Genomic DNA, 288,358 nt, shown 5'->3' on the forward strand with positions numbered 1-288,358 from the left:
TTGTCAAGAATAGGAAAAAGATTCCTGGCATATAGTTAACAGCTGGAGTTTCATATGCTGATATTTGATTCCAAGCCCAGTTCAAGGTGTTTGTGCTGCTTATCTAACCCTTAGTTATGGAGGACTCAACTAAGTATTCCCTCTGCTCTGGTGGCACTTTCCCATTCCTACTTGTCAAGCACTCTCCCCACAGAAATGTAATTGGCACTGATAATGTGCCAGCATTTACATGTTAAACTGATTAACTTGCTCCATGTCTATTTTATGGATTCTTTGGTTTTTATTGTAATTTAGGCTGAATGTTACTCTTGGACTGAGTAGAGTACCAAGGGCCAAAAGTGGATAAGGCAAGGAACAGCTGACTGGGGCCAGGACCAAAATGACATTTAATTTCCCTGAATTATATTAAATTAAATTAGTTTCAGTAAAGTTATACTGACTTCAATAAAATTATCTATTCTTCCCCATGAACTTAATAATTTTCCTCTCTCTCATATAAAAAATTATAATTTGGTGGGAACATTTAGAGGAATTCTGAGAATTATACAGCTATGTACCCCTGCTTGGTTGAAGCTTTATTGCCTTTTTGTATCCCATGATTTTTAAAAACTATCATCTTTTCTCCACAGTGCTGTTTTTGTTACATAAAGAACAGCACAGAAACATCTTTATTTTATCCATATATTAATATTATTTGTAAACTAGCTCAGTCCCAATACACTGAGTGGTTTGCAATACGTTTTTTTTTGTTGTTTATTCGTTTAGTCGCTTCCGACTCTTCGTGACTTCATGGACCAGCCCACGCCAGAGCTTCCTGTCGGTCGTCAACACCCCCAGCTCCCCCAGGGACGAGTCCGTCACCTCTAGAATATCATCCATCCATCTTGCCCTTGGTCGGCCCCTCTTCCTTTTGCCTTCCACTCTCCCTAGCATCAGCATCTTCTCCAGGCTGCCCTGTCTTCTCATTATGTGGCCAAAGTATTTCAGTTTTGCCTTTAATATCATTCCCTCAAGTGAGCAGTCTGGCTTTATTTCCTGGAGGATGGACTGGTTTGATCTTCTTGCAGTCCAAGGCACTCTCAGAATTTTCCTCCAACACCACAGTTCAAAAGCATCGATCTTCCTTCTCTCAGCCTTCCTTATGGTCCAGCCATATGCTACTACGGGGAACACCATTGCTTTAACTATGTGGGCCTTTGTTGTCAGTGTGATGTCTCTGCTCTTAACTATTTTATCGAGATTTGTCATTGCTCTTCTCCCAAGGATTAAGCGTCTTCTGATTTCCTGACTGCAGTCAGCATCTGCAGTAATCTTTGCACCTAGGAATGCAAAGTCTTTCACTGCTTCTACATTTTCTCCCTCTATTTGCCAGTTATCAATCAAGCTGGTTGCCATAATCTTGGTTTTTTTGAGGTTTAGCTGCAAGCCAGCTTTTGCACTTCCTTCTTTCACCTTCATCATAAGGCTCCTCAGTTCCTCTTCACTTTCAGCCATCAAAGTGGTATCATCTGCATATCTGAGATTGTTAATGTTTCTTCCAAAGATTTTAACTCCAGCCTTGGATTCCTCAAGCCCAGCTTGTCGCATGATGTGTTCTGCATACAAGTTGAATAGGTAGGGTGAGAGTATACAGCCCTGCCGTACTCCTTTCCCAATCTCCTTTCCCAGTCCATTGTTCCATGGTCTGTTCTTACTGTTGCTACTTGGTTGTTATACAGATTCTTCAGGAGGCATACAAGATGACTTGGTATCCCCATACCACTAAGAACTTGCCACAATTTGTTATGGTCCACACAGTCAAAGGCTTTAGAATAGTTAATAAAACAGAAATAGATGTTTTTCTGAAACTCCCTGGCTTTTTCCATTATCCATCGGATATTGGCAATTTGGTTTCTAGTTCCTCTGCCTTTTCTAAACCCAGCTTGTACATCTGGCAATTCTCGCTCCATGAATTGCTGAAGTCTACCTTGCAGGATCTTGAGCATTACCTTACTGGCATGTGAAATGAGTGCCACTGTTCGATAGTTTGAACATTCTTTAGTATTTCCCTTTTTTGGTATGGGGATATAAGTTGATTTTTTCCAGTCTGATGGCCATTCTTGTGTTTTCCAAATTTGCTGGCATATAGCATGCATTACCTTGACAGCATCATCTTGCAAGATTTTGAACAGTTCAGCTGGGATGCCATCGTCTCCTGCTGCCTTGTTATTAGCAATGCTTCTTAAGGCCCATTCAACCTCACTCTTCAGGATGTCTGGCTCTAGCTCACTGACCACACCATCGGAGCTATCCCCGATATTGTTATCCTTCCTATACAGGTCTTCTGTATATTCCTGCCACCTTTTCTTGATCTCTTCTTCTTCTGTTTGGTCCTTGCCATCTTTGTTTTTGATCATGCCCATTTTTGCCTGGAATTTACCTCCAATGTTTCTAATTTTCTGGAAGAGGTCTCTTGTCCTTCCTATTCTATTGTCTTCTTCCACTTCCGCGCATTGCTTGTTTAAAAATAATTCCTTATCTCTTCTGGCTAACCTCTGGAATTTTGCATTTAATTGGGCATATCTCCCCCTATCACTGTTGCCTTTTGCTTTCCTTCTTTCTTGGGCTACTTCTAGTGTCTCAGCAGACAGCCATTTTGCCTTCTTGGTTTTCTCTTTCTTTGGGATGTATTTTGTTGCCGCCTCCTGAACAATGTTGAGAACTTCTGTCCAGAGATCTTCCGGGACCCTATCTACTAAATCCAGCCCCTTAAATCTATTCTTCACCTCCACTGCATATTCCTTAGGAATATTAGTGAGCTCATATCTAGCTGATCTGTGGGTCTTCCCTAATCTCTTTAGTCGGATCCTAAATTGTGCAAGAAGAAGTTCGTGATCTGAACTACAGTCAGCTCCAGGTCTTGTTTTTACCGACTGTACAGATGTCCGCCACCTTTGGCTGCAAGGATGTAGTCAATCTGATTTCAGTGTTGTCCATCTGGTGAAGTCCATGTATAAAGCCGTCTCTTAGGTTGTTGGAAGAGAGTGTTTGTTATGCAGAGTGAATTGTCTTGGCAAAATTCTATCAGCCTATGTCCTGCTTTGTTTTGTTCTCCCAGGCCATGTTTACCTGTAATTCCAGGTGTCATTTGACTGCCCACCTTAGCATTCCAGTCTCCTGTGATGAAAATAACATCTCTTTTAGGCGTGTTGTCCAGTAGGTGCTGCAGATCCTCACAGAACTGCTCTACTTCAGCTTCTTCAGCATTTGTGGTTGGGGCGTATATTTGGATCACCGTGATGTTAGATGGCTTGCCCTGAATTCGAATTGAGATCATTCTATCGTTTTTTGGATTGTATCCAAGCACTGCTTTAGCCACTTGACTATTAATTGTGAAGGCTACTCCATTTCTTCTGTGGTCCTCTTGTCCACAGTAGTAGACCTGGTGGTCATCTGATGTGAAGTGGCCCATTCCAGTCCATTTCAGTTCACTGATGCCCAAGATGTCTATCTTTAATCTTGACATCTCACCAATAACCACATCCAATTTGTCCTGGCTCATAGATCTTACATTCCAGGTTGCAATGGTGTGTTGATCCTTAGAACATTGGATTCGCCGTTCACCACCAGCACTGTCGGCCGCTAGCCATCCTTTCGGCTTTGAGCTAGCTGTGTCATCACGTCTGGGGCTAGTTGAACTCATCCTCTGTTCCTCCCCAGTAGCATTTTGACCATCTTCCGACCTGGGGGTCTCATCTTCCGATGGTATACCGACATATCTCTGGTTGTAGTGATCCATTTAGTTTTCACGACAAGAATACTGGGGTGGGTTGCCATTACCTTCCCCAGGGATCACATTTAGTCTGACCTCTCTGTCATGACCTTCCCGTCTTGGGTGGCCCTTCACGGTTTAGCTCATGGCATCATTGATGTGCTCAAGCTCCAGCACCACGATAAGGTAACGATCCTTTGCTGAAGCAATACATGTTTAGTAAATACATAAATACAGTGTAAATAATATTTTGACATATCCATATCAGTAGTTTCTTTCAATTTATGCCAACTCTCACTATGGTAATTTGAAAATGACTTTTTACAAAAATGACAGTTAAAAAAGCTGTAGGTTTCACAATATGGGTTCCAGAGATCACAGGGAAAAACAGGAGTCCATAAAGTGCTTAGGACTTGGAGCTTTGCCATCAGTGGCAGTATCAGTGAGCTATTGTCTCTTACATTTTGCAGATCTGCAGAAGTTCCTGGTAGCATGAAACAAAGAATCCTTGTTACACTGCTGTTTGCTCAACTTTACTTTGCCCAGCTTCATTATTATATTTTAAATAAACACATGCATGCATACCAGGGGTTTCTTTTTAAAGGCTGGTGACAATTAAAAACAAGTGACTGAAAATATTTCCCGCAAAGCATGTTACTCCCGTTATGTATTTATTCCTCTGCTACCTCATATTTTTCATTCTGAATTATCTCCAGCAAGTATATTTCAATATGAACTTCATTTCTTTCCTTTGAATATCACTTTCTTTCGCATCTTTTTCAGAGTTAATCACAGTAGGTGTTTATTAAGCTATTCAATTAACAAATTTGCTATGGCTTTACTGTATACAGTTGCCAAGCAGATGAGGGTCATTATAGAACATGAAAAATGGGCATCATTTAATTTCTCCAGTCATAATATATAGCCCAAAATTGATAGTACCATCTGAAACTAAAGTTTGGTATTCACACAATATCTTTTTTTTTAATGGATTTCATTATTTTTTAAACCTAGGATCCAAATTCCCAAATGGATAAATTACTTTCAGATTACCTAGAAAGCAAGAATTTGATGTGCAGCTAATCTTCTTATAGTCTATAGGCTAGTTTGGGAAATTAAGTTTACCTCATAGATAGACTCAAATTCCAATCCAGAGTAAGCCAAGCTACATGTGGAGTTAATTGTTGAACTGAGAGAATTCTGTTGCTTAAATCAGAGTATGATTTGAAGAATGGCAGAATTTCACTATAGCAGCAACACCAGCTGCATTGACTACAGTAGTTAATATTTTTCAACCATCAAAATATAGCAGAGTTACAGAGGTTTAAAAAAGAAGTTACCCCTAGCTCAAAAGTTCACTATCTCAAAGAGTATGATATATAAGAAGAGGAACTGGGTGACTCTCAGGAACAGATGTTTGGAAGATGCAGGGAAAGAGGAGAGCAAGGGAAAGTCCCTTCTACGACATAACATTATCCAGTGCAAGTTTTTTTTTTGCTTTTCTGCAGTTTATATTTTGGACAGTTGAAATTATGTCATTCTCTTGGTGGTATTACACAATTCTGAAGTGCTATCTTTGTGATTCAGGGTGGATACTGATGATCAGCGTTAAATAGGAAGTGGGAGGTGCAATAGGTGAGGAAAAGTGAGTTGTCTCCTTCCAACAGCAGACTTTTTCTCCTACCCACAACTTTTTAACACAAAGATAGCTGGAAAAGGACTGCTATGTCTAAGTATACTGTATCACAAAACATATTATGCAAGCTTAACTGTCCTTTGAATAGAAATTCTCAAATGAGCAGCCGTTTGAACAAAAGATAAGCACAACCTACTATGACATGTAAAAATATATTTCAGACCTCTTGTTTCATGGTTCAAACAATGGACGGATTGTGGAAAATATACATATTTCTTTGAAAGCAGCAAAATTCTGCTACATTATGTGTAAGCTTCGCCTACAAATGGTTGCCAATAGTTATTGATATTAGGGGATAATTTTGCTTGTTTTGTAGAATGTATTTTATTGGTCAATGACTGAAATGAAGTTTCTACTGCTACAATCATACAGGGTGATCATTCCTAAAGCACAGGAAATTGGAGTAAGTCCTTACATTTTTCTGATGTAATTAATTGGATGTTATAAATTCAACAATGATGGCATGATGCTTTGGTATAGCTGTTCTGAATCTAGTTCATGAGGAAATATAATATGTACCTGACCTAGTCTACTGTATTTATTTTTGATTGGGTTTATTGACAGTTGGCAAGAGATGGATTTTGATAAAGTCTGCAGCTTTTCTTCAGTCATCACAGTAGACTTTTACAGTAAAGACACATTTATCTTACATAGATCCTTGGTGAGAGAAGCCTTTGTTGCCACTGAGATGAAAAAATGGGACACGTTAATTTCCTGTCAAGCAGCACAAATGATACTTCTTCTGGGTCTTGTGCAAACTATCTAGGAAAGGATACTAACACTGAAACATGCTTATGAAAAAGTCAGCAAGATTTATATGCACATTTTAGTCTAAGTAGCTGTGTACTTATCCTGTTGCAATGACCCTGATTTTAATGCTGCTTCAACCCTGATAAAATGTATAAATAATAGCCCTTAAGTGAGTTCCCCCCCCAACTTGTATCTAAACGTGATGCTGATGCTGATGATGGTTTTTGCTCAGATTTGAGGAATTGTTTCACTTTTATATCACATGTTATTCGAATTTTTCTAATTTTTTTAGAATTTTTAAAAACTTAAAAAAAATTAATTTTAAAAATTCTATTAGAATTTTTAATTCTAATGCACAGAAACCAATTCAATTCACCACAGTTCTGCTTCCATAACCAGGAAGAACAATTATCTCAAGCTTTGGATTTCTTTTTCTTTGCATTTCATTTTATTTTGGACAAACCACAGATCAGAATCAAAGGGGTGTAACATGCTGGAGAATTCTCACCTGTCAATAGTAGCTGCTCATTTATTTTGCATTTTATTTTATATGTTTCATAGCCTTGTTTCAAGATTATAGCTTTTTCAATTAAAAGCAAAATGGAAAATCTCATAAAACTTATGGAGATGAATACTTTGTGGGTACAAAATCAGGCAGCTTTCCGGATAACTCAATGTACATACCCAATGCTCCCTAGAATTAGATTCTGGTTTTGCAAAAATGCTTTTGATGCATACTTATTTACTAATGAACATCTGTGCCTTTGAATGCATGGGTGTGTAACCTGGAAACTGTTGATTTTGTTTATCCACATGTTTTTCTATGTGGGACTTTATAAAAAATGGTCAAGTCATTGTGGACCCATTTCCAGCTTTAGATATAGCCAAATGAATTAGTTTTGCATTTTTAATCAGTATTTTTTGTGGATAAAATTGTCCAGCAACAGGCTCTGTTTATGCTTCAAAAGGTGGTGGCTGTTAAATGGAAGAAAGAGGCATACCTTCACTATAAATTGCTTATCTATTGTGCCCATGCAAAGCATTGTCAAGATATCATCATCCACTGTGCAGAGCACTGATGGACCTCTGGGCCTTGTTTCTTTCTTGAAATTTTCAAAACTACTCACTTCTTGTCAGCCTTGCAAGGCAGACCAGACAAGAAACATGGCCAGATGAGCTAATTCTACTTTATTGTAAGGTTACATTAACAGAATCTTGCAAGTCTGAAAGTATATCTCTCCCCTGTCTCTTTTACAGCCCAAGATACTAGGGTGGGTCTCCTCTGAGCTACTTGCCCCACCCACATTCCTGCTGCTGGCTCAGCTACCTCTTACCTGGCTGTTCCCTTGGTTGCATCTCTTTGCCCTGTCTCCCAAGGTCATTCCCACATACCATTACACTGCTTCAACCTATGTTTAATTGATTTTTGAGTACCTAGGTTATAAAAAATGTCCATGCATAAGGTTGCATCCAAGTTTATTAGCACATTGGCAGAGTAGATACTACTGATGAACCAGATTCCTTTCACTCCCTTCCCTCCCTCCAAATCTATTCTGGTGGGTTGGGGAGCCATTAAAGCAGATCTGGGGCACACAGAGCTTAATGCAGAGTTCAGGACAGCATGAAAAGCTTCCAATGAATGTGTGGACATCCCTATGTCTGGTGTTGTTTGAAACCCAAAGAATTACTCCCCAGCTTCACCCTGATTTCCTTCTGGCCCTGGACTCAAGAACCCCACAGCCATTTTTTTCAAAATGGAGGCATAAATTTTGTCTTTTCCAAGCCCTCTATTGTTACTGAGACTGAAGAAGGATGCAAAGTATGGGAAGCCTTCCTTACTTGAAAATGTGCTGTCTTAAAGTTAGTTGTTCCCTAGGGACACAGGAAAAAAAATGCAGGAATGCATCAAGAAACGTATGTTGGATGACAACTAGAACATCTGTAAATCTCACGTTGCTATATTTTTAATTTCATGAAAATATTTTGCACTACTATCAGAAGCATATTTCACATATATACCTCATAGCACATACTGCATGTTCATAGCATTATTCAACGTTGTTTTCTGAGTACCCAACTACTTTGTTTTAATGCATGATCACGAATTAGTGAGAATTTTAATGGGTGCAATAGGAGAATATAAAATTGGTGGCAATATTTATTCATGCAAAGTATAGTAGGACTTTGTATATGTTTTTAGGTATCCTGAAAAAAATGTGCCTGATTTTTGAATTTGCTTTATAAAGTAATTGCCACACAAAAGGTCATGTTCCAGCTTTAAGTTGAAAAGTCTATAAAGAGGACTAATAAACACATAGAGACACCTGTGTGTGTGTAATTTGCCTCTGTTGAACAGAACTGAAACCAAGTGTGGATAAATTCATCATGAGAGCAAATGGATGCACATGGTATAAAAACAGAACAACAAAATCCATTTAGGTTTGGATTCTGTCTGAAGTAGCAGCCATTAGTGGTGTATACTGGACTTTGGGGGGCATTTATTGTTTAAAATGGTTGGATCAATACTTTTAATTAAAGGCAATAAAGCTAAGCATTTAAAATATAACCAAGACTGTTCTTCCCGTATTTCAGTTTCCCACATATTCCTATTGATTGGGCCACTGGCTTCAATGGACAAATAATAATAGTAAAAATTATATTGCTAAAGAATAGAATGAGAAAAGGGAGGCCATTCTGCCCCTGACATCCAAGTCTTCAAAAGGCCCTGGATGGGCAGATTGGTCTAGCTGTTTCCAATCCTTAATTTATGCAGACCATTCCATCACACTTTGCTTTTAATGACCACCACGCAAAACAGAGTTTGATGACATAGTATCAGTGAGTGCTATTGGCAAGTGTCTTCTCCTTAAAAAAGTGTAGTAATATATTTAACAACAAATTAAATAAAAATGCATTTAAGGTTTAAAAATTTTAATGCCTGAAATCTCGTCAGATTTTGCTGTGACTACCTGAAATCTTGTGAAAAATTTAGAATGAGAACACCAAAATGTGGTGATCTTGCACGATTTTAGCCATTTGAAGAAAAAATATTTTGGTATCAAATAATGGACATCTGCAATATGCTGGATTATAGCATTGGATCACTAATTTCATCTATTTGTTTTCTGTACTGGTGCATTATTATTATTATTTATTCTTTTTATCCAGTTTACTGTGATCTTGTTTAAATTGCAAGAATGCATAAACTCTACACACTTCCTCCAAAAACATGTACTTCTGTACACAATTTCTTCTGAAGGAGCACTTTTTGTGTGCTTTTCTGAAGTGAAAAACTGCACTGAAACATTTAGAGAAGTAGTAAATGAGAAGGCCAGGTACGTTTTGACTGACTAGTATGCCTATTAAGAAAATGCAATTTAGGTGAATGTGCTTTACAATGGCAACTGAACAAGATTCCCCAACAGCCTTGACAGCCAACCAGATAAGTCTGGGAGGGTTCTCAAGCAGCTTCTAAAGCCAACATTGGAATCTCTTCTCAGTTGGCAGCTGGCCTTTTGATTCAAGGAAGCTTGCTACACCAGCTCTTGGCCCTCCCTCCAAATGTATCAGACCACAGTTCCCATCAACCCAGCCAACTTGCCATGTTGGCTATACCTACGTGGTGCTGTGTTGGCAAAGCTGTATAAAAGCTTGGGGCTGGGGATACCACAAGCAATTCGGTAATAAATAGGCTGACCATATTTCCTTGAGACAAAAACGGGACATTGGGAGGGCAAAACGGGGCAGGGCTGGGCGATGGGCTGGATCCGCAGGCAGGAACTTCTCCAGTTTTCTCAGGCTGGGAATCTTCGAATTCCTTCATTTGCAAGAGGCAAGGCTGGACTGGAGAGTCTAGTGAACGGTCGTCCCCGACAAGCCGTTCCTCCTCTGGCTGTGCTTTTACATTCTTCCCATTTCAAGGCAGGAGCCAATCGGCTCACCCTTTGATTACCGCCTATCAGCTGATCCTGTTTTTTTCTTTTTTAGGTTTCCTGCCTAAGGCTGAGGCTTTTTTCCCTGCTGTTTCTGCTGAGCTCCCCCTCCTTCCACTCAAAGTCAGACTGCATTCTGACAGATTCACGGGAACATTCAATTTTTTAAGTAAGGTTTTTAAGAAAGGGACAAAATGGACATTTATATTAAAACAATGGGAGGTCTGGAAATGTTTAAAAAAAAGGGACTGTCCCATTCAAAATGGGACATATGGTCAGCCTAGTAAGAATCTTCAGTCATCAACAAAGATCTTTTATCTCCCTTTTAGGAAAACGTGGCCCACTCAACACAGAGACATTTGCTTCTGAAGATCCAATTTTATTTTGTATACTTTTGTTGATACCTTCCCCAAAGACCAATCAAGCAGGCCGTTCTTCCAACGTTAGCAAGACCCAAGACTCAGACTCACTCAGCCAGACCCCCCCAGCCCTGGTTCGCACTTATTTTTAGACGTCCAGAAGTTGCTTGGACTTGTCCACTGTGTGCATGGCAGCCTGGTCTGATCACTTCCCACACGCGGCAAAACCTTTGCCTCCTCCCCACACTCAGTTCCACCGGTTGAGCAGCGCCCGCCCACGGGCCCAAGCACTCCCCAAACCGCGGGTAACTTTTATGGCGCGGACGGGCGCTTTTGAATGCTTTGGGGTTGACTTCCCTGCGTCTTGGCACCTCGCCTCCACATTGTCTTCCCCGCCTTCGGTCGACCAACCTGACTCCTCCCTCCCTGGTCGCTTTTCCGCGCCTGTGGTGTGCCACAGCGGGGCCCCATCCTGAGAAGAGCGACAGCCAAGAGTAGATTTTACCCTCGCCTCCGAACTTCTCTAATGTTTAACCTGGTGCTGCTGCCGACGCAGCGTACCCGGGACAGAAGAGGCGGGTGGGGGGAAGTGAGCCTGAGGAAAAGGAGCCTGCCGCTTCTGTTTTCTCCCTTTTACCCTGCAAGCCAAAGAACCAGCAGGAGCTTCCCGCAATGAAGGTCAGTAAGTGAACTGCACCCCTCACGTCTAGGTCAGCAGCCTCGCGCGGAGAACTGCGGCGAAACTCGCGCGAAAAACTGCGGTGAAACTCTAAGTGCTTGCACGAAGGAGCTACTCGTGCGCAAGGCAGGCGGCCTCCGTGGCGCTCGCCTCAGCTCGTGGTCCCCCTGCTTTTTCGCAGGGGGACCTTCGTCGTCCTCGGTCCTGTTGCCAGTGAACATGCACGATTTAAGGCACTCCACGATTCAGGCGTTTAGCCGCCTTATTCGGCCCAGAGCTGGTATACACGTGGCGGTATAATTTCTGAAGAGGACGGTTTAATGTGGAAAATTGCACCTCCCCACCACTGAATAACAGTAGATAGATAGCCTCGTCCCTTCAATAGAAATGGGGACCTGGTCTCAGGTTGGAGTCCCCAAGGTGTGTCTTAAAATTCAACAAAATGTCCATCAATAGCAAAGTTTTTCACTGCGGCAAAACTCCTGTGTTCAGAGAAATTTTGACGAGCCATTAAAAATGCTGGAGTGCCTTTCTCTTGCCTGTGTGAGGCTAAAAAAGTTTGGACCTGCGAGTTCAGTGTTACGTTCTTCCGTAAATAGTGGCAAGCCGCTTAACCAGGATCTTAGTTTGGAAAGGAGAGGGGGACCCCAGAAATACTCCTGCCTCTGTTGTTTGTTCACAGCACTCAGAAGTATAGTTGTTTTTGGAAAAAGGATAGAATACAGCACAGAAAAGATGGTCCTTACAGCATTTGCATGCCTGTAGTATGAAAGTGAAGTATCTATGGTCACAGTGTAGATGTTCACGTAGTTGATGAATGCGCAGCTAACCTAACGAAATCAACACAGGTTCAGGCAAAGAGCTGCATTATTCAATGCAGATAAAATGGTGATTATCTGTAAAATCTAATATGCCTTGTAGAGAGGTGGTTGGAATACATGTAATTGTTAGGATTCCACCATCACTTAGAGAAATAAATTTCATGTTAAAGTAATCTTACTGTTTATATGTTGATGAGACTGCTACATGCAGCTTGTTTGTATTAAATGAGCAATCAAAGGAAGAAAAATCAAAAAGCTAAAATTTGTTGTTGGTAAATTTAATAGGGCCAGTTTGGTGTAGTGGTTAAAGCACCAGGGCTAGAAACTAGGAATTCTAATCTTGCCTTGGGTTTGAAGCCAGTTGAGTGACCACTGAGCAGTCATTTCTCTTCATTCCTAGGAAGAAGGCAGTGGCAAGCCACTTTTGAAAATCTCGCGCAAAAAAACTATAGGAACTTGTCCATGTAGTCACTGGAGTTGAATCTGATTTGAAGGAACCAAAAATAATAAATATAACTGCCCAGAGTCACTTTTACAGTGAGATGGGCCGTGTCTAAATGTAATAAATAAATAAATAAAATAATTGGGGAACAATCCTGATAGAGGAGTTAAAAAATGGCAAGGCCTATTGGGCCTGTTGGAAATCCAGCTGTATTTAGTTTTGCTCTACTCAGTGAAAAAGTTTGTTTTTATCCATTGTTTGAGTACTCTGGCTTCAAGCTTCTAATTTTATTAAAAATGATTGGTAGGATGATTGAAGGAACTTTTTTTTCAAGGATGCTTTTCAAATGTATAAAGCCTAATTAGTATTGTGAATTCCAACAATATTTTAGCACAAAATTAAAATAAATCACTCAAGTGAGAGACAAGACACCTGATCAATTTGAATTGTGCATGGATGAGGGTTACTACTTTATAATGTCAAGGATATAGACTAGAGAAATAAAATTTCTGGAATTTTTGAAACAGTATGGAAAAATACTGATTTATTTTTCTGTTACAACTGGTACTACAAAGTGCTGTATTCTAAGAAATCTAGCATCTCTTTTTTGCCTTTATAAGAGAAGGAGGCAGTACTGAAAATACAGGAAATCACCAACATTGCCGAAAAAGAAAGTTGGGTATTCTGGACATATACTAAAAGTATTAATTTTCAGAAAGTAGGACAGTAGGAAAGAGAGAGGCACAGCTCAGAAAATACATTTTGCTACATGAAATGTTTTCTAAACAGTTTCATTTTTCTGAACATGAAGTGGTATAATTACCAACAGTCTCTACTCTTTCTGATCCTTTATTTTTAATTTTACATTATTTCCATAGACTTCTGAAAGCCATAGGTTTGACTGTCTTGATGCAAACTTTTCTACTCTTTCACATGTTCAGTTAGTTAAACACAGAAATAGTGTATCTCCAAAGAGAGTTACATATTATAATCATTTCATAAACAATTTAAAGAGAAAAATATTTCAAAAGGTTTCAGAATATTTTTCCTCTGGCCTCCATATCTTTCATAAATTTACGACATTTTAGGAATATGGAAAATTTCTTGACCTTTCATAATACAATCCTGGGCTTTCCAGTAAAGATAAATGAACGTGGATAGCTTTTAAAGGGAGTTAGTTAAGCTCAAAGAAGATAAAAGCTATCAATGGTCACTATCCATGCTGGCTAGGTAGGATATTCTGGATCACTAGCAGCATTCCTCATGATATCAGAAATATAAGAGCTCACGTCTTGCTAGAGCAGTTCTCCGAAGCATCTCTGTTGGAAACAGGTTGCTGAACTAAATAGGCTTTTGGCTTAGTCAAGAAGATCTTTCTCTGTTTTCTGGCATACATCTAACTTCTTCATTTGTTTCTTTCCAGACGGTAGTGAAATACCTATTAGGCCTTCTTGCACTTGCAGTTATCATTACAGTCATAGTTGTTCCGGTAGTTTTGTTGACATGGGAAGGTAAGTTTAATCATCACTTAGTAGTTTAGTATTGTAAATAATTTTTGAAACTAGTTGTTCTAAAGCCTTCTGCCAGAGGACCCTAAGACAGAGGCAAAAAAAAATATTTCATCTGGCATTATATAAATCAGGATTGTGCAAGCTTTGAAAATAATTAAAGTGATACAGCCGAAGTACATTTGCTGTAGCTTGAACACAGCATCTCCCTGCTACCTATTAAAGCGGCCTACTTTTTTTTAGGTTTCCTTGTAAATCTGAAAAGGGGCAGCTGCTTCAATAAGTCATTGAACATAATGCCACTCCTTTTAAAAAAAAAATATGAATTTTTCTTTATGATATATTTTCAAAGAATATAAGAAATAGGTAGTAGAAATAAGAAAATCAGGTACGAATAAGTGGATAATTTAGAGCTACAATCAGATTTATCAGTTATACCTAAAAACATTTTGGGGGGGCCATTCTGCACATATTCTCCAACCGGCTAGATATCTTAGCGGCATAACGATTCCAAAATTTAGAAGGGCCTTATCTTTGGCTCGATTCAGTGCCCTTTCCACAGCTGTGGGATATTGAAGTATCCCTTTTGATCAAAGACTGTGCCCATGTGGCAGAGGAGTAATTGAAACGATGGAACATGTCCTCTCTGTGCAGATGCTCGCAAGAATTATTATCTCAATTTTTTACTAAGCATCCAGGTCGTTCAGATTCTTTTTATCTCAAGCTGTTTCTATCAGACCAATCTGATTTTGCTTCATTGACCACAGCTAAATATTGCTCTATAATTTGTACAGCACACCACAATATCTCTTCACATTTTTCTTAGATTTTGTTTTAGAATTTTAAGTGTTTTTTTCTTTTATTCTATTCAGATGTGAGTGTTCTGTTTTATTTGCTGGTCTATGACCAAATAAAAATTCATTTGATATGATAATATAAGCTAACATAGCTTTACATTCTTGTAGTATTTTACAAATTCTGGCATTACTTGTGTCCTTTTATAGTTGTTTGCCCTAGTTATTTATAGTATTTAGATTATTCATTGTAAAATTAATTGCAATTTTATAGGATTGTTTTGCTTTTTAATACCTGTACTCTGTAATTTTATCTTAATAATTTCATCTTTACCTTATTTTATGCTATCAATATGACTTTTTATTTTTATTTCTATTTTAGCATAATCGTTATGTTACTAGTATGCTGGTCTATGACCGAAATAAAATTGATTGATTGATATTATTAAGTCCATTAAGGGTTACCAGAAATAACAACATATCTATTTTAAGTGTGATCAAATAAACCAACTTTATATTCCTTCCTTTTACTTCCTTCAATCTTAATCTTTAGTCCATTCAAGTAATGTAGAACTTAATTTCTTTTCATTTCTTTTTTGCCCCTTCTCACATGATTCATCCAAGCTTTAATAAACCTCTTTTGTAAATCCAATGTAAAAGAATGATTCAGCTCATTCTCTTGGTTTATTATTTGTAATTCCCTTTTGATTTTTAAAGCATCAACCAATTTCTTTTGTATGTCCAGTGAGATATCTTTTACCATGTCATTCATGTGGCCTGTCATTTGTAGATCTATTTTCAGTACCAACTCAGTCTCTGTCTTGTCTGATAAAACTTGTTTCTCTTCAGCATTTCTTCCATAACATCTTTTGGGCACAGTCTATCAATAGAAGCAAATATTGCTATTGACATTGTTGATACTAACTTCTGATTCCATTTTTCAAAAGTGTCCTTCAGAATTTCCAGTGTTATAATACATTGTTTCATTCTGTAACTGTTAATCAGGTTTATGTATTCTTCTCCTTAAATTAAAATCTTTAGTTCCCTCTAGTGTCCAGTTTTTAAAATTGCTTATCTCTATTATGTCTTAGAAAAAATTCAAAATAAGTCAACTTCCCCATGGGAATAATTCTTTATAATTAATTCCAAAATCTTATTTCAAATTTATCTGGATCCTTAATCTGTTTATAACTTTCCAAAATCAAAGTCTTAATTAGCTTTTTGCTGTTTATTTCATTTTTTTTTAAACATTCTTAAGCTTGTAGTTAAAATTTTCTTTCGTTAAGGATTGCAGTCTTAGTGTTTTCAGATTTGTTGATTCAAAGGTTTCTAATAGCTGAAAAATTGTTGACAAGCAATTTCTGAATTTGATTAGAAAAGGAAATATACAAACTGTCTGGAACTGTCTGGAGCAATTCTGGGTGATCTCCCATCCTCTCTTTATTTGGAGAGGTTTGAAGAGCTGGTCTACTCACCGGCTCTTCATTCTTCACCGTGGTCACCAGCTCTGCTTTTCGTGGAGCCATCTTCAGTCCACCATTTCATCCTCTGAAAGTCCTGCCTTTAAGTCAATTTTTGACTCCTGGAGACTGCCTGGACTAGTTCCTGCAGTTTTCTTGGCAAGGATTTTCAGAAGTGGTTTGCCCTTGCCTTCTTCTTTCTAGGGCTGAGAGAGAGTGACTGGTCCAAGGTCACCCAGCTGGCTTTGTGCCTACAGCAAGACTAGAAGTCATGGTCTCCTGGTTTCTAGCCTGGTGCCTTAACCACTGCACCAAACTGGCTCTCAAACAGTTGCATTACATTTAGTATATTTATACATTTATAGGCTGTATTCTTAAACAGGAAAGAGGCAGAAATTCAGTCTCAGTTATTCAGAAATTTTGCTCTGAGTAGATAGGGCCTGTAACATCTTAAAAATTAATCCACTTGTAACCTAAATCTGGTCTCATCTTTGTTACATCAGATGAAATTAGTTATTTGTTATGCTTTAGTTTAAAGTTCAGTTATATCTATAAGATATTCTATATAGAATTTGTATAACATTACTCTTATAAAAGTTTAAATACTGAATGAATTTGTGGTCAATGAAAACCCACAATTCCTGAGTGTTTTAGAATTTATTATCCCTGTGAATTTTAGAATTGATCGTTCATGAGAGTTTCAAAATTTGTGGATCTGCAAAAGAATCAGTGAAACAATTGTAACTGTTACCAATGAAACCGCTTTTTTTTAATGAAGTGGAATCTTCTTTTTTTTGTGTATAAGTAAAGAATATGAAACTGTAACAGAAACCTGGCATATTGGAAAAAGAGGAAGTTTTCACTTTATAGGGAAAAAAACATTTCACCAGGAAGAGTTAAACTCTGTTATTTTAATTTAAACTAATACAGCAATGACAATTCATATTTTAGCAGGTGAATGTTTTTAGATAAAAAAGGGAAGTGAAATAACAGGCAAAACTGTTACTCAGTGTGCATGACATTCTTAATACACAGATTACTGATGCATATGATTCCAGTTACTGCTTACAGAATACAGGGTGATGTATTTGAAAACTCTAAGTACCAGGCTATATTTTACAAATTTGGCAGAATTCAAATTGATTTAAGTCTTAAGGAGCCTAATTTCCATTTACTTTTGTATTATTAAAACAGCTTCATTTACTGAATCAAATTCTGAATCCAAAAGAGATAACGAAACTCATAAATTATTAAGATAAGACACCTGGTAGCCTCCTAATTTTTGTCTGAACTCCAATTTCCATCTCCCATCAACTAAGGCCATCATGGCAAATTGCAAAGATTTATAGGTGTTGTGATTTTAAAAATCTGCAGGACATCAGATTGTCCATCTCTGCAAATGAAAATGATATTAGAATAGCTGAAGGGAGGACAAATTGAAGCTTGCTTTTGGTCTAGTGGTTAAGGTTCCAGGCTAGAAACCAGGCAACTGAGAGTTCTAGTCCCGCCTTAGGCATGAAAGCCGGCTGGGTGACCTGGGGCCAGTCACTCTCTCTCAGCCCAACTCACCTCACAGGGTTGTTGTGGGGGAAAATAGGAGGAGGAAGGAATATAAGGTATGTTCACTGCCTTGAGTTATTTATAAAAATAATAAAGGTGGGATTAAAACATCTTTTTAAAAAAGACAAAGGTTCAATATGTTGGAGTAAATCTGCAGATCTGGGCAGTTTCATGAAATTGGTCTTAGATGTTTTTGCCCTCTCCTTGAAGGGTCAGGTGTGCAGCTTGGAGATACTACTGGATTTGTCACAAATATCAGATGGAACCAGCTAGATCTTTAATAAGCCTGGAATTGTATATCTATTGAAGGTTTATCTGGAGCAATGGGTCCTGATGTCAATTATCCATTCATTAATTGTTTTCAGATTGGGCTATGGCAATATAATTGACATGTCATTGAAGAAGGCATGGAAGTTAAATCTGGTATAAGATGTGCCCTCCTTGATTTAACTGAGAAGCATGAATGTATATAACTCCAATTCTCTGTCAACTTAAATAAACTTCCAGGCCGACTTAGAATTCTGGTCCCACTAATTAAAATTACAAAAGGGTTATTACCAGATTATCTGAGGGATCAGCATGATGCCTACAGTCTTCCCTATATCTGCATGAAGGGTCCTTGAATGCTTGCTATTAAGATTGGTTAGCTGTCTTGTGCCACCAATAGGGCCTTCTCACCAACAGCCCCCAGATAAAAGCACTCCTTTGGACTTGCCCCCTGTCTTTTCTCTGTACAAGCATTTAGGGAAACTTGAAAAATGTTAATATACAGGACCTGCTCCTTACTTTAACCCAAGGCCTGGGAGAAGAGCCAGGTTTTCAGGACTCTTTTAAGCATGGCCCAGGTGGGGGCCAAATGAATCTCAGGAAGAATAGTGTCCAAGAGAGCAAGTGCTGCAACAGAGAAGGCATATCTCCCAGGTCCCATCAGGTGACACTGCTAAAGGGAAGGGACCTGTAGCATGCCAATTCTGCCTGATTGTACAGGCTGGGCAGAAAGTATGAAGGACAGGTAACCATCAGATAACCAAGCCTATGCCATGAAGGGCTTTATAGGTGATACCCAATGCCCAGAATTGTGCCTAGAAGCCTACTGGTAACCCATGCATCTCACAGGGCAAAGGTGTTACATGGACCAGCTGTAACTTCCAAATGTTTTTCAAGAGAAACCCAATGCAGAGCACATTACAGTAGTCCATGCATGCGGTACCCAGAGCATGAGTGGCTCTCTGAAGGGCCCACAGTCAAAGTAAGGGTGCAGTTGATGCACAAGATGGATCTGCGCAAAAGCCTTCTCACCAAAGCTGCTACCTGCTCTTCAAGTCCTGCTCCTGCCAGCTGCTACTCCTATATCTATAAATGTGGCAATTTTTAAATCTTTCTTCTCTTTTTTCCCCAAACTGTTATGTAATTTTGTAAGGGTAATATTATTTCGTATTTATGGGACCCTTCAATGAATGTTTTAAAAGGGATTGACACTGGCTTTTTATATTAGCTTTGTAAGAAATATTATGTGAGGGACGCGGTAGCGCTGCGAGTTAAACCGCTGAGCTGCTGAGCTTGCCGATCAGAAGGTCGGCGGTTCGAATCCGCGTGACGGGGTGAGCTCCCGTTGCTAGTCCCAGCTCCTGCCAACCTAGCAGTTCGAAAACATGCAAATGTGAGTAGATTAATAGGTACCGCTTCGGCGGGCAGGTAACGGTGTTCCGTGTAGTCATGCCAGCCACATGACCACGGAAGTGTCTACGGACAAACGCCGGCTCTTCGGCTTTGAAACGGAGATGAGCGCCGCCCCCTAGAGTCGGACACGACTGGACTTAATGTCAAGGGAAACCTTTACCTACTAAGAAATATTATAGTTAAGGATTTTAATGTAACTTCGAACTGTATTTCTAAAACATAGAATTTTTGAGTTTGTCAGCCTGTAACACAGCAAAGAGGATGATTTTATGTAACTGGAAAGAAACTTACTCTCCTGATTTTAAGGAATAGACCCAGGATATGGGTTTGTTACCTATCTTTGAAAAGTCTTTATGTTCTAAAAATGAGAACATAATGTAATATTTTGGTATATTGTCTAGATTTTATGATAAGGATTGAATTAACCCTATATTGTTATCTGTGGGTTACAAGAATTTTTTCCTGTTTTTTTTTTCCCCTTTTTGTCACATTTAGAGAGCCAGTTTTGTGTAGTGGTTAAAGTGCTGGGTTAGAAACCAGGAGACTGAGAGTTCTAGTCCCGCCTTAGGCATGAAAGCCGGCTGGGTGACCTTGGGCCAGTCCGTCTCTCTCAGCCCAGCCCACCTCACAGGGTGGCTGTTGTGGGGAAAAGAGGAGGCAGGAATATTAGGTATGTTCACAGCCTTGGGTTGACCAAAATATATTTTAAAAGGTGGGATAAAAATCTATTAATAATTTAGTTAATTTTAACCACTGTAATATATTTAGGGTTTTTTCCTAATGTATAATTACAATTTATGTTTTTTCTTTCTTTGTGGTGAAGTTTTTATTTATTTATTTCACTATTTTAATTAATTTTTAAAAAACCTTTGTGAGAGTATAACCCTAAAGCAAACAAACAAGAAAATAAATTATTTTAATGATTTTTTTAAAAAAAACCTTTGTGAGAAGATAATTAGAAAATGATTAATTTAAAAATCCAGCCTAGAGATAATTCTGTGTGATTCTCTGTTGTAACAAGATACTTATTTGTTTAACAGTTGCATTCAGTATTTGGTAACCAATGATTGCCCAGAAGCGAAAGCTGCCATGAACACCTGGCTCAGTTATCAGAAAGGACTTTGATATTTTAAGGTTGAGATTGTAACTGCACCCTTTATCTGTACTTAGATTGGATCAATGTTCATGGAATGTAAAATGCAAGATACATGTCTGTCTTGTTCTTGGTTACTCATGCTATATTCCTAAAATCAGGAGGAGTCTGATAGTACCTTTTCCAAGTAACACATTTTATTAAAAGCTTTTGTGAACTGCATCTGATGAAGTGAGCTGCAGCCCCCCAAAGCTTATGCCTTTTATTCATTCATTCATTCATTCATTCATTCATTCATTCATTCACATTTCTATCACCGTTCATCTCCCCCTAAAAGGTTAATTGTGTTAGTTAGAAAAAGTGCCACCAGGCTTCCTTTGGTTTTTGGCTACCACAGACTAATACAGCTCTCCTCCTTCCCTGTTATTCCTAACAAGTCAGTAAAACCTCTAATTTATTTTTGTACTTTAAATAGTACAAAAATGTTTACATTGAAATTTTTAAATAGTACAAAAATGTTTTGTACTTTAAATAGTTTAAGTGTTTAAACTATTAAACATTAAACTATTTAAATTAAACTATTTATCTACATATTATAGATAGACTCATTCACTACAATAGCATGCCATTCAGTATTGTGAACTGGTGTAGCATATTGTGCATTGTCAGTTTTCTTTGATCATTTCATTAGAGGGATGTAATTCCATCTGTAGACAGTGAATCTGGAGAATTCAGATAATTCCCTACAATAGTTAAACATCAAAAGTTTCTTTCTTTTTTAATTGGTCTGTTGCATATCCTTTTTAAAACTACACATAATTAAAATCAGATATACTCTTTAAGTTTTCAGCTGGAAATGCCTGTTTTTTACTCTGTATGAAATGTATGAATATGAAACTACTTTTTACAGATCATTGGTCTTGCCAAATATAAGCTGGTAGGACCTTTTGGAGAATATAGATCTTGTCTATATCAGCTGTCAGGGTTTCTCTAGCTTTTCAGATAAGAGGTTTTATTGGACTTTTGTTGAGATGCTAGGGGTTGAACTTGGGCTTTTGCTACGCAAAGCGTATTTTTTATGACTGATGACTTCCTGGTGTTTCTGAACGCATCCATGATCTGAGTATGACTTCTGATTACAAGGAAAACAAGCAAAGAGTTGTGTGGTAGATGCTACTGGCTGTCTGCTAATGATTATATAGAATAACCTGAGCTGGATGGTAGTTGATTGGAATATGTCAAGAACAGAGTACTAACAGTTCAATCTCATTTGTATCTATTCAGAAGTAAGTAACAATAAATTCAGTGGATGAACTCCATATGCAGTAAATATAGATAGATTATGATGATGATTACAGGCTATCAAGTCATTGTTGACTCTTAGCAACCACATAGATAGATTTTATCCATGATGATCTGTCCCTAACCTGGTTCTTCAGCTCTTCCAATGGTGTACTCATCGCCATGTAACTGAATCCATCCACCTTGCTGCTGGCTGTCTTCTTCTCTTCCACCTTTCCCAGCATTACAGCCTTCTCCAGAGAAAATACAGATAGAGTTACAATTAATTATGCCAAAAAGGTATTGACATCCTTGTCTGTACGTGGTGCTTTGAGCTTATAGGAGACTTGAATTGTTTTTCAGAGCTCATAACTGCAGCTGGCTTCCTCACATTTTTCTTTTTCCTCAATACTTGTTTATTTTGCTGTATTATTTCTTGTCCTTTTAATAGAATTTGGCTTTTATGTTTTTTTAAAATTATTATAAGCTGAGAGATAAAACATACAGTAGAAAGGCAGGATATAGAGCCAGTTTGGTCTAGTGGTTAAGGCAACGGGCTAGAAACCAGGAGACTGAGAGTTCTAGTCCCACCTGAGGCATGAAAGCTGGCTGGGTGGCCTTGGGCCAGTCACTCTCTCTCAGCCCAACGCACCTCACAGGGTAGTCGTTGTGGGGAAAATAGGAGGAGGAAGGATTATGAGGTATGTTTGCCGCCCTGAGTTATTTATAAAAATAATAAAGGCGGGATAGAAAATAAAAAAATAAATATAACAGTACTATCTTGATTATACGCATGCATAAATAATGTGGCATAATAAAAGCAGTTATTAGATGGCTCTGGTTATTAGATGGATCTGCTGTAGTAAGTAGTGTGCATTTGACCCCCCCTTTTTTACGCTCAAACTGCAGAATAAGAGTTCAAATCTGGATCAGAAAAACTGCTTTCCAAAATTTACTTTCCTGATTCCACTGATGTCTGTCAGTTATGTGAGACAACTGAATTTTTTTATACATCTAAAAATGAATATACACATCCTAAATAATTCTTAACATACATTAATATTTGAAGCCATAATGCAGTTTGGAGAACTTAATCTCTTTAACAAAGATTAAAACAGATTTAAGTCTTTGCATCATGGTTTTATTACTACAGTATTCAAAAGTAAGTCCAATTAATATTAATAGGGTTAAATCTCTGGTAACCTGGGACAAGATTTTAGTCTCAGGCTTCAGGCTTCCGTGTGCTGTATTTATCCATGTAATCTTCCTTGAAGTTACGTTAGCTGAAAGTCTAACAAAAATGGCATGAAGGTGTAATTTTCAGTCCTCTAATGAAACTTGATCCTTGCAATATGGCCACATGTGTTGCTTAAACTGTATGCCTTTCCTGTTCTTTGTGCTAAAAAATAGAACCCTGTTCAAACAGGAAGCACATTTCACACTTAAAACCTAAGTATCAAAATCAGATGCACCCGTTCACAACAGCTTTTGCCTGTCTTACAGTTTTGTGCCAACTTTCCTCAATACAGTGCCTTCTGGATGTGTTAGACTGTAGCTCCCAGAATTCCCAGAAACCTGCCAGGTCCTGCACCTCTGGAGAGCACAATTTGGAAGAGGATGCACTATGAAATGCCCACTCCCTCTGGAACACAGTGCCTTTTGCAGAGAGTCAGATAATGTATCATCTGGCCTTGCAGCTCCCAGTTCCAGCTGATAGATTGACAAGGTCACAGGTGTCTAGCAGAGCTGCAGAAGTAGAGGATGATTAATGAAACACAAATATTCTGTCAAACTGCACTTGTGGAATTCAATGCACTGCTAGGGTATATATTTATAGATGGTAATAAAATTACTTTTGAACCCACCACTTGCAGATTTCTGTGAGTTACACTTCTCTTTTCAGATATATTGGCCAGCATTTTTAGTAGAAAGAGAGCATAAAAAACTAATATTCAGAAACAGTGAAACATGGGTTCATTTTACTTTGTCATTGCTAGAGATTTAGGTAACCTGTGTTGGTAGTATATATGCTTTTAAGGATTTTGTGAGGTCATAATGCCTTTCCCTTTCTTAGGATCTGCCATTCCTAAGGATCAGATTGAGTCCTGCTAGACATTTTGTTCTGCTTAGTAAGGTTGATATTGCACAGTATGAGGCTTTTTTGTGCTTGTTTCCTGTCCCAGACTGGAGCACTCTTGCCAATGCCAGGCAAACTTTGATCACAATGTTGTGCTATATTGGGGGCAAAGGACAAACAATGGTTTTGGTAATCTAGTTTTAACCTTTAATCTCAAAGCATAGGAGAAGAGCTCTGCTCGTACAGTCAGATTTAACTAATTCTTTTTATCATCAATCATACCTGTATCATCTGCAGATACCTTACTGGTTAGTACCACAAGAAGACACTGATATGTTTGATATGTTCTATAATCTTAATCTTTCTCATTTTCAAAAAAGTTTATCAAAATAGAAGACCCAAAAGCCCAATAGTGAGGTATTTCAAAGTCCCTGTAATGGCTTATTTTGAAGTATGAAGTAGAATCCGGAGGAAGTATATATAAAAAAATGAATGTGAAATTAATTTGTATAATTTTCTGTCCCACCTTTGTTTATTTTTGTTCTTGACTGGAGTGGAGATGTGTTACTGCTAGCTGTATTTGTCTTTTATTCTTTTGGCTTTGCTCACAAACTTTATTTATTAGTTATGCAGTCATACACCAAAAGGACAATAGAACTATCATACATCATCTAAACAATTGTCAGTAGATAAAAAGAATAACAAATAAGAATGAATAAAGTAAAAAAACGATGTGTGTTTGTGTGTGTGTGTGTACTGTGTGTGTATGTATCATTCAAGTTGCATTAGCCAGCATAGGTGTCAGTAGCTGTAGCTGTTCCTGTTTCCTGCTTAACGATTACAAGGGAACAAAATTTTGCAGTTTTCATAGAGATTCCATTGGACTGATCTCTCAACAGGAAAAGTATGACTTCTTATTGGGGCCATCAGCTGATGAAGAGGGATGCTACGTCTAAGTGCCAAATATGGTACAGAGGACAACTCAGGAAAACATGTGTGAACGTCTCAACCTCTGTGTCCAAATAGATGCAAAGCATTCTTGAAAAGGAAAATATTTGAATCTCCCTGGTAGTTATCAGATCTCACCAGGTGAACACTTTTGTGTTTTAGAGGTATTTGAAGATGACATAGGCAGTATTGACAAAGCCAACATAGCAAGAATGAGAGCATTCAGAGAATTCCTTTTTGAAGATCTGAATTCAGTTCTCTCTGCTTGGCCTCAGCCACACCTAAGTCCAACATAAGCAGAGTACGTGTTGAGAACCAAATCAGAAACTATTTGTTTCTTTCAAGAGAAGAGGTATAAGGATACTACCTTATTATATACCTAATACCAAGGATCAGGATTCAGACTTGTTTCAGTCAGCACTGCAGACCTCTGCTGAGGCAGAGCCAAGCTTTAGTCACAAATGAACGGCCATTGAAGTTGGGGCATGGAACAAGGAATTTGGAATTTTATTCTTTCTGACACAGAAATGCCCTTAAAAGTACAAAGCAGTCCACCAGAGAGGAAGAGGCTTAGCAGCTTAGTTTGAATAGTTTGACTACTGCTAGGACAGAATTATTGCCCTTGTCATTTGCAGATCTAATTAATGTATTAGCAGCTTTTTGTGCCTGTACTGAGAGATTGGAAGTCAGTGTTTTCACAAGGTAGAAGAAATACATGCCTAGATATTTAAAGGCCTTGACCTATTCAATTTGGTTGTTGTTAATTTTCCAGTTATGTAAACTGGTGATACGGCACTTGGAGAAAACAGCTACCTTTATTTTGGAATGATTTCTAACTTTTCTTCATGACATTATAATATAGTGCATATAGGCATTGCCATAAATGAAATTTGGACACTGATAAGATAACAAAATCAACATCGTGTAGGAGTATGGGAACTGGGTCAGGGTGTAATTTCACACGCAAAAAGTTGTACAATGATATTAATGTAAATGTTAAATAATAAATGGGCCAGACTCATCCTGCCTTGATTCCCTTAAGAATGGGGATAGGAATGATCAGATCACCTTTTTGCATGTATTTAACATATAGAGAGATGCTTTCATAAAGTATCGTCATCTGGAGGAGGTGATGATCGATAGATGAAGCTGCTAATTTTCAGCAGAGCCTTTCATGGGAAATTGAGTGAAAAGCCACCTTCAGATTGATGAAGGAACATAAAGAGATTTCCTAGCAAAAGAAATTAAATGCTTTATTATTTCAGGAACACCAAATGGAAGAAGGACAATTCAGTATTTTTCTTCTTTACGCTGAAAAAAACCCACAATAAACCACTTTTACATTTTGAGCCCTAAGCAGTTTAGGTTACATTTTTAAATTATATATTTACATTGGACTGTAAAATAGATTAGATTAGGGTGATGTCATCCTTCACGAGGAACCTTACATTTTTTTCCTTTGGTTAACAGATTCTCCTGATCCCCGTAGAAAATTTACTTTGCAGGATTATCTGAGCGATGATTTTCAGTACAGATCGTATCAACTGCGGTGGATCTCAGGTAATGACCCTATCTTTCTGGAATGTCTCAGAGCTGTTTCATTTATACAAAATGTATGTGAGAGAGAACAGGAGAGTTGTGTCCAAACACGCAGGCTTTGGGAGCTTCGTTCATCACAGCTCCATGAGGGTTGCTTATACATTCAACAGTATACATTCTTCCTTAAAGCTTTATATTACAGGCGTTTAAATGAGAACTCAGTGTTCAGCTAACCAATTGCTTGCATGGCTAACTGCATTCAGAATTCATCTCAGCTAAGATACATTTGAGATGATTGGCCTGTGTTTTGCCTCTCATTCTCCCCAAAGCCGTGTGATGAGCTTTTATCCAACTTTGCCTGGTTCATCAGTTGTAGCCTTTTTTGCAGTGGGAAGCTCTAGCAACAGTGACACACACTCTTACTGTCTCAACACTGGATCAAAGCACTCTGTTTAGGGCTGCTTTTGAAGACTACCCAGAAACTGCTGTAGTTGCTGGCATTTTGAGAGTTGCTTCAACAGTGGGACCCCTATAGTGTAGTTAGTACACTGGTGTTATGTTCACCGTTTCAATGTGCACTGTAGATCGTAACGTTTCACATGCCAAGGCGCTGACGCGCGTTTCTGGTTGAGAGGGAGCTGCTGTGAGACCTTGTACCAAGCTCTGTATCTGTGTTCATTTCGATGGAATGTGTCTGGGTTATCTTCTCTCTTCAAGGTCTTTTCCCGCTGATCAGCAGAACTTGTTAGGAGCACCAGGGATTGTGAATTTGAGACGATTGCATGGGGGGGTGGGACTTCATTTGTACTGGAGGTTTTTAGGTTGATTTTGGCGCGCTTTCATCATTCTCAGCTTTCTTTGTACTTGCATACTATTCTTAAATAAACCAGATATTATTAAGCTCCTGCTTGTGAGTCTGAGAGTGTTTTAGAATAGGCCATCATCACAACTGGTTACTAATTATTTCAAAAACATGGAGCTCCATATCTCATTTGTGTAGTTATTCTCCAACCACATAATAGTCAATTTAGAAATAAAGTGTTCTTTAGCGTGTTTGAATTCGTACATGATAAACATACTGTTATGACAATAAACATAATAAATAATGCAGGGTTTCTTGTTGGCTTGGAGAGAAGGTTTTGTTTATTGGCACTGAATGTCTTCCTCTTCTCTTCCCTTTTTAGGTCATGAGTATGTCCACACAAATCAGAACAATGTTTTACTCTACAATGTTGATGATGGAAGAGAGTCTATAATCTTATCAAATAGCACTTTAGTACGTTTTTTTAAATATTGTTTCATCCCTTCAAGAGATCTGTGCATTGAACATTTCCTTCCTTACCCATAGCTGTTATATTACTAATTTGTTTTCTTTGTATCAACAGGCCAGTTGCAATAGTTCTGAGGCAATATTGTCACCTGACAAAAAATTTGCTCTTCTGCGATACAATTATGAGAAGGTAGCAATGATATTATACTTTTATATTCCACTTAACCTATTTGTATTGATAAAAGTGGTTTTAATACTTTACAATATGGATTCACTTTGGCATTTAGAAGTTGAGGACATGGAAGACACTTTGTTGTTATTAGGGTCTAGACAATTCCTCCACATTGCACCAGTCTCTGTTCAATGATTTTGCATTAGTAGTTACCTTGTGATTGATTTCTCACTCATTCCTAACCTCTTGACAACTAACACAGCGGCTTTTCCAAACAATAGCAAATTAGTTACTCAGTAATAAAGCAGCACTGCCTTTTTGTCACTACTCTTGTCTTTTCCTCCGTAATACAGTGGGGGAATATTGAAGAGAAAAAAGTGGGGGGGAAATATTGAAGAATTATAATTTGGTCACATATGCTGCCCCTATAGAATGGTACAAATGATACAAAATCTTGTCTGAAGGCACCCCGTGTGTGAAAGATACCCCATACAGTTGCTTTCTCTGGTGAATATTTTTAAAAATAATCAGAGTTTCATGTTCACAACTGTATAAACTGTACTTAGTCTTACCTATAGATTGGGAAAACAAGCCAACAAGCCAGTTTTGAATTGTGATTTCCATAGTTTTACTCTAAAACGGGTGGGGATTTTTCTGTTGGGGCTCTAGAGGCTAATTTAGTGATTAGAGATGAAGCAAGTAATGAAGAGGGCTAGATAATCCTTATTGGAGCTCTGGTTTGATTCCCTGCAGTGGGGTTTGAAGTTAATCTTGGCTTCACCATTGTTTAAAAATTAGATAACATTGATCTGTTCTTAACTGAAAACAAAAGCAAATATTTCTGATTTTTCACAGCATCTTTACATGACAGCTTTGCAACAGTTTAGAAGGGAAGTTTACTAATCTATTGTTTTATTTGAAATGGGAGCAGGGCTGGGATTCCCTTTTGGAATACTGCAGTTCTGAGGAGTTTGTGAGCAACTTGTTTCCTCTTTGGTTGAAATTTTTGCTTCAATGATTTCTGAGTTTAAGTCAACTGTAATTCCCCCGTCTGACCAAATATTTCAGCATCCTGTCCCTGTGAATAGAACCTGAGAATATATTTTCCTTACTCCAGCCACTACGACTCCGTTAAGCCATGGTTACTAGGGTTGTGCTGTGATCTGGATTCAAAAGGGAAAAGGTGAATTGGAATATGTGAAGCTACATACATCGCTCCTTAAATCATGTGTACCTTTTCATTGCACCAGGTAAAGCTGCAGCTTTTTCTTGCTGATAGATACAAGGTACACATCATGCATGCTTCAAATCACATTTTCCTCTTTGAATCCAGAACAACGTACAGCTGTAGTGGTCACATCTTTTGAAAAAAAAAACAAAAACCAGATACCACTGAGTTCGCCTCAACTCTTAGTCTGCATGGACAAATGTCCTCCATCTTGGCCTATGGCTGGTTGCAATCCACAGCTCTCCCAAGGACATTCCAGTGAGATGCCTGATCCAGTCCATCCATCCATGTTGCAGAATGCTGAAATGCTATCATTTCCACCCAGAGTCCCTCTCTTTGGGGGAGATGGGTGGTGGCGAAATTTGATTAATAGATAAATAAATAAATAAATTTCACCTTCATTTAATATTTTCATCAATGTTTTAAATGCAACAAAGGAACAACACCTTTGTAGCCAACTTCCCATCATAATAATTGCGCAGAATATTTTTGGAATACTATAACAAACAGGTATGGAAAAAGAAGATGGTGTGTGGGAGTGGTAACTATTTGCCTTTTGTGTAAACTTGAAATAAGGGGATTTTTCTTGTTCTGAGATCTGTGGCAGTTTGGAGAAGGGTGTCACTGATTGGATATCACTGACCCTATTGGTCAGTTGAAGGTGAGCACTGATTGGCTGCATTTTGTCAGTATTCCAAGATTGACAAAAATAAAGGTGGTTGTGATTTAGCTCCAAACGGCTTTGTGGTGAACTGGTGAAAAGAATCAGTGTAGGGTAGAAATGCTCTCAGTGCGATTGTGATAAGGGAAAAGAGAACCCATAATCTTGAGGGGGGTTTTTATGTCATGATAAATGATAGTTTAGCAGTATGGCTGAATATTCTATGGGATACCTTAGCCACACACAAGGACTGATATTCATTATGTGAGGTCTTTATTTCTAGAAGGTACCAAGAGATCTGAGATAAAGTATATTTGTAGCCCTTGGATTTTTTTTTTAATCATGAGCTTATGATCATTAAATGTAATGTAGATACACTTCATGCAAACAGGGCTTTTTAAAAATAGTAACTCTGATCTACACTCTTGTTTATTTAAGTGTTTTTCTTTATATGCAAATATTACTTTTGCAGGTATGGAGGCACTCATACACTGCATCATACCATATCTATGATCTAAATAACAGGTCAGTAACTGTACTGTCTTCCCTTAATGTTTCATTGGCTTACATTATATTGATATTTTTCTTTATATTTCCTTCATAGTAAGTTAATAGATGAGAACCCACTTCCTACGTCTATCCAGTATATATCCTGGTCACCTGTTGGACACAAACTGGTTAGTAAAATGCATGCAGTCAAAAGTCTTCCTTATAACACCAGTTCAGATACTGTATTCCTGTGCCCTATTTCTATAACCAAAACTGCACCACCCATTCAACAGAAATTTGAAATTTCTCAAAAATCTAAGGGGGAAAAAACCCATAAGAAGGGATAGGAATTCTCCAGAATATGTATATAAGGACTCCAGTTCATTTAACTAGATGAAATATTAAATATACGGAGAACTGGTGCCATACATACTTTTCTTTAACAGTAAATGTGTGGGGGCCCATTTCAGATTGAGGCCACTCGGTGAGGGGGAGTTTAATTCTCTCTTGACTCCTTATTTTACAAGTCATCACATAAAGATTTTTTTAAAGTCACCAGTTTGGGAAATGGTAAGCCTGAGTTCCCAGCTTAGTCAGAGTGAATGTGATCTGAATCGGACCCTAATTTGCTACCTTTCTAGTTTTAAAAAAATGATAAGGTAGCTGCATGCTAAATATTTATCATGTAGTTTAGCCCTCAGTTGCATGGAATATTGATGGAGGAAAAACATCCACCAACAACTGGTTGAATGGGGAATAGCAGAAGAGAGAAGACAAGAGCTGATCTAGGAAGTACAGTGTCTTACATCGAAACATCATGGTGCAAAGTTATTTCAAAATATTTTGAGGGGCAAACATGAGAAATCAATGGAGAAAACAGTATTTTAATGTAGATGGAATTGGGCAAAAGTCATCTCCAGATCACAAAATGGAAGAGAAAAAACTGAATCCAGTAAGAACCCAGCATCTGCAGTAAGCACTGAATGTTGATTGAGTGTTGGAGAGGAACAAAACCTAGTGGTGGGGAGTATGGTGGGTGGTATGAATGGAATGCCTGGAACCCTGAATAGGATTGAAATTAACAGCACAATTCCTATTGAATTTTGCTGGCTCCAGGTTTAGGCAACAGTGTTGAGAGATCTCAAGATTGATGAGACAAAATACAGCATTCTAGGTCTTTCTTGTGAACCATTCTGATTTTTTCTTTATTCTTAGCCTAACAAGGATAAAAAAAAATCAATTTCCTGTTAGCTAATTAATGGGTGAGAAGAATCTTATAGCCAGCATAAATAAAATCTCCACTTTGGGGTTGATGTGTCTAGAAATACATCAAATGAAAGAAAGCATAATTGGTTTGATTTAAAGTAAGGGATATAAAATCATTTTTTGGTGGTAAATACTGTAATTTTTGTTTATGGCAGGCTTATGTTTGGCATAACAACATTTATGTGAAGACAACACCAAATGCCTATCCTGTTAATATCACTGTGAACGGAGCCGAAAATAGTATTTTAAATGGACTAGCAGACTGGGTGTATGAAGGTAACTATCATTAAAAGGAAAAGAAATCCTAACAATACTGCCACCTCATACATAAATAAAATATTAGGGTTATGTAAAGTTTTTTGTTTTAATTCATGGCTTGGAATGGGGGAGGGGGCAGTTGGTGGCTCCATCTTTGAAAGCTAGCCCCTTCTAGCTTTCAAGACCCTTGCTAAGCCTTCTGAGCAGTCACAGAAGACACTTTGCTTTGCTTCAGAAACAATCCCAGGGGAAGTGTTGTCTGAACATGGATGAAGTGAGTTCAGAAGACCAGGAAAGAGACTTACAGTGTTGAACACCTTTCAGAGACACGGGCACCTCAGTGTTGAAAGCAGCAAGTCCAGCACAGTGTTTTGCGTATTTTGAGAAGTGCCCTTCCAAATGGCTTATGGAATTTGTCTTGGTTTTAATTGATAGTGGCTGTATTTTGATAATAATTATGGTTTGGCCTAAAGTGGATATATTGAACAAGCCTATCTTACCTCCTCCTCTTTTCTCCTTCATTCACACATAGTGATGGGTAGGGATTCAGAAGTATCTGCTTCCAGGCAGTAGAAAATCATTCTATTCATCTTGTTTTTTTTTTCCTGGAATAATAACGACAAAACAACAATACAATCCAAAATCAGACAAAAGTATTACAGTCAAAATAGGTGAGAAAAAGAAATATATATATGATGAACCACAGCTGAATTTTTATATATATATAATTTTTATTAAATAAATGTTTAATAAAGTAAAAATCATAAGATAAAATAAAGATAATAAAGAAGAATAGTAAATGGTGAAAAAAGAAAATAGAAATAGAAAAGAAAAGAAAGATTATAAAGGAGTGGCTTCCAATCTTCTTGACAGCGGTTATAGATACATTTTTATTTTGCCCTCTCTCTCTAAGCTTACATTATAACCACAGCTGAATTTTTCTAAGGAATACAGTGTTATCACCTCTACAAAAAGATGCATAGTCTATGTCATACATACATAATCAGGAGATAAAATTTAACATTGTTGCCAATTTTCTCAGTGGTATGTGCTTCCTCCTAAATTCTCTATGAAGTAACCCACGTAAATTGGTCAAAACACTCTGTACAATGAACATCATAGTATATGAGGACAGATTCTACTTCTAGCTTATATGGACAAGCATATCGATCAAATAGGGATACTATCAAATATCCACACCAGCAGGACCAAGGATAAAGCACTGAACACAGATGGAGGCTCTTCTTCCATCTGAATGTACGAGATTAAATAACTAGTTACCAATAGACTTTTCCCCACGTTGTTCCTAAAGAGAGGAGAGCTGCCTTTCCATGTTTCTGAAGATCAGGATTTGATATCCATTCCTTAATGGTCCTCTAACCCTCACCATCCCCCATGAAGTCAAGATCAGAGAAAAGAACATCCAGTTGTGCATATATCCTCCCAGTTGAAGGGGACATGAAGAACTGGGTGTAGTATTTTCTCTGTCCTCGACTTCATGAGAGATGGACAGAAGCTAGGGGACCATTAAAAATGGATTAATGAATTGAAATCATCCTGAAGGATTAGAAATGCAAAAAAAAATTTTTTTTTTGAAAAAATGTTAATTTAAGCCACTAAATTTAAACTATACAATAGCTGGTTCTGGTCTCAATGGACTATTTCACAGATTTAATAAGCAGGAAAGTATCTGAAACACAATGTGGCATACCTAAAGTTGCTTTTATAAATTCAGACTGGACAATTGGCAGGGGCCTAACATTTTGAGAATTACAAATTACCTTAGATCTGAATACTTTGAGGGCATCTCTAATAAACAAGAAGTTCAGCATAGCCCTAGTGCAATTTTGTGGCATATGTAACTTGTCTAGTCCAAGAATCAGAAAATGAAACATGATTCCTATTTAAAGGGTTGAACTGCTCAGAGTTGTATTCCATTTATTACCCATCTCTGTTTATTCCTAAAGGTCTCTTGGTAAAACTCATCATCTTGTTTTTTTCTGATGATTTCCTGTTAGGCGTTCTGCCTCACAGAAAGTTGCAGGAACTTGAATTGGTCTTCTTAGGCCTACTGGGTTTTTTGAGAGAATTTCCGCATCACCCACATACAGGAGCAAGATTATTGCCTTACCAGTTCTTTTTTAATAATTAGATAGCTTATCATGATATTTTTATAGGAGTTAAACAGAAAGAGAAGCAGTGTAGAGCTTGCTTAATCCCTATTGAATTAAGATCTGACCAGATACCCTGTCTAAGCTGCATTTAAGTATTTTCATGTTATATTTTAACAGCAACAGCTGTAGGCTGATGGAAGGTTTTTTCCAAACTCTTCCACAGTCTGTCTCTAGGGATAGAATCAAAAGCTGATTTTAAATTACAAAATTACCCAAAGGATATTTGCAGAATACTTGAATATTCCTTTGCTTAATGTTGACCCCTAAAGGGTACCTTGAATAAAATTTATTTGTAATAATCAAAAATTAATGGAGGAATCATTTGCAGTTGTTTTATATTTCTTGTATATTGGAACTGTGATAGTATTCCAATACTGGAATATACCAGATCACATACTGTTTAACTATTTCAAAAGGAATCATTTTTCAGCCTTCAAATTAGCATTTGCACTGTAATGGGGTAACAGGGGACCAGATGATCCTGGCTTAGTAGGTAAAGGTAAAGGTTTCCCTTGACATTAAGTCTAGTCGTGTCCGACTCTAAGGGGTGGTGCTCATCTCTGTTTCAAAGCCAAAGAGCCGGCGTTCGTCCATAGTCACTACCGTGGTCATGTGGCCGGCATGACTAAACGGAATGCCGTTACCTGCCTGCCGAAGCGGTACCTATTAATCTACTCACATTTGCATGTTTTCGACCTGCTAGGTTGGCAGGAGCTGGGACTAGCAACGGGAGCTCACCCCGTCACGTGGATTCGAACTGCCGACCTTCTGATTGGCAAGCTCAGCGGTTTAACCCGCAGCGCCACCACGTCCCTGATCCTAGCTTAGTTGCACAATATAGTTTAAGTTAGGATTAAACAAGCTAATCTAAGGCAAATCATAAGTAAACACTTCTTATTTACTCTTACCTTATTAACTCACAATAGACACATAAAGAGGAGGAAATACAATATGCATATCCAATTCAGTGAAGATCCTACAAGCTATGATTTGAAATGGATCATATATTTTATTGTATCTAGGTATGGAATGTCAACCATTGCTTTTGATTCATTAAACAAGCTTCATGCACATGGGGGTTCCTCACTCTATAGTTTCTATTAATGGAGTTTTTAGGAATGATTGAAAATGGAAAATTGCTATATAGGCATACTTTCCCTCATAAAGGAAAATGGGAAGTCTTCAATATTTATATTTTTATTACCACCTCAAGTAATACAGCCCTAGTAATTGTACTCATTAAAGTGCCTTTTTTAGACATAAAATATTCAGTGAATGTTTAATTTGTACTTGTGTATTTTCTTCCAAAGGAATGCTAAGTTTGGGTGCAGTACATAATTGTAAATATTTTATGGACTGTTTCTCAGGGCAGTAAGAAATACATACCTGGGGAAGTGGTTGTATGTCTTTAAAGGCAGTTTGGTTTCAGGCAAACACAAGGTATAAGAAATCCAACTTAAATAACAAGAGAAACCTCTGGGTAAAGAATGTTGACTCTTCCAGGACCTGTGGCTTGTACTGCAGCATGCTTTTTCATCATGCAGTTTCCCCTTACCTGTTCCTTGAAATGAATGCAATCGAGGAAGAAGAATGGAAGATAAAAGTAAAGGACTTAGCAGGCCCGTCTTACACACCCCTCTTCCTTTTTAAATTGTACCATTCTTGCTAGCCCATGTAATATGGTGTTTCCTGTATAAGTTAAATCTGTTATGTATAATGTCTGGCTTTTCCTTTTTATTTAACACTATTGATAGTTTCTTTACATTTGATTATTGTTCATTATAGATGATACATTTGGAAATGTTATAGCCTAAAAACAAGAAACAATTATCCATAGTATTGAAATCTAAGATAAATCAGAATACTAGAATTTGCATCCATTATTAAAGCCAGATTTTTATAATAGAATATTTCCATAGCACTATATTTCTATAAAAAGGCATTTTTTGAGAGTTGGCTTATTGTTTTGGTTGCAAAATACTGCAAGTAATCTGAATTTTAGTAGCTGAAGTTCCATCTGAAGTTATATACAAGTTAATACAAACTATGTTTCGGAGGGAAAAAGCCAACTTAGCGACTATTGCTTCAAAAGAACACATTTGCATCTCTTTCAGAGGAAATGTTTGGCACCCATTCTGCTCTGTGGTGGTCTCCAAATGGCAGTTTTTTGGCGTACGCAGAGATTAATGACACGGAAGTTCCTCTTATTGAGTATTCATTTTATTCGGAAGATACACTGCAATACCCAAAGACCATTAAAATCCCATATCCTAAGGTCTGTATTATTCATTAAACATGGTTGTTGAGTGGTTTGATTAAGAGAGTAGTCACATTTAATCATTTGCTGCTAACAAAAATATTGTCTGTCTCTCCTCAACAGCTTGCTATGATTACTGTGACTTAAGTCAATAGCATCTGGCAGCTCTGAAGTATTCTATTATCTCTAGGGAAACAGGAAATGAATGCAGTTGAAGGCTGTGGAACATTTCGGTTTATGAAATTATTTGTTGAAGAGCACTTAGACGATCAATGGAAAAAGGAACACTTCATCTCATGAGTTCCATGGCAAATCAGGGGACTATTAGCACTTTTATGAACAGGGATGAGTGAGCTAGGTTAGAGCCGTTCCGTTTCTGCCTTGGAGGACAGATTTCTAGGTTGATGTATTTGCCAGACCAGACAGGGAAGACCAGAATTGTTCTTATTTTTAAAAAAAATGTATGCCGTAGAACTATATTTGGTTTCAGTTAAGCTTTAGATAACCTGGTGTGTTTGCAAGTTCTAGGGCCTCTGCAGAAGCTGTTTACTCTCATGTTCCATAGACTGATCATGTGGCTGAAATATCTCATGGCTCCATAGCCAGTCCAGGAAGTACTGGGGAAGAAACCTCCCTGCAGAGGGTCTAGTATTGTTTTACGTGTGCTTAAAGGATTTTCAGTAGTTCAGCAAACAGCAAAAATTGCCCCAGCTGCGCATTTTAGAAAGGAATTATAATTCCTTTTCTGGAGTAGAATTAGTACTAGCAGGACTTCGTTCCTGCTGTCATTCATCTTGGTATGGAACTTCTGGAGCAGGTCAGATATATTCACTTTCAGCAGAACTGATGGAATTCTTTTCTTAATGGAACATGAATCTGGTCATATTCTGCTGTTTGTTTCTCCGAATCATGTAACTTAAAATGTTTGACATATCTTAAAGTTATTTCAGGGAGTCAGATGAGTCAGTAGCATTGTTACAGGCCAAAATTAAATTAGTTTTTATGCATTTTTGCAATTGATTCACTTGGTCCTGATGAGATTGCTGCCATCACCAAGATTAGAGCTATGGTTTAGTCCAGGAGAAAGAAGCTGTTGGAATTTCCATCAGGGATCAAGAGTAGTCCTGGGAGGAATTTTCATTAAACTGTAATGTAGGAGGAAGATGATTAATCCTTCCCTTGATCAGTACATCAATTCCAATTTAGATTTGGGGACACAATGTATTTATATTTATTTTTAAATAGAAAGTACAAATGAAAAGATATGCTCAGTGGTTGTTGTTTTTTTCAGAGATGAAAACTATCAGTTAACAATGGGCTGTGATGAATGTATGAAATTCCAGTTTATTTTGAGAGGCATGTTTAGTGTTTTTATCTTAATCTGAAAATTGTTTTCTGTAATAGCAGTTTTTACTAAGTCATGTGATGTGGAGTTAGTGTTACACTGATCTCTAAAAGAGGAGTAGGCAAATTTTTAGGCTAAAATCTGTGAAACTGTCCATTTGCAAAATGTCTGGCGTGGTATGCATGGCCCATCACAAAACTTCCATTTGAGCAGAAGTCAGAATGGTGAGATAGCTTTCTCCTATCTCAGGTTAGCTTTATTTGATGTAGGTGAGCATTGCTTGAATTAGTAATACTAGAATGCATCTTTGTGGCATGGCATATAAGTTTTTTTTTTAAGTGAAATAGTATGTCTAGTAGACACAGAAGTGTACATTTTAAAGATGTTTTCACATCTTTATGTGAAATGTGGGTGATCATAACGTATCCTGAATTGACTGCTTTTACTCACATATAAAAATTACATGATTTTTATATGTATTGAACTAAATCTTTAGTACTCGCTTTCAGATTTTTAGCAATGAACCTCTATAAAGGACTGATTAATTTTTTAAAAAAATATACATGATTTTCATATATTTCTTATTGAGCTTTGAAAGCTAACTTCTTTGAAGTTTATTGTGGTTTTTTAATTAACACTGCCATATGGACAGAGTCTGTTGTAAGATATTTTAATTTTATCCAGGCAGGTACTAAAAATCCAACAATAAGACTGTATGTTGTGGATATTCCATCCCTTCCCAAAATCAGTATCTCTGAAATAGTTGCACCACCTAGTATAATATCAGGGTAAGTCCAAATACAGTAATATGGTGAATGTTGTAGATTATTATTTTCTTATTATTGAGCTTTTAAAAAGCATTCATTTATTGCATTAAAAATCCTGTGGAGAGTTAATTTATTAATACTTGACTTTTTTTTTCAATGTGTATTCAGCTGGATCATTCATTCATTCATTCATTCATTCATTCATTCATTCATTCATTCATTCACTGGATTTATTAAAGCTGCCCAACTCCAAGAAGAATGTGGGTGGTGTATAATAAGCCCTATATATACAAATTCCCTTCTCACCCCTGTGAGTGGTATGTGTCTTCCTCAACTTTGTGTCTACTACCAGAGGCCTGGAATTTGAGGGTTCTGCACAGTATCTCCGCTGTTCCTAGCACTGCACTCTTCTGGACAGGGAGCTCTCCTGTTGCTCCTGGGATCTGTTGGAGCCACTCTCCCAGTTTAGGAGTCATACAGTAGCTCTGAGCACTTCTGCCACCATTGGGACCGCTAGGTTCTCTTGTCTTTTGACATGGACAAGACAAGAGGATATGAATATATATAAACAAACTACGTAATTGCCCAGATCAAAACACTGTAAAACTTTTTATATAGTTGTGACATAAGTTGGGTATGTGAGAAGAAATATAAAATTGCATGCAGTGGGAATGGGTTACTTGAGAAGTGTGTTTGGTGCTGTAAAGTATAAAGTGTATGCAATGTCAGAACCCCACATAATCCAGGAACATAGTGTACCAGTTTCAGCTTCTTTATTTGAACTTACTTTGCCAACACAGAGACACACATACAAATATAAATATACTCTCTCTCTCTTCCCCCCCACCCCCCCACACACACAAAGAGGAAAGGAGGAGAGAGAGGGAGGGACCCTTCTTCTCTACTAGCTAGATTGGAAGAGGTAAAAGTGCTCTTTGTAGATAAATCTTAACTTTCCAAAGCCATTCTCCCATCTTTTATATTCTTTGGGTCATGGTATCAGTGTTTAGTTTATCCTTCAGCTCTCTTATCTTGTTCTGCCCTGTGTTCCCCCTTTTTTTGGTCATAGGATGTTTCCAAAATCTGTAGTTTCTTATTCTCTAGAATTGGCAACGGAATGGTATATATAGCACATATTATAACAGTTACAGTATGTTGAATATTGAATGGCATATAAATGATAACCATTTAGATACAGAATTCAAGTGTACTTATGTAGACAAATAGCAGTCTCTTAGCAGTCTCTTTTTATCTCCAGGGATCACTACTTGAGTGTTGTAACATGGGTGACTGATGAAAGAATTTGTCTGCAGTGGCTTAGAAGGATTCAAAACTTTTCTGTGCTCACCATCTGTGACTACTCTAGTGGTGCGTGGCAGTGCCCTAAGGTATGGTGGAGATGGATTGTAGAGGTTGAACGGTGAAGATTAATTTGACTATGCAAGCAGGCAACTGTGCCCTTCTGGTTGTTAGTGGGGAGTGCATGGGAGTTTGGGGGTAAATGATGGAGTTGGTGGAGGGATGCTTGGGGAACACTGTGGGGCTTAAGAAATGGGAGAGGCAGATTTCCACAGTAATTGGCAACTTAGGCAGGTGTGCCAGTTGTAGCCCTATTTAGACTAAGTAGCCCTGGCAGCAGTGACTCTCACCCTCATCCCCATGCTCTAAGACTCTGTAACATGCTCTACAAGGGCCTGCTTTTGAAGATAACTTGGAAGCTGTGGTTGGTACAAAATGTAATGGCCAGGATATTGGTGGGTAAGAATTGCTATAAACCTGATTCTCTGGTTGCTTCATTGATTCCTAATAGGTTTCTGAGTTCAGTTCAGAGTGCTGGTTTCAGCTTAAAAAGCCCTAAACGAAAGCTTGTTTCCTGGCTATTAAGGACTGTGTCCTTCATGTAGTTAATGGGCCATGCATACAAAACTGTGATGGTGGTTGTGTTTAAACAGGCATTTGGTGGTGGTTGTCTTTTGTAATGCTGTTTTTGAAGCTTTTTTGGTGATTGGGCTGCTGATATTTATTTGGGTAGGTTTCATGTTCATCTATCTATCTATCTATCTATCTATCTATCTATCTATTTATTTATTTAATATATACACTGCCCATCTCACTATGGAAGCGGCCCTGGGCAGCTTACAAATAAAAGCTCATAAAAACCATTATGAAAATACAAAATAAACATGTTTTTGGTCCTGTATTGTAACTCCCTAAGTCTTGGCAGCTGGGCAGTAAATCAATAAAAATCAATAAAAAAGGCATCAACTTATTTACAGATAAATAAATTCTGTAAATATTGGCATTAATCTTGAAAGGGAGAAGGGCTGGATTAATAAATGGAGATTTATTATAACAATGGAGATCTTTCTCTTTCTTCAGGAAAAGCAGCATTCTGAAGAAAGTAAAACAGGCTGGATTGGCCGAGTAAGTATAATGATTTAAGGATCAACTCGTATGTTGCATGGCAGCCATGCATCCTTTCCTGCAGAGCATGGCTAAAGAGATATCTTATAATGAGGGAAGGTAGCATTTCATTGTACCCACCAGCTGTTTTCTATCAAACTTCTGTACCCTTTTCTTTTTTTGCCAGGTTAGCAGGGCCACAACTAGGGTCTGTGTCACTCAGGGCAAACATGGATTCCGCGCCCATTTTGGTGCCCCCCCCCAGCTCTCATTTTGGCACCCCACCAGCGTGGTGCCCAGGGCATATGCCCCGGTTGCCCCCCCCCCTAGTTGTGGCCCTGCATGTTAGTGAGATAAATGCAAGCTTAAGGTAAAGGTAAAGGTTTCCCTTGACGTAAAGTCCAGTCGAATCCGACTCTAGGGGGCAGTGCTCATCTCCGTTTCTAAGCCTTGGAGCCGGCGTTGTCATAGACACTTCCGGGTCATGTGGCCAGCATGACGACTCGGAACGCCGTTACCTTCCCGCCGAAGCGGTACCTATTGATCTACTCACATTTGCATGTTTTCGAACTGCTAGGTGAGCAGGAGCTGGGATTAACAACGGGAGCTCACCCCGCCGCGCGGTTTCGAACCGCCGACCTTCCGATCGACAGCTCATTATAAATGTGTGTTTGCATATGTAGGTTTCAGGGCAGGAAAAACAACTGGTTGAGAAGAATTAAACCTTCTGTTCCCATTTTGCTCCTTAAAGACACTTGCCAACAAACTACCTTGACAATTCTGTATGTTACTGCTTTGTAATGTATAGTTTAATGTATAGACACAAAGTTTGCTCTTCTTAATAACTGTTTTTTTCCGAGTGAAATGTTGGGTATTCTTTCCAAGACCATTTAGAATTGTAATTATACCCCTACTGCCCGATATGTGAAATACATTGGTTTCTCAGCTGTATTTATTAAGACTATAACAAAGGATCAAGTTGGGTATAATATAGGACCCACAGCTCTCTCATGTTTATCTCCTGTAATGCCTAATTTTTAAAAAGAAGATGCGATATGAAGGCATTACAGTCTTTTCTCATTCTCTTCAAGCAGTAGTCAAAGAACCAAACATCATTGTCCAAGATGATATCATGCTATGTGTATTTTTTGCAGGTTGTTACTAGAGAGGTGCAAGAGGGTGAAATTTGATAACAACTTGATTTTTCATGGGATGTAGTCATAACTATTTATCCCTAGAAGAATGAAACTGTTGCTAGGACTTCATGTTAATCAAATTAATGTAAATTATTATTTGCTGATGTGGATATTCATCTCAACATTGGCAATTTGTTCTGTGATGGAATATGGCATAGCAAACATAGAATTTTCTGATTTCATTTTTAGGATAATCTTCTTTGTGGTATTTCCTGTAAGGCATATTTATTTAAAAGTAGTAACTTGCTTAAATATATTAAATAGATACCTTGATGTTTCACATCTAAATCCCACAACTAGTGGCTGTTCACATTCTTGGAACACAGAATGTAATGTTTGTGTTTTGGATACCTCCATTTGGGTCTTTCAAAAATTCAAAACTGAACAGATTTTTTTTCTCTTTCTGTGTCACCTTCAAATGCTTTCATAAGGGGTAGATTATGTGCAGACCTTCACATATTTCCTAAAAAAATAAATTCAATTAACTTTATATAAACCTCGTTCTAGCCTTAACCCATAATAGCAAAAACAGGAAAATTCCTAGTCCTCAAGAATATTAAACTTGCAATCCTCTACAGTGTATCTGTAAATTAATCTCAGCATTCAGTGGGTCTTTTGTTTTAATAGATGTATGCAGAATCATTCATCTAGAATGAGACTAGAGGAAACCTTAATTAAGACAATAACATGTTAACAGTACTGTCACTAGATTGCTCTGGTTCTGGCTCTAAAAGGGGAACAACTTCGTAGGAAAATGGAGTTGTACAGTAAGATCACCGGATCCAGATATATGAATAATACTTTTTTCCCCTTCAACACCTGCTTACAAGAGTCATGGTGAGAAAGAAAGCACAAGGATAAATCTGCCCTACAAAAGAATGACAGGTAGTATCTTCTGCTGTCAAACCTGATCAGAAAAGAAAGACCTTAATATAGCTAACGCATTTTAGCTCTACACGATAAAATCTCAGGAAGCAATGTGATAAGCAGATTGTGTATGGTGTGAACAGTTAAGCAAAAAGGAAGGAAAGAAAGAAAAGGAGTACAGATGTACTATAAAACTAGTAAAGAATAGGTTAACATTATTATTATTATCATGCTTGTTCCACTATGGGATGATACGATCAAATAAGTCAATCTCATCAAGAAAGTACAATATATCTTATTACTCTATAGGACAGATACCTGGAACTTTCCCCTTCAATAAAGTTTTTTTTAATGCTCCTGAAAAAATGTTTGGGATAGAATCAAGAACGGGTAGAGCCAGGAATAAAATAATATGGATGGACATGAATCTGTCTTCATGCTGTTAAGCTACATATCCAACTCCCATCAATGCTAGCCAACTGGTGGAGATGGATGCTGGAATGCTGGAGTGGAAGTTTAACAGCTTTTGGAATGGGTAGAATAATACATCGGTCACCTCTGAGATTCAGAAACCTGTAGACAAAGGGAGGATAGAACAATATACTCTATTAGAAGAGAAAGTTTATTTAGGGTCAAAAACCAAATGAGTAACAGCACAATCACATAAAACTAACATGAAAAGTTAATACAGTAGAAGACAATTAGTAAAATGGATAATAAACCATGTCAAAGGAATAAGACAACCAATAAACATTTCCAGTACTAAATCCAGGATATTATTTAAGAGAAATCCAACAGAGGTGTTTTCCTGATTATTTAAAATGAAATATATTTGTAACAATGGAAAAGTTTTTCATTTCTGTTTTCTAAAAGTACACATTTTTGTAAAGTCAATTTTGTATTCACAAAATTTCAGCTTTTTCATTCCACTGCTGCTCCTGCAATTTTAAGCACATATGAAGTTCAGTTATGTATAATTAAAAAAATAACTCTCAATGAAGTAAATTCTAAATAGACATGCACAGGATTATAGACTCTCTAGGAAGTTTTTGCCATTAAGTTGGATTCTGAGTTTTATTCAGCTGATAGAATATTCCAAACACAGTAGTGGAAAGATAATGAGGAAATTATCTTTACCAACAATTGTATCCTTCTCTGATGCCATTTACTTTATTTTTCTGGAGTAGTGGTTTTCAACAACCAGGATGATTCGGTGCAGCAGTGGACATTTTTAGACATTTTAGTGGACATTGCAAAAATGAAGGTAATAATGGCCATGCTAATCTGCCTGCCATTACATGTTTATTGGAACATTCTACCATTTTATTCATATTTGGCATGCTGCATTTAGCGCTATCCATGACTACTGTTTGGAAAACAGTTTGCCAACCTAATAGGTATATCAGTAATGTCAGTGCTTATGTTCCGTGTGCACTGTGCAACTATTGCTATTCCCTGATGTGGTTGCAACTAATGGGTCAATCCAGCTTAATTCTTGTAAATCTATTAACATGCCATGATTGTATGTTGGGCAGCATACAAATTTAATAAATAAATAATTATTTTAAAATAGAGGATTTTTTATGCAGTTTTCCCTAAATTTGAAATAATGCCTCGAAATAAGAAGCCTTGTCATCATCATTCATCAGACCACTTGACATACGGATTCATTGACTCCTCTGCTAAGAAACTTCTTCCAATGTGCAGATATTTTCAAATGAAGCAAGCAAACCATCTCATCTTCATGGTCACCTTGGAACATTACAAAAATCTTCATGAATTATTTAACAAAATTTCAACAGTCCCCACAATATGAAAACATTTGGGTAGGCCTAAGATAGATTTACTGCATCTCATATTTCAGATTACAACTGAACATGATAAAACACATAAAACAGGAGAAACATTGATAATGCCAGCTTTGCAGGAAATTATATTCATAAGAGCCAACCGAGATTTTGAAATTGATACTAACTAGTGCCACAGCTGTATCATTAATGCAGCTGTGCATTGATAAAATGGGTAATGATGTTGAAAAACGGCTTACAAAACTACTAAAAACAAAATTCTGACTGTTGGACAAATCCACAATTACAGACAAAGTGTTACTAATGGCATGGAGTTTACAAAAAGACATACCAATTTTACTGCATTTCTACTGGAACACCAGCTATGGTTGGAAAGCATCACAGAAGTATGGCATTTTTGAAGAAGGAAGTTCCAAAAGATTTTTGTATTCAATTGTAATTCATCTCTTTACCAAATATTTAAGTTTATATGACTTACTAAATATTGTTGAATGCAATAAATAAGAACAAAACCAATTCCAAGATTGAACTATTGCTCCAACAGCTTTAATAAGATAACAGCAAGCAATTTGTTCACTGGTGATTTCATGAGGATGTTCAGTGGATTTTTAAAGGCAATCGCTTGACATGTTTTGTGGAATTATTTGAAAGTATATTAGCGTTCTACTGTACTGAAATAAATTTGTGGTCTGTAGTAAATTATGAACTGTGAAAAGAGGTGGTTTTTACTTGGCTGGAATGTTTAATGAGCTTAGTTTGAAACTTCAAGTAAGATAGTGACACTGATTGCAAAAATGTTGTCTCTGCATTTATCAACAAAATAGCTCTCCTCAGGCAAAGTATCTTCCAGAAAAAAATCCATCAATTCCCAAAAGTTTTCTCAATGGAAGATGAGCTTGAAACTGCTGACATAGAGAAATTTGAAGATAACTTACATGTCCTGAGAATTGGCATGATGACTCAATTTGGTGATCTAATCAATTGAAGATTCCTGTATGGGTGATTAAACCATTCAAGGTACATTTACGTGATATAGATGTGTCAAGAGGATGACAAATACAAAACCAGATTTAACTAAGATAGATTTTTACAGCTCTGGTAGAACAAGAAGATGCCTTCTGCCTGTCAATGATTGCGGATAGTACTAATTTCCCCAATTCATATCTTGTTGAGCCAGTTTCAATGAAGCTCATAATTTTTTCGCAAAGGAAAGCATAGCAGAAAGAGATCTTCATCTGACCATGTCAACTTGAAACCCTAATACTGATTCTCTTGCTAAAGAACACCAAGCACTAAATGAAATGAAAAATAAATTATTTTAATGTTGTTAAAGCCAGCCAGCACTGCAGCCTGCCCATCACTCTTCAAAGAATGTCTGAGTTTGAATACACTCCATCTTTCAGTCATGGATTTTAGCATTTCCCCTTAAGAGATTCCTTTGACCCCTCCCTTCCTAGATGGAGACAGAATTTATTATTTTGAAAGACAAAGTCTGAAATTTGGGCACATAAAGCAAGACATTTCTGTTCTTGAACTGGGCTGTACCATATCCCCAACAGCTCTGATAAACAGCTAGAATTACCTTAAGCTGGGGGCCATCTAAGGATAAAATAATAGGACTTTGTTTCAGGATTCTGGTTATCTCTTAGAAATAGGTTACTGCCTGCTGTAGACATTGCATTAGAATTTAATTTCTTTTGTCCCTCTGTATTAAAAGTCTTATTCTCTTTTACTTCTATTTATGTGGACATTTTGTGTAATTTCAGACTGAGTTCAAGGTTTTGTTTTCTTTGTTAATTTTTTGGGAGCTGATACATACTTGCAAATCTTCCCATTCCTGAGATCACTGATTAAAGAGAACCAATATTATCTTGGACCTGCCAAGAGTATTGCACATATTTTTGTAAATTGGGCTTCCTATGTCATATTTGTGAGTTATTTTTTTTAAAAATACAGTTTAATTTTGTTTATCATATATTTATTTATTATTATTCAAATTTATATATTTGTAATTACAAATATTCATCTGTAATTGAGCTGTCTTCCAAAGGGGAGGGAAAAGGCTGAACCCCTAGTCACATACCTTTAGGCATATGAAGTCATACACCTTTAGGCATACAGAACCTTTATAGGTTGCATTATAGAAATTTTTACCTTTTATATATCAGAAGGCAGTAAGACAGTGGTAGCCCTGTCACCTTCAGAGACTGTGGTTAGGGGAATGACAGGTGAAGCATTCCTTGGAAGATAGATGGTGGCAGTGGTAACTGACGGGCAGCTACTTCTGGCAGGGTCCTTTTGGTGTTGTGTAGACCAAGAAGGTTCCTGGGTGAAGAAGTTCGAAACCCTAAACCTTTCACATAGGCTCATTTGTGCCACTTCAAATATAATTTCATTTTTTTTGTAAATAGATTTGTATGAATAACAAATACATTTGTTTGAAATTTGTTAATACCCTATGTAGAATACTGGACTTAAACATTTAAATTAATATAATTAATGATTGACAGTACCAAAATGTAACAATTGATTAACAAATTAGAAAAAGTGACAATTTATGTAGGTAATGCAGTAAACTTACTGCAGATGTAAAAGTATTGAAAAATTGGGTGTTGATCCAAAAAGAGCTGAAGATCACCGATAGGCTTCCAATCCTCCAAGATTTCTGTTGAATGTATGGAATTGCAGAATAATGTTAGATCAATGATGATTGCCTCCTACATTCAATTAGCAGAAAAGCTACTGGAACAAATATCTCCTGCTGGTAAACAACCCAGTCTTCTCAGTGGAGTGACATAAGTAAACATGCTTATCACAGAACAGTTGAGCTGAATTTTTTGGTTAAATTTCAGTACTTGTGAACTTTCAGGTATCAGAATTGGAGGAGGAGAACATGAAATTCGGCAGAGCTCGAGTGCTGGCGTTACTTTGCTTCCTTCAAATTCTTTATTTTTTTTGCAAATATCCAAAAGTCTAAATGTCAACAAGTCATAAATTATGATTTCATTTTTAATTAACTACCTTCCATTCCTTATATCACAAAAACAACAAAGGAAAAGAAAAAAAAGAGCAGTTAAAGACCTCGTGTGCATAAAAGAAAACAGAAATAAGAGCCAAGTAATTGCAATTCATTAATGTTACATACTGAAGAGTCCTATAAAAACAACCAAAGCCACAGTAGAAACCTACTGCTTTTGTTCCATTTATTTTGAAAACTTTAGCAGTAACTTGGCCTTGGGGGGTAAAAAGGATTTTTTTCAATCCCTGAGCCAAAAATTTGATGGTCAATGCATTTTTCTGAGAAGTAAAAATAATAAACCTATGAAATTGAATATGTACTAACCATTATTTTCTATAAACATGTTATTGTTCTTTTTTCCAGTTTCAGCCATCTGAACCTTACTTTGCTTCTGACAAAATTAGCTACTACAAAATTATCAGTGATTTGGAAGGATATAAACATATTCACTACACGGATAGCACAGGTGTAAGTAATGATTACATGTGCATGTTTCTTTATGTTTGTGCAGGGACGTTCATAAGGGGAGCAAATGATGACACCTGCATGATGTCATCACTCCAATGCCATGGCTTATGTACCTGCATAAGACATAATAGCATTTTTGTGACAATGTCATTGCATACATATTACCATTTTGGAGTCATCACAGTTTGCTGCAGATATTGTGGTGTGTGTATATGTGTAATCTTGTATTTATGGAGATTCATGTTTTATCTACTCTTTATACTTAGCAAAGGAAACCTATTACAAATGGCAAGTGGGAAGTAATCAGTATAGCTGCTGTAACAAATAACAATCTGTGAGTATCCATTGATAACTTTTGAATATGAGTGTGACAGATGTGTAAATAATCCCTTAGAGTGGTGTCTTTTTCTAGAAACAGCTTTTTCTGTTTCTGTTGTTTTTGCCTGTAGCGTTAAAAATTGAGACTGGATGAAAGCTTAGCATAAGAAATTTTTGCTTGGCAATGTTCTGCTTCCTTGCCATTTTTGCTGATTGTACTATCCCCCCATCCTTTAGTTTATGTCTTCTTGATAGGCCAAAACCTCATGACTCTTGAGATATAAATCTCAAGTCCCAATCTCATTAAGGCAAGTTTTTTTTTTACATCCCACTGAATTCTATGTGACAAGTTACTCATTACTAATTTAAGCTTGTTGATTTCAGTAGGACCCAAGTGCCACTAATTTCAGTTGAACTGGGAGCCTATCTGTCAAAATAATCCATGTTTAATGAGTAATAGTCTATAATAGAATGACACTGAGGCACCATACAGACATAATATTTCTCGGTCTTTTATCCATGATTATGAAAATGCCATTCTCTTTCCTCCATTCTCTGCTTTTCTTACATGGGTCCCACTCCTAATGCTTTCTCTTTATTACAGCAATGCAGTCAGAAAATGCAATATACATCAAATAGGTATATCAAATATATACAGACACACACACACACACCCTTCTACTGCACATACACTATAAGCCAAGTCAATAACATATTGTAGTTTATTTAAGAAATAAATCCAGGAATGTTTCACCAATTTAGTTACTACAAGTTAGACACCTATTATATGTTCTTTTGATAAGACATTCCATGGAAATCATATTAAAGCTGTTGAATACATTCCTCTGATTTGAGATTTATTTATTATAGTTGCTAAACACCTAATGCATTCTCTATAGGTACAGTTCAGTGGAAATAATAAAAAATCATTGGATATTCAGAATCAGAGATCTGTGTTGACAATTATCTACTAAGTAATTAGTGCAACTTCCTAATTTAGTGACTCATGTAGAATTGCTAGGAATTGCACTTTATACTTAACTGTTTAACCTTTTATAGCCACTCCTGTATTATAGTCTTAGGCAATTTTTATTACAATAATTCTAAATGATTATCAGAATGATGTATCAATTAATAACCCATTTGTTTATTTCACAGATACTTTATTAGTAATGAATTTGAAAGTAGACCAGGAGGAAGACATCTTTATAAGTAAGATGCTTTTTTAACATAGCTCTGCTATACTCTACATGCAAAGATGATGGTGATGGTGATGATGGTGATGATGATATAAAAATTCTAAATTCAAGATTAAATTGTGGAAATACAATAAAAGTCATAAACAGATGGGTGATACAGGTAATCAGATATGCTGCTGGTATAGTAAATTGGACACAACTTGAATTGGACTATTTAGATTGGAAAACCTGAAAACTGAAAGCAGTGCATCCATGGAATCATGGATCCATGGAATGATGTCAATTGACTATATTTAGCACTAAAACATTGGAGACCTTGGTTTAGTGCAGGTAAAGCAAGCAGTTGAGGAAAAAAGAAGAGAAATCTGGATTAAGTAATTACATCAAGGCAAGCAAAGAGAAAATGCTCATTACAGTTTGCAAAGAAAACATCCTAAAAGTAGCGGAAGCAAAAATTGACTATAAAAATGAATTGTTGGAAAACTATTTTAAAAATTGAAGAAGTAAACCATTACATTGCCAGTACTTAAAACAAAATGAAACATGAGGCATCGGCTTGCACAAATATAAATTAGCCTGGCCATCATGGTGATGCAAAGAAAAAAAATGATGAATGTATTCGCAGTAGTGTGCCTTTATGATGTGCAGTAGAATACAAATTTCTTCTACTTTCTCTTTCCATCATTTGTGCAGAGTGGACTTAAAAAATGGCTTGAAAAAAACATGTATCACTTGTGATCCAAAGGAAGGAGGATGTCAGTATTTCTCTGTATCCTTCAGCACAGATGCAAGATACTATAAACTGAATTGTTATGGTAAGTCCTACAGACTCCCATCCTTACAGAAATACAACTTGATATTTAAGATCCTAATATTTACACGATGCTTAGCCAATCCATGACTCGAGGAACTACTCTGTCTGGATGGCCGCAAGCACAAACCTTTCAAGGTACTTAAGGGGATATCTGGGTCACAGCCATGATGAATGAAGAGTGATCACCATTCAGCATTTATTTTTTATTTCATTTTTATTCCTGCTTTTCCTCTAAGAAGTCAAGGCAGCTGATGCTGTTAACAACTACTAACCTCACAGGAACAAGCATATGATATTAATTGAGCTGAGAGAAAGTGATTGACCCAAAATCACCCAGTGATTTTCAGGATCAAGGGGAGATTTGAAGCTAGGTCCCTCTGGTTCCAGTTACCACTGAAACCCCAGGGTGTCAAACTCAAATCAACACAAGAGCTACCTGAGGACTAATTCATTAGTCCAAGACTGCAACTATGGCCTTCTTATACATTGATGTAAAAGTCCAATGGTATAAAAAATGAGTATCACAGTACATCATTAAACATGAAGGTATTTTTAAAAGACCTACTGGAAACAGAGCTACTTTTCCTCCATTTCATTTTTGCTGCTTATCTGGCAGCATTAACCAGAACAGCAGTAGTTGGTTTGGCTGCTGTGGAAGGACAGCATAAAACTCTTGAACCTAATCATCTGCAGTTTGGCAGAATTTATCTCCTTAAAAGAGGCAACTATGCCTGAATATTAGGTCCAGTTCTGCCAAGATGTAAAATGATATTGGCCATCCCCACATACTTTGTAGAACTGTTTGTAGGACTGTGGAGGGAGTGTGATGCTAGAAATGGGATAGGCCAGTGCTGCTCTGGCACTCTCATCCAAGCACAGTGTGGAAGATCCCTTCAGGGAAAGCTCTACAGAGAATATGGCAGCTGCTTTGCCTCAGCCACAAGCAGCAGAGGAGAAGTTTATTTATTTTATTTATTTATTACTCATATTTAGCTACCGCCCATCTCCCCGAGAAGAGGGACTCTGGGCGGTTTACAATAAAATTCCCCATAAAACATAAACATGAAAATCACATAAAACAATTATAATAAAACCCAATAAATAAATAAAATCCAAGTTGCATTAGGAGTGCACTCTTGTTCCTGACACTTGGGTGGAGATGGCATTCCACCCCCTACCTGCTCTTGTATTGGGAGACATGCTCCTCTCTCACCCACATTTCTTGGAGTTGGTTGCCCCTGTTACTACTGCTGCTTTTCATGTTTCCCAAAGCAGCCATTCTCTTGCATCCTAACAGCTGCAGAGTGCAAGGAGGCCCTGGGCAGTGCTGGCCTGGCCTCACCTGCCCTTCTTTCCCCCCTTGGTGCTGGGAGGAGGTTTAAAGGCAGCAGGGATTTCCCCCCCCCCTCCTTCCTAATGATTGAGCCAAAAGGTCTCAGCCCAGACTGAGTGATGGCACTTCAGTGAAGGGCTGTGAGCACAGCCATACTTCCTTCTTAGCAGGGAGGATCTGTAGCAGCCGATCAAGATTGGCAGATGACTGCCTGACTTCCAGTTGCTTGCGATGTATGTCAGTAAGATGGAGGTGACACAAAATGATATGGGCCACATGTTGCCCATGGGCCACGAGTTTGAGGTCCCTGTTCTAACCACTACACCATACTTTACAACATCCATACACAGATTAGGAAAGACCAGAAAAAAAACAAACCCTCCAGTGTCCAGCTTATTAGCGGATATTATGATTGGCATTAATTTGTTCAAGGGAAAGCACTTTTATGTATTGTGTGTTGTAGAACAGAAAGAAAAAGATATACCAAGGACTAGCTTATTTCATAATCAGAAAGTTGATACGATGATTGGTATTAATTGGTCCAAGTGAATGCACTTCTATTTATTCATTTATTTTAAATATATTTATGGATTACGTGCTGTATCCCACTAAATAATCTTTCCAGTAAAATAGTGATCAGAGCTGCAAAGGAAGAAAATGCAGAATAAAATTCAAAATATAAGAACATCTCAATCAAAACACATTGACAAGAAACAAAGAAATAGCACTAACTGGATTAAAAGTAACATCAGTGAAAAGTTATCTTAATTAATTGGATTTTTTTAACACTCTGTGAATAACAGGTCCTGGTCTGCCCTACTTCACCTTGCAAAACAGCACTACAGACAAAGGTATTTTATTTTAGTTTTTTTTTTCCTTTAGAACAGTGTGAATGCATGTCTATTTTGGGATATTTATCATTTAGAGTTTGTAATTTTTTTTTGTCCATATATACCTTGCAGTAAGATCAATTACACATAATTGGTTTTATTTCTGGTATGCATGCATAAGATTACACTTCGATGATATATTCTAGTGACCCCCAGTTGGATGCTGTCCATATCTTGGACTTCAGTTCCCATTGCTTCTGATTCAAGGAGATGTCTGGCTGTAAACAATGGGACCTCTAGCCTAACATGTCCACAGGGCACCAGTTTAAAAAAGCTTGTTTTTTTTTTCTTCTGCACGTTTAGTTATAAGTAGATCCATGGGGTAGAATGAGATTCATTACCAAAAAGCTGTAACCATAGCATTAAAGGTGTCAATCTAACATGCCACTATAATTGGTATAATTTGATGAGGAAAAAATGGTAGGGTCCTGCATTGTGGCTTTTTTTTTTTTGAATAACCTGTGCAGAATAGCTTAGAAGCCATGGGCTGGAATCTATCATTTTCCCGGGAAAGGAAACAGGAAAAAATGGTACACTTTTTCCCATGATACAGGCAGAAAACATCTGTATGCATGGCTACTGAAAAGAGCAAGAGTAAATAATAATAATAATAATAATAATAATAATAATAATAATAATAATAATAATAATATATAACACATACTTGCAAGGAGATCAAATTTTCAACGGTTGCTGGCAAAGGGGTACAGACCTGGGACAAGAGACTGATTAAAAATCCCTTATGCATGAAGCAATTTTGACAAGCTGGGGTTGTTGCCAGTTCAGCTCTTATTTTTTGAGCTGGTGCTACTTAGATCTTGAATGCTGTAGCATTGTTGAAAAACATTCCAGTTGGTATGAAAAGGAATATGTTTGTGGAAAAAAACTTGGATTGTTCTTTCTGTTGATTGTATGTGTGTGTCTTTTGCTCTTCTTTTTCCCACTCTGCTTGCAATTAAAACTTGAAATCAGAGGCATTTTTTTCCTCAATCATCTCCTCCTACGCATGCTTACCAAGAAGTAAGTCCCACTGAAATAGATGGGACCCACTTCCAGGTAAGTATGTAGAAGTTGCATGATTGGTGCTTACTATTGAGAATGATAAAATCTCATTTTCAGCCTGGGATTCCTTTTCTTCTTTCCACTCTGACAGCATTTGGGAAAGAAAGTAGGTAAAGAGAGTCAGGAGTCCATCTGAAAACTGAGCACAACTGGAACAAATTTGGTGTTGGAGGAGAAGGCAGCAAAAGAAAGATCAGGTTCAAAAAAGGGCCAGATCAAGTTGGGGATGGTGGAGGAAAAATGCAGAAAAATATCCCCTAATGCAGGGGTCAGCAACCTACAGCCTTTAGGCCAAATGTGACCTGTCACCTGAACTCATCCAGCCTGTAGTTCCAGAAAGAGGTACACCCACCCAGCCTATGTGAGAGAAGGGGAGAGTGGCCATCTGTTTGGCTGCTCTTGTGAGCATTTGCCACCTCCTTGGGTGGCCATTTTGGTGATGGCTTCAGCACAGGCGGAGCAACAGGCCCCCTGCCCAGTGCTGGTAAGCATGAGCTGTGAAGCAGAGAAGGAGAGGAAATGGCAGTAGGGTCGTGGTCTCTGGCTCCTATGCAGAAGAAGATTGCTAACCTGTGCCATAGTGCATGGCATCCTCTGGGAAAGGCAGTTGTTAATGTTGTTGTTATGTTTATATCCCACCTTTACTTTGTGCAACCCAAGGCAGCGTGTGTAATGCTCCTGCCTATTTTCTCCACAACAGCCCTTTGAATACTGATAATTGCTCCATCCTTGGTCCTCTTCCCTTCTCTGTCCTGGTCATGTGAGCAGAGCCTAGGCAGCCTACTCTGTGCTTCCCAGTAACTGCACACACATACGCATATGCAACGCAGAGGGACAACAGAAACAAGCACGCATACAGAGTGGTGTCCCATATGAACCTGTCCTGGTGAGACTCTCCAATGCACATGTGCAAATGCAGCATGTTGCTTCACTCCATGGATTCCATGTGGTTGGAAAGCATAACGTATGCTCCACGTACTTTAAAAACCAAATCTGTAACAGGGAGAGGCCAGTGTGAGACGTTTTGTGAGTGCCTAGAAGCTCAGCCATTTTTAAACATGTATGCATGTTCGTTCTTTCACAGAGAGTCTGGGTCATAGAATCATAGGGTTGGGAGGGACCTTGGAGGTCTTCTAGTCCAACCCCCTGCCCAAGGTCTCTCCAGGGTTTTTACTCTAAGCCCAGTTCTGTTGAGGTGATACCCATTTATGCTGATGTGCAACAGTATGCTTCTTGAGAATATATGAGAATGATGCAATTACGTCTTTCCACAGGATTAGAAAACACCAGGTTGCCTCGGAAAGAAATCCAATATTGCATTTCCTTCTTTTGCTTCATCAGTACAGACACAGCTTGGTTCAGTTCATGAATTCATGATTACTAATACCTTTTGTGCTATGATTGTAATTAATTTTTAAAACCCAGCTCTCTAAGTTGTTTTAACCTGCACTTCTTTGACTATAAATAACTTGAATTGTTATATATATCTGTTTTAATTGTAGCTGTTAAGGCCCTAGAAGACAATGATGATCTGAAAAATTTATTAAAGGATATTCAGATGCCCAGCAAAATACTGAAAAACATTATTCTGCATGGACAAAGTAAGTTTGCTAACAAATTGTAGTTTTGTAACAAAATGAAACAGACTTTTTTTTTTAAATGATTTGAATGAAACAATATATTTGCATATCCATTTGAAGCCATAATTTTTGAATGAAATGAATGTTTGTAGCTCTTAGTTCTTATCATCAGTGCCTTAGAAAAACAATTCCTCCTGTGATTCATAACAGGAAAGGAGCCATTATGTTTAGCAATTTGAAATATGAGACTCTGTAATAAAGACTAAGCAGTTGCTCAGCCAGCATTGCTGAAACCAGGGTTATCTTTTTTTTTCTTGTTGTTTCCATGAATTCCTGCTTCTCGTTGGAGACTGTGAGCCATTTCAAGTGTGTTGATTCAAGATATGCGATGTCTGCAGCCGGTGTGCAGTTCTGATTATTGTCATGCTGATACCTGTCAGTTTCAGCTTGCAGTTTGTATTGGGAAGATCAGGACTGCTAGCACCACTGACTGCTCTGAAATATTTGCCTTAATTGCGAAGGGCAGAAAGTGAGGCTCTGGACCATCTGCAGCCTGGCAGGGTGGTTGAATGTTGCCTACAAAGTTATCTCATTCACCCATCTCCAAACCTTTTCTTTCTCTCTCTGTCTTTGTTGTGTTGTCACCTATCCAAGATTGCTGTTCTCTCCCTTTTTCTCTGCTTTTTTATCCACTCTCTTTTTTCCATGTCTCCGGCTGCTCAGCTTCCTGTGCCCCCCATGTCTGTCTCTTTCTATCTTTCTATTGGAATTTGTCCTTTTTCGCCACTCCAAAAATGCACTTCTTTTCCCACGTCCCACCTGCTTCTTCCCCACCTATTCACTCTCTTCTAGAGCACCCATACTGCTTTCCCAAATCCATTTCTTCAACCATAACTTCTGTGCAGCCAGCCAGCCACCCACCCCTTCTACTGGAAGGGTGCAGCTTCTTTGCAATGTTGTTGTTGTTGTTTTTCTGTAGTAGAGGGAACTCTGTTCCTGGTTAATAGCTTCTTCTACTAATGGAAAAAAAAGGCTATACTGTACCTTCCTCCCCACCCACCCACCTTGGAATAGAGAGAAGCAGCAACTTCCTTCTTTCCTTTGTTCAAAAAAGGTGCAGCTTTCTTTTTCACCAGCAGGGGAGGCTATGAACCAAAATAACTGTGTCATAGCACCCTCTATTGATAAAGTAATTTTTAAAAATTGCTCCCTAAAATAAAATGTAATTTAATAATAATACAAAATATGAAAATAAAAGAGTAAAATTAAAACATCAGTGAATAAAGTATGAAACAAACAGCCTTTGAATCTGACCCTCTTCATGCTGTTTACAGTAAAGTGCAGTGCAACTTTCAAGCTGATGGAAGACCTCAAGAGATATTTCTTTACTTTCTTCCAAGTACATCCTGGCTCTAGATGAAACTGATTATGAGAGAAACTGGCATTTGGAGAAAGCCTACCTTGAAATTGTTCTGAAAAGGTCACTTTTGGAGCTAATTTTGCAATGTTTTATTAGGATGGGAGATACGTAGTTTTCCATTTGTGTAATCAGTAAAGTGAGTAGCAGCTGCTCTAATTTTTTGTTTTATTTCCCTTATTCAGCTGCCACAACTGCTATGCTATTTGTAAACCTTGATTAATATGAAATAACTGTACTTTTCAGCCAGTTCTTTTAAATGATTTCTATGATAAATGAGCATAGCACTGAAAGTTATTGAGGTCTAAGGCATTTCCTTGCATGGAAATGTGTACAGATTTCAACATTCACATTCACAATGGTAGTACCCTGAATTGGACACAGTACCACAAGTATTGACTATGGCAGAGTGAAGTGGAATAATTACTTCCTATGATCTGGACTCTATGCTCCTGTTAATGAACCCCAATAGAGCATTTGTCCTTTTTGTCGCTGCATCACACTGTTGTCTAGCCTGAGGTCAACAAGGACACCCAAATCCTTTTCCAGTATACCAAACCAGCCCTCACCTTATACTTGTGGTTTACACTATTTGTATCCAAATGCAGAACCTTTCTCTTTCTCCATTTTCATTATATTCATTTCAGTCCACTGCTCCACCATGGCTGGATCTTTTTGAACCTCCTTTTTTTCACCTAAAGTATTAGCTACTATTCCCAGCTTTTTCTCATCTGCATATTATTTAAGTGTCTTCTCAACTCACTCATCCAAGTCATTGATAAAAGTGTTGAATAGCACAGAATCCTGTGGCATTCCACTCGATACTTCCCTCTAAGCTGAAGTGGAGCCATTAATGAGCACTTTTTGAGTGCAGTCATTCAGCCAATCGTGAGTCCCTCTAACAGTAGTAACATGTAGACCAATTTGTACCATTTTAGAAGGAGAATATTTTGAGGTATTCCATCAGAAGTTTTGCTGAGGTCCAGGTACACTATATTTACTAATAACTTTATCTAAGAAGGAAATAAGGTTAGCATGACACAGCTTGTTCACAACAAGCACATGCTGGCTCTTGTTAATTGTAGCATGCTTATCCAAGTGCTCACACACATGCTGCTTGATAATCTGTTGAAAGACCTTGCCCAGTATAGACATCAAGTTGATAGGTCTGTGGTTTATTGGGTCCTCCTCCTTTTCCTTTCTGAAGGTGGAGACTACATTTGCTGTCCTCCAGTCTTCTGGGACTTAGCCAATCCTCCAGGAGTTAACATAAATCACCAAGAACAATTTTGCAGTCATCTCAGCTAGTGCTCCTTCAGTACCCTGGAATGTAATCCATCTGGCCCTGGAGATCTGAATTCATTTAAATTAACTAAGTTCTCTGTCCTTGACTATCCGAAGCAGTAGTTCCCTCAGTGGTGTAACAGTGAGGAACAGCTAAAGTTCTTCCTTTCTGAGAAAAGAGAAATGCAAGACAGGACTTAAGAATCTCTGCCTTCTCAGCATCATCCATTACTAATTCACCACTTTCTCCTAACAATGGACCTACATCCTCTTTGGCTTTCCTTCTATTTCTAATGTACCTTTTTGTTGTATTGGGTGTCTCTCACAAGCCTCAGTTCTTCTGAGCTTCAGCCTTTCTGACTTTGTTCCTACGTTCTCTGGAAATTGAAATCCATAATGCCTCTTCCCTAATTGGTCCTGGTCCTGACATGTAAATACAAGGCTTACTATGGAGTTAGGAATCTTATTCCACCATGAAGATGTGGCCACACATGTTTGCTGAGGGAGTTGAAATTAATATTCCCAGCTATAGTATATTCCCAGCAGCTGGTTCTGGTGTAAGACTATACCAGAGGTTAATTTGACAGCTAAATGTGAGAATGGGCTTTGGGGTTTTTTTAATCCTGATGTTTTCTCTGGATTTTTAGTCAATGTGATGTTCAAACATTCAAGATTTCATAAAGCCTTTCCTTTCATTGCAATTAACACTGTCACCAGTCATCGTGGCAATCGATTGCATCTAGCAAAAGTCTGCAGATGGAAGTCTTTCCCTACTAGTGGAAGGCTTCTGATCCTGTAGAGCTTTTCCAGTTCCTCCCTCCCTCCCTGCCTCTCTTGGCTTTCCAGGGATTGAGTAGGGTAATGGGGGGGGGGGGGGGCTAGGCACATGCAAAATTTTGAGAGCATTTTGCTTTCATAAAATGGTTTACCTATTAAGAATATGGTTGCCACAGTAAGCTTGGCCAGTTACAAAACACACATTTACCAAAAGACTGCCAAATGAAGAGATCATTTTTTACCATTTACTTTAGTTTCCCAAGATGTCTTTATCACACTTGGCTTACCTTTACCTTCTTGAGGTGGGGACAGATACATATAGTTCCAGTGAAGCCCTGGGTTACAGCCACCTGCCTTTTTTACTTTCTAAGAATGCCTGTGTGGACACAGTAACTGTCCTAACAGTCAGGAATCACGCTGAGACGAGGAGTAGGTCTCTAGTGTTTATTGCTGCTATGTAAGACAGAAAATCCTAACAAACTGAAGAAGCGTGGGAAAAACCCAGACAGATAAACCCCCAAAGTTAAGGCGGGTCTGATCTGTGTCTCTTTGAATGGCTGCTTAATTCCTCAGTACTACGCATGCGTTTTCCCCCCTGGATAGGGGCCCCCTCCTGCTCGCCATCAGTACTCATGACAGTAACATTATTGGAAATAAAATACTTTTTTGTTTTGCAGCATGTCATCTTCCTTCCCCATTTTTCCATTAAAAGTCAAGTGGGCATAGAACTTGGGGGCAGCAAAGGAGATGTCCAGCGGGGCACATCGTTTGTCTTATTGCCTGCTTACCCCAACAGTGAGCAAAGTGGTGCTTGGAGTTGCAAGGGAAGGAGGAAATGAGTAAAGTTTCTCACCCCTTCCTGATGGGAACTTAATGAACAGAACTTTGCTCAAGAAATGGTGCTGCTGGTTGACAGAAAGATCTGGGCAGACCCCATGTCATTAAACTATTAAAGATCATAAGTTTGATCACTTTCACTCTACTCTTTTTTTTTTTTTTTTTAACTCAAAAAGGTGCTGCGTTAAAGTCCCCGGGGGGGTGGGGTTCCCCTCCATTTTAAATATGGACCTTTCCTTGGGAGCAATTCAGAAGACTGAGAACCTGTAGCCCAGTCCTTGTTCCTGAGTTATTACTGTGCCAGAATTTCTTTTACTCACACTCACTACATGGAGGGAGGAGAATTCATCAAAGGATACTGTCTTTTGTACCTTTTTATGCTACAATATCTGAACCACATTTTTTTTCTTAAAACTTGAAATTGACACTAATTCTGCGTATGTTCTTTTTAATTATTATTAATGCTTATTTCATGTTTTTGTTTGCATTCCTTTTTTATGTTCCTTCTCATTTTCAGCATTCTGGTATCAGATGATCTTGCCTCCTAATTTTGATGAGTCGAAAAAGTATCCCATGCTCATTGATGTGTAAGTCAAACTGCCTTTTCACCTTTATTTATTTATGCTTTATTCATGTTACCATTGATGTATATATTTATGTATTACCTGCCTAATGTTTCTTGGGTGCTGTACAAAGATTAAACAAAGTAAGACAAGTTTAGCTGGCTTACTCAGGCCTAAGTTCTGAATGCTACAAATTGTTCTCATAAGGATCAGCTTGGATAGAGACAGTTCAGGGAGATGCAAGCCATCATTCAGTGAGTTGACGTCCCATTTCTTCCACCCAGAAAGCATGGTTGCTAATAAATTAGTGTTGAGGAAGAGGAGGAACTTATTGGCATCTGGTTTCATATTCTCTCAGAGGGCTCTGATGGAGTCATCAGATAAATACAAGCAACAGCTTTGCAATAGCAGGCTCAGAAGAAAAAGAGCAGCCAAGTTCCACATTTCTATGTTGTCTTACAAATGTTATTTCAGGATACCAACAGAAAGGTTTCTAACAAGTTTCAGTTATAAACATTTAAGCCTTTAAGGTACTCCAAGACTTTATTACCTTTATTAAAACAGTTTGATTTGGCTATTGCTCTGCAAATTGCCAGGGTGACAATTAATTTGTGATACAGTAAGGCATATTGATTGTTCAGAAACTGCCGTCTGCAACAAGTCACAGCAATGGGGAAATGATGTTGTGAGGCAAACCTCACTCTTACATACTGCATCAGACACAAATGCATAAGCTTTAGTAATTGTATCATGCCACATGTTTTGCCAATCCCTGAGATATCTATGCCTTCAAATACTCACAACTATTCCAATGAATGATATCAAACTGAATTATCCATTCAGTCGTATCCGACCCTTGGCGATTCCATAAGCCAGCTCTCTCCATGATTTCCGATCTTGTACAGCTTCTTTCAGTTGCTTTATAGTTTGGCCTGTGTTCCATGAAAAGGCTCTCAAATGAATGATACACTGACCAGCGTTCTTGGTCAATTTCAAAGTCACAGTGTTGGATTAATAGCATTTTATTTTTGCTGCTAATTAACAATTTTATACCTATTTCCTTCTTTCACCAAAGATAAGAAAAAAACCAAAACATAGTAGTGTGCAAATATCACAAAACATTTTTTTTTCATATAGCAAATACAATAGGAACGAGTTTGTAGCAGGCTAGAATGTTAAGATATTAGCTAATTTTTTCATGTCTCACTGTAAATTTACTATATTTTCTTTTGAAAATTGCGGGGATAAAGTAAATCTGAATCCAACCTGGCTTGTTGTATGTGCGTGTGTGCGTGCGTGCGTGTGCACATGGATGTGTACATACACATGTGTATAATTGATTCCTGTTTTCTAGGCCAAAGCAGCCCAAAATGAGGGCCCATAATTTTATTCTCTTTACTCTGCATTAAATAAAGATACATCTATATGTTAAAAATGACTAAAATACGTTTGAAGGGGTTTTGTAGCTGAAGATGGGCCTTTTTGGTGTGCTTTTCTTTCCCTTTGACAGTGGAAGAAAACTCTGATTCTAATGCAAAATCATTTGTTCCACCAGAGATCTCATGAAAGAGACATAACTGAACTGCTTTTGACTTATAAAGCTTAAATTCTGTTTGCGGTGTCACAGAAAAATCATGTTATTTAAATTAACATAGCAATATACAGTAGTTCATGGAGAAAGAAAAGTAGATAAAACATTCGCAACATGAATGCCCATTTAGTCAAAGTTTGCAAACAATAGATATAAGGCAGTACTATTCTTTAGTGCTGCTATTTTGTGAAACTTACCTTTGTCAACTATATAAAGTCAATACATAAGAAAGAATAGTGAGAAATAGCCTTTAATAAGTCTAAATTGTGGTTTTCGTAGGATGAGGTATATGTAGAAGCTCTTCATTAACTTAGAAAGTAGAGTCAGGATTCTGCTAAAAATTAGCTGTTCTGTTAAATCCTCTGACATGTGTTGCAGAACCTATTTAAATAAATAGAAATACTCTAGATCAGGACTACAGTTTGTAGTTAAGTAAAAACAATGGCCAAAGGATAACTACAATTAAGAAAAATGTGGATTAGACAATTGTACTGTGCATGTACTTCTTTACTGAACCTGACCCTGCAAATATAATTTAGAAATATAACAAAGAAGGCACATTCCCTGGATCCTGAACATATGCTGTTGTTTCTATTCCTCCCTCACACTCCTCTGCACATGTTAAAGGATTTGCATTAATTAGCTTGCTTCCTGTAATCTGCAAATTACAGAAATTTGCTTTTTATAGTAAATAAAATGCAAATATTCTATATTTGGTAAAAATTGGTTGTACAAGGACTATAGCATACAATAGTTGCCAGCATTTAGGTTTTCTTTGTCCTATTAATTCATATTTTAAACATAATGCTGTTATATAGTTATCATTAGAATTATTAATCATTTTCCTAATTAAAATTTCAGTGAGCCATAATGAACAAGGGCTTATTAAATTTCTGAACAACAGAAGTGGATCTTGGTACATCTTTTAAATTTATCTGAACATTAGCATTTGGATTTTAGGACAGTATGTAGAGGGATATGAACATGACCATGATTTTTAGATTATCTTGTTTTCAATCATGCACATTCTCCAGATGATATATAATTAGCCTTCAGAACTATTGCAGGGGAAAAAACCATTAGACCTCTTCATTTTTGCACTTGATCACATTATTAAAGAGTGGGGCAGTGAAAAATATTGAAAGAGGTGGTTTACAAATGTGCTAACAAAAGTAATGTAAGCATCAAAGCATTAAAGCAGCTGCATCTTACAGAAATATTAGGGGACTGCCTTGAAGGCTGCCCATAGCTGTCTGTACATGTATATGCATGCACAGATTCTTTGTTGCATTAGTCCAAGTGTACACACACAACTGAGGACAGGCTTTGAAGCAACCATACAAGCCTTCTGCAGGATGCAGCTGCTTTAATGCTTTGAAAAGGATACCATGTGTTTGCCTCCTCTCTCTGAACAGGCTTTTCTGATCTGAGCCACATAGCTGCCATCTTACACCTGACCAATACTGTGTCTAGCATCAGTATAGGGACTTGCATTTGGGGAGATATAATTGGGCAGCTAATTAAATATGTTTGCTGTTCATATATTCCAGAAGTGCTGATATTGTCAAATAAGCCTCTTCAATGAAGAATTGGGCAAGCAACTGGGTGGTACATGGCTGTTGGTGCTGTTGGAGCCCCAGTGGCTATAGGCAAGAGTAGCATTACCATGCAGCAGCTCAAAGGCTACAAATTAAGTTTGCTGGGTATTGATGCAAGACCTGACTGGTATTTGAGTGAGCTGGATAAGACAGTAGTCTCTTACAACTACTTAACAGACCTTAGGATGCCAAATGATATTTGGAAAATGAATAATTAATTGAGCATCCCATGCTTTCCATTATGGAAAAAGAGGTAAAATGCAGTAAGATATTACCTTTTGTATTTCTCAGGTTGTTTAAAACTGTAGACCATGCAATGAAGCAAGAACAAATGCTTCCAATTGAAACTCAGTTTTGCTGTATTTGTGCAAAGGCCAAGGGTGATCTCAAGAAGACACAGAATGTAGAATATAGATTGAATCTATGTCTAATTTAATGTACAGTCATTTAAATCAACAGAACTTAGTCATGAGTATTTAATATATTATTATCTTTCTTCCAGGAGCTTCAAAGACATACATGGTTATCCTCAACTTCACAATAAATTAGATTAGGCTGGTCCAAAGTCATCCATTGTGTTTCATGAGAGAATGGGATATGCTTTACATTAAAGTTCTGCAGCAACCAGAAAGGGAGGGAGGGAGGGAGGGAGGGAGGAATTTAGTTTATTATTTTACAAGACAATGATAGAAATAATTCAGTGGAGAGGGTTAAATGGAAGTTAAGATAAAATTTTACCACAGAGTTCATATACTGATCATGCCAGAAAAACATTATATGATTCAGTCTCCTTTCCTATCATTTTGTAATCAGGAAAGTGAAGTTTTCTTTATTTAGAGTCTTTGCAAATATTCTTATTAGAAGCTGTTAATTGTATCCCTGAATTGCTCTTTATATTGCTACTTTTGAATTTCTAGCCAGATTTGTCTATAGTGAAATAAACATTCAGTATAGCTAAAGCTAGACAAATAAGAAAATGAGAAATCCAGCATACCATCAAGATACATTTGTTGAAACTGAATCTCAGTTTTATTGTTACAGTGTTTCTGGCAAACTTAGGAGAACAGTAGGCTGCTGGACATCTTCTGTTCCCATCAAACTCCCTATGTATATAGAAATTTGGAAACTGCAGAACAAATAGAAGACAGCATGCATCAAGTCAGCCAATTTTCTTTCCACAGGTATGCAGGTCCTTGTAGTCAGAAAGCAGATGCTGCCTTCCGGATCAACTGGGCTATGTATCTGGCAAGCTCAGAAGGGATTATTGTGGCTAGCTTCGATGGTAGAGGAAGTGGCTTTCAAGGAGATAAAATTTTGCATGCAATATACCGAAGACTGGGAACCTATGAAGTTGAAGATCAGATCTCAGCAGCTAAGTATGTTTGTGCCTTATTGCCTTAGTTAGGATGATTAACACCTTAACTGGATTTCTCTCAATTTTTCTCCTTCTTGCAAATATATGTAAGTTTTGGGTTTCCTTCATTTCTCATTTTTCTGTTTACTAAGTTTTATCATCCTCCCCCTTTACTAATACGAGGGTTGTTTTTTTTAAAAAAAAACTTCCTCTAAACTTACAGTAGTTAACTTTTTTCCTTAATACATGGTTTTTGCAAATTAAATGTATTTAAATTAAGAACTTTTTAACATCTCTATCTTGGATTTTATATTTTCATTTAAGAATATTATTTTTATCGTATTTTCATCTTTATTCCAGTTTTATTGTAAACCGCCCAGAGTCACTCTTTGAGGGAGATGGGTGGTGACGAAATTAAAAATATAAATAAATAAATAAAACAGTTCTCATATAATGTGGTTAATTACTGTATTTGCATAATATAAACATTTTTGAGCAGGGCTTTCCCTAATATTCCCTAATATTTAGATTGATGAATTGGATTGTAACTTTCAGAGAAGTGTGAATTAGGATGGATAGTTAAGTTTAGGTACATATATTATTTTGAAAATGCAGAAATAGATTAATGCAAATACACTAATTTCTCCCCTATTCCTAACCCCAGTAGCCCTTATTGGCAATCAAGTTGTAAAAAATAAACTGTAATAGAAAAAAAACTTGTTTAGGAAAAAGTATTGAAGATTAATATTTATGTATTACATTTTAATACACCTATTCTCCAAGAAGCAAGGCTGGTGGGGGGGGGGGAGGTTGTTTCAAGGTAGAATAAGATAAGCTTTTCTCTGAGTATGTGCACTTCGTGCATTTTCTGTTTTTTTTCTTAGGCTATTTTCTGAAATGAGCTTTGTTGATAAGGATAGAATAGCTATTTGGGGCTGGGTAAGTATTAAAGCTAATTTTTTGTTAATGATCAGTTTTAAAAGATTCTGCTGCCAATAAGAAAAAGTATTTCACTTGGACACCCATTGTGAGAAATTCCTGTTGGTGGTAGCACAGCAGACCTTCTTTACAAGTTACTCCTCTATATTTTAGTTAGACCTCTTTCTAAGTAGATAAATGTTTCAATTCAAAAACTGAATTGTTGCTTCCATTTATCTCCCCCACATCCCTATGCCATCTGATGGACTGCTCTGTCACATAGAATGATGGACCATCTGGGCCATTGCCTTGATCCAGCAAGGCTCTTCTACATTCTCACATTCTTTAATGGCCACAATAATTATGTGGCTGGGTTCATACCTTGCTTTAAGCCAAGAGTTGCTCATCTGGAGTTTACTGAGTAAAGCACAGTTGGATAGGTTCATACGCTGCCTTAAGCCATAATGCATGGTGTGCAAACTTTAACTGTTTGGCTCAAACAACATGATAAGCCAAAATCAAGCAAGCTGCATTATGGTTCTACACTGAACCTATCTATGAATCTAGTTTGTCACACTGTCCTCTGTTCTGTGTGTCTAGTGTAGGTTGGCTTCTGTATAAGGCTGTAGCAAATTATAACATTTAACTGTATTTTGAACTGAATGAAACCTGAAAGACCAACAGTTTCTGTCCACTTAAGAGTCTATTCTCATATTTTTATGATATCAGGGTAATATTTTATAATACTACAAGGGAATGTTTTCTTGCAGAAATACTCAAGTCCATCCTTGGAGCGGGAGAGCTGTGTTAGTCTATGGTAGCTTAAAAAGGAGTCAGGTAGCACCTTTTCCAACTATAGCCTGGCTGTAGATGACAGCTTTAATATTTTAGATGATAGCCAGGCTCTGTGCTACAACTGCACTTGATAGAGATGCTCAACTGATGGAATTAAAGCAGCCATTTAGGGGACTCAGCCACCCACCCAATGAAATCAATACACAAATCAATAAAGGCAGATCAATTTTCAGGGAGAACCTCCCTCTTAAAAAACAGACCACAAGAACAGAACAACAGAACATAACTGGTTGTCACCTACAGCTCAGAGCTCAAACCGCTCAAATCCATTATTAATATGCTGCAGCCCATACTGGACAATGACGTACTTTTTCAGGCACTGGGTGGCAGGTCCATGCTTGCATACAGAAAACCACCTAACCTGAAGCAGATTCTCACAGGCAACAAGAAACACAGGACAATGATGGGAACCTGGCCCTGCCACAAACCCAGATGTCTGTCTTGCCTCCACATTTACACCAACAGCACCATGACAGGCCCCAACAAGTACACACACACACACAATTAGAGGCACCTTCACACGCTCTTCCTCTAATGTGATATATGCCATCATCTGCCCCTTTGGATTCTGCATAGGACAAACTTTGCACCAAAAAAAAATGTAATGGTCACAAGTTTAACATCAGGACTCAAAACAAGGTCAAAATAACAGCAGAGCATCTCAGCCTCCTAGGACACTCTATTGCAGATCTTAAAATGACCATCTTGGAAAAACAGGGTTTTAACAGCACTGATAAATGAGAGATTGCTGAACTCACATGCATCAAATGGTTTCAGGCTATCTCAAAAGATCTCAACAAACACAATGTTTTTTTAACACATTGAAATTGTTAATTCATACAATTATTACTTGTAATCTGTCATATGTAAGCATCTGCATAACCAATCTGAATCCCCGCTCCCCTGCCTCATTACAAATTAACTCCAACATCAGTTTAGTCATGATGAAGTGAACTGTTGCTCACAAAAGATTTGCCTTTTAATAAAATTTGTTAGTTGGAACAGGAATGTCCAGACTCCTTCTGATTCAAGCTGCCTTGAGTCGCATGTCAAGTTGGCAGCTATATAAAATGAATGGATGAATGAGGGCGTGTGACACTGTCTCATTCTCCCTAGCCCAACCTAGGGATGCAATTTTTGAAACTAAAACTAATATTACCTTTATAGTATGGGTTTTACTAATGGTTTCCTCGCCACAAAAGTTGTGTTGGGACAGTCCTTGCCTCATTACTCAGCAAACTGAGGTCCAGGCAAAGTTATTCTGTACATGCACACACACACACACCCCACCTTTGTGAGAAGAGCATTGCATCACTCTTGATCTGTTTGGAGTAATGAGATTTCCTTTCTCTCAGTCCTATGGGGGTTATGTAACTTCCATGGTCCTTGGAGCTGGAAGCGATGTGTTCAAGTGTGGAATAGCTGTGGCACCTGTCTCACGCTGGCAGTATTATGGTATGTGTTTCTTTATTCACAATAAAGTAGGAAGTTCCTTTGTCAAGTACTACAGACGTCATACTTGGAAATGCTGTCGAGTATGAATAGCTGAGTACATAATTCTCCCATATAAAGTACCATTCTGTCTGCCTTCCTGAACTCACGTGAGGTATTACACAGTGTCCCTGGGTTATTTTTTTTTCTACTGAAAACTTGGATTTGAAAGGAAGATAATCTGCTTAACCTTTAAATGGCACAAAATTACTTAATATTTGAAATTTTACTATAATGCAAATGTCTGCATTTGCATTCCTCAAAAGTACCATGTGTTCCAAAGTGTTGAGGGATCATTTCTGAATGTCATAAAATTCGTTGGCACTGCTACCAACTTCCTTTATTACAATGAGCTCTGGAAAGAAGGGTCATATATTTAATCATTTATTAGAATATTTACCAATTAAATCATACTGCTGATTGCCTCTCATGTATAATAAAGTAGATATCAAACTGTTAATATTAGTTGGCTTGGTGTTCTAAAAATTCCCAAAGGGGAATTTTGAACATTAAAGCTGTATATTTCTGCCTCATATTTAATTCTAGTTATGGGGTGACTGGGTGGGCCCTATGATGGCTTCCTTAGCTTCTGCTTTTCACAGAGCGATGAGAGAGCATGATTTGGCTAAATTTGCTAGAAGTAGAAAGGATGACACGTGTGGATTTATTTAAGTTCCCTCTTTTCATGCTTTCCCTTAGAATATCAGTGCTGTTTAACTTCTTATGTCCCACCATCAGAGGATAAGTTTTACTGTTCTGCTTTTTAAAAAAATCATTGTGTAACAAAATATACAAGACATTCATAGATAGCTCTCATTGCATATGAATATGCTATGTCCAGGCAAATCATAGTTTTGTTTTGTTTGTTTTTTTGTACTTTGAAATGATACAGAAACCTGTTTACCAAGAGGGAATATGGTATGGCTACATAGGCAGCAATCTCTTTTAAATGGCTTCCAGTGCACCAGCTGCCAGGTGTTGGAATATTTATTTTTATGACATCTCTATCCTTCCTTTCATCAAGGAGCTCAAGGCAGCAAATATGGTCCCTCTTCCACTTTTCCTTTGCAAGAACCCTGCAAGGTGGCTAGGTATTTGGAATAGTGTCATGCTACCAGATTCCTGCTAACTTGCCAGGACTTTCTCCAGCTTCTTTGTGGGGCATTTTGTGTATTTTCTTGCTCTGGAGAAAGGAAAATCTCCTCCTTCCTGTTAGTTGGTGGACTTGCTTCTTCTGATGGAAGCATAAAGCTGGATCTCACCTAGTGACTAGTCCAGAGTCAACCAGTATGCTATATGGCTGAGTGGGAATTTAAACCTGGGTCTCTAGTCATAGTCTAAGCCAGGGTTTCCCAAACTGTGAGGAGTACCTCCCTTTGGGAGGTGCAGCTGGAGTCCAGGGGAGGTGTGAAGAACCTTTTGGTTAATAAATCTCTACCTTTCCCAAAGTTTCTTTGTATTGTTTTCGTTGTTCATTTGTGTTCATTTTGGTGTTTGGATTTTTAGGGGAGGTGTGTTTATTAAGATTTCATTAAAGGGAGGTGTGATGGCAAAAAGTTTGGGAACCCCTGGTTTAAGCCTTTAACCACCACTTTAAACTAGAGATGAGTAAGGTACAGCTATTGTCTACTCCATAGGGTCTGGGGAGATTAGAAAATCAGCTAGTTTTTTATGGTTGTGGGCAGGAGATCTTGGGGATGGTCAAAAAAAGTCTAGATAGTGTCTGTAGCCACATGACACACACACTCTGCCAGATACCCCTTGTTTGGGGACTTTTTAAAAAAAAATGCTTGAAATGAAATAAACAATATGCTGAGGGGAAAAAAAATCAAGAAATTGTTGATGGTTTGTTACAGCACCCTAAAAGAAATAGCCTTGTTTTGATAGCATCTTCAGTTTATTGCAATTCAGCCAGAGAAACAGACTCAGGGAAACTTCCATTTTCTTTCCAGTTGATGAGAGAATAATATTACTTTGGCATAAGGTTGCTGAGAATAATTAATAATGCTGTTGCTATGGACAACTGCACACTGAATATTTAAAAATGTGATTATCTTCAGTGCTTATTATTAAGAAAACAGTAAATTTGGGGGGAAAGTTAGCGCAATAAAGCGTTCACTATATTGGTAAGTAGAAGCCAATGAATGCTAGAGTTAAATAAGTAAGCGTACCCTATAGATATCTCACAATGCCTTACTTCTCTATTCCCCTCCATCCCAGATTCTATATATACTGAACGCTACATGGGTTTGCCTGTAGAAAGTGATAACCTGGATAATTATGAGGTAAGGAAATGTCTTTGGCTTCTTACTTTACAAAGAGAAAGCAACAGTGCAAGATGAATCTCACTCAGTGTGACTTCCACTCACACACTGGGACTTTAACTTCCTTTCTTCCCTGCACTTCCACAATCAACTTGGGGTCACACACACACTCACCCCAAGTCCTACAGAATGTGGGGAATGTGGGAGGCAAGTAGAGAGAGAAATCAGCCTCCTTCCTATCCTACTTACAGAAAAGTGGTTACATGGTTAGTTACTTATTTAGGGTATCAGAAACAATACTTGTTCTAGGTGAAGAATACTCTTAACAGATTCTGTTGAGTGTTGCTAAAATATTCCAGATGTTTCCTAAATTATTTACAGTGTTTTGCAATACTGTAGAGGTTAGGTTCCTCCATTTGTTTGGAATACGGATTCCATCTGTCTCTATTAGAATATAAATATTTATACATATCTTTTGTAAAACTGCTTTTAATTTATTAAAGAAATGAAATTCATACATTATTTGATATACCCATGTGTACCCAGTCTGGGCTCTGAGCAAATTTTAACACTCTGGCTACAGTCTCTGGGCTGCAGTAATCTAGACAGCCATTAGATGGCAGCAAGCTGTACTTTGCTGCTTTTAGTGTTGTCTGAATTTTTGCAGCCCAGAGATGTGGCCCTGTTTAACATTGCACCACTTGGCAAGTTCATCATGAGGACATGGCTGCATGGAATTGACCAAGACCTCGTAAAAGCATCTTTTCCTTCCCTCTTTCTTTTCTTTTTTAATCTGCAGCATATCTCCACTAAGACAGATTTAGGCATTGGATTTTTTATTTGACTTCTGCAGTTTGCACTGCAATTGAAATGGTGGCATATTCTCCAGGAGCAGTGAGGTATTAGCCTGAGATGTATCTCTGCTGCATTGCTCTTAAACAAGCACATCTTCTGTTATATCTGCTCTTGCAGAGCCTGCATGTGCCAGTGCATACTTTTTTACTGCCCTTGTAAATTTTGTGCTCAGTATGTTGTGTGCATGTTTCTGTTTCTTCAGTATCGCCTTTATGATGCATTTGCTCCAAAGAGATCTTTATAGGAAACCTTAGACATTATATTTCTAAGCATACAGTTTCTCATTTTCCCATTACATCATGATAACCATTCATACGGACTCTGCCACATCCACGGTGTTTGAACACCTACTGAGATGTGCAGAAACTGTTCAGAAATGGAATGGATGTGCGTGTTGAGGGTGTACATCTGATAAGGAGATCTAAAATGGGTGGAAGATGCAGAAATGTTGTTTTGAAAGTTAAAGGTGATGAGTACAGAAATAGATATGGAACTGAATTAATACACTGACCACATACAGTCACAAAACCCACTGTGGTCCAAGGGAGAAGAATTTTGCTGAGAACCCCTGCTATCCTGTCCCTGCTCCTCCAATTGCTACTTGACAGAGAAGCACCCATTTAACAAATGCTGCTACTGGGCATCTGCTATACAGGCTTGCCTTTAACGAGGGGGAGGAGAAGAGTGAAAGGTGGGAAAAACGCCCAAGTACTAATAAATAAAATCCATAATCATAAAATGGGGGTTTGATACCAGATAATTTGTTTTAGTACTTAAAAACCTAAGATGGGCAGTCATACAAATCTTTTAAATAAATAAATCTGGATTTCTGCAAATCTGAGAACCAGTTTGGAATAGTGGTTAAGGCACCAAGCTAGAAACTGGGAGACCAAGAGTTCTAGTTCCATCTTAGGCACGGAGCCAGCTGGGTGACCTTGGGCCAGTCACTTTCTCTCAGCTGTAGGAAGGAGGCAAGGGCAAACCACTTGTGAAAAACCTTGCCAAGAAAACTTCAGGGACTTGTCTAGGCAGTCACAAGGAGTCAAAAACTGACTCAAAGGCACCCTCACCCCACAAAGAACAACACACCCAACCCTTAAAAACCTAAGATGGCCAACCATACAAATCTGTTAAACGAATAAACCTGGAGTTCTGCAAATTTACCTATTCATGTCTCAATTTCCAATACTGCTCCAACCTAAAAGAGTGCAGTCACATTCATTCACTCCAGTCTAACTCACAAAGTAGTTAAGACAGAATGGGATAATCTCATTTACTTGGCTTGGATCTTATTTGTGGGTGGATCCAAATGAGTTTAGTCAGTATGCACTTCAGGTTTACACACCCTAGAGAGGAAATAAAACTGCCACTATAATAATGTCACTATAAAATTCTATAGTGTGACTACACTTAGAATAATGTACAGTATGATCTTTCTGGCCACACCTCAGAAAGAATGCTGCAAGCTAAAAAAAGACAAAGAACAGGACGTCCAGAATAATTGTTGGGGGTGCAACAAGCAATGAAATGTATATCATGGTGTAAAACTTGCAGCTTGTACTTGAAGGTCCTCCTTTACTGCAGTCACCTATGATTTCCTATGACCCTAAGGGGAGAGATGACCATGCCTTTAAAAAGTAAAACAAAAAGCTTGGTGTGAAGATGAGAAAGAAAAGACATGATGGGTGAAGTAGTAAAAGTCATGCATAATGTAAAAAAATTGAACAGTCTTTTTCCCCTCCTCTTAGCAGTATTACGATCATTGCATGAAAAAACATGGGGAAATTTGGGACTAGTGAAAGAAAGAACTTGTTTACACATTCATAACTAATTGTTGGGACTCCCTGCCATCAGTGGTGCTGTTCCCTGTTATTTATTGAAATGGCCTTCAGTGTCCTGAGCACTACTAATTTTAATGACTACCTCCTGAATCATAGGCAGGCTAGTTTTACATCGCAACTACTAGGGAGCAAAGGTGGGCAACAGCTATTACCTTGTCCTATTTGTGACTTTCTTTAAAGCAGTCGAGTCAAAAGTCTCTGCGCATTTCGTGGATGCATTTGGCCAGATCCAGTCCAGTAGGGCTTTTCTATTGTTTTCATCAAGTAATGAAGGAAATAGTTTTAGTCTCTAGGGAAAAGTCACAGTTTGGCCATTTGGTGACCTACTCCCCTTCTGTCAGCTACATGAGAGATTTTAACTTAAAAAGTTGTCTGGGTTTTCAGTAAACTTTCTAATTTAAATCCAACTAGTTATGAAGTCTTTATTCTACCATACCCACCAGTGCTTTCTATATTTGGGGAGGAGGGTTGCTTGCCGAGTAACTTTGGGTTCTAATAAGTCACTTTGTAGAGCAGCAGATCCACAAAGCCCTTATGGAATTGGAAGTCTCTTAACTTTCTACAGATTGAAATGTTAGTGCTCTGGGTGCACTGTGTCACTCTGCAGCTTCACAGCACAGATGGCACCAGAGGACTGTGTAATCTTTTTTTGCCAGGAGTCGACTTCTCTTGGCACAGGATTCATTGCTGGCAGTGTCCACGTTGAAACTGCCAGTACCCAAAAGCTAAAGGTTTCCAGTGTGTTACTCAGAGGATTAAATTGGAGAATTTGAAAGTTAGGGAGAGACTGAGATACCGAAGAGACTGTTATTGTGCACTGAATCCCCTAAGGGAAGAAAAGTTAGTATTTAATTCAATTCAAGTTATAAGCAGCAAGGAGTGAAAACCTTCTTGGTTTAAGGTGTTATTTGGAGTAGGTTTCTCCCCTTTCAGTGGCCCCAGTTTTCTTCTTCTGTTGGAACAATGAATCACCTTGTTTTCACCTTTTCCGGCCTACAAAAAACAAAATAACATCAAAGAACTCTCCTCAGAATACCCTCACTCTCGGTGAGTCGGATATCTCCTCCCTGCCTCCCTCCTGCAGAAATTCCTCCTAAAGGCTGTTAGCTCAGTGCAGAACCTACAGAATCAGCTGTAACTGTGCTTGTGTCACTCTCACTGGTACTGTTATGGTGCATTAACCTTTCTGGTGTAGATAATTACATCGGTGGAAGTCCTTTTACAGAGTTCTGTCTTGTTCTCTCCAGGCTGGGGAGCACATTCCCTATGTAATTATTAAATGGGTGATCAGATACTTCAGTCCCCGTTTACGTGTAGCCATAAAACATCCAATTATAAAGCAGCATTCCCTAACCTGGCCACCTCCAGATAGGGTTGATTGCCATTCCCAGAACCCCTACTTATTTTCTCAAAGAAATTAACAAAACCATGCTGGTTGGAATTTACAGTCCCAACCTCTGTGAAGACTGACAGGCTGCGGGGAGGCTGTCCTGGAGCCTGTGCATTTCCTAGGGGTATGTAGTACTGATCCACTGTACGAGAGTGCTGCTTCGGTGAAATCCAGTTTGAATCAGAACATACGGTGTCCGTCTTCCAATGGCAAGTGATTCCTGTTCAAAGGCCGATCATGCCAATTGGGGCAGCAGCTGCACAAGTTGCTAGCAACTCTTAATCTTTGGTGACACAACACACTATTTAATTCACACAAGCCTGTTCCCCCCTTCAGGGAGATGCCCAGCAGCTGAGCATGTGAACATTCAAAGGGAATCATTGTGTCTGGAGATGATGGGATGACACTGGTGCTAAAATTCTGAATGTAGTGTTGTGGCTGAGGCCTCCCCTTTGAACATGCAGGTCGTCAGGTGTTGAAGATGTGTGAAGCGGCCCCAGGTCAGAGCCCCTGTGCTGTTCAGCTTCACAGAACACTTCATCTTTTTGAAGCTCAAACGCTCTAATACTTCGCTGTGGTCAAGGTTGTCATTTGAGGCCTTTTACATAGATGCACAGGCTTCTATGTCCAACAAGTCTGTTCCTAAGTTGAGGTCTTCTCCCTCAGCATTGGAACAAGTGCTGTAAAAGAGAACGAGGAGGAGAGCCAAATGCATTATTGCACAGTAGGATTAATACTTTATCAATGGTATTGTGGACAAATAGCTCCACAAGTGTCTCTGGATTGCAAACTAGAAGAGATTTTAAGCCTGATAGATCAGCCCTAAAACTGTACAGTTCCCAAAGGAAGATCAAGAGAAGGCCTGAAGGAAACTAGACTGACATGTACAAGGGGAGGGGGAAGGGCTGAATTGATGACTTGTGGGGGCGGGAAGGAAGGGCGATGCAGATCGTAGCTGTCATGTGCTGCCAGAAGACCATGCACTGGAGGGGGGGGACTGTTAAACTTGTGAAAGAGGTTGTTTTGCAGCTCTCTCTGAATTTGATATGCTGTTGGCAAGTATTCGAAGCAGTCATAGATTTGGCAATCTTCTACTAGCAGATTTGAAATGTTCATTCCTCAAGAACTGCTGCATCATTAGGTTATGCAAAACAGGGTACAATTTTGTAAATATGCCATCTTGTACTGATATGACATTTATTCTATTATCCAAGAAATATGCCAAAGGGAGAGAGACCTTCAGATTCCAGCCAAATATTAACTTGTTTATTGAGTGCTGGTAAAATGTTGACTGCTGTTTGATCTTTTCATGAAGCGAGCACTCCTTGTGGTGGCCTTAATATTAAGGAGGAGCAGAGGGCATTTGCACAGCTGGATTCACAAAAACAGTGTAGTCATACACAGATTGCCTTGTCTGAAAAAGATTCCTGAAGCCTATTTCTTGGGTCAGTGTCTCCCTTGTAAAGATAGACTAACAGTGGCCTGGTTTATTCGATAAACATTAGGCAAATGTGGCTTAATAAATAGCAACGGAGGATGGTGATTCCATTTTTGGCTGGCCCTTAATTCTTGGGAACAAGTTATATTCAAAACCGACGTTACATTTTTTCTCCAGTTGTTCACAGTCAACAAACAGAACAATTGAAGAAAAAAAAATCAGGTCGGTTTTGCCAGGAGAATGAAGAGCTGTCAACGTATGGCATAGATTATCTTTTTCTTGATTGTCACTGGACAATCCATGCAATACCATGCAGAGGACCCATGCTGAGCTCTGCAAGTCCACAAGGGGAGCACCAGAGAACCACAGGGAAATGTAGCATTCAACTTTGTGCAGTGTTATACTTTAGTTTTGCATAGATATTTGTTGAATGTGAAGCTGGACCATCTTCCTGCTGAAAAGTGCATTTACCTTGCTGGCACTAATCACGAAAAGGGAACAACAGGCATAGAGTTACTTCTGTTTATTCCCCTAAGCTAGAAGCCTGTGCTGTCAACACAAAGTTGGCAAGTGGGATGTGAGCCTTCACAAACACACACACAGCTTTGTGGGGTTGAACACAATGGCTGCCAGTGATCCGTGGGCACGATGTATATGTGCGAGATAAATTTTTAAATTTACAGGATATTTTTATCCAGACTGCTTGGACAAGTACTAAGACACTGGATCATCGGTAGCATACGTATCAGGAGCTCTGCTTACCAAAGCTGTAGTGACCAAAAAAGTATCTGTGGGGAAGTAATTTCCATAAGCTGTGTTTTGGTTCATGCAACGTGTTACTTCCATCTATTAAGATTCATATTTTGCAATTTATCCTCAGGGCATGAACAGCGGGAGCTTTTATGTAATCCTTTAGTTATCCAAAAGTGTTTGGTAGTTGTCCAGCAATTTAGATAAAGGAAGTTATATTTTGCCATCAGGTAGTAGTAATTAGAACATCAGCTTCGTAAGTTGAAAAGCTTATTTCTATAAACCTCTCTAAGCAAACCCACAGTCATTCCATTTCTGTATAGGTAATCCTCACTTAACGACCACAATTGAGACCAGAATTTTGGGTGCTAATTTTGGTAGTGAAGCGGTCATTAAGCAAATCCAACCCGATTTTATGACCTTTTTCCCCAGCGGCCATTAAGAGAATCACTGCGGTCGTTAAGTGAATCCCTTGGTCTTTAAGCAAATCACACAGTTCCCCATTGATTTTGCTTGCCAGAAGCCAGCTGGGAAGGTTGAAAATGGTGACCACATGACCACAGGATGCTGTGACAATTATAAATGAACCGGTTGCCAAGTGCCCAAATTGTGATCATGTGACCACAGAGATGCTGCAACGGTCATAAGTGAGCACCGGTTGTAAGTCGGTTTTTTCAGCACCATCATAAGTCTGAACTGTCACTAAATAAATGGTCATTAAATGAGAACTACCTATACTCAGAAAGTATAATAAGATCCAGGGGTGTTCTTTTTCCATCGGTGTTCTGCCTTTGGATATTTGTGACAATAGTTGAGGCTTTCATTTTCATCGCTGGTGCAGAAGTTTGGATCTGCGTTCCCCTGGCAAATGGTCCTCAGCAGCACTTCAGAGAGAACAATTGCATCTGTGTCTTCTGAACTCAAGGTGCACCTTCTCCCTGTGTGCAGAGAGGTTTTCCCATTGATGAATGCTATATGAATAGCATGCTCATATAGACACAACCTTTATTTTCCTTTTGAATTAAAAAAGCAATTTGTTCTATTAATTTGTATTCGAGTCACTCACACTTAGGATTACATTTGTTTATTTATTTTTACATTTTTCCCCATTTTAGAACTCCACAGTAATGGCCAGAGCAGAAAACTTCCGAAAAGTTGACTATCTCCTGATCCATGGAACAGCAGATGGTAAGCAGAACTTAGACCTCACTGATCATACAGAGTGTGGTTCTGTTAGTAATAAAACAAAACCAAAAAAGGCAACACAGGAGCACAGCCTTGAGGACAACTTTGTCCATTTGTGCATGTCTGGTAAATATCTAGTAAAAAGGTCTGTGATTAGTTTTCCCTTCCTTCACTACACCCAGGTAATAGTCTGCTTTTATTGTGACATTTATCTGTTTGTTTATTCTTAATTCCTAGATAATGTTCATTTTCAGCAAGCAGCCCAGATTTCAAAAGCTCTGGTTGATGCGCAGGTGGATTTCCAATCAATGGTATGTGATGGCATTCATTAGAAGCTTAGTAGACCTGTTGTTTACATTCTGAATGAAAAAATAAACATAAGAAAAGGAGGCTAGGTTTGTGAAAGGGGATGTACAAGTCACAAAAACAAAGTTGCAGATTATGAAACTGTAGAAATAGATGCATGTGTGCTTCCTTTAAAGTGAATAGTTGGTTTCATTTGCTGAAAAGTTCCAGTGATGTGCAGCAGCATCAGTAATACAATTCTTGAGTATTTGGGAAGGGAGAAGATACAATCCATGAAATAGCCCAGTGCCTGGGGGCTGTGGGGGTCTGGATGGGGAACCCTGGTAAGACAGAGTTGCTGTGGATTGACGGCCTCTCGGTTTCCAGGAAGTTGTCTTCTTTGGTTCTGGATGGGGTGGCACTTCCCCACTCGGAACCAGTGCGGCACCTGGGGGTCCTCCTGGACTCATGACTTCTGCTCGAAGAGCAGATGGCAGTCGCAGCCAGGAGGGCCTTTGCACATCTTCGGGTGGTGCGCCAGCTATGCCCATTCCTGGACCAAGATGCCCTCCGAACAGTCACTCATGCCCTTGTCATCTCCCACATAGACAATGCAATGTGCTGTACATGGGGCTACCCTAGAAGAGTATTCGGAAGCTTCAGCTGGTCCAGAATGCAGCTGCGCAGACAGTTACCGGTGCTGTAAAATCAGCCCATGTGACACCACTGTTACGTGAGCTGCCTTGGGTACCACTTTGCTTCCGGGTCCAATTCAAGGTGTTGGTTATCACCTTTAAAGCCCTACATGACATGGGTCATCCCCATAATATCGACCTGCCCCACCTGGTCAGGCAGAGAGGGCATGCTGTGGACCCCATCAGCACAGGAATTTCATCTAGTGGGGTCCAGGAGGTGGGCCTTCTCTGCAGTGGCGCCCGCCCTTTGGAATATCCTGCCCCCAGAGTTGAGACGGGTTTCCTCGCTCCCAGCCTTCAAGAAGAATTTGAAGACCTGGTTTTGCCGCCTTGCCTGGGATGGGGAGGGTAACAGCTCCACCTGGGGGTGGTTGGCACCATAGCATCCCCTATTGATTGTGATGCCATCTCCTCTTGGATTTTACATTTATTATTTATATTTTTAGATTGTAATTTAAGCCTACATGTTTTTACTGTTACTTTTATTGTAAACTGCCCAGAGTCCCCCACTGGGGGGAGATGGGAGGTGATAAAAATGTAAATAAATAAATAGGTAGGTAGGTAGGTAGCAAAGCTTTTCACTTGCCTTTTTTCAGCAGCAATTTAGCTTTCCCACTATTGAGAGGTCCTAAGGTAAGGGTAGGCGACTTGAGAATATAAAATGGATGCATTCACAAAATGGAAACTTGCCCATTCTCAAAATGGGTACAATAGTGGGCATGGCCAATGCACAGAACAACTGTTAATCAGAAAGTGAGTGAGTCCCTTGGGATGTTTGTAACTATCCCAGTAGAAATGTTGTGGGGCCAAAATGTATTCTTCCAGATAACTACAGCCCTAGAAGCTGTAGCTTATTTTATTTTTCTTTAAAAGAATCTTCAAAGAGAAATTGGGCAGAGCAGAGAGCTTGTTGAGCATCGGGGAATGTATCTAGGTCACACTGGTGCTTGTGGGTGCTTCATGGTCTGCCAGCGCACGAAGGGCTTGCTGATGAGAGCAACTAAGCTGTTGCTATGGTTACATAAACCCTGTCTTCTCCCAAATGTTCTTACCTATCATTGAAGGTTGCAGGAGATGAATAGACCCATAAAAGTGGATGAGGGATATTTGGCCAGGCCTTCAGTTAGATTATTGGTATAGCTATGTTAATATTATCTACACCATAGTAGTATTATCTACATTATAACCAAAGGAGCATTCTCCAGCCTTGTCCCAGTCCTAACTGGGAGTTAAACACTAACCCTAACTCCAGCATACACAGCATGTGCCTGAGTCCCAACAATCAGCTTTTCTACAAAGACTGAGTATAATCCCCAAAATTTCTTTCTGGTCTAATCTAGGGTGACCAGATCTGGGCTGCAAAATCTGCAGCAGGAAACATAGGGAATCTCTAGTGATTGGCTGTTATTTAGATGTCTTCTGGGTTTCTTAGCCCAGATCTGCTCACCCTACCCAGTCAGATAATCCAAACATGCTAGATCGTAGCAGCTGAAAAAAGTATCTTGTAGCTTGTGTTTATCTCCTTTTTCCATCCATTTGGATGGGAAGGAACCTATTGTTGCCTCAAGGAACATTTTTGTACAGCCCTGCATCTTGCATAAATAGCGCATGGACTTGTTGCCTCAACCACTTCTAGCTTCCCTCATCCCAATAGGCCACTTTTAAAATTAGGCTTGGTTCCCCAACTTTAAGTGGTGGTGACTGGCTCTGGCTTCCTTTTGCTCTGGATGCTAAGGCTTAGGGCAGGGCCTTATGTGTTGAGGATTCATATGGCTAAGACAGAGGGAAAACTGAAGAACCTTTGTTCGTAATTTACATAGCATGAGGCAAGGATGAATTTCCAGTACTGAGGAGATTCCAGTCAGGTTCTCAGGCTGCAATCTTATGGTATGTAGGTCCCTGGAAGCAAATCCCCTCTCAAACAGAGACCACCTTCCCTTGCACAAGGAGACAGGCAGAAGACTGAATTGCTGCCTTTCCCTTCCATTGTTACCTACCCAACCCTCAAGAACTGATCTTGTCTTCTGACCTTCTCTGTATGCATAATATCAGATGTTGATGATGATGACCATTTGGCTTCAGTGGGACCTTTTTATATGTGAAACTTGCAAAATGCAATACAGTCCACAGTTGAAAGAGTCCTGTTAATTTTCACTACAAATTAGAGGTGGATTTTACCATTTTTAGCCCTCAAACAAACAAACAAACAAACAAAAATCAAGGCGTTCCCTTTCTTCAAATGTTTTCACTTATGTTCTGGTTTCAGTGGCATGAAAGTGTTGTTTTTACTTATCCAGCATGCTGGATGCATGTTTTATCACCTCAAGTGATAAATCGTGTTATTTGCTCTGATACAAAGCACGGGGGGGTCTGAACTACTATTCTTACAGTGCTTCGTTTTCATGACAGATTCCACCTATCATTAATACATTTTCAATACTTTCTTTTTTCAGTGGTATACAGATAAAGATCATGGAATTGGAGGAGATGCCCACAGCCATCTTTACCACCACATGAGTCATTTTATCAAACAGTGTTTTGCATTGTCATAATATTGGGAACACCTTACCTGTCTGGAGCTGGTCAGCCTTTGAAGTTTTAAGAGCACTTTTCTAGCAGATTGTCCCATTTTTCATTGGATGACCCAGTAAAGTTAATTTTTGTGGACACATGAATGACGAGAATGTGTATTTTTTTTCCCTTCTGCAATTCTCTGCAGTGATCCACTGAGCACACACCAAAGAACTGCAGAGCTCTATCATTCCTGCAGGAGCTGCTCCAGTCTTCTTTCTCAAGGACTTTTTTGCATATCAGGGTCTTAAAAATGCGAGTTTTCTTGCAGTATGCGGTCATTGGCCTGGGTGCAGAAATCTCTCCCTTACTCTCTTCTACATGGAACTGTTGTTCTTTTGAAACAAGGCTTAATTCAGGTTCATATGCTGTTCATTACGAGCTAGGGGAAAAAAATTGAATTTCTGCTTAAGTTCTCTACATACTAATTTTAGCCTAAAATTTAGCATTTCAATAGATACAACTCAGTTTTCTTTACCTAAACCTGTGTGGCAGCCCTCTGTAAACGTATGGATTTCTACCGAAATAAGCAATAGCCACCCTAAGGCGAATCAAGCTGTGACGTGAGAGCTCTGCAGTCAGACTTCTTGCTTACACGGGGAGGAAAGACAACCCCGCCCTGGAAGTTTCTAAGCCAAGGTTGCAGTTTTATAGGAATTTGCCTCCAAACAGGTAGAATAGGAGCGGAGAGACAGAAACATTAAAAATAGTTTTTCCATCTTGAACATATGGGGGGGGGGAAATTCCAGAAGTTGTAAAGCAAATTCTAGAACCGGCAATTCAGATTACTTCCAGGACATGTCCATTTGGTGATAACTTAAAAATGAAAATGCCAGCTCTTTGGATTGTTCTAGTTGCAGGGGTGGGCAGGCAGGGCCTTGCGTGAATCTGTTCCAGCTAATGATGCCAGGCTTCGATCCCAAGAATGGCAGGACACTTGGAGAACAAGCAACAGGTGCTCAGTCTGAGCATCAAGCTCTGAGCAAAGTGGAAATGTGAATGATTACATCTGGGTGCCTAACGATGGAGTTCCTTAAGGGTGTTTGTGCCAGCAGTCAGCCAGTTTTCTCCAGTCTGCTTTCTACACACTTGCTATACTAGAGGATCTCCAGTGTCCTGTCTCCAACATGCATTCAGTATGGTGGAGATTGCTTGCCCTATGTTGTTAGCCCACGCGTCGGCAGCATTTCCAGCGATGCTGCCTGCAGTGGACATGCAGATTGGGTGAGCATGACTCATGGATACGTCTCTAATCTGCCTGAAATGCACATTCCCAGGCAGGCACTAGGACAGGATGGTGGCTTCAACGAATTGGGAATGAGGGGCAAGGTTAGATGCCACAAGGTGAGAGTTAACACAGGAATTGGAAACTGCCAACTTTTTGAGCCATTGGACATTTAATGCAAACTTTTATGTATTGCATCATAGCTCATTTAGATTAACAACATCACATTTAAGCCCTGAGCTGTGTGTTTGGATCTCTGTATGCTATATGTACCCATCATACATAGGAATCATGAAAACAGCAATACAAAACATGGTTCCTGTGCTATTGTAATACAATTTATGAGAAGGGGATGCATCAGGACCTTTTCTATGCATGAAATTCATTACTGGATTTGGTAGCACAATCCTCCAAAAGCTCACTATGTCAAAAGGGAGTCTGCGCAGAGTGTTAAAATACGTTGCCTTGCAAATGTCGCTATCTTATCTGTAATGCAATAAAATCATTTTGTGCCACCAGAGACTAGAACTTGTGATTAAGCCCTTATTTGTTAGCCTCAACCACAGATGTTGCAACAAAACCAATGTTGCTCCTAACTTTGGGAAATCCTCTGGCCCACACTTTTTCCACTTTTGTAACAGGCATCAAATCATAGCTTTTCGGTTTAGTTGATCATTATTTTTATATATTATTTTAATTTGCTTTTAATTATGCTTTTATTAATTATGTTTCCCACCCTGAGAGCTGAAGGGCATTTGGAGGGCATCCAGGTTGGGAAAAGCAGAGTTAATAGGATTATACTTTAAGTCTTTTTAATGAGTGGAAAAATTAATTTATGAATATTAGCAGCTTTTCATAATTGCGACAGTTCCTATTAGTATCATGTAACAAAGTTTGTTCAGTACGTTATATTCAGTAAATCAGTGTCAAATCTTTTTCTGGCATGGTGAGTTGTCAGTGACATTAGGTGTGAATTCAAAGCAGACAAGGGAAGGAGGAGAGCTGTGCAGAGAACAAAAATCATTTTGTGATACATGTCATAAAGATTTTAAATTCAGCAGTGAAAGAAAATGTGTTCTGATTTCTTAAATGTGAAAGTTGTGCAGGAAGCTTGTTAAATAAAGCAGATATAAAGTGTAGTGTACATGTTTCTGCACCAGGAAGCAGCCCTATACTGTTACTTTTCAAATACCTTCTGCTAACTCTACTTTAAAAAAAAAAACTTCAGATGCCTGAATTTTAAAGGACAAACAAGTGATCATTCATGAAGTCCATCAAATACATACATAATTTGCTCTTATATAAATATGCATGGAATTGCAAACTTGCAGTGAAAAAAAGACTGGATTTAGTTCTACCAAGGATAACAGCATCTAATGCATGTTTAAGAAATTAGTCCCACTGGGTTCATGTAGGCTTCTCTCAAGCGTCTGCATATATAGGTCTACAATTCTACACATTTGTAATTTTATAGAACAGGAGAGCCACACACGTCCCTTAAAGGTTGCTCTGATCATGATTGCTGAACACCAGCAGCATTGTTTCTTGCCATTTTGTGGTGGGGAAAAGATGGGAACTCAAGGTTAACACATTTAACAACCCCCCACCCCCATTCCTCCTAAATCTTACCCACCTGTATGTGATATACCTTGTGTAATGTAAAGCCCTCTGCCCACATCCCTCCCAGGTAAGGGTTGCTCATCCCTAATTTCGACACGATACATATACACAGATCTTAGATTTTTAAAATTTCTGGACAGTTCTGGCAAACTATGGAGAATTGAAAATATGCTACAGTTTAATTTCAGATCATTTCATATGAGTAGAATTCATCATAATCACAATCTAGTAATAAGTAATGCTATTCTGTAGCAAATTAAACAACTTCTCCAACTTGAACTCAACTTGAACTTCTGGTGGCTTCATAGATTTGTCCATACAGCTTTCTTGGCAACAACATGTAAGCGGTCTGCCATTGTCTTCTCAACTTTTAAAAATTTCCTGATAGTCTCCCAGTCTAATCTTGATTAGCTTTTTGAGATTAGCCAAAGTCTGGTAGATGCTGTTAAAGCATCATGTTTTGATTTAGACATGAAATAGCATATGAATGTCCCTCTTTTAGGATTGTGGCAGGGTTCAATAATGAACTTTAACATTTGGATCCTGGTCCAGAGAACCGCAGGATCTAAAGATTGTGTATTTGTAATTGGTTTAGGTAAGAGAGATCTGGACTGGTTAGCACCATCTCACTGCTGCAGTGGTCATGGGAGAGCGCTGATCAGCTCTGCATGTTGGATAAATCCTTGTATAAAATCTTATTTGTAATTGTGGAAAATGTCAAAATAAATGCATTTTGCCTGCATCATAAACAATAAACATAGGCATGTTAAATATAAGCAGGAAGAACAGTTAGGATAAATATTTATTTCTGCATAACATCTCTTGAGTCATGAAAAACAATATTCACATGTACACTTAAAACTTTTTAATAAATTACATCCAAGAAATTAAGCAGTGGTGACCAGGAAATGTGAAATTAAAAGTAAATATACTACTGCCAGTTGCATTTTATTCTCTTACTGTGATTTCAAAATGTTGGGATTGATACACAAAAACAGGATAACCATTTTAAAAAAGAGCCCTCCAAAATACTGAACAGAAATAACGCAGAATGTCATTCAGTCCATGAGTTTTTAGTATCCAAAAAGCTAAACTGATCCTTCTGCAGCAACTTTTAAAAATACTAGCAGTCTCAGTTCATGGACTACTCTGCATCGCATGGCTATTAAGAGACTTGCTTGGAATGTTACAAAGGATCTTCCAGTACACAATAACAAAGCATTTTAATCTTACTAGGTCTGTACTTTGATTTAAACTTACCCATACATTTTATTCAATGCAGTTTTTTTCTTTGAAGTGACCATTTGCATTAACATGAATCTGAGGAATTCATACAATGCTGAGGGTCTTCTAAGAGAAGACTCTGGGCATTGAAAATAACTTCAGAAGCAATGCTTTTCGTTTTGTAAATCTGATTTAGCCTACTACTGGTGTGATACTGTGTTCAAAGCACAAGGCATATGGGATTGGGTAGCCTAGACTCCTACTCCACTATCACTGAACAGAGTAGCCTGTGCAGGTGGATTTGGCCCATTTCTCAGAGCAGCCACTCCCTGGCTCCTGTGGTTGAGTGGATGCTGTGGTTCTGACATGCACAATGCTACAACTTTCTCACAATAGGCAAGACTGCATTCTCTCCTAGCTGATGACAGGAGAGCACGTGTCTACAGCAAGGCCTTGGCTCCTTAATCTTGGTTCTCCATCTGCAACATGGGAATAACACAACAAATTCCCCATACAAACAGGCAGAGGAAGTCTGAAGCTGGTGGATGGATTTGACTACAAATGTAGCAGAAGCTAAGCAGGAAAGACCAGAATCTAGTCACCGCTGCTGGTACCCATTACATGGATCTAATGAGGTGGTAGGTACTACAGAAGGATGAAGCATTCCATACACAAACTGTGTTTAAAAGAAATGCTAAAGTGGTTTGTGTTAAGCCATTTCCAAATTGTAAAAAGAACCATGCCTTTTTTTTCCCTGTCCTGAAAAATCCCTATTCTTTGGTCCTATGTTCCTGCCTACATGTATATACCATGAAATTCATGACCCTTTGGAGAGAAACAGACAAAAACTTCATCTAACGAGTCCCATTTGTTCCTTGCACACACACAACTTCCAATGTATGGCACCCACTCATACATTTCAATGGAGAAGTCAGTTCAACATTTGCACCCTTTCCAAGACCCTGACTAGCAAACAAGAATCGGGGTTGATTCTCATCACTGGCAGTGCCCCTAATTCTCTTCTAGCTATGCAAATCCTGTTGCTTGTGGCTGGAGCCATGCCTGGCAGCAGAACCCAGCTAAAGATACTTCTCATATTAGGGGCAACTTGGAACTTGAAAAAGCCTGAATGTTGGAACCACATAGATATTTTTTTCCTGAACCTTGAAACCACTGGAAAGCTTGTAAGGTCTGGTTTTGTGTACAACTGTTAACACCCCCCCAGCTAAAAATATATAAAAATAGAACTTAAAATGTTTGATATTGCCTTTTTATTTTACTCTCAGCACATTCATTCCCACAGGTGATTGGAGCAATTTTTTATCCATCTGCCTTCACACAACGTGACCACTGTCTTCAAAGGTTGGCCAATTGGCTAACCTGAAAAGAGTCCAGTCTTTCACCCCCTCTTCACAAATATGCAACCACAGGCTGCTTGTGCAAGGTCCAAACATGAGCCACCAGTGGGCTTGGCTAAGGGAGAATCAGTATAGTTAGATCGCCTTAAGGAAGTTGTGCTCAGGCACCCTACTAAAACTAATGACTCCGTACTTGGCATGGCTTTACTTGACCACGGCCGAAAGTGGCCAAGAAATGGGGGGCCTTTTCAGCATATGCAACTTGCCTGAGGGGTGGACTCTCTTTCTTGTTGTTTTCTGGGGTTAAAATCTGCAGTTTGGCTATTCATAAAATCCAAGGCAATAATCACATTATATGGCTTCTACAAAAAGAGTGTGGATTCCAAATACGTGAAACAATTAAGAAAGACTAAACAAGCTATTGTGCAGAACGGAGACCTTATAAGTAACAGCCATGTCTATAAATGTCAAGACTTTCATTTCAGTGGGATTCTGACTTCAAACTTCAAACCATTTCAGTGGGATTCTGACTTCAAACTTAATTAGTAATGGGGAATAAATGAAAATACAATCAAATCACACCTTGGTCCCACTGGTATCAAAAAAAGAAGTGCATGCTTAAACAATTCCCCTGAAATCAATGGGTCTTAAAACTTTAACTACAGCTGGATTGTGCCTGGAAGCATGCACTTGAGAAAAAATGAAGTGTGTGTGTGTGTGTACAATTTATACTTGGATAAAATCCAAACTTGTCTAAAATGAGACAGGTAACATGTATTCAGAGGCTTCAAGCAATTGCCCTGTTGATCACCCTGGGTCTGGGAATGGAAGTCTTACTGAACATTTCTGTCAAGGATTATAATCCAGAAAGTTAGAAAAAATGTGTGTTATTTACCTCCACAATGCAGCTGTTTGACTTACCACTGCAACATTTAGTACAGTACAGTATAAGATACAATAGTAACAGCTTGCATTCACAACAAATGTTGTACGGATATTGCACATCAATGGATGTGGCTTTTTTCCAAACAAGATGAGAGAATGTTAACTATATTCTATATAACTTTATGTATTATATTATTTTATTTTCGCAGTTATATATAAATTTAAATATTAAATATCCAGTATTAAATCAAGGAAATTGCACAAATATAGGTCTCATCCTGTAAATCACACACACACATACAATCTTACACCACACATACAAGCCATGATTTTAAACTGGGGGGAAACTCATTAGTATGCTATGAGTTTGGAGGATCAAAGCACTCCTTATTGAAAAATAGCTCTAAAAATGAATTTTTCTTTGTTACTTTCAGGTTTCTGAAACAACTGGCCCCAAACTACACAATTCAGATGAATAAGGACTAAATCCAGTTGTGGGGTTGTTGTTGTTGTTTTTTGTCTGATATGGAAAAGCTATGAAAATAAGTTACATAGGCAAAGTAGGAAAATACTGTCCAAATCGACGGAGAGAAGTTGGAATGGAAACACTGGTTCACATCTCCAAAGGGCAACATGGGTTTCAACTGCTGGAACCCCAGCAAGGTTTCATTGGTTACCCCCATTTTCTGCATGGGCTCTGGCCAGAACCGAAGAGCAGACAGCAAACTGAAGCACACACTGCACTACTTACATTACCAGTGCTACTGTGAGATGATACACAGGTTGTACAGGGGGCAATCAAATCTGGAACATTAATGATTGCAGCACTCCCACATTTGTTTTGTTTTTTTAAACAACACACTGAGGAGCAAGTCACAGACAAGTCTCACGATCCACACCTTTCCCTGAGTCAGCTTTCTTCTCTCGTTGGCCTTCAGCACTAGTTGGGGAAGAAGAAGAGAGGACGAAATGAGTTTTGCAGTTGTATTCCCATAACCTATCGCTTTTGGGACTAAGTGAGGGACCACTCTGTCCCACCAAGTTATCAGCCTTTGCTTTCATGCTACCCTGTTCAGTCTGGGATGCAAGAACAGAAATGCAACTGTTGTTTGTGGACATATGATTACAAAGGAAACTGGTCCACATCATAGATAACTAAGGAAGGACACAACAGAGACGATTTCAAAAAATAATAAAATGAAAAAACTGACATACAAATCTGCATGCACAGAGGCAAAAAAAGATACAGTACATTGCGTGGGGATAAATAGCAATGAAAATATCTCTTGCAAAGAACAACTAGTAAGGTATTTTTAACTGCAGAAACAAGAGAACTTCATCCAAGTTACTTGTCTTATTGTTATTATTGTTGTTTATTGTCTTGAGCACCATTCTTTGACAGAAAGATGGGACAGAAAGCGTCAATCAGTAAGTACACGTACAGTAATGCTGTCTATTTTTCAGTTAATGCTGTTTAAATGCAATTTCAAGAAAGAAATCATACTTTCGGGGAAAAAATGAGAATGAGCAGATGTGCAACCTTTACAACACAACTTAACAGGATAGCTCTACTTGTAAGCAGGTTGCTCTATGGATTCTGCTATAACCTGGGTATGAAATGCATCTCTCCAACAGCTCTGTAATTCCCACTATTTAACCAGCTTACTATTATATTTTTGTTCCATCTACCTCCTTTTGATGGATTATATAAAATCATAATGGGCAACAAATATTAAAAATTTTAAAAAACTGTCAACAATTAAAAGCCTGAATTTAAAAAAAGGCTTTAACGCCTTTTTGACCAAAACCAAGAACATCGGTTCTCACCGACAAATGAATGCGAACGGGGGCTGCAAAGTGGGAACATACATCCTGTGATACTGTAAGATCAGTAATACCGTTGTCCAGTGATGCTCACTAAAAACAGCTAACCATATTCTGTGATTTTAGAACATCCCTTATTGTATAAATCTTCAAGCAAATGATAAAAAGGACCCGCTTGAAACCTACAGAAACATAACAAAATTAATTGGATGATAAATATTTAATCCTTGCTGTTCTGCAAGTACATACAGTTTATAATCCAGGTTCAATTGTTCTTATCTTCTTCAGAACCAGTCTATGATTTTAAATGTTGACACAGTGGATCAGAGCAGAAATTACAACTATCTGAACCTGAGTTAAATTCAGAGGGTGTACTCCATACAGGGTGAAATCTGGATCCAACCCAACTTGGTGTTGGTAAACGTTCTTTCCAGCCAAGTTCATCTGGTGACTTGTCCACATCATTTTCTGGGCAGCAATACCACCAAAGTCATTCTCTAGGGCAGGGTTTCTCAGCCCAGGTTCAGTGGCACCCTAGGCTTCTGCGAGAGGTCACTGGGCATTCCCTGGGAGATCACAATTTATTTAAAAAACTATTTCAAATTTGGGCAACTTCACATTAAAGAGGAAAGTTTAATTCTTTACTTTTAGTTTAAGAACACTGTTAATGCATATATACAGGCCTACCCATGAAATGAATATAATAATTTTGTATCTTCTGGCCTCTATTTGAGCCTGAATGTGCAGGGGTTCCCTGAGGCCTGAAAAACATTTCAAGGGTTCCTCCAGGGTCAAAAGGTTGAGAAAGGCTGCTCTATAGCCTTCTTCTGGGGTATTTTTCCAACTTTCTAGGCTACCTGCACTCTCTCTCTCTCTCTCTCGCTCTCTCCCATCTAAGAATGAATCTGTTCTAACCTTGCTTCACTTTCTTCCCAGCCCAGACAAGGCCAGCTAGGAATAAGGCCACCACACATTAAGACTCTGTTGTTGATATTTTATAACAACAACAAAAACCCTGTTGGGATAAAGTATTCATTAGTTCAACATACGGAACTAATGCCAGTGAAACTAGTTAGGATCAGATCCAAATAGCTTTGTTATTTTTAATGCCAAGGGATGATAAAAGTGCCCGTGAACTGTGTAGCAGACCACTTGGCCTCTGCATAGACACCGGCTGCAGTTGCTGGCGAGACATCAGGAAATCTGTTCTCTGGACCATGGGCTCTAAACCCTCAGGCCCAACACTGCCCAACAGATACCGGCCATGAAAGCCTGCACCAATAATAAAAGAATTAGTTAATTAAAAGAGTAAAAGGAAAGTCCTCCATTTTTGTATTCCTGAAGAGCCCAAGCCCTTACCTTTCCCTCTGGCAGACTTATCCATCATGCTGTTCCCTTTCAGGGCAAGAAATTTTATGCAGAGTGCAGAAAAGGCATAAGAAACAGTAAGCCAGAGAAATTAAAGGTGCCTGGTAAGAATAAGAAAATGAAACATAGCTAAGCTAAAGCTGGTTTCTATTGACGCCTCTCCATACTCCATACTCTATTGCTGCAAACTTCCTTGCTTCCACCATGTCCATGCACTGATTCCCAAGTTGCCTTTGGTTCTTTAAACTTCTCTCTTCCCTCTTTTTCAGGATCTCATCAGTTCCACCCAACCACAATTTTCTTGATCTTCCCTTTCCTCCCAATCTATTCACTCTTCCTTCACTCAGTCCTCTTTTATTTTCTCTATATCACTAAATGACCTCAACACAACCTTTTCATACTAGTCACTTACTTTGGCATTCAGACCACATACATGATCTTATTTCTTCCTGCTTTACCAGGTGTGCTTCTTAAGTAACCTGTTCCTACTGCATTCAACTTATTCCTGTGTTTCTCCTGACTCATCCAGCTCTCAGTTCCATATAGCTGAGAGGCTGTCCTTGGACCCAATGATTCTTGACAAGTACCAACCAGTCTCCAACCTACCCTTTGTGGGGAATGTTGTCAAGAAGGTGGTTGGTCTGCAGCTGATGAGAACCCTGGAAGGAACAGGTAATCTAGACCTGTTTCAGCCAAGTTTCATTTAGTAGTGAAACAGCCTTGGTCACGCTTGTTGATGACCTGTGGCAGAGCTAGGATACACAAGGTGGTGTATCCATCCTTGTGCTCCTTGATGTCTCAGCAGCTTTCAATACTATCAATCATGGTATCCTGAGCTGGTTCCACGGGTTGGGTATTTGAGGCACCATTTTACGGTGGTTCTCTTTCTTTCTCTGAGGCCAGTTCCAGTCAGTGTTCATGGGGGGGAGACATAACTCCCTAGGCCCTTCCTGTGTGGGGTGCCGCAGAGTTCTACTCTGTCTCCCCTTTTTCAACATCTACGTGGAACTGATGGGTGAGGTCATCTGCCGGTTTCAGGTTCGGTATCATCCATACACTGATGATACCCAGTTATATCTTTCAACCCCAGGCCAGCCAAGTGAGGCTGTCAAAGTTCTGTCCCAGTGCCTGGAGGCTGTGCAGGTTTGGATGGGGAGGAACTGTCTCTGATTCAGTCATACCAAGACTGAATGGCTGTGGGTGTTTGAGCTACCCAGATCTGGAGATATTCTATTTTTGACCTTGGATGGGGTAGCATTTCCTCCTTCAAGGTTGATATGCAATCTGGAGGTCTTCTTGGACTTGCAGCTCCTGGTTGAAGAGCAGGTATCAGCTGTGGTCAGGAGGGACTTTGCACAACTCCATCTGGTGTGCCAGTTGCACCCTTTCTTAGATTGGGAGGGGTCAGTCAGTCACTTATGCCCTAGTCAGCTCACGGCTTAACTGCTGCAACACATTCTACATGAGGCTGTCTTTGAAGATCACCCAGAAGCTTCAACTGGTCCAGAACACAGTGGTGCAAGCACTAATGGGCATGCCTTGGTATGCCCATATAACACCTCTGCTTCACAAGCTGCACTGGTTGACAGTTTCAAGGTGCTGGTTGTTACCTATAAAACTTTACATGGCATAGGGCCTGGTTACTTGAGGGACCACCTGTCTCCCATAACATCTGCCCAGCCAGTTCAAACCTGCAGAGTTGGGGCACTCTGGGTTCCTTCAATTAAACAATGTCATCTATCAGGACCCTGGAAGCGCACCTTCTCTGCAGCAGTGCCTGCCTTCTGGAATGAGGTTCCCCCTGAGATCCAGATAGCACCCACTCTGCTGTTGTTTGAAGAGCCTTGAAGACCTGGAGCCCTGAAGACCTTCACCCAGCCCTTTGGTGAGAAAGAGTGAGACCCCTGCTTCACTGCGCTTGTCATATGTTATCTTTATCTTTTATCTTTTATTGTTGTTATTGTAATTTCTTTCTTTGATTGTTGTGAGCCACTGAGAATCAGGCAGCATACATGTTTAATATATTATATTATTATTATGGCAGAAGCATACTCTTATATGCAGCTACTCCCACTACCTTTCTTTCAGCATTTGTGTATCTTAAATAAGTGACTTTCAATGATTCACCCCTGTCAAGCACAACTACATTGGACTTTAACTTTCCATTCTGATCCATCACTCTCTAGCATATGCTACTCTTAACGTTCATGGCAAATCATTCTGGTTCTTAAGATGGTATCAACTGTATGCAGAAGTAGACAGACATTCATATCCCAACCACCATGCCTCTAACCTCACCACTATAATTCCTTATACATTTATCCATAAATACAGTACATTAAACAAAGGACATCACACTTTTATTTTATTTATTAGATTTATATTACCGCCCCTTTCCCCCAATGGGGGACACACTTGCTTACTTTACTCCATTCTCACTAAGCACTCCATTTATTTTCACACATGCTTTATTTCCAGCATATACTTATTTTTTTCTCATATTCTGGTTTTCTCATATTCATTCATTTATTGATGCTCTGCTGAAGAGCAAACATTTATTCTGCGCACCCTCTGCCAGGCATAAAGGAGAAATTTTGGTTACCATCTCCTCTCATGCCTTCTCAATCAGAATTCTGCCCAACAACTTCCCAGGCACACGCATTCCCCTGCAGTTTTTGCATGCACTCTTACTAACTTTTCCTTTGTTTTGAGGGATAATTACAGCATTTTTCCAATTATTAAACAATCCGCACAACCATATTAACCTCCATATCTTAACGTGTCTTCAGTTAGATCATCTACTTCTGCAACCTTAGCATTTTTCAACATTCTCACAACATACATGACTACCTTTTCCCCATTTTTTTCTTGGACACTAATACTTTTAGTATTTGTTTCAATTGCACTCTTCAGCAAATTACTATCTTTCCCATACAAATCTCTAAAACACTCCTTCCAGAATTACTTCACTTCAGTTTAATCCCAAATCATTTTATCATTTTTCTTTTAATTCCATTCATTCTGCTGGATGTCTTTTTCATGCAGTTTCATGAAAGTTTCAGTTTCATGACTGCCCAAATACATTATTTTGTGATCTAATTTACTGTTGTGATCTTGGGGTGCTAGGGGGCTGATCAAGAGGTAGTATGATAAGGAATGATGGGAGCTGGGGATTCTGTTTTAGGGAAGGATGGCTATCATTCTTCCCCCTGGAAAAAAACAAACCAACCCACCAGTGACTGCAGCTGACTGCGGGAAAAGGCTGACCCTGGTCTGCAGCTATGCTACCGCAGCCTATCACCCAATGGAATGCATGAATTAATCCTAACCATGGACAGATCATCTTGTTTATGCTGCTGAGGGAGAGGGAGACCATGGCCAAAGCAGCATGCCATTTTGGGGTGACAAAATACCAGGACTCAAGCAGGACTTCGCTCCTGCTACTTCATTAAAGCTAAGAATTGTGATGAAAACTTCCAAGTTCATTTCAAAGTACATTCTCAATTTTAGTAAAACCACACAAGTTAGCAAAGTGTGATGCAAGATATTGGTGGAATGAATGTGCATGCACCCATGCAGCTTTCCAAATGTGCTTTTCATATCTTTTTGAAGTAAATTTTGTCTCCCCAAAATTCACACACAGTATGCTTGCAAAGTTTTCAAAAGTTACCACACAATAACAATCAAGGCAGAGGTTTGGGGAGAGGAGCTTACCTTTGGGAAATCAGCTTCTAGAGAGATTAGGAAGGGGAGCTTATGATAGAAATGTGATAATGGAACAATTAAGTAGAAAATCATGTTAATTCAGAATGAATGGCAGTTGAGGGAAACAGTAGTTAAACAAGATTGCACATATGATCAACTCAACATCATCCTACATAGAGATACATGCCACCCTAATAAACCTGCCCCTTGCCCAGAGGCCCAGCAGCCTTTGAAGATGGAAGAATGGAGAAAGGGCCACTTCGATGCCTGCATTCTCTACACCGATTGTCCAGACAGAAGCTACTTTGAGACATGTTCTCATGGGAAGGGGCCTGTTCAACTGTTGCTTATATAAATATTACATATTTCTTTATGATATTTTATTCTAATAGGAAAGCTTTCTTTGACTCTTTCCTGCCTGTCACCTAGGAGCAGCAATTCTATCAGATTTTCTGAATTGTTTCCACCCTGGAACACAGTGTAATTTAAAGAAATGGTCCCATTATTTGTCTCCCTCCACCCCACACCTCCTTCCTGTTTTCCTTTTGTGTTGTACCTATTAGATTGTAAACCTGAAGGCAGAAACTATTTGATGGTTTTGTTTTTTAAAAAAGTCATTTGTAATACCCTTCCCAATCAATTTGCACCAGATAACAGACCAATTCTGGTTGGTATGAGGACCAGCTTATATCCACCAGAATCTCGGTAGCAGCCAGTAATTCAGCTCAGTCTTTAAAAAGGTGACGACAGGAGCGACTGACCAGATCCATCATAATGAATGAGGCAGGCGGTCCTATAACATTATTAGCACAAGACTCTGGTGCTAGTTGTACTAGTTTATAAAGGATGTCAGATGCTTGCTGCTGTACTATAATTATATTAAGAGAAACAAGCTCTTTTTTGTGAGACAAGAACTTCAGGAAAAAAGAAGGGACAGAATGGAAAATGTACCTGAGAAGTGTGCTGGACCTTCTGTTGTATAGTTTTAAAAAGGGAGGGTATAGATGAGAGTTTACTTATATCCCACCTCTAACATAGTAATTTCCATATGAAGGGCCCTGTATATATGAGGCATGAAAATCTGTGTCTAGGGATTGTACTACAAACCCCATGGTGATTCTTGCTAGCCCAATTCCCTTGACAATTTATAATAGTCCAAACAGACCAGACTAACAGGATCCATATGGGTGGCACAGCAGCTGTGCTGTCCAAACACTTCTATGCTACAGACCCCTTTTAAAGAATGATCCTCCATATTATTGCTTCTGAGAAGATCCCTGCCTCAGTCAGTGAACTCCAGGGCAAATAGCCACTTGGAATCAAGAGAGAGGTGAATGGGATGGAAATGTTTGCCTGAGCTTCTTCTAGCTTGTGATATGCTGGAGGAAGGCAAGGTTAGCCTATACGATCCCGGAAGAGAAGCACTCTTTCAAGGGAGTGAACATGCATTACAATATTTGGTTATAGGCTCCATTTCTGCATCCCAGAAATTCTCTTGCAATCCTCACAGTTTTGAGGAAGAAAGGAACAAATCCCAAGTTATATACACCATGGTCTGTAAAACCCTTACTAAAGCAAGAGCGGGCAACCGTTAATGTCAAAATGGTGCTGAACTAGATTTTGCAGCATCCCTCACCATTGGCCATCTTGACTACGATTGCTTGAAGGTGTTGTTCAGCAATGTCTGAAAGGCCCCAGGTTGACCACTGCTATTACAGAAGCTGCATGTTGATGCAACAGCTTAGCACAGGGTTTCTCAACCAGGGTTCCATGGAACCCCACGGTTCTGTGAGAGGTCACTAGGGATTTCATGGGAGATCATGACTTATTTTAAAAAGTATTTCAAATTTGGGCAACTTCACATTAAAGAGGTAAGTTTCATTCTTTATTTTTAGTTTAAGAGCACTGTTAATGCATATATACAGGCCTACACATGAAATGAATATAATAATTTTATAACTTCTGGCCTCTATTTGAGCCTGAATGTGCAGGGGTTCCCTGAGGTCTGAAAAATATTTCAAGGGTTCCTCCAGAGTCAAAAAGTTGAGAAAGGCTGGCTTAGTGTGTTCACATGTAGAGTGTACTTTTACATTTCTTCAAATGATATTATATTATTCATATTTTGGGTTTTCCCCCGCAAAATCAATTGGACACATTCATGATCTCATTGTGTAAATCTGAGTAATAAATGTTTATTTATTTGTTGCTTAGGACAGCAAATACTTCACACTTCGCTAGCATGAATTATGTAATAAAAGATATATAGACTGAAACCTGTTTAGCTCAATATACTGATTCAGTCAACCAACCTCACCTTAAAATTGTATAATTATTGAAGTATAAATAAAAATATTAAAAACCTTTTAGCAGGAAAGCTGGACTCCTTATCCTTGGTATTTTCTGGTGGTATCAACAGTGTCTTCCAAACAGCTGTTTTTGCCATCTCATCAGAAATATTTATTACAGATGGGTCATCTCTAGAATAAAATCAACACACTCAGAGACACAATCAAGCTACTGTATATTTAGTTTAGTGCTGCCAAAGGAGAAGAAATGAGTCGCTCTGTTTTAAAGTATTCATTCAAATCACCTGCTAGAACTGTGTGAAACTTTCAGTGGGCAATTTGTTTTGAAGGAGATTCAGTCAAAGCACCCTTCAAGTTTCATCTTTCAATCAGCTGAATTGAATTATTTGCCTTCAAATCAGTTTGGAGTGATTCAATTGCAAACGGAAGATTTAATGGATTTCCTGGTTGAGTGAAGGAAGTGGCAACAGGGTACAATGATCATTTCTCATAAGGGCGCCACCTTAATTCAAACACCTATTTTCCTGGGACCATGCGGCTACCACGCAGGTTCAGGAAAAAGGTGGTTTCTATGGAGTCCTTGGTGCCCTCTGAGCTTGGTTGCTTGCTTGCAGAGGTTTCTTTGCCCGACTAGGCAACATTTTCAGTGCTAGAAGGGAGTAGGGTTTGGGTCTGCTCTCTGTTTATATATAGTAGCATTGCAAAACTAAGATTTTGATATTTTCAAAGAGATCTCAACTTCATGCCTAGAAGATACTTGGCCAGAATATTGAACAAGTAAAATCCTTTACATACTTGGGCATAGCTCTACTAAACGCAGTGCACATCAAAACTATGCCATACAAAATGCTCAAAAAACAGTAGCCACAATTCAATCCTTTCATTTTACCAGAGGAGCACAGCAGCACTGAAGCTATATTCAGCTAAGGCTTGTGTACAACTACTCTTTGGTGCCCAGCTGGTACCTTACCCTTCCTTTACTCTTCTGGAAAGGGTTCAATCCAAATTCCTAAGGGCTATATTCCAGGTAGCTCCCTGCATTCCAAATATAGTATTAAGGGGGGAGGCAGGGCTGTCTAAAGTCAAAACAGGTGTATGGACTTGCATTATAGCGCATTGGTTGAAATTACTGTTCTTTCCCACAGGTTTGAGTTCTTTCCTTATTGAAGACAATTATAAGTCAGTACAGTCCAGGACTATTTCACAAAAACTGCAACAACTTGGCTTCTCCAGGGAGGTGTTCCTAATAATGGGCTATGAGCATGCACTTAGTGCATTTAAACAACGTATCGAAGATCTGGAAGTCCAACAGGACCTGTCTGCTCTACCTAAGAACATTTTCCTAAGCAGTCAAGCCCATTTTTATAAACCGGCGAGATATTTACATTATGTAACTGTCTCCAAATTCCGAAGGGCATTAACTCCGGCACATTGCAATGCTCTTCCCACAGAAGTTTTGCAGGGCCGATACAAAAAAGTTCCACATGAGCTGAGATTGGGCCCCTGTGGACAAGGGGCTGTTGAAACCACAGCTCATGTCCTGCTACACTGTACCTTCCCTAAGGACTCACGGACCCATTTTATAAATCCCTATTTGATAAAATACCTGGGAAATTTTGATCTTGTTTATGTACATTTGTTGCTATCTGATCAGTATGATTCAGTTTCTTTGAACATAGCTACATTTTGTTAACTGTCTGTAAAATTAGGCAGACTTTGATTGCCCACTGATAATCCCACCATTAATATTATCATGTTTTGTTTTGTTTTATTTTAATGCATTTTTATTCATATTTGTATAAATTTATATATTTGTAATTCTGGTCTGTGACTGTAATAAAATATTGATTGATATACAGTAGCATTGAAGATGTTGCCTAGTTGGGCAACGAAACGTCTGCAAGCAAACAACCAAGCTCAGAGAGCACCAAGGACTCCACAGTTCACAGATATTCTCTTCCATTGGTAAGGTGATTTCTTTCAGGAGTCACCAACAGTAGTGCCTGCATGCTCACATCCCCTCTGAATTTCCTTTCCCACTTCAGGTTTGAGTGGCTGCACATCACTGGGAAGTGTTATAGCTCAGTGATAGAAGGTCCACTTTTCATGACAAAAGTCCCAGCTTGACCCCTGGCATCTCCAGAGGCTTCTGGCTGAGAGCCACCAAGTGCCAGTGTGGGCAGTAATGAAGTAGGACCTCAGCTATGGAATAAAGGCAGCTCCCTTATTGACCTAGAAATGATCCAGCTTTACCACATAGACCAATTAGCAGGTGTGCACTTTTAAAGATTTGGCCCCAAATAAGAGCCAAACCAGAAATGAGTTGGGAGATATACATTCAATCTCTACTTTTTATTTTGCCTCACTGTCAGTCATCATCATCAAAGCAGATGCAAGAGTCTTCTTCCAGCATGGAAGGAAGGCAGTGCTGTTTCAACAAAAATCACAAAATTTGATTTGAATCCTTCTGGATGAAAAGGGGAAGAATATTTTTTATAGCTTTAATAATAGTTCAACTGGAAAAATGGGACGAGGGGAATAGTTAAATACACTCATCCTCAATCCAATTATGGAACAACTGCATTGCATCTCTTTTAGTTCTAAAGTACCAAGAGAAGCCCTAAATTCACTTGCTTTTTGAAAGGGGACACAATTAGTTCTGAGTAGTTTACCTGCAGTGCCCTTCAAGGGGCAACTGGACTGTTCCTTCCTCTTCCATTGCTAACATACTTTGTTCCTCCTAGGACAAAAAAAATGTGGAGGTTGATCAACAAATCATTGCTGCAATTATTATCGGATCCAATCCCTTCCTCTTAAAAAGCATAATTTCTTCACTTCTTTTTCATCCAAATGTTTTTTTAAAAAATTGTTCTGAGGAAATCAAATGCCATTTCAGTGATTTTTCTCATTCATAAATCCTCTTAGAAATTGTAGGTGCCAACAATTAGGGATTTGCACTCCCCTGCAAATTTTACTGAAAAAATCAGGGTTAGAAAGTGAGGGGAAAAAATAAGTATGAAAAATATTTGGGGTGGGGGGTCCATTTGCAGTACCTCTCTCTGCAAAGTTGTTTTTGTGTGTAACTTCAATTAATTTCAGTAGAAACTGCACAACTGCATTTTGAGAACATACTGTATCTTCCTTCATTTCATGGTATTCTTCTCCTCCATCAAGGAGTCCAGCTCAGCCAAACAATACTGATTCCCTTCCCCTGATTTTGTCCACTGGCAGGCAGCTGAAACCAATTACCTTATTGGAGAAATGGGGTTTGAAACTCAGTCATCTAGCATTAGTCTTACACTCTTAAGTGAAGAGAAGGCAACAGGTACCTTTCGGATATCTAGACTTCAACATCCCTCAGCCCTGGCTAAAGTGGCCACTGGCAGCCAAATTAAGAGTTTAACTTCTGGATATCAGGTTGCCCACCTCTGCTCTCAACCACTGCACTGGCTCTCAGTGCTTTGTGAGTTAGCATGCCTTTTCCATTTAGGTGATGATTATGTAAATGTATGTTTTTAATGACCGTGGTTGAAGAAAGCTAGAATATGGCTGGTTTCAGCAGAGCATCCATTTTATGGTGTATTGCATGCACTCCTGCACCTCATAAGAATGCCTGAAACCAAGCAGATATGTATAGGTTGTCAAAACTAGTCTAAGCAGGTTGTCTGTGATATATGAACTCAGTTTCATAAGGAATATAACACAAAAAGTCTAAAAACATTAGGATATATGCATGTTGAGGTTTGCCTGGTCCTAGATGGATTCTCCTTATTCAACATCCAGTCCTGCTCAGAGTGGCCCTACAAAGCAAAGGAGCAATTCCACGGAACCCATTTTATGCAAGATATTCTTATGGATGACCCAATATTTGGGGGACTTCAGACAATTGGTTGTTTTCATTTGTTTATGGGTGTTGTGTTTTTTTTTTTGGTGCCTTCAAGTTAGTCTCGACTCCTGGCAACTGCCCTGCAGTTTCCTTGGCAAGTGGTTCCGAAGTGGTTGCCATTGCCTCCTTCCTAAGGCTGAGAGAGAATGACTGGCCCAAGGTCACCCAGCTGGCTTCATGCCCAAGGCAGGACTAGAACTCTCAGTCTCCCAGTTTCTAGCCTGGTGCCTTAACCACTGCACCAAATTGGCTCTAATTTTGTTCTTATGTATACTTCTTTTGCTCCTTTAATATAAATTCATGCTTTAATCTTGTTTAATATGTTACCTTTTTGCATTTTTATTTATTTTGACACTTTGTTGCATTTATAATGTAGAAAACTGCTTTGGATTAAATTTTATAGGAAAATGTGAGCATGTGAATGTGCAATATTTTTAAATACATACTAGCTTTTATATATAAAAATTTACAGTCTGAGACCAAGATACATTACATTCAAGGTACAAGGAGAAACACACACCAGAAATTAAAAAAAAAACTTAATAGTTTAAAAATAAATAGGTATATCAGTAATGTAGTTTGCTGAGCCACTATTCCAATACCTGACAACAATATTTACTGTATCTTGCATGAAGGGTTAGAAGTTTAGCAGTCGGAGGTAAATCACTAACTTCCTAACAGCAACTGCAATCAAATAAAACTTGGTATCTCTGCTAGATGTTTCCATTAAAAAATCAGCTAATCTGAAAATTACATTCTCTTTACTCAACCTGCTGGACAAGTAGCTAGCAGAGGGGTTATTAGGTCAAGGTGTGACACTTGATAAAATGAATACCACAGTGAAACTCTCAGTTTGTCACTTATTATTCCCCATGGTTTGGAAATGTTACTTCTTTGGATGCAGCCTAAAATGCATTTGCCTTTTAAAAAACAAGTTTATATGTGATATCTAAAAACATAGAACTGTGTGGAAAAACACCACCAGAAAGCAGCACTCAAATGTGGTCAAGGTATAAAAATGGCTGCACAGATTCTTAACAAAAAAATCTATTCTTACTCCATGTTCTAAGACCTCTTTGCAAGTTATAATGATATATTTATTGTGTGGGCAGAGGAAGAATCTGAAAATATTGGAACAAATGGATTTAAATGAATGCATTAATATCAATGATACAAGTTAGTCATGGTTTCCTACTTACTTCAATGGGAATTAAACAAAAGTCACTGCCAACCCATTATGATGAGGAATGGCTGCTGAGGTAACAGGAATTCCGTTTTTGGATGTATGTGTGCACCAAATCTAATTCCAATTAGGAATATTACATAAACCAGTGGCAGAATAAGTGGCTGAGAATAAATATCATTTCCTACCTTGGTATTTAATGATTACTATTGATGGAAATTTATTGTTATATTGAAGATCAAGTCACAAAATGAAAATCTTGATCCAGTCAAATCAGAATTTTAAAAACATCTTGTCAACTTCATTTCTATCTGTATGAGGTACAGATTTCTATTTTTAAAGCCAGCATAATGGTGCCTTTCCAATTAAATTCCAGAGGCTCCATGTCAAATTTTTTATTTCTAGTTAATTTTGTCATTTCTAAGCTTCACAGCTTCCCAGGATTTTGACAGCTGAGCAGGTTTAATAATAGCCTCAAATATTTAGTAAGGCGTAACATGTAAAAATAGGGGCTCAGAAAAGATAGCAATTGAAAAGAAAAAGAAAACACACTTATTCCTATTTTGCTTTCTGCCACAATCCATATTTCTAAAAAGAAAGTGCAATATAGGTAGCAAAGCAGACCAAAAGCAAAGCATCTCTAGAGAACCAAGAGAAGTAATTTGTCTGCATTTGACATTTTCCATTGTAAGGGACAGAACATAGCACTTCAGCTGGACATGGGGGCATGATTCCGCAATTTCCTTGGAGAAAAGAGGGGTAAAGGAAACTGAAAGCGCTGCAAATTGATAAACTTTTGTGCTAGGGCTACCTGTTCCAGGCTGCAGAAATCTGGATAAGCATTATTTTATTTATTTATTTTATTTTATTTTATTTTCTATCCCGCCTTTATTATTTTTATAAATAACTCAAGACGGCGGACATACCTAATACTCCTTCCTCCTCCTATTTTCCCCACAACCACCACCCTGTGAGGTGGGCTGGGCTGAGAGCCACTGGCCCAAGATCACCCAGCCGGCTTTCATGCCTATGGCGGGATTAGAAGCATTAGAAGGCAGCAATGTGTTAGACCAATCAAGGAGTCATATGGATTTTTGCAGCCAATATCTGGCCATTCTAACTCATGTTAACTTTCCTATTTCTTATGTACAAACCTGCCCTGTGCTATTTCAGGGAGTTACTGAGCATACAGTGATCACTGACTTCTAAATGATTCCTAGGAAGAAATTAACTTTGGGTGGATTATTCCCTTAATTATTTCATTCAGCACTTCATATTTAAATCAGAGCTTTGGCTATTCCACATGGAAATACACTTCCCATTTGCATGAAAAAATTTACCAAGAGGCCCCATCAACCAAGCCAAAAGCCTTGGGATATACTCATGTAAAAAAGGTCACACAAATCCCCTCTTAGTGAATTGAGCACCTTTATCCGCATGGCCATCCCTTAGATTTGCTGCTTACAATAGAATTCTAATAAGCTTAGTCAAAAATATTGTGGAAGGAACAAAGGAAAGAGAGAGAGAGAGGGAGAGGGAGAGGGAGAGAGAGAGAGAAAGAGAGAGAGAGAGAAAAGACACCATAAGCATACCTCTTTTTCAGCATCTTCAAGTTTTTTTTTCTTGCTCTCTGGCATCAAATCATCCAGCCAGCTTAACTCACGTTTGGTGAAAAGTAAGTCCATGAGTTTTCTGACAAACACCAGTGCCAAGACCTAATCCAAATATTTATACTATGGTAAGACTGTTGACAGGCACAGATGACATATTTATTCTTAGAAGGAAAAGGTCAAAGTCTCCAATTCTAAAATTGTTTTGCAAAATTCCCTCAAGTAACACCAATAATTTACTGCTATATAGACACAAGTAATGTACGTGAGTTACAGGATGAAGTTAATATGATCTGTAACAGAAATGTTACCCTATCCCTATGAAAAAGTATTCAGTAACAATCACATCCATGCTCAAAACTACTACTTCTGCCTCTCAAAGACAGCAGGCTCCTATATGAATGCAGAATTAGCGGATTCATACCATCATAGGGAATACAATGGCAGCTTTCGAAGCTTTAATAACCCATAGTAACACGAGACAGCTCAGCTGGATTACTGTGAAGAGATGGACTTTTCGAAGAGGAACGTGCCTCAAGTAGATGAAGTCTGGCTGGTGTTTGGCAGGCATCCAGAATAACTTGATTCTATCAAAAAGCTAACAAAGGACAAACTAATTGTTTATATTTTGGAAAAGACATTGCTTTAGAGATCTTCAGATGAAATGCTTAGGAGAACAAGGGCAACTGCTATAACAAAGGCTTGTTCATTGTCTGTCATTGCTTATGAATTCCCATGATTCTCCATGCCTGTGATTCTTGATTCCTAATTTAAACTTAGTTTTGTCACTGATACAGGCAAGTTTCTGGAATTGCCAATATATCTGAGAACTTATTTAGCAGATTCAGAGTGAAACTGAAATAATTCACAAATAATTCTCCTGTGCTTGCGATCTGCATCTAAATTCCATTCTTCAATGCACTCTTTCAATACGTGCCTGAATTTTTAAATAACAATTTTATTTTATTTTATTTATTTTCTATCCTGCCTTTATTATTTTTATAAATAACTCAAGGCGGCAAACATATCTCATACTCCTTCCTCCTATTTTCCCCACAACAACCCTGCGAGGTGAGTTGTGCTGAGAAAGAGGGACTGGCCCAAGGTCACCCAGCTGGCTTTCATGCCTAAGGCAGGACTATAATTCACAGTCTCCCGGTTTCTAGCCCAGCACCTTAACCAGTACACAAATAAAACATGCATATATTTAAAATGGCCTCCTCCAACAAATTGCTCCCAGAAGTGTTAAAATTCAGCTACTATCGTTCTCCAGCTAGAATGGCTTTTGACTCTGTTCACTGGGGAGAATGGAAAGTCCAAGTCCAGCGTATCCAAAGAACCCTAAGTTGTGGGAAACTGGTTGAAATCTATGGGTGCAGACAAGTATACTTGTAGCAAAATAATTTGGCAGCAGCAGCAGATCTGAACAGCCATCCCTGGACACCTTCTGAATTCCAGAGCCATAAGTCAAGTGAGAAACATTAGATGGGCAACTGAAATGGGCTTATATGCCCTTACTAGCTATTGGGTCTGTAAGCTTCCCAGCAGGAAACACATGGTGAAAAGTGGTGGGGAAGGAAGCAGGATGATAGGCCCAGTAGTATGCCAGATACAAGCTATAATTCTGTTAATCTAGAGATACACCTCAGAGTTTTGCTACCAATGTTAACGTTTAGTCCGTTCTTTTTATGTTGGTTGCACTTTTTTAATGTTGGCATCCAATTTAATAATGCATAGCAAGCAAAAATAACTTGATTTTGTTGACCAAGGCAACAAAAGACACAGGAACATAAATATTTCATAACTTCCACTTTACCTGAATTCCTTTGAGAGAAGAGGCACCCATATAAAGAAATACACCATAAAGTACTGGCATGGGAATAAACTGTAAAGAGTACAAGGAAAAGGTATATTGTTTCAGTAAATTGGTAGTGACAGGAGGCATGAAAAAGGAAGAACCTGGCAATTCATTTATTTATATTGTGCTTTTCTACCAAGATATCACAGAAATGCAGACAGACGGTGATATTGCCTACCTTTATAATGGAATATTTTCATGGCTGTAACATCAGCCAGCAGGGTTCATATGCTGAGTTATGCTTTATTAGGTTTTGGCTTAACTTAATGTGTGAATCCAGAAATTGTGAACTATGATTATGGCTTTAGCAGGTCACAAAACTTTATCAACAAACCACAGTTAAAATCCTATGTGAGCCCAGCCACTGGAGTTGGGCACCAATCAATCAATCAATCAATCAATCAATATGGAAAAAAATGTTTTTCAAACTCTTTGACCTTCACCCTGCTTCAAATTCAGCTTTGTTCACAGAAGGGAAAAGTTTATCTTGAAATTCTGTCATGCCCAGTAGGGTCTTTTGATTCAGATAGAATGGATTTTTAAAAATGAGCTGCTGGTCAGCTGTTACAAGAGAAAAAAAGTGCTTTACCTTAACAAACCTCTGAATTTGGCCGTAACTTTTTCTTAATTTATTAAATGAAATGCCAATTTATTACATCATTATTGGAATGCTAGAAGATTCTAGATGTCCTAACAGTCAGAAATCATGCTGAGATGAGGAGTAGGTCTGTAGTGTTTATTACTGCTACATAAGACAGAAAATCCTAACAAACTGAAGAAGCGTGGGAAAACCCAGACAGATAAACCCCGAAAGTTAGGGCGGGTCTGATCTGTGTCTCTTTGAATGGCTGCTTAATTCCTCAGTACTACGCATGCGTTTTCCCCCATGGATAGGGGCCCCCTCCTCCTCGCCATCAGTACTCATGACACTATATGGCACAGGGATCTTGAGTTAACTATTGCTGGAATTATTCAAATGGAGTATTATCATATAAAGATACAAACATCTTTCCAGTCAAACATTTAGTCTGTGAAGCCCAGTGCTCTCTATCTGGATGGACAGTAGTTCTCCAGGATCTTATCCAGCTATCTTTCTAATAATTTGCAACCTAAAATCTTTTGTTTAAAATGGAAGTTCCCAGCATTTGAACCCATGGACTTCCAGATGCAAAACATAATCTTTATTGTGAAATTGACAGAAAAGTACCTAACAAAATTTTGTTTGTTACAAAATAAGAAACCACATGTTCAAAATCGAAATCAGGTGTACTTAAATTCACTTTTACCAAGTGTGTACTTACTTTAAGCACTCTGGTTAAAAAAACTGAGCAGCCCATAAGGATAAATATCATGAGCCCAGTGACCCGTTGCTCGCGGATGCCAAGAAATTTTGGCTGCTCTCCTGGAGCTGAACATTCTGATTCCAACTTTAAGCTGTTCACGTGAGAGATGGACAGAACAGTAGCAGCCACAAACCAAGGCAGGCCCATGAGTGAACACACGCCAAGCATGAGAGCCACCATCAGCAAGTCCAAGTGATAGCCACAGCCTTTCTGTTAAAACAGAGGTGACAATGGAAAACTCTAGAAGGATAGGAGGCAACATCTACTTAGACAGGATATGAACCAACAGTTGCACTTAATAAACGTATATATGCCAGTAAGTGAAAAGTACATGAAGTTGTACGGAAGATTCCCCTGTGTTTTCTCTTATGGTATATCAACTTTCCTCAGTCAGGTATCCTCTGTGCTAGCTGGGATTATGACAGCTGTAGTCCAATACATCTGGAGGGCATTAGTTGGGAAAGATTCACAGTCAGACACAAGAACAGATGTATCTTCAGTTCCTTCTATAAATTCGATGTCCATGTGAGAAACCAGAGCCTGCTGCTTGATAGATTGTACTATTTATTTCAAGGGTGTTATTTTATGCCAGTTTCTCCTAATCTAATAACCTCACATTCACATTCACATTCAGCACGAATCAAGTTAGGCTATTGCTGACAGAAATTATAACACAAATGATCTAGAAGACATTAATTTTGATGAGGTTGTTTTAATTCCTGTAGGATCACTATTATTTATTTCTTTATATTATGGCCTACAATCTAATTCAAAACAAAGTAAAACGAAGTAAAAATATGCGGGTACACTAAGGGTGTTGGTACCAGTTTTAATTACATCTCCAGACCTGACCTATAGAACTGTTGCATAAATGGTCCACCAGATGACGTTGATGGAATAGTACCCATTCTGGAGCAGGTTTCTCTACTCATGCTAACAAAAAGCCACGGTTTCTGAAATGCATAAACACCTTTTCATCAAGAAATATATTCTCCCTTCTACCAACAATCTGCAGTGAAAGGTATAAATACCTATATTTAAATGCTTGCAAGGAGATAGTTTGGATTTTAAACATATGCTGAAAGTCTGGAATCATAAAGAAAAAGATAAAAATAACATTGGTGGGGTTACTACCTTACCTTCAGTTTATGTTCTTTTCTGTTGATAATAACAGCTGTAATCTGCTGGTCCATAAATATCAGAATGGTACAAAGAAGAGCTGGGATAAGAGCAGCTAGCACTGTCCACCAAGGATTGGGACCCAAGGGTGAGACAAACCAGCCACGGTCATCCCTGGTAGGCTAAAGGATGCAAGCACATTTCAAACTGTTGAGATTCATTGAATTAAAACATAGAACGTATACACGGTTATAGGATAGCAAACATTCTCTCTCCAACTGTAATGAAAATCAAAATATATGTAATAAAACCAAAATGTTTTACATTAGGTTCAGACCATTATAATAGCAGAGGTACTGCTTCAGAATTATAAAAAAAAAAAATCCCTGCAAATTTCAAATGCGCACAATGCTGTTAAAGAAGTCCTTAAAATATAATAGAGTAAGTGTTCAGGAACATATTAAAAAACCTATATAGGATTCCACTGTTGATACTGCAAGGGGGTTAAGGATTTAACATGGATATTTGGAGTGGGGCAAGGAAGCCCTTACTAAACTTAGTGAAGCAAATCAAGCCAATCTTACTTAATTTACCCTTCTTAAATTCCTCCATTAAAAATGTGTTATGCAAACCTTATATTCCTGATATTTCAATCCAGTTCAGAAAGGAATAGCTATAATATGCATTGGTTGTAATAAATGCCACATTTTTGTGAGGTCTAGCACGACTGGGTAAGGAATTACCTTAAAAGCATTTGGAACCTGAAGCTTTGGTGATGGGATCCCAAGGACATAGTCAACTAAAACCATAGATAGGATGGTGAGAAAGACGGCAAAGTCACTTATCACTGACCGTACCTGTAAATATTAAGCCAATCATCACTGAGAATACAAAGACTTTCCATAGATGAGCAGGCAGAAAAAGAGATACCAGTAGGGTTGTGCAGAGTTCAACCACCTTTTGGAATAAGTGCTTCAAACCTCATGTGAGCACAGCAGCTCTTTGTTGTTCACTAAAGGCATCTTTGTGAGCCTAAAAAAAATGTGCAGCTGCTTTGACAATTACTCAACATAGCCAAGCTTTTTTTTTCTTCTTCACTTTACCTGTCTAGAGCAGGGGTCCCCAACCGCCGGGCCATGGCCTGGTACCGGTCCATGGCCTGTTAGGAACCGGGCTGCACAGCAGGAAGTGAGCGGTGGGCGAGCAAGCGAGCGAATTTACAGCCTGAGTGTTTCCAGCCGCTCCCCACCGCTCGGATAACCGCCTGAGCACCGCCTCCTGTCAGAGAAAGCAAGCCCATTGGCTGCTATCTCCGAACGGGGTGAAGGAAAAAAAATAAAAGGTCAGGAAAAAGAGGAAACGCTTGAATCATCCCAAAACCACCCCCACCCCCCGGTCCATGGAAAAATCGTCTTCCATGAAACCGGTCCCTGATGCCAAAAAGGTTGGGAACCGCTGGTCTAGAGGGCAACAGTTTGGGAAGGCTGGTTGAAGACCCTTTGAAATACTTGAAGACTGAATTGTGAGAAAGGGGCAAAGCAGTCAATTCGGTATAATGCTGGCCACAAAGCAATCTGTAACTCTACAAGCCATAAAAAGTGGGCACTGAACCACCCAATATAGAAGCATTTGAGTTTCGGCTTCAGATGCAAACATGCCTAAAGCTGCCTTGTTGATCTGGGTTGTATTAAGAGATATTATCCTTAAGGAGGACCTGAGACTTAAAGTATGTTATGTACATTTAAAATTCCTGCTTCTGATTTATTTATTTTGCTGAAATTTAATTCCTGCCTTGTTTGGAACAAGAAGAAAGGTTAAACATGCTTTCTCTCCTCTCCATTGCCATTCTCAGATATTAACACCACAGTGCTATTAAACTTCTTTAAAATGCTGTCACACACTGCGGAACCAAAGTGAGACTAATAACAGTTGAATTATGGATAGCCGTATAGACTAACTTGCATCTTGTGCTTGCAATATATTTTTCATGTTTTGTTTAAAAGATAATTCAATTACCTTGGTTGGGAAATATCGACTAGTCTTGAACTGCTTCAGTGTGGATGACAGTATGACTGTAGAAAAGAATAAGATGACTGACCAGAAGAGGACATCTGGAACATAAGGACCATGATCTCGACAGGCTCGTCCCACAAATATCCCTTTCCAGTTCTTACACTCCTAGCAGAGAAAGTAAAGGTACTGTTCATATTTGGTAATCGATGGCATATTATAAAGAAACGAAGACTGGACTTTACACTCCATGATCACTAATACTCTAACTTTATTTTATTTATTTATTTATTTGTTTGTTTGTTTGTTTGTTTGTTTTTCAAATTTCTATCACTGCCCATCTCTTCTGAAAAGGGGACTCTGGGCGGTTTCTGTCCAACTTTCACTGTCACAATCTAAATCCTGATACTGAAGGCATTATAGACATTAATTATTTTTAAATCCTACCCAGCAGTTTACACTGTACATTTAAATATCTTACATGTTTGAAAAAATATGCATATTATATACAGAAACTCTAATCCAGGAGTCTAGAATTGGCTCCAGCCTTGTATGGATAGTGTAATTGGTAGCATACTAAATTCTGCTGCTAAAGATGTTAGAAAAAGTATTATGCGTTTTTATCCCTGCTGTCTGGAAATACTGGAAGAAGATTAAAATGTACATAATCTCCCTTGGAATACACCATATACCCTACACGTATACGGATGCAGTTCTTAAGTCAATTCAAGGGTTCACCCTTCTTCACCACCACCCATCCGTAGTTATAACAAATGATTACGGTCACAAACACACGTAGATTAAATAGCTTCATTTTCACTTGCCAGTGCTGAAGGAGATTTTTCCACCCTTCACAGTACTGAGCCAGAAGAAAAGGTGATTGCAATGGCAGCATGCCTGAAGCTAAATGGGGTCGTGCATCCTCTTCAATTTGCTGGCTCAGAAGCACTTTCCCCATAATTCTGAACCAACAGTTCATTGGATCAGTTTGGGCACTTGCTTCCTGGAACCCTAAAACTGAGTTTAGTAGCCAAGAATGAGTGGCATAATTATATCCTTCCTTATTAGCTTTCCCTTTGTTTTCCCCTTCCTTGGCCCTTATATTCTGGTCACGCAAAACCAGTCAAGATGTTAAATCAGCTTCAGACAGTAGTTTCAAAACTTGCTAATTTGACATAAAGCCCTAATGAATTAACTGTGGTTTAATGTAACTGTTGGGAGGCAGTGAGGAACAAATGGAGGTCATTTGCTCCCAGCACCTGGACAATGCCATAACAGGGCAGGAACTGGGCATTCATGCCAGACTGCCATCGTGCTTCATACCAACCGGCGACTGTAGAGATACAAGGAACGTTGTTGGAAGGGTCTGAGGCAGATATTCTAGTCTGGCAGTTCCTCTCATTTTGTTAGCAATCGTTATTTCACAATTTTTTGTAGCAATGTTTTTGTTTGATTTAACATGTTGCCAATGCAAGACTTAGAAGAAATCATTTAAGTTTTAACAACCAACTTAAGGCAGGAAAAGCTGGATTAAGTGCCAGCCATTAAAAATCTTAAAGCCATTTTCTCTGGATCAGTGTCAGGTAACTGGTTTGTAGAGCACAAGTCAAGATGTTCTGTGATAGATTACAGAAATTAAAATAATTCCTTGTAAATTCTACATTACAGAGAGGACTTTCCTTTGCCACAAGGGGGCAATAGACTCCACACAACTGCATTGTGCTAAAGCTAAGAAAAAATTAATATAGTAATAAGGAGAGGTCTTTATAATAAAACTTGACAGAGACCAACTAAATATTTGGATGCGCATCCAAAAAGGCACACATTCCACATGCTTTCCCAAGCTTTTCATGGCGCTTTTCCTCTCCATATATATGCAGAAACACTTTGTACAAACATACACAGAATCTTCTTTAAAATGTATTTCCATATCAAAGCCTGCAGCACATAGTGTGCTCAGTTGCTCATTGTAAATGTTTAAAAGACCATTTAAATGAGATCTGTCAGCAATCTGCACTCTAGTCCATATGGTTACACTCTTTCCTATGGCTGAACTGACAGATTAATGGGAAGTTGCCTAGACTACATTTTCCCCTCTTTAACAGGGAAGGGAGTGGAGGCAAGGGCACGCCTAAAGCTGTGTTTTCACACAAGCCAGCTGGGCTCATAGATGTGGATGGGGTAGATCCCTTGCCAGAGGTCCTAATGTACCCTGAGGAGTGGTCCATTCAGGAACACTGCTTTCCATGGAGGGTTTGTCTTGACAAAACTGAGTCAGGGCTGGTACTTTCCTTAATGCATCCTAAACCTCGCCATTACAGTTGTTCCACTCTGCCCTCTCCTCCTTCTGCACAGCTAACAAGAAGACTGCCTCACTTTCTCAGTTACTAGTTTGTCATGAACCAGGAGTACTGGTTTAAAATAAGCTGTAGGTTATTAAACAAATAAATAAGGTCTAGATTGTTTGGCAAACTATATTCCCATATAATACCCAAAATGGTTAAAATGATGCCAAATCTGATTGATTTAATATAGGGAAAGAAAACAGAAAAGAAGGAAATGTGTGAACTTGAATCTTCATTCAGGTTCACAGACACTCACAAATGTGAAGCTATAGTATTATGGGCAACACAGCTGTTTAGGCCAGCCTGCAGTTTTAAAAGCCACAGCACTGAGACCACCAAATTTGTTTAAAAAAAAAATTCAAAAGTTTTTTTTAAAAATTTCCCTCTTTGTTCCCTTTTGTTTTAGTTTCTCCTGCAAGCTTAGCATTTTTCAATGACAAAAAAATATTTATGTTTGGATTCAAGTTAAACATTTTAATTATATTCATCTCATATACTTAAATATTATATTTAAATTTATATTCATTTAGATGAATATAAAAATTCATCTAAAAATCTGGTTTGAGACTAATAATCCCAGGGCTGCATGTGTCCCCTTGAAATACCTTCTTTCTGTGTCATCCAGAGTTGCCTAATCCTCCCCTGCCAAAAAGCTCCAAGAAAAAAAGCAACCCAGGCCATCCACACAGGTTTAAGACAAGGTCCTCCATTGCTGCCCCCAACATTGTCCCCATCCCACATATTCAGTGTGGCTCTTTGCCACCAAAAGGGTATCCTATAGTAACATAATATGCAACACATAGTTTCATAAAATGCCCTAACACACAAATATCCCTGTTGTATGGCCATGAAATACAATCTTTAAATATTCGGGAACGATTTTTCAAGCCTATGGTAGGCGATGAACTATTTGGATTATATTTTGCATAATGCCCAGAATTCAGTTATAGCCATGCAGTCTTTTTAACATTCTTGTGATGCCTTATTTAGAACTTATACTATTCCTAGATAAAGGTCAAACTGCTTCCCATATGATGCACAAATCAGGTTGTATCACAGTTCTGCACTACTGGAATCTGAACAATTGAAATTTCTTGGAAATATTTTCCAATATTTGGAAGTTCTGTGCTGAGAAGCTGGTGTTACCAGGCTGGTGATGTAGATATAATAATAACAACACACATTTACACCAGGTGATAAGGATTTGCTTCATTACTTGTCAAGATTAGGCTTCTTTAGCATGATCTCCACTCACATTATAGACAAGTTTGTCACAAGACAGAGAGCATCCCTCCATCAGAAGATGCTCTCAGGATCTGATCATGTCAAGCTAGGATTAAATCAGAGGGTTATGCACATAGGAGGGCAATCAGACCAGCCTTGCCTTCCAAGACATGTATTTTTAGGAAGCCAACTAGTTCGGAGGCTAGCAAGGTCCTTAAATCAAATTTAGTAGAACCTAATGATGATCGTAGTTCATCGTGTAGCCCAGAGGTTTACTGAAAAGAACATTTAAGAAAATTCTGTACACAGCCTGTCTTTGTCCATGTGGAGTGATGTCACTGACACTAGGGCTCCTGTCATTTTATATTTTGCTTTTTCTAAGGAAATTCACATACGTTTTATAACTCCCCTCTTAGTAAAATTCTCAGGCCACTCAGATTAATGTTATCCTTATTATTTATTATCTAACTGGAATGACAAGCACTGACTATTTTGGCTGAGTTCTCTTCATTTATTTATTACAAAAAGAAAACATAATAAGAAATACTAAAGCTAAATCCAGAAACAAAAATTAACCACAAAAGAAAAGCCAAGATGAAACCCAGAATAGGTGCTCCCATCAGTCACCTGGGATCGAAGGCATGATGGAATGGAACAGCTTTAACTGTTTACAGAACTGCAGCAAGGTGGGGGCTCCACAGATGTCTTGGGGGAGATTATTCCATAAGGTGGGGGCTACTACAGAGAAAGCAGTGTCAGTTTATCTTCTGCTTTCTTCCCTTAATGTTTGCTTTTTTCTATTCTTATACCATCAGTTTTAGGAGGTTTTCTAGTTATTGACCATAATAAAGAAAGTAATTATTCATCCACATTCAACATGCTGGTAAAAAAGAGTTTGTGCTGGTGACTTCCCTAGTACTCTATTGACTACTGAAAATGCTATATGGATGGTAGGGGATTTTTCTAAGTGGAGTGAAATGTGAAACAAAGGGCAGACGTCGAAAGGAACCCCCTAGCTCAAAAAAAACTCATATGGACTAGCTGAGATCAGAAATCTGCTAGTCCAATGCAATATAGAAGCCCTCATTTTCTATAGTAGATCCCTATCATCTGCCTTCAAAACTGCTCATTTATCTGGCAAAAAGCAGTGGGCCTTCTTCATCCTTTCATAGTGAACACTTTTAAAAGAATAGTTGAGGCACATCTTACTTGCCAGAATTTTAATTGTTAATTAATTTTAGTGTACATTTTAATTGAAGTTCTGAGACATTTTTCTGCCTTTTATATTTTTTGCTAACCATCTTGAATACTCAGTTGAATAGCAAAGAGAGATACACGTTGAATGAATGAATAAACTATCAATATGTAGTCTGCAGATCCTGCCATCAGCCTCTGTATACAACCAAGATATATTCCATATGTACACCTTGAACGCATTCATGGTATGTTGTGGTGGTACACTTACAGTCACAGTAAGATTCGCCCAAGGTATAGCAGATGAGGACATGTTTTGTGACTGCCAGTACTGTAAAGTAGTATTGCTTGGGTTATCTGGTTCCACACAGCTGCATCTGAAAAGCAAATCAGTGCTTGACGTTATCTATCTATCTCAATCAGAAATGAATAATTTATTTCACCATAACTTTGTAAGTTGTCTGGGGCAATCATGTATAAATTAAAGTTGGCAAAACAGCCGGTCCCTTAATGATACTAGATGCAGTTTTCCCATCCTGGCAATGCAGCAACGGAGTTGACCTGCTCCTGTACCGGCCCTGTCTCCCTCTCCTCTTAAATGCTAAATATAGCGTTTGTTTTCACAGTATATTCAAAAAGTGGCATGGTGATTCATCCTCTAAAAGCCCTCTACAGGATACAATCCTTGCCTCACCCCATTTTCCAGTCACTGCCACACTTTGAAGGAAGATTATGAATCTTCAAAACTTTTGTTTCCACTAGGTCCTCAAAAGAACGAAGTTTTACTCTGCTCAGAAACATACTTCGCTACACTGTAAACTGTAGGAGGACTGCAACATTGAAAGGGTTCTCTGAAAAACAGGATAGAATATATAACTCTGCCGTAAATCATTTTTGTAATACTACAATCCACGTGTTTTGAAAAGTGCACAAATACATATACCTTCTTCACTCGCTTAAAGTTCTCTGCATTGTGATTGTGCTGAGGTCCTAGCTCCATATCAATGAAATCCTTTATATCATTACAATAATTACATTATGAACATTCAGTTAGAATACTCTCAAGTAAAGAGTGCAAAGGAATAATAGAAAAACATACTGTCCCTATGTCTTTATCAATTTCCCATGGTAAAATTAATTGGATGCTGGACTTGGTAATTCTGCTTCAGTAGGGTTTTTTGTTGTTGTTGTTGGTACAGCAAATGGAGAAGCTTTGCAAGACCTATTCACAGATTTATGAACCAGCTGGTAAGGCTACAATTGTTCAAACATAAACTCCTAACCATAATGCAGAAATCCATGTCTTTCAGGTTTATCACTGAAAAGTAAGTGTAAAGGTTGATTGCATTCCAGGACTAAACCAGCATTCGAAGTTGGTAGTACTGCTATCACAAAAACTCCAAGGAATAGTGTCTCACGTATCACTCAGAAGGCCTGCAAGAAAAATGACCGTGGGGACTCCTTTGAAATCATCTTTTAACCTAATTCTTGGCTTTTGTTTCATCTCTTGAAAAAAATCTGGGAAAGGCATTAAGAGTGCATGTATATCTATGAACTACCAATTACTCCAAAGCATGCACAGGTCATAAGCATAATGTGTATATCAGTTGCTGGTGACTTTGCAAGTTAATACTGTCATATTTACCAACCACAAACAAGCTCAGAGATTGAAAATATATTCTAGACATTGACTGTATGACTGAATGACCATTGAAATTTCATATGCTTAAACTTTTGGTTAGCAGCCATTATGCTGACTGATTCATTAAATGAACTCACTTACATGTATTTGGTTACCAATCAGTTTCTGAGCTCAATTCAAAGTGTTGGTGATGACCCATAAAGCCCTTTATGGCTTGGGCTATTGCTAATTTCAGGACCATCAAATCAAGTTTGCCCATCCTGTGCAGGGAAAGGATGCTTCTGACTCGTTACTCCCATAATGTGAAATGTTCTTGGCTGATACTTTGAATGAAATGACTGAAACTAAAGAACACTTCAAAACAGTGCTATTAGACAGAACAAACCTCAGAGTAATGTACTGTATTTCACTCTGTCTCATCTTCCTCAACGTAGCTGTAAGACTGGAATTGATTATTAAGTATAATTTACTACAGTGCATAAATCAAACAAACTATGCCTGTTTATATAAATCAGTCTGAAATCACTAGCTGGCTTCAAACCTCATACTAAGCCTGATACACCCAATATGGCACCCAGAGTCCCCAGTGTGCCTAAAGCACCTCCCTTGGTGTCCACCAGATTTCTTTCCCTTCACTTTTTACATTAAAAAAATATTGTAATAACAGTTAACTTGGTCTGCAAAAAAGGAAACCTTTGTTTCCAGGAACACCTTTCTTTCCCAGAATAACCCAGTACTTCGTTGAAAATTTGTCCAACTGGGCAGAAAATGGACAAAAATAAGCAGGGGCCATACTACAAGGTGCAACAGGGGTTAGAGTATGGGTGTCTGTTAGGGAGAGCAAATGATGATATGTATTCAATGTCTTTACACAAGTGCCATGACTTAAGTACCTGTGTCAGATGGTGAGATTTCAGTATGTAATGGCAGCATTTGCTTAATGGTATGCATGTCATCATTTTGACATCATTGTGGTTTGTTACAGACAACCATGTGCTAGAGGTAGGATAAGTAGCATTCTGGTAAATAGGTGTTTTGTAACTAAACCCAGTATGACATCCATTTTGTGAATAGACAACTCTCAGCGGATACTTTGCAGGGGTGCCACACTTTCTCAACATTTCAAACATGCCCACCAGCCCTAGAACATGGATGCTCCTGTGCTAAGCCATAATTCATTTTAGATAAAACAGACTATTAATTCATCTAGTCCTATGTAGTCTCTTCTGGCTTTCAGGAGATTATCTCAACCAGAGAAACCTTTTCCCCAGAATATTAATCTTTATTTTGTTCTTTTTTAATACCAACCAGGGGTTGAACTTGGACATAAAAAGCCTACGTTCTGTTACGAAGCTTGGTGGGGGTGCTAATATCACTTTCCATGATGGCCATCTGGGGATATGTGGCAAAACTAAATCAAAGGGACAGGGATAAACAGGAAAAAAGCATTATAGAATAAGGGTCTGGACTGGAAAACAAAAAAGCTCATTCAGTGGGGTAATTCTGTTGGCAACTTCAAGCATCATCAAAGCTTGTTTTCATGTTTCAGGAACAAAATAGTGGGGGGGGGGGTTGCCATTTAATTTGGAATGATAAGCAACTGCATTGTTGAAAATAAAAAGAATTTGTCCCCTACTATGGGAAACAAATAGTACTGCAAGAGATTTGGACCAGTTTTATCAAAAGGTGTGGACACACAAGAACATTCCACCTTGTCAGACGTAATATGCTTTTCCTGCTTTGCAGCTGCTGTTAAAGCCTCATATTCAAGATAATTATGAAGGTGAATGAAAGAACTACAGAAGATGCCATGCAGGTGTACAGGTGTTAAAAAGAGAAACTTAACTTAAAGCCTCCAAAGCAACTGTGGATCTAAGGAGGAGGAAGATTATTTTGTATATTGTTCCAAAAAAGATGATGAAGAAGAGCCGAATGCTTCTCAGAAAGCAACAATGTTAAGCAGACAATGAGCGTTTTTATCACAAACCTTGACCTACAATATAAATGTGTGTGTGTGTGTACACACACACTGTATATATGTGCACGCACACACATGTGTATCTTCAGATCTAGAAAGTATTTTCGCTTCATGGGCAGTTGAGGCTAGGAATGGGGCAAATGATTAAGATAGGTTGCTGTATGGTACCCACCTGTTCAGGTTTTCCTAATGATCTGCTCCCTCTGCCATTCACCTGTTCCCTCCTCTCCCAACCACCAGCATTCCACATCCACCGAACCACCTCAGGAATGTCTGTGCTGTTTTGAATTCTTTTTCCCCCCTGAAGAGTATGTGCATGTGTGTATGTGTGCATATATACATTTTCTGACATAAGCACCAGCACTTGGAGACTGCACTCTCTATCAGTGTACATGGGCAGGTGTTTAACTACACGTGCACATAAACATGTGCATCTGTTTACATCTTTGCACGTCTGTGTGTGTGTGTGTGTGTGTGAATGATGGTAAAGTGTTCTTCTACCTCAGACTCTGTTTTCTTGTTATTTTTCTATTGTTTTATTCAAGACAGATTAAAAGTTTAAATATGTGCTGCTGTCCATGTAATTTAACATAAGACTTCAGTACCTCATGCTGCTATACATGGGAGATGCTCAGTGTTGGCCTCTTCCTCCTTCTCTTAAAAAAACAGCTTTTATCAGTTCTGTGACAGAGATCTATGGAGACTTTCTCTACATCAGTGTTTCCAGACAGGCTTGAAAAGGCATGTACCACAAGGAAGTAAGGAAACATTCTCTTCATTGTCACTTGACAGCAGCTAACATCCCATAGTAAGGGCACACAGCTTTCAGGTTGAGATTGAGTTTAGGAGTATTTCATCTTAATTACCATCATTATGCACTGCTTCATGACTGCAAAGTATAAGGATGTCCAATGAGCATTTGAGGGGTTAGCAGAAGCATGGATGGAGTCCAGACACCTCCCACACCAATGTGCCTGCTGACCATGCTCATGACAGACTGTGCATTCGGCTTCATTAAGGAAGCAACCACAGACAGATATAGTCGTATGCTTGTAGGAGTCCTCTGTCCAATCAGGCACCATTGACCAAAATTCCCCATCAGGTAGGAGAACATACTCAGGTCCCTTTTTCACTAACATTGCAAAGACATTTAATCAAATGTGAGTACAGGCCTCCTGAAGGCTCAGCACCTAGTGCCTGAGAGGCTGAATTCTCATAATGGAGTCTACACTTAGAGGGCAGATGGTTGTGAGGCCAGCCCACACACACCTTTGCTAGGTCCCTTCATCCATACTTAGGATTCAAGGATATTGGGATTTACAAGTTTTAAATATAATATAACCTAACCCCAAAACTAAAAAAACAAATGCACAGATAAGTAATAGCAGCATCACTTAACTAAAAGAATCTAGCTCAGTTATTCAGTCAGAATGACATGAACTTGGCACCTTAAATAACTTTCACAGTGGGATATTATGCTCCCAATTCTTAAATGTACGTCATGGACAGATTGTCATATGCATACTACCATGCCAAAACTCCTTGAAATTATTCAGTATAATCTGTTAATAATCAAGGGACTTCTGGTAAAGAATTACATTTTCTTTTTTGTTAGAAAACATCAATTCATCCTTTTTGAAGTACAGAACAGGACTGCCAAAGAAGAGATGAAATTAGTGAACTAATTTTTAAATATTATCCAGGGAAGGTTGATTCTGGTGATGTAATGGTGTGTGGGGATCACCTTGGGAGACAGGGGGGAAAGCTGCAGACAAGACAGCTGGCGTGCAAAAGGGCTCTCAGCCCACAGAAAGGGGGGATGGCGTGGGAAACATTTCAGAAAGGAAAGGAGGGGAAAAATACTTTCAGTCTTGCAAGATTCTGTTAATGTAATCTGACAGTAAAGATACAGCCAGGGGGTACTGGCTGTTGAGGCTTGTCGGCCTTGGTAAAGAGCAATGCAATGATGCCCAGCCATTCTGAGATGGCCTGAGCAATGTGGCACTGGAGAAGGTTTGTTGCTGGTTCAAGAAGGGGCTGAGGCAAGACTCAGAAGTGGAACAGGGCAGGAGGCAGAAAAAAGTGCTAAATCCTGGGAACCAGCATGGGAGGAATGCTACCAAAAGCAGAGGGCTTGGGGCAGGGAGCCAAAAGAGAAAGGAAGGCCACATTGTATAGCCAGGAAGCACAGTTCCCAGTCTGAGAGAGAAAAAATGCCAGCCAGTATCCTAAACCCTTCTCTTAACTCAAAATGAAAACGGCTAGAATTTTTAGCAGTATACATACATGATAAACTAACATTCTAAAGGGCTTACATATGCCGTAAGCGAACATTTAACTTGCATAAGTTAAACTTTTTCAGTAAAGGAAAAAGATTGCCTTTGCAATGCATCTTAAATTTCAAGCTGTGGCTTTGTTTTTTCCTTGCTAGTTACCAGTAAAATGGATAGGAGAAGGCAAGGCTGCCCAGCCTTGGCTTATTTACTTTGCTAAGGAATGTTACTAGAATAGATGCCATTTGTCTTAATAAAAGAGAAAAAAAATCTCAAGAAGTGTTTTGCGTTGTGTCTTTTAACAAATCCTGAGAACTAAAACAAAATCTATGACATTCACTATTAATCTTTATTAATCCATTGACAAACCAAGAGTGACATAACTGTGATAACTATTTGCTTATATGCCAGTCGTCTCTGAAGAACTGAAGAAGCTGGGTTTCCCAAAACCACATTTAAAGGGTGGTTTATGTTCAGTTGGCTGTAAAGGCCATAGAGATTATGGATGTGATGGAACAAACAGAAGCAGAAGAGGAAAAGCCTGACCATCCAGAAGTTCTTAAGCTGGCACAGAATGCTGCATTTTCCCAGCCCTCTGAGATGTCATTGAAGCCTCTTTACTTCTCATGTTCCTTGGGCAGACTAGTAGAAAACAATGACCAATGGCACAGTTCTGCTCTAATAATATCACTTTGCCGTCGCATCTCCAATGTACTGTGATCGAATAGCTCTGATAAAAACATTCATTGTGATTAGAAGTCAGAGTTGTCAGTCCTAAACCCACACCTTGCCCTCTCTTCCCCTCTTACACCTTGGAGCATTTGTACATGGAAGACATCTAAGGAAATGCAGTGCATTTTGTAGATGCAGCGCCCATGTCTCTAGATCTCTGTGAATTCTGTATCATTAGTAAAGGTCTGAGACAGAAAATCAATTATCAGGATTCAGCTTACTCTCCCCATCCATCTGATTATAAACTTCAGGCAACAGTTCTGCATCTCTGTCGATTATGACAGCAAAAAACCAGAACTGAGTTAAATTAGTATATTGATAACATTTCACTCCACATCCGCAAGTTATCCCCCCATGTATCTTTTTATTTCTAATCAGGTCCTAAGCAATTCTTTGAAGCCCTACTCTGAGCACTTGTTCACGCTGACAAGTGTTTCTTAGGTTTTGAATCCCCTCTGCAAACCTCTTCTATTTCTAAACTCAGAATAAAAAGGGGCATAATTAGGGCAGCCTATTTAGTGAGGATCATAACTCACTGGGAGAAGACATAGAGAAAAGATGAGATAAGAAAGACCCTGTTTGAGAACCGGATTGAGTTGTTACCAGTGCACATAATTAATCTTAGGTTAGATAAATATTCTTTTTCTGTGTATCTAATATTGGGCAGTGGGAATTTCTGCTTCACATAAATGAAAAAAAAAACCTTATAGAGTAAGCAATACAAGGCAAAGAGGGCACCTATGGAGGATTACCCCATTCATCCAAGACTGAGAAAAAGGGAATTTTGTACATACTGTATGTATTAGGGTGGTGCATGTTTCCCAAACAATGCTGAAGAAATGCTTCAGACCCTTCATAAGTATGGCACCTTTGTGCTATTTTTAAAACATACTTTTTTTCCAGGCTTTCATGAGAGCCAGAAAAAAAGTTTCAGCTGCTTTAAAAGTTGCATTAACTTTACTGACTCAGCTCCTTAAACATTTTTTCAGGTTTGCACAAAATCCTGAAAAAGGACTAACTGCTTTAAGGAATAGAAGATGGGGCTGTGCTTACACTAGGTCCAAAGCACTCCTTCTAAATTGTCTCTGAAGCGTACATGACCTAAATAAGTATATATGTGTTTGTGTTTGTTCTCTGCCACCGTCTCTATATAGCTATTCAGATGCAAACCACTTGTTGAGCTAACTCTTTGTTACTCGTTCAGCGATCAAGTGGTGGTGGGGCATCTTTGTTTTTCTATTGTTACTCCAAGGGAAAAGTTTCCTTGAATCAAGAGTTCATACCATCTGAACACAGCCCTTAAAACTATAACCAGAGGGACCTTCTAGACTGAAAATATTTCTGTGAACTACCTGCCTGCTGAATCTTCTCTTAGCCAATGAGACTATATTTCCTTTCACACAAGTGAACCTCTCATATATACTGTTTTATAACTCAGCTCCCTTCATCCAGCTGTGATTCTGACAGTATGAACATTTTCACTTTCTATCATTTTCATCTGAGTGCAAATTATTTTAAATGGTAGCACACGTGAGTATTTCCCCCCACAGATAATTACAATTACAGTTCGATACGTCACCAACACTTAACAAGATGCAATAGGACATGGCTAGGCTGCAGTTGCTAAATCCTAATGTAAAAGTAAAAAGCCAGTCTCTACTTGGCACCAAAGCACACGCAATGTTATAGTTGGGGGAACAGCATTCCAAAGCTACATTGCAGAGTTTCTCAACCAGGGTTCCGTGGAACCCCAGGGATCTATGGGAGGTCACTAGGGGTTCCCTGGGAGATCACGATTTATTTAAAAAAATTATTTCAAATTCGGGCAACTTCACATTAAAGAGGTAAGTCTCATTCTTTATTTTTAGTTTAAGAGCACTGTTAATGCCTGTAATACAGGCCTACCCATGAAACGGATATAATAATTTTGTAACTTCTGGCCCAGCTTTGAGCCTGAAGGTGCAGGGGTTCCCCAAGGCCTGAAAAGTATTTCAAAGGTTTCTCCAGGGTCAAAAGGTTGAGAATCCTATCTATTAACTACTGCCTTAAAGCTAACATTCATGAAAAAAAATTCGTTTTGGAAAACATCCCTTCTTTGAATTTGTAGGGATTTCCTTTATTATATGAAAAGAAGAAACAGTATAGCTATAGATGAAGTATATAATGCAACTTTGAAATTAATAATCATAGTAATAACAAAAGGGGAGATAATGAGACCACATCACTAGAAAGTCTTCTTCTACACCCCATTTATTTAAAAATCTGATTAAAATACAGACAAACAACAGATATCAATGTGATTGTTGTGATCTTGACAAGTTCATCAACGTGAGAATGATGAACAGGCAGCAAAACATGGGGGAGAAATATCAAAGTTCTCTTTCTGCTGGGTATCTCCTCCCTAATTTTCACAGTAGTGAGAATTAGGCAAATAAAATTGGTAGTGGCAAATAAAATTGGCAATGGTTAGCGGACAAAATCTTACTTACGAGTACTGTGTTAGAAGTTCCAAGTTATTATGCATGTTGATTGGATATGTTTCTCTGAGATGATAGAGCTTTTCTAAGGCCTCATAAATGAAAATGATGCAGATAAGAGATGCAAACGCTTCTTCCGTAAACCGAGTAATATAGCACACTAGGGAACTTGCATCAGTCGCAACAAGAATGATACACAGAATTGCAGTCCATAAACCAATGCTTGCTCTCAAAGAAAGGTAAGACAGATCGTATTCCCTATTAACACATTAAAAAAAAATTACTGCAGTTGCCAAATGAGAAGACATAAGGTTACTGAATTCCATGTGGTTTCTAGACAATAAATTCTCCAAAATACCTTTTTTGGAAAGCATAGCAAAGGCTATAACTACTTACTGTTGTTTGCCAATGCTAAGCCATAAAACATATTGCAGTAATAAGGCTGATTTTTCTGGCTTGTAGCTGTGGTATTGCCTTGAAGGCAAATTCCTAGATTTGCTTGGATGTGGTAGCAGTCTTGAAAATAAAAAGGCTTCCATTCTGCTCTTACGAAAGAGCCCATATGATTACAGTATTCCTGGTTATTATTTTCTTGTTCATATATTTGGTTTTATCTTACGTTTTGACAGGTTTTATATTGTTGACATATTCTACAAATAGGAGGGGGACTAAGTATGTGAGTAAACAAATACACAAATGCAGTGCTATGCTATGATTCAGAGACTTGGACTTCACAATTGCACCTCATCCAGGAGAAGCATCTTGGAAGCCATTTTAAAGAACAATGATATTTAAATATTTGCAATAAAGCAAAACACTTAATTTGAAACAATCCCAAATATGCAAGAATTTGGGTGCAAAACATCAGTGCAGGCAAATAAGCACTAGGGCTTATTGGTCAGGGAATGTAACATGTTAAGGATGCTGCCATCCCGTTTTTTTCCTTGTCTGTCTGATCTGCGGTACCTTGGCCTTAAAATAACACTCTTAATGCTATTTTGGAGATAAAAGCTCTAAGACAAAGTCAGGAATCTGTGGCTGGTCAGCTGTTACTTGAGAATAGCTCCCATCATCCCTGATCACTGGAGCTACAAGCAAGGCTCATGGCTCTACTCCAATGCTAACACCAATCAACAATGGTCATTTAAATATGAGGTTAAACATATCACAAGACTTAGCACATTTTTGAGCCGTTCTGAGAGGCTCATTCAAGAGAAGACAGAAATAGTGAAACTTGGAAAGAAAAACACAGTGCACTTACTTGCAAAATTTGAATAATATCTTTTCAAACACCAAAACTGGTCCTGTGCTACCTAATATGGTAAGAGGCTGCCCACCAAACAACGAGTAGGCTATTCCAGTCATCGATGCACCAAACAAAGATTCTATTGCACTCTGTATGTGAAAAAAGGAGAATTGGAAAGTTAGAGCTGTTACTTGGGAACCAATGCTTAGAAAATGCCATCCAGAACATTTTATTTATTGGGATAGGGACAGGAGCAGGGACAGATAGATATGGCAAGACTGCAAATCCAAGTACAATACATACTATACGACCGTCTGTTGCTTCTCCCAGCAAACCGCCAAATGTGATAACAGGAGACATACAAGCACAATAGAGAAATAGAAAAGAAGCTAGACACTGCAAGCTGAATGCATCAGTGAAGTCACTCAGGAAGAATGGCGCTTTCCTCTTGATATCTAAAACCAAGCCCCCAAACAGCCTAAAGAGAAGAGAAAGAGTGTCACTAAAATGTGATGGTGACTTTTCTTGTTTGTTTTAAGCAGAAACATAATACAGTTAAGCAAATTCAATCCTAAATAATGAGTTATTTGCGTTCACTTTTAAAACGACGTACGTAACAGACAAGAACTTTCCAAACTGTCTTCATTACCTTGTACAATAAAGGAGTAGGATTGGGCCCTCAGGGTGATGTTACAATGTTTTAAGTAATTCTTCAGAACTAGTAAAGAGCTGATCTTTTTTATACTGCACATAGCCAGGTGTAAAATTTGATATGTCATTCATTTTACACAGACTTTAAGCAGGCCCTTTTCATCAGCCATTTATAAATGGGGGAGGGGGGGAGTTTCACTATATCAAATGAAGTGAGATCTGTGATTCGTCTTTTGTCTCCACTGTTAGTTTTCCTGGATTTATTGGCATTTTTAATGTTGGCCCTTTTGCCATAATCCACTCCTGAACATTTTTAGGAAACGCATGCTAGAAATAAAAATAATACCTAAATATATATATACAAGGTGATGCCCTCCCTTTAAATGGGGGTGGTGGTGGTGGAAGAAAGAGAAGAATGTGATATAGATTTTCCATATGATCTCCCTTGGGTTTACTCAGATTTCTCTTACAGCAATTCTTGTTACAACCTGGTTGCAACAATTTTTGAACATTTTGCATCATAACATCAGTATTAGGTACAGGTAGTCCTCACTTAACGACCACAGTTGGGACTGGAATTTTGGTTGCTAAGTGAATCTAACCTGATTTTACGACCTTTTTTGCGGCAGTTCTTAAGCATGGGTGTTAAGTGAACCACATGGTAATTAAGCAATTACCCATTGATTTTGCTTGCCAGAAGTCAGCCAAGGAGGTTGAAAATGGTGATTACATGACCAGGGGACGCTGCGACGGTCATAAATGTGAACCAGTTGCCAAGCGCCCAACTCGTGACCATGTGATCGAAGGGGACACTGCAACAGTCATTAAGTGTGAGGACCGGTTGTAAGTCTGGTTTTAGCACTGTAGTAAATCCGAACCGTCACTAAACAAATGGTTCTTAAGGGAGGATTTACCTGTATTGAAATATCCTTGATGGCAACAGCTGTACTGCCATTGAAATATTAGAGAAAGCAGAGCTGTGCAAAATCATTTGGTGGCCACTTCATTTTGGCACCAATCCTGCCAAAAGGACTACCTGTGCATATACAAACATACCCAGATGACATGGAAAGATCCTCAAAGTCGCTACTGGGCCTGCAAGAGGAGGTGGTGCACTGATGCTTCAAGTAGCAAGTTCAGTGGCTTTGCACCACCTTGAGAGAAAGCCCAAATGGTTATTTGACCAGGCTTTCAGCATTAACTGAGATGAACTATTTACTTCAAATAATTGGAACTCCAGTTATAACAATATTATATAAGCAGTGTTTTTTTGTAAAAAAAGGTCTTAACTATCCTTATTCCTATGTTCACTCCCTGGTAAGCATGCACAGGATAACAGCTGTGGTCTGAATTTTTCTTAAATAGTTAAAAAAATGTATGCACATATTGAATGTATTTTACCAACTGAACAACGCTTGAACAATCATAGCAACAACTTTCTAAACTAAAAAGAAAGTCAGTACTATATTTTTTCAAAATTTTATACTGTTTTTTCTTAACAGACATAAACACCTCTGAAGAGAGCTATTATCTGCCTGACAATGTTTGAAAAAATGCAAGTAAAATTATACATTTATTACAGAAAATTAACTTTCGTCCTTCATTACACAGGATGGGGCTCTCCGTACAAAACACTGCACCTGCACTTTATAAAGAAATATGGAATTGGGATTTATTTGCCATTTAAAGCACAAGGACTCTCATGACTCCATTTATTGCATTGCTATTTTTAATGTGTTAAATGATAGGCATCCCAATTTAGTGATTTTCTGCAAGGCATAAATATATATGCATGGTGAACCCAATCCATTTTACTGGAGGAAGAACATTTACATGAATATTCATTTTAAATAAATGGGACAGCCTATTCATTTTAATCATCATTTATATATGTATATCACAACACATATGGACCTTCACAATGGGTGCTAGGTCATATTTTTTAAAAAGAACCTTACACGTCTGTGTATGTATGGATATTTGCCTATGTGTATGTACAAATAAAAACACTATCTTACTACTAACTTTCCAGTACGTTGTAATTCTGGTCCTGAGTGTCCTCCAAGTGGCTCTGGGTCTCCATGAGCAGCAGTTCCATTTGGCACACCTGGAATTTTACGTTTCTCCTAAATGAAGAAATGGATGTGTTTGTTTTGAATTTGTTTTCCATTCCAAACCGTGGACTGGAAAGAAACTGTTAAGGTGAGTTAGACATGTCATGTTTCTAGTTTCCTTTAGTAGGTTCCTTCCACAAATGAGTCACACCAAAGTGGCTTATTTAAAAGTACTTCTAACATCTGGAGATGCCAAGCACAATCTGAGGGAAGCATCTGAAAATGTGCTGCAACAAGAGCCTCCTTATCAATTAATAACATCCTGCTGGGCTTTAGCACCACAGAGGTTAAAGACAAAAGAAACAAGAAGAATTATAGTCAGCCGTCTTTCTCCAGTGTGCTTGTGGGATGCCTTGTCCACCACACCTGTTCCATTGCTGAGGCTGTCCAAGTACAATGATGTTCACATAAAGGCAGAGAAGGAGCATAATCTTGCTCACTTACAGTACAAGGACATGTTATTGCCATATGTGTACCGCTGTCATACCCTGAATCTCTTTCTACTTCTGCTTGGTAACATTTATTTACAATAAAAACATAAAACGGCAAAGTCATGCTCAGAGTTTCCCCAAATCGTACAAGCTGAAGCATAAAAGCATTGACAGTACACCTTGGTTATCAGGAAGGAGATGCAGGTTGGTGTGAGCCATGCTTATGGTAATACAGCTCTGAAAATCCATGGAAAAAAATCGTTGAGATGCCAATGATCTGTAGGAGAGGTAAACTATGTAGGGCACTCCTGATATCTCATGTAATGGTACCACAACTGGGGGAAAGATGGGGTATACATCTAAAAGATAAATAAATAAAAATAAATAAATACCTGAGAAGGAACATTTTTGGGAGGTTCTATACGAATTGTTGGGTCCCATTCTCCTGGAGGGAGAACTGTCACTTGATCAAGAAACTCATCAATTCCAGCAACTAAGTCATTGCGATCTTTAGCTTTATATGCAACATCATGAAATACCTGTGAAAGAAAGAAGGAAATCCATGAGATTTTGTTTCTAAGGGGAAAAAAATCCATACAAACACAGAGGGTTGTTTCTCAACAAATCATGCAATTTATTTTCATGTTCATTTTCAGTATCACTCACTATGATTCAAAATACTGATTTTTTAAATCTTTCTATTTAAATGGCTCTGAAGTTTAAATTCAGAAACTGCTAGCTATTGAAGTAAAGCATTTGAGATGGACCTGATGATATAATAAATCTTAATACAAAGCACTTTAAAACAGGTAACTTGTTAATGGTTTTAATCAACTCCTGAAAATAGATAAATACCTCATCTGTCATTAATGTTCCAATTGACCTGCCAATCTCATGGTACTGTTGGCCTTTTCCTAAAGGTCCCAGAAGAATAAATAAAAATCTATAAAAAATGGGATACAAAAATATTCAGATGGTGTTAATTTTACATAATTATAGTATCTGAACAAAAACAAGTTAGAAGAAACATTTGTACTTTACAAGTTGGAAAATAATTTCTTTTAAACATTGATACATCAAATAAAAACCCAAGAATATATGTATGTTATTTTTAAAGAAAATTATGAACACTTTCCCTGGTGATGAGGTAATTGGGATTATTATCTCCTCACCTAGCAAGTTTTGGGCTCATGTATTTTCTAAAACTAAATAGAGAAGCATACACATAAAAATGGTTCCCTGATGTATTATTATGCTGTAATTGTACCAAAGCATAATGTTACCACAAAACAAAGTGGGAATAATTTCTGTTTGGGCAGGTGTCTTACCAGTTTTTGGAATATTCTGTTATTGTTGTTATGTTCTATTTAGGCCCTTCCAGCTTTCTATAAACACTGATTCCCTGCTAATCATGAATACGAAACCCCTTTTTCTATCAAATTTAAATGGCATTTTGCATTCAAATACACATAGAATTTTCACATATGAATTAAACTTTTAAAATAGTAAGGGGAAAAAGAGAGAGAGGACAGCCTATGAAACTTAGATCTTCTGATTTTATTGCAGGGTATTAAACAACAGAAATCTTATATAAATGTTGAGACAGTTTAGCCTTTGAGGTAAAGCTGTGCATACATTGTATAGTACTCAATGATGTTGGCTTTCAGTTACTTCTTATCTCAGTGTTGGATGGAGAACATTTTGGGTACAGCTGCTTGCTATACAAATCAGGATTTTTGTTAAAATAGTCAGAGATCTTATAAGTCTAGCATGGATGATATTGTCCAACTTGGGTGGTGAAGTGGTCTTCACAAATGGTTCTCTGTAGCAATATAAAACACTAACATTATTCAAAGAAGCCTTCCTGATTCCCAGGATGGCCCTGATTCTTTTTATCTGTGAGCTGCAGAATTTAAACCAAGCTGGAATAATTACATTTCTTTCTTAGCGATGGTTATAAATTACCTTGATGGTATTGGAACTTCTGCCAGTCCTGAGAGCAACATAGCAGGAGACAATCTAACAAAAGCGACTACAGCACGGTCCAAGAATTCAAGCTCGCCAACCAAAATGTTTGAGGCTTCAGCTCCAGGAGGGATTTTTTTCATGAAATGCAGGTCAACCTGATCATTTTAAAAAATCACACAAGAAAAAGAAGTATGGGGGGAAAAATGAGAGAACCTCACAGATGTGAAGATTTCTAGCATTTCACTTCACTGACACATTGATACATCATGGACCATTAATCACAGGATAATTTAGCATAAACATGTATTAGTGCAGGTGTGAACTCTGATAAATTAATTGATGTTATCAATCAATGAAAACTTTAATTGCAGGTTTATAAGACTTGGCAGTTAACTGAGCAAGCATTTAATGCTCTAGAATAAATATTTGTGCTCTAAATATAATCTGCAAATAGTATCTTAGTCACATCAATACCTTATAAAAGGCTAATATTGCTGGTATTGTGCAAAGTCTATTTAGGGGTGCTGATTCTACAACTGTTGAAAAGGCAGTTTAAGAATGTGAATTCCAATCCATATAGTCTTCAACCAATGAATGAATGAGTTTGTTCAACATGATTCATTTCAATAGGACCAAGATCTGACCATTAAAAAAACTGGAGTTTTTTACTGAGTTTTTCTCAGTAAAAGTAGAGGAGTTACCTACTAACTGCATTCAACTTCCTGCTGCCCAAAAATCAAACATAGGAAAGCTTAGGAGCGTTATTGAATGCCAGAACACTAACCAGAAAAACAATTCCATAACAATGTGGGCAGGGGTTGAAAAGAGTTGCATTAGCTTTCTGGGAAAATAGGGAGGATTTATATACAAACAAAGATTGCTCAACCTTACAGTAAAGCAATTTTCTATAAACTGCATTCAAACTCCTGCTGCCACAAAGATCCACTAAATAACTCCACTGAGAAAAATGAAAAGGAAGGTTCAGCTAATGCTGTTGTTTATTCATTCAGTCGCTTCCGATTCTTTGTGACTTCATGGACCAGCCCATGCCAGAGCTTCATGTCGGTCGAGGCCACCCCAGCTCCCCCAAGGTTGAGTCCGTCACCTCTAGAATATCATCCATCCCTCTTGCCCTTGATCGGCCTCTCTTCCTTTTGCCTTCCACTCTCCCTAGCATCAGCATCTTCTCCAGGGTGTCCCGTCTTCTCATTATGTGGCCAAAGTACTTCGCTTTTGCCTTTAATATCATTCCCTCAAGTGAGCAGTCTGGCTTTATTTCCTGGACTGGTATGATCTTCTTGCAGTCCAAGGCACTCTGAATTTTCCTCCAACACCACACTTCAAAAGCATCGATCTTCCTTCGCTCAGCCTTCCTTATGGTCCAGCTCTCGCAGCCATATGTTACTATGGGGAATACCATTGCTTTAACTATGCGGATCTTTGTTGTCAGTATGATGTCTCTGCTCTTAACTATTTTATCAAATTTTGTCATTGCTCTCCTCCCAAGAATTAAATGTCTTCTGATTTCCTGGCTGCACTCAGTGTCTGCAGTAATCTTTGTGCCTAGAAATACAAAGTCTGTCACTGCTGCTACATTTTCTCCCACAAATTGCCAGCTATTAATCAAGCTGGTTGCCATAATCTTGGCTTTTTTGAGGTTTAGTTGCAACCCAGCTTTTGCACTTCCTTCTTTCACCTTCGTCATAAGGCTCCTCAGTTCCTCCTCACTTTCAGCCATCAAAGTGGTATCATCTGCATATCTGAGATTGTTAATGTTTCTTCCAGCAATTTTAACTCCAGCCTTGGATTCCTCAAGCCCAGCATGTCGCATGATGTGTTCTGCATACAAGTTGAATAGGTAGGGTGAGAGTATACAGCCCTGCCGTACTCCTTTCCCAATCTTAAACCAGTCCGTTGTTCCGTGGTCTGTTCTTACTGTTGCTACTTGGTCGTTATACAGATTCCCCAGGAGGCAGACAAGATGACTTGGTATCCCCATACCACTAAGAACTTGCCACAATTTGTTATGGTCCACACAGTCAAAGGCTTTAGAATAGTCAATAAAACAGAAATAGATGTTTTTCTGAAACTCCCTGGCTCTTTCCATTATCCAGCGGATATTGGCAATTTGGTCCCTAGTTCCTCTGCCTTTTCTAAACCCAGCTTGTACATATGGCAATTCTCACTCCATGAGTTGCTGGAGTCTACGTTGCAGGATCTTGAGGATTACCTTACTGGAATGTGAAATGAGTGCCACTGTTTGATAGTTTGAACATTCTTTAGCGTTGTTGTTTTTTGGTATGGGGATATAAGTTGATTTTTTCCAATCTGATGGCCATTCTTGTGTTTTCCAAATTTGCTGGCATATAGCATGCATCACCTTGACAGCATCATCTTGCAAGATTTTGAACAGTTCAGCTGGGATGCCGTCGTCTCCTGCTGCCTTATTAGTGATGCTTCTTAAGGCCCATTCAACCTCACTCTTCAGGATGTCTGGCTCTAGCTCACTGACCACACCGTCAAAGCTATCCCCAATATTATTATTCTTCCTATACAGGTCTTCCATATATTCTTGCCACCTTTTCTTGATCTCTTCTTCTGTTAGGTCCTTGCCATCTTTGTTTTTGATCATACCCATTTTTGCCTGGAATTTACCTCCAATGATTCTAATTTTCTGGAAGACGTCTCTTGTCCATCCTATTCTACTGTCTTCTTCCACTTCTGCACATTGCTTGTTTAAAAATAATTCATTATCTCTTCTGGCTAACCTCTGGAATTTTGCATTTAATTGGGCATATCTCCCCCTATCACTGTTGCCTTTTGCTTTCCTTCTTTCTTGGGCTACTTCTAGTGTCTCAGCAGACAGCCATTTTGCCTTCTTGGTTCTTTGGGATGTATTTTGTTGCCGCCTCCTGAACAATGTTGCGAACTTCTGTCCATAGGTCTTCCAGGACCCTATCTACTAAGTCCAGTCCCTTAAATCTATTCTTCACCTCCACTGCATATTCCTTAGGAATATTAATTAGCTCATATCTAGCTGATCTGTGGGTCTTCCCTAATCTCTTTAGTCTGATCCTAAATTGTGCAATAAGAAGTTCGTGATCGGAACTACAGTCAGCTCCAGGTCTTACTTTTACCAACTGTATAGATGTCCGCCACCTTTGGCTGCAAAGGATGTAGTCAATCTGATTTCGGTGTTGTCCATCTGGGGAAGTCCATGTATAAAGCCGTCTCTTAGGTTGTTGGAAGAGAGTGTTTGTTATGCAGAGTGAGTTGTCTTGACAGAATTCTATCAGCCTGTGTCCTGCTTCATTTTGTTCTCCCAGGCCATCCTCACCTGTAATTCCAGGTGTCATTTGACTGCCCACCTTAGCATTCCAGTCTCCTGTAATGAAAATAACAGCTCTTTTTGGTGTATTGTCCAGTAGGTGCTACAGATCCTCATAGAACTGCTCTACTTCAGCTTCTTCAGCATCTGTGGTTTGGGCATATATTTGGATCACTGTAATGTTAAATGGCTTACCCTGAATTCAAATTGAGATCATTTTATTGTTTTTTGGATTGTATCCAAGCACTGCTTTAGCCACTTGACTATTAATTATGAAGGCTACTCCATTTCGTCTGTGGTCCTCTTGTCCACAGTAGAAGATCTGGTGGTCATCTGATGTGAAGTGGCTCATTCCAGTCCATTTCAGTTCACTGACACTCAAAATGTCTATCTTTAATCTTGACAGACATTTTGGGTGTCAGTGAACTGGAATGAGCCACTTCACATCAGATGTCCAGAGATCTACTACTGTGGACAAGAGGAACACAGAAGAAATGGAGTAGCCTTCATAATTAATTGTAAAGTGGCTAAAGCAATGCTTTAATCTTGACATCTCACCAATAACCACATCCAATTTGCCCTGGCTCATAGATCTTGTATTCCAGGTTCCAATGGTGTGTTGATCCTTAGAGCATCGGATTCGCCATTCACAACCAACACCGTTGGCCGCTAGCCATCCTTTCGGCTTTGAGCTAGCTGCGTCATCACGTCTGGGGCTAGTTGAGCTCATCCTCTGTTCCTCCCCAGTAGCATTTTGACCATCTTCCGACCTGGGGGTCTCATCTTCCAATGGTATACCGACATATCTCTGGTTGTACTGATCCATTTAGTTTCAGCTAATGCTAGGAATTTCAATACTGGTACTGTACTTAGGTAAATACAAAAATAAGGAATCAACAGGATTATAGCAAAAGCTCTCTTTCTTCCTGGGTCCTTCCTTTATATAGGCATAGTTATGATATACTGCATGTGGCCTTGATTCAGTGGCTTCATAATAGTCCACAATCATAAAAACAATGTTCTACAACCATAGGATTATTTTTTAAAGAAACTATGTAGTGGAATATGCTCTGACTAGAATTTCTATCCAATTATTAGAAATATCTCTTGAAAAAAAAATCTTCAAAGATACTGTTCGCACTGATATTTTATATTTAACTATATTCTGGTTATAGTAGAGCACAAGCCCGAAAAGACTAGAGGTCTTTGAGGGTACTGCAGGTAGCTCCTGATAGAGGCACAAAAATAAACCAAATGAAACATTCAATGGGCAAAATCTCAGAAAATTGCCAAATCTCACAAGATTTTAGTGCTCTTGTTTCAATCTCACAAGATTTTGCCATCCTTGCCTCCAAATCACACCAGATTTCAGGTTGAAACACCATCTGTGATCATGACACCATGTTTCCAACAGGGTGATCCCTGAAAGTGACAATGTAATGATCCACATAAAGGAAAAGGTTCAGATTGCTACTCTATTCTTCAAATTATTGAAAAGCATTCTGTTTTTTCCTTCTGATTTGTGTCATTTACTTCATGATAACAGTTAACTGTCTGGTGTTCACAAACATATTTTATTTGTGTTCTCCCCATAATACCTTTCTAAATGTTATGAAGAGTAATTCACAAAACAACATGTTCAAATTGATATCACAGCTTCATATTCTGAGAATTTCAAATTACTGCATTTTTCTCCCATTTGCTTTCCCATTACCAATTTAAACACAAAAACAGTGACCAAATCCAATATAAACTGTTAAAGTGACCATTTTAATGTCTATCTCACAGCCATCTGTCAGTAGCAGTGTGCAGTGTGTCTTCAATAGTGTTTACAAAGTTGTTTTCTTGCAAATGGCTCTGGCACATGGACAGAATTTAAGCACCATGGCGTTGTCTGTGTTATGAAATCATTCTCAAAACTTTTAACATCTCCAAAAATTAAGCCCAGAGTTCCTTTTCACTGCTTTGCCATCTTATTTACATATTTCTTGTGGAATAATAATTTACATCTACATATTGATCCAGTACCAAGGAATTATCACTGATTGCTTGAAATGGAACAGTTCTTCTGAGGGAGGACTACTTCACAGATGGGAGAAAGCATATGCACATGCTTGGAAGGATTTAGAGTGACTTTTGATTGCAGGATTGTAATTGAGTCCTCATGCACTGTAGCAAAGAGGAAGCTGTGCCAATACTTTTTAGTAGGGTGCTTTTGAGCACACATAAAACGCCCTTCCTCTCATTCCCAACCTCATTTCCGCTGCTCATCAACATGGCAAGGCACATGCTCAAGCCAAGTAAACCCGAAGGGCTGGGAGTTAACAAAGCAAGTATTCTGCACGACTGCAACTGGGGAGGGAGTCAATTGTTGACTCCCTCCCCAGTTGTCAGCGAGGCTGTCCAGTGGTACAGCAGGGGTATCTAATGCACCCTGTGATGCCCCCTGGCAGTTTTTGATAAATTTGCAACCACGTCATTCACCACATCTAGAAATAGTTGGCCAGCAAATGAAGTCAGTCTTGGCAATCCATGAATTAGGGTTATGATCGTGTCATGTAGTCCTGCAGATCAGGATAGAGCTTCCATAATGACCTGAGAGACACCCTGGTCCTTTGATTCTCGGGCTGCAGGCTACTTTTCAGGCACAAATATAGGAGAGGCACGAAAATGCCCATTTAATGCAAATCATTTCTCTTACCTTCTACCAGCTAAGCTTTGGCTGCTGCAAAAATTGCTCTGCTAATGTCAGCTACATGACACTAGACACTGTTTTATAGAGCACTGTATTAATTTTTCCTGAATTCCAGAGGAAGCAACCCATAATTCATTAATTACTATGTTTACTTGCTTGCTGTTGGCAGGAATATGTTTGTCTTTCAATCCCGCTTGCCCTCCAAAGACGTTGAGGAAATGAGCATTGCTCCCTCCCTCTCCCTCCTAATCTTTTCTTCACAACAGGCAGATGAAGTTGGTTAGACTGAGAAAAAGCAACACTGGCCTTGGTCACATATAGCTCAGGTTAAGCCCTAACAAGATATATTGGGTTTTGTTTAGCATTATATGTGCACCAGGCCGCTATGATTTTTCCAACAAAATACCATGTGGAGTCCTTGGTGCTCTCTGAACCACCAAGCTCAGAGAGTACCAAGGACTCCACAGTTCACCCTGAGCAACATATATTCTCTTCTATTGAAAATACCATGTCTCACACAGGGATTGAGAGCCTTTTCAGGTCCTGAGCACCACAGTGTAATCTTATATAATGCTCTATGCACTGAAAAAAAAGTATCATCCCAAATCTTATTATATCACTAAACCTCGTAAGATGTACCACAACACTGGCATATTGCCTTCCCATGCAGTATCACAGAAAATTATCAGTGAGATTGCTGAAATCTCATGAGATATGGCAAGACTTCCATTATTTTTTTGTTTTAAATTACTTGGGGCATAGCAGGGTTTTTTTTTGGGGGGGGGCAGAAAGACATAAGAACATAAACAGTGCACTGCTGCATCGGACCCCTGGCCCATCTAGCCCAGCAGCCTGTTCTCACAGTGGCCAAACAACTGCTCAAGGAAGCCCACTTGTGCAGATGGCCTTCAGAGGCAGTCACGCTGCCCTCAAGGCTAACAGACATTGATCCACATGGGTACTATATATTGCTGACTTCCGGTTTAGTACCATGTATGAACTCAATCTACAGTATGGCTAGCTTAGAAAAGCAGGGTTCAGAAAGCCTATTGGAAAGCTCAACTAAGCTGCCATATTTCATAGCTGAGTGGAGATCTGAATGTGGGTTTTCTTAATCTGTTTTTTACACTCCATCACCCAATCAACTTAGGACATTTACATTCAGAAAAGAAAAGGGCCATTACTTCTTCCTATTTTGTAATGTGAATCTGTACAGTTTATGGTACATATGTATGCTAAGAGAATTTACCTCAGTGCCTGGTGAGTTCATAGATGTGTACGTGCAGTTTTCTTGGCCACAATATGGAAGTAGTTCACCATCCCCTTCTTCTGGGAAGCCTACCACCATGGAGTTTTCTGGTAGGCTCCCATCCAAATATCACCCAGGCCTGAACCTGCTTAGCTTCCAGGACCATGCAAGGTTGAGAGAAGGAACGCTATAGTTCTTGTATACTTCTGTTCTGCTGGCAGTACAGATGAACACAATACCTCTCAGGGCATTTCTTATTTGCATCTGATTTTAATGAGTTTATTTTAGGCTGTAGTCCTTTATCAACTTACCTGACAATAAGCTTCATTGAACTCAATGGGAATTCCTTTACAGAATTGTGCTATTAAAGGTAGTTATATTGGGTAAGTTGTTCGTTTGTTTTTCTGGATTTGTATGTGTGTAAACTAAATTTATATTTTCAATTTCTTAAAAAAATACTTTGTATATTTGAAGTTTATGAGGACAATCTTCAGATTAAGTGAAGGGTTGCAGGACTATTGATGTTTAAAATGTTCAAATGTATGCATCCATCTAGAATAGCTTTCCCCAACCTGGTACACTCCATATGTATTGGACTACATCCTATCTTCCTCAGGAAGCAGCCCATTGATGGGAGGAGGATGCACATTGTAGACCAACATGGTACAGGGAGAGCCAGACTGCAGAAGGCTGATCTAGAGCATCTGCAATTTCTGCCTACTGCACTGACATAACACAGTATTGAACTGGTACTAACATTTAGCAAGAGATTCTGCTTGCAATCACCATATAAAGATAGCCAGAGTGGGTCCTCACCTCTCTCTCTCTCTCTTCCTGATGAAGGTGTCCTTTTTCATTTCTCTGTTTCATCCCAAATAGACTACTGTTATGCCCTTTTTGCTGGTCTCCTAGTCCCTGCACGCACAATTAACAGACTTCAGCTGGTTCAAAAGGCTGCTTCTCATATTTTGCCTGGCACCAGATGGAGCAAGCACATAACTAGAACTGGCTCAGCCACACTGACTGGATATCACATTCAACAACAAGTCAAGGCACTGTTTGCATCAATTCCCTTAGAAGAGAAACTCAGTTAAAGATGCCCTCTTTAGTCCTCACCTGCTCCGACTTGGTTCAGCTGAGGCCAACTGCCATGGCCATGTTGTCGAACCAATATCTAATACAACCATGCTTTGGTGACACAGCAACCCTTAGGCAATCTTTAACTACAAAGAGGTTATATAATATCCTCAATAAATCCACATTTTCCTTTTCAGTTCTTTGGTCAGCCATGCTGCTAGTCACAATTTACAGTGAGCAATGAAGTATCACAACATGATCACAAAAACTAAGATTTTGTACATGATTAAATATAATTTTTATATTGCCAAAGGGTAAATGTCATAGATTATATGAGAACTAATATAAATTTGAACAATACATTATCAGAAGACTGTTTCCCAATTTTCTAATTTAACAGGAGGCTATCTCCACAAATACTCTGAAAATGAAACATAGGAATGAGAGTCTGGCTGTGACTAAATGTCTGAAATATACAGTATATTCCTGGGAACAGTCTAGGAATGTGACTAATTTATGGAATAAGAAATCCCATGGGGGGCTTCTTCCTTGCTGCCCTAATCACTCCTACAGAAAAGCTGTCTTCGGGGGTAAAAACTTTGCAAAAGTCAGGAAAGTTAAAAGCAGGAAGCTTATTGTCCTGTGATTGATCTGCATTTTTCAGCTGACACCTGGAAGAGAGGCTGCTTAGACAAGCTAGCTCTTCCAATTTAGCCTTGCAAGTTGTGACATAACAAAACTTTTTGCTCTAACCTCAGTCAGGTAATTATTTTCCTCTTTTGCTGTAGCAGGTGCCAGTACCTGCTAGACACTTAATCTTCATTAATATCTAACCTTCCTTTGCTGATGCCTAAACTAAGCAACTTGGGGTGGAGGGAGAAAGAGAGATTGCAGGGCTATAAAACTTGCCCAATGAAAGCATCCCCTTTGTGAGTCAAATTTTGGAGACCATCCTCACCGTTTGGGCTCCCCAGGCTGAGTGGGGATGGATCCCCCAGTGCTGTGAGTATATTCAGGGACAATTTAATAAACTTTCTTCAAAGTATGTTGCCGTCCTGGCATCTCCCTTGGTGTTCTTGTTCTTTGGTATCCATCCTGCAAATCCTAAATTAAGCATTGATGTACAAATTAGCGGCAACACTTCCCTTCTAGCAAGTTAGACTATGCTCTATTTCCTTACCTTTATTTATAAATGGCTCTCCTGAATTTCAAGCAAAACCTTTTTCCAGCTTTCCTTAGGGATGGCTAGACTGAACCCAAGACCTCATGTATGCAATGTAGGGGCTTATATTATGGACTGATTATATTATGGAATGAGCAGAATGTTTGGGGAAGTTCAATGCGCTAAGCTTTACTGTAGAGCTTTTGTTGACGTACTTCTAGGATTTTGGTGCCAAACAGAAACTAGCTGGATCCTTCACTGTTGAAATCACAGAGAGCAATTTTCATACCTTAATATTGTAGCTAAAACTATAGAAAGGAAGAATGACTCAATCAGAACTCTACTGAGTTCTACTAAGCCTCTCTGTGACTTAAATATATTGTTCCCATGTTTCATTTTCAGAGATGGGAAATACCTGAGAACACTACCATATCACTGATTTTTCACAGAGGCATTCATTTCCAAGATCTTTTGGTTCAGATATTAAATGCTGCTATCATCTCTTCTAAAGTTTAATGATGTCTTCACAGTGATATGGAATGCAACGAACCAGTTTTTTAAAAAGAACAATTTGTTTTAAATGTTTAAATGCATCCCCCTCCATTTAGTTACATAAAATGTATGTAGTATGAGACAATGGCCAGTAAATTATTACACTGAAATGAAACATGCTTTATTGCCAGAACTAAGCTATACTCTTACCATTCAAAGATTCATGTTACAGCCTTACCTTACTAAAGTCAACAGTGCTGTTTTCTCGGCTCACATCATTTTTGGTTTCGGTACTGGTTGGCGCAGACTGTGGGGAAATAATCTGACCTGCTGGAAAAAATTGTTATTACAGAATACTAACACTTTTCTGTATTATTGTTATAAAACAGTCAGTTGAGATAAAAAGCAAATTCTCCCTTGAGTCAGCTTGAGTCCAGTGGACTTCATGGATAGGGGTTGCAGTTTTCTTGGCCACAATAGATAAATAATAATTTTAAAAATCCCAGTCTAGTCTATAGCCCTGGATTTCCCAGCCTAATCTCACATTCAGATAATACTCAGGGCCAATGCAGCTTAGCTTTTTCAGATCAGTCAAGATTTGCTAGGTGCTACCACCTCAGGGGGCATTCAGCTGAAGGGATATTTAAATGGAAGACTCATATACATTATATCTTATACACAAAACATTTCATGTTTGGTCTATCTGCAATATGCACCACATTATAAAAGTTTGCTAAAGCCATTATTTTATTGATTTACCAAAGCTCATGACTCAAGTTGTGTTTAAATCACTAACATGAAACTGGTTTTATAATGCCTCCTGGAAGACATACTGAAATAGTCACCCCTCTTGGGTGGTGGCATCATGGAACCCTGAATGCAAATTCATGGCATAAGGTAACAGCCCTATCTCTCTAGTCTGAGAGTTCAAATAAGGAAAGCATATCCCTTCATAGATTATCCATATATCCCCCTTCCTGCAAATCTAGAAAAGCAAAGTCGTTATAGCTCATAGACCTAAGTGCTCTGTATAAGGTGCAATGGCCTAAGAGTTCAAATCCTGGCAGAGGGGGGATTGAACCACATACAGTCTAATACCAACTATAACAGTTGTACGTTCCTGATGAGTCTCAGTAAGGATGAAACTGGTCATCAAATAATGTGTAAAATATGAATCAAATGAAAGCTGACTATTGCTACTGCAATAAATACATTTTCCCAGGATCACTGTTAGAAGGCATATCTATACTGCAATAAGATGTATATTTCCTTACAAATGTAAATAGAGCCTATTCAGACCCTGAGTGTTTAGGATTGAAGCATTTAATTCTTCAGTAATTAATCATTCTCCCAAGGAGATTGTGGGATCAATAACTTTGTGGGGGAACATGTAGGAATCTTGAATGCAGTGCACTCATTCAACTATATTTCCCAGTAATATTTGGTGGAAATCATTACTCTGATTCTTTTAATGTTGAACTAGAGATATTTATTGTCTGAACCTACTCTACATTTTTATTTATATTTTTAGTTATGTACACAGACACATGGACACAACTTCCCCCCCCCCCAAAATATATTTGACATCTGCACTTCATGGATTCTACATTTATTGTATTCATTGTATTCTTATTTATACTGGCTATTGTTATTATAATTATATTTTTATGGTTTTAATTATGGATTTCATTGTGAACTGCCCAGAGTCCCTCTTTTTGGGGGAGATGGGCGGTGATATAAATTTGAATAATAAATAAATAAGTTTTATGAAGGGGGAAATATTTCTGACAGCCCAATCCATTTCTAATTTCTACTTTTCAGATTAGAAAAATATTAAGACCATTTCCAAAAGATAATAATCCTAACTAGAGTAGAATAACCATTAAAAAATTCTGGTACCTTTTGCAAAAAGACCCTGATGGTGATTGTCTAGATTAACCATGATGACACATTATGCTGGAAGAAACTGTGAAGACAAGACTGAACATCTGAATTGACCTAATGCTCATGCAAGATAGATTTGTAGTACTCTACTTCTGGACCTTCAAGGAGTTTACAGAACCCAAAGGTTAGAGATGAAGGAGGGCAAAGATGAGATGAGCCTGTTAGAAACAGATACAATAAAGATAGAGCAAAATAAAGAAACATGGAGATGATTGGCACAACAGCAGAGTTTAGATCAGAGGTTGTCAAACTTTTTCTGGCTGCGAAACCTGTTGGTTAAGAAAAAAAATATTCAAGAAACCTTGATCAAGAAGCAAACCTCTAGTGATAGAAGATGGGCTGCATGCTAGTGAACTTTTTTTTTCTTCTTCTTGTCCTTAATCTCTCAAAGAACCCTATCAAGTTCTCACAGAACAGCAGGATTCCATAAAACACAGTTTGAAAAACTCTGGTTTAGATCATGCACAGTTATTCATGGGCAGGAAAACCTATGGAGAAGGAAAGATCTGATATGAAGTGGAAATGATTAAGAGTGATGGAATATTTATTTCAAAACAGTAGTGTGATAGCATTTTAATGAAAAGGAATAGTAAAACTGAAAAGGATGAACAGTGAGAAAATACGAAGTGCTGCACTGCTGTAGAAGAAAAAAAATGACCCAGCTGTGATCAATTTTGTAGTCAGGACCACCTGAATTTGTAAGGAATACAAACTAGGAATCTCAAATAGTATAGAAATTTTCTTCCAGCAAATTTCAAGCATGAGCACTCCATGAATTAATTACACCTTTGTTGGAACTTACAGTAGAAGACATAGAAAATTCTGGAAGGACAATCTAAACATGTCAGTGGCATGTTGTAGTTTCATATAGCCCCCCAGAACCATGGAATTGAAGACAGGGTCTGAAGATGACGTCAACATTAAGGCTGGCACCCTAACCACCAATCTAATAATTATTCTTGTTATGCTTGGTCTGTTATTCTTGTTCAGTATTTTTCTACCCTTGCTTCCATCATCCATGACAATAAACAAAGTAAAGCTCATAATGTGAATCCTACTCTACCCATAGGGGAGGACATTATTTATATGTAAGTAAAATAAATACGAAACAAAAGAAGACTCAACAGATTAGTGGACTTACGAAGCAGCAGTATCATTATATAAGCCTATCCTAAATGCTGCATTTTGCAGTTGCACAAATAGAATGGTGGAGTAGATTATAATATGATACAAACTGCTGTGTGGGTGTCTCAAGTCCTTGGAGGAGACTTTCATGATTGCCTTAAGAACTATGATTTTTTTTAAAAAAAAATTCTATTACTACTGAAGTTGCAGTAAACTAATGATCATATGATCCTCTGCATATAAAAAACTAGTAGGGGCATTTTACTGTTAAATTTGTTATATATATATACATGAATGTATGCATATATGTATGTATGTATATTTAGCTCACTCAAAATACAGCTTACTCAGAACAAAATACTATTTTTCATGTCCTGCATGTCCTTAGGATATCAGGGAAAGAGTTAGGTTAGTATTCTTATCCCTGGGACCTGGTTTTATAAATGCAAGAATTCTTCCACCTGTAGTAGAAAAGATGGCACTGGTTAAGGCAAGTAACTTACCCCCTCCCCACATCCACTTTCCCAAAGAAAATAAACTGTCAGCTTGGCCATAAAATAATTGGAAGGCTAAGGAATTTTGATAAATATGGAAAATGTAATAGTAGGCAAACATAGGTTCTGGGAAGCAAAGGAATATACTGTATGATAATCCCATATAAGTAACTTTCTAGAAAGAAAATGTGTTCATGAAAAACCTTTTTTTTTTTGTTCTCTCAAATTCAGCTTTGTCTTTGTAGCACTACCTTCATTGCCTCACATAATCCACCCCACAACTGACCTTACCAATAAACAATGTGCTGCTACATCCAGTCAAAAACTTTGCTGCTGTATCCATTCATGCATATCTCTGTATAGAGGGATCACATCTCTGCCCTTGTTAAGTTTGCTTCTGCTGCCTCCAGTATCATTATAAACCATCTGTGCTTCAGTGGAATTGTGTGCAGGTCTCCAGTTTAAATGAACTCTTGAGAAAATTTGTGAGAGGTTTCTCTTACCGAGCATTCAGTCATAAAGAGCTCCATCTACTTACTTCATTAATATAGGCCAGACACAGATGATACACTGAGTGTAAACAATGCTCAGATTAAGCTGTTAAGTAGTAATGATAAACATAATACAATGATAAGAGATTTAATATCCCCAAATCTTTTTACTTTAAAGAAGATTTATCACACGTGATGCTGTCTAAAAGATGAATGTATTGCTAAGTGTTCAAAGTAAGACTTGCTGGAAAATGTTCAAAGTTGATCCATAAGACATACTCCTGGTTTACACTGTCTGAATAGCCCATAATGCTACCCAAGCAAAATTGTCCCATCTGTAATTTGCAGCTGACTCCATCTACGTGATTACCCAGGGAATTCCCAAATAATCTCCTGTGAATCAAACAAAAATATTGCTTGTTTAATGACTAACGTTATAGGATACCAAAATAATAACCTGTTGACTTGTATTACAATTTGCACTTGATTAAAACCAACTCAAATACTTTAGACTCATTAATTGCTAACGGAATGTGACTGCATCAACATTGGTTCACCAATATACATCATTGTCGCTGAGAAAATGAGTTAAAATAAATTAGTCCTATTTAAACATGTTTATCTAAAGCTTGTATCATTCCTAAGCAGCAGTCAATGAGCAGGGGAGTATGGAATTGTATTCATGCACAGGTGCAGGGCATCAGTTTAGAAAAAAATGCCGTAAGATGTATATAATTCTGAAACTGCTTACCTGGAATATGCTCAGAGAAGTCAGACTTGGTTAAAGGCTTTATTTTAAGAGAAAAGGTAACTAATTTACAAAATCTTTTTATAAGGGATTTTATAAAATTTCTTGGTTAGGTCTCCTGAAGTCAGGATAATTGGCTTGCCTTGTTCTGAAAATATCATCTTTCCCATCTTTATCTTAACAACTCATAATTGCTTAGGAAATGGAGTCACAACAGCCACACTTACCTAACACCACAAAAATATTTTTTTCTTTCTTGTATAATTCTATTCTTACTTTATCTCAAACACCAAATGATGTGCATTTGATGTACACAAGGAATGTATAAATTTCATTTAAATCCACTCAGTAAAATCAAAGATGTATACAGGAACTGCTGAATACATCTGTCTGTAAAAACAACTAGTAAAACGAAGAAGCCAATTAAACTACTGAACTTCAGTACCAAAGACTTGTGCTTTCCCTTCCTGACTGCCTGTAAGATGGTTCTTTTTACACAGCATCCTACTCTATAATTTCCGAGCCACTGTCAAAGATTTGCTACCATACCTTATAACTCCAATTTCCCAAAGTTAGGGAAGGGAACCTGAGAAAATGCATGTGTTGCAGTGATGTTGGACAAGAAGATTGAAATACCATTTAAAATCAAAATGTGGAATAAGTCACCTATTTTGGCAAATACATTGTATCAAAGCTACAGTAACCATTACTTAATTAACATGACACTTTACCATTTTTATCCATGGAATGAGGTTCAGACTGTTTCTTGCCAATGTCAGCAAAGGATCTGACTATTGGGATCCTATTGCTTAGCTTCTTTTGATTCTGATGGTGATGGTGTTTGAGTAAAGCCTCGTGTACTCTGTGGCGAACATCTTCACTGAGCTGTCCTGACCCTACTTGTTGATCAAGAATCATATCTGAAAACAAACAAAACAGCAATTGAATAACCTTTTGAGTTTTGAGTCAAACAGCAATATATGCAATAACAAACCACATTTCTCATGAATTCTCAGTTGAAGCATCCAGTAAAATCTATCACCTATATGAGATCTGAGCTCTCTGTGCTGCAAGTAATACCTAATATGGGTGGTTTAGCTTTCCATGTGAGAGCTAAAAGAATAAAGAAAAAAGGAAATGTGTGAAACATATTTCTTGAAGTCACCACCCATGCCTGCAGAGTGAACTGGGAAGTTTGCAAGAAGCCTCTACACATATTTGTTTGCTTGTGAACCTGGATCAAAGCAAGGTGTCCATGAGTTTGGGCAAGATGAATGTCTGCACTGATTTTGCTATTTCCATACACAACTATTCAGATTTATGTAAGCATTTGATTAATCAGGCTACTAGCTATGGATAGTCAATTTTGTAGCACCACCTACAAATACTATAATCCTATGGAAAATAATTTAACCAAGAAAGATATAAATCTTAATTGTTCTGTTAAGATTATATGCACAAGAGCCACAGGCTTTGAGCAGTTCACACATTATTTATGAGATCTATGCAGCTGAAGGTGAAGTCAACAGCCATCTTTGTAAAGCAGTAATACTTTATGAGTCACTTTCTGGAGTCCAAGGTCCCAGAATGGGATCAGAATCTCTCAAATCATTTACTTTTATATTATTATCAGTTATATTTAGATACAGACAGAAACATGGATACTTCCATATCTGCAATCTACCTAAATAATTCTGTGTATGTTAAAAATCGAAATCCTGTAGCTGGCTTTCTCATAAATAAGATCTGAACTGTACACATGTCTGCATTTCCTTTCATTTCTTGCTCAGCCATCATAGACCTGAATTTCTTTCTGAGACTTGGTATGTGTTTTTACATAAACTTAACATCTACATTAACATAAGAAAATATTTTCTAGTAGCAAAATGAGTATTAAACCCACGCTGCTCAGGCTTGGACAGTAGGTTCACCTTTATAGTTACTTGGCATCTATTTACTTGCTGCATGAATTTGAGGGTGTTCACAATGGTGTTCTTGACTGTGGGACCAACAGCAGCAATGCAAATAAGTTCAAGACATCGGGATTAGGGCCCAAGAGAAAGCCATAAAGTGGAATTTAACACTTTTTTCACACATCATTTTCATTCCACCTGCTGGCATTTCCATTGTGATTTTCTTGTCATACAAAAATTATAGGGAGTGGGCTTTTAAACGAAAACAAGCAAGCAGGGTAAGGATTAATCACTATTCCACCCTCACTTCAGACTGGGTTCGCCTCTACTGCTTTGCAACCGTTTACTGAAGACGGTGTTTTCAAAGTTAATGATAACACCTTTTAGAGGAAGCAGCTTTTAGGAGCAAAGTGCTTCCTCGGTAATGCAGATACAGAAACTGCATTAGCCAGGATGGTCATTAGCAATAAAATGTCTAAACTCTCTGATCTGGACATTAAAATGAATTGTGCAATGCAAACTTAATTCTGATTTAAACGTCACACATGAAGGTGGATTTTTAAAGGACAAGTAAACATGACTATAAAGTCATCAGGAGTCCAGCTTGACTAAAAGAAGACTTTACCTTACTGGATGTCAGCTAGTTTCTTTAATCAATTTTAAAATTATAATCAGGCATGTGTTCAGATCAGCATCTGATATATATTTCTCTCCCCCTCTCTCTAAGCATAAATATAGCTCATGGGCTATACAAAAGACATTAGAAGAATCAGCCCCTGTGGAAGACCACACATCTATATATCTGAGCATTCTATTACTGACTATATAAAATTAATAGGATGGATAGATAGAACAGTTCCTCTAGTAAGAAATTAAAGATGGAAATAAGAAAAAAAGAAAGATGGAAAAAGCAAGTTTCTCAGTGCAGCAAATGAATCAACATTAATTAAGCCACAAGGAGCTCTGCATATTCATTAGAAGACACGATGTCACACAGCCCCTCTGACATAGAGTGAGTCATCAGCGGTTTTGTTGAGAATCCTTGGATGGCTCATGAGCCTTTTTCTGAGCCATTCCACTTCTCCAAGAAAGCTCAGGCGTGAAACAAGAAGGGCACACAGATGTCAAAAGCAGATGGGATTAGTCAAGTGTTTGATTATTTAAGAAAAAAGGCACAGGTACTCAGAATAAAAGGCACAATTCTTAATTATGTATGTCTTCAGAACAAACCAGCTTGCCATATAATGATGTGACAGCCATCCTTTTATGTCTTACTTAAACAATAGAGACCATGTGATTCAAGGAGCAACAAACTTGTGCTGTTGTCAAGGCCATGCATTCTGCATGGATGTCTAAGAGAAATCTTATTTGTATATTCATTAACAAAAAAACCCAATTGCATGAAGTTTTGGCTCTCAGACAAATACACAGACTCTGCACATGCAGAGTCTTTCAAATGAGTAGGTGTTGGGACACAGAAGAAGCTGTGTGACTTCCAGGGCCTACTTTCTGTTTAATCACATTGACATCTTTCATGGGATTAGCACATGAAGGAAGAATATAAGAAGACTGCCTTCTCCCCATATTCTTTGTACTGAGATGTCCTCTACACTTTTATGAACATCTGTTATCTTCATGTCCAACTTGCGAGTTTCTCAGAAGCATATATCAGGTCACTTTGGGAAAGAAGTACAGTTTGTGTCTTTTTAATAAAGGCCTATGCAGCATTGCATCATATGGTCTTATTTTCTATTTCACCCATGTCCTGAAATTTATAAGCAAAGAAGTACAAGTTTTTCCCATCATTTTATGCCAAGGATGTGTACTGTCTCTAATCAAAAAAACTCCAGGGATAGATAGAACAATTAATTTAAAATAGCCCAAACTAGCCAAAATCAATAACGCCAGAAAGTTAGAAACTACTTTAAACACCTCATAACAGCAGAAGTGCAGGGTGTCATGCTCCCAGATCAAACATTCCCAGAACATCTGATCCAGCTTGCATGCTTGAATAGAATCAACCCGGGTTGAGACTTGTGAGTCAGTAGAAGTGGGAGGGGGGACAAGCCAGGAGTGTGAAAGCACCTTGTTTGGACTCTCTCTGGCATCCAAGGTCAACCGGCAGAGCTGTTGCAGACATCTGCACAGAACTGAACAGACTGGCACAAAAAGGGGGATGGCATACCAAAGAAGGGGGAGGGGGTTGAATTAATTGGGCTGTTTAACTTGGGGAAAGTGTGGGAACTTCTATTCGCAACTTTTTCTCTGTACTGCACACTACAATCCATTAAAGAGATTTCTACTTAATTGGATTTAATGGTAAACTGAGTAGGCAGTCATCACACAGGGAATCAAAAGGCCCAAGAGAATAAAAAGCTCAGAGTAATGTATGGTGGCTCCCAATGCAGGTAGAAAACATCTCCATACACTGTAAGTCAGTTTGAAGAAACCTTCACATCAAAATATAGAGATCAGCCAACTACTCCAGTGGGCAGCAAGAAGGGCACAGCACCAATTCACTGCCTGCCTTTGTCTGTTACTTCATTCAGTCATAGTTAGGATCAGCACTAACTACATAATATGTGATAATTAGTCTAGAACTCACTGCATTAATACATTCTAAGGGAGCTGTTGGATCTTAGGCTATTCAGTGTAGAGACAATCACTGTATCTTTATATTAAATGGTGAGGATATGGATTTCAGGAGCATTCTGCACATGCTCAGAGAGATGGTACTATCTCACATATTTTAGGATTGAATTGTGTTACTGAAATTATAGCCTAGTTACTCCAGTACTCTTAATTTCTCCACACTGTTTCAAGATCCTTTTTAGAAGTACCATAAAGAAGCCTGATATCTCCATTCCATATTTGTGTATTTGATATTCAAGAACTTTGCACTTGTCTATATTAAATGTTTTTCTATTATTTTCAGCAAATTTCTCCAACCTATCAAGATTATTTTATTTTTTGATTCTGTCTTCTAGAGTATAAACTACCCTATTTAATTTTTTCATCTGCAGATTGATAAGCATTGCCTCTACCTCTTTATCCAAGTCATACTTCTCTCAATTTGATGAGGAACTATTGATGAGCACTCTTTGAATATGATTTTTGAACCAGTTGAGCCAGTTCCCACTTAATTGTCACACAATCTAGTCCATACTTAATTAGTTTGGTTGTCAGCATGCTGTTTGAGCACTTTTCTACATGCTTTGTTGAAGTCAAGATCTATCTGTCTATCCATCCATCCATCCATCCATCATCTGACTGTCTATCTATCTTCTATCTATCTACTTATCTACCTATCTTTCTACCTATTTTAAGCAAATAATTCTAGGTAACTTACAATACAAAATCAACAAAGAAAAATACAGTTAAAAGCAAACATAAAATGGTAAATACCAAAGCCAAGGCATCTCACAAGCAACTCCTGGTCCCAAACTGACAAATATTGGGCTTTGCTAACATCCCAGATCTATCACCTGAAGGAAAAGCCAGGTTTTCATGCCCTCCAGAAGGTCAACAGCGTCTGTCTATAACATTCTCACTATTAAGGAAGCTACCTGAACAAAGAATAAGGTAAGATTAGCCTGGCCTTATTTTTTCTTGACAAATCCATGCTGACATCTCTACTAACTGTGTAACTGATACATTATTGCATTTTCTTCTCTATGGAAAGTCTCCAGAGTCGTCTGTCTGTCTGTCCGTCCGTCCGTCCGTCCATCCAACCAACCATCTATCTTTGCCATTCTAAAGTCTTCAACTTCTATTCTCACCTGCTTTCACTTGTGGTAGATAGGTACTGAGATACCCTTTTTGCTGTAGGATATAAAAGCACTGGAATAAATTATTCCAGTAAAAATCTTACCTTTCAACCATGCTTACAATTCTGTGAAGGTACCGACTCCTAAATGTAGAGATTAACAAGGGGCAAACGGAAGGTAGAGTTGAATCTACTAGCATGACTTTCAGGGAACCTTAGTAGGTCACAAGAGTTGCTGTTGTTTTAATTTAAAAAGCCTGTCCACCCCTAAATTAGGTATTTAGAGTCCCTGGCCTGTTGCAATGTAGTTGTTGATTTATACTTGCAGATTTGTATAGGCCAAAGAATTATTTATTTCAGTTTATTTATATATTGCTGCAATAACATTATAAGTTCACAACATGTGGAATATTTCATTACCACAACACTGTAACACATTACTAGTGTATAGTATGTAAAGATTCCCAGATTCAGCAAAATTGTGATTTGGCCTTTCATACATTTAAAATTCAAGTTTTATCTGTGATGTTTTCACCCATAGCTATAGACCATACCTTTGAACCCCAATTTTCAATTGTTAAATTATCTAAAAGTTTCCACTGTTCACTTATTATAAATTTGGCAGCTAAGAGGAAGAACATAACAAGTTATTTATTAATCAACTTAGCACGTTCTCCCTCAAAGTTATTACATATATTTGAGTGGGGATTCATGCCCCCACTCAAATATATGTAATAACTCCAACTCACACACACATTCCTCTACTTTTGGTTTAATTACAGATCTTACTTCTGGAAAATTTTCTGCCAGAACGATGCAACTTTTTCACAGGTCCACCACATATAAAGAAATGTTCCCTTCTGTTTACATCCCCTCCAACATGTTATTGACTAGATATATGCATTATTCATATTGGGGTAAATGCCAACTATTACATTCAGCTACAATTCTTGCAAGTTTTACAATGGTTAATGATATTCAATAGTTTCCTATTGGGGCCTGATATATTCCTTTTGGGTATCAATCCCCTTGATTGGGTTGTATAATTTCTCCTACAATTAATTTGAGACAATTAGCTACAATCTACATCTATATTTTATAATCTATATTACACAGAGATATAAGAGGATATTTCTTGTAAATCTTTATTTGGGTTGGGGATTAAAGTTATTTTTGATTTTCACCATGTTGATGGGAGAGAATGTCCTTGGTACAAGAAAGTGTTAATTAACCAAAATGACAAATTAATAAACCTTTATTTAAATTCTTTATAAAATTCCCCTGTAAAGCCATCAGGACAGGGGGCTTACCATTTTTAATACTTTTTGTAATTTCCATAACTTCTGACTTTGAAAAGGGGAAATCAAAATATTCTACATCTGTTAAATATAATTTTAGTTTAACCGATTTTTCCAATTGCCTGTATGTATTGACTGATCTTGAACTATTAAATTTTGCCCATAAATTCTTAATTTTTATATGTAATGAAGCTGTCACCTGTTTAGTCTGTTTTTGTACCATGCTCATGTGGCTTAGATGTTCGCCCCTTATAACAGCTTTCATAGTGTCCCATCTTGTTAAAGTTGTTTGCTCTGCAGCATTTCATTTGAAATAACTTCTCAGGGTCTGAGCTAAATGTTGCTCCACCCTTGAGTTGTGAAGCAAGCTATAATAGAAGCATCAAGTATACAGAGCACTTTTTTTGAGATTAAACTCCAAGATTACCAGTGCATGATCTGTAATGAGGATGTATGCAACTTCTATCTTCTTTAATTAAACAAAAAATTAAACCCAAATATAACCTATCCTTGACCAGGATTGATGTCTACTAGAATAATAAGTATATCCTTTCAATGAGGGATTCATGCCCCCACCAAATATCAGAAAGCCCAGAGATTTGCATTAAAGCCTGTAGCTTCTTGAATACTAAATACCAAAAGATTCATCTTTTACTCTTATGAACAGCCCTGCATCAATGTTTAAAGCCCCTCCCAGGATGGGATTTTCCCATCCAAATTTCTCCAAACATCTGATTAAAAAAAAACCCATTTAATTTTGATTTGGGGTGTAAATGGAGGCTAACATTACTGTTTTATTATCACACTTTCCCTTAAGAAAAATAAATCCCCCTCCTTATCTTTCTAGATCTACTTTCAATTCTATGTTGGCTTTAATTAAAATGGCCACTCTAAGTTACTACTGTATTTTACATTCAGTCATTCCAGCTTTATATTTCTCCAGTGTACATTTTGCTTCTCTAAATAGGGCATTACAATAACTGCTATAAAGAACATAGCCATCTTTTGAGCAAGCAGATAGTTCAATTAAGTTGGAGTAGGTTTTAGAGAAATCATTTAACTTAATCCTCCCTTTTTACCTGAACACTCCCTTCTCCATCCCATTGCCCTAATTCCCATCCACTCTCCCCCAACAAATATTGCCCTTCCAACAAAGATTGGTTGTGAACAGGGCTCACAAAGGATTGAAGGGTCCTCTTTTCAGTCTAAAATAGACGGGGGGGGGGGGGGTACGTGGTACTAAACTCATCTTCCCCCCATTCCCAGCCATGCCTGTGCCTTTTAAATATCACTGTATAAACATGCTGGTTGTTTTATATCTATCCTAGTAGTCTTTAACTGTTTCCAAACATTTACTCTAACCATTAATATTTATTTTTTTCTTTCCCTTCTTTTATTAATAATAAAGTCTAATTCTTTACTATGTTCTTCAAGTCAATTTATCTTATCTTCTCAGAAGTCAGCTGTTCTCCAAGTGTCCAAGTTCAACTTCTGATAATTATTCATGGAGCTGTCAAAACTCTGTTTTGGAGATAGTAGAAATAATCTCCTTTTCTTGAGGTTTAAAGACAATTAGCTTAAATGGAAACCCCCACTTATATCTTTTTCCTTGTTTTATAATTTCTTCAGTAAGAGGCTTGAAATTTCTCCTTCTTTGTAAACTAGTTGGACTTATATCTTGGAAAAGATATATAGTTTCTTCCCTTCCATTTTATTTCCTCCAGCTCATGAGCCTTATATAAAATCATATCTCCTACCTCAGCACTGACAAATCTTATAACATCTTGTGGATTTTGCTTTCTCAGGAGCCAAAGATTGTAAATTCAAAGGGCACACTCCACATCTTTCCCAGTAAGTTATACAGTATGTCTGGCACAAGTTCATTAATTTTTGGAATAAGTTATCCTAATAAGTAAGTCTTTTCTCCGTTCTCTCAAATGCCTCTAATCCTTAAATTGTTCCTTCTGTTTCTATCCTGAACATCAGCCAAGTCCAATTTCATGTTCATAATATGTTTTTTTAATTATTCCAATATCACTCTCATTTTTATAGCAGTGCTAAGCCTTGCTAGCAGTCTGAGCAATCACTGAAATCTGTTTAGTCATATCCTTGAATTGCTTTTTAATATTGCCAGACATGCCTTCAAAGTCTTTACAAAGTACAGTTGTTGATTTATCCCATTCTAATTTTAATTCCTGCTTGAACTGTTCCATCCATCATTGAATTATTTGTTCAAGATCCTGATTTCAGCCAGAGCAATATTTATAGTTTTCAGTTGTGTTCCCTGCAGGTCCTCCTCCTCCATTTCTTCTTCATTACTAGAGGGGCTGCTGCTTCAACTCTCTTTGAATCTTCCAGATATGCCTTTATTCATTCACCTCTTTGTGAAGTGCCTTTCCTGGATATCTCTGCCAATTATTCTTATCACTCAGTGAAGCTTTTAGCCCAAGTTCAACAACTAAGATTTTAATATAGCTAGTTCAGGAGGAGAGCTATCAGCTCAGTATGTCATCTTTTCCCATGGCTAGCCACTCCCATATAGGCCAAAGATTCCTGAGATGCAGAAGGTGATTGGCTTGTTGTAAACAGGTAATCTGCAAGTGGTAAAAGTCATTGCAGAGCAAAAGTGTTTTACTGGCCTGTTTTGCACCTATTGGTCTGAACATCTGTTGGAGAAAATGCTTGGCTTGGCCTGCCTCCCAGCTCCCAGTCCCAGCATTATGGTTGGATGTCAGCACTAGTTACAGTCCTCAAACAGGATAGAACAAGAAGCATAACAGTTTGCCACATGAAATCCAAAAAGAGAAGTTGTCCACTTAGTTTAACTGTAAGGATTGCCTATTCTAAAACACCATCAGACTCATAAACAGGATCATAAAGATATCTGATTTATTAAAGAATAGTATGCAGGATCACAAAGAAAGCTGAGAATGGAAAAAGCGCGCCAAATGCAAACTAAAAACCCCTCGGTACAAACGAAATCCCTCCCCTCGTAGAATCTTCCCAGGCTCACAATCCCAGGCGCTCCTAATGGTTTCTGATGGTCCGCAGGAAAAGACCTTGAGCAGAGCACATAACCCAAACACATTCCATTGTAATGAACAGAGATACAGAGCTTGGCACAAGGTTTCACAGCAGCTCCCTCCCAAACAGAAACGCGCGTCAGCACCATGGCATGTGAAACGTTACAATGTACCATGCACATTGAAACAGTGAACATGACATACTGCCCCCCAAAAGAAAGAAAACACTAAGTGGCAGGCTTCAAAGGGTAAGCCAAGTGGAAACGGTTAACTAAATCAGGAGCATTAACGTGGCGAGCAGGCACCCATTCAGGATGAGGAAAGTGTTTCCAGCGGATCAGGTACTGGAGGGTGCCCCAAAGCTTGCGAGAATCAACGACCTCCTTGACCTCAAAGTGCGTTGGCCGTCAATCATGATCGGAGCAGGAGGAGGAGGTTGGGGATGCCAGCGGGAAGAGAGGTGGACAGGCTTGAGTAGGCTGCAATGGAAAACAGGGTGCAAGCGTTTCAAATTGTGAGGCAGGTCCAATTTAACAGTAACTGGATTGATAAGATCAAAAATAGGGAAAGGACCAATGAACTTGCGAGCAAGTTTTTTAGAGGGCTGTGGGGACTTGATGAATTTGGTAGAAAGATACACTTGATCCCCAATTTTGAAATTGTGTTGCAAAAATTGTGTTGCAAAAATTGTGTTGCAAAAATTGTGTTTATCGGCTTGAAACTTGTAAGCAGCCTGGGCATCAGCCAAAGCCTGTTGAATCACCGGCCAGGAATCAGCCAACTTAACAGCCCAGTCAGAGGCAGAACAGGATTGGGGAGGGGTTTGTGGCAGCTAAGGGATGAGAACAAAGTCGTGACCAGAAACCACACGAAAAGGGGTTTGGCCAGTGCTCTGATGGACAGCATTGTTGTAAGCCACTTCAGCAAAAGGCAGCAAGTCCACCCAATTGTCCTGATGGTAATTTATGTATGCTCTAAGGAATTGTTCAAGGGCAGAGTTCAAAACCTCAGTAGATCCGTCAGTCTCAGGATGTGACACTGTTTGGTGCCAATCAATTTTAAAAATGATTTCCAAAACTGGGAAGTGAACTGTGTCCTGTGGTTGGTGACCAAACGGGAGGGGCTACCGTGGAGATGGTAGATGTGGATGAGAAATAGGCAGGCCAATTGCGGGGCCGACGGGATGGACGCACATGGAATGAAATGGGCTTGTTTGGAGAAAAAGTCTTTTACAACCCAAATGACAGTCTTCTTCTGACTGGGGGGTAAGTCCACAATAAAGTCCATAGAAATCTCATCCCAGGGATGGGATGGGCTGGCCACAGGCTGTAGCAGCCCCTGTGGTTTACCTCCCTTACGCTTTGACATGGCACAAACAGAACAGGAAGCAACATAGTCTTTTACATCATGCCTTAAGGTTGGCCACCAAAATTGACGGTGAACCAAATGCAAGGTTTTGACAAAACCAAAGTGTCCAGCAAGTTTGTCATCATGGGAACGCTGCAAAACATCAGCTCTTAAAGTTTCAGGCACATAAAGACAGTGTGCCACCCACACCAGACTGTTTTCAAAAGAAATATTGTCTCTATTAGCTAGCAACCAAGTGTCAGATTTCAGCGCCTGGAGAAAGTCCTTCTGTAACTGACAAGGAACTTGCATTTTCCGCTTCCCAGACGGGGCTGGGGGCGGGGTTGCCTGCGCACGGGTCTGGCTCCGAGTGACGGCAACCAAGCCCAGTTGTGGTTCAGTGAGAACTGTCCCAACTATATCTACTACATGGTCAGAGTCCTGAGGTAAACGTGACAAGGCATCGGCCAGAAAGTTTTTCTTTCCCGGAATAAATTTTAACTGGAAGTTGAAGCGACTGAAAAATTGAGCCCAGTGAATTTGTTTAGGACTGAGACGCCGGGGTGTGTGGAGGGCTTCCAAATTCCTGTGATCAGTCCAAACCTCGAAAGGGCATTTAGCGCCTTCCAGGAGGTGACGCCAGGCTTCCAAAGCGGCTTTTACAGCAAAAGCCTCTTTTTCCCAAACATGCCACCAGCGCTCAGTTTCGGAGAATTTTCTGGACAAATAAGCGCAGGGTTTCAAGTGATTTTCAGAATCTCTCTGTAACAATATAGCCCCAGTTGAGGAGTCAGAAGCATCAACTTGGACCACAAAGGGGCGTTCAGGATTGGGGTGCTGTAAAATAGGCTCAGCAGTGAAGAGGGTTTTTAACTTCTCAAATGCTGCCTGGCATTCAGGCGTCCAATTCAGCACTACTCCAGGGTTTTTTATCTTGCGTGTCTCCCCCAAACCCTTGGTATGTAGCAAGTCAGTAAGGGGTAACGCAATCTCAGCAAACCCCTGGATAAATTGCCAATAATAATTACTGAACCCTAGGAAACTTTGTAATTGCCTCCAGGTGCGGGGACGTTCCCACCTTAAAATCGCCTGAATTTTTTCAGGGTCCATTTCAATGCCCTTGTCAGATACCCTATAGCCTAGATAGTCAAGTTGGGTTTTGTGAAACTCACATTTGGAACGCTTGGCATAAAGCTTGGCATCTCTAAGCTTACTTAACACTTGTTTGAGAAGGCGTTTGTGTACCTCCTCGGATTCAGTGTAAATGAGCACATCATCCAAATAAACCAGGACCCCTTTAAATAAATGATCATGTCATACTTCATTAATCAATTGCATGAAGACTCCGGGCACCCCTGCTAATCCAAAAGGGAGGACTTTGTACTGAAATGAACCCAGTGGACAATTAAAAGCGGTTTTCCACTCATCTCCAGCTCGTATGCGGATATGAAAATAGGCTTCACGAAGATCGAGCTTGGAGAAAATCTTGCCTTTTGACAAATGAGCTAACATGTCTTTCATTAGTGGCAGAGGATATTTGTTGCATATTGAGACGGAATTTAACCCCCGATAGTCCGTACAGAGTTGAAGCGTGCCATCTTTCTTTTCCCGGAATAGCACAGAGGCCCCAACTGGGGAATTTGCAGGTTCAATAAACCCCCTTGACAGATTTTTGTCGATAAAGTCCCGTAATGCCCCAAGCTCCTTCTGAGTCATTGGATAAATTTTTGGCTTGGGCAATTGAGCATTAGGAATCAACTCTATGGCACAATCAGTTTTTCAATGGGGGGGGGGTAGCTGATCTGCTTCCATTTCTCCAAAGACATCTGCAAAATCTTGGTATCGATCAGGCAAGCCTTCTAAACATGCCAAACTAGGGCGCGGTGTGGCAATTGCAGCCCTTCCAACCCCCGCGCTTGAAGCCCTCTCCGCAGTAGGGGCTTGGTAAAACCCATCCTTAAAAGTCAGAGTTCTGTGTTCCCAATTTATATGTGGGCTTCGATAGGTCAACCAGGGAATCCCCAGAATTACCAAGGGGTTGCCAACAGGTGCTACTATAAATTTTAAAGTCTCACGGTGGCTGCCCATTTGCATTACGACAGTTCCAGTGAAATGGGTCGCCGCCGCCCCCCCCCCCCGCCGTTGAACCATCCAACTGTGTGAAGATCAAAGGCTGCTGGAGGGAGAAGCTAGGCAGGTCCAAAGCAGCAACCAGATCAGGGTGAATCAGACACCTGGAACACCCAGAGTCAACTAAAGCCCAGACCTCTGTAGTCTTTGTGTGGGAGCCCAATTTCACTTTCACTGCTAGAGTGGGACAGTCAGCACTCACCATAGCATCCTCGCGCCCATCCTCCTCCACCTGCCCGCAGGTGCTCTTCATGGCAGGTGGCTGGCGTTTCCCGCTGGCTCTTTAGAGTCGTCTTCAGCCTCTCCTGAGAAGTAGAGTACTTCTTCAGTGTTGGCTGCCCCCTTGGCTGCTGTCATCCGCCACGAGGGGGACAGCAATTTGGCCGGCAGCTTGCCCGCTTGGTCTCCAGCCTTGGCTTTTGGGCAATCAACTGCTCAATGCCCTTCTTTTCCGCATCAGAGACACTGACCCCTCGCATAGCACCGATCTCTCTCCTCTTCCCAGGCTCTATAGCCTGGCCGGGTAGCAGTTGCAGCACTTCGGGGTCCCCTCATGGTGGCTGGTTGTCTTTCAGGTCATTTGGTTTGCATGTAGGTATGCTGGGCGTGCTCAGCTTTGCCGGCCAGACAGATCCATTTGTAGAATGTCTCTGGGTCATCTCTACACAACGCCCACCACAGGACGTCCCTGTTGAGTCCCTCTTTAAACCGTTCTATTAAGGTTGACTGGGACCAGTCGGGGATTTTCCCAGCTAAAGCCTTAAACTCCAGGGCGTAATCAGCTACAGAAAGTTGGCCCTGGATAAGATCTTCAGTGCCTTTTTAGCCCTTGCCTTGGCTAGAGGATCCTCAAAATGCAGCTTTAACGCCCACATGAATTCCTCAAAATCCTCAAGCTCAGGGGAGTCAGCCTCACTTAATTGAACATACCAGTCAGCTGCTCATCCCTTCAGCTTGGTGCCAATGGCAGTTATTTTAGCCTCTTCGGAAGGGAAGCATGTTCCAAACTGCCTCATATAACTTTTAGCATTAGTGAGAAAGACAACTTAGCTGGATCCCCATCAAACTTGACAGAAAAGTCTTTCACCCCCGCTCCTGTTGGAGCTGAATTAGCAGCTGCTTGAGTGGTTGGGCCCCAGGTTACAGTAGTTCTTCCTCCTCGGGGTGGGGACACTGATGGTCGAACTCTGCAGGGTAGAGATTCATCCGGCGCCATCTCTGGCCCCGCTCCGCCGGCGGTCCGGGTGAGGGGATGGAGGATGATTGCGTGGAGCTGGAATCTCCCTCGCGTCTTGGCTGCCCCCCCCCCCATGACAGAGACAGGTTTTTTAGCATGTACTCCATCGATTCTAATTTGGCCTCTACCACTCTTAGCCTTTCAGGGGTTTGAGATTCCTCCCACCCTCGCGTGTTAGGCTGTCTCCCTGCTGATACAGTGGTAGATTCTACATTTGGGGTCAGCGGGAACCGATACTTCCAGGACACCTGGGACGCCCCTGGCTGGGGTTCTCCCATTTCGTCCCAGGTGATCAACTCTGTGGGCGATTCGCTGGGTGCCGGTTGCGCTGGTGCTCTCCCACCATCGGATTCCTCTACCTCAGGGCTGGAACTCAAATCCTGCTGGAAACCTGAAGGTTCTGGGGTGAGGCTCAGTTCTCCGCTCCTGACCGTTGATTCGGGCATCAAGCCAGTCAGCTCCTCAAGTCTCTCGGTCTTGAGCTTGGATTCGGCCATCGTTAACTCCTTTCCCTCACAAGAAACTAATCTTGGTAGGAGCTAACGGTACAACTTTAGTGATTCTCAGCTTTATGTAAGGATTGCCTATTCTAAAACACCATCAGACTCATAAACAGGATCATAAAGATATCTGATTTATTAAAGAATAGTATGCAGGATCACAAAGAAAGCTGAGAATGGAAAAAGCACGCCAAATGCAAACTAAAAACCCCTCAGTACAAATGAAATCCCTCCCCCCGTAGAATCTTCCCAGGCTCACAATCCCAGGTGCTCCTAACAGCTTCTGATGGTCCGCGGGAAAAGACCTTGAGCAGAGCACATAACCCAAACACATTCCATTGAAATGAACACAGATACAGAGCTTGGCACAAGGTTTCACAGCAGCTGCCTCCCAACAGAAACGCGCGTCAGCACCATGGCATGTGAAACGTTACGATGTACAATGCACATTGAAACAGTGAACATGACATTAACATTCACCAGATGCCTCCTGGAACCAGAACCAATTCATGAAGGTAATGGAAGTCCCTCTTAATTGTGTATCGTGTTGTTTAAGCACAGAAAATTTAAAACACTACCAAAAATGATTTCTCAGAGTTGCCTGTCTCCTGAGACAGGGGTGAACAGATGTTTGCTGAAAATATTTAGACAAAGAACAATGGCTGGAAACGTATTCCTTCTGATAGACAAAATAACTCAGTGAATTAGTTGTTGTTTATTCGTTTAGTCGCTTCTGACTCTTCGTGACTTCATGGACCAGCCCACGCCAGAGCTTCCTGTCGGTCGTCAACACCCCAGCTCCCCCAGGGACGAGTCCATCACCTCTAGAATATCATCCATCCATCTTGCCCTTGGTCGGCCCCTCTTCCTTTTGCCCTCCACTCTCCCTAGCATCAGCATCTTCTCCAGGGTGTCCTGTCTTCTCATTATGTGGCCAAGCTACTTCAGTTTTGCCTTTAATATCATTCCCTCAAGTGAGCAGTCTGGCTTTATTTCCTGGAGGATGGACTGGTTTGATCTTCTGGCAGTCCAAGGCACTCTCAGAATTTTCCTCCAACACCACAGTTCAAAAGCATCGATCTTCCTTCGCTCAGACTTCCATATGGTCCAGCTCTCGCAGCCATATGTTACCATGGGGAACACCATTGCTTTAACTATGTGGACCTTTGTTGTCAGTGTGATGTCTCTGCTCTTAACTATTTTATCGAGATTTGTCATTGCTCTTCTCCCAAGGATTAAGCGTCTTCTGATTTCCTGGCTGCACTCAGCATCTGCAGTAATCTTCGCACCTAGAAAGACAAAGTCTTTCACTGTTTCTACATTTTCTCCCTCTATTTGCCAGTTATCAATCAAGCTGGTTGTCATAATCTTGGTTTTTTTGAAGTTTAGCTGCAAGCCAGCTTTTGCACTTTCTTCTTTCACCTTCGTCATAAGGCTCCTCAGTTCCTCTTGGCTTTCAGCCATCAAAGTGGTATCATCTGCATATCTGAGATTGTTAATGTTTCCTCCAGTGGTTTTAACTCCAGCCTTGGATTCCTCAAGCCCAGCATGTCGCATGATGTGTTCTGCGTACAAGTTGAATAGGTAGGGTGAGAGTATAGAGCCCTGCCGTACTCCTTTCCCAATCTTAAACCAGTCCGTTGTTCTGTGGTCTGTTCTTACTGTTGCTACTTGGTTGTTATACAGATTTTTCAGGAGGCATACAAGATGACTTGGTATCCCCATACCGCTAAGAACTTGCCACAATTTGTTATGGTCCACACAGTCAAAGGCTTTAGAATAGTCATGTGGCATGTGAAATGAGTGCCACTGTTTGATAGTTTGAACATTCTTTAGTGTTTCCCTTTTTTGGTATGGGGATATAAGTTGATTTTTTCCAGTCTGATGGCCATTCTTGTGTTTTCCAAATTTGCTGGCATATAGCATGCATTACCTTGACAGCATCATCTTGCAAGATTTTGAACAGTTCAGCTGGGATGCCATCGTCGCCTGCTGCCTTGTTATTAGCAATGCTTCTTAAGGCCCATTCAACCTCACTCTTCAGGATGTCTGGCTTTAGCTCACTGACCACACCATCAAAGCTATCCCCGATATTGTTATCCTTCCTATACAGGTCTTCTGTATATTCTTGCCACCTTTTCTTCATCTCTTCTTCTTCTGTTAGGTCCTTGCCATCTTTGTTTTTGATCATACCCATTTTTGCCTGGAATTTACCTCCAATGATTCTAATTTTCTGGAAGACGTCTCTTGTCCTTCCTATTCTATTGTTTTCTTCCACTTCCACACATTGCTTGTTTAAAAATAATTCCTTATCCCTTCTGGCTAACCTCTGGAATTTTGCATTTAATTGGGCATATCTCCCCCTATCACTGTTGCCTTTTGCTTTCCTTCTTTCTTGGGCTACTTCTAGTGTCTCAGCAGACAGTCATTTTGCCTTCTTGGTTTTCTCTTTCTTTGGGATGTATTTGGTTGCCGCCTCCTGAACAATGTTGCGAACTTCTGTCCATAGTTCTTCCGGGACCCTATCTACTAAGTCCAGTCGCTTAAATCGATTCTTCACCTCCACTGCATATTCCTTAGGAATATTAGTGAGCTCGTATCTAGCTGATCTGTGGGTCTTCCCTAATCTCTTTAGTCTGATCCTAAGAAGTTCGTGATTGGAACTACAGTCAGCTCCAGGTCTTGTTTTTCTGACTGTATAGATGTCTGCCACCTTTGGCTGCAAAGGATGTAGTCAATCTGATTTCGGTGTTGTCCATCTGGGGAAGACCATGTATAAAGCCGTCTCTTAGGTTGTTGGAAGAGAGTGTTTCTTATGCAGAGTGAGTTGTCTTGGCAAAATTCTATCAGCCTATGTCCTGCTTCATTTTGTTCTCCCAGGCCATCCTCACCTGTAATTCCAGGTGTCATTTGACTGCCCACCTTAGCATTCCAGTCTCCCGTGATGAAAATAACATCTCTTTTAGGCGTGTTGTCCAGTAGGTGCTGCAGATCCTCATAGAACTGCTCTACTTCAGCTTCTTCAGCATCTGTGGTTGGGGCGTATATTTGGATCACTGTGATGTTAGATGGCTTGCCCTGAATTCAAACTGAGATCATTCTATCGTTTTTGGGATTGTATCCAAGCACTGCTTTAGCCACTTGACTATTCATTATGAAGGCTACTCCATTTCTTCTGTGGTCCTCTTGTCCACAGTAGTAGACCTGGTGGTCATTTGTTGTGAAGTGGCCCATTCCAGTCCATTTCAGTTCACTGACACTCAAAATGTCTATCTTTAATCTTGACATCTCACCAATAACCACATCCAATTTGCCCTGGCTCATAGCTCTTACATTCCAGGTTCCAATGGTGCGTTGATCCTTAGAACATTGGATTTGCCATTCACCACCAGCACCGTCGGCCGCTAGCCGTCCTTTCGGCTTTGAGCTAGCTATGTCATCACGTCTGGGGCTAGTTGAGCTCATCCTCTGTTCCTCCCCAGTAGCATTTTGACCATCTTCCGACCTGGGGGTCTCATCTTCCGATGGTATACCGACATATCTCTGGCTGTACTGATCCATTTAGTTTTCACGGCAGGAATACTGGGGTGGGTTGCCATTACCTTCCCCAGGGATCGCATTTAGTCTGACCTCTCTGTCATGACCTTCCTGTCTTGGGTGGCCCTTCACGGTTTAGCTCATGGCATCATTGAGGTGCTCAAGCTCCAGCACCACGACAAGGTAACCATCCTTTGCTGAAGGTGAATTAGGTAGCAGAGCTCTATTCCAAGTTGCTTGTCCTGTATGACCATGTATGTAAATCCACAGTCACTTTCATGGTAAAAGAAGTCAACAATGCTAGCAGACTATAAAAAATAGATTGCAGGTAATAAAGACAACCAATATTATAGACTGTAGATAGAGGAACCAGAAGATTTGCTCTGTTCTGTCACACTTACTCAGTTTAGTAGTATGCCCATTCAACTTGATGTTAGGAGTTTAGAATGTTTTTACATTGCTGCCTCTCTAACTTCCTAGAATCTTCAAGCACTATACATAGCCAATCTCCACTAGACAGAAAGCACTTCCACATCACCACCCTTGCTCTTCTCACAACAGCTGACCTCAAAATACTGAACTCCAGCATTTCTCCTTGCAACTGTCTCTGAGTAGTTTCTCTTGTACCACATCTGAAAGAAAATCAGTTCAACAGTCAGTGGAGATGAGAGCATGGGATCACAAGAGTGCAGGGCGGATCTGAGAGTGGTACAAAAATGATGCGCGTGGGAGTGACCAGAATCTATGTCTCAAGCACCCATCCATAGTCTTTGTTAACCATGTCCTTGCTGTCCATTATAATAATAATCTGTACTACCGATCTACACAATTTCTGCCCCCATCTCTCCCACGAGAAAATTGGAATCAAATGGGCCCAGGAACAGCCACCAGCATGCTAAGGCAATCTCCAGGGCTCCTGGTGACTCAGCTAGGTGATGGCAATGCTGGACAGAATCTAAGCCCACAGAATTGATTATATCATGGCTGTTTTCCCATAACATTCTTGTAATCTTCCACAAGAATAAAAGCTGGGAATGCATCCTCCAATCCAGTAATGACCATGAGTTCTTCTTAATTGTTCCTACTGAACACTCAGCTACTGCAATCCACACTTGATTTGCCTGGCAGTGACAATGATACTCTCCCATTTTGTAATGCTGAATATATAAAAAGATTTCCATTTGCTAATCTGAATTGAATTAAACAGGGAATTTAATTAAAGGGAGAAACACATTCTGAAGAAGCTAATTAAGGTAAAAAAATATATGTATTCTTATTTACTGCTAGACTCCTGGTGAACATGGTGATTTTTTTTTTTTACTGAGTTCTACAATATTTAAAATAAGGATGATTTTCTTACAGCTTTTGAGTAAAATTGCACTTTCTGAGGGGTACTTATGTGACTTCAGTCTGGAAGCATGTATTCAGTCTGGGAGTGGGAGTGGGATGGAGGCAGTGCATCCATCCTTGCTCTCCTTGACTTCTCAGTGGCTTTCGATACCATTGACCATGGTATCCTTTTGGGTCAGCTCAGGGAGTTGGGGGTGGGTGGCATAGTCTTACGCTGGTTCACCTCCTTCCTCCAGGGCCAGTCCCAGTCAGTGTTAATAGGGGAGGAGAGATCAGGCTCATGGCCCCTCCTTTGTGGGGTGCCGCAGGGTACACTTTCCTCTCCTTTTTAACATCTACATGAAACCGCTGGGCGAGATCATCCATCTCCACAAGATGAGGTATCATCAATATGCTGATGATACTCAGTTATACATCTCCATCCCGGGGGAAGTAAGTGATGCTGTGACTGCCCTCTCCAGGTGCCTGGGAGCTGTGGGGGCCTGGATGGGGAACAACAGGCTTCAGCTGAACTCTGGTAAGTGGCTGTGAGTTAACGGCCCCTCTGCTCCTAGGAATGTGCCATCTTTAGTCTTGGATGGGGTTGCACTACCCCAGACAGACCCAGTGCATAACTTGGGGGTCCTCTTGGACTCACAACTCCTGCTCGAAGAGCAGGTGGCAGTCGTGGCCAGAAGGGCCTTTGCGCAACTTCGTGTTGTGCACCAGTTATGCCACTTCCTGGAGCGAGAGGCCCTTTGAACGGTCACTTATGCCCTGGTCATCTCCCATATAGGCTACTGTAATGCTCTCTACATGGGGCTACCCTTGAAGAGTATCTGGAAGCTACAGCTGGTCCAAAATGCAGCTGCGCAGGCAATTTTGGGTGCTTCAAGATCAGCATGTATTACCCCATTGCCGCACGAGCTGCATTGGGTGCCAGTTTGCTTCTGGGTCCAATTCAAGGTGTTGGTTATCACCTTTAAAGTCCTATATGGCATGGGTCCAGGTTACCTAAGGGACCATCTCATCCCCGTTACATCAACCCGTCCCGCCCACTCATGCATAGAGGGCATGCTGAGGACCCCGTCTGCACGAGAACTCCATCTGGCGGGGTCCAGGAGGCGGGCCTTCTCTGCAGCAGCTCCCGCCCTTTGGAACACCCTTCCCCCAGAAGTGAGGCTAGCCTCCTCTCTTTTGGACTTCAGGAAACGACTGAAGACCTGGCTTTGTCACCATGCCTGGAGTGGTGAGAGGAAGAGCCACTCTTGGGGTTGGTTGGCTCCCTAGTCCTGCCGAGGCCAGTCTTGTTCCCCTTTGGGTGGTATTAGATCTGCCATTACTTGGATCTCATTATATTTTATATTTATTTATTGATATTGATATTGATGGATTAATGATATTATTTATGATTTTATTGAATTTTAAACTATTTTATTGTGAACCGCCCAGAGTCCCCAGTGTGGGGGAGATGGGTGGTGATAAAAATATGATAAATAAATAAATAAATTATTTGAAGAGAATGTTGACTGTGGCTATGGGACTCAGCAGTAGCTAATATTAGGAAGCAGTAAGGGCCCTTGGGGCCATCAACATACTTAAAAAATTATGATCAGGCTGTAAAGAGGGCAGAGCAATTCAGAAGGTGTGACAGCAATACTGGGCAATAGAACACTTATCACACTGCTGACTATTTTATCTTTATGACAGCATTTCCTCTACACGTATACTCTCAGGAATACACCCTGTTTAAAATATCTTATTTTCAAATTATTATGCCTAAAATGAAACAGTTGCTGGGGTAGGGGGCTCAGGATTGGGGCCAAGTCCTCCCCCTACCACCCCTACTGCCCTCATGAACCACCAACTGGATCCCAAGGCAAAGCAGCTTTCTGGAGCAGATTTTGAGGGAATTCTGAGAGAGATGTGTTGTGAGACCATCAAGTGACCCATCTATGGAAAGCAACTGGAAAGCTGGTGATATGGCCAATCAGTGTCATGTTCACTGTTTCAATGTAGTTTATACATCATAACATCAAACATGCCATGGCGCTGACACGCGTTTCTGTTTAGGAGGGAGCTGCTGTGAAACCTTGTACCAAGCTCTGTATGTGAAATCAGGACAATGGAATGTGTTTGGGTTATTTCCTCTGTTCAAGGACTTTTCCTGCAGACCATCAGAAACCATTAGGAGCACCTGGGATTGTGGACTTGAGAAGATTCTACGGGGGGAGGGATTTCGTTTTTAGTTTGAATTTGCCACGCTTTCATCATTCTCAGCTTTCTTTGCAATCCTGCATACTATTCTTCAATAAATCAGATATCTTTGAAACCCTGCTTATGAGTCTGATGTACATTAGAATAGGCAATCCTTACAATCAGCCAGAATGTGAGTGGGCCTCCAGGGTGTCAAATGGGAACCAAATCAGCTTCTCACCAACAATATTAACAACCTTTTGGAAGATTGTTTTCAGGAAGGCTGTTAGTGTATTATTTTACTTGCTATTTCTAATCAACAACTGGTTTCATGTTTAAAATTTCTTTTATTGCTGTTTTGTAATATGTTTCTTCCTTCTGCTGTTTTGGGCTTTATATTTTGGGATTCCAGAGCAACATTTTAATTATTATTTAACTGTTACAAAATATTTAAATCCTTCTGAAAAATAAGGTGGGATATGAATGTATTAACTAATTAATTATATTGTTTTGAACAGCCAAGGAAATTACAGCAAAAAAGATCAATAACATATTTTTAAAGAATTGCAGCCTATGTACCTTTCAGCAGGGATCCCATGGAGAATATTTTGTGCAGTTAAAGGATATACAGCATGGTTCCTTAAGTGATACTGGGTGATAGCTGCTTGGAAGCAATCTAGAGGGGCCAAGACCTTGCTATAATCTGACTCATTCCTGCTGGTGGAAGGTCTCTGAATCCAACATTAGTGACCATAAGTTGTAACAGCTGTAGATGCAGCTATAATTCAGAGTTGCAGACAACAGCTTCTTTACGGCTATAAAAGCTAAAAGAGATGTCAAAACTGGCAAATGATCAGACTTCATATCAGGCATGGCAATAAATGTTGACTCTCCAGAAACTCAACAAGCTTTCAGTAACAAGCTAAGAGCAGAAGCTTCCCAGACTCAGTGTGGCTACCTAAGCTAAAGTTGCTATATTGCAGACGTGAACAAAGTCATGTACGCACAGAAGATCTGCCTCCTGCAGAATCGAAATCCTATACCTAAGGCTGCTTCAGGGTATAAATCCAAGGCCTATTTAATTGTTTGATCTATTTAACAATATTTATAGCCTGCCCCCATCCTGACTGATTCTGGGTTGGGTACAAAAACGTAAACAAGGAACTAAAACCCAGTACAAAGACTTAAAGCCATCAAAAATCAAATACACATAAAGAGCCTAGGTGCCCAATTGTCATGTTTCCCCTTTCAATGTTCTGTTAACATTGTAACGTTTCACATGTCAAGCCGTTTTCCGTGTATCCCCGCCGGGCTCATTGCTGGGTTTTTCCATTCCTGCGCTTTGCGTTGTTTTGGATCTTTGGTATGTATGTTTGGGTTTGCAATCCTGTTCAAGGTTACTTTCCCAGGCGTGTGTAACGGTTTCTAGCACCTGGGAGGGGGTGCGTGCTGACGGGTGCTTGGGGCGGGACTGGATGGAAGGCAAGGCTTTTAAGTTTGTATTTGGCGCGCTTTTGCTCATTCTCAGCTTTCTCTGTATTTGCATACTATTCCTTTAATAAATCAGTTATCCTTAAGCCCAAGCTTGTGAGACTGAGTATTTGGGATTAGGCAACCATTACACCAATACATTAAAGCACAAATGGACCCAAAGTGCTTAAACCTAAATAGATTAGGAATTTATTTTAGTAGGATTGCATCTGTACTTATTTCACCCTGTTCAGATCTTCACAGTCTCCAGGTACCAGTCTTTTCTTCTGGTCCTTTAGAGTCAATGGACTGTTGGTAATTCTCTCAGCCCTGAGAGTCAAGACAGCAGTTCCATGTTTACATAACGGTCCAGCCTGACATGAAGATCATTGGTTCCTATATTGCCTTCTTCAGTCCTAACATATATCACTATCTCTTATTTTTTTTATCCCCACTTAAATAAATATGATTTTTAATAACAATGAAGGTTTGATTCCTAAACAAGAAAATCACCATGATCTAAAGACAGAATGATTCAAAACAGAAATAAAACGTTATACAAAGATGGACTTCTAACAGCAGCTGTAAGTCTTTCCTATCATAGTGTAGGAAATCACTCCTAACAGTTTTGCAAAGTTGCCACTATAAGATAATTTTTGTCATAGTAATATTTCAGTTTATAGCAGATATTTATTAATTAAAACTGAAGCTAATATTTAACTGTTAATTTAATTTGTACCAGTTGCATTCTTATATTCACTTACCTAGCAGTAAGTCCCATTGAACTCAATGAGGCTCACTTCTCAATTAGGATGTAAAAGAAATTTCTTACTGATTTATTTTCAAGCAAAATGATATCATCTGCCAAAACAGAATCTGTTATGATACAAATGGTGCACAGTCCACCTAATATCTACCTTACATACTTCCTAACTAAAAAAATTCAAATAAAAATGGGCACAATTTGGGAAGATTGCATACGAGAGCGAGAGAGAGAACAATTGAGAAATTGTTCACCCCCCACAAAGCCAGATATCAGAGATAGTTGAATTAAAAATATTATGGGAAAAATGTACTATATAGAAATATGTAGTGTTATAGAAAGTTTTTTCCAACACTTTCAGATTGTTTTTTCCTTCAGAAAATAATAATTTGCAAAAAAAAAAACCTGATAGAGAAAACGAATAGTCTACTTAAAATCATAATGACATGGAGTAGATCTGGCTGAGCTGTAAAATTCTTAATTCAGAATAGGTTTTTCATTTATTGAAACACTTTTTTGTCTTTCCCATTCAATAACAAAAGCAATTTTTTAAAAGTTATAAAACATGAGCTACATATTTTTTTTCATTATGCAATATAAGGTTGAACAATTAATGACAGTATTAACATTCAAATTTCAGCTTTCCAAGCCAGCAAAATTGCAGCTCCACATGAAGCTATCAAAGTGCTATTTCAGCAATTCAAGGAGTATACAGGGAATGCATTCACAACACTGTTGTGCATTAACTGTTACTGTTGCCTATAAAAACATTTCTTTTTGAACATTTCAATTTTCTTCCATTAATCTAAAATATTAGAATTCAGAAATTTCTTTACAAACACATATGTGAATACACGAACACACAACATGGCAACCACTGAGGTTTCTTTTGGAGCCTTACTAATGTGGCTTTATGTAGCTGAAATATACAAAAACTGCCTTCCTGCAGCATTCCGTCTGACCTCCATCCCATTGGTCTGGTAAACGGTTTTGCCAGCCACTAAAAAATGCATGCAATAATGTTGAAACGTTGCATTTAAAGTTTAAAAGAGTTTACCACCTCCTCCTAACTTATGCTGGGTAAGACTTCTGAGGGGATAAGGTAAGATTAAAAGGTTAAATAAAGAAATAAAGAAATAACTCACCTGCAATCTCTTCTAAAGAATTTGCTCTCATGTCTAGTAAGACTGTGCCATTAAGGATACAACTTCTCAATTCAAACAAGCTATGAAGTGATAAAGTAGCAACATATGGTTTACTCCACCTCTCCCCTCCATCTTCAACATCTTCTTCAAACTTCAACCACCTAGGTAAACAAAACATTTTAGTCAGACTTTCTCAGAGTAGGCATGCAGTATGGCAAGCACACATACAAACAATCCATAAATAGTATATAGAAGATAGTATGGGAGGAGATATGAGGGAGAGAGAGAATTGCCAAAACCATTGTTCTAGGTTTACAGTTCATGGGATCAGACAGCCTACTATGAACAGGAGATTACCACTACCTCCATCTTTGTATCTGAATCTTTGACTCAATTTGTATTAGGAAAATGATAATACTGCTATACTGTATGAGTTTTGTATTACAAGGATTTCCAAGATTGTGTGTATGTAGCACTGACAGGAAAAAAGGTTGTGTAATTGTCAGAAATCATTAAGTTACTTTAATAATACAGTAAAGCCTGTTACTTTATATCAGTTTTTACTTTCAGCTAAGGATATACTAGGGCTAGGCAACCTTTTTAAGCTGGTGGGTGAATCTGGAATTTTGAGAGCATCTTTTGGTTTTTTATTTATTTATTTATTTATTTTCTATCCTGCCTTTATTATTTTTATAAATAATTCAAGACGGGGAACATACCTAATACTCCTTCCTCCTCCTCTTTTCCCCACAACCACCACCCTGTGAGGTGAGTTGGGCTGAGAGAAAGGGACCGGCCCACCCAGCCAGCTTTCATGCCTAAGGCGGGACTAGAACTCCCAGTCTCCTGGTTGCAAAATAACTACCATGGTGGACATCCTAAGTCACAAAACAGTATTCACCAGAAGACAAAAATGGGTCTTCTGTTTCCTCTGTGCCCTGTATCCTGTATCCTGTACTCAGAATGATTCTTAACTCTGCCCCCAACCCCACCCTACTTTTGTCCTTTTTCTGGGCAGAGAGGCAAACTTTCCAACAAAGTATTGGACAGAAGTGAATCATCATATTTACTTCCTAAGAAAGCCTGTAAGGCTAGAAGTGTTCTAGCAAATAAAGATTTATCCTAGCAGCTGGTGCTCCATTTCACAGCATTCCCACTTCCCACTGGGGCAGAAAATCTCATAAATGTTAATGGAATTGCCTGTGAGCAGATTGTGAGTGCCACATTGCCTTCCTGACTTTGTTGTTTATTCGTTTAGTCGCTTCCGACTCTTCGTGACTTCATGGACCAGCCCACACCAGAGCTTCCTGTCGGTCGTCAACACCCCCAGCTCCCCCAGGGACGAGTCCGTCACCTCTAGAATATCATCCATCCATCTTGCCCTTGGTCGGCCCCTCTTCCTTTTGCCCTCCACTCTCCCTACCATCAGCATCTTCTCCAGGGTGTCCTGTCTTCTCATTATGTGGCCAAAGTATTTCAGTTTTGCCTTTAATATCATTCCCTCAAGTGAGCAGTCTGGCTTTATTTCCTGGAGGATGGACTGGTTGGATCTTCTTGCAGTCCAAGGCACTCTCAGAATTTTCCTCCAACACCACAGTTCAAAAGCATCGATCTTCCTTCGCTCAGCCTTCCTTATGGTCCAGCTCTCGCAGCCATATGTTACTACAGGGAACACCATTGCTTTAACTATGTGGACCTTTGTTGTCAGTGTGATGTCTCTGCTCTTAACTATTTTATCGAGATTTGTCATTGCTCTTCTCCCAAGGATTAAGCGTCTTCTGATTTCCTGACTGCAGTCAGCATCTGCAGTAATCTTTGCACCTAGGAATACAAAGTCTTTCACTGCTTCTACATTTTCTCCCTCTATTTGCCAGTTATCAATCAAGCTGGTTGCCATAATCTTGGTTTTTTTGAGGTTTAGCTGCAAGCCAGCTTTTGCACTTTCTTCTTTCACCTTCATCATAAGGCTCCTCAGTTCCTCTTCACTTTCAGCCATCAAAGTGGTATCATCTGCATATCTGAGATTGTTAATGTTTCTTCCAGAGATTTTAACTCCAGCCTTGGATTCCTCAAGCCCAGCTTGTCGCATGATGTGTTCTGCATACAAGTTGAATAGGTAGGGTGAGAGTATACAGCCCTGCCGTACTCCTTTCCCAATCTTAAACCAGTCCGTTGTTCCGTGGTCTGTTCTTACTGTTGCTACTTGGTCGTTATACAGATTCTTCAGGAGGCATACAAGATGACTTGGTATCCCCATACCACTAAGAACTTGCCACAATTTGTTATGGTCCACACAGTCAAAGGCTTTAGAATAGTCAATAAAACAGAAATAGATGTTTTTCTGAAACTCCCTGGCTTTTTCCATTATCCAGCGGATATTGGCAATTTGGTCTCTAGTTCCTCTGCCTTTTCTAAACCCAGCTTGTACATCTGGCAATTCTCGCTCCATGAACTGCTGAAGTCTACCTTGCAGGATCTTGAGCATTACCTTACTGGCATGTGAAATGAGTGCCACTGTTCGATAGTTTGAACATTCTTTAGTGTTCCCCTTTTTTGGTATGGGGATATAAGTTGATTTTTTCCAATCTGATGGCCATTCTTGTGTTTTCCAAATTTGCTGGCATATAGCATGCATTACCTTGACAGCATCATCTTGCAAGATTTTGAACAGTTCAGCTGGGATGCCGTCGTCTCCTGCTGCCTTGTTATTAGCAATGCTTCTTAAGGCCCACTCAACCTCACTCTTCAGGATGTCTGGCTCTAGCTCACTGACCACACCGTCAAAGCTATCCCCGATATTGTTATCCTTCCTATACAGGTCTTCTGTATATTTTTGCCACCTTTTCTTGATCTCTTCGCCTTCCTGACTATTAAACATGAAATTCAGCTGTATCATGGAGGATAAACTTCATAACGGAAGCAATCATATCCTCCTAGCCCATGTGGTTCTTTGTCAGCAAAACTGCAGAATGCTGTAAGTTCTAAACATGGAACCAGTTATCAACCACTAAGTAAAAGTATGACCCCAGCACTACCACACCTTCAAGCCTACATGGAACAGTAGGAATTATTCATTTAAATGCATTTGCAAGTCTCTGGAAACAAATGACAAGAAGTATCTCCTTCTTAAGATCTTCTCAGAAATGGACTGGATGAATTTTGATCCACATAGACCATTTCAGTGGTTTCCCCCACCCTCATCTAACTCAATCATTGTATTCCAGACCATTTCCACACCAACTTTACATAGCTGAACATCAAAGGATGTTTTCACCACTACAAAAACAAGTGAGAGAATCCTGGCACATGTTAGAACTCTACATAACATCTTTAATAGATGCTAAAAGCTCTGATGACATTAGCTGGAGATTTTAACAATTGGCAAAAATGTTTATGCACTCTGTGAACAATACCACAATGCCACTCTTTTCCTGCTCTAGACATAGAGTTAGCTCCCTTTTCAACACAGAGCTCCAGAAATAATGGAGTTAACTTTTCTGGAACCAATCATATAAAAGTATATCTTATTACTGATGAACCCTTTCAAAAGGCCAGGTTGCTTTAGCAGAAGTCCACGTTATTATAATAAAAACAACCTAGGCTCAAACTCTTTTGATCCAGCACAATAATTTGCTTAATACTCACTGCATTATTTTAGCTACATCTGTTGTCTTTCTAGAAGAAATATCCCTATCATTAGCCAAACAGACCATTTAGTTACTTTATTATCATTTTTACTGTCAAGAATGTTACTTGTGGGATTTTTTGCCTCAGGGGCCCAATAACTTAGCTGGAGGAGGGGTATTATCTGCACAGGCCCGCAAGTAGGGCCTGTGTCATGCAGGGCAAACATGGATTCCACACCCATTTTGACACCCCCCGCGCTCATTTTGGTGCCCCCCAGTGCGGCGCCCGGGGCACATGCCCCACTTGCTGCCCCCAAAATTGCGGCCCTGTATCTGCAGCTCTGCCTCAGGCAGTAAAATGTCTTGGGATAGTTCCCTGCTTTCTAAAGATACCAAAGTCTAGCAATTTCCTCACTTAAATTATTAATTTGGATCTGTTACTTTCTGAATACGTGAACCACAAACATCCTGGTCAAACTTAAACATACCATTAAAGATTATAGAAGCAGGACTTTATTAACACATTCTGCCAGTTAATCATGAAGCAATGGAGTCCCCTGTTGGGGGGAGATGGACGGTGATATAAATTCAATTAATTAATTAATTAAAAAATAAATGGGCTCAGTCCTGAAGTTGGTCAGTCTCTCACCTAGGATGACTTACATCATTGATTTATCTCCTTTTATTTAGCTTCTCTGTTTTCAGACAGAGCATGTAGAAAAGGAATTTACCACCTTCTTCTCTGAGGAGAGCATTCCATAAACTGTCCCCCCAATTTCAGTTTGGGGCCTCATTTATAGAATGCCCTTCTCAGAAAGGAACAACTGTGGATATCATTCCAAAACCAGGCAAAGCCAATCCTTTTCTCTCAAACAATTCTAGAGTTTTGAACTTAGTTTGATGATAAGTGTCCAATCTACCATGAGATAACGGATTTTAGGTATTTAACATGTGTTATTTATTTCATAACTGCTCTGGGAAACTTTAAATGTTTTTAATGTTTTTGTGGTCTACATAAAAAACTTGGATTATTCAGTGGGTTAAAAGTATAACATGGAAAGAGCTACTCTGCCTGTGACAGTTATTTGCAATTGTGCCAGTAACAAGTTGTTATTGTTAATATTTTGATTTATATCCTGATTCTTTACCCATGCCTGATATATTGTATCTGCCTCTCTCCCAAGCCCCCTCACCCCTTTCTGCAACTATGAAATATATACAAGCCTTGTCTATTTTTCGTCTAAGCACCCTAGAGAAAAAATGAAATTAAAGTTAGGTTAGCTTGAAGTTTGTTGCGTTAGATTATATCAGTCATACACACGTGCACAAACACGAACACACACACAACTTCATACACTGCCTTTTCTTCTTGAAACTTCTTTTTGAGGGTCTCATCAATTCTACCCAACCACAGCTTTCTCATCTTCTCGTGCACTCATCCCATTTCCTTCCCTTTCTTTATTTGCTCTGCAGTTTGAAACTCATTCATTCCATCTACATGACCAAGCCTCCTATAGGCCTTTAGAAAAGTAACCAAGGCAGAATTATACTAGAGAGCATTCAATTTATAAAGTGGCTATCCTGGGAAGGCGGGGGGGAATCCCAGGGGGGGAATATTATATATAGTCATCATATATAGTTATATAAATATATAGTGTGTGTGTGTGTGTATATAGTTATATAGTTACTTATACAGTTATATAGTTACATAGTTATACAGTTATATATAGTTTTAAATGGAACGTTGTAGAGTTTTATGTTTATGTGTGTATATAATCCACCAGGAGTTGACATGGAATCAGATGTATAAAAATATTTTAATAAATAAATAATTTCCCATTCCATTCAACCTATTTTTATAATACCCACATTCATCTGGTTTTTCATCATGTATGTATAATTTGCAATTGTTTCCTCTATTTTCCCTGTCAAACAAAACTACCTTGATATTTGATACATTAATTTTCAGAACCATATGTGCTGTTGCATCACACAATCTACTGCTACAAACCATTCAGGTCTCAGCCAACGATATATAGCATCACCTTCAGATAAAAGTACATATACATTCATGTCCTCAAGCTTTAATATTCCTTGTTAGTAATCGTGCCATAAGCATTCCTTAGACATTCATCCATTTAATGCTGCTTTGCACTTTTTAGTAGTATAAAGGAAGTGTAGGTTGCCAGCTTTAGTTTTATCCTTACTATGATATCAGTAAGGTCAGTACCAGTCTGTTTTGGCCAGTATGTCGCAAGACAACCAAAGCCCAATTTTATGATGCCAGTGCTATTCTGTGCAAGATGGAATATCTAATCCAGAGACAACTTTACAATCCATCATACTGTGGTCACATCCCGCCAACTAGGAGGCACATCTAGGGTACTGACACCCACTCAGGAGATCCTGAACTATAAAATATTAAATCCATAATTAACTAAAGATATACTGGAAAACTATAGTCCATATTTTACTGGAAATACTGGAAAACTATATTCCATATTTTATTCTTTTTCTTTATTCATCTGTATTTTAATTTTTAGCTCTTCTTCTTGACTCTTTTTATGGTTGTTTATATACCTTCTTTAATGTCTAGTGAAATTAATAATAATAAAAAAGTTAAATCCAGGAGAGATCCTGGTTTTGAAGAAAACTGATGGTATCACAACACTAATTCTGCACAAATTTAAAACATATGTGTGACTTTAATCTCAATGGACATATTGTGCTTCCTGTTTTTTTCTGCTGATGTTCTCTGAGCATTAAGCAATGTGCCATGTGGAAGGAAAAAAGTCCCATTTACCTGGCAGTCTCCCTCCACTCAGCATCCTCTCCTTCTCGCCAGCAAAGTTCATCAAGCTCTGTGAATAAGTCATGTGGGATGTGCTCCTCATCATCATCTTCTGTTCCCAGAATAAACTGCACCCTCTGGGAAGGAGTATCTAGGGGAAAAAAGGGGGCAGGGCTAAAAAAGTTAAACGGGAGACATGACCTTACCAAAGCAGCTGAATAGCCAGGATTGTGATTTGACAGAAATATTATACACATCACAGTGGGCAAACATTCTATGATAGAGGACATATGTGAAATTTCAAGAACATTCATTCATTCATTCATTCATTCATTCACAAAATGGCTGCCATGTGAAGGAGACTTGTCTGTTGACAAAATAGTAACATGAATGAAAAACACCCCATTACTAAAAGACAAAGGTATGCTTATTTGTACCATTCCATCCAACACCCCAAGATGTTCCTTACAGTCTAGCACAGGGCTTTTCAACTAGGGATCTGTGGCATCCTGAGTTGCCATGGATCCCTAGTTCCATGAGAGGTCACTAGGGGTTCCCTGGGAGATCACGATTTATTTAAAAGATAAATTCGGGCAACTTCACATTAAAGAGGTACGTCTCATTCTTTATTTTTAGTCTAAGAACACTGTTAATGCATACATACAGATCTACACATGAAATGAATATAATAATTTTGTAAGTTCCAGCCTATATTTGAGCCTGAATATGCAGGGGTTCCTTGAGGCCTGAAAAATATTTTAAGGGTTCCTAAAGGAGCCCTTTAGAGTCAAAAGGGTGAGAAAGACTGGTCTCACATATCTTCACCTCTTTTTTTTTCCTGAGTTGGTAGACACCTTTCCAAACAGAGCACTGGGCTGATTCCTCCCCACAACTTTTTTTTAATGATTTATAAAAAATACCTAAAGCTCTTAACAGATTGGACAGAGTCTGGCTAGTGCAGAAGAAAGTATCAGTGGTCACACTGTTGCCCACCCCTGATGTACATAAAAACTATTAAAATAGATGTGGCCCCTATTAAGAGTATAGTTCCTTTAGGAGAATTCCTGGATTCCTTTTATCTTCCCACTGGGTAGAGGAAGTTAAATAATCAATATAAATGTAAGATCAATTTCAACATCACAGTGAATAAAAACAATCAAGTTTGCTTTCAGAAAAAAATGAATATGCAGATGTCCAACAACAAGAAACTAAGGATAAGCAAAATTCACTCATTATAGAAAAGAATATTCTGTGGAATATTCTCTTCCCTCTCTGGATTATTTTAAAGTTCCTCTGGATCTTGTCCTGGGGGAGATTTGGTGATTCTGGAAGTAAATCTTATGAACTGGAGGCAATTTGAAATGGTCCATTGTGATTCAGCCCCCAATAACCTGTTTCATCTGCAACACCATGTCCAGAATACCTTGACCTACTTCTGGTTCAGAGGATTTACTTTCCAGAGGTTTAATTTTTGGTCCAGAGGATTAATTTCCAGAGGAAATTCAGTATGGTGAGTTTTACACATCCCTGCAAGAAAGGAAGAGGCATGTTCATTTTCAGGCGGTGGGGATATAGATATAACACTACATGGACATCTGGTTTCAAAGTCCACACCTGGCTTTAAAGTCCACCCAATCACCTGTATACTTCCTACTGTTACTTTTAAAAATTAGATGCTGGTTCTTTTCCTGAAGGCTTCTGATTTAGTTTGGTTTAAAAATTGGTAGGTTTCTTGTTTCAAGAAGCAGTAGGAATCATGAAAAATATAGGAATTAAATGCACTAAAGCTATAGGCAGCAGACAACTAAATGAGTTTTCCATTAAAGCAGTCATTTTGGTGAAAATGGAAGTTAGAGAAATTCATGAACTGAAGGACTTCTATACAAGAAATAGAATGAACTGTGTGAACAATGTTGGCATCCGTTCCCCACGAAATGTTCCATGGCAGAGAAAGACTCTTTACAAAAGAACAATGTCTCACTGCCTTGTGCTTGATGGGGAGATCTGTGCCTTCATTATAGGGAATTTTTGACTCACCCTGCTGTAACTCCATGCTGATCTGATTAAGTAAAGGAACTGCATGTAGAATATGCCAGCAGGCCAGGCATCAGGCATTTGGAAGGCAGCAGAGTTTTGCCACCATGGCAAGCACAGAAACGGGGAAATGCTAGCCATTTACTCTCTTTTGTATTTGTGCAAAGGGTAAAGGACGCATTTTAGGCATGGATCTTGAGTGGGGAGGGTGAGGCACTTAGTTACTAGCTGGTAACTGAGCTTGTATTATTATTATTTGTTCCTTCAAGTCAGTTTTTGACTCATGGCAACTGCCTGGACAAGCCCCTGCAGTTTTCTTGGCAAGGCTTTTCAGAAGCGGTTTGCCCTTGCCTCCTTTCTAGGGCTGAGAGAGAGTGACTGGCTCAAGGTCACCCAGCTCATTTTGTGCCTAAGGCAGAACTAGAACTCACGGTCTCCCAGTTTCTAGCCTGATGCCTTCACCACTACACGAAACTGGCTCTCTACTGAGCTTTTAAGTGAGCACTAATTGGCAAACAGCTCTCTGGGCTCAGCTATGAGCCAGAATGCAATCACAGACTGGCTAATGGTTCACTGCAAGCTCTATGAACTCACAAACCTGCCCAAACTTATAATGTGCTCTGTATCCAAACAGAGGTGCAAATAGTGCTGGGGTGGAGGTAAAGGAAGGGAAAGTCTAACTAGATGTCTGTTCATACAATAGTGTTTTCTGCTGTCATATTTTGTTCTTAGAGATATTTATGCAAAAGTTGCATAGTTCGCTATTACAGTTGCTGGAATAATTATTAGATTTTAGATAGCTCAAGGCAGCAAACATACCTAATACTCCTGCCTCCTGTTTTCCCCACAACAACCCTGTGAGGTGGGCTGGGCTGAGAGAGAGGAGCTAGCCCAAAGTCACCCAGCCAGCTTTCCTGTCTAAGGGAAGCCTAGAACTCACCGTCTCCTGCTTGCCAGGCCAGCACCTTCACCACTACACCAAACTGGCTCAAATGAATTCCCTGCATGAATAGGAGAGTATATAAATGACCCTTGAAATTCATTCCAGAGTTTAAGATATGAATGCACCAAAGATTGTGTTAATACAAGATATACAGAATTGCATGTTATAGAGGGAAACCTGGTTGCGTTGCCTTTGAGGATCTTAAATAATAAATTACTTCCAGGCAATATTTACAGTGCTTCTTGTTATCTCAACACTAAAAGGGTTGTTGCTTCGTTCTCAGCAGTCTTGAAAAGAGAAACATCTCTTTGATCATTCCACTCTGAATAGAATCTGCATGTTTGGAAAACACAAAATGATGGCCACTGTTTCTGCCACCCTACTTCGCCATGGAGAGCATGGCAGGCATTGTTCCCAATTGCACAAGGGCCATTCACAACTCAAGGCAGGGCAGCAACCAAGGGTTTTCAGCTGCAGTGGTGGTGCAGTCTCAAGGCCTGGCTTTACTGCTTGGTGCTGGGAGACCTAATTCCCAGTCACCAATTAGCAAGAAGTCTCCCTCAGTTTCTGCAGTTTGGTACGCTCAACACACGGCTAAGCTAAGCTCTGCGCATAGAGTGGGATATAACGGAGAAGAAAGGACTAGTTTGAGATGGCAGAAATAAAGATGGATACATTTCTTGACTGCATCAACAATTACAAATGGATAGCCCTTGTGTGAGAGCCAGTTTGGTGTAGTGGTTAAGGCATCAGGCTAGAAACCAGGAGACCCTGAATTCCAGTCCTGCCTTAAGTACGAAGCCAGCTGGGTGACCTTGAGCCAGTCCCTCTCTCTCATCCCTAGGAAGGAACAGGCAAGGGCAAACCACTTCTGAAAAACCTTGCCAAGAAAACTGCAGGGACTTGTCTAGACAGTCTTTGAGAATCGATACGATTGAATGGATTAAAAAAAAAGAAAGCCTTTGTGTACTACAGTATTAGAAATCCATGCCACAGACCTTCACAAAACTGTTCCATACAAGGATTGAACCCAGCATGGGCATGAACTCAGCTGAGAGCAGACAGAACTTGCACCCCTTGGAAGAATCTTCAAGGGGAAGGGACCCAGATGTGGAGAGAAGAGGGAATGGCCTTGAAGGATAGGAAGAAGAGCTGCTACTACAGTGGTAAAAGGTACCCCCCTATAATGTGAGCTACAACACTACAAGGCTTATGCGACCAAAATCTGCTTCAGAGACTGCCCACTTTCAAAGCACAGAGGAATGTTGGGATGAGAATAGCATCCTACATGGCATGGGGCTACCTGAGAGACCATCTCATCCCCATCACATCGACCCATCCCACCTGGTCATGCAGAGAGGGCATGTTACGGACCCCATCTGTAAGAGAATTCCATCTAGTGGGGTCCAAGAAACAGGCCTTCTCTGCAGTAGCTCCTGCCCCCTGGAACATTCTTCCCACAGAGGTGAGACAGGCCCCCTCGCTCCTGGACTTCAGTAAAAAATTAAAAACCTGGTTCCGCCAGCATGCCTGGAGCAGGAAGGGGAATAATCTTTCTTGGGGATGGCTAGCACCCTAGAAGAGCCCTTTATACTCACAGGTTGAGATACAATCTTTGCCATCTGGATTTTATACCTTTTTATATTTTTACTGTTTATTTATATTCATATTTATTGTATTTATAATGGCATTGGATTTTAAACTTTGTTTTTGTTGTAAATCGCCCAGAGTCCCCCCTTTGGGGGGAGATGGGCAGTGATAAAATTTGATAGATAAATAAATAAATAAAAATCCTTCACTACTGGTCTGAGCAGGTCTATACCCAAATACTTAGCTTCGTGCAGAATGTGAGGGTAAATATGAACTAGTTAGGCAGGGCTTTAAATAATGCCATTTTAACAACTGAACAGTGCATAAATAGCTTCAAGCCCTTACGCTGGGAGATTTAGCAGCTTCAGCTGAAATTTTCAGATCAGTTTTTAAATCGTTGTTGCCAAGGTGACAGTTATGAAATAAGTATTTAAAACACATGCTAGTTAAGGTTCCTCTATAACCTCTGACAATGAAACTTAGTTCTTTCAAAAACAAACCCCTAGCCGTGTCAAGCTGACCCATGTATTATCAAATTCATCACACATTTATCCCACTCCTTTTAAGAAGACTTTCAGAAAGGCTTAGAAGCTCCCTTTACACAGTGGGAATGTTCATACTTGCTTAACACTGTCAGACCCCTGAGTATTTCGAGGTCACTTGGAAGGAAGATGCATTTTTTTCTTTTGCATTAGGTTATTTCCCCAAACTCTAAATTCATAAATGGATGCTAATGGATGCTGACAGTTTGGGGTCTTTTTTTTTAAATGGAAGTATACAATTGAAGGCCGAGACAGAAAGACATTTGTGTCACTAGCAAGAGTGTTCTTGAAAGGAGGAGGCACAATCTGAGTCAGGATTTCCCCCCACCCACCCCCGAAAGTGGCAGAAAAAGGGATCTAATCTGAATTGCCTTGCAAAGTAAAGGGAGAGGATCAAGGATTGAAATCCCGCTACCCTACAACTGCCATTGCGCCTTACATCTATTCCCTAGTTCTACAGAGAGCAATTTATCCAGTTGGGCTCTGAGCCATAATTCTGTACTGCTAAGGGAAGAATATATTTTAATGTGACTATGGAAACAAAACACTATTATTACAGAATGTTTTTCAAGAAGGGATGGAAGCATCTCAAGAATCCCAGAATGCAAACAACAACAGAAAGCCTTATTTAAAAGAAAACCAGCATAATAAAACAGATTAAATGTTTTCCAATATTTTATTCTTTTATCTCTACCCATTATGAAGAACTGCCTTAACAGGGATTCTTTCTGTAGCTCTGCTGTGAGTTTGCACTGTGATCAAGCTGAAGGTGCATCCTGGTACAGAAAGGGAAAGAACAGGTTGAAAATAATTTAATGAATTGATAATCCATTTTTACAAGTAAGAGATGCCAATCTTTCTATATCCTGTACTTAAATAAAAAAAATTATTCTAAATGTTGTTCATCCATTGACGTTGATGAAGACCTCAACACCATTAGTCACGTTAAAACTCAATGTGGTGCCTCCGAAGATGACTGGTCAGGCCAATTCAGGCACGGAATGTCCTGGCACATGTTGGGCAAACAAGTGTAGACACTGCAGTTGTTGCACTGATGGCTCTAGGCTTGGGCAGCTCGCACTTATGTTGTGCTTCTGCAGTGTGCCTTAGTCATAAGCTTGACAGCCCTTAGGGATGAGGCCACGCCAGGTAGAGCAATTTTGTGCCAGTGTTTCCCAGGTGGTTGTGTCTATGTCAAGCAACTTCAGGGAGGCCTTTAATGTATCTTTGTAACATTTCTTCTGTCCTCCATGCAAACGTTTTCCAGCAGAAAATCCTCAAAAAAGGAGCTGCTTGGGTATGCACTTATTCGGCATACAGTTGATGTGACTTGACCACCGGGTCTGTGTTCTCACCAGCAGCATATAGAGTGTCTTGTACTTTATCTAGCTATCTGATGCCTAATATTCTGTAAAGACAAGTCATGTTGAAGTGGTTGAGCTGTCTTGCATGCCTTCAATACACAGTCCACATTTCACAGGCATATAAGACAGGTAGTGAGTACCACAGCTCTGTAGACCTTCAATTTTGTTGCTGGACTAATTTCTTGATGTTCCCATACTGGAGCACAGTCTACTAAAAGCAGAACTTGCCTTTGCTATTCTGCAGTTAACTTCTGTATCAATGGTCACTATTCAGGTAGTGCCAAGGTAATTGAACTGGACAATGCCTGTAATTTCTACCTTTTGATTGTGATTTTGGGTTCTGTGTATGATGCATGAGAAGGCAGGTGCGTGACTTTGGTCTTTTGAATATCGATGGTGAGTCCAAAATTGTCACAAGCTGTAGAGAATTCATCCATACTGACTTGCATCTCTGACTCTGAGCCAGCATTCAGCAAAGAGGAAGTCTCTCAGAACAGTTTCCTTCACTTTAGTAATAGCTTGATGTCTACTCAAGTTGAAGAGCTTCTCATCCACTCTGTACTTGAGGCTGATTCCAGGATCACTGTCCTGAAAGGCATCATTCAGCATGGCAGTAAACATCATGCTGAACAGTGTGGGTGCAAGCACACAGCTCTGTTTAACACCATTGGTGACTGGGAATGCCTTAGAGGTGTTGTGGAATTTTTGCCAAAGGAAGGAGCACAAGGCTGAGGGAAAAAAACCAAGGAGAACTTTATTCAGTGATCCTTGGGTGCCTGCTTCCCAAGAAAGAAGGATCCGAACATTAGAAAGGCAGAGATTCTTACATACTTTGGGGTTGAGAAGCGGGAAATCTGAGGGATCTGATTCATGGGCAAGTTTTTTGAGGAAGTGAGATAGGTATTAAACAGGGGTCAAGAAACTTGCCACCGAACTTTTTTTAATCTTTATTTTTATTTTTTCAAGAGTGATGATGATGGTGGTGTCAAGACTAGCACATAATTTGGATTTAAACGAGGGAGGGTTGCACAGCGTCAGCCTCCTCTCTCTTCCCAATTCCCATATGGGTCCAGTGGCAAGACAGAGTCGAGACAACCAGAGATGGGACTAGGCACAGTGGACGACCAGGACATCTTCTGGGGCTTGTCCTGCTCTTCACGTTCCACAATGCTTGCAAAGACCACCTTCATGACTGCTGGGCCTTCCAATGGTCTCATCTGCTCAATCCACTGGAGTCTGTCTTCAGATGCTGGGAGAGGCAGCTCTCTGTCCCACTGAGGGTTTAAGACCCATCAGCTACCCTCACCTGGTTTAGCCAGCTTGTTGAAGCCGTTCACTGGGGTGTGGCCACTGTCACATGCAAATGGCTACCGGGAGCCACAGATGAGAGTTGAGTGCCAGATGGGGACCAAAGGTGGGCAAACTGCCCGGAAAGGACACAGGTTCCCCTGCCAAAAGTGCTACCCCTCCCTGACACCCCACACACCCCAATTATAAATATGAAACCTCACAATATCAACTATCACAAATCCAGGCTTTGTTAAAGGACAGTCTGGAAAATGGAGAACTTTTTAAGGATGATCTTGCAGAATTCTAGCTTATTAATGTCTTAAAATTATGTCTTTACGTTCTGGTTGTTTTCTATATATTTGTCATTTCATGTTTTGGTTTTTGTAAATCAGCTTAAAGAGAGAGAGAAAAAGGGTATTCAATCAATCCCAGTGACACTTCTAGAAAAAAATAGGAGTAACTCCTGAGAAATTATCTGCATTGACTTTTTACTGTTTTAATGCTCTTCTAAGTAACTCAATCCTAAAACAGGTGGTCATAAAGCTCAGAACAGGTGGTACATCCTGTATTGATTGTGATATCTGTTGTGTCTTCCTAAACTTAGTGGCCATGTTAAACTAGTCCTGAGATTGCAAACACCCCTCTCTAAAACCAGAGATTGCATAAAGTTTCCCAAATTGGATCTACTCCTCTCTTCATTTTGGGAGAAAATTAGTGGAATAATCAATCAATTAATTGATTGTTAGGTGCTTAGCATGTTTAATCTCTGAACTGAATAAAAAAACTGGAACACAATACTAAGTATCTTGATTATTTAATAGGGCCATGCAAATTCCTGGAAGGAGATGCTTCACAACACACAGGAGCGAAAACAAAGCATCTCTTTAAATCTCTAAAGCATGGATCATTAATTTTGCAGAATTAAATAACAAGTTTGGTTTTCCTCAGGGTGTTTCTTGGCATTTATTTAGTTTAAGAATTTGTTATTTGATCTCTTTGGTCTAGATACTGTTATTGTCTCTGCAGTTCCACAGTGGTTAGAATGCAGGAATTAAACTATGCAAAACTATTAACCTTTTTTATAGTAACTACTATTGACACTAGTTATTTATATGATCTCTGAAATAATGAGACTATATATCCTATATAGCAGGTGGAGGGCTGCTTTAAACAACATGAAATTAGTTTCCTAGTGAATCTAAAATGAATTAATACCAGAAAAAATCACAATGGTCTTCCTGTTGAAGATGCAACTCAGTAATCTGAATATTAACTCATTTGGTTTGTACTTGTCCTATTATTACAAAATCTAGAACTGCATTCAGCAGGATTGTTAAGATGAATCTCAATCAATAATTATGCATTAAAGATGCTTGCTTTCTTCTTAGCTGCATCGGTAATATTTGGACACTATCAAGACATCATGAATAATGGATGTTTTGTATCTGGAGGCTGGTCTTCCTACCACTTCCATTTCCTACACCTGATTTGCACAGTGGATAGTTTGTGTATGGATATGTGTATGTGTGTGTGCACACATCTGTCTGTCTATCTCAACACTGGAATTGGGCTGTAAATCAACAAGTGTGAAAGGAGAAGGCTTACTTTTTCTCCTCTTCCTTTATTTTTAAAATGCTAATTATTCATTTTAAGGTTACATTATGTTGTCCACAGTGCACATACTGCATACTTTTTCTTCTCTTAATTAATTTGATATAAGTTGAGGCATGAAAATAAAAAAATGAAATACATGCCTCTATAGATATACATCTACTTTCAGCAACTGATAAGAAAGGATTGTGACCACACTGTCAGCTTTCTCTAAATGCAATGCCTTTTGCAGTACATAAAACACTGCAATGTCTTATTTATCTCTACTTAGTTACTTATCTCTACTACTGATAGTGATGAGTAATGCTGCTATCAAAACTGATGCAGAGATCTTTATATCCTCTGTCAGCGTGACATTTCTCATGTAAAAGCTGTGTGCATGCACATATCGCTACATATGGAAAACCTAACCTAAAATACATCTGAGAGTTTTGGAATCCTTTTTTCAGGCCAACATTCTTCAAGACAAAATTTTGTTATGATGTAGTAGCCAATAGCAATTAAACATTAAAAGAGAATACTCAGTAGCCAAGCTCCCAAATGACGTAGATTTGATTATGAAAGAGAGCTTAACATTAAATGCATGAAAGAGGATTAAATAAAAAGCAGAGTGTTTGTGCCAAAATATCCACATCTCTGAAGAGTCTTGCTAACATCAACAAGTATATCAGAAATTCCAGAGATATAAACAGGAAATGGGCCAACTCAGCCTGCATTCCTACAGCACCAAGTAAAAAATCTATAAGCCAAGATGCAAAAAGGCAGACATATTCATGACTGATCTTATTTTTTTACAAATCAAAATGCTAATGATAAATTGAGATGTTGAGAAGCTGATTTATTTGGTCAAGCGTTCATAAAGCTGATCCAGTAATTAAAGGGAAAAAAAGAAATAGTACTGCACAACAGATCCTTTCCTGCCTCCTTTTGCTAAGCATGGTCACTCAGAGTAGGTTCCAGTGAATTCACTGGAGCTCAGACATGCACAAGAATGTTCTGCTAATCTCTGATTAATCCCAGCCAAAAATCCCCCAATTTTTCTTTTAATCATTTGGATTAACATTTGAATATACTGTGGATTTTTTGTAAAACTTCCCTATTTATTTTATCAATAATTTTGGTATTTTACATGTGTTTTACGCTCAGTTCTTGTTGATACAAATATCAGCTCTAGGAACAGATGGCTTTTCCATTTTGCTTCCTATAACCTTCTAATGTTTTCAAGTACAAGTTCATTCTGTGCCATTTCTGCACTGCTTCTTATGAAAAATCTATGTACAGTTTCTAAACAATTTCCATTACTATTTGCAGATTTTTTAGGAAAGTGAGAAAATCAAAGAATAACTTGCTTCCTCTATTACAGTAGTCAGCAAGTGAGTTTTTGGTCAGCTCATATTAAAAAGCCAATCAAATAAGTGCCTCTAATGTTAGCCAAATCTATTCAGACATTATTCACTCAACCTGGTAACACAGAACTCTAAATTGTACATGTAGCCTGAAAAGCTTATATTTGTTTAGTCTTCTGTATTTGTCCAGGCTACCTGTGCTCATCACTTAAATGCCCCATGGGAAGTACCCAATGTCAGGGGCAAAATAATTGTGTGCCACTCAACAGCCCTGCAGTATCCAAGTTGCCTGGTTGGATGACTAATGTTTCAACTGGGTTATCATGTAAACAACATTGATACAACTTCTAGAAGATGCAGTGTATTATAGTTGTTCTTACCTTACTGTCATTCTTATGACAGAAGCAAGAAATCATTGTGGGCAGTTAACAATACCCTGTGATTCACTGCTTATGTAAACAGATTCAGAAACAGATTCCAAAGAAAGGCGATGACTCAGAAGGCCACCAACAAATTAACAGCTTGGGTGACAAGCCCATTTTGAACAAACCATGGGTCAACAGAAAAATCTGTCAAATATAAAGTTCATCTTGGGTTTTCCCTGCAGGGGTAGGTCTGTCCCCCTTATGTAAAAGATTTATTATAAAACATGGCAAAAATTGTTTCCAAAAATTGCAACTGTCAAGAGAAAAACCTTTGAATGGGGCTTTGTATGATTTTAAAAATGCAATAAACTGAAATATGACAGAAGAAACATCATGTCTATTAAGATGATAATAAACAAGTTATTCTGGATGAGTGCATGGAAATTACAAAGGCAGAAAACGTGGACTCGGTTTCTCCGTATTACCTGTACTAGCAAGATAACTCAGCAGCTAGCCACACTGGATTGATCTTGGTTAGGTCGGGTCAGTCTAATTAGTATTTGGATGGGAGACCTGCAGGGATTATTTGGGCTGCTGGGTTAGATTAGGAAATTGAAAAAACATTCCAGAAGAATGCGATGGCAAAACCCTTTCTGCAAAGACAACTGAATGGACATGAAATCACCAGGTGTCAAGCTTGAAGGAGTCTTTACTTACTGTCAAGACCTAACCTTATGGTAAATGGCCAAACTGCATTCTTGTTCCTCTATAACTAATTTCCAATGATTAAATTCCAGTTGTACTGACAATTCTTATTTGTTGCTCTACTTTTACCCCCTTATCAGTAAAAGATTTATTATAAAACATGGCAAAAAAGGATTTCCAAAAATTGCAATTGTCAAGAAGAAAACCTTTGTATGGGGCTTTGTATGATTTTTTTAAAATGCAATAAACTGAAATATGACAGAATTAGTAGCTAAGTTACTAGCTACTAAGCACCACTGTACAGATCACTTGCAGGGCCTCGTGACCATCCTCAGCAGAATTGCACTGGATGCTTTCAACCATCTATCTGAAAAAGGTAAGTGCAGGTTTTGGCTTTATAGTTTCATCTAAAGACAATATGAGCTCCAATGGCAATAATAAATCTTTTACAAAAGACTTGCCTGGGAGCAAGCAATCAGGACTCACTGTGTTGTTCTAATATGGGATAGCCAACCAGTATAATCTAAAAATACGTTGCATTAGATTCAGATTTTATACGAAAACTATACTCATTTCTGATTCAATTTTTATAGCAAAACTCTGTGCATGTCTACATGAAGTAGCAAGTAGTGTTCCTAATGGTTTGATCAGGAGTAATCAGAGGTCCAAAGAGAAAAGATTTCCTTATGATATAAATGCTTAAAAACTGTCATATCTGAGGTCACATTCGTTTTGCTGAAAACTTAGTTATGAAAAAGGCTTACTATATATGCATTATAGATTTCCTTTTGGGAGTTTTGTAAATTCCCTCTTTTAAAAAAAAATCTGATAAATGTCTGAATAACACCCATAATGAATCAACACAAAAATCTGTTTTACACTGATGTGTAACATGCAAGAAAAGGGAGGCCTTTTCTAGACTAGGATTTTCCAGCATTGATAATTTGTCTAAAACAAATTCAGCTTCATCTTTTTGTATTGCCTTTCTATTCCTCTTTTGTGACCATTTTTTACTCTCTTAATTCTTACTAATAACATATTTCTAACAATATTTTTTCCTATCTTCATATTCTTCAGTGAGGGATGTTAAGGATTTCAAGTCCTTTTCTAAAGGATCACCGTCATATCATTTTGCTTCTGTACTTCCAATATTTATCATTTAAATACATTTTAAAATAAAACTTTGTAAAGTTTACTCCAGAAATTACACTGGCACTTCTAAGACCTAAAATATTCTTTTGTGTTGCAGTGTGGTATGGTAAGTTATTCATCCATGTTTTCATTAGATCTTTTTACTATAATATTGAAAGTATTCTCATTCTTTATGTACTTTTAGTGCCAGTTCACTAGCTATATTATTATTCAGGCAGAAAAGTATTTTTTATCATTATAAAGTCCATCAGAAACTTCTCTTGGGGAACAACGTAATTATAGCAGCATGCAACAACTCCAGAGTTATTTCTGTTAAAGCTGAACTCTATGCCAGCAAGCTTCAAACTGAGCCATTGAGCAACAAGAGGGAGGTGGCCCCTATGCTTGAATAAAGGTGTATAAGACATTCAAGGCGGAAGAATATAGGAGGAAATCTTCCCCTGTACACGTATGTAGAGTGTGTCAGACTTACAGGGCTCTTCTTAAATTTATAAATTATTTCTAGTGTTTTTCTTGTGATTTTAATATTTTAAGATGCTTTTACTCCTGGATGGCTTCCAGCAAAAGGTCAGTACAGACTAACCAGCAAATAAAGACAATGGTTTAGTCAAAGCTTCTGCAGTAGGCTTTCAAAATTCAATGTACCTCCTAGGAAGAGGAACAAACTCATTGTACCTTCTAGTGAGGAGGAGCAAAAGAAGCAAGAATTCAAGAAGAGGGGAGAGAGGCAGTTTATCACTTGTGATAGTTGGAAGTAAGAGTAGAAATGGAGAAGACAGAATGGCAAATTGTTTTGTTGTACAAATGGAATAAAGGAGAGAAATAAAACAGAAATAAGGAAAAACTAGGGGGGGGGAAAGACCAGAAGAAAAATAAGAATTAGATATTAGCTGTTAAGTTAACAAAGCAATGGTTTGTTATATATATGCGGAGGAGTTTTCTGAGCATCTGAAGGACAAAATCACTCAGATATGGTTGGAGTTGGACTCCAAGAGTGAGGCACAGTTTGAGGAGATGCCGAGGGAATGTACTTACGCAGTTATCTGGGAACAGTTTGATCCTGTTGGACCCGAGGAAGTGGACAGGATCCTCTGGACTGTAAACGCCACCACCTGTCAACTAGACCCATGCCGCTCCTGGCTGGTGAAGGCAACTCAGGAGGTGACATGTGGATGAGCCCAGGCGATGGTCAATACATCCTTGGGAGAGGGAGTGTTCCCAGCTGCCTCCTCAAGAAACCATCCCTGGACCGTACTGTGTTGGACAATTTTTGTCCTGTCTCCCACCTCCCCTTTTTGGGGAAGGTGGTTGAGAAAGTGGGGTGGTGTTGCAGTTCCAGAGGATGCTGGAGGAAACAGATTATCTGGACCCCTTTCAGTCAGGTTTCAGGCCCATATATGGGACAGGAACAGCATTGGTCGCACTTATGGATGATCTCTGGTGGGAGCAGGATGGGGGTAGTGCATCCATCCTCGCTCTTTTTGACCTCTCAGTGGCTTTCAATACCATTGACCATGCTATCCTTTTGGGGCAGCTCAGGGAGTTGGGGGTGGGCGGCATAGTTTTGCGCTGGTTCACCTCCTTCCTCCAGGGCCAGTCCCAATCAGTGGTGATAGGGAGTGAGAGGTCTGACCCTCGATCCCTCCTTTGTGGGGTGCCGCAGGGTTCAGTTCTCTCTCCTCTCCTGTTCAACATCTACATGAAACCACTGGGTGAGATCATCCATCACCACAGGATGAGGTATCATCAATATGCTGATGATACTTGATTGTATATCTCCATCCCGGGTGACTGCCCTCTCCCAGTGCCTGGGGGCTGTGGGGGTCTGGATGGGGAGCAACAGGCTTCAGCTGAACCCTGGTAAGACAGAGTGGCTGTGGGTTAATGGCTCCTCTGTATCCGGGAAATTGTCATCTTTAGTTCTGGATGTGATTGCACTGCCCCAGACAGACTCAGTTCATAACTTGGGGGTCCTTCTGGACTCACAACTCCTGCTCAAAGAGCAGGTGGCAGTCGTGGCCAGGAGGGCCTTTGTACAACTTTGTGTTGTGCGCCAGTTACGCCCCTTCCTGTATCGAGAAGCCTCCGAACAGTCATTCATGCCCTGGTCATCTCCCACATAGACTACTGCAATGCGCTCTACATGGGGCTACCTTTGAAGAGTATCCGGAAGCTACAGCTGGTCCAGAATGCAGCCACATGGGCAATTTTTGGTGCCCCAAGATTGGCGCATGTAACACCTTTGCTGCATGAGCTGCACTGGGTACCAGTTTGCTTCCGGGTCCAATTCAAGGTGTTGGTTATCACCTTTAAAGCCCTACATGGCATGGGACCAGGTTACCTGAGGGACCATCTCATCCCCATGACAGCAACCCATCCCACCCGTTCATGCAGAGAGGGCATGTTGTGGACCCTGTCCATAAGTGAATTCCATCTGGCGGAGTCTAGAAGACAAACCTTCTCTGCAGTGGCACCTGCCTTCTGGAACATTCTGCCACCAGAGGTCAGGCTAGCCCCATCCCTCCTGACCTTCTGGAAGTCCCTGAAGACCTGGCTCTGCCGCTGTGCCTGGGGTGGGGAGGGGGGTATTCAGTCTTGGGGATGGCTAGCACTTTAGACAGCTCCCTTCATATTTACAATCTTTGTAGCCATCTGGATTTTTATCTTTTACTTTTATTTTATTGTATGGTATTTATTATGTTTTCTTTGGATTATTGTTTTTTTAATTTTAATTGACTAATTTATTGTACACTGCTCAGAGACCCTCTTTGAGGGGAGATGGGCGGTAGTATAAATTTGAGAAATAAATAAATAAATAAATTTTCACATGTACAGTTATATTTCTAAAGCATTATAACATACTAGGTTGTTTTGTACGCATCAAAAGGAGAGGAAAATATATGGCAAAAATACCATACTGCAAATTAAAAGCACAATTTCAACAGATCTTCCTGTATTAACAGTTAAGATATGAATGCCTCTTTTGAAGAATGAGATATGAGAATCTAGCCCTATAAGAATGTTGCCAGGGCAGCCCCCAGGAGTAAGGGTCCACTGAGATTTCAAATTACAGCAGGCAGTGGCCAGAAGGAATGTGGAGACAAGGAAATCTTCATGTGATACTACCCACTTCCAAACCACCACTTTCACATAAATCTGTAACAGACTAATAATAGCAACAATTTACACCAGTAATAAGCCCCTTCATAGATCCAGCAAGATGGCACCCCATCTGTGAGCCATTATAACGATCCCTCTGCTGCACCCACTGATGGCGTTTGTTCCTTTCTGTAAGGTGCACAAGTTTGTGGGAGTCAGAGTAGTATGAAGACCAAGCCTAGGTGAGCTACAAAAGATTGGCCGTGCTTTGGATGCCTGTTTAGAAGGTTCTTGTTATAGGTTGATATGTCTCCAAATATGTTACAGCATTTCAGTCCCATTGATTTATCTCCTTCATTCTACCACTCTCCAGGTTTTTACATGAGTAAAAGTCATCCTAGAGTAGGAAAAAAAAATTCAGTCCTGGAAGAAAGAGATGCTGATGGTAGGGGGACTGTATTAACCCAGTTCTGAGGAATATGCTACTGTACTCTGATTACACAGTTTTATGAATTAAGGTTGCAGACAAGCATTCTTCGGTCTGTTACAGTTTCTACAGTATGTAATAATATTTACTAGCTTTGTCTGCTATACCAGCCCCGCTTTATTCTGGGAAAAAGGAACCTGACCATCATATATTCTCTGGTGTCATCTTGACTTATCTACTCTATTGTGCTTCTCTTGGGACTGCCCTTGTCATCCAAACCCTCAGCTGGACCAGAATACATCAACTCATGTTTTCTGCAGGTACCATCTCACTGATCTTTTTTAAATGAAATGCAATAAAAAGCAAGACTTACCAAATGAAGGAGACTCTCGACCATCCTCTAATCCTGAATCTCTTTCTCTGTCTCTCTTTCTATGTTTGTGTCCACGGTGTCTATGGCGGCGATGGCTTTTCCTTCCACCCAATGGCACATGAACCCCGATAAACAAAGTTCTGTGACCTACACAATGGAGTACAGTCCATATAAGTATATTTGATAATGCATTTAACGCTAAGACATGAGTGCTACCATAATGTCCATGACTTACATTCACACATATTGGTGTGAATGTAAGTCCTAAAAATGGATAAAAGTTGGGGAAAGAAAAAAAGAGAAAACGGCCCCACAGACTGAAATGCATAACAACACACACATTTCCTTGCTAGTGTGTGTGTGTGCATGCACATACGTGTGTGTAGTGCCATATAGTAGCCCAGTCTTTCCCATGCTGGCTGGGAATTCTGGGAGATTTAATTCTAGCACACTTCAACAGCAATAGTCTGAGTAATGGTACTACAGGCTAAAATTAGGGTTTGAAAGGCTCTGAAAACAATCCTAAGATTATGATTATAATGAATTAAATACCAAACGGAATGATAAAACAGCTGAAGTAAATGTGAACAGGTTAGAAAAGTAAGATCAGTGCTAATATCAAGCTGGACATTTTCCCTACCAAATCAACTACTTGTATCAAAGGATTTTAAACACTATGATAAAATGGGGTAAATAAGGAGCATATTTAGACAATCAAGATTCAACACGAATAAAAATACAGATAGGTGGGCGTAAAAAAAGTAAGAAGTTCACATTAATATTTTGATACTATTGTACAAAACTGGACATGTAGTATAAATCACTGTTACAATAATTGGCACTGTAAATTTCTATTATTTTTTATCTATTTGAAAAATTCATTTCATTTGGCCTATTACAGCTTCCAGCTGTGTTTTTTTCAAGTTAAGTAAAACTAAACTTGAAGCCAGTATACCTAAAAGCCAGTACAGCAAAACAATATTTCCTACTCTTTTAAATCAGAGGTATTAATCTTCATCCTCACTCCCTAGGAAGGAAGGAAGGAAGGAAGGAAGGAAGGAAGGAAGGAAGGAAGGAAGGAAGGAAGGAAGGAAGGAAGGAAGGAAGGAAGGAAGGAAGGAAGGAAGGAGGGAGGGAGGGAGGGAGGGAGGGAGGGAGGGAGGGAGGGAGGGAGGGAGGGAAGGAAGGAAGGAAGGAAGGAAGGAAGGAAGGAAGGAAGGAAGGAAGGAAGGAAGGAAGGAAGGAAGGAAGATCAACTACATTCAGGTGAGAGCCACTCTGGTGGACTGATGAAAATGACACCCAAATATCATTTATCATACTACATGGAAAAAACATGGAATTCTCTCCATTTGGGGCTTCCACCTGCATCTGCACAAACATAGGCCTAAACTTTGAGTTTGTAGGAGCTTACAGTGACCACTAGGAGGGTGATCTGATGACTGATTTCATGATGACTGATTTCATTCATATTGGAAATCTTCAGGTGCAAGTAGCCAGATGTTACTCTATGGAGTTCAGGTCTTCTACCAGAAACTGAACTCATGGACCTTCTCACTTTAGATGACTATATACTGGGCATTAGCTTTAGGAGCCTCCTGATGGTCACTGTTAACCTATTTTATCTGGATTCTGAATCAAAAAAATATGAATAAGAATCGCACCCACAAAAAAGTTTTCTGCTAATGGTGGGAACAGTGAGGTACAGTTAAGGCCAGGTAGTGACATAGGAACACTGAAGCAAGGCCAATACAAATGAGCCTGTCCACACAGGGTGGAGTGGTACTTCCTGCCAGCAGAGGGCCTAAACAACACTTTAGCATCACTAAGATATAGACTACTTCTTAAATGTTCATTTAAAAGTTGTTTAATTTGGACTGGGGTGGTGTGAGACACATTTCTTAATTCTAGTTGCACTGCAAGTGGGTTTCCTCTCACACTTTTCTTAATCCCCTGCATTATAGGCAAAGCAAGATCAAGAAATTGTGCTATTTAAACAATGTAGGCAGTTTGTGGCAGCTGATAAAATATCCAAAGGGCATTTTTAAAGTGAGGACACAAAATATTAATATTCCCATTTGAAATCTGTTGAAAAACAGCTTTTTCCCAATAAAATTGTCCAATTACTCACAGAAAAGCAGAAAAGCCATTTTTTAATGCAATAATTTAATAGATCCTGCTTGATGCAGAGAATAGGCAATCTTATTTTACAGCTGTCTTACCATTATGACACAAGATGTGGTACAATTCTTAACTGGGAATTGTGCATTAATGTATCATATTCATTGTATTGTTGATATTGTTTTGCTATATATTTAGTATATAAATTGCCATGGTATTATTATTTTGATAATTTTGCCTTTTTGCTGTTTTTCTGTAAACATTTTTGGATTTTCTTCCTCTACTTTGTTAACCAATAAATATATACTAAAATGCATTAAACCCTGTAGCACCCCAACGGGCACCGCAGTGCGAGAGCAATGGGGCAATGGGCTGGGCACCGCCATGGGGTGTAAGTGCACCGGGATATGAGGGTAAGTGCTGCCACATGGCACATACACAGCAGCATGTGCAGCTGGGTGCTGGCACGTAGCACAGATACATCAGGGTGCGTGGGTAGGTGCTGCTATGAGGCATAATTGCTAGTAGACAGGGGACTGGGCATTGCTGCAGGGTGAAATGGGGCATGCAGATGGACACGCAGCATGGCATGAATACAACAAAACACTCAGATGGGCATTACCGCAGGCACAAGCATGGCAAAATGTGTGAGTGGGCACTGCAACAGGGCACAAGGGAGGCCCGCGCTTGCTCTGCTACTCGGGGACTCCTCAGGAGAAAAAGTGACGGGAACAGGAGTGATTTATAGGAGTGATTTGCAACCTTTCCTGCCGGCTTCCCCATTGACTTTGCTTGTGGGACGCTGGCAGGGAAGGTCGCAAATAGTGATCATGTGTCTGTGGGATACTGCAACCGTCATAAGTCCAAGCTAGTTGCCAAGCGCCTGAATCAAGATTATGTTACCAGGGGGACACTGCAATGGCTGCAACTTCGAGGATCGGTAGTAATTCCCCCTCTTTCAGTGCCACTGTAACTTCAAACGATTGCTGAACGCGTGGTTGCTAAGCGAGGACTATCTGTATTTGCTTATTAATATTATGCACTTCCACTTACCTTTCATACTGACATATGACCACAAGTATATATTTCTAAGATTGGATGAAGCTCATAAAAAAGGTTGCTTGACAGTGGACAGGACGCTGGGGAAGTTTGTCTTTGTTGGGAGGATGTAATAGGTGGGCCTCTATCAGAATTACAGTGGCTGCGGATTTCTTCACTGAACAGTTTAGGTGACCACCAAGATCTCTTCTGAACACTCTTCTACTACCATCCCCATGTTCATACAAAGGATCTGCGTGATCTCATCCACCCACCCTGATTATTCTGCCTGTTATGTGCCATGTTTATTTATTCTGCCTTAGAAGCAGGGTTGATGCAAAATCATCCAATGCCTGAGCAGGAAGAATCCACCTGCTCCTAATCCCCCCAAGACAGTGCTTTAGTTGCAACAACACTACTGATCTTGCCCATCAATGACTTGGTCTGGGACAAAAGTGGGAAACATACAGCCTCCAGTATTGCTGAGTTGCAACTCCCTGCATACCTAGCCACTGATATGACCAATGGTGAACAGTGCTCAGAATTATAGTTCATCAGCATCTGGAGGACAATACAAGAGTCCATTCCTCTTCTGAGAGGTCCTTCCTCTAAGTGAAACACTTCAGCTGAGGTATCTATAGATTCTCCATAGATACCTTGACTACCGCCTTGTTCTGAAGAAATCCTTCCCTAGAGGAAGGCATTAGAGTTGGCAGATGTTCCAGAAAGCTATTCAGAGGTGCTCTTTGGGCCTAGGAAATGTTCCAGAGAGCAACTGCTTTCCTGCAAATACAATAGGAACAGAGAGTGTCTGTGGTAAACAAAGGAAATTGCATAGGTATATCACAGGGGAGAAATCAAGTATGCATTTTATCTCACATGATCTTTGCCTACACAGAAATAAAATGTATTATGTAGTAAATTTTTTGCCCACATAAATGATTATAGGGGCAGGTAGAAAGTTCCTGCAAGAACCCTGTAAGACTCAAACTCATGTCAGACTCTGGTGAGTAATGAGTGAGGTCTAGGGCAATGGGATAATGGTGTCATGAGTAAGGATGGCGAGCAGGGGGCTCTCACCCAGACTGTCAAGCGCATGCATAGCACTGAGGAACTGTTCAGCCATTCAAAGAGACACAGATCGGGACCGCCTTAACCGTTGGGGTTTATATGGCTGGGTTTTCCCACGCTTTCTCAGTTTGTTAGGATTCTTGTTAAGTACTACTAATAAATATTAGAGACCAAGTCCTCGCCTCAGTGTGTTTCCTGGTAATCAGGACAAATGGTGAACAAATGAGTTGGAGGAAGCTTGCTTTTGGAGGAGAGCCTGCAGATATCTTTCCCTAGTTCCCTCCCTCTTTCGGAGCAGTAATTCACCCACAATAACTTTATAAGATGGGGTAGACCAGTATCTTTACCAGCCAAAGGTCACCTGGCATGAGAAGGATCTGAAGCTAGAGTCTTAGTCTAAAATGCTAACCCTACACCATACTGGCTCTCACCAAACCTTACAGCCCTTGTCAACTTCTCCATTAATGCAGTTTCCCTGGAAACAAGACAAAAGGAATGTCCCTGGGAACACCTTGATTAAAACTGATTATGTACAATGAACATGGCTTTATCAAAATGGCACTGCATCCTAGACAGGATTCTAAATAAAAATAAGGGCTATAAAACTCCTAAGAAATGACTGTTGATAAAGTGCAATGCAAACATTCACTGAAGAAGAATGAAGAAAGGATCAGGGAAGGAAAAGAGAACATCTGCAAACAACTATTCAAACTCTGTGTTCTTAAGGATAATTGTAGCCCAGAAACCAATAATTTGAGATTCAAAAAAAGGGGGAAATTAGAGGATTGTAACAGATGATAACCACTCAAGAGAAAACAGAATGGGAACTAAGGAATAAACAGGAAACCTGAGACCTAATGTGCATTGAGGTGATAAGCCTTGTCTGGAGTATTTCAAATTGCAAGCAGGGGCATCCCATGATTTTGTGTTCTTCCAGACAAAAATTTCCCACACCATTAAAAAAAAAAGATGTAGATTGTACAGAGGAGCTGTTACATCATGTGAGTTTTCCCTGCCCTCTCATGTACTATAGCCCCAACCACAGGTTTCCCATCCTATTGTGAAATATTCTTAAAATAATGGTTATTGTGCATAATGGGTCCATCCTGACATATTTTCTCCGCTACGTCCTGCACTGCCCAATCAGAGGCCAAGGGAACTGCATCCAAAGGATATACAGCTAAGCAAACATTTAATCTACATTAAACTGAATCTCTTTACAAAGAAGAAAAAGGAAAGATTCCATCTATCCTATCAGCTGTCTGGAAACTCACTTACATCAGGAACTAAGGCTGATTATAAACTGGTTCAGCAGCTATTAACCAAGGATGAACCCAGAATATTGCTCATTTGGTCTATTCAGAACCTAGAGTTTTGTACTTTGCCTTCTGCTTTATTACAATAGATTGTGATTTGCTATTTTTCCCCCTATCAAGCAAAAACTTTAAAAACACTGATCTTATTAACATAGTCTGATGTGCAGAAAAACAGCAACTCTTTTATAATAGCTCTGAAGCTCAGAAATGAATTTCCCTAAGGAGGCATTTCACTCCTTTAACATTTAGGAGAAAGTAAAAAAGCAACTTTTTAAAAAGATTAGCTTATCAACTATAGTGCTGGTTTTTTTTAACTTCTGTACTTTGTTGATTTGATAATCAATAGAATTTTATCCAATCTGAAAGCCACTTGAAGCTAGGAAGAAAAGGATTAAGCGAATAAAGCACCATTCAGGACGATGAAATTTGGCCTCCACAAATACTGGGAATGACTGGTTCACTATAAATAATAATTATCCTGCTCTAAGTGTTTGTTTATGTAACTGATTTTTCTATGCCTGTTCATTATCAGTGGGTACGAGTCATGATGAGTAATTCCCACTTGTGCTGACTGCATCTTGCAGACATTTGATAGGATTCTATATTCGTTTATACTCTGGGAAGGATAGTAATATATCTTTCACTACCTTTTGTTTTCATTGGGAATACCCCTTGTCTTGTAGTCTGGTGAATGAACTAAACTCATCAGGGTTTAAAAACAAACATAATTATGAAGAGCTTTAGGAGGATCTTTTGAAACTGTGTGAAGGGTCAACCAAATAGCAAATATGTATGCCTTAATTAGATATAAAGTGATGCACTTTGGGGAACGACAATAACAAACCAACTTCACATAAACACTGATGGGGTCTTAGCTATCCTTTGTCTATCCTTTGTCTAATCTTTTTTAAAGGGATGTCGGATCTGGAAAATATGTAAAAGAGGGAAGTCAAAATAATTTAGGAAGGTGCATTTAAACACCTTTCTTAAGAACGGTGGTTAGAATGCTTGGAAAAAAAGGGATGGAAGACTCTTAGAAGAACACGGTCTGAGGTTTGGGTGGCATGGTTACTTATGGTATGAGAAAGTTAATGTAGATTTAAAAAAATAATTATATCAGGAATGCTATATTACAAATACGGAATAGATACAAACCCAGGCTACGCCTGAAAATACTTTCATTGGCCTCAGCCCAACAAGCATTTTACAGAAAAGAAACATTGGGCAAAGAAAAATGATTAACATGTAAAGATTTGTTAGTACAGGAAAATGGAGAGCTTAAGATGAAATCAAGAGAACAACTGACTGCAGAGGGACTTAGTTTTCAATGGCTTTCATATGTACGATTAAGAGAAAGATTTAATATAGATAAGAAAGTACCAGAAATAGAACATGATAAAATGGAATTTGAAAATGACTTATGGATGAACATGTGATTGCTAAAATGTATAAACTTTTGCTGAGATTTGAAACAGAAGAAGAAGTTAAACAATGTATGGTAAAATAGGCCAAGAACTTCGGTTATAATGTTCAAATGGATCAATGGGAGAGAATTTATTTATTTATTTTATTTATACTTCAAATTTAGTCACCACCCATCTCACTCAAGGAGCGACTCTGGGTGGTTTACAATAAAAACAAGAATAAATAATCATTAAAATACAATAAAACAATATTCTTACATAAAAGTATAATCCAAGACAGAGGTATTGAAAAGATCTTAATTTACGGGAGCATCTTCAGGGTGCTAACCACCTCCAGGGTTGGTTGCTCCTCCACACACCCCACGCAAGATGGCAGAGCCAGGTCTTCACTCCTGGTTAAAATGTGGTTAAAAGGTTTGAAATTCACATTGTCTTACATTTAAAAGAGAACTTTTATAAAATGATCTACCATTGGTATATGGCACCAGAGAAACTGTCTAAGATGTATAAAGGTATTTCTAATTATTGTTGGAAATGAAAAACATGAAAGTATATTTTATCATGCATTTTTCTTTTAGTTTTTATATTCCCTTCTTTTTTCTACTTTTCCTTTTATGTTTCTCTAGTTTTTTAAGCTTATATAAAATCTTCTTTTAATAAAAATTACTTTAAAAAGGAAAAAAAGGGATTGAAGGACGACATAAATCATGAGGTAGATAAAATCATGAAACATAAATTCAAACTTGGCATGGAGAAAATAGGCAGGGAGAAGGTTTTTTCACTAAGATCAGGGATCATCCAATGAAGCTGATTAGAAAGAGCTTTAGAAAATGAAGCCCAGAGCACATAATTCACCTCCAGAATCCATGACGGCAAAACATAATGATGGGCAGTCAGTTGAATGGTTTAGAAAGGAACTGGATAAATTCATGGAGGACAGGTCAATCAAGGGATACTAATTTTTTTAACAAAATATCACAGATTCTTTAGGTATCATATAAAGTAGCCCAATAGTTTAAAACAAAAATCACCCAAAAAGTAACATAAGACCTATTAAGCTTGAAACTCAGTGGTACCTCCAGATGCAGGCAGCATGCTTCCAAACAGCAGCTGCAGGGGAACAACACTGGGAAAAGAATAACCTCCATCTCATCTTGAAGACCCAGAAACATCTGGCTGGCCAACAGGGCCGCAATTGGGGGGGGCAACTGGGGCATGTGCCCCAGGCGCCGCGCTGGGGGGTGCCAAAATGGGCGCAGAATCCATGTTTGCCCCGGGTGACACAGACCCTAGTTGCGGCCCTGCTGGCCATTGTGAGAAACAAAACACCTACATTTCATGATCTAGCAGGACTATTCTTTTACGCCTATCCATGTACTTTACTGATTCATGCATCTGACCTGGTGGCCTCCGATCAATGACAGTATAATTAACAAGTTGATATTCATTAAGAGGTGTAGAGAAATTAAAAGGTATTTGAATAATTAACTGCACATTTTTTTATGAAATACAAATAGTGGAAGCTACCAATGTCCTCCTACTACAGCACAACCTAACGGAAGGTAACTCAGTTCCCTCCTGCAGGCCATGTAGGTGCCTTCAGAATGTGTTCTAAGCTTGGGAACCTTTCACAGCTACTTTTAAGGGGCTGCAGCAGAGAGGAGAGATGTCCCATGATGCAGACAGATTTCAGTAAAAGAATGGTTTCCCGTTAGAATGCAATGAATACAAAGCTTTCACAAACACATCTGAAGAAATAAACAGCTCAATCATAATATATCACTAACAGACAAAGGATATGTTTATCGTAAATGTATAATGAGCATCCATTTAACTGTATACTATTATAAAGACAAATGTTTATTTTTTAAAATTTTTTCTGGCAGGGATTGCTTTTTTACAGCAATTGTTCTGAAGCTCAGACATACGCTCTTCAGAGTGATTTGAATAAGTCATCTGAGAGAATGATGCTGCATTTTGTATCTCAGTGAATCAGGTCAAAGCAAAAGGTATAGTACAAAAATAACCAGCAGGAATGCTCTATACAAAAGACAGAACTGGCCAAGAGGTTTTTAGCTCATCAAATCAATCAATTCACTCTGGAGATCTAGGAGGAAACTGATGCCTACTCTTACATGAGCAGACTGGAGCTTTGCTTTCTGGGTCAGCTAACTGCCCACATGAGAAATAAAAAGTAAATGAAAGCTCCATGTATTAAAGGGGATAATCTTACCCACATTGATGAAGTTAGTAATAAATGGTAATCAATACCAATATATGGATAAGTCTGCCCTTAACATAAATTTACTTAGTGATTGGTGTTCAATATTACTGTGTTTATTAGCAAAGAAGGCCTTAAAAGTCTAATGGCAAAATAAGAGCAAGCAACTTTATGTAAATATAGAAAGAAAGAATGCATGCAGTGATGCTAGAGATGTGTTGGCTGAGGACATGAATGTTTGTATTTTTGTACAGGTAGTCCTCACTTAACAACCACAACGGAGACCAGAATTTTGGTTGCCAAGTGAAATGGTCATTAAGTGAATTTGACCTGATTTTACAACCTTTTTTGCAGTGGTGGTTAAGTGAATCACTGCAGGCATTAAGTGAACCACATGGTCATTAAGTGAATCATGCAGTTCCCCATTGATTTTGCTTGCCAGAAGCCACCCAGGAAGATCAAAAATGGGGATCATGTGACCACAAGATACTGCGATGGTCATAAATGTGAACTGGTTCCAAGAGCCCAAATTGTGATCATGTGACCACAGAGATGCTGCAATCATCATAAGTGTGAGGACTGGTCCTAAGTCAGTTTTTCAAGCACCGTCGTAAGTCCAAACCATCACTAACGAATGGTTGTTAAACGAAGACTACCTGTATATAGACAATGCTGGGTGGCTGGCTTAGAATCCAAATGATTTGCAACAAACTTTAAGAGTAGATGATACAACAAGGAATGTGGATCTGAAAACTAATATATAAAAGACCACCTAGTTGCATTTAACAGAGAAAATGGAGTGAATGACTGCAAGCTATATATAAATGATGAAAAACTAGAGCATGTTGATGGATTTGTGTATCTTAGTAGAATGTTTACTAAAGATGGGGAAAGGACTGGAGAAATTTCAAAATGGGCAAAGGCTGGTAGAAAGGTTGAAGGTAGTATGTAAAAGTTTCTTGAAAGAAGCAAAAAGAGCTAACTGGAAAAGCAGGCTTTTGTCCACTGTTATACTGAAGGGAGAGTTGGGTATGTCAAGAGAAACAAAAGTAAGTTCAGTGCAATGCAATGGGAAGCGTGTGGAGCAAAAAAGGACAGGGTCAAGAATAAATGGATAATGAAGGAATGTGGATTGAATACAAAAGTGAGTGACTGGTACAATATAAAAACAATATGGAGAGAATAAATGAGGACTGAATTACAAAAATATATATGAGTGAATAATTGGAAGGAAAGGAAAAAAAACAAGGCAAGTCATGAATAGTGGATTTAATGAGATCCTGAAAAGGGACAGCAGTCTGAAGAACAGGAGACAATATGTAAAGCACTGTGTGGATATGACAGAAGCAAGGATGGTTTACAACAACAGAAAGCTATGGAGAGGTATAGTGAATAATGTTGGTATAAACTAGTTTTAGCTATGTTTCCTTTCTTTTTATGTCATGCCCTTAATTTCTTCCATTCAATGTCAAGCTCACCCAATGTCCAGGTGCCCAATGTCAAGGGCCGGGCAATCAATGTACCCAAGGGTGGGAGCCTCCATGGTAAATGTCACAAATCTTGCAGAGATGAGGGATCAATATCTTTCCTGATCATCTGATGCTTTCAGCAGGTAGCACCTACAAGGAGTCATAGGTGCTCTCTGATAGCACAACTATCTAGCCAGCATAAAGCCTACATTCTCATATTGATACAGAAGCCTCATGTTCCCAAATGACCTCAAGGGATTGGAAATGTACACAGACTCTGAAGAAAGTCTCTCTAGCATAATAGACACAAAATAGACAAAGCAAATCTATTCTCTGGTCTTCAGCCATACACACATCATTAGAAGCAGCACATATTAGACAGCTGTGTCCCTCCAGAGCTTGGCCCAAGATGCTACATGAAGGTGATGTGGATCTATCAAAATCAGCTGATGTGACTAATAGAATGGGTTACATAGCTTTGGCAGGAACAAAAGGGATGCAGGCAGGGGAAAAACGTTTGCCACTGTGATGTGCTGTGAGGAACAGTAGGTGACAGGAAGGAACTGAGAGGAGGGGAGGAAGGATGCCCTGGTGAGAACCACAGTACTAGACTCTGCAGAGATGGCAAGGTACTTTGTGTGGATTGTGACTAGCAGTGACTCTCTCTACTGCCTACTATCTCATCCAGACATGGCTGGGGATCTATCATCAGGATGGTGTTCTTGAGTTTCATAGATCTCTGGCCCTCTGACCCTGGAGCCTGGTGGGATAAGGAACAATTTCTTGGACTGTGCTGTACCCAGAGGGACTTCTGCTGTGTCCTTGCCTGGAGGCATGCCAGACCCACTAGGTAGACCAGACCAGGAAATCAACTCCACGGGGAGAATAAAATCACTTTTATTGAGATTAGCTATAATAACAGAATCTTGCAAGTCTGACTGTGCTGTACAGGTAGTCCTCGCTTAACAACGGTAATCGGGATTGGAATTTCCATCACTAAGTAATGCGGTTGTAAAGCATAATGTCATGTGACTGCATTGCTTAGCGACAGCAATCCTGGAACTCCCCATTACTGCCATTAAGCAAGCATTGTGGGTCATTAAGCAAGGAGCTCCTTGCTGCTGCCAGGCAGGGGAGGGTGCACGGATGGCCAGTGAGGCACGGTACGAGTGCAGGCAGGCCAGAGATGGCTGCTGCCAGGTGGGAACGGGTGCAAGCAACTTACTGGAATGACTTGCGACCTTCCCTGCCAGCTTTCCCACTGACTTTGCTTGTGGGAAGCTGGCAGGGAAGGTTGCAAATGGTGATCACATGACTGTGGGATGCTGCAACCATTGTAAGTGTGAGCCAGTTGCCAAGCACCCAGATCATGATCATGTGACCACGGGGTGCTGGGATGGCCAGAACTTCAAGGACCGGTTGTAAATACCACTTGTTCAGTGCCATTGTAACATCAAATGATCATTGTCTGAGGACTACCCATATACCCTCCTCTTTATACTTCAGTGAATTAAGGAAGTGTCTGCCTGAGCCACTTCCAAATGTTATCTCGTTGCTCCAGACTTAAAAAAAATGTTTCAGTCCCAAATTCTCATCAGAAATTGTGGGGAAAAAAAGAAGCCCAAAACTTAGATTACTTCCAAACTTTCGATTTAACCATTCGATTTAATATTGATTAGCAATATTATATCTTCTTTAGGCATAAATATTTGACATTTCTAATACAATTTATTCATCTGTGTATATTATGGGGAACTATATAGTTGCAAAGGTATCATTACAAAATTAAAGCATCCAACAATAGTCACTGATTGAGATTCTTCTTCATACTTCTGATGACTAATCATACACTTTCTGGCAAAGATTATTAGTGTGTTTTCACTGAATATTAATACATACAAGAATATATATTAAGTTTTGATAAGCTGCAAATTACTCTCATCAAGAGCTAAACACAAATGGACATACATCATTTTAGTTAATTTTAGCAGATGAAATTACATACATTTCAAAGAAATAAAAGTTTAAATCAGAAATAAGCAGCTCTCACCTTCTAAGTCCTCCTTTTCAAAATGTGTTTTGAGGATGGAACGAGTTCCACCCCGGTCCACCACCGCCTCTTCATCATTTCTCTGTAACATAAAAGTGGTTGTATATGTCAGTTTTCCAGCATGCTGAAATTCTGCATGATTTATTAAAAAAAAAAAAGCAAAGAATGAGCACTGCTGGTTCAGATTAAAAGAAAATGCAGTATCTTCTTCCCATCAAGGCCAAGAGATGTCTCTGAGAAGCAGATCTCAACACTGCTTTCCTGCTGCTGTTTAAAGGCTGGTTCCAATCTAGAGAGCTGAACATGGCTGTCCCAAGTAGAATCTACTGATAGCCTTACCCGCCTCCGTATAACTTCACAGAAGCTTATGCTAATAAAGTGCCCTCCATCCTCATGCTAATGAAGATCTGCCGTCTAGCACAAGGTTAATTAGCATGTAAAATAACAAAAGAGGAGGAGCAGGCCATCAGGCAATACAGACAGGCTGCCTGAGAGCCAAATGGAACAAAAGAACACAGTGACAGGCCACTCATTTATATAGAAGGCCAGATCTCACCAAAGAAAATACAATATGCATACCATTTGGTTAGAACTAATCACTTTAGCTCTAAAATGGCATACCATTTTGCAAGCCACTGCAGACTTTCTAAATGAATTATCATGGCTAGTGAATACAGGGCCGCAACTGGGGAATGCCACGCTGGGGGGGTGCCAAAATGAGCGCTGGGGGGGCGCCAAAATGGGCATGGAATCCATGTTTGCCCCAGGTGACACAGACCCTAGTTGTGGCCCTGACTGAATGAGTTAGGGTTCGACTAATAGTGCATCCTATGCGTGATACCAGAAGTAACTGAGTTCAACAGACAGATATCAGATGAAGTTTCTATTCATCCACTGCCTCTTTATTAGTATAACATGCTATACATAGTTACTAATCATCATGCTTTAGGTTTATACTAGCAGTGTAACCTTAAGATGTGTGGATTTCAACTCCCAGAAGCCAGCTGGGGAATTCTGGGAGTTCAAGTCCACACATCTTAAAGCTCCCAAGGCTGAGACACATTAGTTTATAGGAACAATATCATAATAATACCCTTTCAATAACTCTGTTTTACTGCTAGATCACTTTTCACATCACAAGTAATTATCAAAAATCTCTCTGATCCCACTATTGTTACATGAAGAGGTTTGCCACTGACTTGTGTTTTCAAAGTCTCATTCAGAAAAAATGTCCGACGCAGTCTTGTAATGTTTGGTATTTCTTATACTATTCAGGAAGGCTGGGAAAATGCCAAATACAAGGATGACACATGACTTGCTCTTTCTACTAGGCATTCCAACAAGGTGACCCAGGAAGAAATATTGGTCAGCAGTAGTCATACATCTCCTTGGAAAAGCTAATCAAATTTTCAGCTACTGATAATGTAATAGTTGCATAAACATAGGGTATATGATCTTGCCTTGCCCCCCAGCATACCTCTAGTTCTAACTTCCACAGAACCAAATCATGAAACCATCTTATGCAGGTACCTGTAGCAAAAGGGACTAGATGGTATCTTTCCCTTTTAAGAAGTCATAATGCTAAGCTGTAAGGTTTCTATTTTTGGAGAGATGTTTAATGTATATAGTTAATAGAGTTATAACATATAATATTATATATTACATATATTTTTGTATTGTTTTATATTTTTACTCTGTTGTAATCTGCCCAGAGTTTCCTGACTGGGGAGAGCTATAAAAGCCTGCAAATAAATAAATGAGTTAGTATGATGCACAGACTATGCCTCTGGCTTATTCAACAGACCATTGTTTAAAATTCTGGCTTAGAATAATGTGCAAACCAGATCAATGTCTCATTAAAGAAACTGTGGGCATGCATGTGTCATCCAACCTCACTGTCTTCAGAAATGTAGGACTATAATATAATTGCTGATTTAAATATCACTATAGAAGTAGTTCATTTAGTATGACCAGTTATGTTATAAAATATTCCTGTTTAGGTTATAAGACAACTTGAACATTTCATCTAGAATGAAATCCCATCTTTCCTGTTCAATTTATTTTTAGGCATTAATAGGAAAATCCAGAGAAAACAGTTATTTTACTGTATCGATACACATATCTAATTTCTAGACATTTATTATGTTCAGCATTTTTTGTTAATATTCACTTTGATCAGTGTAACAACTAGCTGTATTAAAGCCAAAGAGGAGCATGCTAATAGAACATATAATACAGCTCAGAGCACAGAAGATGACATCTTTTCAAAGGTTATCAGGTCTGTGTCTTTGTTATAGAGACTAACAAACCCCTGCAAGCTGTCCATGAGATGACAGCCACTAGGCACAACTGATTTACTAGACTAACATTTATGCATCCATTTGATGCCACCACAATCCTCACTTTTAACAAACACAGTATCATCCTTCTGATATTGTGTTACAGGTAGTTCTTGGTGAATGACGATAATGGGAACTGGGAACTCCATTACTAAGCAATATGGGCATAAATCACAATGTGACTGCACCAACTTAGGACAGCAGTTCTGGCAGTTCCAGTTGCAGTCATCAAGCGAATCCTGCGTGGTCATTAGGCGCAACATCACAAGATCGCCATTTGCAACCTCCTGTCAGCTTCCCCATTCACTCTGCTTGTCAGAAGCTGACAGTGAAGGTCACAAATGGCGACCAGGTGACTGCAGGATGCTGTGACCGTCTTAACTGCAAGCTGGTTGCCAAGAACCCAAATCATGATCACACGACCTTGGGGTGCTGCAACGGCCACAACTTTGAGGACTGAATGTAAATCTCCTTGTTCAATGCTGTCATAACTTCAAATGGTCCCTGAAGGAGTGCCTGTTAACCAAGGACTACCTGTACTACATTCCACATACAGCACTGAGGAAAATGTGGAGTCCTTGGTGCTCTCTGAGCCTTGTTGTTTTCTTGCAGATGTTTCATTGCCAGACTAGGCAACATCTTCAGTGTGAAGAGGGAGTGGGCCTTGCTCTCAGTTTATATACCGTGGTTTGCCCTGCTTGTGTTGGTAGGGGTGTTGTTCTCTCCTTGGGAGTTCATTGATTGGGCTGTTGTTTGCTGCTTGGTTGATTGCCTGAGTTAATAGTTCCTTGATTAGGGTGTACTGTGCTGTTTGATGGTTCATCTGGTGTTAATCCTAGTGTTGATTTTTGCATATCTGGGTGTTGATTGCTGGCAAGGGAGTGTACTGGTCTTTTGGCTTTTCTATTGGCTCTTTTGAATGGTATGTAAATGTTGTTTACCTCTATGTGTCTGCAAGAAAACAACACGACTCAGAGAGCACCAAGGACTCCACAGTTCAACCCTGAGCTACAAATATTCTCTTCGATTGGTACTGAGGAAAATGTTCTGACATTTACTTGTGTAAAATAAATCTCCCTCAAAAAACAGTTGGTTTTTATTGTTTTTCTAAAAGGCAGTTAAACCTAGATTCGCCAAAGTTTTAGATTAAAACGACATTTTTAAAAGTAGAGTCTGACCTCAACAGTGTTCTGCATTAAGGTTATTGGAAGGATGAAATCCTTTTGTCCAGCTGTATCAGATGTAGTACAGGATGTGCAAGAAAGTACAACTCAACTAGTTCTCATTCCAGATTTATATCTTGCCTGGGGCTGCATGTCAGTCATATGCATCAGGATACTTTAGCACTCTCCTACCGTTTTTTTAAATAGTAATTTTATTAAAGATTATAATTACAACAGTAAAAACTAATACAAACCAGAAGAAAAAGTAGAAGGTGCCGAAAAGAAAGAAAAAAGGGGAAAAAAGAGAAAGAAAAAAGAAAAAAATAATGTAATAAAGAAAAAGAAAGGAAATATATAAAGAAGTGACTTCCCACCTTCATCACAATGAGCATAAATAATTTTAGTAACTTATCACCTTCTCTTAAAATACAACAAATGATCTCTTTTTCCCATATCCCCTCTCTCATCTACAAACAAATTAAGTATTTGTTTTGTCATTTCAGTCCTGATGTCAGCAAAAGTCCAGAGATACCAACATATCTATTTTAACCCTGATCAAATAAACCAACTCTATATTCCTTTCTTTTACTTCTAACAATCTTGATCTTTTGTCTCTTTAAACAATGTCATAGAACTTGATCTCTTTTAATTTTTTATTTTTTCTTGTCTCACAAAATTCTTCAAAACTTTAACAAATCTCTTTTATAAATCCAGTATAGGAAAATTATCCAGGCCACTCTGTTGGTTTGTTGTTTGTGTATCCCTTTTAATTATTAAGACATCAGCCTGTTTCTTTTGTATGTTTAGTGTAACATATTTTATCATGTCAGTCTTGTAGCCTGTCACTTTTAAATCCACTTTCAAATCAGTCTCAGTCTTGTCAGGTAAAACTTATTCTTCTTCCATAACATCTTTTAGACACAGTCTATCTATAGAGGCAGACACTATTAAAATTAACTTCTGGTCCATTGTTCAAAAATATCCTTCAGTATGTCCAGTGTTAAAATATTTTGCTTCAGTCTGTAATTGTAAGTCTAGTTGGAGTGTTCTTCTCCTTTAATTGTAATCTTTAGTTCCCTCTAGGTTTTTAAAGTCCAATTTTTAAAGTCTTGTCTTATTATGTTTTTTTAAAAAATTCAAAACAAGAGCATTTTCTCACAGGAAGGATTCTTTATATTTAATTCCAAAGTCTTATTTCAAATGTATCTGAACCCTTAGATATCAGATATCAAGATATCAGAGGTGTTGGTAGAGTGGACACTGAATATAAACTAATTTTGTGAGGTTTTTTTATTACCTAAATACAAAAAACAAAGAAAAATAATTACACAAACTTATAAAAGGGGGAAAAGCTGGAAAAAAGGAAATAGAAACATACAAAACATATATTTATAGGCATACATATAGCAGTACATTGAAGCCATGATTCATTACAGTCATCCATAGCTGATCTATATTAATCAATTCCGAAAACCACTGAATAGTTGGAGCCATAGGTTTGTCTTTCAGATGCTGAACAATAGGTCTTTGGACTATAAGTCCATTTTTTTTGCCCAAAGATCAACTCCCAAGTGATTTGAAAATATTAAATCTCAAAGTTGAATTAATCCATATATTTGCCTTGTACCAAAATGGAATATATGTAAAGAAAGCATTAATTTCACTCCATCTCCAACAACATAAATGTAATGAGGTCATTTCTAAAATATTATTTCTTGTTGAAAAGGATGTAATCAAAAAATCTATTGAAAGTTTTGGGATTTTTTTTAACAACTCTTCTTTTTTAACATCTCTTCTACTGGTTAAGTAAAACATGTAAGCAAAAAAAGGAAAAGGAAAGGAAAAAGGAATGAAAAAGATACATATATATACTGAAGGGATTTTGAAAAAAATTTTTTAAAGCAAAACAAAAAAGGTATTAAAATTATTAAAAGGCCTCTCTCTCATTCTTTCTCCCCTCCTTCCCCCTCCCCAGCCACTAACTGCTACTTGAATATTTTTATGCTGTGCTTTGAACATTATTACTCACTTCTGTTTGAAATAATAATAATTATTATTATTGTTGTTGTTGTTGTTATTTTAAAGCAGTTTCTCTTTCTCTTCAAAAACCATATTCTAAGTGTTGCTTAGCTTGCCTCACTGAGTGATACGTTCTATATAAGGGAACCACTCCTGCTTGAATTTGGTTAGACTTCTGCTCTAAAGTTCCTCCACTGCCACTTGTTTTTCGACTTTAGTCTCCCAGTACATATTGACAGCAAGGTTTCTCTCTTCTAATGTTGTACCGGATTGATACTTGCCATTGTTATCATATATCTTAATATATTACAATGCTTTTCATTTATGTTTTAATTCAAATTTTATTTTCAGCATTTTCTGAATGTTTGGCACATTTCTTCCCAGTACTTTTGAGTTTTTTTTACATAACCACCACATATAATAAAAACTTCCTTCTTTGTTGTGGCATTTCCAACATTTATTGTTGTATGATTTATCCATCGTGACAATTGTTGATAGAGTTATATGCCATCTATAGAACATTTTGTACCAATTTTCCCCTGGATTGTAGCTTGGTGTATATTTTATTGTTTTTTTTTTCCATAGAATTTTCTATTGATCCAACTGTTATTGCTTCTTTGAAATTTTGTATCCATTTTATCATCCATACATTTTATCATACATTTTTATTATGTCTCCTAATTTGTAAATACATCCTAATAAATGATCTTGAATCTGTATAAGTATTTCAAGTTCTGTCATCTTTCTCACAGTCCTTCCTTCTTCTTTAACATTGCTTTTTATTTTTCCAGTTATTTGCAAATACTTTAACCATAATAGATTTCTTCCTTCATTGACCAATTCTTGTTGTGTCTTAAGTTTATTTCCTGAGTCCAGACGTATCATGCTGGCATATGTGATTAGAGTTTTCTTACTCTAATTGTCTTTGAAATAAAATTTGACAGTGATGCTAGTGGTGAAATCACTGGACTTACTTGCTTTTAAGGCTCTCCAAATTTTTAACAGATTTTCTTTTATAACATGCCCCTTCAGATTCCTGTTTTCTTTTGTTTCCTGATACCATACACTTTTCTTATATGTGTATGAACTTTGGGTATTTTATTTATTTATTATTCAAATTTCTATCATCGCCCATCTCCTCTCAAAAAGGGGGACTCTGGGTGGTTTACAATAATTTTAGATAATTATGTAATATCATTACTAAAATTGGTCAATGTCATTTCAGCAATATGGCTCATATTCAGTATTCTACTAATTGGAAAATTCTGGTTTGCTTCCTTTGGGAGAAAAATTATCAATAGATTATTAAAATAAATTAGATCTTATAATTTGCTTGGATTTTGTAAAATACTTGCAACTATATTTCCCCTGAAATATCTCAAACTACATTGAATGGAAGATATCTAAATACATAAACAGTATTGTATTGTGTTGTGTTGTGTTGGTGCTGCCCAACTCCATAACAACTCTGGGAAACTCACAGTATAGTAAGCAGAAATACACACACACACACACACACACACACACACACTGTGTGTGTGTGTGTGTGTGTATAATAAAAACAAAACCATACAACAGAAGAACCAGATTAGAAAAGAAGGAAAAGAACAAGATGGTGAATTTGGCAGACCACAGGGAACATATACAAGCAACATCCAGTAAGGGATTCCAGCCACCCAAGCCCAGGGCTTGGGAGAACAGCCAGGTTTTTAAGGCTCTTCAGAACACCATGTGGGTCACCAAGATCTCAGGGGAGCCCCATTCTAGAGGGCAGGCACCATGACAGAGAAGGCACACTTTCTATGTTCTGAGAGATGACATTGTTTAATCAAAGAAACCTAGAGCATACCAACCCATCAGCTCATATTGGCCAGGCAGACACCACAGGAGATAACTGGGCCCTATGCCATGTAGGGCTTTATAGATGGTAACCAGCACCTTGAATCACACCTGGAAGCAAACTGGCAATCAGTGCAGCTCGTGGGGCAAAGGTGTCACAAGGGCATACAGAGGCATGCCCTTAACGGCCCACACCGCTTCATTCTGGATCAGCTGAAGCTTCTAAGTAGCCTGTAAGGGCAGCCCCATGTAGAGTGCATTGCAATAGTCAAGCCATGAGGTGACTATGGCATGAGTAACGGTCTGAAGGGCCTCCCAATCCAAGAAAGGGTGCAGCTGGCACACCAGATGAAGCTGTGCAAACTGCCACTTGCTCATTGAGCAGCAACCGTGAGTCCAACCCCCCACCCCAGACTGCGCATCACCCTTGAATGGGGAAGCACAACCCAATCAAGGTTAGAAATGGAATATCCCCAGAACCAACTGGTACCCTATCACTGAGTCTTGGTAGGATTCAGTTGGAGACTATTCCTCCCTGTCCAGGCCACAAAGCCTCTAGACCAGACTTTCTCAACCTTTTGACCCTGGAGGAACCCTTGAAATGTTTTTCAGGCCTCAGGGAACCCCTGCACCTTCAGGCTCAAATACAGGCCAGAAGATACAAAATCATTATATTTGTTTCATGTGTAGGCCTGTATATATGTACTAACAGTGTTCTTAAACTAAAAATCAAGAATGAAACTTACCTCTTTAATGTGCAGTTGCCCAAATTTGAAATAATTTTTGAAAATAAATCGTGATCTCCCAGGGAACCCCTAGTGACCTCTTTCAGAACCCTAGGGTGCCACAGAACCCTGGTTGAAAAACCCTGCTATAGACACTGGGAGAGGAATTTGACAGCCTCACTAGGCTGGCTTGGGGTTGAAATATATAATTGGGTATCATCAGCATATTGATGACACTAAAACCCAAATCAGCAAATGACCTCACTCAGCAGTTCCATGTGGATGCTGAATAGCAAGGAAGAGAAAGCCGAGCCCTTGTGGCACCCCTAGGGAGTGATATTCCCACCCACCCCCAATCAACAACAACCTGAACTGGCCCCAAAGGAAGGAAGGGAACCACCATAAAATTATACCTTGAATTCCCAACCCCCAAAGCCGATTAAGAAGGATACCGTAGTCAATAGTACTGAAGCCCACTGAGAAATCAAGGAGCACAAGGATGAATGCAACATCTCCATCCCAGCTCCTCCCCAGGTCCTCTACAAATGCAATCAATGCTGTTTCTGTATTAAATCACAGCATGAAGCCCAACTGAGAGGGGTCTAGATAATCTGCTTCCTCCAAGGTTCTCTTCCCCTTGTCTCTCAAGGTCATTCCCACATACCATTACACTTCTGGATTGATGTATATTTTAACATATGTCTTTATACTGTTCCCTATATAAGGACTCTAGACAGATCCTTATATATCTGATATTGATGAAATTTCCAGGCAGGGAGTGTGCTTTCTATTTAATGCTACTTCTTTCCGACAAGGACCTGAAAATATCCTCGCAGGTTGCCCAGTTTTGTGCTACCATCTGTACAATATGCCACACCATTACTTAGGTTTAGAATTTCTTAACATAGTATTTTATTTCAATTTATTTTAGTATTTTTATTCTTAATTAATTTTAGATCATATCTTACTAATTGTTTTTCTGTATATATATATGTAAGATTGTTACTATTATATATATTTTATTGTATCTGGCTTTAGGGCTGTAATAAACGTGTTGTTGTATATTTTAACAGGGATTCTGATATTAATTCCTATTAGATATTATACACTGATAGATAAGCTAGTGAGAAAGTTTTTGTGGCAGAACATGGCTCCTCAGTTCTGTTTGGTTAAGCTGAGGTTGCCTTATGAGCAACCTCATAATCTACTAGATTTTTAACTTTATTATTGGTTTTTATTTTAACACTTATATTCAGTTGTAAAACGACATTGTATTGGTTAGTCACCACAATAAAGGCTATTTACCACTCTACAGTATATTCATGGAGTATGAACATTTATTTATTATCCCTCCTGGCTCATTTAAAAAGTTGATGTATGGCTTCTTTGAAATCTTGATAAGTTCTTGGGTCCACTTACAGTAAGGTTGACTTTCCCAGCGTTGACAACTGCTAGACACATTTGGGTGAAATGTTAACCTAGTTTCACATGAGAAATTGATGTTATGGACTAACACTAATTTAAAGATGTGGGGAAAATGTTCTATTGGAAGTCCTGGGCTGAACAAGGTATTAACACTTTGGCTCAATTGATTAGCAATGGGTATTTCAAGGTCGGTGTTTCAAGGATTTTGAGAGGTTACATTTTAAATATAATTTATTGGAATCATTTGCTTGGCAGTATATATAATTAAAATATGTACAGTATCATGAGCACAAAATTGTCCAGATGCTTTAGCAGCTTCAGAAGCATCTCAGATGTTAAAGAGATGTTATATTTGAAGAAACACCAGTAATTCAGTTTTATATATAATAGAAGGGTATTGGCAATATAGATGACCAGTGGAAGGAGGAACTGGAATTTTCTGTCTTGGAAAAATGGGACCAACTTTTAAGAAATGTGAAATATACTTCTTATGACTAATAGATGAAATTATCTCATCAGAAAATCTTGTTTCATGTTTACTGGACTTCCCAAATAATATTTAAGGATGGATATAACATTTTCACGTGTGTGTTGGCAATATAAGAAATCTGAGGGTTCTTTGGCTCCTATGATTTGATCATGGCTCCTTTTTTGGTCTCAAGACATCATATATGCTATACATGCTAACACAATTTTGGGGAGAAACATAGATATTAAAGGTGTAAATGTGATGTTGACTTATACTCCAAAAATATGGAATTTGACTTTTTATGAAGAATTCTGGCTTGATAGACATGCCTATTAAATTCTTAAGACTCAGCATAAAAAATTTGAGAAATAATTACATTAGCTTACAAAGGTATTGGAAATACATGGCACTGGTAGAGATTTCCTCCTGTTTCCAAAACACAACAGGCTGCCATTTTGCATGCTAAAAGAAGTGGGACCTGCACAGGAAAAGCTGCATAAGATTTCAGCCCATTGTTAACCTCCCTGAAAGTTCATGAGACTTTTGAGGATGAAATAAATTATCTACTGATATAAATAGCACACTCAGAAAATCCTAGGTTTTTAATTCCTCCAACAAAATGAGATGATCCTCCAAACACACCAGTATTTGCACTGAATTAAAACAACATAAAGTAGTTTCAGATGAAACTAATGAGGTTTCTTTACTGACAACATTTTTTAACCTCCAATAACATGTAATACATCCTGAATTTAAATTCCTTCTAAGCTGTAAAACTGCAAATGCCTCCAATTAGTGTCTCATGACAAGTATATCTATCCGTTAATTATCATGTCCGCAGGATTTATTCAACTACTCTGCGGTGCCTTAGATCCTTATTCATAACTACCTTAAAGTCTATACAATCAGCATGCACAGGACTGTAGACCTCCTATCCTAACCAGGATTTGCCCTGGTTAGTCTCCTTCAGTCAACAATCACATTTTAGGAGACTAATGGTCCTCAGAGTGCAAATATATAGGTACCACTGATATTACAACCACAATAGGCAACATACCTTGGAGTGATGGTATTGGTATAACATAATGCCACGTTCAACTAAAAATTTAAAAACATACTTAAAATGTCAGACCCAGTGGGAATTACCGTGTTCCTTTCTAGAGCAGATACACCAAGGGCATTGTGGGACATTTAAGTTAGCAGCCTGGTGATCCATCACTTCAGGGATCAATGACAGTGGCCTAGCACTGGGAGTTGCTTAATTGGGTCATTTATCTGACAGCATGTCTTGCACACATTTCCATTAATATAAATAATATACTCCTATACACATTACAAATCTCTCCCTATCCAGATTTCCATTAGCTCACTCATTTACTGCTTCCCCGCAACTTGATAATCAGCTTCTAAGTACCTCCTGTTCCCTTACATCCCCACTGTAAATGACAAGTTTTGTTTGTTTTTGTGCCCTAATCAATGATGGCAATTTTCTACCGGCCATTCTCCCATAGCTATATCATTAGCTTAAAATAATGATATAGTAACATCTTCCACTGCCTGAAATAAGCAGCTGGAGAAAAAACAGGTGCTAAGGATAACAAGCTTTTCAATATTTTCCAGTCTTTTTTTTTCAGCAGCTGACTAGGAGCTGAAGAGGGAGTATTCACAGCCTTTCCGAAGAGTTTATTACAAACTAATTTGCAGTTTGCCATTGCAAAAAAAATGAGCATACCACAAATTTCAATAGAGTTGTAAGTTGCACAATATGAACTCCAACTTAATAGAGTGGAATTGACTTGCAAACTTTTCTGGAAAAATGTGACATAATTCAGAATCCCATGTTCACACTGCTTTTTGCAAGACCTCTCATGCATGTATTACTCAAACCACCAGAATGGTAAAATCTTGAAGAAAATGAGACTGTGCTGAAAGTGAAACTGAAGAAAGATGAGATGACCTATTACGTCTTCTAAAAGCATTTCATTTCTTGTTATATCATAGGAAAACTGGATTGAACATAGCTAACTCATTTTGCAATTTGTCCATTACAGTGATTAAGAAACAGCCATGCAGTCAAATTCTTTGCATGATTCCTCAGAATAAGGCTGAGATTTCTTCTGATTCTTCCATATGCTGAAAGAAAATAATTCATTGTCTATAAAACAAGCTAAGGTTCAAAAATAACCTGATATGAGTCATTTGGGCTATCTTGGTTTCAAATACAAATGCTCTCACTTGGTCACAGAGCACCTAATGCTTGTTCAGAAATAGTATGTCCTTTCTGCATTCTACACCAGAACTGAATATCTATTCTAACATTTTTTATTTTGGGTACTTATCCATCCTCTTATCCTGATGTCCCTTGCTATGAGTGTGTCCAAAGCTATGTGCAATTACAGTAAAACTAGATTCTCGCATGAACATCATTTTTGGGGAAAGTGAAATAAAGTTGCTTTAGCACAAGGTACCTTTCCATGAAAAAAGAAAAGTCACTTCCACGTAGAAATGTGTATAAGTCCTGCACATACAACATTTCTGCTGCATATAAATACATTGAGGATGGTGTCCCAATTGCATTGCTAATATTATAGAACCAAACGTTAAGCATACTTGGAATCTATACATGTAATTTATATACATACCCCATGCAGCACAAAGTGATGGTACCCCTTATCCCAAATACTTTGGAGGAAGACTGAGCATAAATAAATATAAAAGGTCTGAAATCTTGCAAGATAAACAAATCTCATGAGATCCCAGTGTTCTTGCATTAGGTCTTACATAAGAATCACAAAAAGATGGCAAGATCTGAGACGTTCAGCATTTTCTTGCAAGTTCACACAAGATCTTGGAGATAAGATTACCAAATTCTCACAAAAGAAATTATGCATTTTTTTTAAAAGGAGGATCTCACTGACCTATCAGATTACACAAAGGCGAATAGTGCCTGAAAAGATACCAAGCCCTGTCACAAAGCACATGTCACTTGTCATCTCAAATATACTGTTGATAAAAAATAAGTTAACAGTGCATAGGTAAAGGTAAAGGTTTCCCTTGACATTAAGTCTAGTCGTGTCCGACTCTAGGGGGTGGTGCTCATCTCCGTTTCAAAGCCGAAGAGCCAGCATTCGTCCGTAGACACTTCCGTGGTCATGTGGCCAGCATGACTACACGGAATGCCGTTACCTGCCCGCTGAAGCGGTACCTATTAATCTACTCACATTTGCATGTTTTTGAACTGCTAGGTTGGCAGGAGCTGGGACTAGCAACAGGAGCTCACCCCGTCACACGGATTCGAACCACCAACCTTCCGATCGGCAAGCTCAGCAGCTCAGCAGTTTAACCCCCAGCGCCACTGCGTCATAGTACATATATGCCCATTAAAAGATTGCTTATAAATGGCTGCTTTATTCCCCTATACTTTAAGGACAAGAAATTGCATCCCAGTCAAGTTTCATAAACAGAATGATATTGCTTCTAATGTTTCTTTACTGAATCTTCATTATTTTTTATTTTTAAACATCCTGTTGATGTGAATGACAATACTTTTTCTTATAACTGTATTCAGGATATAGAACTGGAACCATGCCAGAGAAACCTCCAGAAGGTAGTACTCTGATTTGCCAAGCATACAGACCCAGCACATATTATTGACTGAAAATCTTAAGCAACTACATGAAAAAAATGTTTCTCAGATGGGAATCTGAAGACAAATTCTATGCAGGGATTCTATACAAAGCTGACTGTGCCACCAAAGGAGAAAAGACAAACACAAATCAAGACTGAAGCAGCCTCATGAAACAGCAAAGGAACAGTAGTTTCACATAATGCAACTGTGTAGAAGAGGATCAAAGCAAGAATAAATCCAGCAGTAGCCAGAAATGCAACTAGCGAAATTGAATTCATAAAATGAGGAGATTTCAGACTTACAACCTACAATGCTACCCTGGAAGCAAATTCCGATGAACTCAAGAGAAGAGATTTGCGATACAGCATCAGTCTTGGAATTTCATACATTTATATTAACCTAGTTCTGATCAATGGTCTTGTTTTATGCTGACTCTGTTCACAAAGGAATAATCTCCTTGACATAATCCACCACTACTGACATCTACTAAGAACTGAAAAAAGCCAAGTACTCTTCCAGCAATTCATCATGCTTCTTGACGCAGGATCCCACCATGCCTTGAGAACCACTGTCACTAATATCCCACTCATGATGATAACTACCGAGTTTATGCATACAAAACATTTTAAAAATTACCACAGGATAAGTCTCTCTATTCATGCTATTAGCTCAGGTTTTCACTCTACGTTAAATACATACATCCTCAGGGAAAACTGTTCATATAGACAGAGAGAAATAGTTTATTTTGGTCCAAGACCAGGGAAGACCAAGAAAACATTACAAGAACTACAAACAAAAAATTGCGTAAAATAAATTCAAAAATTTAAAATGCAGAAGCTGAACTGGACATAAATCTATGTATAAACCCCTATATCACCTGAGATGCCATTTGTTTCTTAGTAAGGATGGTTCCAGAAACAAACTTCAGCAAGCTTATAGGTAAGGTCTGTATCTGAATCACATAAAAGGGGAATGACATAAAATATGTCTGATCTACCCACAATGTTATTAGTAGAGGTGTTATTTGTAGATGACAAAAATCCTTTTAAAAGGAATAACATAATAAAATCTGTGCCACTGACTCAACAGACCCCAAAAGTTAGGAGCAAAGCCATTCTGAATATCTTCCTTGTACAACTGCCAAAGGTAGAACATTTAGTTGGACAAATAAAAATCCACATCAGTACCCTCAAAGGAACTCACTGTAAAGGAAAGAAGCCAGGGCAGAGATTTTAATGAAGTTCCCCAAGGTTCTGCATTGGACCATTCTACTAAATTGTTTGGTTTACAGGTGTCTCAGATAAACTGCTTTACAGCTTCTTTGGCCTTTAGAGAACCCCACAGACACAAGGATGGGGAGAAGCCATGTCCTCTTAGTCTCTTTTCCAGAGAGCTTATCCACCTGGAATGCTAGTGATCATATAAAGTCGGGGAAGCTAAGCCTTCTGGGCAATACAACAGCTTTGGTCAATGAATGAGCCTACGCTATCTTCCTCGCTTCATCAGCCCATCCCACCCGATCATGCAGAGAGGGCATGCTATGGACCCCGTCAATAAGAGAATTCCATCTGGTGGGGTCCAGGAAGCGGGCCTTCTCTGCAGTAGCACCCACCCTTTGGAACATCTTGCCCCCAGAGGTGAGATTAGCCCCATCACCTCTGGCCTTCTGGAGGAATTTGAAGACCTGGCTCTGCCACCGGGCTTGGGGCAGGGAGGAGAATAATCATACTTGGGGTTGGCTAGTGCCTTGAATTGCCCCTCCTACGCAATGACTGAATGAGACCACAGCCATCTGGATTTTATTATATTTGGTAGCTCTGTGAAATTGTTTTATAGTGTGTTTTATATTGAAATTTTATTATATATTGATTGTTTTATATTGTAAACAGCTCAGAGTCCCTCCAGTCAGAGGAGATGGGCAGTGACTAATTTGATAAATAAATAAAATAAATAAATAAAACAGACTTCAAGGGGGAAAAGACTGGTTTCAATGTGCGGAACAGCATTTGGGACACAACAAAGCATTCCCAAAATCACCCTCCGAAATATAGACTGGGTTTTTTTCAAAACAATAGAACTCATTATAGGCACAGGCCTGCATGCCATATGGAAGCTGTGCAGTTGTTTTCCCCCCAAATATCCGAAGGCTGTGTTATAAATTGGCCTCCCTCTTAAGAGAAGCAGCTTAAAGTGGTGGATGATGTGAAAGGTGAAAGGTCCGCTGTGCAAGCACCGAGTCACGTCTGACCCTTTGGGGGGATGCTGCTTTTGCAACGTTTTCTTGGCAGCCTATAGCGGGGTGGTTTGCCATTGCCTTCCCCAGTCGTCACCTTCCCCAGCAAGCTGGGTACTCATTTTACCGACCTCGGAAGGATGGAAGGCTGAGTCAACCTGAACTGGCTACCCAAGAATCCAGCTTCTGCTGGGATCAAACCAGGTTGTGGGGAGAGTTTCGGTTGCAATAGTGCTGCCTACCACTCTGCCACACAAGGCTGTATAGCTGGAGGCAGATGATGACCTCCAGCTATTTTCTACAGCTCAGAGGATTTGGGCTTCCCATGTGCCTGTGTCCCAAAATATTACACCAATGTATCTGTTTCTCATTTGTTCTGTGGCATGGCCATTAATCTGCCATTTGTGCGTAATGCTCCTTAGAAAAAAAGAACTGTAACTTTAGTTTTGGTATAATTAGAGTAAGTCTTTCTTCCTTACAACATGTTGCAAAGGACTGTTACGTTATTTTCAAACCCACCATCAAGATGCAAATAATAGCAGTATCACTGACACAAAGTAGGCCAGGAATTTATCCATTGGCCAGACCCAGGGGTTTCAAGCACAGTACGACAAAGAAAATTAGATACTCTCCCAACTAAACTTCATGTCACCATGGCATCCTTCATTCAGAAGAATCTAATTCATGATTAAACCTAGCCAACTGATTTCCAAAGTCATAATACTTCTGTCTGATTGGTTGTGTAACATGAATAATTCTCTATAGTAAGCCTTCCACAATCTTGGAATTCAGTTCTGTAATTTCAGTTTTTTTCAGTTCAGTTCTTCCAATTCTGTAATTTCATCTTCTTTCAAAAAGGAAAAGAAGTCAAATTTCTTCATCTTTTTTTAAAATCTGTTTAATCGTGTCCAATTCTCGGAGACTACCCAGACATGTCCCTACAGTTTTCTTAGCAAGGTTTTTCAGAAGTGGTTTGCCATTGCTTTCTTCCTAGGGCTGAGAGAGAGTAACTGGCCCAAGTTCACCCAGCTGGCTTCATGCCTAAGGCAGGACTAGAATTCAGGGTCTCCTGGTTTCTCCTAGTGTCTTAACCACTAGACCAAACTGGCTCTTGCTCTTCATCTTTAAACCTAAATAATTATGCAATCTGTTTATTTCCTTCATCCTTGATTCTAACCTGAACACTATTATTTTAAATCCTTTTCTCAAAGAGGGAATATTAAATGTGTTATTGTCAGACATTTTCTCTGCAAGAAACACAATTACTAGCATGAAAAAATATATAAAAATATAAGCCAAATTTGTCTACTGTGTGAATGGGTTTTGTAAGTTCAAACTCAGCCTACTTCCTGACGTGTCCAGGTGGAGAATCTGAGACTTGATATTTGTTGGAAGTCCTGGCAAATCCGGCATGCCTCATTAGCATATGGATGGTTGCTCTAGGATGCAAACTCTCCATGCTATTTAGGAAGCTGTTTGTTGCCACTCCCACTTCCTCTCTCTTTCTTCCTCCTTCTTCCACCAGGAGTGAAGCACATGGCTGTGTGCTGCTCCATATCTCTGGGCACCATGTGGTGGGCCTGGAATTCCCACCCTCTTCCACGCAGCTCTTGGCAGCTATAGGGGTAAGAGATCACCAAGTATAGGTAAAGAACAGAAGAAACAAGGAACTTCATCTTTCCACCAAAGATGGATGTAACTGAACCAAGAATAAAAAGTCAGTAAGATTCTTTTTACTTTTAAAACCTACTCTGTCTAAGCATGTGATTCTTTACACTTGGGAGGGCTAAGTGTGTAAGATCAATAATCTGTATTCTCTGACATGCTCATTTAAGCTATTTAAGATTATATTCTTTTTCTGTGCACAGTTTCTCAGCTGTGTTAAGCTCTGCTCCATTAGGTGGTTCTAGCAGGCCACTAATGGCTTCAATATTCACATTTGGTCCCATGTAAATGTTGCACTGCCTCTGTTTTTCCTAACTGTTTAACTAAATAGTTCTTCATAAGAAACTTTTTTTCTTATCTATATTGTATAACTGCAACAGAGCAGTCTCAGCTTTCACGAGGAATTGTGGGGATATATTTTAAAAGTGAGACATTTAAAGTATATTTTGATGAAAGATAAATGCAAGGTTTGTGCATTCCTCCAAAATTTTCCTTTACCTGCTTCAATTCTTCCCTTATCATGATCAGCAAACTATAGTTTGTTATTGTAATTGTGCAGGGTGAATTCTGCTTATACAATTTAAAACTCTACTTGCTCTCACACTAGAGCTGCAAGACATGTTCGAGCCAATTAGCAGGAAACCACAATTCATCAATACAGAAGATGGCTCTTGATTTTCCAATCTATTCACATCTCAACATTTTCCTATTTAAATTTTTTGGAAGGAAAGTAACTGAGAACTGCTGTAGTTGTAGCCTATTTACTTTTCTAAGTCACGAACTGCGATCTGGTTCCCTCTGTCTGCTGCTGTTTCCATAATATTTTCTCCTTCCTTCTTCCTGGAGTAGACTGTGTGTAATCCAGCCAATCAGATTGCGATTGAGAAAGCATCCTAACACCAGATAACCAATTAGGGACAGTTCCACGCGGCCACCACTTTCACTCTCCTAAACCTTGGAATCATTTGAAGGTGACCCCTCAGTTTCTTCTTCTCTGAGAAGCTGAGAACAAAGAGTAAAAAAAAAAATCACTACTTGGGCACAAGCTGCTGCAGATCAGGCAGCAGTTAAAATCCCCCACTTTCAGTTCAAGCCGTAGTGAAAGGGGAAAAAAAACAGTAGTCTGGCACTTTGGGGAAAAACCTGTAAATGTCACTCCTACTCATTTTCTGGGCTACTGAGGGGTGAGGCAAGAGTTCCTGTTGTTGGGAAAATGGAGCCAAAGGATCTGGAGCAAACAAACAGAAACAACTTTCCTGCAGTTTCACCTATACAGTAGCTCAGCTGCAAATAAACTGGCCAAGTCTCCCAGACTGCTGGGTTGTGGGAATATCAACATGCTTGGTGGGCGTGGACATCGTTGTAGACTAATAACTGAGAAGGGCAACGATCTTTTTTGGATTAATCCCGTAGGCGACTCCAGCCAGTCAGAGATCATGCAGCAAATGGAGCAAAGCCACTCTATCCCATAATTAAATCATGTCTGGTGATATCATGAAGGTCAAATGAACGATCCCAAAATGACAAAGACGGCCAGTATTACTAAAAATAGCTTTTTTATATATTCCTGAAATTGTTCACTAAACTCTGAGTCAGCTCTATACAAGGCTTTATGAGAAATAAGAATAATATGATTGCCAAAAAAATAAATAAATAAACAGCCTGAGTAATCATTAGACTATCTGAACTCTCAGGAATTCCAGTTGGCTGCCAAGAAACAGAATGTACTCCTTGCATTAAAATTCTCCAAAACTCAATTCTGAAAGATTAAACATGGCTTGTTGCAACTGCAAAAGTAACATTAAAACCATTCTAAAACTAATCAAGCTTAAGAATGTGTCCCTTCCCTTACTGTCAATCAAAACATAAGCTGGATAAGAACTCCGCAAAACATATAAATTGCAGTTACTCGCAACAAGCCAAAAATTGTTTTAATATATGTTTTTAATTAAAAAGTATGGCCTTGAATGAACCAGATTCTTCAGTGAGCCATAGCTTTAGACTTCTTCCTACATGCATTTCAGAAAATAAACTGATAGAATATCCAAGTTTAAAATTCATTAACAAGAAACTGCATTTCCAATATAATCCTCTATTGAACCTTAAACGTACACTTTTTGTTAAAAAGAGAAAAACCTTGAAACTCCATTCTTAGGATTCAAGGATTAGAAAGGACACACCTCCTGGGACAATCTGAACAAACTAAACAGCAACGATACATGAAGCGTAACATGACTGCATGTAGGCAACATCACCCTCAACATTCTTCTCAGCTTTAAAATGTACCCTAATTGGTTACCATGGAAATGCCCAGAAAACAGTCCAAGCAGAGCAGTTAATATATTAAAAGGTCCCCCCTCCCCATACAGTCACGTTTGTGTTTACTTCTGGATGTCATCTCTTTCCACACTCTGCAAGATGCATAGATAAGAGCCTCTTCCTTTGGTGATTCAGCATGAACAAGGTTAAACTGATTATAGTGCGTCCCATTTCTTTCCCACTACATAAAAAATAGGCTGCCACTGATTTATGTAAAATACAGATCACCTGCCTCCCATTTCTGAAACTTTCCTTCAGAAACATGACCTCTGGTAAAAACGGGGCTGATGGAGGTTAAATCTAAAGAGCTGCAAAATGATAGCTGCAAAGTATAACATACATTAAAATCATGTCAGCCTGTCTGGTAAGTGCATCTGTCACCAGCTGTCTAAAAGAAACAGAGAGATCAAGAGAAAGCCTGTCCACCACACTTTTGAATGGAGCGAGGCAGACCTTTTAAACATGCAAACATGCAGTCTATACCTATTACTTTCTGGAATAATTTAGCCCTGTTCCTGAGTATGTTATCCGTTTTCAACCCTTTCTCATAAATGCATTAAGATGTATCTTCAGGGAAGTTATGCATAATTCTACCAACATGCTGCTATGTGTATGAACTTTTAACATAAAGTATAAATGAAAAACCTACGGTTCAGGGGTTTTGCACCAGGTACAGATGCTTTATCAGAACCAGCATAACACCATGATGTATTTGCTCACTTTTAAAATTCCCTTTTGACAGCAAGTGATTATACTTTTTGATTTCTCACATGCCTGCACACACAGAGAGAGACTTATTTCTTACAATCTGAACAAGCTCTTGGAATACTAAATCCAGCAAGGATACCCCCATTTCTCCCCATTTTAAAATGAACCCCAATAAGATCTCCATTAGATAGCATTATCAATCCAAACTGCAACAGGAAATAGGAATATAAAAACCAGAGAGCCATACCTGACGGCTTAGAGACTGGAATGGCTCACCGATTCCAAGCTGCATGACCTTTTTATTCCCAGAGAACATCTCCTGCTTTATAACAGCGAATCACTCAGCTATCTATCTCCCAGGCATCCCCTGGCTGGCAAAGAATGTACCAGTCCTCTCCATCCTGAAGCGAGGAGCGTTCTCTATTTTTTGAAATACCAGATCTCCAGTGGATTACTCCCACCCAGCCCCCATGCAGTCACACTCATCTCGTAGCGAAAGAGGCAACTGCAGAGCTACATCAGTGATGCTAGTAATGATATCTCAAACACTCAGCTTAGTGCTTAAAGCAATCCTGCAGCATCCTGCATTCTCCAGCCTCTCACTGGTGTTACTATTTTAGATGAGGAAGACGGCGGCGGTGTTTAATCTCTGGACAATTAAAGGTGAACACAGCTGTTATGTAACACAGAGTCACTGGGAAGGAAGGAAGGAAGGAAGGAAGGAAGGAAGGAAGGAAGGAAGGAAGGAAGGAAGGAAGGAAGGAAGGAAGGAAGGAAGGAAGGAAGACATTAAATTTTGTTTGCATGGCCACTTGATAATATGCAGCACTATACTGTTTTCAGTAAAAAGTACCATTATACAGTGCAGAAAAAGGTCATTAACTATTCAGAATCAGGCACATATTTCTATTCTTCTGAATTAATACTATAATCATTTAACACATCAGTTCTATTAAACTGAAAACATTTTAAATATGTATCTGATGCATGTATGTTTGTGTAGATGTATCTATTTGGTGGTGCTTCCAAACTCCTTGTGTTGCATTTTTTTACACTGTCTCCAGCAGCAATCCAGAAATCAACTTGGCTTAAAATCATGCCAGTATTATGACAGGACAAATGTATTTCGGGACCAAACAGCACAATCACATGTCTTTATTTGTGTTCTTATAGCCCATCTTATTCATCACAATTTTTATTGCTCTCTCATGAAAAGCTGTGGATAATTTATTAACAATGTACAAGCATAATCTGATTATATCTCACAATATTTTAGCATAAATCATCCTGTATGGTTTTAAATTGTGATTATGCAAATGGATTTGCTCTTAAATTAAATAGGAAACCAGGACAATATTTAGGGCAAAGCATTTTCCATAGAGTGGCACTGATCCTGAAACCAGAAATACCACAGAGTTTTCCAAGGGATTAATTCTGAGTCAGGGGCATAAAGATGGCTACCCAAGTAATATTTTTCAGAACTGCAAAATATATATAGAGAGAGAGGGAGAGTTGACAAATGACCAAATTCATTTTCAGCAATTCCTTGAAAATAGTATTTTAATGCAGGGTCATCCAAATGGAATTGTCACAAATGCCATATGAGGACAAATTCCTTAGCCTAAGGATTAAAATACTGAAGCCATGGTTTGTCAAGACACTACTTGTAGGGAGAAGCAATGGCAGTCTTGTCTCTGGCTGTGACGATGCCTCAGTGGAGGATAAGAGGGCAGGTTCCCCTTTGATCTGCCTCACCAGGGAATGGAGGCACACGTCTCACCCTATGGCCATAGCAAGGAGGAGCGACAGCTGTGGCTGTGGGAGCACACCCCCACTGCTCCAGCCCCAGCACCTTGATGCAGAGCAGAGAGTGCCCCCCTTGGCTGCCCCACCTACGTCTGGACCTGAGCTTTCATCTCAACATGTGTAATGCCTGGCCATGATCTACAAACTTCTGCCCTATTTCCAGCTATTGATGTCCCACTGGATGTGAGGCAGAGCACCGCCCCCAAAGGCCCTCGAGGGCTGCACAAGTTTGCTACCCACTTTTCAATGGATGAGATAAACCACCGCATTTGGGAAATGGAGAGAGAATACTGCATGTGACACAATCTTGATACATGAAAATAGGAGCACTCCTGTGCACCAACAGATGTAGATGAGGGTAGAACCTGGTAGCTCAGTGGCAGGTGGGGTCAGTATAATCCAGTATCAAGTCAGTATAATCCAGTCTCAAATAAGCCATGAAGTGGAAATGGGGAAAGTTCATGAAGCTATTTGCAGGGGACAAATGAACAAATAATCAGAACTTGACTCTATCACGCTGTGCCATTGCCATTAGGTTTTCCTATGATTGATTAGGGAAGGACAAGATTTCAGTAGGAAGAGAATTAAAAAGGTTTAAGGAATACTCTGAGACTGATTTGGAAAAGACAGTAGACATTAAAAAGTGGATGTTACTGAATTTTTAGATGGAAAGTGGAGTGTGCTGGAAAAAGAAAAAAGGAGAAAGGAGTGAAGGAAAAGAAGGAAAACAACAAGATCTTGGAACAAGAGGAGATCCTAGAGAACAAAGCAGATCAATTGTGGGTCCAGAATAAATTGTGATTAGTCTCATCACCAGGAAGCAACAGAGTCAGCAAGGTTGATCCCACAGATGAGTTCTTCTCCAAGGCTCCAGTGAATAAACAATCTGGAGGCTGCCATGTCCACTCAATGCAGGTAGGGCAAGGAGAGGCAGCTCACATCCAGATCTAGACAGATGAGCTGGATCCAGATATGGCAGTACAAGAAGCAAAACCTAGCCGATATTCAGAGAAATCTGTTGAGGAACTGATTGATCTTTGCATTTTGGCACTGATTGACTCTGGCAGTTTATCTTATGGGTGGGAAATGGAGATGCCTGAGTCATAGATGCTCACAGCCATGAATATGGTTAGATTGCAGTCATGACTTGATGGTGGAAGGGAAATTGATTCTGCTTCTGGAAGAAAGATCAGACTTGGATCATCCAGTTGGGTGAGAAAGTAGAAGCATGATGGGGGGCCCTCACTGTGAAATGAGAGAACAGAGCAAAACAGAGCAAACCAACCCCATGGGATCTAGTCACAGAGAGTCTCATGGGAAGAAGTCAGTGATGGGGAGAGTGGTATTTGTTTTATAGGATGAGATTTTGGAATTGTGTTGGTAGAATGTAGGAAGATGGTTGGTGTACATGAGGAGTGTGTGATTACTGAGGGGTGATAGCTGGTGTGCTTGGCAGGCAGTGACCTCCTCCTTTGACTTGATTGGATGGTGGTGCCTGAAGGCTGAAGGAATGGTACAGTGAATACATTATTGTGATACACAACATAGTGGTAAATCAAGCAGTTCTGGCATGTATCATTGAAACCTACTTGGGTTAAGGTTAGGGTTATGAGAATAGTTTTTAGAGATCTGCCTTCCTGGATTTCAGGTCTACCTGAAGGTTCAGTGGATGTGGTAATGACTGTGAGTGATATCTTAGTGTCACCCATCTTGCTGCTCTGTCAGTGTCTGGGAGTGAATGCCATTTCTATCCAGCAACTGTCCTTTCCCAGGCTCTTTGACCTCATGATTTGGCTGGTCTCTCTAGAATGATGAGGTCCAGAGCTGACCAGGATTTCATGGCCTCCATGGAAACCATGGGTTTAACTAAGGTTATCTCAGTCCCAGCTCATACTGAAAGTCACATCAGACCTAGTGTTCACTTGGGGACAAATGGTATATAATCTGAAAATGGAAGAAATTGACATCGGTCCTTTGCTGTAATCCTGATCAAGCTGCACATTACAGCTGTCCCTAATCTTTGCTGGGGTGATAGACCTATTAAGATGATCCACAGAGACATCTGATGGATCTAAATGATTTCATCAAGACAATTTTTCCTAGTGATCAGGCTCACAATTCCACCACACATCTGGTAGCCTGATGGAACAGAGAGATGGGCAGAGCACTCAATGTAACTATTCCTGAGCATCCTTACTTGGTTGCAGTTTCTAAGAGCTCTGGGAAATGAAGAGACATCAAAAGCAATCACAAATAGAAAAGATCAAAAGATAATAATAAATAATAAATAAAAATATAACAAAACAATAAAAAATAAAAATAATAAATAAAAATAAGATAATAAAAATAAAATATAACAAAATAATAAAAATGAGATAATAAAGATAATAAAAATGAGATAATAAGAAGATAATAATAAACAAATAATAAACAAATAGAAAAGATCAAAATTTTACAAATAGAAGCCCATGCCTGGTCTACACCGCAACAATAACAATGGCAAAATATTCTCACTTTTCCACTTGTACTGCATCCACAGACTCATCCAGCAACTTTGCTCAGGATAACCCACTCCTTATTAAGGAAGAGAGATGGGAAACAATGCTCCAATGAGCTGTTGTGACATGTTTACCAGATTCTTTGTAGATAAAATTGCTCATATTCACTTTGTGTTAGACAACACTTGGATAGAATCCACTTCGATCACAAGGATAAATGTCCCAGATTTTATTTGGGATTCAACCCTATGAGAACTGGGGAAAGGATTTTCTGTGCTATGAGCATTGCAAACTGGACACTTGAACCTCCTGCTCCTTTAAGGCTGCAAGTAGGGGCATGAACACCTCAGTTTGACTGTGGGTGATGGTGGTAAATGCTTCTTTAAGTGAGGGCAAGAAAGGGTGTAGTCCATCCTTGCTTAGATGAAGTGGACTGTCTGGATTATTTTCAGTATGTATTCAAACCTGGGTATGAGATGAAAACTCCATTGGTGGTTCTGGTGGATGATCTTTGATTGTTTTTGACTGCTCAGCAGCCTCAGCAACCATAGTATTTTACTGAACCACCTTTAGAGTTGAAGCTACTATTTGCAGTGGTTCAGTTCCTACCTTAATAGGTAGTTCCACTCAGTTGGGGTAAGGTAGTTCAAGTCAAGCTGGTGTTTGTTCCAGTATGGGGTATCCAGTATGGGGTATCCAATATGGGATATAGGCTCAGCTCTCTCTCCACTGATTTTTCACAACTATTTGAAACTTTGGTAAGAGGTCCTTCATCAGTTTAAGGAAAGATATCATTATGACACCCAACTGTATATCATTACGGGGACCAACCCAGCATGCTCTGGAGGTCCTAATCCAGTGTACAGAGGCTGTGAGGAGCTGGATGGGTAAAAAGAAGCTCAGACAACATCCCAGCAGGATAAATCCTTGTCTAGAAATACATTACTTCTGAGATGATCTGTTTGTTGTGGACAGGAACATGTCTACAACTCGGGGATTTTCTTAGTGGAACAGCAGGTAGAAGCAATGGCCGGCTAAGGCTATATGCCAGCTGCAGCCCTACCTGGGCCAGAAAGCCTTGGAGCCACTAACTTTTGCCTTTATCACGTTTGGGTTATTGTAATGCACTCTACCTGGGCATGTCTTTGAAAGTGACTCAGAAGATACAGGTGGCACATGCAGTAGCTGTCATGACCCCGTTGCAAGGCACAAAGAGCCTCACAACGTGGATCATGATCATTAAGGAAAAGGGGAAGGAGATAATTAAAACAGTGCTTAATCCAAGCACCCAAAGCACCCACACCCATGGACTCATATACAGCTGAAAAGAAGGGCTTCAGATAAGCAGTGATAAGCCGCACCTGGTGCCCTGGAGGACACACCGGAACCAAGAAGACAAGAAAAGACACCGGGAAAACGCCCACACAGCCATCAAGGAGCCCATCAAGAGGGATTGGGGACAATGAAGGGTGGAGGAGCACGGGACCCCTCAAGAGGGTATAAACAGGGCGCATCACCACCGCACCCCCGTTCCCGTTTTTCGTTCTGTCAGCCACCATTCCAATAAAGCAGAAATCCTTAATACCTATTAAGTGAGTCCGTGCCTTATTGCGAAGCGAGTCTGACCCTGACAGTAGCCAAGATGGGTGACGGATCATTCTCTAGTCACTGCATTGGCTGCCAGTTCAAAGTGCTGGTTTGGCATTTAAAGTCCTTATTTATTTATTAATCAAATTTATCACTGCCCATCTCCCAAAAGGGACTCTGGGCGGTTTACAATAAAACATAAATAAAAACATAAAACTGTAAAACACTATAATACACAATAAAATAAATATAATATAATATAAATATAATAATTTATATTTATAAATTTATAAAATTTATAAAAAGTCTTCCATGGCTTACCCCATGGTAACTCCAGGTAGAATCTACCAGATCCATACATACATACATTCGGGGAGAAGATTTATTCATTCATTCATTCAATTTATATGACCACCCATCTCAACAAGTGGTGAACAGAATTAATAAAATGAAATGAAGTGAAAACAATTACAAGCATTACTAAAATTAAAATACAAAGCAGCTGAGAAACTTATTTTTCATTTATGTTTTTATTTATTTTTAACTTTCATCCCGCCTTTATTATTTTTATAAATAACTCAAGGTGGCGAACATACTTAATACTCCTTCCTCCTCCTATTTTCCCCACAACAACAACCCTGTGAGGTGAGTTGGGCTGAGAGAAAGTGACTGGCCCAAGGTCACCCAGCTGGCTTTCATGCCTAAGGCGGGACTAGAATTCACAGTCTCCTGGTTTCTAGCCCAGCACCTTAACCATTGGACCAAACTGGCTCTCTAAATCAACATTACATCAATGTTAATCAATGGCTAATTTTACACTAAACATGCACTATAAAAAAGCTCAGTCTTCAGCAGTTTCTTACTTGTAAATGCAGTCAGAAGGGGTCAGTCCAATTTCATCTGCAGGGCTACTCTAAAGGGCTAGCATTGCTACTGAAAAGCAGTGCCTTCTGACCTCAGCCCCCTTTACTTCCCAGATGTGGGAAACTATCAGAGGTTTCTCCCAACATGATCTTATAGGTCAGACAGATTGTATTTGGAGTAAGCAGTCTTGGAGACACCAAAGTATCTGCTGTTTGTGACAGCAAATGATATGAAAACTGAACAATCTGACACACACACACTGCTCTTTAGAAAAGCTGATTTCAAAGTAAAGTTGAAAGTAGAGTATAACCTCTGAAGAAAACAAATCTTTAAGAAGGGCAGGAAGCTCTACATTATTTATTTATATATTTATTTACTTAGGGTTTTATGCCACTTTAATCCCAATATTCTAAGCAGCTAAGAATATTGAAATAGGTCTAAAAACACACTATATTATTATAATAAAAGCAATGCAATTCATCAACCTCAGGAACAGGTAATTCATGCACTCATTTCATCCTCAAAGGCCCTATGGAACAGCCAGGTCTTGAGTGCCCTCCAAAATACCAACGTGGATGGGGTTAGACTTGTCTCCAAGGCTAGGCTGTTCCAGAAGGGGGGGGGGGGGACCATGACAGGGAAAAAAAAATCTCTGGGTCCCCTTTTATTCCTCTGGAGTCAAAGAGCTTCTGAATCAACCATCATTAAGCCTAATCTTTTTTCTCCCTATCCAGACCTAAACAGCCTTCAGATATTGGGTAGGAGTTCAACTGCTTGTCCTAACTGGCCCAGGGTAAGCCTCATCATCAGCATACTGATGATACCTCAGCCTGTACCAGCAGGTGACCTCTCCTAGCAGCTTCATGTAGATATAAAACATAAGAGAGAGAGGGCTGAGCCTTGAGTTGCCCCATATTGGAATGTCCAAGGGCTCAACCTCTCCCTGCCAACACCACTTACAGCCTGCTCAGGAAGAAAACAAACTACTGCAATACAGTGCAGAGGCTTATCAAATTCAAAATCGTCAGATTTATCAGATTTATCAGATTTATCAGATTCACAGTACAAACTGGAAGCGGAAGCTAACCCCACAGAAGACAGATTCAAGAGTCAAAGAGCTTTATAGGCTGGAACTCTATCAGGGTGAAAAACATAAACAAGGACACTGAACAGAAATAAAGAAAAAAGCCTTGTGCTTAAATTCCACAGACATGACCTAATCACATAAAGAGTCCCCCATTGAGGGAGATGGGGGGTGATATAAATTTAATAAATAAATAAATAAATAGTGCTGCTGCACCTAAGTACTACTTCAGAAAGTGCTTGGTTAGATTTTGCAACAATATGGATGGCTAAGGTTAGTCATGATCTTACTTCTCAGGATCAGCTGATCTATTCATCCATCCTACCTGCCTTTGCAAAATTGAAAATAAATTATATCATCATGTTATACTGTGACTCAGAGAAGAATACAGATATAACTGTTCAACATTAACAGTCTCTTGAGGCAGGCCTTAGCATGATTTGCCATCATTTCACTTTAGAATTTATTTACATTATTCTTCCTTGCCTTGGATTTATTTACATTCCACCATTGTGTTCAGTGCGTAAAAGGCAGCCAGCCATAAAGCTTTTGAAGATCTGAGCCAGTTTTAATGAAACCAGCATCCAAAATGTGCACTTTGTTGTGCCAATTCTCTGTTGTTTCTGATGTCAGTGTTTGCAAGGGAGTTCTTTAATGTTTTCAAATTACATGACGGCACAACACAACATTCATTGATACCAGTATGAAATTCATAAATGAAAACTATACTAATTTATTTTCCACAACAAAAGGAAATTTCTCCATTTGAACTGAACATACAATAAACCCAAGAAAACATAACTACACAGTATTAATGGAAACAGTATTTCAGAAAAATATACATTTATGCTCTTTAGGTCTTGGATATAAAGAATTTTTGGAATGTATTACTCTGCTTATCTGAAAAATTGACACTGATTAATTTCTGGTTTGTTCAGTAAATCATGATAATAAGAAACTACAATTTAATATGGAGAATGCAGTGTCCATATTAAAAAGAGCTTTGGAGACTCATCTCACTCAGACGGCTGTCCAAGCTCTAATATTTTTCTGACCTTATCCATCTCCCTGTAACCTTTAGCAGAGATCACACTTTTGCTCTCTTATACTAGACAGCCCTTCTGGTATACACACAGTTCTTTTTTTCTCCCCCAGTTGACCATATCCAATTCTTTCTAACTTGCCTTGGAAGATTCATTATTGGCAATATGAACAGAATTCAGAGCAGCAAATCATTGTAAGAATTGAGCCAATACAAATGAATGCATGGTAGGTTTAAATGTTATTGCATAGGAATATAAACTTAACATGTTGCAAAGAATATACTGAACATGCACAGAAACATACTATTAGACCCATCAATCAAATCATGTAGCTAAATGCTATTGCACAGGATTACTTATTTGAGAGACACTACTACATCCAGACTTCAGCAAAGGATCGTTACCTTGTCGTGGTGCTGGAGCTTGAGCACCTCAATGATGCCATGAGCTAAACCGTGAAGGGCCACCCAAGATGGGAAGGTCATGACAGAGAGGTCAGACTAAATGCGATCCCTGGGGAAGGTAATGGCAACCCACCCCAGTATTCTTGCCGTGAAAACTAAATGGATCAGTACAACCAGAGATATGTCGCTATACCATCGGAAGATGAGACCCCCAGGTTGGAAGATGGTCAAAATGCTACTGGGGAGGAACAGAGGATGAGCTCAACTAGCCCCAGACGTGATGACGCAGCTAGCTCAAAGCCGAAAGGACGGCTAGCGGCCGACGGTGCTGGTGGTGAACGGCGAATCCAATGTTCTAAGGATCAACACACCATTGGAACCTGGAATGTAAGATCTATGAGCCAGGGCAAATTGGATGTGGTTATTGGTAAGATGTCAAGATTAAAGATAGACATTCTGGGCGTCAGTGAACTGAAATGGACTGGAATGGGCCACTTCACATCAAATGACCACCAGATCTACTACTGTGGACAAGAGGGCCACAGAAGAAATGGAGTAGCCTTCATAATTAATAGTCAAGTGGCAACAGCAGTGCTTGGATACAACCCAAAAAACGACAGAATGATCTCAATTCGAATTCAGGGCAAGCCATCTAACATCACAGTGATCCAAATATACGCCCCAACCACAAATGCTGAAGAAGCTGAAGTAGAGCAGTTCTATGAGGATCTGCAGCACCTACTGGACAACACGCCTAAAAGAGATGTTATTTTCATCACGGGAGACTGGAATGCTAAGGTGGGCAGTCAAATGACACCTCGAATTACAGGTAAGTATGGCCTGGGAGAACAAAATGAAGCAGGACATAGGCTGATAGAATTTTGCCAAGACAATTCACTCTGCATAACAAACACTCTCTTCCAACAACCTAAGAGACGGCTTTATACATGGACTTCACCAGATGGACAACACCGAAATCAGATTGATTACATCCTTTGCAGCCAAAGGTGGCAGACATCTGTACAGTCGGTAAAAACAAGGCCTGGAGCTGACTGTAGTTCAGATCACGAACTTCTTGCACAATTTAGGATCAGACTAAAGAGATTAGGGAACACCCACAGATCAGCTAGATATGAGCTCACTAATATTCCTAAGGAATATGCAGTGGAGGTGAAGAATCGATTTAAGGGACTGGACTTAGTAGATAGGGTCCCGGAAGAACTATGGACAGAAGTTGGCAGCATTGTTCAGGAGGTGGCAACAAAATACATCCCAAAGAAAGAGAAAATCAAGAAGGCAAAATGGCTGTCTGCTGAGACACTAGAAGTAGCCCAAGAAAGAAGGAAAGCAAAAGGCAACAATGTTAGCAGGGGATATGCCCAATTAAATGCAAAATCCCAGAGGTTAGCCAGAAGAGATAAGGAATTATTTTTAAACAAGCAATGTGCGGAAGTGGAAGAAGACAATAGAATAGGAAGGACAAGAGACCTCTTCCAGAAAATTAGAAACATTGGAGGTAAATTCCAGGCAAAAATGGGTATGATCAAAAACAAAGATGGCAAGGACCTAACAGAAGAAGAAGAGATCAAGAAAAGGTGGCAAGAATATACAGAAGACCTGTATAGGAAGGATAACAATATCGGGGATAGCTTTGACCGTGTGGTCAGTGAGCTAGAGCCAGACATCCTGAAGAGTGAGGTTGAGTGGGCCTTAAGAAGCATTGCTAATAACAAGGCAGCAGGAGACGACGGCATCCCAGCTGAACTGTTCAAAATCTTGCAAGATGATGCTGTCAAGGTAATGCATGCTATATGCCAGCAAATTTGGAAAACACAAGAATGGCCATCAGACTGGAAAAAATCAACTTATATCCCCATACCAAAAAAGGGAAACACTAAAGAATGTTCAAACTATCAAACAGTGGCACTCATTTCACATGCCAGTAAGGTAATGCTCAAGATCCTGCAAGGTAGACTTCAGCAGTTCATGGAGCAAGAATTGCCAGATGTACAAGCTGGGTTTAGAAAAGGCAGAGGAACTAGAGACCAAATTGCCAATATCCGCTGGATAATGGAAAAAGCCAGGGAGTTTCAGAAAAACATCTATTTCTGTTTTATTAACTATTTGAAAGCCTTTGACTGTGTGGACCATAACAAATTGTGGCAAGTTCTTAGTGGTATGGGGATACCAAGTCATCTTGTATGCCTCCTGAAGAATCTGTATAACGACCAAGTAGCAACAGTAAGAACAGACCATGGAACAACGGACTGGTTTAAGATTGGGAAAGGAGTACGGCAGGGCTGTATACTCTCACCCTACCTATTCAACTTGTATGCAGAACACATCATGCGACAAGCTGGGCTTGAGGAATCCAAGGCTGGAGCTAAAATCACTGGAAGAAACATTAACAATCTCAGATATGCAGATGATACCACTTTGATGGCTGAAAGTGAAGAGGAACTGAGGAGCCTTATGATGAAGGTGAAAGAAGAAAGTGCAAAAGCTGGCTTGCAGCTAAACCTCAAAAAAACCAAGATTATGGCAACCAGCTTGATTGATAACTGGCAAATAGAGGGAGAAAATGTAGAAGCAGTGAAAGACTTTGTATTCCTAGGTGCGAAGATTACTGCAGATGCTGACTGCAGTCAGGAAATCAGAAGACGCTTAATCCTTGGGAGAAGAGCAATGACAAATCTCCATAAAATAGTTAAGAGCAGAGACATCACACTGACAACAAAGGCCCGCATAGTTAAAGCAATGGTGTTCCCCGTAGTAACATATGGCTGCAAGAGCTGGACCATAAGGAAGGCTGAGAGAAGGAAGATCGATGCTTTTGAACTGTGGTGTTGGAGGAGAATTCTGAGAGTGCCTTGGACTGCAAGAAGATCAAACCAGTCCATCCTCCAGGAAATAAAGCCAGACTGCTCACTTGAGGGAATGATATTAAAGGCAAAACTGAAATACTTTGGCCACATAATGAGAAGACAGGACACCCTGGAGAAGATGCTGATGCTAGGGAGAGTGGAAGGCAAAAGGAAGAGGGGCCGACCAAGGGCAAGATGGATGGATGATATTCTAGAGGTGACGGACTCGTCCCTGGGGGAGCTGGGGGTGTTGACGACCGACAGGAAGCTCTGGTGTGGGCTGGTCCATGAAGTCACGAAGAGTCGGAAGCGACTAAACGAATAAACAACAACTACATCCAGAACCTTGTAGCCCATAGGAAGGAGGCTTCCTCCATTGCAGCTAATGGGAGGGAAATAACTATGCCAGTTCAAAATATGGCATTATTGGGGGGCTTTGGGGGAAACATGCCAGGGGAATAAGGGGTATAAGATCTACAGCCACACTCAAACACCACCATCCCTGAACTTCCCACCGTCAAAGCTTAGTGCTCAACACAGCAAGAATGGCTGATGCCCATATGAGTCAGGTACCCACTGGCAGAAGAACAATAACTATTACTTTTCTTTTTAATCCTCTAGGCGGGCAGGTGGGCAGGTAAGTAGACAAAAAAAAAAAAGGAAAAGCAGAATCAGGGCTCTGGTGATTGGCAGTGGTCACTTACTAGATTGTAGCCCATTAACATATCACCATAAATCATGGTTTGTTTTAACTGTGGGCTGCTGGATAAGTCATAGAGGCTTGACAAAAGCTGCAGATCACACAGCACAATGGCTGGGAACACACATTGGATTAAAACACAAACTAGCAAATCTCATTATAAGTTAGCATGATGTTGAATACAGCTAATGTTTGTCCCATCATTCTGGGATTCTTAATCCCCACCATATTCTTAATCTCTACCATGTAACCATTATTAAAAACAGGCATTACTTCACTAAAGCAAAAAAAGCTGGCACACTGGCCAGAAGCAACATTCTACAATCTTTATGAGACTAATGTCCTTCCTGGGCTAACAGAGAATGCATAAAATAATGCCCTCTGGGCACCTTCAGGATTCTTCACAAGAAGAACTGAGTTAGAGAAGGTATGCCAGGATTCCAAAATGGAATGCAAGAGATTACAGATTTTAAAATAAGATAGAAGACTCTGGGTTTCCTTCTCTTAACCAATGATTCAAGAATATGCTACAGTGTTACAGTGACAAAAAATAATATAATCTGGGATCCAGGTCCACATATGGCCTCTGCAGAATTATAATGCAGCAGAAAGGGAAAAATTATTAAATACATGAGAAGCATTTATATAAGTGCTCTTTAATTTCATTCAGTATTAAGTAAATTTAAACTAAATCAATTTTTTATTTTTATTTTACATTCACCATCATACATTTTGCCCTGGCTCTACCTATTTTTAGGAGTATAGCCCCCAGCATGTCCTTCACACGCGAACTGTGGCCTTGGACCAAAAAGGTTCTGTGCCCTGACTCAGAAGAAGCCGAGGTGGCCTTATGACAAAGGCTTCAAAAGTCAGCTCCTTCACTTAGCAGATCATTGGCTTCAATTAAAGTGGTAGAATCGGAAGCTGATTTCCCCAGGGGATACAATCCATTGGGAAACTTCTGTGCATGTTCTATCCCAAAAGTGAACTGTCATTGCACAGCTATTCAGAATGCTTTCAACACTAGCCTGTTCATTCAATGAGAGACTTGAACAAGAGACCTTCCCAATAACTGTGTCCCATAGTCATTAGAATAATACTGTATTTCTACTCTGGAAAAAACATGTCATGCACTGGCTGATCCTTTTGAAGTGGGCTTTATAGAAGTACAGTTTTGTTTGCAGGTGTTTATGTATTTCCCTATTGCCCTTCATCACAGCATCCAGGGAATAAAAAGAGACGGATGAAGGGCACAATGAGGAGGAAGAAAAAATACTAATGATTACCTCCAACCAGATGCAGATTGAAACAGAAGCAAGAATTTCTAAGTCAGGTTTTTAAAATCAGTTTATGAGAGCCCACCTCAGGGAAGAAATCTAGGTGCACATACACTTAAAATGTATGTGTTCTATCTGAACCGATGAGTGACCTGAAAAGAGAGAAACCTTGAAAAGCTTGAAAAGAACAGGGCATTTACATGTACAGTAACCTGAGCTCTTCAAGCAGTCATATGTGAATTCACAGACATAGTTTGCCTGCACAGAATCTTCAAGAGCTTACAGTATTCTTGGTGAGAGTTCCATCTCCATGGGTGCCATACAGAAGTAGGCACATTTCAAGTGACCTCCCTCACAGCAGAAAAAAGAATACTGAGGTCACCCAACAGCAAGCAGGATAGGTGCGCAGGTTATGTGAATTCACAAATGACCCCTTGAAGAATGAAAGTTGCAATTAAGTAGCCAGGTTTTCTTCATTGTGGTCTTCTGATTCATGCACAGTGTCAGACTCCACAATCAAATGATTGCTGAATTGTCTGATCGTGTTCGCTTGCCATGATGAGTCAACGTGTGTCAAGAACCTGATGGGAGGGGGAATTGCAAAGAGTGCGGATCCATGTTGTTTGGGCTGAAAGTGGGGAGTCAAGGTTGTACTGCCAGAGACATCTGTGCCTGGTATGGCTGACTGTTAGGTGGGAAAGAGAAAGGAGGGGGGAATGGGGTGCTGGAAAGTTTTAATGAGCTAGCTAAGGCAGGAATCTTTCAATCACAGCTTTTCTTTTGTTCTGTACACTGGATCCCAATAAATCTGAATTCTGCATATTTCAAATGTGCATGAGTCAAGTCATTATTGGGACTAATGGTGTCAGTTCTTACACACAGTTTATTGCCTGGAGCAGGGTTTTCAACCAGGGTTCCATGGAACCCTAGGGTTCTGAGAGAGGTCACTAGGGGTTCCCTGGAAGATCATGATTTATTTAAAAAAATATTTCAAATTTGGGCAACTTCACATTAAAGAGGCAAGTTTCATTCTTTATTTTTAGTTTAAGAACACTGTTAATGCATATATGAAGGCCTACATGTGGAACGAATATAATAATTTTGTAACTTCTGGCCAATATTTGAGCCTGAATATGCCCGAGTTCCCCAAGGCCTGAAAAAAATTTCAAAGGTTCCTCCAGGGTCAAAAGTTTGAGAAAGGCTGGTCTGAAGGAAGGTCATCTGGTGCATAAGGTGGTCAAATAAAGATCTGGTGTTCCAAAGGCTACATCTCTTTGTGAATGAAAGTCCAGAAAATAGTATTGAATGGAAGTAGAAAGCTTTGCCCAGGTATATGCCCAATACAGTTTGGGTAGTGGAATCTGCAAAAATTAGCCGCAGTTCTTATTGCAGTTTTATTACAATGAGTGCAGAGCACTGCTATTTGGCCAGTTCAAAATAAAGTTTGATGGTTGCTATTATCCCTTTGACAATCCTTCAAGGGAGAACAAACCTTTTGGATGAGTATTGGAAGGCCAAAGGTAGATGCTGGTTGATTTCTTTTTGAAATGAAGCCATTTGGTGCAACTAGCAGGAAAATACTGTCTGCACACTAAAAGAATGGAATGATTGTCCATCACTTTTGAGGGACTGGGGAAAATGCTGGGCAACGACTCAAGTGGAATGCAAAGAATGACTTTGGAAGGAAGAAAATTTCTGGGTAAAGGACTATTTTATCCCTTTAAAAATAAGAAGGGGTAACTCTCTATGCCAGTGTTTTTCAACCTTAGCAACTTGAAGATGGGTGGACTCCAACACCCAGAATTCCCCAGGTAGCATGTTGGCTGGGGAATTCTGGGAGTTGAAGTCCATACATCTTCAAGTTGCCAAGGCTGAAAAACACTGCTGTATGCAAAGCACATCTCCATGAGTCAAAATCTAGCTGTTAAAAATGAAAAACATCACCAGGAAATGAACAGAAAGAATTGCTACCAGTTCCAAACACTTTGACATCAATATGGAGTGAACAAAAGAAAGCAAGGAGCAGCACGGATACCAATGGATAAAGTTAAGCCAACCCTCTCATGAAACATGTTACCAACAGATTAGAATTAGAAAAGGAAGTATGCCCTTATAAAAGAGAATGTCAGATCATGTTGTTTCAAGTATAAAGAAAGGTGAAAACACAATGAAACTGACATTGAAGTGGGTGGTTGTGCATAGTCTATGAATGACTTCCATTAGCTGTATAAGACGTTCTTGTAGTGGGTTTCCAAGAAGATAGGTAGACTTCCTCTACTAGGCTGCAAGAAGGCAGATTGAATCCTTCAAGTTGAGATGCAGAGGGATAGCAACAGATAAGACAGTAAGTTTTGTGATTTGTGCGGGTCGATATAATTCTGGAGAATCAAACACAAGAAATGAGCAAATATTGTTTGCTGAGGCCATTATGATGCAATGAAGATGCAAGTGGCTAAATCCCTGTGTGAAGATTCTCATCAGAAGGGATATCAGTGGGGAAAGGTAGGCAAGAGGTCTATTCCATAAGCACTGAAAGGTGTCAGCTAAAACCAGGGGATTTATCCTGCCCTGGCTGGAAAAACATAGGCATTAATTGTTGTCCTGAGATGCAAACAGAACAATCTTGGGGTTGCCCCAGTAGGATTTTATGAGAGCTATAGCTGTGGGGCACAAACCTATATTTGTGAGTAGTTGATTGCTACTGCTGATTTTTTTCTCAATATATGGACTGATACATAAAGATTGAATGTAGGAAGCACCAATTTCATATCTGCAATGTAAGATGTAACAGATATAGAAATGAAGTGGACCTCTTATTTAAACCTTACTTGTTTATGTACCAGACAACTGTGGCACTGACTGATATAAAATGTGGACATTCTGACCTTTGAAGAAGCTCTTGAAAATTCGTAGCACCTTCCAACCTGCTAATATCAATGAGTTCCAGCTCACTAATATGCTGTGATGCCTCCAGTATGGACCAAGTACCTCAGATACAAGGTAGCTGGAGGTGCACTCTCCACCTGAACCTCTGTCAAAAAAGCTATATTCTTCGTTGTTATAACCAGATTCCAGTGAAGGGACTCCCTGATGCAATGTGGGATGGAGAGATTGGATCATTTGGCACTGGAGTGGTATACGGGTATCACACCAATAAAGGAGTGTATCCAAAGGTGGGCAACATGTGTAACAGTGGCTACCATATGGCCCAGTGCAGGCCCTCACTCCTATAGGCAGTGACAACTTGTACATGAAAGTCTGCCACATATGCTTCTGAGGCTCCCTTGATAGCTACTGGGGAGTGTCTGGACACAACATCTTCCTCAGAAAATAAGTAAGCTGATGAACCTATCAACTTGGAAACCAAGCAACCAAGCAACCAAGGCCCAGTACCATCAGAGAAAAAAATAACTGCAGGCACTACCACACCCAGCCCTAATACAGGAGATTCTGATCTGGAAGGTGGCAAGAATCCTAGACCACATGAATGCCAATAGTAGCATGTAGAGACCAAGGAGACAGCAAGGTGAAAGAATGGTCACTTGCAGGGGATGAGAATGGAAGCTTTGAACCATTTAACCCCAATAAATCAAAGGTGCTCAGTTTCAGCTATGCTTGGGTGGGGAGTAAAGGAGCCTTGGATATTTAAGACTCTCTCAGAGGAGAGATTCTCCACTGGTACAACGTTGGCAACAGAATGCCTTGAATCTGTGTGTCATGCATGCTATGTGAATGCAGAACTCCCAGACTGAACTTGACAACCATGAATTACTCCCTTTTGGAACATAACCATTGTATTCAGATATCTAGTTCAAGTTTTGACACCCAGACTGATTCAGACTACTGCTACTGACTCTTTGCAACCCACATAAAAGATCAAAGCTGGATTTATGACCTTACAAGCAAGTAAAAATGTGGAGTTGTTCAGAAAATTTCTCCATTTTAGGGCAAAACATAATTCCAATATTAGCAGTTGAGGACCAGGTGGTACCCTGAAATGAAGCATGACATAATTATATAGTTCATCAAAGAAGGTTTCCAAACTAGCAAAAGGGTCTCTCTCTGAGACTCTCTTCATTTTTTTAAAAAAAGGCAAAGTTGTCTGTTCAGCTACTGTGCTAATTACCTCTGCACTGAGAGGAAGGCATAATGCCAAGACATGTTAATAATATACATCACAGTCTGCTCCAGGAAGTCCACTGACTCACCTGGCAGCTTATTGTGAAAACTTCACCACAGCTGGTGGTTTATCAGAAGTAGAATTTCCTTCCCCCACCCCTCGATAAAACTCAATGTTTTGATGACTTCTCATGTTGACCACAAGTGGCATAATGGCTAACAGGAACAGAGTCAGTGAATAGTTCCATGTGAGTCACACACAAAGAAGTCCCCAAAGGATTATAGTAATTGCTGTTGCTTTCAAACACCACCCAAGAAGGGAATAATCAGAACCAAACATCTGGGAAGATAAGGGATCCATATCACAATGCAGTGAAGAAGTGTGCAAAGACCTACAAACTCTATATGACTTTTCAATATAGTTTATGGTGCTTATACATAGTGTGCCTATAGCAGTACTCCGAACCCAGCAGACATTGGCCTAAGCCAGGAGAGGATCTAGATCTGACTAGACCAGGAGCTGATCTACACCTCCTCCATCCAGTCCTCAAGAACACCACTCTCTGTGGACCAAAAATTAGGAACATGAGAAGCATAGCATTACTTGGCTGTGCCGAGAAACTGCTCAGTTCAAGAGGTCTATTCAGGAATAATTTGCTGGAAACATACCCATACCTAGCTAGATCCAGATGTGCTCAGGCAGGGCCAGAGACTTCTGACATTTACAGAGCAATCTGGGCATCACAAAGGATGTTGACTTTCTACTTTGCTGCTGGAGCCAGGAAAGCCAGTCTTGACTCCCAGTTTGACTGGGTCCTTGCTAAAATGAAATCCTTGGTATTTGATTGCAGCTTGTCTCTTGGCTTCTCAATTTATTTATTATTTCAGATGCTGTTCTCTAGAGACGTTTGTTTTGCATTCCGAACTTGGACTGGATTTATGACCCTGAGATTAGACTGACAAATTTATCCTAAATAATGAGCTGCCATTGGTAAGGCTGGTACAAACAGCCTCTTGCCTATTTTAAAAGTGTCATCAACCCACTTTTCTCCCAGTTTGACTTCATTGCCAATGGATCCAAAAGACTTTCAGAGAAGCAAACTCCTCGCTCACCAGGAAGGGCAGGGGCAAGATAAGCAGCAGTTCTACCCATTAGAGAACAATGGACAGGAGCAATGCGGAACGAGGCATCCAGCTGTGAGGTGGAAGGACAGAAAATAAGCTAATCTTCTGAAAGTTTTCTATGACCAGCAGTGCTTTGCTGCTGCTTTGTTCTTTTGTGTGAGCTGTTGTTGTTGTTTATTCATTCAGTCGCTTCCGACTCTTCGTGACTTCATGGACCAGCCCACACCAGAGCTTCCTGTCGGTCGTCAACACCCCCAGCTCCCCCAGGGACGAGTCCGTCACCTCTAGAATATCATCCATCCACATTGCCCTTGGTCAGCCCCTCTTCCTTTTGCCTTCCACTCTCCCTAGCATAAGCATCTTCTCCAGGGTGTCCTGTCTTCTCATTATGTGGCCAAAGTATTTCAGTTTTGCCTTTAATATCATTCCCTCAAGTGAGCAGTCTGGCTTTATTTCCTGGAGGATGGACTGGTTTGATCTTCTTGCAGTCCAAGGCACTCTCAGAATTTTCCTCCAACACCACAGTTCCAAGGCATCTATCTTCCATCTCTCAGCCTTCCTTATGGTCCAGCTCTCGCAGCCATATGTTACTACGGGGAATACCATTGCTTCAGCTATGTGGACCTTTGTTATCAGTGTGATGTCTCTGCTCTTAACTATTTTATCGAGATTTGTCATTGCTCTTCTCCCAAGGATTAAACGTCTTCTGATTTCCTGACTGCAGTCAGCATCTGCAATAATCTCCGCACCTAGAAATACAAAGTCTTTCACTGCCTCTACGTTTTCTCCCTCTATTTGCCAGTTATCAATCAAGCTGGTTGCCATAATCTTGGTTTTTTTGAGGTTTAGCTGCAAGCCAGCTTTTGCACTTTCTTCTTTCACCTTCATCATAAGGCTCTTCAGTTCCTCTTCGCTTTCAGCCATCAAAGTGGTATCATCTGCATATCTGAGATTGTTAATGTTTCCTCCAGTGATTTTAACTCCATCCTTGGATTCCTCAAGCCCAGCATGTCACATTATGTGTTCTGCGTACAAGTTGAATAGGTAGGGTGAGAGTATACAGCCCTGCCGTACTCCTTTCCCAAACTTAAACCAGTCCGTTGTTCCGTGGTCTGTTCTTACTGTTGCTACTTGGTCGTTACACAGATTCCTCAGGAGGCAGACAAGATGACTTGATATCCCCATACCGATAAGAACTTGCCACAATTTGTTATGGTCCACACAGTCAAAGGCTTCAGAATAGTCAATAAAACAGAAATAGATGTTTTTCTGAAACTCCCTGGCTTTTTCCATTATCCAGCGGATATTGGCAATTTGGTCCCTAGTTCCTCTGCCTTTTCTAAACCCAGCTTGTACATCCGGCAATTCTCGCTTCATGAATTGCTGAAGTCTACCTTGCATGATCTTCAGCAAAGGATCGTTACCTTGTCGTGGTACTGGAGCTTGAGCACCTCAATGATGCCATGAGCTAAACCGTGAAGGGCCACCCAAGACGGGAAGGTCATGACAGAGAGGTCAGACTAAATGCGAAACCTGGGGAAGCTAATGGCAACCCACCCCAGTATTCTTGCCATGAAAAATAAATGGATCAGTACAACCAGAGATACGCCGGTATACCATCAGAAGACGAGACCCTCAGGTCGGAAGATGGTCAAAATGCTACTGGGGAGGAACAGAGGATGAGTTCAACTAGCCCCAGACGTGATGACGCAGCTAGCTCAAAGCCGAAAGGACGGCTAGCGGCCGACGGTGCTGGTGGTGAACGGCAAATCCGATGTTCTAAGGATCAACACACCATTGGAACCTGGAATGTAAGATCTATGAGCCAGGGCAAATTGGATGTGGTTATTGGTGAGATGTCAAGATTAAAGATAGACATTTTGGGCATCAGTGAACTGAAATGGACTGGAATGGGCCACTTCACATCATATGACCACCAGATCTACTACTGTGGACAAGAGGACCACAGAAGAAATGGAGTAGCCTTCATAATTAATAGTCAAGTGGCTAAAGCAGTACTTGGATACAATCCAAAAAATGATAGAATGATCTCAGTTCGAATTCAGGGCAAGCCATCTAACATCACAGTGATCCCCAACCACAGATGCTGAAGAAGCTGAAGTAGAGCAGTTCTATGAGGATCTGCAGCACCAACTGGACAACACGCCTAAAAGATATGTTATTTTCATCACGGGAGACTGGAATGCTAAGGTGGGCAGTCAAATGACACCTGGAATTACAGGTAAGCATGGCCTGGGAGAACAAAATGAAGCAGGACATAGGCTGATAGAATTTTGCCAAGACAACTCACTTCGCATAACAAACTCTCTCTTCCAACAACCTAAGAGACGGCTTTATACATGGACTTCACCAGATGGACAACACCGAAATCAGATTGACTACATCCTTTGCAGTCAAAGGTGGCGGACATCTATACAGTCGGTAAAAACAAGACCCGGAGCTGACTGTAGTTCTGATCACGAACTTCTTATTGCACAATTTAGGATCAGACTAAAGAGATTAGGGAAGACCCACAGATCAGCTAGATATGAGCTCACTAATATTCCTAAGGAATATGCAGTGGAGGTGAAGAATCGATTTAAGGGACTGGACTTAGTAGACAGGGTCCCGGAAGAACTATGGACAGAAGTTCGCAACATTGTTCAGGAGGCGGCAACAAAATACATCCCAAAGAAAGAGAAAACCAAGAAGGCAAAATGGCTGTCTGCTGAGACACTAGAAGTAGCCCAAGAAAGAAGGAAAGCAAAAGGCAACAGTGATAGGGGAAGATATGCCCAATTAAATGCAAAATTCCAGAGGTTAGCCAGAAGAGATAAGGAATTATTTTTAAACAAGCAATGCACAGAAGTGGAAGAAGACAATAGAATAGGATGGACAAGAGACCTCTTCCAGAAAATTAGAAACATTGGAGGTAAATTCCAGGCAAAAATGGGTATGATCAAAAACAAAGATGGCAAGGACCTAACAGAAGAAGAAGAGATCAAGAAAAGGTGGCAAGAATATACAGAAGACCTGTATAGGAAGGATAACAATATCAGGGATAGCTTTGACAGTGTGATCAGTGAGCTAGAGCCAGACATCCTGAAGAGTGAGGTTGAATGGGCCTTAAGAAGCATTGCTAATAACAAGGCAGCAGGAGACGACGGCATCCCAGCTGAACTGTTCAAAATCTTGCAAGATGATGCTGTCAAGGTAATACATGCTAAAAGGTAAAGGTAAAGGTTTCCCTTGACGTAAAGTCCAGTCGTGTCCGACTCTAGGGGGCGGTGCTCATCTCCGTTTCTAAGCCTTGGAGCCGGCGTTGTCCCTAAGGACCCGTCCGTGGTCATGTGGCCGGCATCAGCAGCTCAGCGGTTTAACCCGCAGCGCCACCGCGTCCCTTATACATGCTATATGCCAGCAAATTTGGAAAACACAAGAATGGCCATCAGACTGGAAAAAATCAACTTATATCCCCATACCAAAAAAGGGGAAAACTAAAGAATGTTCAAACTATCAAACAGTGGCACTCATTTCACATGCCAGTAAGGTAATGCTCAAGATCCTGCAAGGTAGACTTCAGCAATTCATGGAGCGAGAATTGCCAGATGTACAAGCTGGGTTTAGAAAAGGCAGAGGAACTAGGGACCAAATTGCCAATATCTGCTGGATAATGGAAAAAGCCAGGGAGTTTCAGAAAAACATCTATTTCTGTTTTATTGACTATTCTAAAGCCTTTTACTGTGTGGACCATAGCAAATTGTGGCAAGTTCTTAGCGGTATGGGGATACCAAGTCATCTTGTATGCCTCCTGAAGAATCTGTATAACGACCAAGTAGCAACAGTAAGAACAGACCACGGAACAGCGGACTGGTTTAAGATTGGGAAAGGAGTACGGCAGGGCTGTATACTCTCACCCTACCTATTCAACTTGTACGCAGAACACATCATGCGACATGCTGGGCTTGAGGAATCCAAGGATGGAGTTAAAATCGCTGGAAGAAACATTAACCATCTCAGATATGCAGATGATACCACTTTGATGGCTGAAAGTGAAGAGGAACTGAGGAGCCTTATGATGAAGGTGAAAGAAGAAAGTGCAAAAGCTGGCTTGCAGCTAAACCTCAAAAAAACCAAGATTATGGCAACCAGCTTGATTGATAACTGGCAAATAGAGGGAGAAATTGTAGAAGCAGTGAAAGACTTTGTATTTCTAGGTGCGAAGATTACTGCAGATGCTGACTGCAGTCAGGAAATCAGAAGACGCTTAATCCTTGGGAGAAGAGCAATGACAAATCTCGATAAAATAGTTAAGAGCAGAGACATCACACTGATAACAAAGGTCCACATAGTTAAAGCAATGGTGTTCCCCGTAGTAACATATGGCTGCGAGAGCTGGACCATAAGGAAGGCTGAGAGAAGGAAGATCGATGCTTTTGAACTGTGGTGTTGGAGGAAAATTCTGAGAGTGCCTTGGACTGCAAGAAGATCAAACCAGTCCATCCTCCAGGAAATAAAGCCAGACTGCTCACTTGAGGGAATGATATTAAAGGCAAAACTGAAATACTTTGGCCACATAATGAGAAGACAGGACACCATGGAGAAGATGCTGATGCTAGGGAGAGTGGAAGGCAAAAGGAAGAGGGGCCGACCAAGGGCAAGGTGGATGGATGATATTCTAGAGGTGACGGACTCGTCCCTGGGGGAGCTGGGGGGTTGACGACCGACAGGAAGCTCTGGCGTGCGCTGGTCCATGAAGTCAGGAAGAGTCAGAAGCGACTAAACGAATAAACAACAACCTTGACAGCATCATCCTGGAAGATTTTGAACAGTTCAGCTGGGATGCCGTCGTCTCCTGCTGCCTTGTTGTTAGCAATGCTTCTTAAGGCCCACTCAACCTCACTCTTCAGGATGTCTGGCTCTAGCTCACTGACCACACTGTCAAAGCTATCCCTGATATTGTTATCCTTCCTATACAGGTCTTCTGTATATTCTTGCCACCTTTTCTTCATCTCTTCTTCTCCTGTTAGGTCCTTGCCATCTTTGTTTTTGATCATACCCATTTTTGCCTGGAATTTACCTCCAATGATTCTAATTTTTTGGAAGAGGTCTCTTGTCCTTCCTATTCTATTGTCTTCTTCCACTTCCACACATTGCTTGTTTAAAAATAATTCCTTATCTCTTCTGGCTAACCTCTGGAATTTTGCATTTAATTGGGCATATCTTCCCCTATCACTGTTGCCTTTTGCTTTCCTTCTTTCTTGGGCTACTTCTAGTGTCTCAGCAGACAGCCATTTTGCCTTCTTGGTTTTCTCTTTCTTTGGGATGTATTTTGTTGCCGCCTCCTGAACAATGTTGCGAACTTCTGTCCATAGTTCTTCCAGGACCCTACCTACTAAGTCCAGTCCCTTAAATCGATTCTTCACCTCCACTGCATATTCCTTAGGAATATTAGTGAGCTCATAACTAGCTGATCTGTGGGTCTTCCCTAATCTCTTTAGTCTGATCCTAAATTGTGCAATAAGAAGTTCGTGATCGGAACTACAGTCAGCTCCAGGTTTTGTTTTTACCAACTGTATGGATGTCCGCCTCCTTTGGCTGCAAAGGATGTAGTCAACCTGATTTCAGTGTTGTCCATCTGGTGAAGTCCATGTATAAAGTCATCTCTTAGGTTGTTGGAAGAGAGAGTTTGTTATGCAGAATGAGTTGTCTTGGCAAAATTCTATCAGCCTATGTCCTGCTTCGTTTTGTTCTCCCAGGCCATGCTTACCTGTAATTCCAGGTGTCATTTGACTGCCCACCTTAGCATTCCAGTCTCCCGTGATGAAAATAACATCTCTTTTAGGCGTGTTGTCCAGTTGGTGCTGCAGATCCTCATAGAACTGCTCTACTTCAGCTTCTTCAGCATCTGTGGTTGGGGCGTATATTTGGATCACTGCGATGTTAGATGGCTTGCCCTGAATTCGAACTGAGATCATTCTATCATTTTTTGGATTGTATCCAAGCACTGCTTTAGCCACTTGACTATTAATTATGAAGGCTACTCCATTTCTTCTGTGGTCCTCTTGTCCACAGTAGTAGATCTGGTGGTCATTTGATGTGAAGTGGCCCATTCCAGTCCATTTCAGTTCACTGATGCCCAAAATGTCTATCTTTAATCTTGACATCTCACCAATAACCACATCCAATTTGCCCTGGCTCATAGATCTTACATTCCAGGTTCCAATGGTGTGTTGATCCTTAGAACATCAGATTTGCCGTTCACCACCAGCACCGTCGGCCGCTAGCCGTCCTTTCGGCTTTGAGCTAGCTGCGTCATCACGTCTGGGGCTAGTTGAACTCATCCTCTGTTCCTCCCCAGTAGCATTTTGACCATCTTCCGACCTGGGGGTCTCATCTTCCGATGGTATACCGACATATCTCTGGTTGTACTGATCCATTGAGTTTTCACGGCAAGAATACTGGGGTGGGTTGCCATTACCTTCCCCAGGGATCGCATTTAGTCTGACCTCTCTGTCACGACCTTCCCGTCCTGGGTGGTCCTTCACGGTTTAGCTCATGGCATCATTGAGGTGCTCAAGCTCCAGCACCACAACAAGGTAACGATCCTTTGCTGAAGTTTGTGTGAGCACCAGGTGTTTATCATGTGGTAGGACTCAATGTTTCAGCATCTAAGACTCCACTGACTCAGCTAGAATGTCAAAAGTTTATGCACTTATTAGGTGGGATGAAAAATGGACCAATATCAGCAGGCATAACTGGTTCTATAAATCTAAAACGAAAACCAAACACATGCTGGAAACATAAGCCCAACCCACTAATTCTAGAAGGATACATGTATTAGGCTCCTGCAATAAAAAAACAAGGAGTCTTATGATAACCTTAAAAACTGACACTTTTTGACAGTATATGTTAAAATCCCCTATCAGCACAGCTTAGATCTGGCTTCCCAGACATCCCATTGAATTAAAATCAAAGAACAAGTAAATGTTCTTAGAATAAGGGCATATGGAAAGCAAAGTAAGAGGAAAGTGCCCATGAAGCCATTTTACCTTTATGTAAGCATAAAAGCCCCTAAGAATTTAGCTCCATCCCCCATCCAACCAACAGACTCTATAAAATAGCTGAAATCTGGAACCCTGAGGACATGCTTTTCTTGGAGAAACGATTGGAATCAGGAGTTTTCTTGAATTGCCGATCTGCAAGCTAAGCATGCAAAGCGTATTTATTACTTTCCAGAGAATCACTGTAAACATCTGAATATATTCTGTCAGGAAGAGGTCTTTAGTCATACATATTTCAGGGACATTTCTATATATATTTCTATCAATAAATCCTTGTGTGGACAAATCAGCTTATTCTCTGCTGCTGATAGTTCTTTGGTTTCCTGATACATTTGCATGAGCAAAAACACTGTTCATGCACTGATGAAGTTGCCTAGACGGGTAATGAAACATCTTCCAGAAGAAAAACAAGCTCAGAGAATATCAACAATTCAACATTGAGCTACCAATATTCTCCACTATTACAACCAGAAACAATTCAGTCATCAAATAAGCTTATTCCCAGGGTGATCCTTACCATGAAGTGACAAGAAGCTGTTGAGTTTGGACAGCAGATTCCAGAGGGGGGCCCATTTTCCTGCCTCCGGTCTTCATCTCTGGGCTCCTTTAATAACTGCATGGGAGGAGGGGTGATTGTAGCATGTTGCTTCGGGAATAAACATAGCAAAGACAAACATTATTGACTCCACAGGAATAGGTACTGCATGCCTTCAAAAAAACAGGACAAGGCAAAGGGTCAGATGGTATGAGTAGCTGTTCCAGTGTTTACAAACCAACTCTCAAAACTGTGTCCCCTCATAGTTATTGTCTTTCTGAATGTTACTGGACAAGTCATAAATTACACAGAGTATGGCTGGATGCACACATTGTGCTAAGCCATAATTTAACCATGGTTTGTTGAACAAGACACATTTGCTAAGATCTATACATCACAGATCATGGTTTACAAAGCATTATGGCTCAGCATGATGCCTTAACTCATCCCTGGGTATGTCATGTCTACGGAACCACAGAAAAATACACAAAGGTCTCAGACACACATAATAATAAATTATTATTTAGTACATAATAATAAATCATTATTTAGTGCAGGAATAGCCAACTTGTCTCTGGCCAAGGCTCACTCTAATGATTGATAAATGATTGACAACTGAAATATAAAGATGTAATCAGAATACAAAGATCCTTTGGAGTCCCTGAAAATCTGTCAGCATTAAATAAATTGTCAAAGCTACATCCATTGACTTCTGATCACCAGTCAGTGGTTCCTTAGCCAGAAATAACATACAGAATCCTTAAGTTTTCATGTCACTGAAAAGTGTTTTAGGGAAGCAGAAATAGAAGAAGGAGCCTGACAAAAAAAATTCTAAGCACACTATCGGATCACACAAATTCTCAAAATTCAATTCAGTTCTCAAAAGGAAACTTGATTTTGTGTTAGTGTGAAAACATGTTCAGACTATTGTTATAATAAATAGGTAAGCACTGAAAATAAAATGTTTTAAAATTTATTTATCTATTGCAAATTTTATCTACTGATAAAATTTATTTATCTATCTACACCTGATTGCATGCCACCTATTCAAAGGACTCTAGGCAGCTTACATCCAATGTGAGGAGTCTTAAAATGCCTTTTGTAGCATCTACAGCAACCTGTTCCAAGCCCAGGCTATTAACTGGAATTATTTTCTTTAACAATAGATTCAAACTCAACACAGCTTTATCCATAAATAAAATACATCGTATTCTCTGTGTTTTAAAGAGTGACCACACAAAAGGCATGTTTTCCTTAAAAAAAACCCCACCCTATTTTGCATAGTTATTTATTTCTGTTTGGAACTGCTAGGTAAGAGTTGGCTGTTTAGCAACATGCTAAATCATTTCAGACTGCCAACACTTTGTTTTACTTCTTTTTTAAGTAGAGGAGCCCTACCTTTTAGGGAGCAGGTTTTCACACAGAAATGTCTCTGTATACATAACCGGGGCAGAGGCTCAGGCCTCGCTGTTTGGCCAGCCTCTCTGATTTTCTGCAGTGGTGTCAGGTTATACCTTGATCCTGTCATCAGGGGCCAACTTACAGATTCCTCCCTCCATAACTCTTTTTTTTTTCCCCTCAATCAGCCACATTAAATAAGATGGCTTTTTGTACCAGCTCCTGGGGCAAAAATGGCTCCGATGCTGATAGGCTGCTGTTTGTCTATCTGCTCACTGTCGGTTTCTTTCCTCTTCAGCTGCTCACCCATTCTCATTATGTTTTTGCTTTTTTGCTTTCTCTTCCTGGGGCTGCTTTAAGAGTTTAAGTCACCCCTGCCTTCAGGTATGGGGAAAGGTGAAACTTGCATTTAGCAAAAATCTCAATTTCAGCAGGGCTTGTTCACACAGCTTTCAGAAATGTCCGCACAAAACAGCACGGACTGCAGCTGCAGTTTCAGAAGGCAAAGCATTCTGCTAGTTAGAACCATTTATGTCCTTTTTCCCCCTGACGCTGCAAAGACATCAGAATTCTTGGGTATAGTTTTCATAATAATGCAGCAAACTGCCAGGCAAATTATTCTAAAAACATCAAGGGACCATTATTATTTTTAAAATGGCAACGTGCCAGGCATTCATTAGCATTATTTCAAACATGGCAGGAGAGCTGCTTAGACTTCCGGAAAGTTCTAGCAGATCGCACCTTTCCTAATCCCTTCCTCCATTCTGTTGTATGCAGACAAAGGTCCTCTGGGTTAGAAATCACAGGAAGCAATTTACCAAGTTGTTTTCAAGGTATGCTGGATTTTGTAACTGGAGAGACTTCTTATGGCAGCCATTTTATAAACAAGCAAGCCCTTCCCCATTTTATGAGATTGCCTGCAACGTTTCTTCAAGATCCCAGATATCCTCTAGACCCAAAACTTTGCCTAACTTTCATCTGGTATGGTAAAAAGATCTTCCATCAATGAACCAACACCTTTTTCACCAAGCTGTTGCAACCCCTAGAGTACTGATTTTGACATTTTTTCTGCATTTATGGTGTATTCAGTCTAAATTATTCCATTATAATTCTGAATTTCTCCTATACTTATTGCTTTGTTTTATTTGAATTTGTGGATGCTTTTTATATAATATTTCTTTTGAACAATGATGTATTTTGCTAAGTCAACACCTACAGTTGGCTGATTTCAGGATGGCCTGTTGTGGAAAAGAAACAAACAACTAAACTAAATGAACTAAGTTTACATTTGATTTAGACTGATGGTATAGATCTCTATAGAACTTAGATCAAGTTCTCTTTGTTGTTCCAAAGAGGAGTTGAACTAAGGAGTAGAAGCGCTTGGAAAGAAATTTTGGATAAACATTAGGATAAGCTTCCTAATTTAGTACTAAAACATGTTCAGCTGTGGAGCAGACTGAAATCTGCTTACAGAAGAAATCACAATTTTAAAATTGAAATCCAATTCTTTTATTTAAATCAAAATTTAAAAGAAATATTTCATAAAAATGAACCTAACGTAAAAATACTGATACGAACAAAACTTCTAACTGCTTCTGTCCTACTTGCTACTGCTAATATAGAGGTGAGGGAGGAGTAAACAAACTCTAGCAGATTTCTCTCTAAAGAACAAAGAACAGATCAATGAACTGAGAATTTGAGAACTGGGCAAGGCTGTAGAGTTTGGATATGAGTGCAAAGGACATGAGAAAGGAACAAAATTAGAAAGTCTTTTAAATACACGTTAAAGAAATTCACACCAGTGAGCTGGTAGAAATCAAATATTTGGATGCTGGGATTACTAAACTAGTAACTGTCATGTATCCCATTTCAATGTGCTGTTAACATTGTAACGTTTCACATGTCATTTTCTGTTCCGTGTTCCTTCACCCGGATTTTTCCATTCCCTCGCCCTCCGTTGTTTTGAGGGCTTGGAATGTATGTTTGGGTTTGCGCTCCTGCTCAAGGTTACTTTCCCAGGCGCGTCTAACGGCTCCTAGCACCTGGGAGGGGGAGCGTCCTGACGGGTGATTGGGGCGGAACTTGCTCACAGGCAAGGCTTTTAAGTTTGTATTTGGCGCGCTTTTGCTCATTCTCAGCTTTCTCTGTATTTGCATACTATTCCTTTAATAAATCAGTTATCTTTAAGCCCGAGCTTGTGAGACTGAGTATTTGGGATTAGGCAACCATTACATAAAGCTGAGAATCAATTCAATCATCTTCCGCTAGCCCCATCCAAACGTTGGATAAGAGGGAGCGCTAGCGATGGCAGACCAACAGCTTCGCGCGAGTGAAGGGAGCGAGGAAGAGCAGGAGTCGGCAAGGACCCGGCCCGTTCTAACTTCGAGAGCGCAAAGAGCAGCACGTCGGGAGCTGCGGGAAGTCCAATTAGATGAGTTGCTGCTATCCATGCAGGAGAGCCTCAGGAGTGAACACAAAACCATAGTGGAAAGGGCAACAGGGAGGGGGTCCCCACAACTATCATGGGAACCCGAAATCCTCTTGTCACCGAGGGTGGTGGTAACCAACCAACCTATGGAAGAGCCGGTCACTCCTGCTCGTATAAAAGCAATCGAGGACAAAATGAATCTGATAGTGACAATCCTTAAGGATTTCCCCAAGGGTGCAGAGCCAACTCAGGAAGATTGGGAGGAAGAGCCGTCACAGCTGGCTTACCCAAGACAGAGCACCCTGTCACCCAGGGGAAGAAGCAAGACTCGAGCGTCCCACCAGTTGGGGGGGGCGAGAAGCAAGACTGCCCAGGGATCGACCACCCATGGGGGCTTGGCGTACCTTGATGTTCACGGAGCCGCCACAGCCAGCTGAGCCGGTAAGAAACTTCCCACCGTTTGGGGTGAAGTTCGATGGGGATCCCACTACACTCTCCTTCTTTATCACTAATGCTAAGCATTATATGGAGGATTGGGGCCGAAGCTTTCGTTCGGAACATGGCAAAATCAATTTTATTGCCAACAAACTGAGAGGGAGGGCAGCTGATTGGTATGTGCAACTGTGCCAAACCGAGGCAACAGAGTTAGAGGACTTCAATGACTTTTTGTGGGCACTTAAACAGCACTTCGAAGACCCTTTAGCCCAAGAGACAGCAAAAAACGCCCTGAGGAAACTCTACCAAGGGTCCCTCTCTGTGGCCAATTACGCGCTTGAATTTAAAGCCTTATCCGGGAAGGTGGAAGATTGGTCCGAGCCAACTTTAATTGAAATGTTCAAGCAAGGGCTGGAACCAGAAATCCTCCGTTGGGCACTAGGAAGAGACGATCCTAAGACGCTATACAGATGGATTCAGTTGGCGGGCAGCGCAGAAAATGCCCTGCAGACCTATGCCCATACTAATGAGCTTAGACAATCCCGACTTGCCAGAGGAGCGCGCACGACTGGACTTGCCAGCCGCCCCAAACCAAAAGCCTGGGAAGAGGAAAGGGAACGACGGTTTTCCAAAGGTCAATGCCTGAGATGTGGAAAGGAAGGGCATCGCACCACTTTGTGCCCTAGATGCCATCCAGAAGAACGGCAGGCGAAACCTGCAGTGAAGTCGCCTGCCCTGCCGCGGAAAATGAAAGCTGCCGTCGCGGAATTGGACCCACCAGAACTACCATTCGGGGAAGAGGAAGAGGAGTTGCAATTTGAACAGCCGGCGGGAAAAGGCTACCACCTGCCCTGAAGGGCGCCCTGGGGCAGGTGGAAGAAACCGGGCGTGACCACGATTCGGTGAGTGGGAATTTCCCTACACTGACTGTAAAAGTTAAACTAGGATCAAAAACCAAAACTGTGGAAGTTTGGGCCATGCTCGACTCGGGCTGCTCCCATTCCCTTATGCACCCTGATGTCATAGCGGCTCTGGAACTGCCCAAGTTTCCTTTGCCAAGACCTATGATCTTCACCCAACTGGATGGAACTATGGCGGGGGGGAAAGCAGTCACTCATTCCACGGGACTGGTTGCCTTACAAATGGGTTCCCATCGGGAAAAACTACCATTTGTTGTAGCTCCAGTGGGGGGTCCTCTGGTTATTTTAGGTATGCCCTGGTTTGTACAACAGAATCCTTTCATCAACTGGCTACATAGAACTGTGACTTTTGTGGATGGATTTTACGAAGTACCCGAAAAAGATCTTCTAGACGACATGGAGGGTGGAGGGGTAGCGTACACTACTGTACAAACGCTTCAACCCCTTGAGGGACTACCCAGTCAATATCAGGATCTAGCTGATGTGTTTGGGGAAAAGGAAGCAGATCGCTTGCCACCCCACCGAAAAACAGACTGTGCCATTGAATTCTTACCTAATGTAAAGTTACCTCACCCAAAAATATACCCCATGTCTCCCAAAGAGCTCACCACGCTAAGGGAGTTCATTGACAAAAACCTGGCTAGGGGTTTCATTGAACCTGCTAACTCCCCGGTAGGGGCTCCTGTCCTATTCAGACCAAAAAAGGATGGGTCATTGAGGCTCTATACCGATTTTCGCGGGCTCAATGCGGTCTCAATATTAAATAAATATCCTTTGCCCCTGATCAAAGATATGTTATCACATCTGGCCAGAGGCAAAATCTTCTCAAAACTGGATTTGAGAGAAGCCTATTTTCGTATTCGCATAAGGGAAGGGGATGAGTGGAAAACGGTGTTTAACTGTCCTCTCGGAGCGTTTCAATACAAAGTCTTACCCTTTGGTTTGTCGGGGGCGCCTGGGGTTTTTATGCAACTAATCAATGAGGTCTTGCATGACCATCTATTCAAGGGAGTATTGGTGTATTTAGATGATGTATTGATTTATACAGAAACCATGTCAGAACATATTCAATTAGTGCGTCAGGTGCTGGCTAAATTGAAAAAAGCAGAGTTGTATGCTAAACTGTCTAAATGTGCCTTCCATCAATCACAAATTGATTATCTAGGATATAGAATTTCCGCTAAAGGCATTGAAATGGACCCTGCCAAAGTGGAAGCTATTGTGGCATGGGAGCCTCCCCGTACCAGGAGACAATTACAAAGTTTCCTTGGATTTGCCAATTTCTATCGGGCATTTGCCAAAAATTTTGCTGAAATCGCCCTCCCCCTCACTGAACTGTTGAAAACCAAAGCGCAGGGGGATACGCGACGTTCAAAAAACCCAGGAGCGCTCCTTAAATGGACTCCGACCTGTCAACAGGCGTTCGAAGCGCTCAAACAAATCTTCACCACTGAACCAATTTTACAGCATCCAGACCCCTCCAAACCATTTGTTGTACAAGTGGATGCTTCTGATTTCTCAATCGGAGCACTCTTGCTGCAATCTGACAACTCTGGTGCCTTAAAACCCTGTGCTTACCTCTCACGCAAATTCACCGAAACAGAGAGGCAATGGCATGTTTGGGAGAAAGAGGCTTTTGCTGTAAAAACTGCTTTAGAAACATGGCGACACTTATTGGAAGGGACTTCCAACCCTTTTGAAGTCTGGACTGACCATAAGAACCTGGAGGCTCTAAGCACCAGTCGTAAACTCAGCCCCAAACAGCTTCGCTGGGCTGAGTTTTTCAGGCGCTTTGACTTCACCCTTAAATTCATACCAGGCAAGAAAAACTTTTTGGCCGATGCGCTTTCCCGTCGACCCCAGGATGCTGGCCCAGGGCCAACAGTCCAAGGTACCGTCTGGACCGAAAAACAATTAAGTTTGGCAGCGGTGACGCGCAGTCAGACGCGAGCGCACCAAATGCAGACCGCCCCGCCTCCAACCGCCCCGCCTCCCAGCCGCTCGCCGCGCTTGCCAATTTCCTCGGATTTGCAACAACAGTTGCTCCTCCACCTAAAAACTGACACTTGGTTACAAACAAATCAGAACATTGTAACCTTCACCGACGGTTTTGCTTGGCGCAATGATCGTCTTTATGTGCCTGATGCTTTGCGAAAGACAATCCTCCAGCGCTGCCACGATGACAAGCTGGCTGGGCATTTTGGATATTTAAAAACACTTCACCTCGTTCGGCGGCAATTCTGGTGGCCAACGTTGCTTAAAGACCTTAAAGCCTATGTCACATCATGCCCTGTTTGTGCAGCAACAAAGCGCAAAACAGGTAAACCTCAGGGTCTCCTTCAACCCGTCGCCACCCCATCCGTCCCCTGGCAGGACATATCCATGGACTTTATCGTTGATCTACCCCCCAGCCAACGAAAAACCGTCATTTGGGTAGTCAAGGATTTTTTCTCGAAACAAGCCCATTTCATTCCCTGCGCTTCTATCCCCACCGCGCAACAGCTGGCACGCCTCTTCCTCGTTCACGTGTACCGCCTTCACGGTATCCCCGCCCGTTTGGTGAGTGACAGGGGCACACAATTTACATCACAATTTTGGCGGGCATTTTTAAAACTTCTAGGCACCAAGCAAGCCCTCTCCACCGCGTGGCATCCGGAGACGGACGGCTCTACAGAGGCGGTCAACTCTACTCTGGAGCAATATCTGAGAGCTTTTGTTAATTACCAACAAGACAACTGGGTCGACTTACTCCCTTTTGCAGAGGTCGCTTATAACAATACCGTTCATCAGAGCACTGGCCAAGTTCCCTTTAAAACTGTCTTTGGCCGAGACTTTGTTCCTATTCCTGAACTTCCCCATCCACAACCCCTGCCGGCCTCACTCACTGACTGGGCTGACTCTCTCAAAGACTCATGGCTCAACATTCAACAAGCTCTCCTCCATTCCCAGGCCACTTTCAAACGCCATGCTGATGCAAAGCGCTCACCTGAACCTGCTTTTACTGTAGGGGATAAAGTCTACTTATCAACCAAATTTATCAAGTCACCACAACCTTCCAAGAAACTTGGCCCTAAGTTTGTGGGTCCTTTTCCTATTGTGGCACAAATTAACCCTGTTACTTTTAAACTTGCTTTGCCTCACAACCTCAAACGTTTACATCCTGTTTTCCATTGTAGTTTACTCAAGCCCTACCTGCCGTCGGACCGCTGGCATCCCCAACCCGTGCCACCACCTCCTCTCATGATTGATAACCAGCAACACTTCGAGATGACGGATGTCCTCGACTCTCGCCGCCAGCGCTCCACTTTGCAGTATCTCGTTCGTTGGAAACATTTTCCTCATCCTGAATGGGTCGCAGCCCCTGACGTACACTCCCCTCGTCTAGTGGCACACTTTCATTCTGCCTACCCTGACAAACCAGCTCCATAGCATTGTTTTTTGGGGGGGGCGATATGTCATGTATCCCATTTCAATGTTCTGTTAACATTGTAACGTTTCACATGTCAAGTTCTTTCCCGTGTTCCTTCGCCCTCCAGGCTTTTTCCATTCCTCCGCCCTCCGTTGTTTGGAAGCATTGGAATGTGTGTTTGGGTTTGCGCTCCTGTTCAAGGTTACTTTCCCAGGTGTGTGTAACGGTTCCTAGCACCTGGGAGGGGGTGCACACTGACGGGTGATTGGGGCGGGACTGGCTCACAGGCAAAGCTTTTAAGTTTGTATTTGGCACGCTTTTGCTCATTCTCAGCTTTCTCTGTATTTGCATACTATTCCTTTAATAAATCAGTTATCTTTAAGCCCGAGCTTGTGAGACTGAGTATTTGGGATTAGGCAACCATTACAGTAACCCACTTTTAACAGCAGTAGCTTCTTCTGCTGATGTGGAAAAGGTGTTTTCTTCATTTGGAGTAATTTATTAAAAATTGAGACATGGTTTGGAAACTGAAAAAGCAGGAAAGTTTGCCTTCCTTTCCAGATTCCAAATTAAAAAGTAGACACAAAGAAAGAATTCTGAATGCACTTCCGTCACCCAGTTGTGATCACCTGACCAAACTGCCAGTTTTATTTTTAAAATGCATGTGTTAATTAAATTAGTTTTGTTAAAATAATTATATTTTTATTGTTTATTGAAGAAAATCTAGAACTGTACTAAAACGTTGGTTGTAAAATAGCATGGCAAAAATATCCTCTGGTTCAAATCTTTCCTATAATTTCACAAGTATATTTGCTTGGCACTAACGTAATCAGAAAGCCAGTTTGGTGTAGTGGTGAAGGCACCAGGCTAAAAACTAGGCGACCGAGAGTTCTAGTCCCACCTCAGGCACAAAGCTAGCCGGGTGACCTTGGTCTAATCCCTCTCTCTCAACCGTAGGAAGGAGCAGGCAAAGGCAAACCACACTTCCAAAAAATCTTGCCAAGAAAAGTACAGGGAGTTATCCAGGCAGTCTCTGAGAATCAGACACGATTGAATGATTAAAAAAAATATAATCATTCTATTTTTCAAAGGAAAATTAATCTGAAGATATTCAGATTATTGCTTAATATGGTAATCCTGTTTAGAAATAAAATTAATACTTCTCTATGAAAGGTTATATCAAAGAACAAGTTTCCATTTTACTGAAATAATAACAGGATCTTCCAGAGTAGTGTTGAAACTGTGCTTTAAACAACTGAAATGGAGTCTTCCCAACTTGTAATTTAAATTAAGTCCCGCTACTTTGGGAGATGTGGGTGTCTTTTCATCCCAAATTTTAGAAAGACTATCAGAGATGCTTAATTGAAATATTTTTGAATTGAGTGGAGGTTGGACTTGATGATAGGATCCCTTCCAAAGCTATGACTTTATAACAAATGGTTTCTCTAGAATACAATATTTGAACAAAAATGGTTAGAACAATTCAGAAATGCCTACTTTTCAGTTTTAGAGGTGCAACTTGAAAAAGACAGTATTATAATGCCAGGGAAAAGGGTGCCCATGGGGAGACGGGGCAGCAAATGGCAACACTTCTATCATGATATCATCATGCAGATGATATAATTTGGATAGTTACATTAGATATCATGATGTAATCACATAATTGTGTCATTTGCATGATGGTATTATGTGTTGTAATTTTGATGTCATAATGGCTTGCTATGGAAATTTCAGAGGTTTTGGATAGTGAGGTGCTTATGATTATATCAAGAACCAGAAGATATAAAGGCCTTGTGCAGTAATATTTTCAAAATGGGAGATTAATGATTGTATACAGGAACATTATGTTCCATTAAATAGTACGCGGAGGAAGAAATGCTAGGTAATGCCAACAGCAAACTGAAAGACCTATTTGAGATAGAGCACTAACCATAATTAGCCAGCATTATTCTATACAACATTAATCTGTTAACATTTTCTGAATATTGTACTATGTACCAAAGGTTTCCATAGCAATAAAAAGTCCCTCTATTTCAGTTTTCAAGGATGAAATACATATTTATGGGTGAAAGTGTATCTACCAACATTTCAGAATCTTACAAAAAGCAAAATTACTTTGCTATTTCTTCTCACCATTGAAGGTCAAGATAGGGAAAATTATGGAAAATTGGAAGGTGGGGGAGTATGAGGAATGGAAGGGTGTTGGACATGAGGAGTTGACAAATTATATGTGCTACTGTCCTGAGTGCCAGACAGAGGATGAGTTTTAAATAGACAAGGAACAGAGAAGTATGAAAATAAACATCCTTAAGTAAGGAGTTTATACTTAGTAAAGGCAAGATAGGGTTGAAACTGCAGATGCTTGCAAGAACTTGTGGTCCAGTGACCTTTGAATTAGGGAACTTGACACTAAGAAAGGCTACATAGCAAAATTTATGCCTGTGTATGTAAAAAGTGTCAGAGGAAATGATTTCTACATTTAGATAATTGGGATTGGGCGTGGTTGGAACTGCTTATAAAAATCAAACTGTGGAATTGTTCAGGGCTCTCCACCTTGCATATGGAGAGACCTCCTTTATGTTGACGTCTTCAATAAACAAGTCAGTTATTTCTCCCACTCTGTGTGTTTATTGTAACTTGCACCGAGTGCACGAACCAAGGGGTCTCTTTAGGACCAACACCATGTGTTCTGTCTTTAAAGCTATGAAGGGACAGTCTTCATATAATCCAACCAAACAAGACCTCCAATTAATTATTTTTTTATGTTTACCTTGTTATGTTTACAGAGAACCTTGGAAAGTCCTATTCTGGGAATTGTGCCAAGGATCATATTACCATTACGATGGAGCCAAGTTTAAAGCAGATAGAGCCAAGTCCCTCCCCACCATCCAAAATTAGCAAGGGCATCAACTCTCCTGCACATCAATTTCATAAACAAGTGGCCCTCAATCTTATATATTTTAAGTCCCACCAATTTCATCTGGAAAACGTATTTATAATTTGTGCTTTATGCTGAATGCTTCAGAACTATAGCAAGACTCACACACAACAGTTAGCTATTGCTCAAGCAAATAACAAACTTCCACAGCCCTAAACTGTAGATGGGAGGCAATTGACTAAGACTCTTTCTTACACTGTCCTTCTTGAGTTGCCTTTGTTCCTAATTGGTTGCACAACAGGAAGAAGATAAATCATCCATAGATAAAACGGCATCAAATGTGCTTGCCTAGAAAGAGCCCTGGGGAAGGGAAGGGGAGAGAGAAAAAAAAATAGTCTGTGGGCTGATCCACACTTTCTCCTTGCTCCAGGATGAAGATGGACAACTTGCCATTTTCCATGGGCAGGAAGAGACAATGACAATGAAGTTTTCTTGCTCAGATCAGAGGTAGTGTTTTCCCTCCTCCGCTGGTGCAAAGTAGGGCACTCTGGTTCACCTGCTGCACTTCATTCCATCTTAGACAAATGCCTCCATTCCAATTGGCTGGGGCAGGTTCTGGTGGGCAGGCCCTAGACCAAACTCTCTGCCTTCAATGGCCACTTGGTACTAGGCTGTTGGCCTGCCTGCCTACCATGAAAGGCTAGACCTTTGGGCCCTTTTTCCCTGGCCCCAGTGGCTGAACAGTAAAAGATAGGCCCTTTTTTGTCTTTTTAACAAATTCAAATAATGGGCCAATTGTTTGTTTTAAAAACTGGGTGAAATTAACAAAAGTTCTCATAAGTTGTATCTTCTAGCCCAAATGATAGGAAGAACTGTAAAACTAAAAATTTGTCTCCCTCTCCCATTCATTCATGTAAGCATTTCATGATTGAATACTATGCCTAAATCTCAAGAATGAATTCAGAAAATCTTCCAAGTTACATACTCTTTCATCCACCTGTTCCTGAAAAGTAAGGATGAGGTAAGGAGGACAGAGTACGAAGCCCAGGTTGTTTTCTGCCCATCATTTCCAGGCGAGATGACAATTTCCTTCACAATCTTTCTTTGATGAAGTTAAAAATTGCTTCACAAACTAAGAAAATGAGGAAAGGAAGTATTCCACACAGAAGAACAACATACACTTCAGAAGTGTTTCCAATATCTAGTTAGTCGAGTGCTACCATATGGTACTTTTGTTCACATTGAAATGTACTGGATGCTGAACTAATGAATTCATCATTTGATTGGTGCAGACATCAAGTCTATTAATAAAGGCCTATATTAGAATTGGTTTGAAGAACAATTCCCAAACGAGGGCTGGGAACTGACAGACGGCTGTGGGAGGTTTGTCAGGGAGTTGTCAGAATGCCAGCAGTGCGTCTGGGAAACAGTACTGAAAAAGAAACTAAGGAACAGAATCTTCCAGGTCATCATTAATAACTAATAATTCCTAAACAAGGACAACTATTCCATTTGTGTTTTGTTTGTCATGTATGTCTGAGGAAGGAGTCTAGCAAAAAGATTGAACAAAGGTGTTGCTTCCAGGGCATCGGGGTCAGCTAAAAATGACTATATCTAAAGATGTTATCATTACAGCGCAAAGAACATTAATTGCAATTCTAGGAATAAAATGAAACAAAAATATTTGGAGCTTCAGAAGAATTCTCCTTTTCTTTTCAGTACCCACATTCCAAGAAACCCCTGGTAAACAGATTCACATTAACCAAAAAGGATACTGTACATGTGTTTTCAAACTCACACACAGATATTCTAAGCATATTTCTTGGAAGTCAATTCAATTGTAAGGTTACATTTTATTTCAACATAATTATACGATCAGAAGATTAGTACAGTATAACACTTGGGATTTTACTTAATTAGTTTTTCTGCCTTGATTGACAAATATCAATCCAACTGATTCCTTGGAACACTGGATTATACTTTGGATGGGCCCTGAGTATGTCCAGAGCCTGGAACAACGGCCTCTGTTCCCACCCACCCACGAAAGAGGTCCTATATAGGACTGCAGTGTTCATCATTTCTTTGCTCTTACCCAAGAAGAGGAGGAGGGAGAAAGGGATTTGCCAAATGTATAAAAACATTCCAATGTGGAATGCTGCAACCTTGAAACAGACCCTTCCAAATGTTCCCGAAGTGGCCCAGCCACAAAATGGGCCTATTACAGGGTTGGAACATTCTGCGATGGAAAATTCTGCATACTCCTAAGGATTTCCCACAGAAAATATTCAACACTCCCATCAAAATGGGGAGCCTGCAAGGTGGTTGTATGAGGTCAAGCGACTGTTGTTCTCCCACAATCTCGGGTTTTTATGTTTCTGTGTTTTTTATTTCAATTATGTTTGATTGTCTTTTAGATTGTTACTGTATATAGTTTTTAACTGTCATCATGCTGTATGCCATTCAGAGTCACATTTTTGTGAGATGGGCAGCTATATAAACACAGATAGATAGATAGATAGATAGATAGATAGATAGATAGATAGATAGATAGATAGATAGATAGATAGATAGATAATCATTCCCAGAATCCTTTGAGAAAAGTCATCATGGGAAAATTGGTATAAAGCCACCATAGATTTGTAGCCCAGACAAGTCTTTTTGGTTTTGGAACAATGTACCTGTATTTGTGTATAAACCCACATGCAGATACATATCCATATATGTACATATATGAATCCAAGTCAATTCCCCCAAGCCTAACAAGAGCCAAATCAAAGAAGCGTTGTAAGATGAGCATTTGAATAACACCTTCTTGGTGACCGAATTGCTGTCTATGTTGTACTTCCAAATTCTTAATTTAATTACCAAGCAATTTACAAAGAGATGCAGCTTAAAACTGAATATATGTGAAATATAATATATTTCACATGCATACCAATTATAAAGTTTTCACAATTCACAATCTAAGAAGATGATGCTAAAAGAAATTCCTTCATTTGATTCAGTATATGCCTGGTTCTTAAATAAGTAACCAAAAAGCAAACACAAAAGCTTGGGTTCACCCATCATTCCAAGCCATACTTTGTTTTAACTATCTTTTGCTGAATAAGCCATGGTGGCCTAATTCACATAATACATTAAGGTATCAACCATGTACAGCAAACCACAATGGCCAACATTATGGTTTACTGCAACATATATACCCAGCCATGTTACAAGCAGATATATAAATACTGAACAACCCAATCATACATGATTGCCATGTACCTCCTCTGTGGGTGTCCCCAGATTATCATGTTTTTGTTCTTCTAAATTAAAATCCCAATAGCTATGAGAGATCTCTAAAGGATCTATTTGTCTTGCTGTTGCCACCAACCCCTTTTTCTTGACTGAGAAATTGTTTTATTTTTCTCTTTTATGTCTCTGAGATAACATGACTAGAGCATACAGAGGATGCAGGGTGGTATGGTACAGTCAGTTTGTTAACATTTGAACAAAGCAACAAATTACATTATATTAAATAATAGGTTCACCTAATATTACCCCATATTTACTCTATCTGTCCACCTATCCATCCATCCATCCATTCATTCATCTCCAGTCTTTCTGACAGATGTTTTCCTAAACTAGGATTCTAACATTCCTTCAGACTAGTCTTTCACCCGTAGCTCCCCAATCCCTCTCTCATCAGTTCCTCCCCCACCTCCAGAATATAAACTGGGAAGAAGAGTCCTCAGTTATCTTGCTTTGACTGACAGTTCCACCATCCAATTATCACAATGATAAACAAAAATCATGTATAGATAAATAAATTACAGCAGCTGACAGCACTTGACTGATCTTGAAAAAGCTAGCCAGGGTTAGATCTTGTTAGTACTTGGATGGGAGACTACCAGAAAACCATAGTTGTGGAGAGAAGGTTTGGCCAGAGTTCTTTTGCTCATCTTTGAAAAACATGGTGGACCCAGGAGAGTAGTAGTGGTGAACTCACAGGCACCTGAGATGGGTCAACTCTTCAACAAGTATTGGTGACCCAAGGCACAGGAGGGAGCTGGATGGTAAGAACATGGTCAAGCCACAGGCCTGAGCCTTGTGGCTGCTCAGCATTTTGCCCTTTGTATCTTGGCCCAGTACTAATTCTTTTGAGTTGTTTTGCTGACTTCTTTATGTTTAAGTTGTTGCAGGTTGTTGGCTATGCTGGGATCTGTGACCCACTCTAGACTGTATTTGTTTGAGGATCAAGGAATGGAGATGTGCATGTGGGCAGTTGGGTAGTAGTATATGCATGTGGGCAGTTGGTTCACACACAGCAGCATAGTACCCCTCAGGCTGCTAAGTATCCACAGGAGCAGTTGGGGGAAGTTCCTGGGATCTGTGAGGGTAAAGGTGGTTGGATGGGTTCCATGGTCCAGATTGGTGGGGTTGAGGCTGGAGCAGAGTTGGAGAGAGAGGAGAGTACAATCAAGATCATGAAATACAAGGGAAGATATGGAGGGAACTTGAGGCAGGCCACTTATTGAGACAGTGGGGCAGATAGTTGAGACCAGTCCCACCTTTCAACCTTTAGTATTCTCCCCTGATGCCAGGTCATTGGATCTTAGGTGGCCTTGGGCTCTGGTCCTGCTATTGAATACCAGACTACTATGTAATAAGACCATCCTCATCCATGATCTGTTCATGGATGAGGTAGCTGACCCGAGTTCCCATATTGGAGATGTGCTCACCTGGGTTTCAAGTTTGGACCAGGTGACCCTGATAGCTTTCAGAAGCCCTGCTCTGCAGATAACTGGATATGAGACCCTATAATTGAAACTGGGCTCTAGGGAACAGCTGGACTTGTTGGTGCACTGGCAACTTCCCAGCGTACCAACATCCCTGCTTAAACTGCTAGATTCCATTACTGGTTTGGCGTGGAATCTCCAAGGCTGGCAGTTCCTGGGGACTTCTTATGCACCAGTTGCACCTATTCCTGGTCCAGGAGACCCTTCAGACAGTCATGTTTCTGGAACAGCATCCCCCCCAGAGATTCATACAATCTCCATCCTCAGCTCCTTAAATGGTCCCTAAACACCTGGCCTTTCCCCAGGGCGGCAGACCTCTTATAGGGATGTTCTGCATCCAAGATGTGTGTTTTATAGTTTTTTCCAATGTTTCTCTTTCTTTTTTATTTGTTGTATAGCTTTCAACTGCTTCAGTATTGTATGCTGCCCAGGTCATTATGGAGTTGGACAGCCTTAGAAATTTGATAAATTAATAAATAAATAGTATTTTAGATGTCAGGAAAAAATATGATTTTAGCCTTAAAATACACAACACATTTTTTATTATAACATCTATTTAGATAGACATATGAATGCTAAAATGCTAATGGTTTGTGCATCAATACAAGTTAGCAATATGTCTTGTTAGTTGAAAACTAATGTATTAAAAATCTATTTGATCTGACCATCTCAGTCCTAGTAAAATATTGCATCCAATGATGATTTTGTGTTAGCAGAATACACTTCTACCCATTCAAGGTGAACACCCAACTTTTACCAATCTGCCTACACTGTTTATATATCAGTTTCCACAAACCTTGACTATTTTGTGTTGAAGAAGCCTGCTGTAATAGGTTGGGAGAGGGGGAATCTGTAAACATCGATATTATACCTTATGCAAGTGGATTTATTTTCAGTTAGCATAACACTGTTCTTTGATACACTTCAACATATTATTGGGATTATCAGACTGTTACTTGTATGAAACACTGCTAGGGACTCCCCAACCTTTTTTGGAACCAGTGGAGCACATTTGAAATTTGAGAGTATGTTGTAGGCATTCTTACAACATGGTTGCCATGGTAGGTGAAACCTGGCACAAAACACCCCGAGACAGAAGGCAAAGAAAACATAGAAATTGAAAGGGTGGGTGGCCACAGTCCTAGGAATGTGCCTAGGAATCTACACAGGGCTTAGAAGCCTTGTTGGAAATACAGGTTGAGCTTGAAACAGTTGCTCTGATTTGCAGCATTATAGTTTCCTATTCATTTTTTTAATTAAAAGAATAAAGCAATTAGATGGAGTAGAGAGTTTGGTGGAGGCCAAGGGTCATATTGGCAAGCACACTGTCACTCTTAGGAATCATGCTGGGGACCCAGGCTTAAACAATAAAACTGGCATTTACCCTGTGATGAAAGAATTGCTTTTTATTCAGTATGATTAAAGGGTTAATTGGTCACTTCCTAATAAGAAAGGCAGCCATAAAGCTGAGAGAATTTAAAGATTAAAAAGGGTAAGAGGATAGAGACAGAGGCTGATCTTCTCTGGGCTGGGTATCTTAAGGGGGGTAGGTGGGAAGAAAGCCCTCAAGGGGATAACAGGGATATAAACTAGATTAGGAAAGGTTTTTTTAAAATCCTGGATGAAAGGAATGGCAAACTACTTCTATACTGTTTCCAGTGTCCATCAACAGTGTCCATAAATATACCAGAAATCAAGCTATTGTTTAATTGTTCATTTACTCCTTTGAGTAAATGAAAGACAGAATATTTTTTTTATTTAGCAAATTTATATGGCTGCCCATCTCACATAACGTGACTCTGGGCAGCATACAAATACAACAACAATTAAAACAACATAACCAATCTTAAAACACTGAACATAAATCAAAATAAATATATTTAATAACTCCTTCACACATACACATCTAAGATACTACAGTACCACAAAAAGGAAAGATAAAGGAGGTGGCAATATCAATTTAAGTTTAAATCTCAATATAAGAATTCCAGTATCTGGGGTCAGTGGCAGTGAGTTTTTAAAAGATATTTATCTACTCATTCCCCCAAACTTGGACCAAATTATGCCATTTCTGCCCAAATAAACCCTGGTTTCATCACAAATGGTAGCAGTGGTAGGATCTGAATCCCAGAAGTCTCAAAAATCATGAAGGATAATAAGGTCAGGAATCAGTGGAACTAAGAATGTCTTAGGCAAAAAGCGTTTTGTAAAAGGCCAGAGGCAAATAGAAAGATAACCTATTTACATAAGAAAGAAAAAGAAAATCAGAAAGACTTGCCAGAAGTTGAACAATGGGCAATGCTGCTTTAATAAAGGAATGTGAAGAACAGACTCTCCAGCATGAAGGAGACTGGGATCAACTAAAAAAGAGTTATTCAGAGATGAGTCTGGAAAAGGATATGAAGCTTCAGATCAACCAGGTACTAAATATTTTAGAGATTTTAAGGCTAAGGCTAAGAACAGGCTAAGGCAACTGAACAAGAAAGAAAATAATATGCAAAAGGAATTCAATGCCCAGATATTTCAGATGAAAAGGAAATCTTGCAGTTTAAGTTCAACTGCAAAATACTATTAACCTAAGGACTTTACTTGGCATGCACCTCAGAAGATTCCTACACCTTTCTGTCAACTTTGAGCAAGCTGCTACATGATGGAACTCAAGAGAACTTGGTGCAATACATCTCAAGTTTAATTAAAACGACCTAGCAGAGATCTACAATGATTTAATCATATAACAATTTTACCAACTATGTACCAAAATATTCAATTAGTAACTCTTAAAGAGATGATTAGATGGGGCCAGTGAGATACCGATGATAGATGATGATAGAATTAAGAAATTCAGTTTAATTCATTTTCAGTTATCTCATTAGTTAAAGAGAAAAATAGTACAGTAATAAAGCAACTGAGATAACTGATCGGTTGGCACTGAATAAGGAGGAATAACCTTTCAGATTCTGCAGATGAGATTTTTTTTTAATTATTCAGTCCAACCTGAAATAATGGTAGAAAAATCTGAAAACTGAAAAACTATTAAAGTGCTCAGACTTTTCATAAGCAAAAGAATATGATACCATGTTATAATTGTGATAAAAATGGGCACATGAAGCTCTTAATTCAGGAGACCAGCAACGGATTGAAAAACCAGAACCACAAAGCAAGGTGTTAAAAAGTTAAACTGAAGAAGAGTATACAAGTGATTGCTTATTGCTGATTAGGTCTGGAGGAGTACAGAGATAACATTGAAGAAGCAATGCAAGAGCCATTATGAGAAAGTAAAGGACCTGAGAAAGGAGAACCATGGAAAGAAACTCAAAATAATCCTGCCTTGACTGCGTTTGCTGTAAGAGGGGGCAGAGGGAAGCTCTGTCAGGCTTTCAAGATGCTGTTACTACACCCTGTAACAATAGAGTTCCAGTTCTCTCCTCATGACCTGGCCTCCCTGGGAGGGTTGACTAGGATAAGTTAAATTGCAAATTAAGAAAACCAATTATGGTTAGTAACCAAAATATTATGGGAATGGTAGACACAGATATCTCCTTTTCTGATATAAGTTCATATTTAGTGAACAGAAAGAGGAGTGTTCCTAAGCAACATGAAATGGCTGCAGCTCACTTCATCAGATGCATCGAATACGCATTTGTAACCAAAGTCATTCAGTGTTTAAATGCTCATCAGCCCGCAGATGCAAGGATCTTTGGTGCCTCCTGACTAAGCATACAGACTATCTTCTGATTCACCAAACAGTCAGTCCCTATGTGTCACCTAGAGAAGTAAAGCTTCCATGTAAAGACCAAGGATCAAGCACACACTTGAATCCCCAGCAACTCTCTTTTTATAGATAATCCCTGGCTGGTCAAGACTGATGCCAGCTCAGGCATTCTGATGTAGAGTATTTTTGTTCTAATTGCACCATGCCACATTCTGCACTAACCTGCTATTTTTTCCATTTCGGGATTAAGGATTTTTTAACATTACTTTCCATATTTTTCATTAAGCAGCCAATAGATCTGTTGCACTGAGGGAGAAACAATTTTTTATAAAGCACAGGAAGATTCAATAAACCCATTCCCTCAAGAAGAACAGCAGATGTAGTAAAGACCCAATCCATCAATGTGTAATTCATATTGAATAATATCTAGTATATTAAAAAAGGCCAAATAAACCCCAAATCCAAATAGAAATATTAACCAAGAAAAATTTACAACTCTGTGTAACACATTTCTGAGAAGTGGAAAAGAATAGCTTACAGCCAAAAACATTTATATTAAATTACTAAAGGGTCACAAAAATAACCTAATGGTTATTTTACAGAAATGTTTTGATAATATTTGTACTGCAACTTTGTTCTGGCCCATTTTTTCAGTGACTACGTTATAACCTGTTATCATTTGCAAGTGAATGAGACTTCTTTTCTTAAAAATAATGTATGTCAAATTCAGTAAAACTATTCCAAAGCTAACAGCATCAGCTGAGCAATTGCACTCTTGTTAAAACTGGACTGAACGTTCAAGTAAACTTCAAGTTTCACAAAGCTGCACAAACTCAGACAATGAGAAATTGACTCTGAAGTGCTGCTTAAATATGCAATGATTGCTATAGAAAAAAGAACCTGTCATTTAGTATCCATGAATTCAGCTAATTATATATTGTTAGCTATTAAATGTGAATTTATATTCAGTATTTAGCACCTGATACATGTCCATCATGAACCAGTTTAATCAGTATTCCAAAAAGCCGCCTAATTAAAGTTCATAGATCAAATTAGATTTTAATGGAAAAGGTTAGCTCCAATGGAAATATTATAAGTTAACAAAATACAGCAAAGGATTGTTACCTTGTCATGGTACTGGAGCTTGAGCACCTCAATGATGGATCAGTACAACCAGAGATGTGTCGATATACCATCAGAAGATGAGACCCCCAGGTCGGAAGATGGTCAAAATGCTACTGGGGAGGAACAGAGGATGAGTTCAACTAGCCCCAGACGTGATGACGCAGCTAGCTCAAAGCTGAAAGGACGGCTAGCGGCCGACGGTGCTGGTGGTGAACGGCAAATCCGATGTTCTAAGGATCAACACGCCATTGGAACCTGGAATGTAAGATCTATGAGCCAGGGCAAATTGGATGTGGTTATTGGTGAGATGTCAAGATTAAAGATAGACATTTTGGGCATCAGTGAACTGAAATGGACTGGAATGGGCCACTACACATCAAATGACCACCAGATCTACTACTGTGGACAAGAGGACCACAGAAGAAATGGAGTAGCCTTCATAATTAATAGTCAAGTGGCTAAAGCAGTGCTTGGATACAATCCAAAAAATGATAGAATGATCTCAGTTCAAATTCAGGGCAAGCCATCTAACATCACAGTGATCCAAATATACGCCCCAACCACAGATGCTGAAGAAGCTGAAGTAGAGCAGTTCTATGAGGATCTGCAGCACCTACTGGACAACACGCCTAAAAGAGATGTTATTTTCATCACGGGAGACTGGAATACTAAGGTGGGCAGTCAAATGACACCTGGGATTACAGGTAAGCATGGCCTGGGAGAACAAAACGAAGTAGGCCCTAGGCTGATAGAATTTTGCCAAGACAACTCACTCTGCATAACAAACTCTCTCTTCCAACAACCTAAGAGACGGCTTTATACATGGACTTCCCCAGATGGACAACACCGAAATCAGATTGACTACATCCTTTGCAGCCAAAGGTGGCGGACATCTATACAGTCAGTAAAAACAAGGCTGACTGTAGTTCTGATCACGAACTTCTTATTGCACAATTTAGGATGAGACTAAAGAGATTAGGGAAGACCCACAGATCAGCTAGATATGAGCTCACTAATATTCCTAAGGAATATGCAGTGGAGGTGAAGAATAGATTTAAGGGACTGGACTTAGTAGATAGGGTCCCGGAAGAACTATGGACAGAAGTTCGCAACATTGTTCAGGAGGCGGCAACCAAATACTTCCCAAAGAAAGAGAAAACCAAGAAGGCAAAATGGCTGTCTGCTGAGACACTAGAAGTACCCAAGAAAGAAGGAAAGCAAAAGGCAACAGTGATAGGGGGAGATATGCCCAATTAAATGCAAAATTCCAGGGGTTAGCCAGAAGAGATAAGGAATTATTTTTAAACAAGCAATGTGCGGAAGTGGAAGAAGACAATAGAATAGGAAGGACAAGAGACCTCTTCCAGAAAATTAGAAACATTGGAGGTAAATTCCAGGCAAAAATGGGTATGATCAAAAACAAAGATGGCAAGGACCTAACAGGAGAAGAAGAGATCAAGAAAACGTGGCAAGAATATACAAAAGACCTGTATAGGAAGGATAACAATATTGGGGATAGCTTTGACGGTGTGGTCAGTGAGCTAGAGCCAGACATCCTGAAGAGTGAGATTGAGTGGGCCTTAAGAAGCATTGCTAATAACAAGGCAGCAGGAGACGACGGCATCCCAGCTGAACTGTTTAAAATCTTGCAAGATGATGCTGTCAAGGTGATGCATGCCATATGCCAGCAAATTTGGAAAACACAAGAATGGCCATCAGACTGGAAAAAAATCAACTTATATCCCCATACCAAAAAAGGGAAACACTAAAGAATGTTCAAACTATCAAACAGTGGCACTCATTTCACATGCCAGTAAGGTAATGCTCAAGATCCTGCAAGGTAGACTTCAGCAATTCATGGAGCAAGAATTGCCAGATGCACAAGCTGGGTTTAGAAAAGGCAGAGGAACTAGGGACCAATTTGGAACTAGGGACCAAATTGCCAATATCCGCTGGATAATGGAAAAAGCCAGGGAGTTTCAGAAAAACATCTATTTCTGTTTTATTGACTATTCTAAAGCCTTTGACTGTGTGGACCATAACAAATTGTGGCAAGTTCTTAGCGGTATGGGGATACCAAGTCATCTTGTATGCCTCCTGAAGAATCTGTATAACGACCAAGTAGCAACAGTAAGAACAGACCACGGAACAACGGACTGGTTAAAGATTGGGAAAGGAGTACGGCAGGGCTGTATACTCTCACCCTACCTATTCAACTTGTATGCAGAACACATCATGCGACAAGCTGGGCTTGAGGAATCCAAGGCTGGAGTTAAAATCACTGGAGGAAACATTAACAATCTCAGATATGCAGATGATACCACTTTAATGGCTGAAAGCGAAGAGGAACTGAGGAGCCTTATGATGAAGGTGAAAGAAGAAAGTTGAAAAGCTGGCTTGCAGCTAAACCTCAAAAAAACCAAGATTATGGCAACCAGCTTGATTGATAACTGGCAAATAGAGGGAGAAAATGTAGAAGCAGTGAAAGACTTTGTATTTCTAGGTGCGAAGATTACTGCAGATGCTGACTGCAGTCAGGAAATCAGAAGACGCTTAATCCTTGGGAGAAGAGCAATGACAAATCTCGATAAAATAGTTAAGAGCAGAGACATCACACTGACAACAAAGGTCCACATAGTTAAAGCAATGGTGTTCCCTGTAGTAACATATGTGTCATGAGTACTGATGGTGAGCAGGAGGGGGCCTCTATCCAGGGTGGAAAATGCATGCGTAGTACTGAGGAATTAAGCAGCCATTCAAAGAGACACAGATCAGACCTGCCTTAACTTTTGGGCTTTATCTGTCTGGGTTTTTCCCACGCTTCTTCAGTTTGTTAGGATTCTGTTTTATGTAGCAGTAATAAACACTAGAGACCTACTCCTCGTCTCAGTGTGATTTCTGACTGTTAGGACAATATGGCTGCGAGAGCTGGACCGTAAGGAAGGCTGAGAGAAGGAAAATAGATGCTTTTGAACTGTGGTGTTGGAGGAAAATTCTGAGAGTGCCTTGGACTGCAAGAAGATCAATCCAGTCCATCCTCCAGGAAATAAAGCCAGACTGCTCACTTGAGGGAATGATATTAAAGGCAAAACTGAAATACTTTGGCCACATAATGAGAAGACAGGACACCCTGGAGAAGATGCTGATGCTAGGGAGAGTGGAGGGCAAAAGGAAGAGGGGCCGACCAAGGGCAAGATGGATGGATGATATTCTAGAGGTGACGGACTCGTCCCTGGGGGAGCTGGGGGTGGCCTCGACCGACAGGAAGCTCTGGCGTGGGCTGGTCCATGAAGTCATGAAGAGTCGGAAACGACTAAGTGAATAAACAACAACAAAATGTGCTGTTCCACCCAGGGTTAGCTGTGTTCTGTCAGGTCAGTATAAAGGAGGAGAAAGAAATACAGAAACTAAAACATCATGTAGGCATCATCCCCAATGCAGTTCACAGTACCCATTCTATCAATTTACCAACACAGTCAGAGCCAAAAATAATGTGACCTATAATCCAAAACATCCAGAGGACACCAGGTTGAAAAAAAGGTTGTTACAGAAAAAGCTGGATGACAGTTCTTGTCTGATTATGGATAAAAAGTAGATCAGCAACTACTGAAAGATCTCTTTGTATAGATCTATAAGTACTAGATTACAAGGATTTCTGATTTTCGACCATCAAGCAATAGCAATACCTACAAATCTTCCTGCTCTATTTATCCATCTCAAAAATTATTTGCTGGAAAAGAACAATTGAGGAAGCTATAAGTGTATGTTTGCACAACGATACTTTAAATGCTATTGAAACAGCTTCTTTCTCATGCTAATCACAACGTTCTGGTCTAAGCATTTACTCAAAAGTATTTTGTTCCACTATCTTCACTTGGCATCAGTTGGTGGATCTCAGGAAGAACAAATTGGATACCACAACTATTCCATTTGCCTACCCTTGATTGTAAAAAGAAATCACGTAATTACATTCTTTCCAGTGTAACTGGAATCAAATTCTCCACCTAAAAAATTCTCCAACCTTTACAACAATCAAGGATGCTCTAGCTCTCATTAGAGCAAAGAGTAGAAGGCTCTCCTACAGGTACAGTATATCCCCATGTTGATTCTATGATAGAAACATAACTTCGGAGTTTAAATACTGGCCTGTGATAAATACTGTCATCCAAACCAGATTTCTTCTACCGCATTTATGTGTTCCAGCTTCCTAAGATCTTTGTAGGCCCTCATGTCAACTCTGTGCTGCTGACTCTTTATAATTCAGCTCAGTCCCAGGATTGAGGCAACCTAGATGGCAGTCAGTGACAATTTAGAAAGCAGGAATAATTCAGAGACTTCAAAAAGACCTTTGCTGTGAAATTCAATGCAGAAGTGCTCAGAATTCACGTTAGCCTGCATAAGAATGCAGACCATCAGAAGGTCTACTTACTATGCTGCTAATATGAACAGGACACTTCAAGAACCTTCAAAAATGCAAGAACAATGTTTGTATATATGAGTGAACTCTGTCAATATGCTGCTTATTACTTAAACAAACAGATGCTTCAGAGATGAATGAACTTAAAAAGGTAAAGATGCCCTTGTAATGAATAGTGGGTGTGAATGAGGACCACCTAGGTTTTTTTTCTGCTGAAGAAAGTTCCCAAAGAGAAACTCCCCAAGAGAGGAAAAATATCAGAAACAAGCTCACTTAGTTTTGCAAGTAAACACTAAACATGCAATATACCTTGGATCTGCACGATCATTTATGAGATTTGTTTCTACAATTCTGCATTCTCAGGCGAAGCAAGGAAAATCACACTGATTTTCCCCCTATTACGTATACCTGAGATGGCACCTCAGCACTGTATTATTTATGGATAAATTATTTTAAAGGGTGTATATATACACATAACAACAACAATAAACAGCACTTTTAAGGGCCATGCATTCTCTTTAGCAAGATGATTAACACTTACACACTATAACCATTACAAAACGAATAAGTTAAATACACAACTCCACAATTCATGCTCTTTAAAAGCCAACAGTAAAGAAATAAAAACACTAGCACACTGAAGCTTGGGCCAACTTCATATTAATCAAGGCAGAAGCAGATACGAACAGACCTTGGAGAAAAAGTAGTAAGTCCTACACTCTGAATATATGCAGAATTTTAAGATACAAAGCGTGTAAGAACTTTGGAGAAAAACAATATGCACCTGTATCTGCACCTGTATCTACCCTCAGTGTAAGCTAAATTTATTTCACCTTTTAGGATTATAAATTAATTTCTGTCTTTGTGAGTCAGAAGCCTTTAGAAATAGGGTAATAAAAGCAAACAAGATTATTTGAATTTCTATTCTGGAAGTGCCCTACCAGACAGAACAGGAAATCATACAGAGGCATATTGGGCAGCATCTTACTTTGATGGGTCTTCCATTATTTAATGACTGTATCTCCCTGATAAAATGTGGATAATTCTCTTGCAAGGCAATTTGAGAATGATTTACATACATTTTACTTCTCTCTTTAAAAAATTACTTTGGTGCTTTTGTTCCTCTGTTTCAAGCACACTTTCCAGATAGCCTTCCTTGCCTAAAGGTGCACGTATGTAGGGAAATTATTATAGTTAATATTTCCCCAGCATGTAAATATGTCCTTTCAGACTTCTGGAAAGACCTTCCAAAACAAGAATTTGGATAAGGGTGGTTATATAGTCACATTCAGATGGAAATTCAAACCATGAACACGAAGCTGCTGTATTATTTAGCTCATAATTACATAATCCGATTGGCTCCAGGTTTTACAGTCCTACTTTTGGTGGTGAAGATTAAACATGGGACTCTCGGTATGCATATCTACTCCATTTCTGAGCTATGTTCCTCTCCCAGCCATGCTCTGGGGTTATATCTGAATCTCTGCTGGTTTACAAGCCATGGTTCCCAAAGATTTGCCAAATATGATACCATATCCCAGTATTAAGCTTGTCTATACTTCAGCATCATTTGTTGAAGAAGCTACAGCCGGATGGCTTTGCAAAATGCCATAAGCCACAAAAGCACAGCGGTTGAGTTTCAACATCACGCTAAGACAAAATCAAGCAGACCACATCATAGTTTAATTGCCTGCATCCAGTTAAACTGTTCTAATTCTGGGTTTACTGCTAGATCTGAGGTAGCAAAAGACTGACAAAGAACAATTAGAGCAATTCAGTTACATAAAGTATTTGCTGCACTCCAAAGACAGATATAATTTTTTTAAAATATTTTTGTTTGTTTACTTTATGCAAACACAATTAACAAGACAATCTTTAATATAAAAAAATAAAAAACAAACTAAAATACAAAGAAAAGAAAAGAAAAGATTACCTTATATTTTATACTTATTAATAGTCACTGGTTTATATTAGTGAATTCACTACTTCATAGTAGTGAATTCACAACTATAATATGAACAGTACAAGATAGAAGATACATGCTGCTTATTACTTAAACAAACAGATGCTTCAGAGATGAATGAACTTAAGGTAAAGACACAACCATGGCAAGGCAATCTTTAGATATGAAGGGTATTACATTGGCAAGGTATGCATATAAATTATTTCCGTATGCTGATGATAGTTAAACAGTTGTGGATCAGTACTCTTACCTCTTTGCCTAATTTTATAAAGGTTGTACAGATTTTGGAAAGTATTCTGGTTATCAGATAAATTGGGATAAATCTTGTTTACTTCCCTTGGGCCCTGACATATCAAAACAGCTATGTAAAAAGATGGGTTTATCTGGAGCTTAATATACCCCAAAATATTTCTCAATATGTGAAAATAAATATGTTGAAACATTTAGAAAGGGTGGAATTGGATATTAATGGATGGGTTAAAATTCCGTTAAGCATATGGGGTAAAATTAATTTTATTAAAATGACTATTGTCCCTCATTTATGTTCTTAGGGGTATTGCTATGTTAATACCAAATAAATATTTCCTTTGGATTGATAAGTTATTTAAGAAATTTATTCAGGACAGTGGACCACCAAGGTTTTCCCAAGCTAAATTGAGATTACCATTTGAGGAAGGTGGCTTTAATTTATCTGATTAGCAAAAAATACCATTGGGCCAATATTATATCAGCCACCTGCTCATGGAATGAAAATGTAACTGAATATTACCCCTTACGGGCTAAGCTGGAAAGTTATCATCTCTTTCCTTTGCGATCACGGCAAGTGCTTGGAACAATATACAGCAGGAAAAGTGTTTTATTTCCAGGAGTGTGAGCAGTGAGAAATCTTTGGGCCTTACTGGGACATAGACTGAGTTTTGATAATGAAATTCATGAATGTCTAACTGTTTGGAAAAATTCTATGTTGAAAATCGGCGGTAAATCATTCTACTGGAAAGCTTGGGTGGAAGCTGGGATCATGACTTTAAATCAACTGTTATATAATGACTATTTTAAGGATTTTTCCCAACCTCAAATTGAATTTGGCCTTCCCAATTCGCAGCAATGGAGGTGTCTTCAACTTAAGCATGTTCTAATGGATCAATACGGACCAGATGCTTTGGCAGCCTCAAGGGCAGCTGAGTTGCTTTCTTATTTGATGGAATCCATGACAGAATTAAAACCTATAACATATCTCTATCAAAAGCTCAAGAATATTTTTAAAGTGGACATTTCTGGGATATTTCAAACAGGGACTAAAGAACTGGAATCTCCTATCAATGGACTCTTGTCCTTAAAAAATCATAAAAATGGTATCTGCAGATCTGATATTAAGGTTGATTAATCAAAAAAGTGTATTTAGATTTAGGATTTAGCATTGTTTGAAGGGATGGATATCAGATTTTCTATGCTGGAAGTATAAGAACTTTCAGTGTTCATTGACCCGTATGGTATGGTCATGTGATCATTTGGAATCTTTTTGGGATAGTGTATTAATGTATATAAGCAGATTTATGGGGAAACCTTTAAATGTTAAAGATGTTAATGTAAGGCTGAATTATATACCAAAGCTTTGGAATTTGATTGTTTATCAGGAATTATGGCTTTATCAAGCATGGGGGGTAGTTAAAAGAATTGTATTGAGAAATTGGAAATGTGATACTATTCCAGATGTCAAGGTATGGTTGTCAGAAATGTGTGATTTATCTGTTTTGGAAAGGGCAATATTCTCTACTAATCAAAGGATGCAGCAAGATATGTTACTATGGCAGAGATTTTGTGATATTTTATAATAATATTTTGTACTGTTCAAAGACAGAAATAAAGTTACAAAACTGAGTACTGAGCAGATAGAAAGGTAATACAGACAAGGATCTTTACATCATGGTTTACTTGCAATACATTAGGAACTTCAAACCACAGTGAAATTTCTTCACTATGGAAATATGGTTTACAGCCACTCTTTTAAAAGCATATATTTTGAAACAAAAGAATAGTGTTAATAAATGCTTACTAAATTTGAAACAGGCAAGCCTTATATACAAAAGAAATGTTTAAGAGGCAGGTTTTGCTTTCTACTATATAGAACAAATTCTCATTAGAACAAGTTGTTGCCCAATTTAGATAACAGCTCTGGAAGGTTATTTAAAATCATGTTTCACAAAAATAACGAAGATTCAAACGTTTTACCCCCTGAAGGTCATCTCTTGAAACTAAATATTGAGAGATTCAGGACCAAAAGAAGCAAATACTCTTTTACACAATACAGTTACTGCAGAAGGCCATCCAAAATAGTTGCAAGGAGTTGTGGTAATCGTAGACAATTTGGATGGTTTTGAAAGAGGTCTGGACAGGTTCAATGGTGTCTGCAGGAGGGGTGTCAAACTGACCTGTCTGATGGGAATGGCATTGCATCGTGACCCCAACCGTTTGTACATGCATCATGACATCACACAGACGTGCAAAAGGGGTGTAAATTGCAGCATGACACTGCTTTCATTATTTGGACAAAAGCAGAAGATGCAGGCACTCATGGGACAGGTTCATGGAGGATCAAGCTATTAATGGCTATTCCTATTAAAGTTGCTTGCTGTCCTAAATTGTAGGCAACATGCCTCAAATACTGCAGCTGGGAAGAGATTGGAAGGGCTAGGCTTGTGAGCTTCCCAAAATGCATCTAGTGGGCCACTGATAGCACAGACTGTTGGACCAGATGGGTTTACGACCTGATTCAGCAGGGCTCTTCTTATGGCCTTCAGAGTACTCTCTCCACCTTTTTGCCAAATGTTCCTCTGATTGTGGGAACAGAGACAGAGGCCTCTCTGGATTTCCAATCACCTGCTAGCTGTCCCTTCTAACTCCATGTGTAAGGGACTGAGCTAGGAATTTCTTAATATAAATTATGAGTAAAGGTTCCTTCAATGATTTGTCCATACTTCTCATAATCCTTGTTTGAAGATATAAGCACAAACACAGCCTAGCAATTATTACCAGTGGTCATATAATGAAACTCATAATATTTTGCTTTGGACATCAGCTTCTTCCAAAAGCAAAACGAAGAGGACTCCTCTGGAAAAATAGTACAATATATCCTCTGTCCTAAAAGGAGGAGTCATTCAATGTTTTGATCTTTCCCTTCCAGACCATTCTATCACCCCTTCTCACACCCATGTACTTTTTAATCTTTCCATTCTATGACTACTGAATATGTTGTCTTCTTTTGACTGGTTCTTTGGAAGTAGATTTGGGTGCTAATGTTATTCTATATTTGCACATCTTGATCATGTGTAGTGATACCCCGCTTGTTTTTTCTTAGTAGTCATTTCTAGCTAGAACCTTGCTAGCACTCTCACATGATTCTGCTATCAAAACTGATTTCGGCCCTTTCAGTCTTAAGACCTAAGATCCAATATGGTATGGTAGCAAGAGAGAATTAATAGCTGGGGAGACCAGAGTTGAACTATGAATCCCAGTGAATAATCCTAAAATAATCACTATCTAAGATACCTGAGATTATTGCTGTGAAGCTGTAATGTGCTGTGAGACTAACCTTGAGAGACAGGAGGAAGAGCTGCAGCCTAGACAACAGTCTGATAAGAGAAGTCTGAGTTCCAAGCAGGCATGGGGGTGTGGAAAGCATCTCAAAATTGACCCTCCCTAGTTCTCTGGAATGTAAAGGCAAGAGAGGGGGGAAGTGCTTTCAGACTTGCAAGACTGTTACTGTACCTTATAATAAAGGCAGTATTAGTATTTTTGGTTTGTGTGTCCTGGTCTGGACTACTTTGAAGGGTTGACAGAAGCAAACTTTTATTTGTTTGTTTGTTCATTCATTCATCACTTTTATATGGCCACCCATCTCACAGAAAAACCACTCTGGGCGGCATACAATTCAAAAAATTCAATGTCAACAAAATTAAACACATTTTTTTCCTCTTTCTTGTAACTAATTTCATCAGGCCAAATGAATAAAAAAGATGTTCTAGAACAATGTTTTTTAAATATATTTCCCAAAGAACTTGAAGTTGCTTCATATGTACAATCAAAGGCACTGATGGTCCTATTACCTTTTCCTTCAACATGAGTACCTTCAATTCAAATGAATTTTAGGTACTCATGAAACCAAGACTGAATGTAAAAATAAGGTGAGTGTTGTACCAACTATACAACTTTATCGAATGACAATTCAGACACAGTGATGAAATATGCCATCATATACAGGCTCATATATGCCATTAAGTTCTATAACCAATATATTAAATATAAGATGAATAAAGAGTTTCATTAAAACATATTTTATTTCAATATTCTTTCCTTCCCCCACCCTCTTAACAGTAATAGGTGTTCCTCATAAAAATATTATTGTTTGGTGTTCCTTGTTCTAGAAAACTATATAAACGGAAAGGTGGGGAAGAAGATTCAAGTTACTGAAAAGAAAAACTGTAACTTATGCCAGATAACCCAGATAACAAATACATGTATTACGTGTATTCCAAGCAGAAGTATTCCAAGCAAAATGAAAAAGCATTCAGATTTGACACATAGTGTAAAATTTCATGCAGAGTGTTCATTTCTTTTATTTCTCTTGGTTAAATTTATGGGATTACAAATTCTTTGTGCTGGCACACATCCTGAATCCTGTGGACTCAATCCTGCCCTATCACCGGCATAGGATGACACGAGTGATGAGAAAAGAGTGGGCAGAGTGAATTTTTCTCCCATAGGTTGACACCTGGCTGGGTGGCATCTAAAGAAAACAGTTGACAAGATTTAAAATGGCCAAAATTATTTGCACAATGCATGATGCACATCATCATTGAATTTTCATGTCTTTAAAGGAGGTTTAGGTGAATTAACGAAAGGTAAGGCCATTATACTCATGACACTATATCGAGGCTTCTGGTTCACAGGCAGCGTGTCACTGAATGCCAATTGTTGAAAATTATTAAGGGAAGAAGAGGGTTGTTGTTTTCAAGTGCTGCCTGTGGTATTCCGAAAGCCTTCTGAGTGCCCAGTTTTGTGTAACTGACAAGACCTTTGATCTGACTGACCAGCGCTCTGAATGTGACACAGTCCAGCTTTCTCCTGTCCGGAGCTATCCATATATTGTCTATTGGATTGCACAGTGTTCTCCTGGCTGAAACTGTGGGGATTGGGGGCTGCATTTTGGGGAGCGCTGACCCATTCCTTATTTCAGTGGGGCTAATGTTCCTGCTGGGCACAACACTCATATAAATGACATGGTCCCTATCTACAGCGGAGATGTCATCTCTACTACTTCCATTGAAGAATTGCTTCAGCTCTCTTTTTAAAAAGCTGCTAATGCAGCCATTAATTCCCCCCTCCCCTCCACTTTTCTGGGAACAAGGAGAAATTCAGCAATTTATTTCTAGTTAACTTGTCTTGGAAGCTCTACGCTGTGCAAAGCTGTACACCCTACACTATATTGCCTACAAACAGCTAGACCAACTAATGTTAGACTACAACTCCCAGAATTCCAAGTCATCAGAGCCAAAGCCCATGCTTACTAAGAATTCTGGGAGTTAAAGTTCAACATACCTCAAAGGTACCAAAGTAGAGAAGGCTGAACTAGATATCCATGCAGATATTATTTTTCTGACACTGAACTCTGCCTCACAAGGCAGAATGGCACAGCTGTTTAAGCTGGGCAAGGGGAAGGCTTGTAACCATTGGCCAAGGCAAAGGGAACAAAAGCCTTACAAAAGCAAAAAATTATTTATTTAAATTTCACATGATTATTTCTGAATATTCCTTGCAAATGTCAAACCTGGTAGTTTTCTGCATATACAATACTGTTCAACTTTGCCAAGAATTAAATAAAGTTGAAAAGTGTTCTGCAGAGCACTTACCTGAAAATGGATTGTATGAATAAAGGGCAGGCCCTTTAAAACTGTATTATTTCTGGCAAACTTGGATGAAGAAACTAATATGCTTTTTTTCTTTAAAAAAATCGAGTATCACTTGATAAAAAACTATTAAGAGATGTGAAGGTTCATGGCTCTGAAAAGCACTACTTATGTATCTAATTGATATCCAATATCTACAAATCCACCTGTGACATGTTCATATGCAGGCAAACTGGACTAATAGTGTAATGCAACCTGTGCACCAATCTCCATAGTTTTTGTTTTCTTCATCTACTTTATTTCTATTTTGCTGATCATTTTATTGAAAATAATGTACTCTAAATGTTCGTTCAGTTGTCCTGCTGAACTAGGTCTTGTGAAAGCTCCAATATGTGATAAGACTGCTGATCAGAGCAATCAAATATATTATCAGTAAAGGAGTGATCTGGTCCAGTGAGAATGAGGTCATGTGATGACACAGACTTTCCCAAACTGATTCCTTCCATAGGTGTTGAACTGCATCTCAAGAATTCCTATCTAGCACGGTCAACCCAGAGTACCTGGAAGACATGCGCTTGAGGAAGGATAATAGATGACTATAGACATCCTTGATCTAGGATCAAGCCACTTGATTAACAGAAACTTTTGATGTTTCTTGTAAAGAAGTACCAACTCATCCTAAAAGAAGCCATAGACAGATTTCAGACATAATCATCTTCCTCATAAAAATGTTAGCTGATTGCAAAGCTTTCTTTCTTAAACCTTTACGTAGAATGTCAGAGATAATTCCAGTATTTTGTTATAAAAAGAATATACAGAGGAGTCAAGAGTATAGCAACTTGCTCATGGCCACTGTTATGCACTGAAGAGAAATAAGTGCCTTTGATTTTTTCATGAGGAAGACACCAAAAAAGAAGATACATCACCCTAACTAGAGGCACCTAAAAGTATTAGAATTTTAGCTTTATATCTCCACAGGAGCAAAAAGAAAGTAACCAAAGCTGCCTTTACACAAGAGAAGACACCAGAATTCTGGAGTATATTGGCTAGTTGTTCCCAGGTACAGTAGTGCTTGTTTCTAATTGCTC

At 39.4% G+C, this 288,358-nt stretch overlaps 2 protein-coding genes across 3 annotated transcripts; one reads left to right on the forward strand and one right to left on the reverse strand.

Moving 5' to 3' along the window:
* Positions 1-11,010: 11,010 nt before the first annotated feature.
* DPP4 (dipeptidyl peptidase 4) lies at positions 11,011-88,096 on the forward strand. 2 transcript variants are annotated; one of them, XM_063318306.1, is made up of 26 exons: positions 11,011-11,166; positions 13,854-13,941; positions 26,302-26,391; positions 27,555-27,646; positions 27,756-27,830; positions 30,174-30,230; positions 30,310-30,378; positions 31,612-31,732; positions 36,003-36,163; positions 38,175-38,278; positions 39,516-39,645; positions 40,637-40,681; positions 47,914-48,018; positions 48,285-48,352; positions 49,495-49,548; positions 50,229-50,350; positions 52,486-52,533; positions 55,137-55,235; positions 60,047-60,116; positions 64,463-64,657; positions 65,520-65,574; positions 67,764-67,863; positions 70,120-70,184; positions 77,553-77,625; positions 77,860-77,933; positions 87,920-88,096. In XM_063318306.1, exons 1-26 carry the CDS (start codon positions 11,161-11,163, stop codon positions 87,962-87,964), a joined length of 2,211 nt encoding a protein of 736 aa, XP_063174376.1. In that variant the 5' UTR covers positions 11,011-11,160; the 3' UTR covers positions 87,965-88,096. The 2 variants fall into 2 exon arrangements, with proteins under 2 accessions (XP_063174376.1, XP_063174375.1); XM_063318305.1 differs by lacking the exon at positions 87,920-88,096 and adding an exon at positions 81,056-81,277.
* Positions 88,097-88,302: 206 nt separating this feature from the next.
* SLC4A10 (solute carrier family 4 member 10) lies at positions 88,303-206,490 on the reverse strand. Its single transcript, XM_063318304.1, has 25 exons — positions 206,400-206,490; positions 193,690-193,836; positions 176,861-176,999; positions 170,432-170,592; positions 145,509-145,697; positions 140,214-140,305; positions 138,061-138,159; positions 129,970-130,127; positions 128,860-128,947; positions 128,397-128,543; positions 127,485-127,585; positions 125,112-125,286; positions 124,824-124,957; positions 123,575-123,820; positions 114,732-114,837; positions 109,704-109,865; positions 108,431-108,544; positions 107,708-107,869; positions 106,527-106,778; positions 105,184-105,252; positions 103,792-103,965; positions 103,350-103,472; positions 99,361-99,428; positions 96,743-96,859; positions 88,303-88,425 (listed from the first exon to the last, which is right to left on the reverse strand). Exons 1-25 carry the CDS (start codon positions 206,488-206,490, stop codon positions 88,359-88,361), a joined length of 3,381 nt encoding a protein of 1,126 aa, XP_063174374.1. The 3' UTR covers positions 88,303-88,358.
* Between the last annotated feature and the right edge of the window lie 81,868 nt (positions 206,491-288,358).

This window comes from Candoia aspera, chromosome 1, assembly GCF_035149785.1.
Source record: "Candoia aspera isolate rCanAsp1 chromosome 1, rCanAsp1.hap2, whole genome shotgun sequence".
NCBI classification, from domain to species: Eukaryota; Metazoa; Chordata; class Lepidosauria; order Squamata; family Boidae; genus Candoia; species Candoia aspera.

Bases quoted from the DNA above. Each gene is read 5' to 3' on its own strand.
- DPP4 (XM_063318305.1), top strand. The intron at 27,831-30,173 runs GTAGCAATGATA...TTACTTTTGCAG, and splicing joins TGCGATACAATTATGAGAAG to GTATGGAGGCACTCATACAC. The intron at 65,575-67,763 runs GTAAGTATTAAA...CCTTTCTCTCAG, and splicing joins GAATAGCTATTTGGGGCTGG to TCCTATGGGGGTTATGTAAC.
- SLC4A10 (XM_063318304.1), bottom strand. From the start codon at position 206,490: ATGTTACAGAGAAATGATGAAGAGGCGGTGGTGGACCGGGGTGGAACT. The intron at 193,837-206,399 runs GTGAGAGCTGCT...TCCATTGTGTAG, and splicing joins TGAAAAGGAGGACTTAGAAG to GTCACAGAACTTTGTTTATC. The intron at 128,544-128,859 runs GTATTTATCTAT...TTTCTTTCACAG, and splicing joins GAACATTAATGACAGATGAG to GTATTTCATGATGTTGCATA.